At 40.7% G+C, this 288,358-nt stretch overlaps 3 protein-coding genes across 6 annotated transcripts; 1 reads left to right on the forward strand and 2 right to left on the reverse strand.

Annotated features, from left to right (window-relative positions):
• The first annotated feature begins 4,652 nt into the window (after positions 1-4,652).
• tatdn1 (TatD DNase domain containing 1) lies at positions 4,653-66,546 on the forward strand. Of its 2 annotated transcripts, XM_072570423.1 has the most exons (12): positions 4,653-4,782; positions 8,969-9,034; positions 11,830-11,879; positions 14,188-14,251; positions 17,037-17,180; positions 17,333-17,375; positions 22,764-22,849; positions 27,594-27,634; positions 29,952-30,028; positions 52,703-52,773; positions 56,228-56,354; positions 65,559-66,546. In XM_072570423.1, exons 1-12 carry the CDS (start codon positions 4,740-4,742, stop codon positions 65,659-65,661), a joined length of 915 nt encoding a protein of 304 aa, XP_072426524.1. In that variant the 5' UTR covers positions 4,653-4,739; the 3' UTR covers positions 65,662-66,546. The 2 variants fall into 2 exon arrangements, with proteins under 2 accessions (XP_072426524.1, XP_072426525.1); XM_072570424.1 differs by lacking the exon at positions 11,830-11,879 and having other exon boundaries at positions 4,722-4,782.
• Positions 66,547-77,395: 10,849 nt separating this feature from the next.
• rnf139 (ring finger protein 139) lies at positions 77,396-103,727 on the reverse strand. 2 transcript variants are annotated; one of them, XM_072570422.1, is made up of 3 exons: positions 103,207-103,337; positions 99,160-99,269; positions 77,396-79,578 (listed from the first exon to the last, which is right to left on the reverse strand). In XM_072570422.1, the coding sequence occupies exon 3, from the start codon at positions 79,412-79,414 to the stop codon at positions 77,741-77,743; it is 1,674 nt and encodes a 557-aa protein (XP_072426523.1). In that variant the 5' UTR covers positions 79,415-79,578; positions 99,160-99,269; positions 103,207-103,337; the 3' UTR covers positions 77,396-77,740. The 2 variants fall into 2 exon arrangements, with proteins under 2 accessions (XP_072426523.1, XP_072426522.1); XM_072570421.1 differs by lacking the exon at positions 99,160-99,269 and having other exon boundaries at positions 103,207-103,727.
• A 19,100-nt stretch (positions 103,728-122,827) lies between these two features.
• Positions 122,828-240,065, reverse strand: adcy8 (adenylate cyclase 8 (brain)). Of its 2 annotated transcripts, XM_072570426.1 has the most exons (18): positions 238,459-240,065; positions 236,734-236,883; positions 227,383-227,513; positions 226,714-226,825; positions 215,636-215,763; positions 208,886-209,044; positions 208,477-208,747; positions 180,669-180,866; positions 180,062-180,162; positions 175,541-175,742; positions 171,806-171,895; positions 155,813-155,985; positions 154,173-154,254; positions 145,181-145,339; positions 142,395-142,541; positions 140,147-140,239; positions 139,915-140,029; positions 122,828-123,390 (listed from the first exon to the last, which is right to left on the reverse strand). In XM_072570426.1, exons 1-18 carry the CDS (start codon positions 239,326-239,328, stop codon positions 122,903-122,905), a joined length of 3,669 nt encoding a protein of 1,222 aa, XP_072426527.1. In that variant the 5' UTR covers positions 239,329-240,065; the 3' UTR covers positions 122,828-122,902. The 2 variants fall into 2 exon arrangements, with proteins under 2 accessions (XP_072426527.1, XP_072426528.1); XM_072570427.1 differs by lacking the exon at positions 180,669-180,866.
• Between the last annotated feature and the right edge of the window lie 48,293 nt (positions 240,066-288,358).

Below are 288,358 nucleotides of genomic sequence, written 5' to 3' on the forward strand. Positions count from 1 at the left end.
ATTTCACAGAATATCCAAATCTCCGGAGGACTTTACAAAGGGATTAGTGTTTGATGAAGTTAAATGTCTTTGACAGACTAATAAAAACAAGGTTGAACTCTTTGCATTGTGCCACACATTTGTTTTGAATCTGTCGAGTGACGAAGACACTGATTCCCCTGAATGGCCCACAAACTGCAATGCGTTTCTGGAAGTACATCTTCCCTGACAGGTAGGAGGCAGTTCAAACATGTTCTTTAGAATCTTCCTCACATTGGAAGAACATAGAACATAACAGCGCAGTACAGGCCATTCGGTCCTCGATGTTGCGCCAAGCTGTAGAACCAATCTGAAGTCCACCTTTCCAACACTATTTCATTTTCAACCATATGTTTATCCAAAGACCATTTCAATGCCCTTAAAGTTGGTGAGTTGACTCTGGTTGCTGGCAGTGACGTTCACACCCCTACTACTCTGAGTAAAGAAACTACCTCTGAGAGCTGTCCTAAATTTATCACCCCTCAAGTTAAAGCTATGTCCCCTTTTGCTCATCATCATCATCTGAGGAAAAAGGCTCTCACTGTCCACCTTATCTAACACTTTGATTATCTTGTATGTCTCAATTAAATCACCTCTCAAACTTTTTCTTTCTAATGAAAACAGCCACAAGTCCCTCAGTCTTTCCTAATAACATCTTCCCTCATACCATGCAACATCCCAGTAAATCTCCTCTGAACCATTTCCAAAGCTTTCAACCCTTCCTATATTGCAGTGACTAGAACTGTACGCAATATTCCAAGTGCGGTCGCACCAGAAATTTATACAGCTGCAGCAAGATCTCATGGCTCCGAAACTCCATCGCTCAACTAATACAATAGCCTACCATGGGGAAATTTATCAAAGGCCTTACTGAAATTCATATACACCACATCAACGGCTTTACCCTCATCCACCTGTTTAGTCATCATCTCAAAGAACTCAATAAGGTTTGTGAGGCATGACCTACCCTTCACAAAACCATGTTGACTATCCCTTATCAACTTATTCCTCTCTAGATAATTTTAAATCCTATCTCTTATAACCTTTTCCAACACTTTAGCCACAACCAAAGTAAGGCTCACTGGTCTACAATTAGCAGGATTGTTCACTCCCCTTCTTAAACAAGGGGACAACATTTACTATCCCCCAGTCTTCTGGACTATTCCTGATGACAATGACAACATAAAGATCAAAGCCAAAGGCTCTGCAATCTCCTCCTAGGCTTCCCAGAGAATCCTAGAATAAATCCCATCAGGCCCAGGCACCTTATCTATTTCCACACTTTCCAGAATTGCTAACAACTCCTCTTTGCAAACATCAATCCCGTCTAGTCTAAAAGCCCGAATCTCAGTATTCTCCTTGACAACATTGTCTTTTTCCAGTGTGAATACTGACAAAAACAAAATCATTTAGTGCTTCCCCTACCTACTCAGACTCATAGCACAACTTTCCACTACTGTCTTTGATTGGCCCTAATCATTCTCTAGTCATTCTTTTATTCCTGATATACCTATAGAAAGCCTTAGGGTTTTCCTTGATCTACCTGCCAATGATTTCTCATGTCCCCCCCGGCCCTTCTCAGCTCTCTCTTTAGGTGTTTCCTGGCTAACTTGTAACTCTCAAAAGCCCTAACTGAGCCTTCATGACTCATCGTAACATTTGCCTTCTGCTTCCTCTTGACAAGAGATTAAACTTCAGTAAGCCACAGCTCTCTCACTTGACCACTTTCTCCCTGCCTGACAGGCACACATTTATTAAGAACATGCAGTAGCTGTTCCTTGAATCAGCTCCACATTTCAATTGTGCCCATCCCCTGCAGTTTCCTTCCCCATTCTATGCATCCTAAATCTTGCCTCATCACATCATAACTGCCTTTCCCCAACTATAACTCTTGTCCGGCAGTATATACCTACCCCTTTCCATCACTAAAGTAAACATAACCAATTTGTGGTCACTATCACCAAAATGCTCCCCTTCCTCCAAATCTAATACCTGGCCACGTTCATTACTCAGTTCCAAAGCCAATGTGGCCTTGTCCCTTGATTGTCTGTCTACATACTGTGTCAGGAAACCATCTTGCACAGGGCAAGATCGAAGAGCAGACATCAGGGGAATGGAGAAATTCAGCAACAGTGATAGGAGGAAAATATAATGTAGCCGTAGGGGGTAGAGGGTGAGCAAACCAAATGATAAATTAACTATCTTCCTCCTGATTCATTTCACATAGGAAGTCCTCGCAAAGAATGTTCAGTACAAATGTAAGGGCCTGAGATCACTTTGAGGTGTTCCTACACTGAGCAAACACACTGAATTGAAACAGAAACTGAAAAGTACTATTGCGCGAGCATTCCAAGTACATGTTTTCAAATCGTACCATAGCAGACGTTGCAACCTGAATCCAATAAACAAAAATCTGCAATAAAAAGCTACCCAAATGACAATACATATACAATGAACTGAGAAGAATGCAATCATATTATTATGTATGACATGTTCTGAGAAGAAGCGTTTTTAGGCCCAACTCTACATTTGGTCACAAACAAAAGAGACTCTGTCACCTGTGTGGGATCTTATCAAAGACCTTTTTTGATAATCCCAATATACCTGTACAGCATATTGGCTAGACCTCCTTGACCTCTGTTACAAACTATATACTCAAAAAAACTCCAATGGGTTTGTCAAATATGATTTCTTTTCATAAATCTATTAGATTAGATTAGATTAGATTAGATTACTTACAGTGTGGAAACAGGCCCTTCGGCCCAACAAGTCCACACCGCCCTGCCGAAGCGCAACCCACCCATACCCCTACATCTACCCCTTACCTAACACTACGGGCAATTTAGCATGGCCAATCCACCTGACCCGCACATCTTTGGACTGTGGGAGGAAACCGGAGCACCCGGAGGAAACCCACGCAGACACGGGGAGAACGTGCAAACTCCACACAGTCAGTCGCCTGAGGCGGGAATTGAACCCGGGTCTCTGTGCCACCGTGCCACCCACTATTGTTAGCTGTATTATTTTACCATTATTTTCTAAATGGCCAGTTATCATATTCTTTGTAATAATTTATAATATTTTCTCTAATAACATCAAATTACAGATCTGTAGTTTTCTATTCTACCTCTTTCTCCAATCTTAAATAGCAGGCTTACATTTGCCACTTTCGGGTCTGCAGGAACTTTCCCAAAATCTATAAAATTCTGAAAGATAACTGCAAATACATTCATTGTCTCCAAAACTATTTCCTTCAAAATTCTGGGATTCAGCTCATCTGGTCCAGGATATTATCAACATCTAATCCAAATAATTTTTCAAGAATTATCTCTTTTTGAAGATACATTTATTTCAGTTCCTCAGTTTCACAAGTTTCTTGGTTGCTTAGATTTTTTGCTGGGAGATTTTCTGTATCTTCTTCTGTGATAACAAAGTAGTTGCTTAGTTTTTCCATCTGTTATAAAATTTAAAGTTGCTCTAAAATTTAGTCGACTGCTTTAAAATGTAAAGATCCAGAATCACAACAGCTACTTTCAAACAATTAAGTGCATAGCATTGTGTGAAGTTATGGTGCCTGGAGAGTAGGGGTGCAGAGCTCCAAGTAAATTGGGCCTCGGCTGGTTAGGGTGTCAGGTGGCCAGATAAATGATGGGGTGATGATTTTGATTTTATTGTCACATGTACCCAAGTTCAGAGAAAAGTGTATAGTGTCGTCACACAAGCTACTATTTTAGGTATAAGTACCTAAGTACAGAAACTTAAGAACCACATAGAAAGAAAGAAGAAAGTTAAAGGTTAAACATTACAGTAGTCATAGTTTAGCATGAAACAAATGAAATAAGGTTAAAAGTTATATATTACAGACCTTTCTAAATTGAAAAAAAAAGGGGGTAGGGAGAAAAATTAGGTCTGGCACAGTGCTGGAGAATGTTTGGGGGAAGGTGTTAAACTGGGGGAAGAAGGGGTCAGTTCTAGTGAGAGTTCGCACCCTGGGAAATGGTGGTGGAACGATAGAGGCCGATCTGGGGCAAAGGAATGATTGGGTCTGCAGCGTGTGAACAGCAGACGGTGAAAGAGGAACGGACTCTTCGGGGTTGAAAAGGGGTTTGAGTTTGAAGCAGGTGAATGCAGGGTGGGGGCTTCAATGGGATGAGGAGGTTCGGGGAAAAAAAAAGTGTGGCCTTTACATCAGGTGAAAGGGGGTTTGGTTCCTGGGAGCGATAACGACAGGGTCTGCTCGGGGTAACCTTTCCCGAACAAACATTTTTCTTAATTGTATGGGAACCTTTGGCATTTTCTGATTTTAAAAAGGAGATTTTTCGGAGGGTTCCAGGGATAGGGTTATCCTTCGGAACCTCCAAATTTTCAGACACCTCCTTGGGTCCCCGAGCAGGACTCCATCTCCGCTGGAATAAAGCCTGTCCTTGGGAAAGTCTGGGTGATGTTTACTCGAGGTCACGGTGTAATTAACAGCATTTGCCGGCCCGGTTTATTATCTTTGTGAGTGTATCCTGAGGGAAAAGTACAAACAGATTGACACTGAATGTGATCGGATTACTCAGACTGACCCACATCGGAAACTTGCAGAATTAATCGATGATTTATAGTAAAGCAGGAGCCGCTGGGTTCAGAACAATCGAGAAAGACTGTGACCTCTGGCCGCAGGTTCAACCCTCCTCGGGTCAGAGGTCAGAGCTGGTCTGAAACACTTCCGGGGGCGGATGGCGTCCGTACGGAGAATGGGGAGCGGCTTAACCTTCATCGGTGAGTGTTTACCGGAGGGAGGAGCAGACTGCTGGCCGGGGCCCCCCCTCAACGTCCCCGAGCCGAGAGAGAGAGGGGCTGATCCCTCAACTCCCCCGCCCCGGACACCCCATCTCCCCCATCCATCCATACCCCGCCTCCTATACCCAACTCTCCGGTGGTCCCGGCTCCCCCAGCTTCCCCCCCCCCCCCCCCCCTCCAGCTCTTTCCCCCCCCCCCCCCCCCCAGCTCTTTCCCCCCCCCCCCCCAGCTCTTTCCCCCCCCCCCCCCCAGCTCTTTCCCCCCCCCCCAGCTCTCCACCCCCTCTTCAACCCCCCCCCCCCCGCTCTTCCGCCAGCTCTTCCACCCCCCCGGGTACCCCACCTCCCTAAATGCTCCCTAAACCTTGTGCACTGATCAGCAAGAACAGAAGCAACATGACTGCTCCCACTGATGGCAATGTCAATGATGTCACTCACTACCTTCTCAGTCTCATGCCCTTCTACTGGGCAAATTCTGTAGAGACTGAGTCAGACTTAATGAGGTGAGATACCTAACACAGTGTCATATCCACAGAGTTTTCAGTTCCTTTCGCAGGGTGGAACCACAAATGTCTCAGCTGACTCAGGCACTCATTGCAAGTAAGTGCTAGCAAAGATCTCTTTCTCAAAGGAGGCAATGTATCACCAAAGGTCTAACCATTCCCTCTTTCACCATCCACCAATCATGCCCCCAAGTCTCATCTTGTCAAGATTATTTTTTCTAGTGTGCCGGTTTGATATCCAGACATTTCATTACCTGGCTAGGTAACATCATCAGTGGCGACCTCCAAGTGAAGCAAAGCTGTTGTCTCCTGCTTTCTATTTGTATGGGTCTGCTACATAGATGACACCTTTGTCATCACAAAACGAAACAAGATAGAAGAGACATTTAACATCAACAACACCCACAGGCATAAAGTTCACCAGGGAGGAAGAAACCGACAACAAACTCATATTCCTGGAGGTCACAGTTGAAAGAAAGGGCAACAGAGAACTACAAACCTGCGTATACAGAAAACCGACAAACATTGTCCAAATATTTAACTATACCAGCAACCATCCCAACCCACACAAACGAAGCTCTATCAGAACACCATTCCAATGAGCCACCACACACTGCAGCACGGACGAACTTTGGAAAACCGAGGAGAACCACCTATACAACGTATTCAAGAAGAACGGATACTCAAAAAATACAGTCCGCCGATTCCTCAAGAACAAACCACGACAAGCAGACCAAACACAGCCAGAAACCCTAACCACCTTATCATACATCAAAGAAGTTTCAGAAATGACAGCCAGACTACTAAGACCCCTCGGAATCCTAGTAGCACACAAACCCACCAACACTCTCAAACAAAAACTAACAAACTTAAAAGACCCAATACAACCCATGGACAAAACCAATGTCATCGACAAAATTTCATGCAAGGACTGCCACAAACAGGAAGAAAGTTAGCCACCAGGATACACGAACACCAGCTAGCCGCAAAAAGACATGACCCTCTCTCCCTCGTAGCCCTACACATGGAGGAAAAAAACCCACCATTTTGACTGGGACAGGTTAAGTAAAGACATACCAGACAAACACGTAGATCTAGATACCATCGATCAACCCCTCATAAAACGAACAGAAAATGACATCACCATAAACCCTAGGAACCCCATCCAGGACAAACATATGAATAGAAAGCAGGACACAACAGCTTCGCTTCACTTGGAGGTCACCACTGATGATGTTACCCAGCCAGGTAATGAAACGTCTGGATATCAAACCTACAGCTCAGCGAGCAAATCTACACCCTAAACCTCAACCTGAGCTACAAACATTATTTTTTCCGATTAGAGAAATATTGATGCTTGTTCTGGTTTTTATAAAGTGAAGAATTACATTTATAGAAAGTTACAGTGAGGCATAAGTTTGTGATAGTAATAGGTCAAGTAACATGTTGGATGCTCAAAAGGAAATGGAAGGTTCCTGGAGAGAGAAGAAAGATTTGAAGTCTTGAGGTGTGCAATGCAAGAGAATACTGGAAAAGTTAGCATACAGCTCGATGCAGACGATGTAATGCTGTTCACCCTTTCCACTGTCATGGAGGCTAGAGAGACCACTCCTATTGTTAATTTCCTTGTTCAAATCCATCCATGCCTACTTGGTTGGAAAGATTGTCTTCTTCTTCCCATTTTTGAGAGCCCACCTCATTATAATCCATCATATACTACTACAGGACATAAAGTAAGAAGTGAAAATTGTAGGGAGCAGTTTTTCTAAGTGTCTTCTTCATTCCTGTAGTAAATACCCCAAGTACTTAGTCTGTACAGTCTGTTCCATCTTTGTCCCTTGATTGATGAGGGAATGCAGAGGTGAGGTATGACTGAGTTAAGGAGCTTACTTTCAGATTCCTGACCTTCTACTTGTCCTGCATCTGATCAGTGATTATTGGAAGATAGTGGCGTAGTGGTAATGTCACTAGACTATTCATCCAGACACCCATGCTAATTCCTGGGAGGAAAAAGATTTGAATTCCACTGTGAGAGATGGTGGAATTTGAATCAGTACATATTTGGAATAAAGATCTGGCCTAATTGTGACTGTTCAGTGACTGTCAGCTTCCCATCTATCTGCTCTATCCTCCTCTCCAACCTATCACCATTACCCCCACCTCCGCCTGCCTATTGCATTCAGCAGCCTTCCTCTCTCCCATTTATCTCTCCACCCCCTTGGCTCACAAGCATCATTCCTGATGAAGGGCTCTTGCTGGAAATGTCGATTCTTCTGATCCTCAGATACTGCTACTTCTGACCTGCTGTGCTCTTCCAGCATCCTACCCTCAACCATAATCATACAGATGTACAGCATAGAAACTGACTCTTCAATCCAACTGATCCATGCTGACCAGATATATAAATTCATCAGGCTTATGCCTGAAATGTTGATTCTCCTGCACCTCAGATGCTGCCTGACTTGCTGTGCTTTTCCAGCACCACACATTCGACTCTGATCTCCAGCAGCTGCAGTCCCCACTTTCTCCTGGGAATTAATAAAACTTATTTAAGTTCCTTTTTGATTTGATTTTAATTCCAATTTTAAAATAAGCAGCACCAAAATTTAGCTTTAAACAAGATTTAAGATTAGTACAATATTTTTGAAGTTTAAGTAAAAAATGTGCAAGTTACGAGATAAAATACAGATATAAAGATGAAACACAGATATGGACAAATGATACTCATAAAATGGAAGCCAGCTCTGTTTATTAATATTGCAGGCTCATTATTTGAAGATTTCCCATTCCAAGGTGAAGGACACTTCAGAAAATATTGGTTTTGACAAGTGCAAGAGTTCATTCCTATAATGGTTCATGCTGTTGCATAGCCAATTCATGGAAATTTGTTACTGCACTATACAGGTGGTTCTACTATAATGCGACAGTTGTGTTTCTCTGCAGCCTCATGCTATAGAAAATCGTGCTATGGGAAACCACAATAGAAATCGCTTTATAGAAAACCTGGTATGCCCATTCAGCAGGAAGTTCGCGTATGCAAATAATGTCCATAATTCATCAATCACATTGGAGCCAATTTGTGCTGATGAAACGCGCGTTATAGAAGAACTACCTGTAACTGTAAATGCATTAAGGATCTCATAGTGCACCTGTAAATATCACTTCTCACTTTTTTTTAATCCTAATAGCTTTTCTATTGTTCTGAATGGAAAATAACTTCTGATTTTCTCAGGCTTTCCCTTTGTGTATATCCTTTCTCACATTAGATTACTTACAGTGTGGAAACAGGCCCTTCAGCCTAACAAGTCCACACCGCCCCGCCAAAGCGCAACCCACCCATACCCCTACATTTACCCCTTACCTAACACTACGAGCAATTTAGCACGGCCAATTTACCTCACCTGCACATCTTTGGACTGTGGGAGGAAATCCACGCAGACACGGGGAGAACGTGCAAACTCCACACAGTCAGTTCGCCTGAGGCGGGAATTGAACCCGGGTCTCTGGCGCTGTGAGGTAGCAGTGCTAACCACTGTGCCACTATGCCGCCCACATTTTCCCTCAGATTTTCCCTTTGTGTATATCCTTTCTCTTGTCTGTAGTTTGTTTTATTGTCTTTATTTCTTATTAAGCACTTCAGTTTCTTCAATACTTTTTAAACAGATATTGGAATAAATTTGACAGATCCAATGTTTCGTGGGATTTATCGTGGTTCTCGGAAACATCAAGGTAAATCTTGACATGTAACTGCAATTAATTTACTCTTTGTTAAAAGAACAGTAATGTGAACCGTTGTGAAATTTGTTGTTATGTCTGTATATGGAATGCTAATATATTTGAAATGTTATTTTGATTGGATATAATTGAACCATGAAATTTTATATGTAAACAGTAAACTAACCTTCCCATCCCTTTAATGGGCATTAATAGCTGTGGTGAGATAATGAGCTCCAATTTCATGTTAGTTTATTGACTTGCTATATGGAGTAAGGTGGTTTAGCATTTGATTTATTTAGTGCTATTGGCACAGCTCCAGGAGTCACCACTTCAAACGGTATGGGTTAAGTACTTTAGCACCTCTAGCACCTTTTTTTTTAGAATATGATTGCTTGTGAACTTGCCTTTTTGCGGCATTACAGGGGGGAAAATAAATCACGAATCAGTTCTAATGTGCTGGCAAGAATGATCATGGAGTGACCTCTAGTGGTAATAAGGGTATCCTAACTCTTTGTATAGCTTCAGTAAATTCAATTTTACTTCAGAGTCACAAAGATGTACAGCATGGAAACAGACCCTTTGGTCCAATTCATCCATGCCGACCAGATATCCTAAATTAATCTAGTCCTGTTTGCTAGCACTTGGTCCATATCCCTCCAAACCGTTCCTATTCGTATACCCAAACAGATGCCTCTTAAATGCTGTAATTGTATTAGTCTCCACCACTTCCTCTGGGGCAGCTCATTTGATACACATACCACCCTCTGCGTGAAAAGGTTGTCCTATAGGGACCTTTTAAATCTTTCCCTTCTCACCTGAAGCTTATGCCCTCTAGTTGTGGACTCCTCCACCTCCAGAAAAGGATCCTATTTACCCTATCTAAGCCCCTCATGAGTTTATAAACCTCTATAAGATCACCCCTCAGCCTCTGATGCTCCAGGGAAAATAGCCCCAGCTTATCCAGCTTCTCCCTGCAGCTCAAACCCTCCAAACCTGGCAACATCTTGTAAATCGTCTCTGAATCCTTTCAAGTTTCACAACATCCTTTCTATAGGAGGGAGACCATAACTGCACACAATATTCCAAAAGTGCCCTAACTATTGTCTTCTACAGCTGCAACAGGACCTCCCAAGCATACCAGACACTGCCTTTACTATCCAATCTGCATGCAACTCCACTTTCAAGGAACTATGAACCTACCTTCCAAGGTCTCTTTGTTCAGCACACTCCCCAGGACCTTACCATTAAGTGTGTAAGTTCTGCCCTGATTTGCCTTTCCAAATTGCAGCACTATGCCTCCTATGTTCACATCTAAATCATTTTCATAAATGACGAAAAGCAGTGGTCACAGGCCTCCAATCTGAAAGGCTACCCTCTGTCTTCTACCTTTGAGCCAGTTCTGTATTCAAATGGCTAGTTCTCCCTGTATTTCACACGATCTAATCTTGCTAGCCAGTTTACCATGAGGAACCCTGTCGAACGCCGTACTGAAGTCCATATAGATCACATCGTCTGCTCTGTCCTCGTCAATCCTCTTCATTACTATTTCAAAAAACTCAAACAAGTTAGTGAGACATGATTACCCATGCACAAAGCCATTGTTGACTATCCCAAATCAATCCTTGTCTTTCCAAATACATGTATATCCTATCCTTAAGGATTCCCTCCAACAATTTGCCCACAACCAATGTCAGGCTCACCAGTCTGTAGTTCCCTGGCTTTTCATTTCCACTCTTCTCATAGAGGCACCACGTTAGACAAACTCCAGTCTTCTGGCACCTCACCTGTGATTATTAATGATACAATTACCTCAGCAAGGGGCCAAGTAATCATTTTCCTAGCTTCCCACAGAATTCTAGGGTATACTTTTGAAGGCATCCAGCACCACCACCTCTAATATGGACATTATTCAAGATGTCACCATCTATTTCCCCTCATTCTGTATCTTCCATGTAGGGGGGATAGGGGGAGTGGGCTCTATAGTACAATCCCAATAAGGTGATCATCCTTTTCTTATTTCTCAGTTCCACCCAAATAACTTCCCTGGACGTATTCTCAGGAATATGCTTCCTAAGTACAGCGTAGTATTGTACCATATCAAAATACCACTCCCCCTTTCTATCTTTCCTCTCACATTTGTATCCTGGAACATTAAGCTGCCAGTCCTGTCCATCCCTGAGCCACGTTTCTGTAATTGCTATGATAACTCAGACCCATGTTCCTAACCATGCCCTGAGTTAATCTGCCTTCCCTGTTTGGCCTCTTGCCCAGAAATAAATGCAGTTTAATTTGCCAGTTCTCCCTTGGTCTCTGCTTTGTTCCTGCCTGCCCTGACTATAGGATTTGCTCCTTTTCCCAACTGTACCAGTCTCAGACTTAGCTCATTCCTCATTATCTCCCTGGGTCCCAACTCTCCTACCCAGTCCGCCAACCTTACTAGTTTAAATCCTCCCAAGCAGCTCGAGCAAATCTCTCTGCCAGTGTATTAGTCCCCTTCCAATTCAGGTGCAATCCACCCTTCTTATACTGGTCACGTCTAGAAATGCAACACACCTCTTAACAAAAAACAAAATTGCAAACTTAATCTGTAATTGCTGTGTGGCCAAAAATCCAGCTTACTAGCAACATGAACTTCCAGTATCTTGAGAAATAATAAGGCCTTTGCTTACTACCACAATTCTAAATTCAATTATCTCCAGCATTCAAAACATTATTTAATTACCAGGACCTTGGACAATCAAAGCTCCTGATATCTTTTCTTGAATGAGAAGTTATAGGACACAGAATCTGTTTGTGCACTCTTACAGATGATTTTTTGGATGTAATACAGAGAGCTGTCAAAACTGGAGTTCAAAAGGTAAACAAAATTCTCTTTTCTGTCAAGAGTTTCCAAAATATTGATTTTGAATTCCACTTGAATATAATTTGAATATTGAGAGATTAAAATTGATTTACCGGATCACTCAGTATAATTAAACTGAAGCCTGTAGAAATTCTGAAATTTACCTGATCTCCCAAATTTAGAGATTCCAGGCATTAGGCAGCATGAGGAATTAAAGGAAATGAATATTCGTTAGAAGATTGCTTTGGAGAAGTGTGCGTTCTGAGGAAGAATGTGTGATACATGGAAAATATGACGTCTCTTCAAGAGAATTTGTGTAAGCTTAATGGACAAGAATGTGGCAGATGGATTATACAGTGTAAAAATGTGAGATTGTGCACTGAGGTAGACCAGATAGGTGGAGTATTTCTTAAATAGTAAAAAGTTAGAAAATTTAGATGGGTGGGGAAGTTGGGTGTCCCTGCCAATAATGCACTGAAAGCAAGAAGGCAGATGTGGTGTAGCAAGCACTTCGGAAGGATATTGGTATGTTAGCTTTTATAGCAAGAGGATTTGTGTGCAGGAATTTCAAAGTATAGTTTCAGTTATATTTCTTGGTTAGACCACACCTAGAATCCCATACCTTTAAAAGATATTATTGCCATAGAGGGAAGATTAGATTACTTATAGTGTGGAAACAGGCCCTTCGGCCCAACAAGTCCACACCGCCCTGCCGAAGCGTAACCCACCCATACCCCTACATCTACCCCTTACCGAACACTACGGGCAATTTAGCATGGCCAATTCACCTGACCTGCACATCTTTGGACTGTGGGAGGAAACCGGAGCACCCGGAGAAAACCCACGCAGACACTGGGAGAACGTGCAAACTCCACACAGTCAGTCGCCTGAGGCGGGAATTGAACCTGGGTCTCTGGCGCTGTGAGGCAGCAGTGCTAACCACTGTGCCACCGTGCTGCCCACAAGGTTTGCAACAAATACAACAAAGTTTCTCCAGACTTTTTCCCCTAGTTGTCGGGGCTGTCCTATGAAGAGAATTTGGGGAAAGCGGGCTTGTATCCTGTGGAGTTCAAAGAGTGTGAGGTAATCTTATCGGAACTTAGAAAATACTTAGAAATAGGCAGGATTATGCTTGGGGAGTTTGGAACCAGGAACACAATTTTGTAATTGGGAAGTCATTAGGGACTTAGGTGAGGATTTTTTTTAACTCCATGTCCTGTATCTTTGGAATTCTCTACCTTAGACAGCTTTAGAACCTTAGTTATGCTTAAATTAGAGATTGACTGACAGGTTTCTAAATACCATTGATATTAGGGGGGATATGGGGATACCATGGGAAAAAGATATTAAATTAGAAGATAAGCCATGGTCATATTGAATGGCAGGCTAGGTTGACAGCTGAAATGGTCTACTTTATTTCTAAATATGGCAAAAGGATTTCTAGAAATGAATAGTCAATGGCCTATCCAGACTGAATTGTGGCTGCTGAGATAGAAATGTGGATTAGATTAGATTCCCTACAGTGTGGAAACAGGCCCTTCAGCCCAACTAGTCCACACCGACCCTTCGAAGAGTAACCCACTCAGACCCATTTCCCTCTGACACTGGGCAATTTAGCACGGCCAATTCACCTGACCTGCACATCTTTGGATTGTGGGAGGAAACCGGAGCACCCAGAGGGAACCCACGCAAACACGGGGAGAATGTGCAAACTCCTCACAGACAGTTGCCCAAGGCTGGAATTGAACCTGGGACCCTGGTGCTGTGAGTAGCAGTACTAACCACTGAGTCACCATGCCGGCCTGAATGTAGTTTAAGTGTCAAGGTTTTTGTCCTGTGGAACTATGTCTGCCATGAAAATGTGAGCTAGGATTCTATATTCTATTCTAATCTAAGTATCAGCATTTGCTAAAAACCTATTTTAATTTTTAACATATACCTTCTGTAAATGGTCTTTACACTAGTTGTGCTTGATAATATAGTAGCGTTTTGAGCCTGACTTGTAGTTTAGATTATTTTGTACTTCCAGCATCCTGCATGTACTATTAAAGATTAGTTTCGACAGTGAAATCGAGTTGAACAATTACCTGTCATGGAATATAGTGGGCATAGAATTCAGAAGAACTGCATTGAAAATTATTCCTATATCATGCAATACAGTAATTATTTCCCATCTATGTGGCAGGATAACAGTCTTGTTTCCTGTATTGTTCTGTTTGTCTTCTGTAAGTCTACATTATATTAAATACACATTTTCCTCCAAACAAGGATAAATAGGCAAATTGTTCAGCATACATTATATATTTTTTTCTCTTTTGTTCAGTTCATGATTACAGGAGGCAGTTTACAAGATAGCAAAGATGCACTGGAATTAGCAAAGACAAGAGGTCAGTTATGAAACCTGCTTTACTTGAATGTATTTCTTGAAAATGCTCAAGGGAGTGCATTAATCTTATTGCAGCATTCAATGTAAGTTTTGCTGATTTCAGTTAAATAATTCTTTAGATTTAAGTTGTACCATGGAACAATAGTGTTACTGAAAAAAAATATAACAAATAATTTGAATTTTGTGCTGTGACTAATATGTGTTTCTCATGCTGGTTCGCTTTTAGGTTTACAAAATGAGAAATTATAGTCGGCCAGATTTTCTGCAGAATTTAGAAGTATCAAATTTAAATTATGTCACAAAAGTTATTAACTTTTATCTGCCTTTGAGTCTCAGAGCAGTTAAACAAAACATGACAATAATTTGTGGTAAAAGAGTCGAATCACATTTTAGTCATGGATTTATTCTGAATAATACTTTTCATGTGAAATCCATTCTGCTGACCTGGGGTAGGTCCTGAAACAGCTTGAATATATTTTTACATTTGAGTTCTTGGTTAGAAGCTGGTAAGCAATGTCATTATTCCATATTTCTTTTTTCTTATTAAGCTCACTATGAATGAACATCTCGACTGTACTGTACAAAAAGACAGTAGAACAGCTCCCTTCAGTGCTGTAACTATTGTGATACTGTGAAATATTTGCCTTGTTTACCTACCTGCAATTCAGAAATATTTCATTCAATATTATCTCAGAATACTGTAGCGATAGGCGATAAGATGCTATTTAAACGCAAATACTTCCCTTTCAAAATTTAAAAATGGACGTAAAGTACCAATATATTACCAGAAATAAGCAGAAGTGCTGCTCCTGCTATTAATCAGTAATCTCACCATTATTCCAGTGATTGTTTTGCTTTCAAAAATGTTTATGAAGGTTTTTTTGCAAGCTAATAATCTGATGGCAAAGTACCTTTAAGGTAAAGTGCTATGATCATTAATAGTCAAAATGGCAGAAATTTGCATTAGACTTGAATTTAAACATGCACTCAAGTATGCTGTGTTATTCTCTGGCCATAAATGTCAAATAGCTTCAGTAATGCATGGATATATAAGTAACCATAGGACGTGTGTATTAAAAACAGGAAATACTGAAAATACTCGGGATCTTGTAGCTTTTCTCAGAGCTGGAATTTGTTCGAAATGTAAGCAAATAAAGAAGGAGGGAGAACAAAAGGGAAAGTTTGTGATAGGATTGAAGATAAATAATTGAGACAATGAGACTAGTAACAAAAGAAGCAAAGGAACAAACTTGAGAGCTGTATTGGCGAAATTGAGCTGTGATTACGATCTGAGGTATTGAAATCTATTTCGTGGGCTGCAAAATTGAAAGATTTCCTATGCTTCGGTTTAGCTTCATTTAGAGTGGTGAAGAAGGTACAGAGTGATCAGTGTGAGAATGGAGTGGAGAATTACAATAGAAAGCAGCTAGAATCTCAGGATTATGCTAGTGGACAAAATGAAGGTATTGGACAAAATGAAGGTATTCAACAAAGTGCTCACCTCACCTATATTTGGCTTCTCCAGTGAAATTCAACAAGTACTATTTATTAAAGAATAAGGTACAGTTAATGCACAGTTTTACCTGGAATGGATTTTGAAAGCCTGGATGACAGGAAGTGAGAAGGTGAAGATCCCTATCTCCGCACCCTGCGCTTGATTAAAACAGGTGCATCTTTAATATTTCCCAGTTTTATGAAAGGTCACCAATCTGTAATGTTAAGTTGATTTCACTTTGCACAAATGCTGACATACTGGCTTAGCATCTCAAGCATTTTCACTTGTGTTTCGTTGTCAACATCTGCAGTATTTTTTCATGACCTCTATGACATGGTACCTTCAGTCTGTGCACACAAAAACAAAATTGTTTGAGATGCCCTGCCACCACTGTTGTGGCTTTGGCTGACTGGATCCTGAGTTTTGGAGTTCCCACCCACTGACGTTTGCTTAGACAATCTTTCACCTAGTTTATCAGTAAGTAGATTTAAACAGTATTTAAAGTTTTTGATCATGTGTCCCAATATATCCTTGTGCTGTTGTCAAACTTTGTTTGATAACACTCTCGTGAAGTACTTTGGGATGTTAAAGGTGCTCTGTAAAAGGCTGTGGTATTTGTGTATATCTTATTTATTTCTATATTATTTTAAACATGTCACTGATATCCTCTTGATCTCCTACTTGCCAGAGAAATAGTCCAAGTTTTCTCTGACAGACATGTATGGTTCTTGTGGAAATGTTGGAGATGAAATAAATTATGCAGTGGGTGAATCGCTCGTAGCGGTCCAATTTAGATAAGTAATCGTGCCACACAAACCTTTAGTGTTAACTGGTTTATTCGTGAGCTCACTGGGAGAGACAAGTTGACCGAATGGTCACAAGTCACTCCTATGAGATACAGAGAGTTATGTGATTATAAACGTGACAATCATTTAACAATTATCAAACCGTTAATTGCAGGATAACGAGCAAGTTAGGTACTTTGCTCGGTCACATAGTGTCTGGACGGTGTTGGTTAGTAGTTGATAAGCAAGTGTTAGTATACAATAGGTTCTTGGAATAGATGAACATTCCCATGCTGGGAAATAATTCATTTATCTGGTATCAGTACAGCTGCAAGGTCAACCACCTCACTGAGCCTGGGAAGGTGTGAGCTTAGCAAGCAGACACTAATATGAGATTCAAAATGGTTTTCCATGCTTTGAATATGTGACAAGGTGGCTACTTCAGATCTAACACATCTCCCACACATGTCATATGATCATTTTTCCTTAATGCTATTTCCTTACAGGTTCTTTCTATAGTACAGTTGGTTGTCACCCTACACGCTGTAGTGAATTTGAGCAGAATAATCCAGCGCAATACTTGTCTGATCTTAAAACTTTGGCCTTTGAGAACAAAGGGAAAGTGGTGGCCATTGGAGAATGTGGTTTGGGTAAGTGTAAAAAATTATGCCTATCCTATTGTAGGATTGATTTAACATTGTTTTCCCATGGAAACAATGGTTAGCTTCTGTTAGTTTGGGTACATAGCTAATGATTGATAATCATGTTACTTACTGGTTCTTCTTAATTTTTGCTTCTGTAGATTTTGATAGATTGGAATTCTGCCCTAAGGAGATTCAACTAAAGTAAGTATTTAATTTTATTTTTGCCGTCTGCTTAAGTCACAAACACCTGTTTTATACCCCTCCCAAATTTATTTTTCTGCCAAAGATTATTGACATCTACATTATCTCCATGTTCCTATCAGGATAGTCCCAATGATAATTAGAAGGAAATGAAAAATCTCTGTGCGCAGAGATAACAATCGCGTATGTAAATCTTTAAACAATTAAAGTTTTGTCTATTTTAAAATTGTTATTGCACAAAAGCTGTTCCTGCTGAATTGCAATTTGCCTATTGGCCTTCATAATGTAATGATTCATAGAATGGTCTTATTCTGTGCTGTAACCAGTTGGCATGTCTTGTCCATGCTACAGCAACTCCACAAATCTTGCTTCCAAACCTGTAGACCTGCAAATTTCTTTTCTCTTCAGATAATTCCCTTTTGAAAGCTGTAGTTAATCCAATTCACTATACTCTCAGGCAATATGTTCCAAATCTGAAACACTCGCTGGGTAAAAGAGGTTTTTCTCATGTCACCATTGGTTCTTTTGTGATTTACTTTAAATGACTTTCAAATCTTCATCCATTAAGAATGGTTTCCTCCCATCCAATGTGCCTAATTCCCTCATTATTTTAAACACCTCCATCAATTCTCCTGTCAACCTTGTCTTCTGTAAGCAGACCAGGTTGCTTACACATAGCCATGCAATTGAGATCGCTTCTTCTCATAAATCTTTTGTCCTTCCTCTTCAGTGCATTGACATACTTTATAAAATGTGGTGCCCAGCATTAGTCACAATGCTCTATGAAGGGGAGTAGAGTTTAAGGTCACCACATCCGCTTTCTTTTTATACTCTTGTCTATTTACAAATTCTAGGATTCCAACTTCCTCTTTCACGTTCAATGATTTATGTACGTAAAGCCTATTACCCTTTGTTTCCGCACCTCCTTTTAGAATTGTACCTTACAATTTATACTACCTCTTCTCATTCTTTCTCCAAAATGCATCATTCAGTCTTCTCTGGTTTGTTGTCTCATTTGCTGCATTGTCTATCCAGTCCTCTAGCCTGTTCTCAGTCATTTGTTATCCTTCTCAATATTTCCAAATTTTGCATCATCTGTGAAGTTTGAAATTGTGCTGTACACACCCAAATGTTTATAAATTTCTTTCAGGAAAAAAAATTGTGAAAAAAACACTGACATTTCTGATATGACAGAAATGTTGTCAGTTATTTTGTTGTCTTTCTTTGCATTTGAAATTTCATTATTTTTTGATATTGTCTTCTACTGGATGATACAACCATTTCAGCGTATTTGTCAAAAAGCCTGTGTCAAATTTACATTTAAAATAAGGACCTTTTTTGTAAAATAATTAAAGGTCCATTCCAAACCTGTGTAGAGCTTGGCCAGATTTAACTGTGCATTATGATTTTTGACAAAGCACAAGAAAAGAAACATCGATTATCATTGGTTTTGTGGAAATGATTTCGAGGAATTAAGTTCAGGATATTTATTTTATATTTATTAAACCAGGAATAAAAGCTGACGGTAATATTGTAGAAAAGAAATATGACTGAATAAGGTTGATGATTGACAATTGATAAATCATTATCATTTGGTAAAATAAATAGGTATTATTTACACCTTGACTTCTAAATTCCCCTCCAAACCTATACCACCTTGGCTTGGAACCATATTGCCAATCCTTCATTGTCATTTAGTTCAAAATCCTGGAATTTCCTTTCTCCTACATTGCACAGGCTGTAGCTACACTACATGGACTGCAAAGACTCAAAAAGTTGGCTCACTACTACCACCTTGGGTACAGTTATGGGATAAGGAATAAATTCTGGCTTCTACAGTCCAGTATGACAACAAGGCAGTGTTACTTTCCAAACTCTGACTGATCTGTATAGATAGTGAAAAGACTTGCTTCACATTCAGCCTGTGATCAGAAATGTTGGCTTACGTGATTTGCATCTGTCTACGATCCATCCTATCCAGTATATTTAATAATCAACCTATTCAGAGATGTTGTTACACACTACTGTAGGGAAGGCAATGGCCTAGTGATACTGTCTTTAGACTATTAATTCAGATACCCAGGTAACATTCTGGGGACCCAGTTTCGGATCCTGTCACAGCAAATTGTGAAATTTGAATGCAATAAAACAAAAATCTGGAATTAAGAATCTATTGATATCCATGAAATCATTGTCGATTGTCAGAAAAACCCATCTGGTTCATTAATATCCTTCGGGGAAGGAAATCCGACACCCTCATCTGCTCTGGCCTACATGTTGACTCCAGACCCACAGCAAAATGCTTGACTCTGAGTTGCCCTCTGAAATGGCCTAGCAAGCCACTTAGTTGACCAATTGCTACAAAGTCTCAAGAAAATGAAACTGTACAAATCAACTAGTATTGACCAAGGCATCGGAAGGCAATGGCAGAAAGAGCCCTGTCAACCCTGCAAAGTGCTCCTTACTAATATCTGAGGGCTAGTGCCAAAATTGGGAGAGCTGTCTCACAGACTAGTCAAGCAACAGTTTGATATTGTCTGTCAGGTATGATTCTGTGAGTATGACACTGTCCCAGACACTGCCATCACCATCCCTGGATATGTCATGTTCCAACGGCAGGAAAGACCCAGTAGAGGTGGCGGCACGGTCGTATATAGTCAGGAGGGAGTTGCCCTGGGAGTCCTCAACATTGAGGATGGCAAGGGAACAAAATATCCTCTGGGTTGGGGATTTCGATGTACACCACCAAGATTAGCTTGGCAGCAATACTACAGATCAAGTTGGTTGCATCCTAAAGGACGTAGCTGCTAGACTGGTTCCATGGCAGGTGGTGAGGGAACTAACGAGAGAAAAGCATACTTGACCTCATCCTTGTCAATCTGCCAGCTGCAGATGCAATCTATTCATGACACTAAGAGTGATTACCGCACAGTCCTTGTGGAGATGAAGTCCCATTTTAGCATTGAGAATACCCTCCATCGTATTGTGTGGCATTATCACTGTGCTAAATGGGATAGACTTCAAGCAGAACTAGCAACTCAAGACAGGGCATCCATAAAGTGCTGTGGGCAATCAATCGCAGCAGAATTGTACTCCAGCACAATCTGCAGCCTCATGGCCTGGCATATCCCCAACTTAACCATTACCATCACCAAAAAAGACGACTTGCATGCTAACTGCATAAGTAGCAAGTCATGGGGACATAGCTAAGTGATCTCCCACACCCAATTGATCATACCTAAGCTCCGCAGGCCTGGCACATCCTGCCATAAATGGTGGTGGACGATTAAACAACTCTGGAGGAGCAGGCTGCACAAAAATCCCCATTCTCCATGACGGAAAAGCCCTGCACATCAGTGCAAAAAGGTAAGGTTCAACCTTTCTTACCAATCTTCAGCCATAAGTACTGCACGGGTGATCCATCTCCACCGCCCCCAATTGTCCCAAGCATTGCAGATACCAATCTTCAGCCAGTTTGATTCAATCTACATTACACTAAGAAATATTTGGAGACATTGGATACTGCAAAGGTTATGGGCCGTCACACCATTCCAGCAATAGTACTGAAGACCTGTGCTCCAGACCTTGCCGTTCCCCTAGCCAAGCTGTTCCAGTATAGTTACAACACTGGCACCTACCTGACAATGTGGAAAATTTCCCAAGTATGTCCTCTACATAAAAAGCAGAACAAATTTTCCACTTAATCAGTCTACTCTCGATCATCAGTAAAGTGATGGAAGGTGTCATCAACAGTGCTATCGAGCAGCACCTGCTCAACAGTAACCTGCTCAGTGACGTCCAGTTTGGGTTCTGCCAGGGCCACTCAGCTCCTGACCTCAGCACAGCCTTAGTTCAAATATGGACAAAAGAACCGAACTCCAGAGATGAGGAAAGAGTGAGAGCTCTTGACGTAAAGGCTGCATTCAACAGTGTGCCATCAAAGAGCCCTGGCAGAACCTGAGTTGATGGATTTAAGGAGGCAAACTCTCTGATGGTTAGAGTGATACCTGACACACAGGAAGTTGGTCATGGTTGTGGGACGTCCATCATCTCAGTACCAGGACATCTCTGCTGGAGTTCTTCAGGGTAGTTTCCTAGGCCCAACCATATTCATCAATGACCTTCCCTCCATCAAAGGTCAGAAGTGGAGGTATTTGCTAATGATTGCTGAATGTTCAGTGCCAGTTGCAACTCTGCAGATACTGAAACAGTCCATGTCCAAATGCAACAAGAACTGGACCATATCAAGGCTTAGGCTGACAATTGGCAAGTAGCATATGCGCCACACAAATGCCAGGCTATGACCATCACCAATGAGAGACAATCTAACCACTGCCCTTTGACATTCAATGGCATTACCATTTCTGAATCAACATCCTGGGGGTTATCATTGACTGGAAACTCAAATAGACTCACCACATAAACACAGTGGCTACAAGAGCAGGTCAGAGGCTAGGAATACCGCCGTGAGTAACCCTCCTCCTGACTCCCCTCATTCCTGATGCAGAGCTCATGCTCAAAACATGGATTCTCCAGCTCCTCAGATGCTGCCTGACTGGCTGTGCTTTTCCAGCACCACACTCTTTGTCTTCACAGCCTGTCCACCATCTACAAGGCACAAGTCAGGAATGTGATGAAATCCTCCCCACTTGCCTGGATGAGTGCAGCCCCAACAACGTCGAGGACAAAGCAGTCCACTTGATTGGCACTACATCCACAAGCATCCATTCCCGCCACCACCAATGTTCAGTAGCTGCAGTGTGTGCTTTGCAGAACTTCACCAAAAATCCTCATTCAGCACCTTCCAAACCCATGACCATGTCAATTTAGAAGGACAAGGACAGCAGATATATGGGAACGCCATCACCTTAAATTTCCCCTCCAAGCCATTTACCATTCTGACTTGGAAATGTACCTCCATTCCCTCACTGTCAAAATCCTGAAATTCCCTCCCTAATGACATTGTGAGTCAACCCACAGCAGGTGGACAACATCAGTTCAAGAAGGCAACTCGCCACCACCTTCTCAAGGGCAACTAGGGATGGGCAATAAGTGCTGGTCAGCCAGTGACACCCACTTCCCAAGAAATGAATACATTTTTTTTAAAAAGCCAGTGGGACTTGAAACTAGCCTTCCTAGTCTAGAAGTAGAGGCACTACCTCTGTGCCACAAGAACCCTTCCCTATTCATTATACGACATCCTTTTCTTTATGTACCAAAATGACCTTCAAATGAAAACATTAGAATATGTTGAGCTTCACTATAACATTATTGGTGATTAGCATATGTAAGTTCACATTAAGACCTTAATTGATAGCCTGTGACTTTTTGTCAGCCTTAATTGATAAATCTTTGTATTGAAATACTGAGAATATACTTTTCTTTCAGATACTTTGAAAAGCAGTTTGACTTGGCAGAAGAAACTAAATTGCCTCTGTTTCTACACTGCAGAAATTCACATGCAGAATTTTTAGGTATGGTTGAAATAAAGTCACTGTGTTTCTACCAAAATACAAAATCAAGTTCTTCAGTGGTTAAATGTTTTAACATGTAAAATCTCTCCTTAAGTGCTGCAAAATTTCTAGTATGATCAGTGATGACAAGGGTAGCAGCCAACATGGATTTTATGATTCCTAACAGATTGACAACATTGAGAGAAATTTTCAAAATTGTGACTGGAAATAAACCAGTCGACAAAATCTCCCCTTTTAAGGCTTTTTCTGTGTCCGACAAACAGAAACTAAATACAACAGGCCACTAACATCTGAAACCATTTTTACAAAAAACATAATTTTCACAATAATGCTAATCTTATGAAACATTTTATCACAGTTCCATACTTCTGACTGTTAAATAGCATACAGGAACAGTCTCTCAGTTACCCCCAGTTCAGCAGCAGAGGTTCACTTCACCTTACCATATGACATCAAAACCTTTAGTATTATGGAAAGCTGCTTGTCAGCCTATATTTTTCTGGATACCGTTCCATTGTCAAGGCATTTGTGAGTGACTCTCTATTCATTAAATCATCAAAAGCCTGCCTGTTCATTCCATTTCCTTTGAACAGGAACCAAACACTCACCAGCACTCTGCTTAATCATGAACACAAAAGCAGATCCCCTGTTTTCCCACAAGGAAAGGGATTTAAATTCTTCCAGAATTCATTTGGTTATTGTTGGTTTCTCTCCCTGTGACAACTGGATTACTTGAGCATGTGTCCCAAACTGAGATATTTTTCTTATGATGCCAACTAATGTTAACATTGGACAAACTTGGATCCTGGATCAAGACCTGGCTGGATAGACCCTTTGAGACACTTGTTAGAATCCAAAGTAGGCCTGAGAACCCCTGTGTTCAATTTTAAATCTTCCCCGGTATAGCATCACGGAATCATAGAATCCCTAAAGTGCAGAAGGAGGCCATCTGGCCCATTGAGTCTGCACCAACTCTCTAAAGAGCATTCTGTCCAGACACAGCTCCCCCCTGCAATTCTATCCCTTAACTTCACATCTACCACGACTAATCAACCTAGTCTACTCAACGCTGAACTTTACAGACTATTTCAGCATGGCCTTCGGTATATCATTTGATTGTGGGAGGAAACCAGATCACCTGGAGGAAACTCGCGCAGAGATGGGGAGAACATGCAAAATCCACACAGTCACTTGAGGCTGGAATCAAACCTGGGCACCTTCTGCTGTGAGGCAACAGTGCTAACCACTGAGCTACCATGTTGCAAAAGGCTCCTGAAAGGAACATGTTCTAACTGAAACAACCTCCACCTCAGTACCATTAATACAGACAGGGGCGTGTCCTCCACTCCTCTTCCTGAAGTCGATGGCCAGCTCCTTCGGTTTGCTGACATTGAGTGAGAGATTGTTGTTGTTGTTACACCATGCCATTAAGTTGTCTGTCTCTTTCCTGTACTCTATCTCTTTGTCGTTTGAGGTCCCACCCACTACCGTGGTGTCATCTGTAAATTTGTAAATGGAATCAGAGCTCAATTTGCCCACACAGTTGTGAGTGCGTAAGGAGTATAGTAAGGGGCTGAGTATGTCAGGCACTGATGTTGAGGATTATAGTGGAGACTGATTATAGTGCAATCCTTACTGATTGCAGTCTACAGGTCAGGAAGTCAAGGATCCAATTGCAGAGGAGGGGGGAGTACAGTCCTAGATCTGAGTTTGGAGATAAGTTAGTTTGGTGTTGAAGGCAGAGCTAAAGTCAATAAATAGGAGACTGACGTAGGTGTCCTTGTTATTCAGATGTTCCAGGAATGAGAGTAGGGCCAGAGAGATGGCATCTCCTGTACACATTTTACAATGATAGGCAAATTGTAGTAGATCAAAGCAATCTGAGGCACCAACTCACGGCCACCTCCTCCTATGTCCCCCTCGATCACAACCTCACCTCCCATCACCAAACCATCATCTCCCAGACAATACACAACCTCATCAGCTCAGGGAATCTCCCACCCACAGCTTCTAACATCGTGGTCCAGGAACTCTGCACCCCCTGGTTCCACCTCCTACCCAAGATTCACAAATCTGACTTCCTTAGCCGACCTATCGTCTCGGTCTGCTCCTTCCCCACCAAACTTATCTCCACATACCTTGACACCGTCCTCCCCCACCCTCCGCAGTCGAGGAGCTCCCCATCTTACATTCGGGACACCACCATCACCCTCCACCACCTCCATGATTTTTGTTTCCCTGGTCCCCAGTGCCTTATCTTTACCATGGACATCCAGTCTGTAGAGACATCTGTCCACCATGATGAAGGCCTCCAAGCCCTCCGTTTCTTCCTCTCCCAATGTCCTCACCAGTACCCTTCCACTGACACACTCATTCGTTTGGCTGAACTGGTCTTCACATTCAATAATTTCTCCTATGAATCCTCCCACTCCCTCCAGACCAAAGGGGTAACCAAGGACCCCAACTATGTCTGTCTCATCGTCGGTTATGTGCAACAGTCCATCTTCTGCAGCTACACTAGCACCATTCCCCACCTTTTCCTCCGCTACATTGATGACGGTATCAGCGCCACCTTGTGCTCTCACGAGGAGATTGAACAGTTCATCAACTTCACTAACACATTCTATCCCAACATTGCGTTCACCTGGACTATCTCGGACACCTCCCTCCCCTTCCTGGACTTCTCCTTCTCCATCTCCATCAACAGTGACGACTCAACATGGACATCTTCTACAAACCCACTGACACCCACAGCTACCTGGATTACACCTCCCACCCTCCCTCCTGTAAAAATGCTTTTTCTAATTCCTCCTCCTCTGCCAGGCGGACCAATTCCACACAGAACACAAAGTGGCCTCCAGAGACCACAATTTTCCCCTCCAGGGCATCTCATCCACTTCACACACTTCTGCCCTCGAACCCCAACCCTCCAGCTGCACCAAGAACAGAACACTACTGGTCCTCCCATTCCACCCCACCAACCTCTAGATATCTCGCGTCATCCTCCACCATTTCCGCCACCTATGAACAGACCCCACCACCAATGATATATTTCCCTCCCGCTCCTATCTGCATTCCAAAAGACCATGCCATCCCTAACTCTCCTGTTGGGTCCATGCCCCCCCCAACCCCACAAACCCACCTTCCCCTGCCACTGCAGGAATTGCAAAATCTATGTGCACACCTCCCCCCTTCACCTCTGTCCAAGGCCCTTAAGGAGACTTTCACATCCGTCAGAGATCTATCTGCTCTTCCATACACGTTATCTACTGTGCCCATTGCTCCCGAAGCAGTCTCCTGTACATTGGAGAGACAGGACGCCTACTTGTGGAATGCTTCAGAGAACATCTCTGGGCCACACACATGAAGCAACCCCACCGTCCTGTGGCTGTACACTTTAACACCCCATCCTTCTCCCCCAAGGACATGCATGTCCTGGGCCAACTCCTCCATCACCAAACCCTTACCATCCACTACCTGGAGGAAGAACACCTCATGTTCTGCCTTTGGACCCTTCAACCACATGGGATTAATGTGGATTTCATCAGTTTCCTATTTCCCCTCCCCCCACCTTATGGCAGATCCATCCTTCCAACTCAGCACCACCCTCTTGACCTGTCCTACCTGTCTGTCTTCCTTCCCACCTATCCGCTCCACCTTCTTTTCTGACCTATCACCTTCACACCCCCCCCTTCATCTACCTATCACACTCTCAGCTACCTCCCCCCCAACCCCCATTTATCTCTCAGCCCCCTTGGCCCACAAGCCTCATTCCTGATGAAGGGTTTATGCCCAAAACATCGATTCTCCTTTTCCTCAGACCTGCTGTACTTTTCCAGCACCACATTCTTCGACTCTGATCTCCAGCATCTGCAGTCCTCACTTTCTCCTAAATGAATGTAGGTTGTGAGTGGATGAAAATTTGGAAAATGGAGTATAATGTGGTAATGGTGAACTTGTCCATTTAGGTGGGATGAATAAATAGAGATGTGTTTTATTTGAATGGAGAGAGATTGCAAAAAGAAGGACAGTGGTTTGTGGGTGTCTTGGTACATGAATCAAATGCAGGTTTAAAACATTCTTAGGAAGGAAAATGGAATTTTTATCAATTATTGCAGGGAGAATGGAATGGAAAAGGAAGTTTTACTGCAGTTCTACAGAGCATTGGTGAGACTACACCTCAAGTAATATGCACAATTTTAGTCTGTTTTTTTAAGAAAAGATATAATTGTGTTTGAAGAAGTGCAGAGAGGTTCATTTGATTGGTGGTGGGATGAGGGGTTATCTTGTGAGGGAAGATTAGACTAGCTAGGTCTGAGTCTGTTGCAGTTTAGAAGAATGAGAGATGGTCAGATTGAGGGTATTTGATATTGTAAATGCCTGTGGGAGAGTCTAGAACTAGGGGACAGTTTTGAAAAATAGGGGATTTCCCATTTAAAATAGTAATGAAGAGATTTTTTTTCCTCTGAGGGCTATGAATCTATGTAATTAACTTCCACAGAGAACAGTGGCATTTGTGACTAAATATCTTTAAGGCTGAGGTAGGTGGCTTTTAACTCCCTCGTTAACTAAGAATCCGTCAGGACTAGGCAGGAAAGTGGAGTTGAGGCCTCAGTCAAATCAGTCATGTAGCAGGCTTGGAGGGGGCTCGAAATTGGCCAATTATGATGCAGATGTCTTGCATTTAAGAAGACATCACACATGATGTGTAAAGAAATTTGAGCCTTTTCAATCTCTTTTATAGATATAATGAAGAGAAACATTGACAGATGTGTTGGAGGTGTGGTAAGTCTAATATAAGGAATCAGGAATTTGGTTATCACAGTATATTCTCCTTTATGATATGATGTTACACCATATTCAGGAATTGCATAGAAAATATCCAAGCCAATAAGGCAGTTTATTAATTTTAACTAAGTGGTGAAAATGTATGGCCTATGTTTCATGATAAACATATGGATATGCATGTAACTTTTTGTCTTCACTGAGTTGGCCAGTTGCTTATTGTAGAAATCAATGAAATGAGAATTTTGAGAGTTCTACAATGAGTGATCCAGTCTGGTAAGCTATCACTTCTGTGGTGAAATTAAACATGTACCCACTTGTCTTTGGCACACAGCCATCACTATGCTCAAAACAAATATTTTCAGCTAAAAAGTGTATTAAGTATTGAATTATATGAAAGAAAAACTTGAATTTATATAATGTTGTCTTAATTCTTCAAAATGCTTCAAATAGCCTCATGACCAATGGATTACTTTTGCCGTGAAATGATTATTATAATGACAATAATAATAAATAACTAACTTATTGGACAGAAATTTTCTTTCACAAGAAAACAAATGAATGCCTAGATGACCTGTTATGTTGCTTGAGAGAGAGAGAAGTATTGCGGACAAGGTCTCAATTTGACATGCTATTTTAAATTTGACACTTCTATGCCAGGGAACAAAATATTATTTGTGGGCTTGCTTAAGGTCTACTTCTTCATTCTTATTAACTCCTTTATTATAGCTTCTGTTGACATATAGAGTACTTACATTTTCTCAGAACCAAAATTAGAAAATAAAAATACCTCCAGTAATTATAAACTCCATTGAACTTAAATCTTCAACACACAAGGAATGTATTAATTTCTGAGATACCACAGGATTTAAATTGCCATAATCGGCATAAATTAGCAAAAGTTTTTTTTTGAAAATAGCTGGCAAACACATCTACACCTTAGCCTACATCCTTAGCCTAAATACACCACCTGCGGACGATTGAGGTCACAGCGAATTCATTTTCATTGCATATTTACAAAACATAAACATTTTAACCAGGCATTTATCACTTCTTGTAGCATCTCTGATCTCAATCGCAGATTCAAATTTAACAATAGCATCATTACTTCCCCAGAGAGTAGCTGTGCGGAGTACACATATACAACCTTAAGTTAAAGGTACCATATTCATTTGCAAGTAACTTATTACCTCAGGGGATTGAAAGTTTTCCCCAGCTCCTTGTTAATTGAGAGTTCCTTCACTGAAACTGTTCTTGCTTACTTGCAGTCTATTTTTCTCTCTCCCCATCCTTAATAGCCTCCTGCTTTCTTCCTTTCTCTCGACCCCATTTCAACCTGCCTCTGACTCACACCTTAATTGAAATCCCCCTCTCTCACATCCCCTCCAAAGTTTCTCTCTCATTCCCATTCCCATCCCCACCTTTGCAGCCTTCCATTGTCCCCTCCTCAGCCTACTTGTAGCATTCTTCCCTACTCTTGCAACCCCATCTCCCTACCTTTCCACCCCATCACTCAGTCACTTTTCTCCATCCATTCAGCACCCCCTCATTACCACAATGAATTACTAGCCTAACTGTAGCAGGCTAAAACATGGAATTTTCTGATGCAGAGCTGTCGGCAAATGAAGATCTTCCCCAGAATTAATGCAGATTATGTTTGTTACTTGGGCATATTGGATCCCAGTTCTTTTAATAGATATGGCATTTAATTTCTATTAATCCGATATTCTAATCTTTTCTGTTTTGACTTGCTATCTTGCTTGTCAAACCTTTATGCACATTCCTTCTCTATCTTCATGCAACTTATGCCACGGTTGCATTCTGGGGATAAGGCAGGCAAAAAAAGAATGAAATTAAAGGTCTCGGAGTTATTCTGAACCACACAATTGCCATCTTGCTAACTGACCTAACTGGCCCCTTTACGTATCTTCTTTCCCATTCTATCTCTTCTCAATCTCTTGTTTCTGCTGAACTTATTTCTCTGTTGATCCTCAGTCTGCCTGTGTAAATTGAATGTTTATTATTATTAAACCTTCTCACATGACACTCAGGTCACTGGTCCAATCCACGTGACCTTGTCAAATTCTTAAGTTATTAAAGCTGAAACTTGATTTGAGCCTGTGCTAATACATTCAGTATTAGCTTGATGTGTTAATTGGTTCTGCAATGGAAGCTTTTGAGTAACATGTATATACCAACTTCTCTCGTAAAGCTTTTATCTTATTTAATATTATAATTTATTGCCTCATAAATGATAGGACTTAATGAATTTTAAGTTATTTATTAAATGATGATTTATAAGTTTCTTTTTTTTTAGGTGCACTCCTTCGATGGTACAAAAGAAGAAGCTGCAGCACTTGTAGAATTGGGTCTTTATATTGGTATCAATGGCTGGTAAGTTTCAATATACTGTTTCAGTTATAGTTAGTGTTGATTTGTGGCTTTAAAGTACAAGCAGTAATTTGTTCCTCGAAACCGAGTATGCAAATCACTTATCCATTAAGCAGGTGTCTAATAGCTACGAGGGAAGCTATTAGGCAACAACAAAAAATCTTAAAAGAACTTGATGTTTCTGATGGAACTATCAACAGTGAGCTGTTTTTTTCTTAGTTGGGATATCAATGTACTTGCCTTGCCACCATTTGTTGCCATCACTAATTATCCATGCAAAGGTATGGTGAGCTACTGCTGTCAACCAATGTAATCCATGGTGCATCCGAGGAAAGAGATCCAGGATTTTAATCCTATGACAATAAGCAATAATATAGTTCTGAATCAGGTAGCATGCCTGAGGATTATTAGAAAGATGAGGCAGGATTGGTTTCATATCCATATGACACATTATAGGAGGGATGTGATAGCATTGGAGACGGTGCAGAGGAGCTTTACCAGGATGTTGCTCGGGCTGGAGAGTTTTAGTTATAAGGAGAGATTTGAATAGACTGGGGTTATTTTCTTTGGAGCAGAGGAGACTGAAGGGGGGGACATGATTGAGATAAATAAAATTATGGGGAAATTGATTGGATAAACAGGAAGAGACTTTTCCCCTCGGTGATATGACCAGATTTAAGGCAAGGGACAGAAAGGGGAATGTGTAGAAAAATATTTTTACCTAAAGGGTGTTGGGAATCTGGAACTTGCCTGAAAGGGTATTACAGACAGCCTCCTAATATCTAACTGGCATTTAGATGTTCACTTCCAATGCCAAGGCTTACGAGGATAAATGCTGGAAAATTGGATCAGAATATTTAGGTGCTTGTTTTTTTTACTGGCACAGACTTCATGAACTGAAGGACTTTTTTGAATGCGATACACCTATAACTGTGCGATCACGTGGAGGTGAATCACCAATTGTTGTCATTTTAGTGCAGATAATCAACTCCTTAATAGGCCTGTGATGCATAGTCAGCACCTAGAATGATTGTCATATTGAAGTGACATCCAAACCAACAGATCATCATAAGAACCCATATTTTTGTGAAGGTTGGAAGAGTCAGTGAAGTACGTAACAGACATTGAAGAATTTAATGAGCCAGTTGACTGCAAGGAAATACGCTCCGCCCCGTTTACAGCTCTGCCCAGTTTACAGCTCCGCCCAGTTTAACATAGGATGGAGGATGCAAATGCTGTTCCTTTCAAAATTCTGCATGCTATCTAAATGAGTGCTAAGGAGGGAGGTGGAAGTTATCAGCAACAGACTTGCCGTAGACTGTCAGGAGCCAATGATCTGCAAGAGCTTCCCTTTTGAGGGACTGAATAGGATTATTTTTGAAATAATTGATGAGGTGATAGGAGAATGATAGTGGAGGATAAAGTATTCATTATTTAATTTGCAAGTTTTGTGACAGGTTTTATGGTATCTGTACTTGAGCACCAGTTTTTTTTTGCCATCTATATCCTGTGACCTAAGTGTACAATTTACTGTTTATCTAAATTTGCAGGTGACCCTAAGCTAGAATGTTTGGAAATGTTTGAAATGATATAGATTAATGAGTAGACAAAACTATGGAAGTTGAGGTGTAATGCCAAAGCTGCAATTTGTCCACTTTGGATCCCAAATACATCCTCACATGTTCATTGTATTTCTGACAGTATTCTATTAATCTATTCTGAAATAATCATAGTTTAGTGTGTGTGTAATCTTTATTCACTATTTTGAATAATGTGCTTATCAGTACAGTATTGGAGTGAGTGCTTTCAAGTGTCATTTATGACCTTTGCATGGGTGTAGAAGGGATATCAAATGTATTTTGACAGGCAAAAGTCATGTTTGTTCATTTGCATTGGTAGCTGCCAGTTTCACCCTATACAAAATCCTTTTCTGAGGCTGGACCGTGGAGAGAGAAGCACTTTAGTTTTACTTGCCCATGTCATTGAGTCTTCAGATTTCAGAGACCCGATGTACCCTATAAGATACAAATTGGGGACCCTGACGATAAGATGCACTGACTACATGGGAATTGACCGAGAAGTTTAAACTTCCAGAGGGCAATTGCCCTGAGTTGAGAACCCTCTGAAAAAGTCTTCAACTTTGAATTAGAGAGTGCTGATTGAATGACTTGAATAATTATCCAGGGAATGTTAGGCAGATTAAAACCAGTTCTAACTCCTTAGTAATTGTATTGCTCCCCCCTGCCTCCAAATGAACCAAACTATCTCCATGACTACCTCATTTCCTACTTCCTCACATGCTCCCCTGTCATTCTACACATTCACCTGACACTCTACCTCCTCACCCATGTACCTTTCACTGTATAGCTTCCCAAAGAAGCTTTAGGAATGTAGGAGCCTGAGTAGACCGTTCAGCCCCTGAAGTCTGCTCTACCATTCCAAATCATGGCTGATCATCTACCTCGATGCCATATTCCTGTGCTGTACCCATATCTCTTGATTCATTAGTAACTCGAAACCTTTAATCTCTGTCATGAATTTAGTTAATGTCTGATTTCCACAGCCCTCAGGGATAGAGAATCTCAAAGATCCACCACTTCGAGTGAAGAAATTCCTTGTCATCCTCATCTGAAATAGCTTGCCTTTTAATTATGAAACTCTGTCCCCTGGTTCTAGACCCCACATCCAGAGGAAGTATCCTTTCTGCATAAGATCATAAAACACAGGAGTAGAAATTAGGCCATTCAGCTCATCAAGTCTGCTCTGCCATTCAATCATGGCTGATACGTTTCTCAACCCCATAATCCTTGATCCCTTGACAATCAAGAATCTATCTGTGTCTTAGATATTCTTAATGATCTGGCCTCCACAGCCTTGTGTGGCAGTGAATTCCATAGATTCACCACTCTCTCGCTGACGACGTTTCTCTTTATTGCCATTCTAAAAGGTCTTGCCCTTACTCTAATGTTGACTCAAAAAAGTCTTGAACCACACAACATCAAGACATACTTTTTATTTCGATTAAGCTGGCAAGAAATCTATAGTCCAGAGTATCAATCAAAATATCCTTGGATGGACTAATGACGGATCTGATTTCTAGCAAAAAGGCAGTATATTTTATCACCCTTATGTACGTAACTATTTCGCACATTTTAGTTTCCACACAATGTAATGTTTCTACCTTAGTTAAGTTTGTATAATTTAAAAGTTGGTAATCAATACATCTAGTCTTGTTCACATAAGTCAAACCAAAGCTATTGATTTAAATGTTTCTACATCTGTTGTTCTCATAAGTTTAAAAAGTAGATAAAGCAAGCCGATTAACAATGTTCTATTGATCAACCTAATCATCGTACTGGGAAGAAGGGTATGCAGAAACCTCACCAAGGTTACGTAGAGACTTCTGCATTTTTGCAATTCATGTTCTCGCGGTCACTGTGACTGCAGCTGCCATTTTGAGCTTGTAAGGCAAGTTATTATTGCAAATAGAGACTTTCAAAACTGAGGCTTTTAACCTTTGATTCCCCAAAACTTTATCATTCCCTCCTTTTGGTGTTATGATCAACCAGGCCATTCATAAAGTCTATGATAGCAGTCAAATATCAGTGGCCATAAGCATGTGAATGTGAGAATGCAGGCGAATACAGTAAGATTACATTACTGTAATCCCAAAATGTAACAAAATGCACCCAGTATTCACAAAGAGACCCCCAAATGGCCACCATTCTGTGATAGTACCAAACCCATCACGATCTGATTTTCTGGAACTCCTGAGTAATGGGGTTGGAGAGATCAGTGATATTGGAGGATCTGTCAGGAATATAGGTACAACATTCCTTTCCTATAATGGCACAAATGCCACTCTCCTTGGCTAATAAAAAGTCCAATGCCAAACGATTCTGAAGGGCCACTATTCTGACTGTGACCAGTTCAGCCTTGATATTAGTCAGGGCATTTGCAGTATCATTGGTGACAATTTCCAATATTTTCTTTAACTTATTTAATTCTGTGCCCTGCAAATGGAGTCCAATAGGAAGGGAAGACATTCCATTCCAGGAAAGGAGACCGGTAAGGTACCTCTTGGTCCTATAGGGTGAAGGTAACGCACCTAAAACCCGAATGAGAGGAATTCCAAACCCTTTATAACGTGATCCCACCAGTCTGGGCGGAGCCACGGATTGGCTTTCAGTCTGCAAATAAATAGGCACCATTATACGTGGTTAGGCTAGACTATCCGGGTCAAAGAGTGCAGTGCTGGAAAAGCACAGCCGGTTAGGCAGCATCTGAGGAGTAGGAGAGTCGATGTTTTGAGTATAAGCTCTTCATCAGGAATGAGAGGGTGGCCCAAGGGGCCTGAGAGATAAGTGGGGGGGTGGGGGGCGTTGGGGATGGGGCTGGGGCTGGGGCTGGGGGAAGGTAGTTGAGATGAAGTTGGGGGTGAAGGTGATAGGTCGGAGAGGAGGGTGGAGCAGAGAGGTGGGAAGGAAGATGGACAGGTTAAGAGGGTTGTGCTGAGATGGAAGGTTGGATCTGAGATAAGGTAGGGGGTGGGGAAATGAGGACCGTGGTGAAATCCACATTGATCCCATGTGTTTGGAGGGTCCGAAGGCAGAAGATGAGGCGTTCTGCCTCCAGGCGTCGGGTGGTAAGGGTTTGGCAATGGAGGAGGCCCAAGACCTGCATGTCCTTGGTAGTGTGGGAGGGGGAGTTAAAGTATTCAGCCTTGGGATGGTGGGGTTTTGTGCGTGTGTCCTGGAGATCATCTCCGAAACGTTCTGAAAGTTGGAATCATGTCTCCCCAATGTGGAGGAGACCACACTGGGGAGCAACGGACACAGTAGATGACGTGTGTGGAAGTACAGGTAAGTCTCTGATGTGGAAGGCTCCTTTGGGGCCTTGGACGGAGGTAAAGGGGGAAGTGTGGGTGCAGGGGAAGGTGCCAGGAGGGGAGGGGGGGTTGTTGGGCTTGGACCTAACAAGGGAGCCGTGGAGAGAATGGTCTTTACGGAACACAAATAGAGGTGGAAAGGGAAATATATCCTTGATGGTGGAGTCTGTTTGTAGGTGGTGGAAATGGTGGAGGATAATGTGATGTATCCAGTGGTTGGTGGGGTGGAAGGAGAGGACCAGGCAGGAAATTGCAATCTTTGAAGAAGGAGGCCATCTAGTGGTGGAATTAGTCCTCCTGGGAGCAGATATGGCGGCAGAGGTGGAGGAATTGGGAATAAGGGATAGTGTTTTTACAGGAGGGAGGGTGGGAGGAGGTGTATTCCAAATAGCTGTGGGAGTCGGTAGGTTTGTAGTAATGTCAGTGTTGAGTCGGTCACCGTTAATGGAGATGGAGAGGTCCAGGCAAGGGAGGGCAGTGTCATAGATAGTACAGGTGAACTGAAGTTTAGGGTGGAACCTAGTAGTGAAGTTGATGAACTATTTAACCTTCTTGTGAGAGCATGAGATTTCGCTGATACAGTCATCAATGTAGCGGAGAAAAAGGTGGGAATTACTTCCCCCACCCCCACCCCCCCCCCCAATCCCATTTCACCAAGAACGTGCAGTTCTTGCGCCGTCTCCACCATCAAACCCTTACCACCCGTGCCTGGAGGAAGAACACCTCACCTTCCACCTTGGGACCCTCCAACCACATGGGATCAATGTGGATTTCACCAGTTTCCTCACTCTCCACACCCCCCTCCCCCCAGTCAAACTTTTGGCTAGGTTCAGTCCATGGGATAGTAAAGGAACTTCAACTAGACCCCATATAAATGCCACTGGACAGGTTCCCATCTTACCTAAAGCAGATGGTGTCGTTAATAGTCTTGTTAATGATTACCAGAAAAGGGGGTATATGGGATCTGTTGTGGCCAGGTTTGTAACAATCCCTGAATAGGGTTAACCTGCTGACTGCCATTCCTGCACGTCCTTAGTTTTATCAGGTTCATTGGAAGAGTTCTGGTGTATTAGCCATTCTGGCACCTCAGGCCAGCTAAAGGTCACAGACCACAAAGGAATTTTGGTTAACTTAAGTGGATATTTTCTCAGTTCCTCCCCTGGAGAGTGCATTTCAATCTTTCAAGAAGGGGAGGTCTGACCACTCCAGGTCCCCATGGAGTCCACATGGGGTTCCCATATGCAATTTCAGCAGGGAATAACCCTGTTCTCCCTGAGGGAGTATTTCTCATTTGGAATTAGTGCCAAAGGTAGGACCTTTAACCAGTTCAGTCCTTCCTCTTGTGATAACCTGGCCAACTTATTATTTCAAGTACGATTTGTGCATTCCACTGTCCCAGCTGCTTTTGGATGGTGAGTACAGTGAAACTGTTGCTTTATGGCCAATTCTTTGCAGATCCTGAGCTTATCATTTCAGGGAGCCCATAATGGGGAATCATTACCCGCAATAGTATTTTAACCGCTGTTGTAGCAGTATTATCATTCATTGGGATGGCTTCGATCCATCTATTATTACTAGACAGTATTTAAAACAATGTACTCGAGGTAATTCTATAAAATCAAGTTGTAGACAAGTAAAAGGCCACCAGGCAAGGGTGTGGTTCCAGAACCTCAGGGCATTCCTTTTCCAGTATTTGTCTTTTTACAAATTAAACATGCTCTAGCTTTTAGCTGCTTTCTGAAAATCCAGGTGCCACCAGGTTTGTAATAAAGTATTAACCATTCCCTCCTTGCCTAAGTGTGTGCAATAATGTACATAACCAATGAAGATAGGGAGGAGCAAAGATGGAACACAAGCTTGTCCCGCAGGGGTCATCCATAGCTTGGTTTTAGTATCGAAGGAGCACCCCATTTGAATCTATAGTTTGTGCTTCTCAGCAGGGGGCGTCTCCCTGTAATTTCTGTACCTCACCCAGGTCTGCCATACCTGTCCTTATTCTGTGTCTAACCAGGTTTTGCTGGGAACCCACTGGAACCAGAAGTACAGAGTGTAAGGCCGCCTGCTTGGCATCAGCATCTACCCGCTCATTGCCTTTGGGGACTGTAGCCGTTGGACCAGTGTGAGTCGGGCATTTGTTTACCACTAGACTGGCTGACGATTGCAAAGCCTGTAAGAGGTTATGCACAAAAACTGCGTTACTGAGAGGCTGTCCCGTGGAAGTTAAAACTCCTCCATGTTCCCGCAAGGCTCTCTAATCGTGGGCCCCGCCAAAAGCATAGTGAGAGTCAGTAGATATATTTGCTGATACTTCTTTGCTAATATGCAAGCACGATTGAGGGCAAACAAACTTGGCTTTCTGTGCCGATGGCAGTGTTTCGAAAGCTGCTTGCTCAACAATCATAGAATCAGTGGCAAGCGCATATCCTGAACAACATTATCCTATCCTAGGGAGGGCAAGAAGTTCAGTAAAACTGCGGTATTGGTTTTGCAGCTGGACACGCCATTGCCGACAACAAGCTAATCATCCACGTACTGTACTACTGTCAATCCCTGCAGTAGTTCCACGGTCACAATAAGAACGCTTTGCTCTCCATTGGCCATATCTCCCACAGTTAAAACAACAGCCTGCCATTTGTCCCTGGGGGCTTTTGCTGTCCTCTTCCCAGTTCTAAAGGCTGTCCCCCTTTCCAAGGTTCATTGGGAAAGGGTCACTCAGTGATGGTCGCTGGTCGGGCATCTAAAATAGGTTCCAGCCTCAGTGGGTATCCTGGTCCTAATCAACCACATCAGGGTTAGCACAGGGTATAGGGGTCATGAGGGTGCTGGACATATTTTGTTTTTAACTGTAACTTGGATCGTGGTTTGGGTTTGTTCTGGCCATCCCAGTAGAAGATAACCATTCACCTCATTTGTATCTGGGATTTCTTGGACCAGTTCACGTTATTTGTCCAAATCATGTCAGTGACACCAGAAGGAATATATTGCAAAAGCATAGCGTTAAAGGTGAGTCACCTTCTCGATTAAAGGCTTGATCATCTGCAAATGTTCCGTAATGGGCACCAAACCGCTCCCAATAGTCACCTCCTGAACCCCCAGGTTTGGGTCTGTATGCCAGTACTTTACTAATGTTTACAGGTTGAAGTAAGGCTTGTTCTAATGACTGGATTAAGTGGTCCACCTGGGCATCATAGTTAGGGAATCTCTTCTTCAAGTCCTCATAACATTTGTATTGTGTTTTGGACATACAGAGCAAGTAAGGCTGGTTTCTCCTTGTGGTCAGGGCCTTGGTTCATTATCATTATCATTTCTTGAGGTTTCCAGGAGACATAAACACAGAGTAGGTGGTTGGTTGGCCTCGGCAGCCCTAGCATTCGGAGTTCATAGGTGAAAATCATCCCCTTCTTTTTCAAAATTTACCGGCCTCTGTTTCCTGCGTCGACCCTTGGTTTGAGGATGGTCCAGGCCGCTCATCCTCATGATTAGATTAGATTAGATTAGATTACTTACAGTGTGGAAACAGGCCCTTCGGCCCAACAAGTCCACAGCGCCCCACCGAAGCGCAACCCACCCATACCCCTACATCTACCCCTTACCTAACACTACAGGCAATTTAGCATGGCCAATTCACCTGACCTGCACATCTTTGGACTGTGGGAGGAAACCGGAGCACCCGGAGGAAACCCACACAGACACTGGGAGAACATGCAAATTCCACACAGTCAGTCGCCTGAGGCGGGAATTGAACCCGGGTCTCTGGCTCTGTGAGGCAGCAGTGCCACCGTGCCACCCACCAGACACCCGGCCTTAGCACAGACTCAGACTCCTGGCCTCAGTGTGGACTCAGACCCCCAGCCTTAGTGTGGACTCAGATTCCCAGCCACAGTGTGGATTCAGACTATCGGCCTCAGTGTGGACTCAGACACCCGGCCTTAGTGTGGATCAGATTCCCGGTGAACCCAGTGACCAATACCAGAACCTTCACTTTCAGAGTAAGGGAGAGGTTTAGAATTGGGGGTTGTGCGAGAACTATCAGGAGCTGTTCAGGGTTCAGTGGGTATTCTGGGATAAAATCCCCATTACTCGTCCCTATCAGTGTCATCCCCTTCCTCAAATGATGTTGGTATGCCAGACATTAGGCTCAGGATCCCAAGTAGAACTTAGATTCTTTTCACAGCGCTGTTGCTTTAACCAATTTTTATCTTCCTCAGTGTCCTGTTCCCTTTCTCGCCTCCCATCTACCCAATCACACTCGGCTTTTAACATCTCCCAGCTTTTGGGGGTTCCATCTGCTGTACATACCTCTATTCCCCCATCACATGCATTATTCCTTCAACTGACCAGTAAGGTGTCTTTCCATCTACTATCAGCTTAATCTCCCTTTATTCTTTAATTAATAATTTACACTTTCCTTCACAATTTTTCTTTCAAATTAGGTTTACTGCCTGTTCACGAGAGGCTACATCCCAGGTCCCTAGTTTCCTAACCTATACAGAGGGTACGGAATCAAGACTTAAATATTATCTACATAGTATAATAAAATGTTTAAATAAGACATTTACAGCCATTAGTAACATTTCTAACACTTCCATTTTAAATTTTCAAATTTTTAAAAAATAAGTTGATTATTGTTCTGTCCTAAAATTGTCATTATACCCACTGCATCATCTATTTTGGCTGCTGCTCTGTTTGTTCATGCCCAATGTTGTAATTTCCCCAAGAATGACCTTACTTTTGCTTTCAGTTCTTTAAATTTTCCTTTTTTCCCATATCCAAGAGAATTCATGCCTCTATACTATCCAGAAATAACCGTGTATTCAAGAATTTCTGAAAAAAGACTCCAACAATTAGATTTTTCATACTCTTAAGCAAGCTTATCATATAACGCAAAATCAAAATCAACATAGGTTATTCAACCTGTTGTTTCAGTGCCAGTTCTTTGCATGAGGAATAAAGCCAGTCTCACTCTCCCTTAAAATCTCTCCTCTGGTTCTGCTTCCTACACTTTTCCTTATATTGCTTTTACTTCCATTAACAATTACATGGACAATATTCAGTTTGTTTTAAGGGATAGTCCAGGTGAACATTAATCTTTACAATCATGCTTCAAATTAACCACGAGACAATAATACAGATCACTGACAATGTATAAAGGTATAAAAAAAATTGAACTTGCCAATTAATTCTGATTTTGTAATTCAGTACTAATACAAATGGTTTAAAATATATTGACTAATATAACCTAATCCTCTAATTGAGTTGGAAACTAAATTAGTGGCTGAGACAATTCATTGTTAATTAGAATTCCATTTTTTATACAGCATTTACAATTTCCTTTTCCACTGCCTTCAAAAGAAAGACTAAGCAATTTAAAGCATTCTGAACTGCTGTAGGTCTGACTTACACTACTGGCACTCCAATTTAACCCTCATTAATTTAAATTGATATTAAACAGATACTAAAAGGCACCAAACCCAGAAATACAAATTAATATAGTCAAGCCCACATTGGAAATGAATATTTTAATGTCTGCGAGCACAAACATACCAATTTATAGCCGTTGAGATAATCAATTTATCGTGCCTGTTTTTACATTAACAAAAATAGGACAAACTCAAAACTGACATTTAAGGCATAAATTATATCTCCAATTAACCGAGTGATAAACAAATTATGATTAGACTTATCATGTCACTCTGTCAATTCCAGTAATTCTATTGTATCAATAAAATGTAACTGACTGCTTCTTTGGCTACCCATAATTGTCTTTATTAAATATTGAGTAAATGTAATATTTGCAGATGAACCCAACTGATAGGGTCAAGAAGTAATTACTCTTCAACATTATGTATGCTGGTTGAAATGCCTATATCTTAAACCCACAGCAGCAGACTACCTTTTCTTTCCATAGAAGGAGAATTTTTTTAATAGCCTAGAGAATTTTTTTTTATTATTATGCAAGCATCACAGAGATTGCAATAGCACTTACAAGGGCAGGTGTCCCTACATCTCCTTCAATACCCAAATATTGTTCAACGTCACCCCCATATCATCTTCAGTGATTTCAGATTTTCAAACATTTTATCAAAATGTAGTTAAGACAGGATTGCATTTCAAAAATTCCAATTTTCAAAAAGTACATTTACAATGAGAAAATTGTATCATCTGGAATTAAAGATTAGCTTACCCATTAAAACAGTATTTGGAAATTCACTGTGGCCAGAAAATGATATTCAAAACGTGATAAATTCCAATTCCAAGAAATTTTTACCAATCTTTATGACCAAATTTTTGTAAATCAACACATCCTGGCAGATATTGCTTTACACTAGTATTGATAATTCCTGAAAAGGACATTACATTAACCATGCATGACCCAAATTGATACAGGCATAGACTACATTTTCAAATCACCATAGATTTCCAAAATGTAGACTTAAATCAAAACGTTTCCGGATCTTGAGTTCCAGGGGACAAAAAAAAATTATACAAGACCATGTGTAACCACCAATGAATAAAGGTACATTCAAAACAGACCACAAAGAGTTAACACTTAGTTCAGTGAACACAACACCAAAAGCTGGTCTCTTTATCTGTCTCTGTTTCCTTTGCCTTTTCGATTTCTTTTTTCAAAATTTCTGCCAATTGTTTTATGTAATCTCAATTAAGTGTACCATCAGGTGAAAATGGTTACTCAGTTCTTTGTGTTAGTTTCACCCATTTGTTGACAAAGTTTTTATTTTGGAATCAGGTCTGTAATAAGCATACATGTATGTTAAAGGTGTTCCTTTCTGAGGGTGTGCCTCATGAGAGACATTGTTTCCCATTCTTTTGACAGCTGTATCTCACACACACAGTTTATCACAATTATGCAATCACTCAAACTGGGGATGTCCTTTAATTTATATATTACAATTTACAAAGTTGCCCCACTCACACTAAGAATTTACCAAAATGCCCAATTTTTCTGAGGGGCCTCTAACCCCTATAAATCATTTTCCTGATCAGGTATTCTGTTACACATAGTCTGAAAAGGAGTTCCCTTTCCAACTACATAGAGGGACTGTTCCATTGTACCTAATGACTCCTTACTCTACTATAAACAAATTTCAACCAGCCATATCAATATTACGGAGTGAGAAATTTACAGAGCCTGCCCTCCTTTCTCTATTATCTCATGATATCAACTGGCCATATCCGAAGACAGCTCTCTAAGACGAATCCATCAGATAGTGTCCATTACTTCCCTGACTGAGGTCCCCAGTCCCGACTCTTTATCTCAGGAACAATACAGAGTAGACAATGTCACCCTGCAGCAACCTAGAGCAATCTCGTAAAAAAAGAACCTTCTTACCTTATAATCCTGGTCCAGGTGGTTTGTTCCATCCCTTCAAGGTACCAGTCTCACTGGGCAAGGGGAGATCGTCTGTCTGAACAAAAGAGTCGTCTGAGGTAAAATACTTAGAGGTGCCCTCCCACTCTGTTATGCTTGATTCAAACTCTCATTTATTCAGCCCAGAGAAATGTTCCCTATATTGGGAAAAGAGTCACAGCTCCAAAATGTTGACTCAAAAAAAGTCACGGACCACACAAAAGTTTCAATATCAAAACACACTGTCTTTCGATTAAGCCAGCGAGAGATCAATAGTCTATAGTTCGGAGTATCGATCAAGATATCCCTGGATGGACTAAGACAGATCTCTGATTTCTAGCAAAATGGCAGTATGTTTTATCACCCTTATGTGCGTAACTATTTTGCACGTTTCAGTTCCCACACAATATAATGTTTCTGTTTCTAGTTAAGTTCTCATAATTCAAATACATTTAGTCTTGGTCACATAAATCAAAACAAAGCTATTGATTTAAATGTTTCTACATCTGGTGTTCTCGTAAGTTTAAAACGTAATTAAAGCAAGCCTGTTAACAACGTTCCATTGATCAGCCTAATCATGGTACTGGGAACAAGCATATACAGAAACCTCTCCAAGGTTACGTAGAGACTTCTGCATTTTTGCAATTCATGTTCTCACAGTCACTGTGACTCCATCTGCCATTTTGAACCTGTAAGGCAAACTATTATTGTAAATTGTGATTCCCAAATGGAGGCTTTTAACCTTTGATTCTCCAGTACTTTATCATTAAGGCTGGGTCCTTGGGTCCTCGTCTCTCCTACCAATGGAAAAATCTTCCCAACATCTACTCTGTCTAGGCCAGTTCAGTATTCTGTATGTTTCAATTGGATCCCACTCCTCATGCTTCTAAACTCAATTGAGTATAAACCCAGAATCCTCAAACACTCCTCATATTTTTCATTCCTGAGATATGGGGCCCAAAACTGTGCACAATACTCTAAATGTGATCTAACCAGAGCTTTATAGAGCCTCCTAAGTATGTCCCTGTTTATATATTCAAGTCCTCTCAAATAAACACCAACATTGCATTTGTCTTCTTAACTACTGACTCAACCTGCAAGTTTACCTTGACAATATCCTGGACTTAAACTCCCAAGACTCCTTGCACTTCAGACTTCTGAATTTTCTCCCAATTTAGAAAACAGTCCATGCTTCTATTCTTCTTATCAAAACGCATTACCTCACTCTTTTCCACATTGTACTCCATCTGCCACTTTTTTACCCACTCTTCTAACCTGTACAAATCCTTCTGCAGCCAAATATTCAGTAATCTCATCCTTCAGAATGGACTCCAAAATCTTACCTATGACTGAGGTTCGGGTAATTGCTCTGTAGTTTTCCACTTTTTGCCTTCCTCTCTTTTTAAACAGGGGTGTCACATTGGTGATTTTCCAGTCCTCTGGGACCCTCCACTATTTCAGCTATCTCCTTTAGAAGTCTCTGTCTCTTTGTAGTCCATCTGGTCCAGGTGATTTATCCACCTTCAGGCTATTCCGTGTTTTTAGCAGCCTCACCTTGGTGATACATCAACTCTATCCCATTCTAAATTTTCTCAGTATCTATGCGACCATCTCTCCACCTCCTAAATTTGAGACAATACAGGCCCGGTGTCCACAATTTCTCTTTATAGGACAGTCCAACCATCCCAGGAATCTGACTGCTGAAGCTCCACTGCACTCCCTCTATGACAAGTATATTCTTCCTTAGCATGTGGACCAGAAATGCATACAAAGCCTGGGCTAACTAGTATTCTATACAATTAAACAAGATTTTATTGCTTCTGTACTTAAACCCTCTCACAATAAGGGCTAACATAGTGTTTGCCTTCTGAATTGCTTGCTGCATTTGACTTACTTACAAGGATACCCAGGTTCCTTTGGACATCACTTTGCAATCTCGCAGCATTTAAGCAATACTCTGTGCCATAATTCCTCCTACCAAAATGGAAACCTCACACCTACTCACATATTCCATTTGCCACGCTCTTGCCCATCCACTGAGCCAAACTAAGTCCTCTGGAAGCATCTTTGCATAGTCCTCGCAACTTACATTCCCACCAAGTTTAGTATCATCTACAAACTTAGAAATATCACAATTAGACCCCACATCCAAATCATTAATATAGATTTAAAAAGTTGGGGTCACATACTGATTCTTTGTGCTACTGCACTGGTCACAGCCTACCAATCTTGAGAGTAATACATTTATTCCTAAACTCTGCTTTCTGCCTGTTAATGAATCCTCAATCCATGTTTGCATCTCATGTATTTTTCTTTCTATACCTTCTGCACAGGACTTTATCCAAATCAGAATACATCGCATTGGTTCCCCCTATTAACTCTGTAGTAATATCCTCAAAATTCTTTATCAGCTTCATCAACGTGATTTCATAAATCAATGTTGATACTGTCCAGACATTTTCTAAATCTCCAGTAATCACATACTTTATAATAGATTCTAGTGTGTTTCCTATTGCTAACATCAGGCTAACAAGGTTTGCAGTTCCCTGTTTTTTTTTCTCATTTATTCAACAGTGAAATTACATTGCAACCTTCCAATCTTCAGGCATCATTGCAGAATTAATAAACTTTTGGGAGATGATCATGAATGCACTCTCAGTAGCCAACTCTTTAGGGTGAAGGTCTTTAGGTCCTGAGGATTTCATCCCATTAATGTCTCCAAAACTATATTTCTAATGCTGATTTCTTTCAGATCTACACTTTCACTAGACCCTTGGATCTCAATTATTTCTGGGAAACCTTTTATATCTTTCTCTTTGAAGGTTGTTATGAAGTTCTTACTTGGCTTCGCTACTATTTCTGTTTTTCGTTTAATCATGCACACATGTTTCTCTGGTTGGAGATCAGTGGTGATGTAGGGGTCAGTATTGGGCCCGCAACTATTCATGATTTTTATAAATGATTTGGAAGAGGAGACCAAGTGTAACGTATTCAAGTTTGGTGATGACACTAAATTGAGTGGAAAGGCAAACCGTGCAGAGGATATGGAGGGTCTGCAGAGAGATTTATGTAGGTTAAGTGAGTGGGCAAGGGTTTGGCAGATGGAGTACAATGTTGGTAAACGTGAGGGTATCCACTTTGGAAGTAAAAATAGTCAGCTCGAATAATATTTAAATGGTGAAAGATTGCAGCGTGCTACTGTGCATATGAACTTAGGAGCAGATAAATCGCTAAAAGTTGACTTGCACGTGCAATGGGTATTCAGGAAGGCAAACGGAATATTTGCTTTCATTGGTAGAAGAATTGAATTTAAGAGCAAGGAGGTTCTACTGCAATTGTCCATGGTGTTGGTGAGGTTGCATCTGGAGTATTGTGTGCAGTTCTGGTCTCCTTACTTGAGGAAGGATATACTGGCTTTGGAGGGCCACCAGTTGATTCTGGAGATGAGGGGGTTACCCTGTGAGGAGAAGTTGAGCCGCCGGAGTCTGTGCTCACTGAAATTTAGAAGAATGAGAGGGGATCTTATAGAAACATGTAAAATTATGAAAGGGATAGATAATATAGAGGCAGGCAACTTGTATCCACTGGTGGGTGAGACTAGGACTAGGGGAGATGGTCTCAAGGTTAGGGAGAGTAGATTTAGTGCAGAGATGAGGAGGAACTGCTTCTCCCAGAGAGTAGTGAATCTATGGAATTCACTGCCCAAGGAAGCAGTACAGGCAGCTTCATTAAATATATTCAAGACACAGTAGGATTGGTTTTTGCATGGTAGGGGAATTAACGGTTCTGAGGAGCTGAGACGATGGAGAGCTGAGACGAGCTGAGCCATGATCCTAATGAATGGTGGAACAGGGTCAGTAGGCCAAATGGCCTACTCCTGCTTCTATTAATATAAAACTGAGGGCATGGCTGGCTAGGCAGCATTTATTTCCCCTCCTGAATTGCCCAGGGGGCAATTAAGAGTCAGCCACATTACTGAGAGTCTGGTGTCACATGTAGGCTACACCAGATAAGGATGGCAGATTTCCTTCCTTTCCATTAGTGAACCAGCTGGGTTTTTCCGATACTTGGCAATGGATTCTTAATTCCAGAATTTTTTTTTTGTATTTAATTCAAATTCTCCATCTCCCGCAGTGGGGTTTGAACCCGGGGTCTCTGGATTAACAGTCAATAGATAATACCTCTAGGCCATCGCTTCCCGCCAATACCTATTATAAACCCTTCTGCATCTGCCTGTAAACTACTGACATTTGTCTTTGCTAATCTTTTCCTTTTTACTTGCCAGTAGAGATTTTTACAATCTGATTTTATGTCTCTTGTTATTTGAAATTCAAATTCATTCCATTCTCTTTCGAGATCAATTTCTTGTTCTTCCTATGCTGAATTCTGAAATAATTTTAAGGCTTAAGTCTTTAAAGAACTTGAAAGACTTTTAATTTCATCTGATGATATCTTTGGCTTCCCTTGTTAGCAATGGTGATATCTCTTCATTTTGGGTATTTTTGCCTTGATGCTTTCAGCATTTAAACTGTTTATTTACTACAAAGAGGCAGCTAGTCCATTAAAGGGGTGGTGGTGGGAAGATGAGTGGCTTCTACAATGTTTCTGTCTGCTCCCTACAAACACTCTTGCACTTGGTGCATTGCAGAATTGAAATTTGAAAGCTGCACCTGAAAAATTCTGAGGTAAGTAACTGTGTAATTTCTTGTCTCATCTGGAATAGAAATCGGGAGCCTGAATCAGTTTTAAGGATTTGCGTCATGGTTTCAGCAATAGCTGAATTGAAAAGCAGTTTAAACTTATAGTATATATTGTGTGTTCAAAAAACAAATTCTGAGCCATAATAAGTAGACGTACAATAGAAGGGCTCCCTCAGCCCAGATTCAAGGTTCATTCTGGTTTCCTTTACAGACAAGTTGCCATCTTTTCTCCTCTGTTTCCCTTGCCTTTTCTTGCTCTTTGAGTCTGTATACAAACTGCTGCCTACTCATCTCTTTCCCCAACATTTTGCTCAGCCTCTTCCACCAACTGCTGCTGATTCTTGAGCTCCCACTGTGAGACCTTCCAAGGACAAGATGTTATTGTAACGTAATACATTAAACTATATATATTTAGAAATGTACAGCACGGAAACAGACTCTTCGGTCCAACCCATCCAAAACATAGTGAAGAAATAATCTGCAAGTATCAAAGATCTGGATTGTTTTTAAGCATAATGCACCTCCTAATGCATATTTATAATATATCCATTTATAGTTTTCAAAAATCTAATTTCACAAACTTACAAACTTAACTGCCTCTTTTCATAATTTCTTTAATCTCATTTTTTAAATCATACTTTTTATGTTCACATTCAATGTAATCCGTAATCAATTATCGTGAAAGTTCTCTTATAGGTTTTGCTGATCTGTTTTTTACATGCTGCGTCCACAAGAAAAAGATATTGCTCCACCAAATCCTAAAACATTGAATTCTTTAACATGTCATGAGCAATGCCACGGGAAAGCTGACTATATAAATGGCAGGGTTATTAATATTTTATATAATTGCATTTAAATCTTATAATGCATTAACGTATTTTTGCAATAACACAGAACCTTATAATACAGCCTATCAACAGAATCTTACACTTATATAGTGCCTTTAACATAGCCTCCAAGGACCTCATAGCAGTGTTGCCAAACAAAATTTGACATGAAGCAATGTAAACATTGTCAGGATGGGTGTCCAAAACACTTGGCCAATGAGGCAAATTTTACAGGTGAAGTCATATTTTTGCTGGACCATAGGGTTTCTCTCCCATTAGGGAGGGAGAGATGATTGGTGGTGGTCTAACCTGAGTGTCACAGCACCTCTGACAAAGGGAGAGATTGTGAAGGAGACTTATTCATGGTAACCTCAGCCAATATGGGAGTTGAGCCCATGCTGTTAGTACCAACCTGCATCACAAACCAGCCATCCAACCAACTGAGCTAATTGATCTAATGCATAAAAGGAAGAAAAAGTGGCAGACAGATTTAGTGAGGAATTCAAGTGTTTTGGATTTCAGTGTCTGAGGCTGCAAAGCCAATGTGGAATAATTGTGCCTCCAAGGCTTTAAAAAGAGTCAGCCTTGGAGGACCACACAGCTTGGAATAGTGAGAATGGATGAAGTTACAGAGATGAGCAAGGATAAGACGTTGGAGGAATTTGGAAATGATATTTTTCGAACTGAGTTTATACCAGATCAGAAGCTAATATACTGGATTAGTGGTGCTGGAAGAGCACAGCAGTTCAGGCAGCATCCAACGAGCAGCGAAATCGACGTTTCGGGCAAAAGCCTTTCATCCTGATGAAGGGCTTTTGCCCGAAACGTTGATTTCGCTGCTCGTTGGATGCTGCCTGAACTGCTGTGCTCTTCCAGCACCACTAATCCAGTATTTGCTTTCCAGCATCTGCAGTCATTGTTTTTACCTCAGAAGCTAATATAGGTTAGTGAGTTGAACACAGGAGCGATGGATGTTATAGATTAGGTGAGAATTAGATTTTTGAATGAACGTCAGAGGCTGACCAAGAGTGTATTGAACTAGTCCGATATAGAACTGAAAAAAGGCATGAATGAAACTTTTGCAGCAGATCAACAGAGGTGGAGTCAGATGATATGTAGGCAGACCTGGTGATGGAACACGTGGTTGTTGGTGAGCCATCTGTTAGGACACCAGGTTTATGAAAAATCTGGTTCAACCTCAGACTGGCACTAGGGAGAGGGTTGCATTGGTTGCTAGGGAGGGGAGCAAAGAAAATGGCCTTAGTTTTTAAATCATTTTGATCAAATGATGCAATGCATCAATTATTTTATAATAAACAGACAATTGGTAGACTGTTGAAAATCACACAACACCACGTTATAGTCCAACAGGTTTAATTGGAAGCACTAGCACTGTTCGGAGCGCCACTCCTTCATCTGGTGGTTGTGGAGAACACAATTGTAAGACACAATTTATAGCAAAACTTTGCAGTGTGATGTAACTGAAATTAAACATTGAAAAATACCTTGATTGTTTGTTGAGTCTCTCATCTGTTGGAATGACCATGATAGTTTCACTTCTTTCATATGTAAATCACAAAACTTTTGAAAAGTTACATTCTCAGGTTAACTGTAACCTGAGGTAAGATGTTGAAGGTGTTAGCCTCCTGCGTTCCCTGTCTGTGTCATCATGTTTAGACTGATTCTATGGAGTCTTACATGGATTCATGCAGTTTTTGAGCAAAGTACAATGTAACTCTGCAAGTACAAATACACTTATACGTTTGTCAGATGAATGTGTGCATGTGGGTTTTTGTGTGTGTGTCTGTGTATGTGTGTGTTTTTCTGTCTGTCTGTCTATGGTGGGGGGGTTGTGAGTGAGAGAGAGAGAGTGGATATGTGTGTGTGTGTGTGGGGTGGGGGAGGTTGTGAGTGTCTGTGTGTGTGTGTGCGCGTGTGTGTGTGAATGTAAAGCGTCTAAGTCTGTGAGAGGATGTGTGTAGGAGTGTGTGTGTGTGTATATAGGAGGGCCTGTACTTGTAGGGGTGTGTGTGTGTATGTATATAGTGCAATGGTGGTCACCTGTAATGTGACATGAACCCAAGGTCCCGGTTGAGGCCCTCCCTACGGGTACCAAATTTAGCTATCAGCCTCTGCACTTTTCACTGCTGCCTGTCCTGAAGTACGCCTTGGACTTGGTAGAGTGGCTGTCTTCTTTAGTCATTTCTTAATTGACTGCAATAGGTTTCTTTTGAAGCGTTAGCTTGCCAATTCACTGAGTAGCTTAACTATTTAAGTAGCATGACTATTAAAAAAACACACACACATTATCAAGTTTTCTTGTACATTTAAAAAGAGTTTTTATTTAAGCACCCAATCTGAAATAAAATAAAAGGATGCCAAGTTTTACACACATGCATTCAAAGGTGTGTATTCATTCACACACACACACACACACACACACACACACACACACACACACACACACACACACACACACACACACACACACACACACACACACACACACACACACACACACACACACACACACTCTCACTCTCACTCTCTAAAGTGGAAGGATAGGTCAAATAGTTATAGGTCTCCCATACATTTAAGCCTAGGATGGTTTCAAAGTGGGCTTGATGGACTTTTCAGATTTTGTGTCTAGATGATTTAAAGGGGTTAACAGATGATTTCTGTTTGGTCTCCTGCAGCTGCCGGGCAGTTGTTCTTTAAATGTTGCCCATACCAGGTGACTGCCGTGACTGACTGACTGACTGTTCTGAATTAGGGTAATTCATTTTGAAATGGATCAGTAATTTAAAATATTGGACGACTTGCCATTATCATTGGGTAATGATGAGCAACTCACCCTTCAGCCTCTGACACTCCAGGGAAAACAGCCCCAGCCTGTTCAGCCTCTCCCTATGGCTCAAATCCTCCAACCCTGGCAACATCCTTGTAAATCTTTTCTGAACCCTTTCAAGTTTCACAACATCTTTCCGATAGGAAGGAGACCAGAATTGCATGCAATATTCCAACAATGGCCTAACCGATGTCCTGTACAGTCATAACATTACCTCCCAACTCCTGTACTCAATACTCTGACCAATAAAGGAAAGCATACCAAACGCCTTCTTCACTATCCTATCTACCTGCGACTCCAGTTTCAAGGAACTATGAACCTACACTCCAAGGTCTCGTTATTCAGCAACACTCCCTAGGACCTTACCATTAAGTGTATAAGTCCTGCTAAGATTTGCTTTCCCAAAATGCAGCACTTCGCATTTATCTGAATTAAACGCCATTTGCCATTTCTCAGCCCATTGGCCCATCTGGTCCAGATCCTGTTGTAATCTGAGGTAACCCTCTTTGCTGTCCACTGCACCTCCAATTTTGGTGTCATCTGCAAACTTACTAACTGTACCTCTTATGCTCGCATCCAAATCATTTATGTAAATGACAAAAAGTAGAGGACTCAGCACCGATCCTTGTGTCACTCCACTGGTCATGGGCCTCCAGTCTGAAAAACAACCCTCCACCACCACCCTCTGTCTTCTACCTTTGAGCCAGTTCTGTATCCAAATGGCTAGTTCTCCCTGTATTCCGTGAGACCTAACCTTGCTAATAAGTCTCCCATGGGGAACCTTGTCAACGCCTTACTGAAGTCCATATAGATCACATCTACCGCTCTGCCCTCATCAATCCTCTTTGTTACTTCCTCAAAAATCTCGTTGGAAAGAAGCTGTTCTTGAATATGTTCGTATATGTCTACAAACTACAGGTTGTTCTACTATAAAGCTGTATGTGTTGCTACATCACCAACACTTTAAGCGCTGTTTCTAAAGCACAATTTTTCTATAGCATGGGATTGCACAAGAATGCATCTATTGCGTTATGGAAGATCTACCTGTATTATATTTTCTGCCCAGTGGAAGAGAGTACATCAGAGGTGGGAGGGATCTTTGATTGTGTTGATTGCTTTTCCAATGCAACAGGAATCAATGGATGGAAGGTCGATTTGTGTGAAGGACTGGGCTGTGTTCACAACTGTCTGTAGTTTCTTTCGGTCTTGGGAAGAGAAGTTCCCATACCGGGCTGTGATGCATCCAGATAAAGTGCCTCTTTAAAATTTTTAAGAGTCTTTATGTCAATTTTTTTTAGGCTCCTGAGGAAGTAGAGACATTGCTGTGTTGTTTTGACTGTAGTGTCATTAATATTCTGATAGAGTTCATTATAATCGATGCAAATCATTGAAAATTGAAATCTAAGTAAAGTCTAAATTTTGATGGAAGCAGACAGTATAATAAATGTAGATTGTGAAAAGTAATTTATAACTAAATAACTTGTTATAATCAAAACTTACTTTCTTTGCCATCAAAATTTCTGTTAGGTTTTCACAAAGGCAATATGTGTTTCAACTAAAATAAATGAATTGAGTCAATCCCTTGAGTCAAAGCAAATATTTTTTACTTTATGCAGAGCTCAAATTTTCTTCCAAGTTTAGTTTTTATAAAAATACTTAATTAACAAAAGTGTTTGAAATATTAAGAATTACATTGTCCTGACTGATTTTGTTTCTTCACTGCTAATTGCTTCTGCTGCTCAAATTATAGGACTCGTTTTTTGATTGCTGAATGACTCTGAAAATTCAAGCTGACTATTGATTGAGTAGGTTTGAATTAATAGAACAGTGTGTGATAGAGAGCTTGTACCTTCCTATAAATATATGAAGGTTAGTAAAGAAATAATATAATAAGTGTTAATTATATTGATGTAACACGAGGCATTAAATAATTTGAACGATAATTTAATCTGTTTAAATTTAAAATCTAGTATATTTCTGAATAAATAGTGGGCTTATAATTTTTTTAGTATTATATGTATTAAGAGCAGATTTGATTCTTTTAGCTCCTTAAAAACTGAATCCAATCTTGAAGCCATGAAATCTATCCCGAGTGAAAGACTGATGATAGAAACGGGTAAGTTTTTTTAAAAATATCGATTTATCCAAAATGTAATGTTTGGATAAAGGATAGACCAGCAATAGAAACACTAAATTTCTCTTTGGAGAGTTTGGTGCACAACAATTAGCCAATATATTTGTTTAACCACAATGGAACAATTTTATTGGTTTGACTAGATTGAAAAAATAAAGATGGCTCTGATAATCAGAGCATAATGGATCACAAGGGTGATAGTGTTCTGAGATAAGGCATATAGTTTGCTATTATACAACTGAAGTGGAGAACAGACCAGGAATTTCTGGACCATCCTCCACACCTGTAATCGTTTTAAACCAGATATTATATGATATTGCTTTATTGTGTCTTCTGATTTAGACTGCAATGATTTGACATATAATCAGTCTGTAGAACTCAGTAGGAAGTATTTTAATACTTTATAGAGTCATAGAGTTTTACTGCATGGAAACAGACCCTTCAGTCCAACTCATCCAAATCTAGATATCCTAAATTAGGATATCTAGTCCCATTTGCCAATATTTGGTTATATCCCTCTTAAACCCTTCATATTCATATATCCATCCAGATGCCTTTTAAATGTTGTTATTGTACCAGCCTCTACCTCTGGCAGCTTGTTCTAGACATGCACCACCCTCTGTGGGGAAAACGTTGCCCCTTAGGTCCCTTTTAAATCTTTCTTCTCTGACCTTAAACATATGCCCTCTAATATTGGATTCCCTGACACCAGGGAAAAGACCTTGGGTATTCACCCTATCCATGCCCCTCATGATCTTATAAACTTCTAAGGTCATCCTTCAGTCTGTCTCGTTCCAGGGAAAATAGCTCCAGCCTATTCAGCCTCTCCCTGTAGCTCAAACTCTTCAGTCCTGGCAACATCCTTGTATATCTTTTCTGAACCCTTTCAAGTTTCACAATATCCTTCCTATAGTAGGGAGATCAGAATTGCATGCAGTATTCCAAAAGTGGCCTAACCAATGTCCAGTATGCTACAACATGACCTCCCAACTCCTTTACTCAATGCACTGACCAATAAAGGCAAGCTTACTAAAGTTAAAAATCACACAACACCAGGTTATAGTCCAACAGGTTTAATTGGAAGCACTAGCTTTCGGAGTGCTGCTCCTTCATCAGGTGGTTGTGGAGTGTAAGATTGTAAGATTTTATAGCAAATGTTTACACTGTGATGTAACTAAAATTATATATTGAGAAAGATCTGGATTGTTTGTCAAGTCTCTCATCTGTTAGAATAACTATGTTAGTTTCAGTTCTTTCATATGTATATCGCAAAACTTTTAAAAGTTTTAACCCAGGTCGTTTTCAATATGTAATTTCAGTTACATTACACTATAAACATTTGCTATAAATTCTGTGTCTTACAATTTTATATTCCACAACAACCTGATGAAGGAGCAGCGCTCCAAATGCTATTGCTTCCAATTAAACCTGTTGGACTATAACCTGGTGTTGTGATTTTTAACTTTGTACACCCCAGTCCAATACCAAATCATGACAAGTTTACTAAATGCCACCCTCACTATCTACCTGTGATTCCATTTTCAAGGAACTATGAACTTGCACTCCAAGGTTTCTTTACAGCAACAGTAAAATTTCAATGGCAAGCTAATTATGTTCATAAATTTCTATTTACAACCAAGTTGTTACACAGCAATAATTATTTATTTGTTCTACAATATTTAATTTGTGAATGTGCAGAAGACTGTCTGTTGCTTTATTAAGGTTAAATTATTTATATATTATCTAGTGTTAATAGTTGCAAAATACATTTTGTGTTTATATAGCTTAGGCACTTGGGCATTATTTTCATAATGCAATTTTCTCACTTGTGTGTTCTCGCCTCTGCATGTATTGATTTTTGAATGGGATGTGGGTCTATGCCATTTACCCTTTAGTATTTAACTAAAGTAATGTTACTTGTGAGCAGAGAAAGTGAGCCTCCGTATGTGTACTGTTCAATTACCAGAGCATTGCAACCCTGTCTTTTCCCAAGATCCACATCTGTACCTCCAGAAGGCAATTTGTGAACGGGAGCCTCGCAGCTTTTACTCTCTTATCACAACATTCTTCTAAGCTTCAGTTTTTTTTTCCCAACTGACTGATACTCTTTGCAGCTTAGTTTGAGAACTCCACAAAGAATGGGATTGAAAATTTAAATCTTCCTAGACTATATTACTCCACTATTTATTAAGTAAACTTCCTGAGATATTATGTCAGTTTTGTGGAATGGGTTATCAAAGGGCTTGGGCAAAAAGTAATCACAATTCTAAAATATACTCTGTCCTTAATCACTTTGCACACCACAACAGAGGTCATTAGAAATGGTCAGTGGTGGAGACTGTATGTTTTTTTTCTGTCATTGTGAGTAGAGTCTGATTTTGTTCAATTGATTCCTAAGTTAAATCAACAACTAATGGATCAAGGAGAGATTACGGTGCTGTCTAAATTGTACATCTCAACACCATACACCTATGACTTACATATTGGTAAAGATTGGATTTTAACATTTTGGTGAATTTCATCAGTGATGATGTGATGGTCTTTATTGTAAAACAAAAGAAAAGCCTTAAGTCAGAAAAGAATATCTTCCTGCAATTATATAGGGCTTTGGGGAGGCTACATCAAATGGTGTTTACACAGATTTGTTCTGCTTACTTAAGGAAAAATGTACTTGTCTTTTAGGGATGCAACAAAGGATTACTAAGGTGGTTCCTGAGATGAGAGGGGTCTGAGAAAAGGTTGTGAAGAATGGGTCTGGAGTTTAGAATGGTAACCCCATTGAAATCGATAAAAGTTTTAGAGGGCCTGATAGGGTAGGTTCCATGATTGCCAAGCCTAGTTGGACAGTCTTTAATTAAAGCTTAATTAGGTTAAGTGTGAAGCCATTTAGGATTAAAATGATTGGATATTTCTTCAGTCAGCATTTGGTATTTTCTACCCCAAAAACTATGGATGCTGAGCTGTTGAGCATATTAAAGACCAAGGTCATTAGATTTTTAGGATCCTAGGCAATTGTAGTTATGAGGATACAGGGAAAGTGGAGGTAGAAGATTAGCTATGATCCTTTTGAATCGTGAGGCAGTGTCAAGGGGCCAAATGGCTAAGTCCAGCTCCTATTTCTTATGTTCTTTTATGGACTTGCTTGGGTCAGGTGTATTTGATGCATTGCAGTGCTCTTTTAATAGAAACCCCACAATATATCTCAATTTCAACCATGAAAGGCCACTTACTACTGCATCCTTATGTCTGAATTAAAATCAGACTGCCCGGATAGTATTAATATTTCTTGCTTAACTCTAGTTCCAGAAGTGAAAAGCTGTTTTACTAATCTTCTTTCAATTGAACTGTCTGGACAAGAAACCATCTCATTTGAGAAGCTCTGAACAGATATTCATTTGGTTGTAGCTTTTCAACTTTTTTGTTTACGTTTGTAAAGATGCACCATGGTGTGGAGTAAAGAATACACATGCTGGTGCTAAATATGTGACGACCACTTTTCCAACAAAAAAGAAGTGGGAAGAGGGACACTGCCTCAAGGACAGGAATGAACCATGCCATATTATGTAAGTATGAAGAAAAGTTCCCATGTAGTTGTTCAAATTCTCAATGTATTTTGTTGAGACTTTCTATCAAGATGGTTACTGCCTTTAGAGACATAATTCCTTGACACAAAAATACACTGGAACAAAGAGCAGTTATTCAGCATGCTTTAATAACCAGACCATGTTTTGACTTTCACTGGCATTACTTTGTTTTCTAGATAGGGAACAGATCTAGTTTCCTTTTCTCTGCTTCATTCTAGGTAGAGTGTAATGCAATGTGCATAAGTTCGTAAATCTACACATTAAAAAAAAGACTGAAGTTCACTTCATGGCACCTGTAGATTAAAATTGTGTACTTTTTAAGGTATAATTCCCTGATGCAGAAAATCAGGTACACAGCTTCAAACGGAAGACAAATGGTCAAAAAAATGGCTTTGCACTATGCATTTCACAATTGATTTAGGGAATCAATTATTCTTTAGATGCCCTTATTACTTCCTCCAATGGTTTTTTTTTAGCATTATTATCCCTTTCATCTAAACCGTGCATATTCAAACCTACCTGCTGGGTCTTCTCAGCTGCTGCTACCAATGAAGTTGGTGCTGCCTGACTTGTAGCTGGCTTCTCACCTCATACGGCTCAGCTTCATGCCACAATAGCTGTTCCCAGAACTTAAGCTGTGTTTAATAGTTTAGCTATTTCAGGCAGTTCAAGCAGCTTCTTGAGAGATCATTGTCATTAAGTCCTTTCGGGCAGGCCCAAGTGTTGCACAACCTACTAGAGAAGATGCAAAACTTGATCTCCTCTGAAGAAATAAGATTCTGGATTAGTGGTGCTGGAAGAGCACAGCAGTTCAGGCAGCATCCAAGGAGCTTCGAAATCGACGTTTCGGGCAAAAACCCTTCATCAGGAATAAAGGCAGTGAGTCTGAAGCGTGGACAGATAAGCTAGAGGAGGGTGGGGGTGGGGAGAAAGTAGCATAGAGTACAATGGGTGAGTGGGGGAGGGGATGAAGGTGATAGGTCAGGGAGGAGAGAGTGGAGTGGATAGGTGGAAAAGGAGATAGGCAGGTAGGACAAGTCAAGGAGACAGTAACTGAGCTGGAAGTTTAGAACTAGGGTGAGGTGGGGGAAGGGGAAATGAGGAAACTGTTGAAGTCCACATTGATGCCCTGGGGTTGAAGTGTTCCGAGGCGGAAGATGAGACGTTCTTCCTCCAAGCGTCTAGTGGTGAGGGAGCGGCGGTGAAGGAGGCCCAGGACCTCCATGTCCTCGGCAGAGTGGGAGGGGGAGTTGAAATGTTGGGCCACGGGGCGGTGTGGTTGATTGGTGTGGGTGTCTCGGAGATGTTCCCTAAAGCACTCTGCTAGGAGGCGCCCTGTCTCCCCAATGTAGAGGAGACCACATCGGGAGCAACGGATGCAATAAATGATATTAGTGGATGTGCAAGTAAAACTTTGATGGATGTGGAAGGCTCCTTTAGGGCCTTGGATAGAGATGAGGGAGGAGGTTTGGGCACAGGTTTTACAGTTCCTGCGGTGGCAGGGGAAGGTGTCAGGATGGGAGGGTGGGTTGTAGGGGGGCGTTGACCTGACCAGATAGTCACTGAGGGAACAGTCTTTGCGGAAGGTGGAAAGGGGTGGGGAGGGAAATATATCCCTGGTGGTGGGGTCTGTTTGGAGGTGGCGGAAATGCCGGCAGATGATTTGGTTTATGCGAAGGTTGGTAGGGTGGAAGGTGAGCACAAGGGGCGTTCTGACCTTGTTACGGTTGGAGGGGTGAGGTCTGAGGGCAGAGGTGTGGGATGTAGACGAGATGCGTTGGAGGGCATCTTTAACCACGTGGGAAGGGAAATTGCGGTCTCTAAAGAAGGAGGCCATCTGGTGTGTTCTATGGTGGAACTGGTCCTCCTGGGAACAGATCCGGCGGAGGCGGAGGAATTGGGAATATGGGATGGCATTTTTGCAAGAGGTAGGCTGGGAAGAGGTGTAATCCAGGTAGCTGTGGGAGTTGGTGGGTTTGTAAAAAATGTCAGTGTCAAGTCGGTCGTCATTAATGGAGATGGAGAGGTCCAGGAAGGAGAGGGAGGTGTCAGAGATGGTCTAGGTAAACTTAAGGTCAGGGTGGAATGTGTTGGTGAAGTTGATGAATTCCTCAACCTCCTCGCGGGAGCACGAGGTGGCGCCAATGCAGTCGTCATTGTAGCGGAGGAAGAGGTGGGGAGTGGTGCCGGTGTAATTACAGAAGATCAACTGCTCTACGTAGCCAACAAAGAGACAGGCATAGCTGGGGCCCATACGTGTGCCCATGGCTACGCCTTTGGTCTGGAGGAAGTGGGAGGATTCAAAGGAGAAATTGTTAAGGGTGAGGACCAGTTTGGCCAAACGAATGAGTGTGTCGGTGGAAGGGTACTGTTGGGGACGTCTGGAGAGGAAAAAACGGAGGGCTTGGAGGCCCTGGTCATGGCAGATGGAGGTGTAGAGGGATTGGATAACCATGGTGAAGATGAGGCGTTGGGGGCCGGGGAAACGGAAATCTTGGAGGGGGTGGAGGGTGTGGGTGGTGTCTCGAACGTATGTGGGGAGTTCCTGGACTAGGGGGGATAGGACAGTGTCGAGGTAGGTAGAGATGAGTTCAGTGGGGCAGGAGCATGCTGAGACAATGGGTCGGCCAGGGTGGTCAGGATTGTGGATCTTGGGAAGGAGGTAGAACCGGGCAGTGCGGGGTTCCCGGACTATGAGGTTGGAAGCTGTGGGTGGGAGATCCCCTGAGGTGATGAGGTTCTATATGGTCTGGGAGATGATGGTTTGGTGATGGGGGGTGGGGTCATGATCAAGGGGGCAGTAGGAAGACGTGTCCTCGAGTTGACGTTTGGCTTCAGCGGTGTAGAGGTCAGTGCTCCAGACTACCACTGCGCCCCCTTTATCCGCTGGCTTGGTGGTGAGGTTGGGATTGGAGCAGAGGGATTGGAGGGCTGTGCGTTGTGAGGGTGAGGGGTTGGATTGGGGGAGGGGGGAAGACAGGTTGAGGCGGTTAATGTCCCGGCGGCAGTTGGAAATGAAGAGGTCGAGGGCAGGTAATAGGCCAGTGCGGGGTGTCCAGGTGGATACAGTGTGTTGGAGGTGGGCAAAGGGGTCCTCGGAAGGTGGGCGGGAGTCTTGATTGTGAAAGTAAGCTCGGAGGTGGAGGTGACGGAAGAATTGTTCGACATCACGGCGTGTATTAAATTAATTGATGCGTGGACGGAGGGGGATGAAGGTGAGTCCTTTGCTGAGGACTGATCGTTCGTCCTCAGTGAGGGGGAGGTCTGGGGGGATGGTGAAAACTCGGCAGGGCTGGGAGCTGGGATCTGGTGTGGGTGTAGAGCTGGGAGTGGGGGTGGAACTTGTAACTGGAGTGGGTGTGATGGTGGGGGGAATGGGGGTGGAGTCATGAGCAGGGATAGTGTTCCCCTTGGGGTTCTGGGGGGTGGGGATAGTGACAGTGGGGTCTGTGGGGGGCATGTCAGCAGAATGCAGGTGAGTGGCGCTGGTGGGGGTGGAAGTGGTGGTGACCACGGCAGTAGGGGTGGCGGATGTCACTGAGCATGTGGCATCAGCGTTGATGTGAAGGGTGGAAGTGATGTCACGTGTGATGCATGAGGAATTGTGAGGGGTGGAAGTGGTGTCACGTGTTTTTACCTCTTAGGAAATAAGGCAGGGCAGGTGACTGAGGTGTCAGTGGGGAAGCACTTTGGGGCCAGCAACCATAATTCTATTAGATTTAAAATAGTGATGGAAAAGGATAGACCAGATCTAAAAGTTGAAGTTCTAAATTGGAGAAAGGCCAATCTTGATGGTATTAGGCAAGAACTTTCGAAAGCTGATTGGAGGCAGATGTTCGCAGGTAAAGGGACGGCTGGAAAATGGGATGCCTTCAGAAATGAGATAACGAGAATCCAGAAAAAGTATATTCCTGTCAGGGTGAAAGGGCAGGCTGGTAGGTATAGGGAATGCTGGATGACTAAAGAAATTGAGGGTTTGGTTAAGAAAAAGAAGGAAGCATATGTAAGGTATAGACAGGATAGATCGAGTGAATCCTGAGAAGAGTATAAAGGAAGTAGGAGTATACTTAAGAGGGAAATCAGGAGGGAAAAACGGGGACATGAGATAGCTTTGGCAAACAGAATTAAGGAGAATCCAAAGGGTTTTTACAAATATATTAAGGACAAAAGGGTAACTAGGGAGAGAATAGGGCCCCTCAAAGATCAGCAAGGAGGCCTTTGTGTGGAGCCACAGAAAATTGGGGAGATACTAAATGAGTATTTTGCATCAGTATTTACTGTGGAAAAGGATATGGAAGATATAGACTGTCGGGAAATAGATGGTGACATCTTGCAAAATGTCCATATTACAGAGGAGGAAGTGCTGGATGCCTTGAAACGGTTAAAGGTGGATAAATCCCCAGGACCTGATCAGGTGTACCCGAGAACTCTGTGGGAAGCTAGGGAAGTGATTGCTAGGCCACTTGCTGACATATTTGTATCATCAATAGTCACAGGTGAGGTGCTGGAAGACTGGAGGTTGGCAAACGTGGTGTCACTGTTTAAGAAGGGTGGTAAGGACAAGCCAGTGAACTATAGACCAGTGAGCCTGACCTCGGTGGTGGGCAAGTTGTTGGAGGGAATCCTAAGGGACAGGATGTACATGTATTTGGAAAGGCAAGGACTGATTAGGGATAGTCAATATGACTTTGTACGTGGGAAATCATGTCTCACAAACTTGATTGAGTTTTTTGAAGAAGTAACAAAGAAGATTGATGAGGGCAGAGCAGTAGATGTGATCTGTATGGACTTCAGTAAGGCGTTCGATAAGGTTCCCCATGGGAGACTGATTAGCAAGGTTAGATCTCATGGAATACAGGGAGAACTAGCCATTTGGATACAGAACTGGCTCAAAGGTAGAAGACAGAGGGTGGTGGTGGAGGGTTGTTTTTCAGACTGGAAGCCTGTGACCAGTGGAGTGCCACAAGGATAAGTGCTGGGTCCTCTACATTTTGTCATTTACATAAATGATTGGGATGTGAGCATAAGAGGTATAGTTAGTAAGTTTGCAGATGACACCAAAATTGGAGGTGTCGTGGACAGCGAAGAGGGTTACCTCAGATTACAACAGGATCTTGACCAGATGGGCCAGTGGGCTGACAAGTGGCAGATGGAGTTTAATTCCGATAAATGCGAAGTGCTGCATTTTCGGAAAGCAAATCTTAGCAGGACTTATACACTTAATGGTAAGGTCCTAGGGAAGTGTTCCTGAACAAAGAGACCTTGGAGTGCAGGTTCACAGCTCCTTGAATGTGGAGTTGCAGGTAGATAGGATAGTGAAGAGGGCGTTTGGTATTCTTTCCTTTATTGGTCAGAGTATTGAGTACAGGAGTTGGGAGGTCATGTTGCGGCTGTACGGGACATTGGTTAGGCCACTGTTGGAATATTGCATGCAGTTCTGGTCTCCTTCCTATCGGAAAGATGTTGTGAAACTTGAAAGGGTTCAGAAAAGATTTACAAGGATGTTGCCAGGGTTGGAGGATTTGAGCTACAGGGAGAAGCTGAACAGGCTGGGGCTGTTTTTCCTGGAGTGTCGGAGGCTGAGGGGTGACCTTACAGAGGTTCACAAAATTATAAGGGACATGGATAGTGTAAATAGACAAAGTCTTTTCCCTGGTGTCAGGGAGTCCAGAACTAGAGGGCATAGGTACAGGGTGAGAGGGGAAAGAAACCTAAGGGACAACTTTTTCCACAGAGGATGGTATGTGTATGGAATGAGCTGCCAGAAGAAGTGGTGGAGGCTGGTACATTTGCAACATTTAAGAGGCATTTGGATGGGTATATGATTAGGAATGGTTTGGAGGGATATGGGCCGGGTGCTGGCAGGTGGGACTAGATTGGGTTGGGATATCTGGTCAGCATGGACAGGTTGGACCGAAGGGTCTGTTTCCATGCTGTACATCTCTATGACTCTAAGTGACAACCTTCTGGAGCTCAAGATGCATTAACAGTTTCTATTGAAATTGGGAAACTGACCAGATTGCTGCATACTTCAGTTCTCCATAGGTAAATAACGCTAAAGGAGTTTGTAGCCAGGAATATTTTCTATAATTAAAAGATTAGTACAGTTTTGTAGTAATAAATATCTACAATTAATAATACAGAAACCCACAAATGCTCTCCTGGTTTGGAGCAGGAGAAAGTCCCTGCAAGTACCCATTACCTGATTGTTATTTCAAAGAATCCCCTCTGAGAAAGAGAAATAGTGAAGATCTGAACTCAAATCCCAGAGCTGATGGTACTTAATTTCTGAAATTTGGATTTGACTTGTTTGTAAAGGGCTGTTCTAAACCAATAACCTGGTCATCATTAATAAATAAATTGAGTTTTTGTGAGCAAACCTGGTATAGACAAATGAGCACTTACCTTGAACTGAACTCTTCATTTTAACTCTCCCATATCTTCCACATTCTACCTGAGCCTTTCCCCGTATTTGCCATTGCTAATGTGCCCCTAATACAATCCCTGCCCTTATGCTTGTCAGCCACAGCTTGTAACTAGCTTTTCTGTGTTCACCTATTAAAGTCTTTTACACATGAATACAACTGTTCAGCTCACTACTTCTTATGAGTATTAAGAATAGAAAATAGATGCTAGCTGAGCCAGAAATGCCCAAATTCTTAAAAAAATAAAAGGGATGCTTTTTTGGAATTGTGATTCAGAAACCATTTTAAGCAATTTCGATTGTCAGTCTAGTGATCTTGTTTATTGATCATATCATTATACTCAAAGCAGTTGGACAGCACAATTATAGCAATGATACTCCTTTATTTAAAATTTTAAATAACATTGTATACCTTGTAAAGATAACATTGAGTTGTGTACTCTTCTTGAAACATTTATTTAAAAGCCAAAATAATTAGTTGGAACATCATTACAAAATGCAGCAAAGCATTAGCAAAAACCATGATGTGGTATCAATGGTTCACAACACTTCACCCATTCAGTAAAATTTATGCCAAGGTTAATAGACGAATATTGAGCAATATTCATTTGATGGGTTCAATCATTATGAAACCTCCAAATAGTGTGCTGATTTTAAATACTACTGTATATTTTAGTGTCTGTGTTTTCATGACTTTGACCCTTCTGCAGTGCTTCCCCTAAGGGCAGAACAGTAGCTCAGTGGTTAGCACTGCTGCCTCACAGTGCCAGGGACCTGGGTTCAACTCCAGCCTTGGGTGACTGTTTGTATGGAATTTGCACATCCTCCCTGTGTCTGCATGGGTTTCCAGTCACAAAGATGTGCAGGTTAAGTGGATTGACTATGCTAAATTACCCATGGTATCTAGGGATGTGCAGGCTAGGAAAATGCAGGGTTATAGGGATAGGGTGGGATGTTCTTTGGAGTGGACTCAGTGGGCTGAATGGTCTGCTTCCACACTCTAGGGATTCTGTTTTTCCAAGTTCTTTGCTATGCATGGCCTGTTTGTTGTGTGATTGCCACATGTAAGCAGATCCTAAAGTAAACATTGACATGTGCAGCATTTTGTTTAGTGAACAGTATGTTCTGGATTGTTACACAGCTCAGCGGGAACAGTTATTCTTCGCTATCTGAGATCTGCTGAAATGGAATTTGAAGACTAGTGTAGATGCTCTCCTTTGTCAGGAATGTATGCAGAAACTCTGCAAAACAGGGACAATAATAATGTCGAAGAAGTTTGTGTCCGTTAAATCCAAGAACAGAACTTGTAAATTTCAATGAACATGAATGTTCAGTTTTATGACAAATTAGAACATGATATCATAAGACATTGGAGCTAAATTAGGCCTATTGTATCGTCTTCACCATTTGTTCATGGTAGATATGTTTCTCAACCCTACTGTCCTGCTTTCCTCCCTGTAACCCTTAATCCCCAAACTAATCAAGAACCTGTTAATCTCGGTCTTAAATATACTCAATATACTTAAATATACTCGGCCTCCATAGTCTTCTGCAGCGATACGTTCCACAGATTAACCACCCTCTGGCTGAAGAAATTCATTATCAGTTCTCCAGGGTTGTCCCTTCAACCTGAAGCTGTGTCTTCAGTCAGATCCTAGTCTCTCTTACTAGTGGAAATATCTTTTCCATGTTCAATCTATCTAGTAAGTTTCAATGAGATACCACCTCATTCTCCTAAACTACAGAGTAGAGACCCAGAGTCCTCAACTGCTCCTCAAATGACAAGCCCTTAATTCCTCAGATCATTCTTATAAACCACCTCTGGACCCTCTCCAAGGCAAGCACGTACTTCCTCAGATTCAGGGCTCAAAACTGATCACAAATTTCCAAATGCAGTCTGACCACAGCCTTGTGCAGCCTCACCCAGTGCATCTCTACTCTTATATTCCAGCCTTTTTGAAACAAATCCCAACATTGCATTTGCCTTCCTGACTGGCAATTGAACCTGTATTTTATGATTAAGAGAATCTTGAACTAGGACTCTTTGTGCTTCAGATTTTTTTTAGATTAGATTAGATTACTTACATTGTGGAAACAGGCCCTTCGGCCCAACATGTCCACGCTGACCCGCCGAAGCGCAACCCACCCAGACCTATTCCCCTACATTTATCCCTTCACCTAACACTATGGGCAATTTAGCAATTCAACTAACCTGCAAGTTTTTGGACTGTGGGAGGAAACCGGAGCACTCGGAGGAAACCCATGCTGACATGGGGAGAATGTGCAAACTCCACACACTGTCGCCTGAGGCAGGAATTGAACCCAGGTCTCTGGTGCTGTGCGGCAGCAGTACTAACCACTGTGCTGCCCACAAATTTCTATAGTCTTTCCCCTTTTAGAAAGTAGTCTATATCTGTATTCTTCCTACTAAAGCACTTATAATATTTTCTTCATTATATTCCATCTGCCACTATTTTGACCACTTTCCTAGCTCTAAGTCCTTCTGTAGCCTCCCTGCTTCCTCAGCACTACCTGTCCTTCCAACTATCTTTGTCATCTGCAAACGTGTATCACCGATAGCTTTTCTCAACCACATTGCTGCAAAAACACGGCAGTTTCCTACAGAATGATTTTATTATGCTGGCAAAACTAATATTAAGACATCAAATTTGAATAGGTTTAGAAATACATAATTTGCATTGCTAACTCTCTAACTGCCTGTTACACTTCTCCCTAATGGCAATTTTTTTTCTTTATAGTCAAGTACTGGAGATAATGGCTGCAGTGCGAGAAGAGGACACACGAGAGCTGAGCAACACTATGTACAATAATACTGTGAAGGTCTTCTTTCCTAATAGTTGATCAACAATCAAAACATCATGAACAATTGATTTTTAAGTTGACACAACTTAAGAGGCAGCTGGCAATGGCATCCATTTCCAGAATGGTGCTACCTAGTTTTTGCATGAGCTACTCTAGATTGATATGAATTTATCCCCACCATAGCCATACATTTTCTGTTTAAAAAAAAATTATTGAAATTAGTCATTTTGATAACATTTGAAAGATACTTTTGAAAAATTTCAATTTGGATGTGATGGGAAAGCTGACTCCCTCTAATGCATGAATGGCAGCTTTCCTCCCATACCGACTTGAACATTTCAAAAGTGTAATTTCACTGACAGAATGTTGAGCAAGTACCTTACAGTGGATTTTTTGAATCTATAGTACCTCTGTATTGTATTATTATTTTATTTTAATCATGATTGCGACAGATGTATTATAGTAAACCTCTAACCAGAGATCAGTACTTAAGTGAATATTTAGTTTTTATGCAAAGGATAAAAAGGTCAAGGACATGTTATGGTCAACTTGTTTGGCTTGGAGCGAAGTGGATAGCATAGCATCAATATGCAATTCTGTCTGATCACTTTTAGCATATACCGGAGATATCTATTTTCTGATCTTTAGGATATATTGTAAATCCTGACAATGATGACAAGCCTATTGTAATTTAAGATTGTGTGATTATGTAGAGGAAGACATTATAGTTTTGTTCCAGTGCCCATTGAGGCCAAAAATATAAACAGTAGAAGATATGGAACAATGTGGTTATCATGTACAAAATCCATATTAATGACCAAATACTGGGGTATAATTACTGGAATTTTGTTGTGTGGGAAGTATCGCTAGATCAATATGATAATCATTCATTTGAAAATAAAACTTATACTCAACAGTGAAGCATTCCTTCTGTTCAAAAAGAGCATTTGTTTGAAGACAAATCACTAACACTGAAGCATTCTTTTGTGCGTATCTCTGCATGCTCATGTTCAAGAAAAAATTGCAATCACATTTTGAACAAGTTTAATATTATAGAGAGATATAAAATTGCAAGTTATATTCAATTTCTACAAAGATTTATGCTGAGGCGTAAATATTCATTTTATTTATTTTAATGACATTGATATGAAAATAATAATATATCAATGCAGGTGGCAGTCTAAGCAGTATAGTTGGAATCATAAAAATGCAGATAATTGATTGAGAAGGCAAAACTGTGATAAAGATGGATTTTAGTATAGACAATAAAGGTTTAATTTTTCTCGTAACTTCAGTCAAAGAATTACCTAAAATGACTTCTCCTCCCACTGCTGCATGATCCCTCTGGTATCCCCTCAGGATCTATCCTTGGTGACCTATTCTCATTGATATGCTACCTTTGGTGAAATCATACAATAACAACGTTTCTACATGTAAGCTGACCACACCCAACTCAACCTAATTTCTTCATCCCTCCATCATTACTATCAGGTTGATTGTCCAACATTCAGTAGAGGAGCAGAAATTCCCTTTAAGAATCGCGATTGTGAGTAGCAAGTGGGAGCAAGCCTGTTCTGCCATTCTATATAATCATAGCTGCTCATCCACTTCAATACTTTATCCCCACCCCTACAATATTCCCATTACCTTTATGCTAGAGGAAGAGGTATGTGTTTGAGACAGTAAACTTAACTCCAGGATTGCTTTCCTGGTGCCAAGGTCAAGGATGACTTAATGCAGCTGACACACTTCTGGAGGAGTGTGAACAGCTGGAGATCATGGTCCAAATTGGTAGCAATGTATAGGAAGGTAGAGGGATGAGGTTCTGATGTAGATTTTAGGGAGTTAGGAAGAAAACTGAAGCCAGATCTAGAGAGCAATCACTTCAGAATGACTTCCAGTACCACATATTCATGAACATAGATATAGATTTGACTTGATGAAACATCACTGGAGAATTGGTAAAGGACGAAAGGGATCCGATTTCTGCAGAACTGAGGTGGATTCTGATACAGGTGAAACTTAGATAAGCTGGACATTGGAACAGGATCAGGATGAAAATCTTCAGGATATTTGCTAGTGCTATTGGGAAAAGTTTAAGATAGCTTGTCAGGAGAATGGGAATCTGAGGGGTAGGTCAATTGGGAAGCAAGTAGCAAAGTGACAAATGAAATTGAGGAGGGTAGAAAGAATGTAAGCATTAACTAAGTTGAGAATGCAGAATAGTATCAAAAATACAAAGTTACAGGCCATCAGCTGAATACATGCTGTGTTTGCAACAAGATAGATGATTTGAAAGTACGGAGGTAAATGTAAGTGATTTAATTACCATTACAAAACCAGGATGTAGTGGCAAACTATGGGAACTAAATATTCAAAGATATTCAACACTTATAAAAGACATACCAAAATGGTGATGCTGTTAATGATAAGGGATAAAATCAATACATTAGTAAAGGAGGATCTCAGATGAGAACAAAATGTGGAAAATGGATGGAGCAAAGAAACAGCAAGGTGCAGCAAACATTGAATCAGAATCTTTACAGTGTGGAAACAGGCCATTCAGCACAAGTAGTCCACATCAACTCTCCAAAGAGCATCCCACCCAAACTCACCCCCCTATCTTTGATCCACCTTACGTACACATCTCTGAACACTACAGGGCAATTTAGCATAGCCAATCCACCTAACCTGCACACCTTTAGATTGTAGGACGAAACTGGTGGAAACCCACTTAAACAAAGGGAGAATGTGCAGAGTTTGCACAGTCACCCAAGGGTGGAATTGAACCCGGGTCCCTGGAAATGAGGCAGCAATGCTAACCGCTGAGCCACCATGGTACGATAAAAGCAAAGTTCTGCTGATGCTAGTGGGTTGAAATTTTAAAAGTGCTGGAGAAACTCAGCAGGTCTCATTGTCCCAATTGTCACATACCATCAAAGAAAAGGGTGTAGTATGAATCAAGAAATCAATGAAATATCTAGCATGGATAGTACAATCATTATGGATGGCTTAAATGTGCATATAACTTTGGTAAACCTACAAGTATTAATGCAGTAGATGATGAATTTCTGGACTGTGTCAGAGATGATAGGATTGGTTTTATAGAGCAGTATCAACTGGAGAAAAGGCTATTTTAGATCAATCATGTAAAGATGCTAAAGGAAATACTCAGCAGATCCAGCAGCATCTGTGTAACAAATAAAATTTTGATTCCTATATGACTACTTCAAAACTGATAATTGATTTGGAATATTAACTCAGTGCAGCTGGCAGTTGGTCAGCAAGGTAGTTCTTAATTTAGATCTAAGAAAATAACTTTGTTCATAGTTTACATTTAAGATCTAATGGTGATTTACAGCTAGAAAATTTAAGCTAGAAAATACAAACTCACAATTAACTAATTTCAAGTTGTTTAAGAAAACTGACTCTGTAATGAGGGCTATGCTAAAATGTAACACATAAATAGACATCTCTGTGACTTTTGCATTTGAGTTTGGCTTGGAACAGAGTGCTGGCAATTTGGAGAAGAAAGCAGTTAGGGAAAGGGATGCTCCTTTGGCTTTTTCTCACATCTAGGAACTATGATGTGGAGCAAAAAGGTGTTGGGCTGGGGTGGACAAGATCAGAAGTCACATGACACCAGGTTATAGTTCAACAAAGGGTCAGCACTCCAAAAGCTTGTGATTTCAAATAAACCTGTTGAATTATAACCTGGTGTTGTGGGTCTTTGACCTTCGACGAACCAGTTCTGATGACTGCAAGTGATGCAAGTCAGGCACTCTGGGCAGAAGCACAGGAGCCTCAGTCTTTGCAATTGTCCAACAGGTTTTGAGGTTCTTTGTGCTCGTTCGGATGTAAGTGAGGGTGGTTAAAGGGGATAACATAATAAGTGAGATAGACCCTATTTTGTGCAGCCAAGAGCATGAGTCCAGAAAGCTATGCTGCCTACCACATTTTGGGAGATCAGAGACCTTGATATGTGCTTGGAATGAGAGGGGGAAGGTCAATTTGTCATGTAGGTACCAAAGGCATAGATGAGACTAAGAAAGTGGTGCTGCTTCGACACCGAGAGGAGCTCGATACCAAACTGAAGAGCAGAACCTCAACAGTGATAATATTTGGATTATTACCTGAGCCACATGCCAGTTGGCAGAGGGCAGATACAATTAAGTGAAATGATTGGTACCTCACTGACAGGTGTGGGTGATAAAAATAAAGTGCTGGAGAAACTCAGGTCTGAGCATCTGTGAAGAGGGAAACAGCCAACATTTTGAGCTTAATATGACTCTTTAGAAATAATTAACAAATTGTGGTGACCATTATAAGGCAACTTGCTTACTACTGACTAAAACTGAAAAAAAATTCATTACAATTGACGAGTTTTTAGACAATAGACAATAGGTGCAGGAGTAGGCCATTCTGCCCTTCGAGCCAGCACTACCATTCATTTTGATCATGGCTGATCATCCTCAATCAGTATCCTGTTCCTGCCTTATCCCCATAACCCTTGATTCCACTATCCTTAAGAGCTCTATCCAACTCTTTCTTGAAAGTATCCAGAGACTTGGCCTCCACAGCCTTCTGGGGCAGAGCGTTCCATACACTCACCACTCTCTGGGTGAAGAAGTTTCTCCTCAACTCTGTTCTAAGTGGCCTACCCCTTATTTTTAAATTGTATCCTCTGGTTTGGGACTCACCCATCAGCAGAAACATGCTTCCTGCCTCCAGAGTCCAACCCTTTAATAATCTTATATGTCTTAATTAGATCCCCTCTCGGCCTTCTAAACTCAAGTGTATACAAGCCCAGTCGCTCCAATCTTTCAGCATAAGATAGTCCCACCATTCCACGAATTGACCCCATGAACCTATGCTGCACTCCCTCAACAGCCAGAATGTCTTTCCTCAAATTTGGAGACCAAAACTGCGCACAATATTCCAGGTGCAGTCTCACCAGGGCCCTGTACAGCTGCAAAAGGACCTCTTTGCTTCTATACTCAATTCCTCTTGTTATGAAGGCCAGCATGCTATTAGCTTTCTTCACTTCCTGCTGTACCTGCATGCTTGCTTTCATTGACTGATGTACAAGAATACCTAGATCTTGTTGTACTGCCCCCTTTAACTAACTTGACTCCATTTAGGTAGTAATCTGCCTTTCTGTTCTTGCCACCAAAGTGGATAACCACCCATTTATCCACATTAAACTGCATCTGCCATGCATCTGTCCACTCACTTAGCCTGTCCAGGTCACCCTGTATTCTCCTAACATCCTCCTCACATTTCACCCTGCCACCCAGCTTTGTGTCATCAGCAAATTTGCTAATATTACTTTTAATACCTTCATCTATATCATTAATGTACATTGTAATAAGCTGCGGTCCCAGCACTGATCCCTGCGGCACACCACTGGTCACCGCCTGCCATTCCGAAAGGGAGCCGTTTATCACTACTCTTTGTTTCCTGTCAGCCAACCAATTTTCAATCCATGTTAGTATTTTGCCCCTAATACCATGTGCCTAATTGTGCTCACTAACCTCCTATGTGGGACTTTATCAAAGGCTTCCTGAAAGTCCAGGTATACCACATCCACTGGATCTCCCTTGTCTATCTTCAGATTTACATCCTCAAAAAATTCCAGAAAATTAGTCGAGCATGATTTCCCCTTCATAAATCCATGCTGACTCTGACCTATCCTGTTATTGCTATCCAGATGTGTCGTAACTTTGTCCTTTATAATTGACTCCAGCATTCTTCTGACCACTGAGGTGAGACTAACTGGTCTATAATTCTCTGTTTTCCCTCTCCCTTCTTTCTTAAAAGGTGGGACAACATTAGCCACCCTCCAATCCGCAGGAACTGATCCTGAATCTATAGAACATTGGAAAATGATCATCAATGCATCCACGATTTTTAGAGCCACCTCCTTCAGTACCCTGGGATGCAGACAATCAGGTCCTGGGGACTTATCAGCCTTCAGACCTAACAGTCTCTCTAACACCATTTCCTGCCTAATATAAATTCCCTTCAGTTCAGGTCCTTCAGCCACTATTACATCTGGGAGATTGCTCGTGTCTTCCCCAGTGAACACAGATCTAAAGTACCAATTCAACTCTTCTGCCATTTCTTTGTTCCCCGTAATAAATTCACCCATTTCTGTCTTCAAGGGCCCAATTTTAGGGTCTTAACCTTTTTTTTTCTTTTCACATACCTAAAAAAAGCCTTTACTATCCTCCTTTATATTTTTGGCCAGTTTACCTTTGTACCTTATTTCCCCCCCCCCCCCCTCCTCCCCCATCCCATGCAAGGGACTGAACATCATTCCTTACCAACAGGGCCACCCCACCCCTTCTGCCAGTCAGTCTGTCCTTACGATAGCATGTATACCCTTGAATATTCATTTCCAGGCCCTGTTCACTTGAAGCCATGTCTCAGTTATCCCCACATCGTAACTGCCAATTTCCAAATGAGCCTCAAGCTCATTCACCTTATTTCTAATGTTTCGTGCATTCATATATAATATTTTTAATTTGTTACTCCCCTCACCCTTCCTATCAATCCCTATTTCACTTGACCTTACGGCATGATCTTTTTTTGAGTTTTTTTGCTCCATTGATTCTGTTGTCTTTCTTGACTTCTCTTGTTCTAACTTTCCCTTTAACTTCCTTCTTAAACTTCCAGTTTGTCCCCTCCCCCCAGTATTTAGTTTAAATGCAGCTGTGTTGCAGTGGCAAACCTACCTGCCAGAATGCTGGTCCCCCACCTATCAAGGTGCAACCCATCACTCTTGTATAATTTATCCTTACCGCTAAGCATACCCGTGATCCAAGAATTTAAATCCTTGCTTCCTGCACCAGTTCCCCAGCCACACATTCAAGTCCATTATCTCCCTGTTCCTATCCTCTCCAGCCCGAGGAAGAGTTTTTAGAAAGAGATTATCCATAATCTCTCCATTCAGTACTCTTGAACTGTACTCCCTTCATCTGTTCTCCACATTATTTATAATGAATTTTTGAAACAGTGTAGGCTCAGACTTTGGATCTATGCACACAATTATTAAAAAGTCACAGATGTGTGCAAATCATAATCAAGATGGCAATTGAATTGCTGAACAATGGTAGTCGATATAGCTAGACAAAACCCCAGAGATGGACTATTTAGAATAGTTAAGAAGTATATACTCATCTTAAAAGGAGTGCAGCACGGATTTATTACAATGATGTCTCAGATCAAAGGATAAATTGTTAATAAAGATTGCAAAGTGTAGGATTCTATTCTTTGGAATTCAGAAGGGTCATCTGAACCAAGATTGCACAATATTGAGGGAAACAGATAGGATTTTGTTGCAGCTAAATTATTATGCTGCTTCAAGTACCTAGGACTAGAAAACATAGCCTAAAATAGAGACAGATCTTTCAGAGATACACAATTAAATGTGGTAAACATTTGAAATTCCTTCACAAATATCAACGGATTTTTCTGCATTCCTGGCTGTTGATGGATGCAAATATTTCAGTATTTTCCTTTCTATTAATGGGTTGCTCCATTGTGCAGGGTGGCGATAATTATTAACCTTTTTTTCTCCTCCAGTGAGTTGTTTCAATTGTTCTGCACTCAACTGCATAAGCCAGAATTGCAGATCTTAGATCTTATTCATTTTTTTGTGGGATCACTTACATCTATCCTATACAGTCTTCACTGTTTGGCATGTTAGTAGTCTTATGCCATAGCTTAGCCATGTTGACAACTTATTTTTAGGTTTGTCTGTTTGATACTACTCATTGCATCCTCTCCTCCACTCTCTAGTGGGTATGCCAGGTCATGATGTTTAATTATAATGGTGAGGGTGAAAGAGACTGCCTTTGTCTCCAGAGCATTAACTTGAGCCTCTGGATTCCTGTTCTTGTGCAGTTACTCCAACATCATCACTACCTCTAGTTTACAAGATTTTGTGTTTTCTGTAAGGCCAGATATTTTACTAATTTTTACCAGATATTTTACTAATTACAGTAATTAGCTCAATTGCAAAGATGGTTGTCAAAATGGCAGTCTGTTAAAATGGTCCTAGCGATATCAGTAAGAGACAACAGATGTTCCTGAAGTAGAATGCAACTGCACGTGCATTCATTGATTCAGGTATATGAAATAACACTTATCTAGACTTCCATGTATAAAGAAAAATAAAGTAACGATGGGGAAATTCCAACATATCAATAAATGTGATCCTAGAATAAAAATATGAAGTTCAAACTTTCCATGGTAGATTATCATGTTAGTCCAGCAACTGGCAATGTCACGTGCACCAGGAAAATCCCAGCTTTTGACTAGGTCGCTGCTCAAACCAGCAGTGTTGGAGATGCAAACTTTGCAACCAAAAAATAATATTGGAATCTACGAAAGAAAGGAAAACAAAATGGCTGGGGTCTTTGATTTTTCCCTGCAACGATTTGCTATAAATTGCATACACCAATGATGGGCCAGGCCAAAACTAAATTCAGCTCTGACGTTGCAATTCAATAGCTTGCTGGCATTCTCTGTGAAGGCTTATAAATTACTAAGTGGTTAGATGTGCCCAAAAGATGAAGTCAGGACTACATCCAAGTAATTACAGTAATTAGCTCAATTGCAAAGATGGTTGTCAAAATGGCAGTCTGTTAAAATGGTCCTAGCGATATCAGTAAGAGACAACAGATGTTCCTGAAGTAGAATGCAACTGCACGTGCATGCAGAGATTCATGTTACATTGAAAGTAGTTTTCTAGTGTGTGGGGAAGACATATGTAGCCCTGATTTAATAGCAAGCAATTTGGCTGCAGATTTGGTGTCTCCAAGTTTTTTCACCAAGGGCAAGGTTCGCTGTGTTACGAATTATATCCACTTCACCACAAGGCACTATCAACCTCAGGACAGGAAATGAGCAAGGCAGCTTTGAACAGTCAAAACATGCGGTAATATTTCTAAAATGTAGTCAGATTCCAATCCCAGGGTTGTAATTGTATTGCTGACACTTATTTCTGACATTATCCACAGTAGGGGGGCAAACTCTACCCTGAATAACTTGAGATTTCAGTTCCAAACTACACGCATTTGCAGTATGATTTATGTGGGCAGTGCAATTGTTGTTCCTGACAACTGCTATTCCATCACTTTCAAGTGACACTGCAGTGCAAACCTTTACAATAGGCAGTTATATGCCACATTGAGGTATACACAAACATAATTAAAATCAAAAAGAAGAGTTTAAAAAAACAATTTGGATTAACTGAACCTTGTACTTCAGTTGGTCTGGCTTACATGTAAAAAAGTGTGTTCTTGCAATGTGATTCAACAGATTGATTTTTACATTTTCCACAATATTCTTTCAGTCTCTGTAACAGATGTGGAGAGAAGAAACAGCATATAGGAAGTAGCATGGAGCTAACCAAGGACTGTGACGAACACTGCAATTAAGGTTAAAGGAGGTCATTTTAGAAACATCGACATGGAAAATACAGGCATAGGTGTTGATGAGCTGGAGACAAAGAAATCTAAAGGAATTAGGGTTGGAAATAGTGGCTGATAATTGGATGAGAGTGAAAAGGCCCTCATTGTAGAGGATTCAAATAGATAGAACCAGAACAGATTACAGCTTCAAAAAGGTTGAATAAGTTGGAAATCTTAAACCTGACAAAACTTATGAAATGCTTGGATTGAGTAGATACTATATGTTTCAACTTATCCAAGTTACAAAATGTCCAGGAACTGGAGGCTAAGAATCACACAGGAACAAATATTCACCCAAGGCCAGGTTTGCACTTCAGAGGAAGTGCTCTCAACTGTACTGCTGCAGAGATCACCAATCACTTCCACGGACTTCCTGTAGTGCAGGTATTTAAATATAAAACAAGCATAAGTTACACAAATAAAAATATTTATTTTGCTTTATTGAATACAAAATTGGTGCTGAACAACAATTCTGTTAGAGGTATAATTTAATTCCATTTTGGTAGCATTTAGTTTAACCTGTGCATTATAATTTATTTTGCTCTTGCTGATTTACTTTCGCTTTGACAAACAAGGTACATTGTTTAAGTTGGAGAATAGCGCTGAAAATGTGTTGCTGGAAAAGTATAGCAGGTCAGGGAGCATCCAAGGAGGAGAATCGACGTTTCGGGCATGAGCCCTTCTTCAGGAACGTCGATTCTCCTGCTCCTTGGATACTGCCTGACCTGCTGCGCTTTTCCAGCAACACATTTTCAGCTCTGATCTCCAGCATCTGCAGTCCTCACTTTCTGCCTAAGTTGGAGAATAATCACTTCAATAACCTGTCAATGCGATTGGTAAAATTCTGTAGAAGATGGTAGAATATAAATGAAATTGGTTGCTAGGACTAAAATGGAAGTTGAGACAGTGGCAAGTTCTATTCAGGTTAGTAGACTTTGGTATAGGTTGCTTGAGTTATAATAAAGCTAGTAAATTGTCACCAAGGCTGGTAGAGTGGCACAAAGACTGATGATATTGATGGCTGTACCATCTCTTCGCCTGTAATTAATAAGCTGAGCAGAGCATTTTCGATACTGGACACCATTTCCTTGACAACAGGGCAGATTAACTTAGATTCACACAGCACGGAAAGACACTTGGGTGGCATGGATAGTTGAACCAAAGTTTCCCAAACTAGTTCCAATTGCCTGCATTTGGCCCATATCCCTCTACATCTTTCCTATTCATGAACCTATCCAAAGGGGTTTCAAATGTTGTAAGTGTACATATCTACTACTTCCTCCGGCAGTTTATTCCACATATGAACTACCCTGTATATGAATAAGTCACCCCTCAGGTCCCTTTTAAATTTTTCTCCCCTCATCTTAAAAATATGCCCTCTAGTTTTTAACTCCCCCCATCCTCGGGAAAAGACCTTGTTATTTACCTTACCTACATCCCTAATGATTTTATAAACCTCAGGTAAACTCAGCCCTCAAATGCTCCAATGAAAAACTTCCCAGCTTCTCCTTAAAATTCCCAACAACATACAGATAAATCTCTTCCAAACCTGCTCCAATTTCACATCCTTTCAGTAGCAGGGTGACCAGAACTGTACACAGTACTCCAAATGTGGCCCCACCAACATCCATACAACCTCAATGTCCCAACTCCTAAATTTAGGCAAGAACACTAAATGCCTTAAACATCTTGTCTGCTTGTGTCACAACTTGCAAAGAATTATATACCTGAACCCTTGGGTATCTCTACTCGACAACACTACCAAGTGAGTTTGGGAAGTTGAGCAGCACTTTGCCCAGTAGACTTGGATAGTGATTTAGTGATATTCTTATAGCCAGCACAGAAATTTATTTCTGGTAGACCACTTAAAATATTCTCGCAAACATTCAGTGATAAGTGGATCCCAAGTTGATAACCACTGGCTTAGATAATACTGGTGAGATTAAAGCTTTAGGGCTGAATGGGAAGAAAAAAAAAGTCAACAAGAAAAAACCAGCACGGCATTCATTTTTATTTTCAAGAGGGTGTCCTTTGGCTTCTGATTGTAGGTTTGGCACAAGTCTGTTCAACAGCTCATTAATACTTGCCAATTAAACCCATAGAAAGAAGCAACCTGCATGAGGCATTTGTGTGGCTCGAACAGATTGAATCATTTACTTTGGAAAAAGTAGGGAAAAACAGTACAAAAACAGCAAGATCATTTCTGTAATACCAAGCAGGTTCATAGAGAATCTGATATTAATTACATTACATGCATCTTCAATTATGTTAAACACAGCCAGCAATTTTAGGAATTTTATGTAAGTCAAACTTTTATTTCATGTACAGTATACACAAATTTTAGGATTGAACAAGAGGCCAGCAACTTTAAGAGGTAAACAGTACAACAGCAGTCATAATAAATAATTTGGCTGAAAACAGTACTTGTCCATAACCAGTGTCTTTTCACGGCTGCTGTGCTTTGTCTATTCTGCATTCCAATGATAAGTGGAATGTAGTTTATTTCCTAACCCTTTCTCATCACTGGGCTGACATAACAGCAATCATCTAAGCAAAAAAAAAAATCACTTTCTTCCCTGATGTTTGATTGGCAGTCTTTTGTTTTAAATTATGCAACATATCCCTACAATAATTGAGTCTCATACTTCACTCGCATCTGTATCATCATCGAGGTACTCGTCCTCCATTGGTGCATTGCCATTTTGAGTTGTCCACTCTTCTTCATCATACTCAATGCTGTCATTGTCTTCATTGAGATCACTATCAGCATCAACAGCAGCAGCAGCAGCCGCCACCACCAAGTTTTCCACTACTGGCTGCTGTGGAATATTTCCATTGTTATTGACAAACGCTGTGCTTTCATTCTGATTTTCCTCAATGTACACTCCCTGATGGCACATTGGGCATGTATCCTGAATGTACAACCACTTGCGTAGACAAAGGGCATGGAAATAATGGTTGCAAGGTGTGATGCGTGCTGAAGTGGTGAACTCCTGGTAACAAATTGCACACACATCACCAATATCATGCAACCTGTTGCCTCTTACTTCTGGTAGAGAGTTAATTTTCTTCACTGCAGTCCTCCTGTTTATAAATGTTTTCCATCCATTTTTAGCTTGCAAATAAATGTTAAAGTAAGCATGTAAGCACATCATACAGGCACGAATCTTACTACCAGATTCAAACATCATTGTGTAAGCGCCATTTCCAAACATTATCACTCCAAAAATGAACTCAATAACATTGCCTGTTGAACGAACATAGTAAATATAATCATCTAGTTTTTCCCATAAAACATTGTAGTACCCATCAATTATAAACAGAGTGTACACAGTAAGGGAAACAATTACTTTTAAGCACAATTCGACACAGAATGCTGTCACAGCAAAGAGCCAAGTGTTCAGTGTGTGGACCTGCCACAAGGTGCAGCTGAGTACAATTGGAAGAATGAAAAGGCTAATGGAAACCATGAGAACAGGCAAGTGTCTTCTGAAGGAGGAAACATGGGAGGCACTAAGTGACATCAGCACAGGATCTGTCATTCCATGGATAAAATGCAGGATTGCAGTCAACAGAAGGCACATGTTGCGACTGAGGCGAACTAGTCTTTCTTCAGGTTCCAGTCCACTCAAACCTGTCTGAAGAGCTAAAATGAAAAATAAAACAGGGGCCACAAATCCTAAGCGTTTATCTTCTTCCTCAGTCGACCCAATGAAGGCTAAGATTCCAAGTCCCAAGTAGTGTGCTAATGATGAGATAACTGCACTCATGCCCAAGACGGTCAATGTTGAGTCACACCCACTTATAATGAGATTACAGAGCACCTCCCAGCTGTCACTCCAGGAAATAAAGTAGCTTTTGTTCTCTGAATCACCTTGTGTCACTTTAACAACATAAACTAAAATAATAGCCTGTGCCACTAGCCGAGTCAACCAAAAAACCCTCAGTACATCTGGAAAACGAATCCTCTTCCACGTGTCCTCCACTATAACTTGTAATCCATATATACGATACATGTGCCGTAACAGTAAATAAACATATCTTATTGTATAATAAAACCATTTTAAATTCAGAGTTACGTAAAATACAGTCTGTGCTGTTATATACATGCCTGAAAAGGCAACTAACAGATTTTGAATATCTGCTGGTAACTCCAAGGCCAGGCTTAGTATAGGCAGTAAGAAGTTTACCACAGTCAATGCAGAAAATACTGATGGAATGCTCAGTAATGTTGCATACCCAATGCCAATTGTGAGCTGAACTGCAATAAGGGCCAACCACAATGTCGGGCCATTGCGTGGTAGTAACTGCATCCCAAACACTGCAGAGTAGTATGCATTGTAGAAATCAATGTGAAGTGTGGTGTAGTAGTTTACTAACACAGAAGTTGCAGCAAGTAGAACAACACAGCCAAATGCGTACAGTCTGAAGAGTGCTCTTTGGGATAAGACAAGGATAACACATGACAGTAACAGACCTGAAAAAGATTGGAAAAAATATTTAAATTTAGTTTCAGTATATTATAGACAATTCTGAAATTATTCTTACATTATATAGATAAAGAGTTAAACTCCAAGCTGAACGACCAGTGTTTTACAATTTACAATTTTCCAAAGTTCAACAGTTCTTTCTATTTGCTTTCCCTTTAGTATATCTAAATTATCACTTCAATTGTGTGTTATGGTAGCAAGTTTGATTTTATCATTCTCTGGGTAAAGAAATTTATTCTGAATTGCTCACTGGATTCAGACCATAAGATCATAAGACATGGGAGCAGAAATTCGGGCATTCAGCACAGAGTGTGCTCCACCATTCAATCATGACTGATAAGCCATTCTCCCATTTTCACCCCATAACCCTTGAGCCCCTGGCAATCAAAGAAGCTGTCTTCAATGACCTGGCCTCCACAGCATTTTGTGGCAGTGAATTCTATAGATTCACCACTCTCTGGTTGAAGAAGTCTCCCCTTATCACCATTCTAAAAGATCTTCCCTTTAGTTTAAGGCTATGCCCTCAGGTCCTAGTCTCTCCCATCAATGGAAACATCTCCCCAACATCCACTCTGTCCAGGCTAATCAGTAAGTTTCAATTAGATCCCCCCGATCCTTCTGTACTCTATTGAGTTTAGACCCAGAGTCCTCAAACGTTCCTCATATGTCAAGCTTTTCATTCTGGAGACCATTCTCGTGAACCTCTTCCGAACATGCTCCGGGGCCAGTACATCGTTCCTGAGATATGGAGCCCAAAACTACACACACTCCTCCAAATGTGGTCTGACCAGAGCTTGATAAGAGCCTCAGATGTATAGCCCTGCTTTTATATTCAAGTCTTCTCAAAATAAACACCAACATTGCATGTGCCTAACTAACTACAGACTCAATCTGCAAGTTTATCTTGAGAAGATCCAGGACTAAAACTCCAAAAAGTCTCTTTGCATTTCAGACTTCTGAATTTTCTCCCCATTTAGAAAACAGTCCATACTCCTATTCATAACAAGATGCATTATCTCACACTTTCTCACATTGTATTCCATTTGCCATTTCTTTGCCCACTGCCCTAACTTGTCCAAATCCTTCTGCAGCATCCCCACCTCCTCAATGCTACCTGTCCTTCTACCTACCTTTGTATCATCGGCAAACCTTGCCAGAATTCCCTCAATTCTTTCAACTAGATCAATAAATGTATAAAGTGAAAAGTTGTGGTCCCAATACTGATTCTTGCAGAACACCACTTGTCAGACTACCATCCTGAGAAAGTCCCTTTTATCCCCACTCACTGTGCCAGACAGCCAATCTTCTATCCATGCTAACAGTTTGCCTCTATCACCATGGGCCCTTATCTTACTCAGCAACCTCCTGTGCAGCATCAAATCAAAAGCCTTCTGTATGTCTTGATAGATAACATCCATTGGCTCTCCTTGGTATAACCTGCTCCTTACTTAGAGTCATAGAGATGTACAGCATGGAAACAGACCCTTCGGTTTAACCTGTCCATGCTGACCAGATATCCCAACCCAATCTAGTCCCACCTGCCAGCATCCGGCCCATATCCCTCCAAACCCTTCCTATTCATATACACATCTAAATGCCTCTTAAAATGTTGCAATTGTACCAGTCTGCAGCACATCCTCTGGCAGCTTATTCCATACACTTACTACCCTCTGCGTGAAAAAGTTGCCCCTTAGGTCTCTTCTATATCTTTCCGCTCTCACCCTAAACCTATGCCCTCTAGTTCTGGACTCCCTGACACCAGGGAAAAGACTTTGTCTATTTATCCTATCCATGCCCCTTATAATTTTGTAAACCTCTATAAGGTCACCCCTCAGCCTCCGACACTCCAGGGAAAACAGCCCCAGCCTGTTCAGCCTCTCCCTATAGCTCAAATCCTCCAACCCTGGCAACATCCTTGTACATCTTTTCTGAACCCTTTCAAGTTTCACAACATCTTTCTGATAGGAAGGAGACCAGAATTGCATGCAATATTCCAAAAGTGGCCTAACCAATGTCCTGTACAGCCACAACATGACCTCCCAACTCCTGTACTCAATACTCTGACCAATAAAGGAAAGCATACCAAACACCTTCTTCACTATCCTACCTACCTGCGACTCCACTTTCAAGGAGCTATGAATCTGCACTCCAAGGTCTCTTTGTTCAGCAACACTCCTTAGGACCTTACCATTAAGTGTACAAGTCCTGCTAAGATTTGCTTTCCCAAAATGCAGCACCTCGCATTTATCTGAATTAAACTCCATCTGCCACTTCTCAGCTCATTGGCCCATCCTCGAAGAATTCTAGCAGATTTATCAGGCATGACCTCCCCTTGATGAAACCATGGTGTCTTTGCCCTACTTTACCATATGCTTCCAAGGATTCAGAAATTTCATCCTTCACAATGGATTCCAAAATCTTACCCACGACTGAGGTTAAGCTAATCAGCCTGTGATTTTCAGTCTTTTGCCTTACTCCCTTTTTAAACGGGTGTCATGTTAGCAGTTTTCCAGTCCTCTGGGCCACTCCCTGACTCGATCAATTCCTGAAATATTATCACTAATGCCTCCACTACCTCTTCAGCTATCTCCTTTAGAACTCTGGGGTGTAGTCCATCAGGTCTAGGTGATTTATCCACCTTCAAGCTATTCAGTGTTTTAGCACCTTCTCCTTGGAGATGGCTACCATACTCAGCTCTGCCCAGACTCTCAAACTTTTGGGATATTAGTCGTGTCTTCCACAGTGAAGACTGAAATAAGTGGGTGGCACAGTGGTTAGCACTGTTGCCTCACAGCGCCAGAAACCCAGGTTCAATTCCCACCTCAGGCGATTGACCGTGTGGAGTTTGCACATTCTCCCAGTGTCTGCGTGGGTTTCCTCCGGGTGTTCCGGTTTCCTCCCACAGTCCAAAAATGTGCAGGTCAGGTGAATTGGCCATGCTAAATTGCCCATAGTGTTAGGTGAAGGGGTAAATGTAGGGGAATGGGTCTGGGTGGGTTGGGCTTCGGCGGGTCGGCGTGGACTTGTTGGGCCGAAGGGCCTGTTTCCACACTAAGTAATCTAATCTAATGAATAATTGAGTTCCTCAGCCATTTCCTTGTTCCCCAGTGTCATTTTCCAGCAGTTCAATGTCCATTTTTGCCCTTTTATATATCTAAAGAAACTTACAGCCTTCCTTTATATTACTGGCTAGCTTACCGTCCTATTTATTCTCTCCCTCCTTATTTCTTTTTTGGTTATTAGTGACTAACTCATTATGGTGCCTACTTCTGCCATCACTTGCAAAGGGAAATGTTTCTAAAATTATGAAAGGCAATTTAAAGAATTGTAGACAAAGTAGAAAGAGCACAGCTTTTCTCTCAAACAAACAAACAAACAGCATAGACAACAGCTCAATGATCACCATATGAGTTGACTGCATTTCCACTTTCCAAATAAGGAATGTAACAGACCTATTGCTTCCCTTTAAAATTGTGGTAAATAATCTTGCATAAGTATGGTCCAGCAGAAAGCAAGAAGAAATTAACCAGTAATAATAGCATGGAGACACAAAAACTGAAGAAAAAGCCATAAGCTATTACACTAACAAAAAGGTAGCAAAAAAAAATACAAAAAAGTTAGGAATTTTTTTTTTTAAAATGACAAAAAAAACTACAAAATTAAGCCAAGGAATAGAAAAGAAACAAAATGAAAATCAGGTTAGGAATGTGATCTCTAAAGGGTGCACAGAGTAAAAGAAAACATACAAATTAATTATTTTGCTTCAATAATTACTCGTGAGACAACTTAGGTGACCTGATAGCCAAATGAGATCAATAAAGACAAGGCATTTAAAATTATTTTACAATTCTCTCTCTCCTTTTCTAACTCACACTGGGAGAAAGTAAAACAGTCAGCCTGGATAGACCACACTTGTGCGTATTAAAAATAGTCAGCAAAAAGGCAATAGGAGCATCTGTATAAAAATTAATCAGAAAAGCTAATACTGCCAGAGGACTGGGGACAGCTAATGTAGTTCCAGTATAACAGGAATTGGTGATAGTGGCACTATTATCAGACTAGCAATTCAGAATCCCAAACTAATGTCCTGCAGCTATGGGCTCAAATCGTACCATAGCAGAAAGTGAACTCTGAATTCAAAGACTGGAATCAAAAAAGTTAGCCTAACGACCTAACAATCATGCAATCACTGTCAATTCTTGTAAAAACCCATCTGATTCACTAATGTCCTTCAGGGAAAGAAATTTATCTGACCTATAACAGACCTCAGCAAGGTGGTTGACTCTTAACAGTCCTTAAACAAACAAACAAACAAGTCTAGCAAGTCATTCAGTTCCAGTGCAATTAGGGATGGGAAACAAATGCTGGCCTAGTCAGTGACATCTACACCCAACAAGTGAAGAAAGAAAGCCAAGTAATCTAAAATTGAAGTTAAAATAAAAGAAACCAGAGTTCTGAAATAAAAACAAAGTGCTGCTTAAATCTAGGCAGATCTGGCAGCATTTGTGGTGAGTGAAAACAAGTTTGATGTGATTTTCAGAACGGTGTTCAGATTATCAGATTCAAAATGCTAACTCTTTCTCACCTGAACCACCCCACCCTCAAACAGTTGCTACTAGATCTGCTGAGTTTCTGCTGTACTTTATTTTCATTTCAGGGAACTACAGACCTTAAGTTATCGAAATAAGAAAAAAAAAAGTAGTTACCATATAGATTCCAACAGTGAAGATCATGCTTTATTAACAGTTTATTACCACATTCAAAGCAGGATGTGGTGACATTTAAAAGCTAGTCTAAAGGCGACTATGTAACCACAGTCAAACATCATTGTAAACCAGATTTTTCAACATCCTTTAAAGGAAATCTTCCATCTTTATTTGATCTAATCTACATGCAACTCCAGACCCACAGCAATGTAGCTGACTCCTAACTGCTCTCTGAGGGCAATCTAGAATAGGCAATAAATGATGGCCTAGCCAGAGATGCACAAAGCCCCATGAATGAATAAAGAAAAAAAACACAGTATCCACTCTTAAATGGTGACCAGTACTCCAGATGTGGTCTCACTAGCATCTTGTGAAGTTTCAGTGTGACTTTCTTACCCTTGTCTGCCGATCCCCTTGAAATAAGGGCCAACATTCTGACCCATTAGCCATCCTGACCACTTGCATCTGTGTGCTATCGTTGTGTTTCATGCACAAGTAACTCCAAGTCACTTCATGTTTCAGTTTTGTTCAGTTTAGATTAGATTAGATTCCCTAGAGTGTGGAAACAGGCCCTTTGGCCCAACCAGTCCACACCAAACCTCCGAAGAGTAACCCACCCAGACTCAGTTTTCTCCATCTAACTTCTCTTTTATTCTCCCTTCCAAAATGAACTATACATTTTCCCACATTATACTCCTCTCACCAACTTCTTTTCCCCGCTGACTTAACCTCTCCCCATAAAGTGTTTGTATCCCTCTCAACATATTTTTGCTTCATTGGCAAATTTGGTTACAGTACATTTGCTTCCTTCCTCCAAGTCATTACCATATATTGTAAACAGTTGTGGTCCCAGCACTGATCCTTGTGGAAGAGGTTACCAACCTGAAAAAGAACCCATTAATCCCATGTGCTGCTTCCTACCAATAGCCAATTCTCAATCCATGCCAAAATACTCTCTCCAACACAGGGTTACCATAAGATAAAACCTATGGTACCTTGTTGAATGACTTCAACCCATTCTGGTTCAGACTTCTTCAAAAACGTTAGCAATATTTGGCTAGACAGCTGGTTTACAATACAAAATGTGGCCAACAGCAAGGGTTCAATTCCCACACCAGTTGTAGTTTAACCTTCATGATAAGCTCATGTTATTTCTCTAATGAGAGCAGCCCCTTGGTCCAGCAAGGTAATGATGACTATTCTGTTTGGAAAGAGTGGGGAGGGCTCTACATACTACTACCACCAGTTTAGTCTTTTCCCTGCTATTATTTATCTCCAAAATGCATTGTTCAACAACTAGACCTGGATTGTTTCTCAACTGTCCTCATTTCATCTCTTAATAACAGCATTACTTCACAAAAAGGTGCTGTCTTCCTAAAAGAAGGAATATCTCTGAATGTTAAGTTCCCAGTTCTGATCCCCATGTAACAAAATCATATTAATTTACTTCAATTTGCACCATCACTTCACCTATCTCATTCCAAATGATTCATGTATTTGATACAAAGCCTTCAGGCTCATCTATTTAGCGTTTTTAATCAAGCTAATACTCTAATGGTCTAGGCCATTACGCCTTAATCTGTGAACAATTTAAATAAACTTTCATGTTGTCTCATCTAATTCTAAATCAGAACCATCTCCATTAAATGTTTTTCTAGACTTCTCTTTAATACATATTATTTCCTTTAAATTATTCTGATAATTGCAATATTGCTAAAAATAGACATTTTGACAGTTTCGCATTTTGCTGACATCAGCACAATTTGCAAGAATACCAATTTAAAGGGAAAACCAACACTGGCAATACATGAGGATAGTGCTGCCTAGTTGCCAAGTGACTGACTGATACATAGATACGTAGCCATGAAAAATGCACCAGTTAATGACGATTAACTGCCTTGCTTAAACTTTAAACCGGGCAGATTGATTGATTTGTCAAAGTACTGCCCTAAAAGAATAGCCGGTGATCATCATTTATTTTGTAGAGTTAGGATTGTCAGTTGGGCTCTAACATTTGCATGTATTGGAAGGTGCTATTAATATGCAACATCTGGGTCTTTGCACTATTTCAACTCAACAAAACAGATGACAGCCAGTTCACTTGTCAGGGTAAATGCTTTGGCCTTCTTTAAAATTGGCAGTTAAAACATCATTGACTGGTACATTGGAAGCACTGCCACAGACAAATCAACATTCTCCTCCCATATAGTATTAATGTTGGGTTCCTCAAATTTGTATTTGTCAACTGTCCTGATCAGCATTAGATGAAACACTTCAACAAAATACCACATTTTTCAGCAATACTCAAGTTCTGTACTAACCAAACAAATACATGGTATCTATAATTGCCAAAAGGCAAACTGCCTGTACTAAGTAAAAGATTCATGACTAAGGTCAGGAGACAAGTAGCATAATAGACAGGAAGCTAGTTACAAGATAGACGACAGAGCAGGTTGCATCTCCCACAAATCAGTACCAACATTTGATAACTGACTAGAAACAGCACTCTACCAAAATGGAGTACACTTGCTAGAAAATTAGTAATTCAACTTTAAAGTATAATTTTCTTGCACAGCAGAGCAGTTAATCACTAATCTGATGAACCAATCACTCCTCAGAACAGGCACCACAGGCCAAAATTCATTATTCCCAACTGCAGGTATAACCAATTTGGAAACTGAGGACTGTTTCAGATTAAGAGAGTTTTGAATCAGAAACTAAGCTCACAGAACTTCAGTGCTAAGTGGTTATGAGCACAATTCACAACCTTGTGGTACTTGTTTGAGTCCACAGAGATTGAACTAAACTCATGGGGTAACCTCAGACCTTATTGTCATAGATAAGTACAGCATGGAAACAGATCCTTCTCAACCAAAGTGAGCCTAACCAAGAAAACGATTACTTGTAGTCAAAGAAATTAACATGACTTTCCTGGGTCACCTGTGTTTTTAGGAAAAGGTTAATGGAATCAGCAAATAATTTGCAGTTAACTGTATTTCCAGAAAGTTTAATGGCTGTAAAAACTACCTTGCAATCAAGCCTAGATCCATGCAGCAATATTTCTATCAATATCTCGAAGCCTGCATCCCCATTCTAAATGATTAAAGACTTAGCAGCCATTCTAGGTTTGACTAATACATCACATCAGTTATGACACCTTGATATTTTACTTATAAATTCTGTGTCCTACTGTACTTTCAAATAAACCTGTTGACTATAATCTGATGTCATGAGATTTTTAACTCTATCAACATGGACGATTGAAGTTATACTTCACCGACAGCATGAATGTATTTTCTAATGCAAATTAAACTATTAAGAATTCATCAAGTAAGGATGCTGGTTTCCACCATTGTAATATGCTCAGATGAAAAATAATGCCGAGCAGCACGTTCTTGCAGGTGACACTACCATGAATAGATAAAGGGAGAACAGCTAAATTGCAAAACCGTTTTCATGGATTGTAACTTTGCCTAAAACGTAGAGAAGGGGAGTACAATTAGAATATTTTAAAAGCGTCTGGATAGGTATACAAATAGTAAGGTTTAAGAGGAATGTGGGCCGAATTCTGGCAATTGGGACTGGCTCTGATTGGAATGTCTGGGATGTGCAGACAAGTTGGACCAAAGGGCCTGTTTCCATTCTGTATGACTCTAAATAGGAAATGCATGGAGAACGAGTGCTTCTTGAAAGAATGACTGTGCTTGGACTACATCATCTCCTTGTAAGTAAACAACTGTGGAGCTCAGCTGACACTCGTAACACCAGAATCAACTGATAACTGCAACAGGCACTAAATTCATCCCACAGAAGAAGGAATGAGTCAAGGATCATGCAATGGAACCCATAACCAAATCTGAAGCAGTAAATCTGAGCACATGAATAGTCTTATTACAACTACCAACAGATAAGGTTTTACTCAAAATACTTATCAGGAGTTCTCACTTCTAGATTATTAACCAATTATTAAAGCATCTCCCATCTCTCCCCTATCCACTACAAAAGCTGCTGCAATTCAAAAAGGTAGCTCAACATCTCCTCCAAGATCACTTGGGATGGGCAATTAAATGCTGGTCTAGCCAGTTGTGGCCAGATCATGTAAAATATTTTTGTTAAAAATTTTTATCTGAAAATATTTCAATTATTTCCATGATATTTTATAGAAGACTGTTTTATTTTGCTGTTTCATTAAAATGAAAATTCAAATTCAGAGTAAGTAATTTTACCTGGTTCTTTTATCTCTTCTGATCCCTCCACAATGACTGATTACATTTCTGCTTGACATGCATTACCAATGAGCAAAAATAAAACCCATAATTAAATTCCAGGAATGTGATACAATATTGACATTTTCACCCATTTTCAAATCCCACAATGGGTTCACCCTTACTGCGTCCGTGTCATCCCACAGCTCTATTAGCTAAAATCTTGGTACTCCTCTAATTCCACACCTCATATGCACTGATTTTAATAACCTAGGCATTGGAGGCCACAGTGTCTGCTGCACAGAATGAAGTTCTATAATTTCCTCAAACTCCTTTGCTTCTCACTCATCTAATATACTTCTTCAAACTTATTCCAAACAACATGGTTTCTGTCAACTGTCCTGATGGCTCATGTACATCAATGCCAACTTTTGCTTAACACTACTGAGAACCAACTTAGCACGTTTATTGCAAATCGTTCCATGTAACAGTTTCAAAAGCCTTCAAAATTAGCAGATGACTGTATACCTCAAAATCTACCCTACAGTAAATAAATCAAAAGACCTTTTTTTTCCTTCTCTTGGCAGCATGGTTAATAAAGCAGTATTCTCTACTCTATTAATAGGGGGCAAAGAGTAGAACAATAGGGAGGTGATGCTCAACTCAAACAAGACACTTGTTAGACTGCCAGGCAGAGTATTGTGTAAAGTTGTGGTACTACATTATAGGAAAGTTACCAGTACATTTGTACGAGTGCCGAAGCGATTTACAAAATGGTTCCACAAATGAGAAATTTTAATTGGGGATACAACTGAAAAATATGTGACTGTTCTCCTTGGAGAGAAGGCAGCTAAGAGGAGATATGATAGAGGTTTTCAAAAAACACACTGCATAGAATAGATCAAGAATTGTTCCTGCTCAAAAATAAAATGACAAGAGTACAGATTTAAAGTGATGTGCAAAAGAACCCAGGATGATGAGATAAACAAGACTTCAGTGAGCAGTTAGGATATTGAATGCACTACCAGGACATGTAATGGAGGTAGGTTAACTGAGGCATTCAAGGTGGCACTTCATAGTATTTTAGATGGAAATGGTACACAGAAATATAGGGGGAAGCAGGAGATTGGCACTAGATAGGAGATCTAGTATAGGCATGATGGGCAAATAGAATCACATTGTTACAGCAAAGGAAGCTATCAACATGAAATGAAAATAACTCAAAATCAGTGCTTAGAAAATTCCAAAATTTGGGAACAAGGTACCAATGATGTCACAGATTTGTTGATGTTGCAGACATCAGTATAAATATTTAAATATTTAAAGTGATAAAATTCCAGAGTGCACAAAAAATGGCAGTATGCAAAATAGGGTGAAACAAGGGATTTCAAGTCAGATGCGCAGATTTTACATTATCAAGGCCAAATGAAACCGAGTATAGCAGTAGCGAGTGGCCTGATAAGAAAAGGAGACTATGGCCTTCTAAATTATGAAAGAACTATAATTTATACCAGGGAAGAGTGAAGGATCAGGATGCTTTGCTCAATGGTACTGTTAAGTTCTAGAAGCAGTTGGGACTAAGAAAGCTCTCACTAATGTGATAACTCTGACAGTCTCATTAGTAACAAGGAAGCATTCACAATATGAAAATGGGACAACAAAAAGAGTCATTTATTTGAAATTTCTATCCCAAAATGTTCAAAGTTCTAGTGACAAACAAAAAGGTACAAGTGAGTGGACCAGATTTTACAGTAGTAAAGGAATATTGCCCAATTACACCACTGATAGTTGACAACAAAGCTTTTGCAAAATTTACAGTAGAAACTTGTTTGAATCAATAGGATAACCTTTCCAGGGAATCTGTGAGCAGACCAAAAATGTGAAGTTTTCAGATACAAAACAGCACAGAAGGATGTCATTCGAGCCATTAACTCATGCTGGACAGCTCTCTGCAGGGCTGCTGAGTCAGTGCCAATCTCCAATGTCACCCATGGCCCTGAACATTCATCCCTCAAATGCCCAGCCAATATCCTTTAGAAACCATTGGCTATCTATGTCCAATTCCACTAGCAGACCATGACAGGTCATTCCACTTTACAAAAACTTTGTTCCTTGCTCCTGCCCTCTCCCCCAAATTTAAATGTGTCCTCTCAGCCTTATATCAAGCTCCCTTTGTATTTATGTCCAAGCTAACAATCTATTAAATTCATGAAATACAAATCAGAACACTTCATTTAAGATATCCAGCACCTGGAAAGAGAAAACAGTAGAGAAACTCAGAAGCACCTGTGGAAAGAGATAGTCGTATTAACTGAGTCCAATACAACTCATTTTCAGAATGAAGAGTCATATTGGTCTTGAAACCTTAACTTGCTCCGAAAAAATTTACCCTGTATCCTTAGGCTGTGACCCAGATTCTGAATTCCCAGTCATTAGGAACATTCCCCTTGCATTTACTCTATCTACACCTTTTGTTAAAATAATGTAGGTTTCTATGGGCTCTCCCACTCAATTAAATTCAAGCAAGTATTGTCCTAAATGACTCAATTTCTTTTCATCAGTCACTTCTGCCTTCCCAGAAATCAGTCTTGTGATTCTTATCCCCACCCCCACCACCCCCCCCTCCTTTAAAATTCCTTGTAACTATTGAGACCCTGACAGCTGGGAGGCAATGCATCATTTGAGGGTCTTGTTTACTGCCTCAGAATAGTCTACCAGTTCCCCAAATGAAATTCCACCAGCTGCCAAAATGGAATTTAAATGTTGCCCCCAGAGCATTAACCTGAGCTAATAGACTACTTTCCAGCCTTCTAACCATTAAACTGCCACCAATCCTACATGCTTTAATTTCACATGCTAATCTGAGGAATTGTATCAAAAACCTTCCAAAAAGTCCAAATAAACTACATGCACTGGCTCCCCCTCACCGACCTTAGATACTTACAAACCTACTGGAATTTTTCAAGCATGATTTCCTTTTCATAAATCCATGCTGACTTGGTTACATCCTGTCACTGCTTTTCAAGTGCTCTGCCATTAATTCTTCAAAAAGGGACTTCAGCATTTTCCTTATCAATGTCAGGTCTATAATTCCCTGTCATCTCTCTAGTTCTTTTTTTTAAATTGTCGATTTACATTAGCTACCTTCTAATTTATAGGAATTATTCCAGAGTCTGTAGAATCTTGAAAGACAACCAATGCATCCAATATACCTAGGGCCACTTAAATACTCAGGGATGGGCAGAGAAGTGAAAATTTAACTAGCAATAGTATCAGGACAAAGTATCAATTCAGGAAGCAATTGCAAATTTTGAGAACCTTTGCCTATATACTTTAGTTTTTGCTAGCTGGAATAACCTATGCCAAATTATTTTACTTGTGCAAGATTTAATATATTCCAAAGTTACTTCACTTAAATCCCCAGGACCTAAATCAGGTGAACCCTAGAACTCTCTGGGAAGCTGAGATATTTGTATCATCGATAGTCACAGGTGAGGTGCCGGAAGACTGGAGGTTGGCTAACGTGGTGCCACTGTTTAAGGAGGGTGGTAAGGACAAGCCAGGGAACTATAGACTAGTGAGCTGGACGTCGGTTGCAGGGAAGCTGTTGGAGGGAATTCTGAGGGTTGGGATGGACATGTATTTGGAAAGGCAAGGACTTATTAGGGATAATCAACATGGCTTTGTGCGTGGGAAATCATCTCTCTCAAACTCGAGTGAGAACAGTTTCTTTTCCACTTGAGTTTTTTGAGGAAGTAACAAAGAGGATTGAAGAAGACGAGCAGTAGATGTGATCTATATGGACTTCAGTAAAGCGTTCGACAAGGTTCCCCACAGGACACTGGTTAGCAAGGTTAGATCTCACAGAATACAGGGAGAACTAGCCATCTGGATACAGAACTGGTTTAAAGGTAGAAGACAGAGGGTGGTGGTGGAGAGTTGTTTTTCAGACTGGAGGCCTGTGACCTGTGGAGTGTCACAAGGATTGATGCTGGGTCCTCTACCTTTTGTCATTTATATAAATGATTTGGATGTGAGCATAAGAGGTACAGATAGTAAGTTTGCAGATGACACCAAAATTGGAGGTGTACAGCGAAGAAGACTCCCTCAGATTACAACAGGATCTTGACCAGATGGGCCAACTGGACGAGAAGTGGCAGATGAAGTTTAATTCAGATAAATGCGAGGTGCTGCATTTTGGGAAAGCAACTCTTAGCAGGACTTATACACTTAATGGTAAGCTCCTAGGGAGTGTTGCTGAACAAAGAGACTTTGGAGTGCAGGTTCATAGCTCCTTGAAAGTGGAGTCGCAGGTAGATAGGATAGTGAAGGAAACGTTTGGTATGCTTTATTTTATTGGTCAGAGTATTGAGTATAGGAGTTGGGAGGTCATGTTGCGGCTGTACAGGACATTGGTTAGGCCACTGTTGGAATATTGCGTGCAATTCTGGTCTCCTTCCTATTGGAAAGATGTTGTGAAACCTGGAAGGGTTCAGAAAAGATTTACAAGGGTGTTGCCAGGGTTGGAGGACTTGAGCTAGAGAGAGGGGCTGAACAAGCTGGGTTTTTTTTCCCTGGAGCGTCGGAGGCTGAAGGGTAACCTTATAAAAAGGTTTATAAAATTATGAGGGGCATGGATAGGATAAATAGACAGTCTTTTTCCTGGGGTTGGGGAATCCAGAACTAGAGGGCATAGGTTTAGGGTGAGGGGGGAAATAAATTGCAACATCTAAAAGGCATTTGGGTGGGTATATGAATAGGAAAGGTTTGGAGAGATATGGGCCAGGTGCTGGCAGATGAGACTAGACTGGGTTGGGATATTTGGTCAGCATGGACGGGTTGGACTGAAGGGTCTGTTTCCTTGTTGTACATCTCTAGGGTTTTGGATCAGCAGGAGTCCAAGTGGCCACAACTTGCAATCCAGTAAAAATACCTTACACATTGAAGTGCTGTTATCTAATATCTTTGCAGTCAAACAACAGACTGCCAATACACTACAATATAACTTGTCAACAGCTTTGCTGCCTATGATGCAAAGATTGATAGATAGATAACACAATTACAACACCTTACAGATATGAACAGCATTTTAAAATTTACAAATAGTCAACCCTCTTGCAGTGCCACACATGACTATGGGGGGCTATAAAAGGCAAGGGGTGGAAAGGAGATTTTGAGGAAGTGGTGTTCAGATCAATGATGGCAGGCACAGACACTCAATGATATAACCATCAGGAAAGAAAAATATGGATAGTGGTAGCTGTTGATGGATGGGATGATTATTAAAGCAAAGAAAAAAGGAGGAAATAAGTGAAGGGGATTGCTAGAATCTGGAAACCTCCCAGAAGAGAGTTTAGCTTCCCAAAGGAATACGGGCACCTGTGGCCAAGCCAGGACTTTTTGCACATCTCTAACCACATTTTAAAAATGGTAGTGAGCTGCCTTCTTAAACAACAATACTAACAGTTCTATTAGGATCTGAGTTCCAAGATTGTGACCCAGCAACAGTGAAGAAATAACAATTTGGTTCTAAGACAGGATGGTATCGGGCTTGGTGGAGAATTTATAGGTGATGTTGCCATGCATCTGCTGCATTTGTCTATCTATATGGTGAGATCACAGGTTTAGAAAAATGCAGTCATAGGAAGCTTGATAAATTACTGCAATGCATCTTTCAATGGCACACGCTCTCGCTACTACGAGTGAATAGTGTGCAAAATCAAACAGGCTGCTTTGTTCTGGATGGTTGAGTTACTCAAGTATTTTTATAGCTGCACCCATCCACATATGCTTCACTTGAGTGAACTAGATGGTGGAAGGCTTTGGGAAGTCAAGAGATGAGATACTTGCCACAGAATTCAGAGCTGCTGACCAGTTATCATAGTCACAGCATTACATGACTGGCCCAGTTTGAAACAGTCACTGTTTGGCAATTAAGATACAAAAGTATTACTTATCAGTGAAACCCTAGCCAGTTATCCAGGTCGCGCTGCATTTGAACAAGTGCTGCTGCAGTGCCAGAGTCATTGTGATGTGTGCTGGATATTGTGCAATCAAACATTTCCACTTCCGACATCAGAGAGATAATCATTGATTAAGAGAGTTGATCTAGAACACTACCCCGAGCATCTAGACCCTCTTATGGTAGTATTCCTACCTCTGGATTGAGAGATCCAGGTTCAAGCCCTCTCTGCTCCAGAGTTGTTACAACATCTGAACAGATTGATTAGAAAAATAATTTAAATAAAGAAAGAAAACCTAAGGGATCTGGGGGTACTGAAAGACTAGGGCTCAAAGCCTATCTGCTCGAGGTGTGTAGTAATATCCATTAAAAGTAAGTTTAATAATAAAAAAAATTACCCTGAGAAATAGATCAATGGTGGTGTGGCTTAGCTCTGCCTAATCAGTTAGCTCAGCCAAATAAACAGAAGATCAGGAATTAATTTCAGTTGGACCATGTTAAAGATGCATCTGTCCCACATGCATCTTAACAGGCTGGTGAACTAACTATAAACAAGAAACAAGTCAGATTGCAGCCAATCATGAAAGAGTTGAAACAAAACTTTGACTAGAAAACATATACCCAGAGGAAACTGGAACTTTTGTGGTGCATTGGTAGTGTCCTACTTCTGAGCCTGGAGGCCTGAGTTCAAGTTCCATCTGCTCCAGTGGTGTGTAATAGTTGATTGAATATATCTACCCTAAGAAATTAGGGTTCTTGTGGCACAGTCCTCGTGACCCTTCCTCTGGAAGAAAGGTCGAGATTCAAGTTCTAACTGTGCCATGGGTGTGCCATCAAATCTCTGAACAGAAATAGATAATATCAATAAAGGTGAACCAGAACAACTACCCTGAGGAATTTCTGAAGATCCCAGGACATCACTTCAACAATCATCTTGCTGTATGCTTCCACTGAGCGTTCTTTCCCCTTAACCCCAATTTCAGTTTAGCTCGGACTCCTTTACGTCACACTCGGTCAGTAATGTCATGTTGTCAAGAGCAGTCACTCTCGCCTCTGGAATTTCGCACTTTTGTCCATGTTAGGGCAGAGACTGAAATAAGGGTAGAGTGGAATGGCCCTGGCAGCACCTAAATTGAGCATCTGAGAAGGGATTATTGCCAAGCAGCTTAATAGCACTGCTGAAGACTCTTTCTATCATTCTAGGTGAGAATCAGTAGCAAATCCCAATAGGATAGATAACAATGGGCCAGGTTCAAATTTTCTTGCATTTTGTGAAAGGACGTATTTGGTCATTTTTCCATATTTTTTGCCAGCCTTCAGCTGTTATAATTTTAATGTAAAATAAAATCTACTGAATGGACAAAAATAATCATCCCATGAAATTGTTTTGGACTTCTAGTATAAAGAAAGTACTAGTAATCTATTTAGTGTCTACAGCTTCCATAAAAGCAATGATAATAAGAAATGAAATTAAAGCTCTGGTATTATTATTCACACATCTACGATCGCGACGTGACTAAATTGAAACCAGATATTTTCCTTTATGTCCAGCATCGTTTCATTCACAGGAAATGAAGAATATGACTGAAACATGGGTGACCAACGGCTGCCAAGAAAAGCCACCTTTACCACCTGCAGTACATTATGGCTACATTCTGGAGGGATAAAAACTACAACTGCTGCCTCGGATTTGTGGCAACATACATGGGAACTCTGCTTCAAACAAAGGCTGCTTTGGTGGATTAGCCACATCCATGGGATGGAAGAAAGTCACGCTCAAGGCTGCCAGTCAACCAGTAGAGCATCTAAGACTCAGCTGCAAAATACTTGCAAGTGTGACATGAAGGTTCAGAACTTTGCTTTTCAGAGTCATTAGCTGGCAGAACAATAAAATAAAAAATGGTGGCATCTCCCACGGACTTACTTACACAACTACTGGTAGGTACAGCAGCTTGACAAAGGGTCCCAATATCAGAAACAACTGTAACATCACTTGGTAGCAGTACGTGCTGAATGTGTGCCAAAACCTGCTCCTCAATGATTGACCTTTACAGCCAAAGTACACTTAAATGGATCTTTTGCTGCATATCTGTTATCTCTTGGAGATGGAAGCATCATCAGCGTTTGGAAGAATTTGTCCAGCACAGTTTATGACAACAATATTAAATAGATTTCACTGGACTGAACTTCAATCCCAGTTCAAATAGACAAATGTGTCAAAAATTCAAAGATATTGGGACCAGAACCAAGAGCTTTGACAAAGCCATGACATTCTTAAGCAATGGCTCTACAATGACCCAGCTGACTGATAAGATAAAAATGCACACTAAAAAGAGTTATTGACATACAAATGGAAGCATTTCTTCACTTAGCTACATCTGTTTTTTGGTTAAGGGGATTCAAAACAATCAATAAAGCTCTCTTTCATAATTAAGGGAACCACAGTTTTGGCTATTAACACATGGATTTCAAAAGGTGACAGTCTGACAACATACCAGCCAACAGATTAACACGTGTTCATGACATATACCAGACTGAAGGTCTTTCTGAAAAGATTGATAACTGTAAAGCCATGGACAACCAGGAAGTTATCAATAGCTGTGATCAATTTAAATTATCCTGAAACTCATGACCTAAGAGCTTTCTCAGAATTCAAAATAGTAAAATAACATCCACTTCCACAAATTGTCTCATTGTACACATCTTCCCAATCTTTGGCCTTCTCATTGGAGGAAAACTACTTAAAGACACTAGTCAGATTGTGCAGTCCTGGTCCAACTGCATGTTTCTTGTGGAATAGTTGCACCAAGGCATGAGGGATTGACTAAAAATAGACAATTCTAATAAGTGATGAATGTCCACAAAGACATACAAAAGTATGTAATTAGGTTCACTACACTACAGTGTGGAAACAGGCCCTTCGGCCCAACAAGTCCACACCGAACCTCTGAAGAACAACCCATTCCCCTACATTCACCCCTGACTAATGCACCTGACACTACGGGCAATTTAACATGGCCAATTTACCTAACCTGCACATCTTTGGACTGTGGGAGGAAACCGGAGCACCCGGAGGAAACCCATGCAGACATGGGGAGAATGTGCAAACTCCACACAGTCAGTTGCCGGAGGTGGGAATTGAACCCGGGTCTCTGGCGCTGAGAGACAGCAGTGCTAACCACTGTGCCACCGTGCCGCCCGTGGTTTGTTTTTAATTTCTTTCTGTGGGGAGTGTACAGGTGGAATGGGGCAGGTCAGATATTGAGCTCTTCTTTCTTCTCAAGAAAATCACACATGGAATTGTTTTACAATGCACTAAATGTGCAACTGGGATTTTTATTTCCATTGATCGATGTTAATAAACAGGATAGGGTTTTTGTTTTTAAACTTGTATTTTTGGTACTTTGTGGATCAGAACATGTAATCTCCTGAAAACAAGAGAAACCTCTCACCCCTCACATTCAGGAAAATTACGTAATGGTTAGATTAATGGAACTAGTAATCAGAGGCAGATAAATAATCTAGAGTTTCAAGAAATTTAAGGCTATTACTCCATATTTTAAGGACATGAAGATATACAAAGCTATTAAAAATGAGCCAATGTAAAAAAAAACTTGGCCTACGAACATCTTTAGAGAAAGCAAACCTATTTTCTCAATCTATTTTGAGTGGGTGTGACCCTTCCCCTCTCAAGTCACTCGATTGAATTAAAATCATTACAAGAATAAAAGCATTGAAAACAGGCTGTAATGGTTCAGCAATCCCACCATCTGATACCCAAATATTCATTCTGTGGTTCTTGCGCATCAGATTCCTTGCTGATTTTCTCCCCTTTTTTTCTATATATTTTCAGTATGTGTGAATCATAACTGCCTTTGAACAAACTGACTTGCTAAGTCACTTCAGAAGGACAGTCAAGAATCAACCACATTACTGACCACCTGGAGTCAAATGCAGGTTAGACTAGGCAGATTTCCTTGCCTCAAGAGCAGTAAACCTAGCTATGAGATTAGCTTTCAACTCCAGATTATCTTTATTAACTGCATTTAAATTCCACCAGCTCCATGATGGGATTTCACTCATGTGCCAAAAATATTTGCTTGGCGTTTTGGATTATTAATCCAATGAATTACCAAAATGTCACCATTACCCCACACATCTAGTTCTCTCAACAAATAAAAACAAATTGGTTGAGAAACACAGCAGATCTGGCAGCATCTGTGGAGAGAAATCAGAGTCAACACTTCAGGTTCAGTGACCCTTTACTACTTCTCTACCACTATTTGAAAGTTTACAGAATACTCTATGGAAACTTCACATCTTATTCACTGATAAAGCTACCTCCAAGAACCTCAAGTACTTTCTGCAATGACAGAATGCCTGATGAAAGCAGCTTAGAAACACTTGTTAGATTAAAAATGCAAACAATTTGTTGTTGAAACTCACTTTCCAGGAAGGTACAAAGCTGTTCACTGTTACGCAGTCACACTAGCCCGTACAGTTCATCTCTTAAAATCTTTTTTGTCCACTTCAGAGTAACTGGCATTCTTTTAACACTTCCTTGCATTTACTACCTGAATCTGAAAAAATATGATCCCTTACATTTATCCTCCCTGCAGCTTTACCTTCAAAATTAAGAAATCTCCAATTCAGTGGAGTACTTAGGAAATGCTGCAAAATAGATTGGATACTCACCAACAATACCTGCACCCTCCACCTCAGAACTTTGATAGCCAAAAACAGCTAATTTCTAACAGTTTCTTACATCACTTAGAGCTTTCGTTCATTGTAGTACCTTTATGTCTCTGCAATGCAAAGATCTTTAAAGTAGCATAATAATTACAAACACTTTGAACCACAAATTTTAGACATCATTACAACAATGCGTAAATGTGTAAAGACATATGTTCTACAAAATACAGTAAAATTTAATGTCAAGTATCCAACAAAGAAAATGCTTCAAAATTAAAATTGTTACTGGAAAATTTTAAAACTTGGTTCATGTGAAGCATTTTTAATTTATGGCAAAATATTGTTTGTACTTTTAAATTGTCAATTTGATACAAGTTTCACCTGATCATCTGCTCTAAAAAATGCATGCACCTCTGAACAATAAAGAAAAATGGTCAAAACCTCAAATCTTGATAGCTGTGCTTTGTCTTGATATTCTGTTTATGAGGAGGTTGGGAATAGCAGGGGTGGGAAGGTGGCGTCTCAATTCATGAAACAAGAAGCACTATATTAAGGCAGCAGAAAGGATGAATAGCACGATCACAGGGCTTTAAAGCACTCAGAGCAGGGATGGTAAAAGTGACAAAATATTGATTCAAAAGCCAAAAGTACAGTAACAGTCAGGAACTGTTTCAAAAATTACAGGTAAAGAAAAAAGCTTCACAAGAACAGTGTAAAATAAAAAGCTAAAAAGCACACATAGATGTCTGACCCCAAATAAGTGCTCTTTATACAAAGGTACAGAGTGTACGGAGAAAACTGAATTAATTGCAGACATCAACTGAACTTGAAGGAAAAGTAAAACAGCTAGTTAAATTCTATATTGAGAAAACACTGACTTCAGTGGGATGAAACACTATCCACAATAAACATCGCAAATTCCAAATTCACTAGTTACTACACCAACTAACCCATGAGTGGAGCTTGCAATATGGTTCAATTACTCTTGGTCAAAGAGGTGTATTGGATACACAAGGACTTTGTCTCTGCAAACAAAAGCCTTGCATCTTTTCTGAATCACCTCAAAACACAGTTGCCTTTTCCCCTGTAGTAATACAAATTGTTGAGACTGTTTGAAATTTGGCATTCTGTGTTTGTCCTGATGAGTGCAAGACAACAAGCTTCAACAGCATACATCACTTCTTAGTAATAAATAAGAAAGATAACAGAAATGAAGAAAATAATTAAAGATGGGTGAATTGAAGATCGCAAACTGAAAATTGAAAAATGTTAGTCGAAAATTTGATTGAAAACTTTAAAAGGACGATTCAAAAGTATTGGACAGTGGAGTGTCTAGGTTTTTTTTAATCTATATGGACTGCCAGAAGGCTGTTGATGAACCCTCTCAAAAGAAACAACTAACCAAAGTTGAAACTCATGGAACTGGAAATTATTAACTTGATTAGGAAATTGGTAGAACAGCAGCAGACAGAGGGTAAGTACTCAAAATGCTGAGGCTGATTAATGCTAGGTATCCCACAAGAATATGCATTGGAGCTTCAAGTATTTGCTGCATTTTGACTGATTTGATGATCAAATTCATATTCTCAACTTTACTATGACACAAAGATAAGCAGTGCAATGTTATGGAAATACTGAGAATAATTGTAAGAGCACATTGTATCAAATGGATCCAAAAAGGACAGAACAGGGTACTGTCCTTAATGAAAAGCTAGAAATAGTGTAGACGCAAAGAAAATTATTAGATTATTAAAATGTTGTGAACAGATAAAATAATCAAAAAGATAATACAAGTATGGTGTTTATATCTAGAGGACTAGAATACAAAGGGGGTAGAAAAATATGATTCAGCAAAACTCTGTTCAAATCCCTCATTAAACCACATCTGGACTAATGAGTCATTCTGGCATCACACATCAGGGAGAACATGCCAGTCTTGGAAAGAGTGTGGTATAGATTTAACCAGAATGATACTGGAAAAATCAAAGATTAAATACAAAAAGAGATTACACAAACCAGAATTTAAAGAAAGGTAAAAGGAGCAGGTTTTCTTCAACATTTTCTGCATATCGTACACTGATTGGATAGTTTTTGGACTGGGTTAGATAGCTTATGCATTGACAAGGGAGTCAAAGGATATAGGGAACAAGCAACAAAATCAGAGGCCACAATCAGATCAGTTACGATCTCATCAATGGCAGAGGAGACTCAAGGGCCCAGAACAGTCTACTCCTGCTCTTAACTTGCACATTTGTCTAGGCTGGAGTGAGGAGGCTTCAAAAATACTACCTTGTTTCAGTTTTTTAAAAAGTGACAGCACATTTTTGTTGCAGTCTTCTCTTTACTCTTATGTTACACCTTGGAGAAATTTAAAGTATCACTCCTTTACACATTTTTGCTTTTGTATTCTTATGGCTCCTTCCATTTTTCAATACAATAAGTTAGTTGCTAGAGCCCAAAGTTTGCTTAACAATACAGGAGGCCTCAGAGAAGCACCCTCAACCTAACCATCTTTAACTGCTTCATCAATGGCCTTCCTTCTTCAGGAGTGAGTTAGCTCAGTGACAGCTGCAGAGTGTTCATTTCTAATGGCTCAGAGAAAGAAACATGAAACAAGACTAAGAAAACATTGAAGCATGGGCTAAGTGATAGATAAAATTCATGTTGATACACAAGTGCCAGACAAAAATCATTTCCAGGAGAATCTAACCAATAACCCTTGACAGTCAACAGTAATACCATCAAGTGCCCTAAAAGGGTAGGATTTCCTATTTTTCACAAACCATACTGTACTTGCCAGAAAAATGCAATGGCAACAAGACCCAGTAAGATGGTAAGTACTCATTAGTAAATGACTCCTCCTAAATTCCCAAAATCTGGCTACAATCTACAGAGAAGGTCAAGAGTTGATGAAATACTTTCCTCTTGCCTGAATAATCACAGCTCTAACACTCAAGTCTGACACCATCCAGCACAAATGAGAGGTAAGTCACCCCATATAAAGTTACTCCCTCTACCAGCAATGATTCCTGATAGAATCTAAAAACTTTATGCAGAATCACTATGACAGCACTTTCCAAATTTACAATCTCAACCTAAAAGGTAAGTTTCAAATAACTCAGCACAAATCTCCTCTCAGAGCAGCATATCTGAGAGGGTCCCTACCCTCAACTGGGTTTGAACTAATACTTCAAGTCGCCAATATTCCTTCCTTTCAGACATTCAAGGAATACAACTTGCGCTCTTTTTTCTGTAGATAAAGAGAGGTTATCATGTAATGATGAGCCATGAGGTTATGCTGCAGCTCTATACAGCCCTGATTAGACCACAGTTGGAATACTGTGTTCAGTTCTGATCGCCTCATTATAGGAAAGATGTGGAAGCTTTAGAGAAGGTGCATTGGAAATTTACCAGAATGTTGCCTGAACTGGAGGGCAAATCTTACAAAAAAAGGTTGAAGGAGTTAGGGCTTTTCTCACTGGAGTGAAGTAGTATGACAGATAGCTCAATAAAGGTGGGCAAGATGTTGAGAGGTATAGACAGAGTGGATAGCCAGAGACGTTTTCCCATGGTGGTATCACAATGGGCATAATTTTAAGGTATTGGAGGAAGGTTTAGGAGAGATGTCAGAGGTAGGTTCTTGGCACAGTAAGTGGTTGGTGAATGGAATACGTTGCCAGCAGTGGTGGTAGAGTCAGATATATTAAGGACGTTTAAGTGACTCTTGGATAGACACATGAAAGATGATACAATGAAGAGCATGTAGGTTGGTCTGATCTTAGAGTAAGATAAAAGGCCTGCACAACATCGAGGGCCGAAGAGTCTGTTCTGCTCTATGAAATAAAGACATGCCCTTCCCTTTGATCACCGCTGCAAACTGGCCACGCAGGGTGTTTTGTTGGGCAAGCCTTCTCTTAACTAATCCAGAGTTGTTTTGCGATACCACACGACGAGGATGTTTAACTATTCGGACAGGGCTACCCTAATTCACTGGGGTTCCGCGTTGCTCATTCTCCAGTCGCAGTCTGGTCTCCTCCCGCAATTACTCACCCAGTAACCGCTGTGATACCTGTCGAGCCACCGTGGACAGGCTCTCAAGGCCGTCAAAGTAGGAGTTCAAGATGGCGTCGATGACGAAGATGCAGGGGACCCGCAAGGCCACGTCCAGGACCCCGCGGAGGTGACCCCCCATTGACAGCCACTGCGCCGACATGGGTAAGCACCGGCAGCGCTGCGGCCCGCTCACCACAAAGTCCGCTGCTGGCTGACCGGGTGGCTCGGCCAGCCGGCCGGCCGGCGTGTAAGTGCCGAACGCCTTTTTATCTGGCTGGCGGTAAGTCAGCTGTCGGCCGGGTGTCGCTGTCCCGCCGCGTCCCTCCGTTTCCTCCCCATCGCCCGGGCCACCCGCTGCCTACCGTGACTCCTACTCAACGCGAAAGGCGCGTCACGTAGACTGACGCGTCACAATCGGATGGAGGGTGATTGAGGAAGAAGACGCAGTGACCTCACAATCACATGGAGGATGGAACGTTCAGCGGGATCGCCCGCGTGTGAGGGACACGCACAGAGTTCTGAGTTTGCGTAGATACCTTAACATCGGCCTCGGCTATTCCCACTGGAACATTGTCACGTGACCGTGTACTCTTATTGTTGCAGCAATGTTTGGTGTAACTTGCGACCGGATAGAATCAGTCATTACGGCTGAGCAAGAGGCAACTTTGACCATGAATACATGTACAGAAAAGATCAGTCAGTCCCTCTTTCCAGTTCTACCATGGAGCATTGCAATTTTGTCTTCCAAGAGCCCGTTTCATTTCTTTATGAAATCATTTATTTTTCGCTGTTCTCAACATCCCCAAAATTTACAAGTCTCAAGTTACTGACATTCCCTGCCCTCATAAGGCAGCAACTCTCAGGTTATTGACATTACTGGCATACAAAAAAAAGTTCTTCAACACATTTCCAAAACCTTAAACCTATGTCCCGTATTCTTCCCTTCCAATTTTTCCTTAATATAGCAAAGAACATTCATTACTGCTCATTGCTTCCATATTTTAAATTCATGTCTCATACACGTGATACTAAGAGTAATCAAGGATTTGCTATTTGACTTCCTGCTTTGTTCCTGAAAGTCATTCATTCCAATGTGCTGAGAGTTTAAAATGTTTACTAAATTTTGGAAAGATAAATAAGATCTTGCAAATCCTGTTGAAAGCTGAATATTAATCTGTAGTTCACGATCTCAATGTCGGGTGGAAATGGGTGTTGTTAACCTGCATAAGGTGGAGTTGGGACCAAAGGTTCATGCTTTGAAGAGGCAAACTTTGAAGTTGTCACTCCCTCCATTATCCTTTTATGTGCATCTCTGTCATAGTAACCAGTGGCTATGATTTGAAATGCATAGTATAAAGGGTCGCAGAGGCACTTCTACCATAAATTTCAAAGGGCTGTAAGAAGAGGATGAAGGCTTAGCTACAATAAAATCAAGTTACAGCAGATGCTGAAAATCTGAGATGAAAACAGAGAGTACCAGAGAAACTCAGCGGCTTGGTAGTATCAGCAGGGGATAGAGAAAAGCAGAGTTAATGTTTCAAGTCAAATATATTTGTATGGCTCTTATATGGAATGAGATCAGTGTGATTAGCAAGATTTTCTTGCAAAATGCTGGAATGGACTTGATAGATTGAATGGCCTTGTCTGTGCTTTAACTATTCTATAATAGAATAAAGGATAGAAGAGGGGAATAATTAGCTCCAACAAAGAATTAGTATAATAGGTTTAGCTGGTCTTATTTTGTGCTGAATCATTCTATGATTGCACAGCTCCAATTATGTCAATTTAAAATTCGTTTATTGATAACTCATTCCAATTGTATTACTCTGTTGCTAGATTATTACATCAGCTTTTTTGCATTGCACAGCACTCACTTATATATATATTGAAGCTAAGTTAATTGTAACTCAGAAGGAATAGTTGGTATGCTTTATATTAAAATGTATTCCATGATCGTTTTGGATGTTTATTCGTGTCATTTTGCTCAGCAGGTAGTGTTGTTCAGTTTATGGAAAAAGAGTAGATGACTAGGTCTAATTGGATGGCTATTTGAAAAAAAACAGCACAATACAGAAGACAGTCCAAAGTAAATATCACACTGATCCCAGTAGCAGAAAAAAAATGCAAGTAACAAAATCAAGATGAAAGAGTAGAAAGCCAAATTTCACTTCGAGTCATAGAGATGTACAGCATGAAATCTAACAAATAATTGCCAGAGGTAAACGTTAGAGAGCCAGTCAGAGTGCAAACATTCAATGCTTTCAACTAGAGTTGAAACACATGGCGATTTGGGATCTGTGTTGACCAGTTGTCACCTTGATCATATGTGCGTATCTGCACACACACCTGGGCCTTCATTGCAGGCAGCTGAGCAGGAAGACCTCACCAACTGCAGAAAGATCAGCAGCCCCAGAGGCCCATAGTTCCTCAGCAAGAGAAATGTTGATTCGCAACAAATTACTATGTCAAAGAACGCACCTTAGGAATGCTATTGCCCAGAAAAGAAACATCAATGCAGCATATAGCAGATGAATTGACAAGAACAATATATATAGTACCATTAGGAGACTTGCATGATTCAAACAGAATATATAATATGCATAAACAAACTGACAAAAATGGAACTATCTAAAATAAACACACTGGCAAAAAAAAGAAAGAAATTCAGATGCTGGAAATCTGAAACAAAAACAAAAATTGTTGGAAAATCTGACCAGGTCTGGCAGCATTTCTGTGGGTGGCACGGTGGCACAGTGGTTAGCACTGTTGCCTCATAGCGCCAGAAACCCGGGTTCAATTCCTGCCTCTGGTGACTCTCTGTGTGGAGTTTGCACATTCTCCCCGTGTCTGCCCGGGTTTCCTCCGGGTGCTCCGGTTTCCTCCCACAGTCCAAAAAATGTGCAGGTCAGGTGAATTGGCCGTAGTGTTAAGTGAAGAGGTAAATGTAGGGGAATGGGTCAGGGTGGGTTGCGCTTCGGTGGGTCGGTGTGGACTTGTTGGGCCGAAGGGCCTGTTTCCACACTGTCAGTAATTTAATCTAAAAAATCAGAGTTAATGTTTCGGGTCCAATGACCCTTCAACAGACTGTTTTGTTAAGGAATTTTAATATTCTATGTAACATATTTATTAGGTAACTTGGAATTGTAAAAGATATACATGGAATTTTTTAAAAGAATGATGTTTGCAAGTGTATGTAATGGACTGGCTAGCTTGCCATAGTCATGTGACCTCTACTTCAGCTCTGAAGGTCTTTGCATGCCGTCCATGGCAGACATCAAGCACACATCACTTGAAACATCTACTTATATCTGACCTGGCTGCAAAAGGAGTACTTTTTAGAACATACCCAGAAAATGAGATTACTGCTATTTACCTTTCAGTAAGTGCAGGGTTAATCTTCTAGGCCCCACAAGAAAATCTCTCCTTCACCCCACGCTTTTCCTCTTACTTTCCCCAGTGCTGAATCAACTCTCATCTCAACCATGGAACTTGCAGTGGCTACTGCAGTGCCAAATGCATCCTTGTTTGCCAATTAGGTGGTTCTTCCCTCCTTTATTAAACAGGAGAATGATGAGGTCAGTTCATGTTAGACTTGGGACTTAAAAAGAACAGGTCTCATGCTGCACAGGACTTGGTGGTTTTCCATCTGCCTCAGCTACATGCTACAAGCTTCATGCTGCAGTTATACAGGGCCTTGGTGACACACCTTCAGTACTGTGTGCAGTTTTGGTCTCTTAGTCTGAGGAAGGACATTCTTGCAATTGAGAGAGTCCAGCAAAGGTTCACCAGACTGATTGCCAGGATGGCAGGACTGACACATGATCAACTGGGCTGGTATTCATCGGAATTTAGAAGAATAAGGGGGGAATCTCATAGAAACATATAAAATCATAATGGGACTGGACAGGCTAGATACAGGAAGAATATTTCTGATGTTGGGCAAGTGGAGAACTAGGGGTCACAGTCTAAGAATAACTTGTAAGCCATTCAGGACTGAAATGAGAAAGAATTTCTTCATTCAGAGAATTGTGAATCTATGGAATTCTCTCCTGTAGGAAGCTGTTGGGACCAGTTCATTAGATATATTCAAGAGGGAGCTGGACTTGGCCCTTGAAGCTAAAGGGATCAAGGGGTATGGGGAGAGGGCGGGAATGAGATATTGAGATTGCATGAGCAGCCATGATCATATTGAATGGTGGTGCAGGAGTGGCCTACTCCTGCATCTATTTTCTATGTTTCATACCAGTATGTTTAAAATTAGGGACTGAAGAACGGTCACTGAACTTGAAACTCTGCTTTTTCTCCACAGATGCTAACGGACCTCTTGGGTTTCTCCAGCAATTTCTGTTTTGTTTCAGGTTACCAGCATCTTTGTTTTCATATAACTTTTTTTTGTTTGTTTAAAACAAATGGCTGAGATTAGACATCTTCTTTAGTGAATTAATAAAATGCAATCATGTGAAACTTCATACCATGATAACTTTTCCTCCTAAAGTTAAATTCTATCTTGTTCTCTGCACTACGTTCATGTTATGTCCAGATAGATTTATAAAAAGTACACAAATGTGCAACCTGCAGTAATAGCAGGTGTGAACCAAACACTTAGTGTCATAGAGTCATAGAGATGTACAGCATGGAAACAGACACTTTGGTCCATTTCATCCGTGCTGACCAGATATCATAACCTAATCCAGTCCCATTTGTCAGCACTTGGTCCATATCCCTCTATACCCTTCCTATTCATATACACACCCAGTTGTCTTTTAAATGCTGTAATTGAACCAGCCTCCACCAATTCCTCTGGCAGCTCATTCCATACATGCACCACCCTTTGTGTGAAAAAGTTGCCTCTTAGGTCCCTTTTATGTCTTTCCCCTCTCACCCTAAACCTATTTATTCTAGTTCTGGACTCCCACACCCCAGGGAAAAGACTTTGTCTATTTACCTTCTCCATGCCCCTCATGATTTTATAATGTTACCCCGCAACTTCCGACGTACCAGGAAAAACAGCCCCAGTCTATTCAGCCTCTCTCTATAGCTCAAACCCTCCAACCCTGGCAACATCCTTGTAAATCTTTTCTGAACATTTTCAGAAGGAGAAGAGAATTGCATGCAATATTCCAAAAGTGGCCTAACTAATGTCCTGTACAGCCGCAACATGATCTCCCAACTCCTATACTGTCATAATAACCATTTAAGCTTACTCGTTACTCAAACTCCTCTTTGTGGCATGCCTATCCTCAACCACTCCAAATGATGCAATTTAAATGTCTGCAGCTCTTGCAAACTGCTCATGTAAAACAACTTAAGTAGGGATAATAATGCAGCAAAATTGTAATTAATAAAATGCCTGAAATTCAGGGACAGTGAATAGGGCAGAAACTGATGAACTTATGCACTCCTGGCTGGCATTCTCCATTCTACCATCCCTCAACTTTAGACATTGAAAACTCTGCTGCCCGTCTCTTAACTAGCACCAAGTCGTATTTCATCATCTCCCTTGTGCTCATTGATCAGTATTGACTCCCAAGCAAGCAACACCTTGATTTCAAAAATATCATCCTTGGGCAGTATTTAATGCTCCCATTCCAGGAGGTATGTTCAAAGGTGGGGTGACAAGTGGCTGCACAGGGTGGAGATCCTGCTACCTTCCTGTCTCTCTCTCTGATCAAATCCAGGATTGTGAGTGATCTTTCTGCCAATTGAGGCCCTAGAGCAGCCAGTTGATGGCCCCTTTAGGATTCAGACTGCAAACTCTGGTATTGGACCAATGGCAGGAGAGACACTTGCCATATGTGGTGTTGTTTACGGCCAAGTTTGCAATCAATGCCCTGATGTTACATCACGACAGAATTGGGTGGGGGATACATACTAGGAATCACTTTATGCCGTTCTTTCAATATAATTTTCTTCAGTTTGCCACTGAACTTCTTGACATGTCCACAGTTCTGCCCTTATACATCTTTTGACATGGATTACTGATGAAGGTGTAAGTAAATTGCTGACAGCAGTCACGGCTTTCATATACAGTTACAAATGGAAAGCTGTCAGTCTTCAATTGCCTGGCAGATCTTCCGGTACTACTTTTGTCTCACTGGTGGAGATCCTAGAACTTAATGTTGTCGACCGAGCTGTGAGCTATAGCCAGTAAAGGAATAAATGCCCTTCAGGCTCCTGGATGTTGGATTGGGGGAGGGGTGGTAGAGGGTGTCATAGTTTTGGCTCTGGGTGTTGTTTCCTCCTTTGCCCCACTGCCATTATTACACTCTGCCTCTGGCTTTCAAATGTTTCATGACTTCGCCCTTCCTTAGCCTTACGTTTTCCAACCACATCACTCTCTGGGATATTTGTAAGCTTCTAATTCTCATCTCTTGACCACTTTAATTTTAATCAGACCTCTCCTGGCAACCACCCCCTTCAATCATATAGACTCTATACTCTAGGATTTGCTCCCTACACTGTCCTGTTTCTGTTGCTTATATATCTGGAAAGAACTGAAAGAGTTAATATTTGGTTGAGTGGGTAAGCACTGCCTACTGTGATAATGTCACAAGGACTTGTGGAGAGATTAAAGTAGGATTTCATGAGAGATAGATGTAAGGCTAGCTTTTCCCAGCAGTGCTTACCATAAAGGGCATATTCTTGTAATGTGTAAATATGTGCGTAGTTGCAATGAACATCTTGTTTACTCTACAAAACTCTTCTTATTAAACTAGAGAATGGTTACCATTGCACACGTGATCACATAAGCCCCTAAAGAGCCCACACAATTAGAAGAAATGGACAGAAAAACACACAACGTGGTGGTCACGGTGGCACAGTGGTTAGCACTGCTGCTTCACAGCACCAGGGACCCGGGTTCAATTCCCGCCTCAGGTGACTGTGTGGAGTTTGCACATTCTCCCCGTGTCTGCGTGGGTTTCCTCCGGGTGCTCCGGTTTCCTCCCACAGACCAAAAAATGTGCAGGGTTAGGTGAATTGGCCATGCTAAATTGCCCCTTGTGTTAGGTGAAGGGATAAATGTAGGGGGGTGGGTTGCGCTTCGGCGGGTCGGTGTGGACTTGTTGGGCCGAAGGGCCTGTTTCCACACTGTAAGTAACCTAACCTAAGTCACCATGGGATCTGAACATATAACTTAGCAATACCCATGCAAACATCCTGTAACCCAGGACACTTCAAGAAAAAGATACTATTGATTGCTAAAATAATGTAGTCCCTGGTACAAAGGGGAAACTTTAAATAAAGCATTCATTCAGCCCGAGAAGATGAGAATTTAAAATATAACCTCATAATGGGTGCCACTGCCATACAGCATGGATATCACAGCAAGTGAAAAAAATGGAACGGAAATGGCCAGGAGAGAAACCTACAGGGTAATTAAGAGAAATGAGCGATTGCTATGAGAAGTAGGAAATCCTCCATTAAAGCTTTAATAAGTGGAAATTCTAAAGCCACTAAATTATGAGAATCTCCTATCGCAGCAGCAAAAATTGGGAAAATGATCTAGAACACAGGAGAACTGCCATTACCACAAAATAAAAATCTATAAAGAACATAAATACCCAATAATGATTGAAAGTCATGGCATCAGAAATAGTATTGCGAGGAATAATAAATTTCTGTTTAATCAATTTGATCCATAAATTATCAACTGGACATCCTGGAGAGAAAATGCTTGAAGTATAGAATATCTTCTAAACTGGGGGTCCTATATCAGAAGCTGTATACATTTGAAAATATAGTGGATTATGTTATTACTTGCCAAGGAAGAAAAGAAGCAACAGACACTTTTGAAGAGATACTGAAAATCATAACAAATAAAATTCTAGCAAGGACAAGACTAACAAAACAATGCTTATATTATTTAATGAATTACCTCTACAGACTAGTGGAGAGATGCGACTTAAAGAGAATTAACGTTTGTCATTATTGATGCGTCTTTGTCATTTTATTACAGTGCAAAGAAGACTTGACTCAAAAGTTCAGATGGTGAGTGAAGCAGAGGTGCAGAAGCATCACTTCTAGGAGAAGGTCAAACCTGGTGAAAGACATCTTCAGAAGTATCAATTCTTAAGGTATAGAACCACAAAAGACACCTGTAATACACTGATCCAGATAACAGGCATTAAAAGCTCTGACTAATGCTGGAGAATAATAGGCATAGGCATAGGCATAAATATCTATTAACACTCAAAGTTTTTATTGTAAAACAATCAGGCATTTCAGAAATGTGCTGAAGCAGGACACAATCACAGAAAAGCAAAAGACCCACACAAATATATAAATGAGGTGGACGAGTCTCCAGCAGAAGGCAAACCCAAATTTTCCTAGGAGAAACCAGTGGCCCAGAGTCAAAGAACATCTCATGAATCCCAAGTTATACAGTTATAATAATATCATTAGATAGAAAGTCTTTATGACAAAACACTGCCTACAGCTGACAGATATTTAACTATATGGTCCAGGGGACTTCTCATTTACATTAAATGTATGCAAGAAGTAACTCTCCAACATTAAATACCAAACATTAAAAAAAACCTTAAAATACTTCACAACCATGAATTCTCATTCCTGGGTGGAAAGACATGTATTAACCTCAATCATCTTTAAAAGCTGGAAGAGGTTAAACAATCAAAGGTCAAGAAACAGTCAATCAAAGAATGACTAGTCAAGACTCAGCCAATGAAGGCATAGCTGGTCAAAGATTTAACAGCACTCTGTCCCAATATTGATTGGAACCTCCTTCGAGCAGAAGATTTGAATGGAGCTGTTTTTGTAAGGTGTGTTCAGAAGGGTTTCCTAACTCACTACGTTGACAGGCCGACGAGGGGAGAGGCCATTCTAGACTTGGTGCTCGGCAATGAGCCGGGGCAGGTATCAGATCTTGTGATGGGAGAGCATTTTAGTTATAGTGACCACAACTGCCTCACATTCTACATAGCTATGGAGAAGGAGAGGATTAGGCAAAATGGGAGGATATTTAATTGGGGAAGAGGAAACTATGATGCGATTAGACATGAGTTAGGAAGCATGGATTGGGAGCAATTGTTCCATGGTAAAGGCACTATAGACATGTGGAGACTGTTTAAGGAAGAGTTGGTGCAAGTGATGAATAAATATGTCCCTCTGAGACAGGCAAGAAGTGGTAAGATAAAGGAACTTTGGATGATGAGAGTGGTGGAGCTTCTCGTCAAAAGGAAAAAGGTAGCTTACGTAAGGTGGAGGAGGCTAGGATCAAGCTCAGCTCTACAGGATTACAAGCAGGCAAGGAAGGAGCTTAAAAATAGTCTGAGGAGAGCCAGGAGGGGGCACGAGAAAGGCTTGGCAGAACGGATTAGGGAGAACACAAAGGCATTTTGCACTTATGTGAGGAATAAGAGAATGGTAAAAAAAAGAGTAGGCCCGATCAGGGATAGCATAGGGAATTTGTGTGTGGAGTCTGAGGAGGTAGGGGAAGCCCTAAATGAATTTTTTGCTTTTGTCTTTACGAAAGAAACGAACTTTGTAGTGAATGAAACCTTTGAAGAGCAGATGTGCATGCTGAAATGGATAGAGATAGAGGAAGCTGATGTGCTGAAAATTTTGTCAAACATTAAGATTGACAAGTCGCCAGGCCCCAGATTTGTCCTCAGCTGCTTTGGGAAACGAGAAATGCAATTGCTTCGCCACTTGCAAAGATCTTTTCATCCTCGCTCTCCACTGGGGTCGTACCTGAGGACTGTAGAGAGGCAAATGTAATTCCTCTCTTCAAGAAAGGAAATAGGGAAATCCCCGGCAATTACAGACCAGTAAGTGTCACGTCTGTCGTCTGCAAGGTGTTAGAAAGGATTCTGAGGGATAGGATTTATGACCATCTGGAAGAGCATGGCTTGATTAAATGCAGTCAACACGGCTTTGTGAGGGGCAGGTCATGCCTCACAAACCTTATCGAGTTCTTTGAGGGTGTGACTAGAAACATTGATGAGGGTCGAGCTGTGGATGTGGTATATATGGACTTCAGCAAGGCATTTGGCAAGATTCCCCATGGTAGACTCATTTAGAAGGTCAGGAGGAATGGGATTCAGGGGAACATAGCTGTCTGGATACAGAATTGGCTGGCCAACAGAAGACAGTGAGTGGTAGTAGAAGGAAAATATTCTGCCTGGAAGTGTGTGGTGAGTGGTGTTCCACAGGGCTCTGTCCTTGGGCCTCTATTGTTTGTAATTTTTATTAATGACTTGGATGAGGGGATTGAAGGATGGGTCAGCAAGTTTGCAGATGACACAAAGGTTGGAGGTGTTGTTGACAGTATAGAGGGCTGTTGTAGGCTGCAGTGGGACATTGACAGGATGCAGAGATGGGCTGAGAGGTGGCAGATGGAGTTCAACCTGGATAAATGCGAGGTGATGCATTTTGGAAGGTCGAATTTGAAAGCTGAGTACAAGATTAAGGATAGGATTCTTGGTAGTGTGGAGGAACAGAGGGATCTTGGGGTGCAGGTACATAGATCCCTTAAAATGGCCACCCAAGTGGACAGGGTTGTTAAGAAAGCATATGGTGTTTTGGCTTTCATTAACAGGGGTATTGAGTTTAAGAGTCGTGAGATCTTGTTGCAGCTCTATAAAACTTTGGTTAGACCGCACTTGGAATACTGCATCCAGTTCTGGTCGCCCTATTATAAGAAAGATGTGGATGCTTTGGAGCGGGTTCAGAGGAGGTTTACCAGGATGCTGCCTGGACTGGAGGGCTTATCTTATAAGGAAAGGTTGACTGAGCTCGGACTTTTTTCATTGGAGAAAGGGAGGAGAAGAGGGGACCTAATTGAGGTATACAAGGTAATGAGAGGCATAGATAGAGTCGATAGCCAGAGACTATTTCCCAGGGCAGAAATGACTAACACGAGGGGTCATAGTTTTAAGCTGGTTGGAGGAAAGTATAGAGGGGATGTCAGAGGTGGGTTCTTTACACAGAGAGTTGTGAGAGCATGGAATGCGTTGCCAGCAGCAGTTGTGGAGGCAGGGTCATTGGGGACATTTAAGAGGCTCCTCGACGTACATATGGTCACAGAAATTTGAGGGTGCATACATGAGGATCAGTGGTCAGCACAACATCGTGGGCTGAAGGGCCTGTTCTGTGCTGTACTGTTCTATGTTCTATGTTCTATGTTCTGTTAGCTCCTGACTGAATCTTAACAAAAAAATCATAATCTCCTGAGGTTAATTATGTTGGAACAGGAAGTTTTACCATGCCATCAATGTGATGGAAAGCTGTGTCCATATTGATTTGGTGGAAATGTCTTCTATTACTACCAACTAATGAGACTTGAGATTCTAATTAACAACAAACTTTGAGAAAGAAGGAAAATAAAGAGGCAGCAACTGAACGGTATAGCCAACTTGGGTCAACTGAAGCATCTGCAACTGAAATGATTGGAACATTGCACAGTGGACACCTGGTTATGAAAAATACAGTCACATATTAGATGATGAAATGATGAGGAAGAGATAGGATCAAATGTTCTTATATTCTTCATATTCTTCTTATGTTTCAAAGTTGATTCCTCAACAACCATAAAGCAATGTCAACAAGAAGGAACCTAGTAATTGAAAAATTGAGCAAGTTGATTTCACCAATAATTCAGCAGCAGAAAGCAAATTAGAAAGTCCAAATTATTCAACAATTTAAAATAAAAAAACCTATCTACTTCAGCACAGATTTAACTCAACTTGAAGATGTGATGTATAAAATCCCATGGAAACAAGTATAAGGGGATAAAGGGTTCTCCAGTTCAAGTCTCAGATCATTAGGAAAACAGTTCAGGATAACTAACTGACACAACAATTTACCATTCTTCTAAGTTTGAAGAAAAAAAAGTTCTCCAGATCATCTGAATTTGAAAAGTCAAAGATTTGGTTCAAAATGGGGTAGCTGTAAATGTAATTATCTAAACAAATATTAGGTAACAGAAAAATATCTGTGTGGGGACAGTGAAGTGCTGTTGTATAAGGATCTGAAAAAATTAATGCTTGATTGAGTTCAATAAATCACTTTTAATTGAGCCAACCTGATTATGTCCTAACTTGGTGGGAGAATAAAAAAGAATTTTGTTGCAGCCAGAATTTTTTTAATAGATATTTTTATTGAGATGAAAAGATCTTTTCTTAAATTAAAAATTTACAATGATAATAAACCAAGATAAAACACTTCTCTAAATATATAACAAAAAAAACGCAAACAAAACACAACTATACTCACGTGCAAGATGAACAAATCAGTAAAGGCAATTAATAAATAAATAAAACAGCTCAGCACAATGAAACATTAGCTACCAACCTACAAGAGTATTGAGTATTACACATGAATTTATTCGAAATCCTTCCTTCAAGGGTATCGAGTTCACTAAGTCAGATCATGGCTACACAAAAGCCCTAGTTAAGATGGCAGATAAATCAACATCCAGATAGTCCAAAAAGGGCCATCATATTTATAATAATTTTCAGTTTTTTGGTGTATATATTCACATGAAAGTCCAAAGGAATACGTTTCATGATTAACCTACGCCAACCCGACGGACCTGGGGGTTTTCAGAGATCCAACACATCAAAATATTTACCCTCGCACAAAAAGTCAGAATATGAAAAAGTTTTTTTCCCATGCGTGTCTAAAGAAGATAAATTGGGTAGGCCCAGGAGAAGAGAGACAGGGTCCCTCTTAACTTTGATATCCAAAACCCTCTCTATTACTCCTGCCACAGCACTCCAATATGTACAGAGTCTGTAGCAAGACCACAGACAATGAGTGAGAGTACCGATATTTATTTTACACTTAGGAAATAATGAAGATAGTCCCACCTTAAATTTTGTGAGAGTCTGGGGCCAAATGGGTCCTATGCAGAATCTTTAGCTGTGTGGCATGGGTCCTATTACAGATCGAAATCTTTCTCACATTTTCACGAATATTCTCCTATGTCTCCTTAAAGATCTCAACCCCTAGGCTCTCTCATGGGAGCCAGATTTAATGGCAAATCCTAGTTGCAGAGGTGAAATTACCAACATTTTGTTTATTCTACAACAGTCTTCTCCTTAGACCAAAAGTAGCAACTCTTCCATACACTGGATACATAGCCCCGAAGGAACTCACATACTTAGATGGTATCATGGCAGCACATTCAACACTCTCTACTTTGTTTTCCTCCTTTAAGACACTCAGTGAAACCTAGCATTTTTACCAAAGTTTTTGATTATCTCATGTAATATCTGGATGTGGTACAATTATATTTAATTTTATAATGTTCCTGTTGAGTAGTCTGAGATATTTAATTATGTTAAAGATGTTTTACAAGCTTGTTGTTTTTGCAACAGGGGTGTCCAGGTGTACTGAGGTTCTATCCTGTTTACAGTGCCATGGGTCAGGTCACGGAAAAGGCCTTCCATGAACCTCAAGGCATTTCAAGTCCTAAGACTTTTCCAGAAATTAAAGCTGTCATCTCTCTATAAACAGGGGTGATGTTAACACTGTGCACTGGCCCTGAGCCATTAGGGACGTTGGGTGTACTCTGTGATAAAGTTAGTGATCCCAAGCAAACCTTTGGGCCTTGACAATAAAGCAAATAACTCTTATACTTTGGAAAATGTCACAATGTGAGGACAAAGTGCATGCTATGATTGAAATTTCACTCAGCAGGGTTGTTCAGCCTGAAACCTGTTCTCAATTATTTAAATGCAATTCACTTATTTCAAGAGCATGGCCTCATTTTTGATCCTAGGTTGTCCAATCGGAATAAAGTCTGTCACTTAACTGTGATACTAGAGATTAGGTCGAACTTTATGATTTGTGACTCTTAATGATGAGGTACGTGCTGCAAGCAGATAAACACTTTTACTCTTGCAGCAGTAACATTTTCAGTTAATGAGTAACTGGAAAACTTTGAAATTACAGCATTGTCCTGACCCTGAAAAGATGCTAATCAGAAATTAATTGGCTTTATGCCAATTTGCTATGTTTTGTACGGAAATAAATGTGCAATACCTACAGCTGCTGATAGACATGGTAAGGGTAAAAAGTAATGCTGAGAAGGAAGGATAGATCATTTTACAAAACATGAGCTCATTTGGTTTATGATATATCAAGATATCTTCCAGGGGATAAAGTCACAGTCTGCTGTCTTTTCACAGTGCTTTTGAAAAAGTACATCAATTCCCAAGAAGGTATTAAAATCACAGGATTCCAAAGGTTGACCAAATGAAAATTAACTTTATTGCATTGAAGGTCCAAAGTACATTAATGCTTTATTTATTTTCCATGCCACACTTTATACATGGCAAGTAGCTTTAAATTGAGGGGTGATAGATATAGGACAGATGTCAGAGATAGTTTCTTTACTCAGAGAGTAGTAGGGCATGGAACCCACTGCTTGCAACAGTTGTAGGCTTGCCAACTTTACGGGCACTTAAGTGGTCATTGGATAGGTACATGAACGAGAATGGAATAGTGTAGGTTAGTTTGGCTTCAGATTGGTTTCACAGGGTGGCACAACATCGAGGGCCGAAGGGCCTGTACTGCGCTGTAATGTTCTATGTTCTATTTCCATACCAAAGGCTGTTTTTAGTGGATGGATAAGCATATGCTTAGTTAAAAATCACACAGGTTATAGTCCAACAGGTTTAATTGGCAGCACACTAGCATTCAGAGCGTCGCTCCTTCATATGCTGATTCACTATTACCTTCCCATCCTCTCCATCAAGAAATACTGCTAATTATAATTGATGGGGTCATTCTACTCCCACTGGACATGAGTACTTGATGGTTCCATTTCACTTGTTTGAAGAAAAACAATGATGTGCTGTTCTAGTCAGTTTCTAAATGAGAAACATAATTCCCCGCATCACATTAGTCAGATAAGTTAAAATAGACTTTACTGTAAGACAATCCCTATAGTTCAATGGAAATTCAGTGTTAAGAATTCTGTGTTACACACACTTTAAGAATTCCAGTATCCCAGCACGCAGGACATACACAGAAAGTCAGTTGTAAATATTTTGCAACAGCAACTCACATGTAGAATTGCCATGCAACTTTTATTGTTTGCAACTGCCAGTCACCATTTATACCTCTTCAATGCAGCTCCTTTTACAGATTATACAGGGACCAGAGGAAGGAATTGAATTAGTGTGAAAAGAGTACGCACCTGGGCTGCTCCAGGTTCATCTCAGGCAATCATCTGATCCACCCTGTCTCTGGTCTGGAATTTCTAGCGCTGCTGCTGTTCAGGGGTGTGACGTTTGGTAAAGTAACTTCCTGATCTCTTACCTTAAGGGAACTGAGAATTCATATTTTAATTGCCTCAATTCCTAAGGGGACTGGGGAGAAGGAATTAACAGTGTAGGGATTTCCCTTCCCTTATGTTTACCAAACATCAGGCTCTATAATTTTAGTTTACAGAGCATCCAGCCCAAACCAAATCCCCCTCCTCTTACCCACACCACCCCAAGAAATACCAGCAAAGGCGAGGTCCTTACCTTCCAGGTCTTTCCTAAGTTTTTGAATTTTCTGTGCTATCTTTGATATCTTGTCTTACGATTCATGGTGGTCACCTCTTTTCCAAAACAGGAAGACTTTCCTTTATCTCTAGCTACTGTGTCGATTCTTGTACATCCCAGAAGAGCGAGTTGAGGCAGAGGTAAGATTGATCCAGGTCATGGTCAAATATCATGGATAGTGACAACCTGTTAATTGGTCTGTTTCTAATGGAATGCTCCAATTTACTTCAAAATAGTCAATTGATACGATTTAATCAGTCGATACATTCGGAGACTCAGGGAGAGGAAAATCTCAACAAATCTCTACGTATTAGCACCTATGCTCTTAAAATATTGCCAGCTATGCTCTGAATTTACATTGCTTATGCTCTGTTTCCTCCCATTTCTGAACAGTGTGTCCTGACATTTAATAAATCTTCAGCTCATGGCCAATTTTCTGTAATCTCTCCTTTTATGGCATCAATACCCTATCCTTTCATATGAATACAAGGGCTGGAAACCTTGAGACGTTGGTGTGTGACCCCAGCTGGTCAAAATTACACATTTGAACCTCCCGATAGATAGTGTTGCAACATTGCCCATCACTTTTGAACTTTGCATTTCTCATGTCACAAGATACTTTACGTAATTTTTTTTAAAAAATTGGAACACTGTCCTTAAGAATGCTGCTTCTACTTTAATAACTCTTCAGAGAGTGATCAGGCAGATCGAAATATTTTGTCATTTGGAGGAAGCTGGAGAGAGTCGAAACAAAGAAATTAACAAGCAGCAAATTATTTGTGTTTCATTAAGAAGTGGTTTTCATCTTCCATGAAATCAAATAACTGAAACATATTCTGAGAAATATAGTGGCAGTCTATCTAAGTTGTGAATCTTGCTCTACATTAATGAAATTGAATCTTCTTGCTCAGTAAGGGCAAGATGACAATCAGTACTCTAGTGGCTGTCCTCTGACATCTGGCAACAGTGATGTCATCAAAAAAAGCTAAGCAAACTCGCACATTGAAGAATTCTCACAGACAGCAAACTAGGCAGTAACAAACAAGTTTTATTGAAACTTTTTTAGAATTAAAAAAAAAGTTGGGATGTTGATGTTTAATTATAGTAGAAAGTGAATACAACAATTGGGATTTTATTCACTAGAGCTTCTAAAAATAAGTGATCTCATTGAAACATATAGGAATCTTCAGGGCTTGACGGTAAATGCTGAGAGGATGCCTCCCATCATGGGAACGTCTCAGACCAGAGGGCAGAGTCTCAGAATAAGGGGGTGTTAATTCAAGTCTAAGATAAGGAGGAATTTCTGCTGGCAGGAATTGAGAGTCTTTGGAACTCCTTGCCACAGAAAGCTCTGGGGGAAGAATCCTTGTGTATGTTTAAGGCTGAGATGGATAAATTCCTGATCAGTCTGGGAATCAAGGATTATGGGGAAAATACAGGGAAGTAAATATGAGGATATTGGATTAGCTATTGAATGGTGGAAAAGGCTCGAGCGACTGAATGGCCTATTCCTGTTCATATTCCTTATGATTTTATGGTCTTATAATTAAAGTTTTTTAAAATCTAAGACATCTTTAATATTTGTTACAAAAACGTTTTACATTTGTTATCACTTGGAAGCCTTAAATCTTGATGGATTGTGGACAAAACAATTTATTTCAGGTTTTATGGATATAGAATAGTTTCTTTAAGATAGGTAATTGACAATTCACTGTGGACCTTGGAGATAATCTTTTAACAATACCTCCCAGAAATCACATGATCAGTGATGACTGCTCATATTGCTGTGGACTCTGTTGAGTTGCTTTGAACAGTAACTGGCCTGGATAGGTGCTTGTTTTATCTGGTACAGATGGAGGAAAGCCTGTCTGGAACAAGCTGTTCAGCTGATCTAAAAGAAACTCTCCAAATCAGTTCAGACTGAAATTTATTTGTTCTTTTGAAACAATGATTCAAAGAATATTTTAATATTGGACTCAATGAGTAAACTGTGTCTGCAAGACTTCAAATGCAACTGTGCATTGTTAGTGACTAAATGTATCAACAATTGGAGCAATGGGCTTTATATTTTTTACCTTCAAGAATAAGACAATAAGACATACGAACAGAAGTAGACTATTTGGGTTATCAAGTTTGCTTTATCATTCAATGAGATCATGGCTGATCTGACAATCCTGAATCACTTTCCTGTCTCATCCCCATAATACGTGATTCCCTTCCTGATTGATAATCTCCCCATCTCATACTCAAACATACTAATGACCCAGCCTTTACAGCTTTCTACAGTAAAGTATTCCACAGATTCATTAGCATCAGGGAGAAAAACAAACCTCGTCATCTCTGTCGTTATTGAGTGACCCCTTATTTTAGGATTATTCCCTCTGGCTTAAACTATCCACAAGAGAAAACAACAACTCCCTGTCAAGCTTGCTAAAAATATTATATGTTTCAAAAAGGTTTCCTCTCATTCATCTAAAGCCCAATGAGTACAAACTGAAACTACTCAATCTCTCCTCATAAGAAAATTTCTCCATATTCAGAATCAATCTAGTCAAACCTCTCTAGACTGCCTTCAATTCCAATAATTTTCCCTTAGATAAGGGGACCAAAACAGTTCACAGTTGTCTAACAAAGACCTTGAATATATTTAGCAAGCCCTCTTTTTTTTACACTTCATTCTGTTTGGAAAAAAGGCACCAGTCCATTTGCCTTCCCAGTTGCCGGCTGAACTTGTACGCTAGCTTTATGTAATTCCTGCAGGAGTATCCCCAGCTTTGTGTAGTGTTTTCCCATTTATACAATTTTCAGCTTTCTATTATTAACAAATCTCATAACCTCACAAATTTCTACACTATATTCCATCTGCCAAGCTTTTTCACTCACTTTACTTGTCTATATTCTTCTGCAGACATTTTGTGTCTAAACACCTGGCTTTGAATTTATTTTTTGTCACTGCAAACTTGATGTAGTGATTGTAATGAGGTCAGCCAGTTGGACCTCATAGAATATGAGTTCCCTGATTGGGGCTATTCATCTGGTCCAATCAGGGAGCCCTGATAGATAAGAACAGGAATGTCAATCTGGCTGTGAGGGAGCTGGATCTATATTGAAGACTCTACATGTGTAAATAAAGGGTAACCCAATAATGGCATACCAGTCTCTGTGGAGTTGCTTCAACACCTGCCTTTATGTATAAAATCCACAATCCAATTGACTTTATTAACTACTTTCGCAATCTTCAACAATTTGTACAAATGAATTCCCTCGTTCCTCTGCTCTTATGCCATGTTTAGATTAGTATCCTTTTTTATATTGCTCTTCCTTATTTTTCCTATTAAAGTACATCACTCCACACTTCCCTGTCTTAAATTTCATCTATTTCTCCACATATTCCACCAACCTATTTCCTCATGTAATCTATCAGTATACTCTTCAGTTCACAAGATATCCAGGTTTTATGCCTTCTGCAAATTTTGAAATTGTGTCTCAAGTCTAAGTCATTAATATCGATCGAGAAATGTAATTATCCTACTGACACCCATGGGAACCCTTAAAAATGTTCTTCCAGTATGAAAAATAGCCATTCACCATTGCTGTCTATTCCTTGTCACTCACCCAACAGTGCACCCCTGCTGTCACTATCTTTTTATATTTCACTAGCTTCAACTTTACACTCAAGCCTGTTTTGTGATATGTTATTAGATGCCTTTTGGAAATCTCTGTATGTCACATCAATCACATTACCTTCATGAATTCACTCTTACTCTTCTTAATAAGCAACTCAATTTAAAATTTGATTTGTCTTTAACAAATTCATATCAGTTTTCCTTATTAATCCACATTTGTCCATGTAACCATTAGTATTGTCTTCAATTTTTTCTTAATAGGACTGGAATATTTCTCTAGTTCTAGCAACAGAGCACAGCTATTTTGTAAAGATTTGTCCATGAACATGGTGATGAAATGCATGAACTCATCTGTGGTGTTAATGTGGCTAAGAATTCTTAGTAACTATTGAACAGATATGTGTAGCCTGAACTTCTTTGGCTTTGGAGATTTTTCAATAGTGTAAAGATGCAGACTTTAAAGCACTAGACCAGTTTTAAAAAAGTAAACCTTTTATTTATATATATAATATATAAAAGAAATACAAAATCTCAACAATTAAATTGTAATTATGGCAATTCAGTTTTTTCTGAGTCTTCGACTTGTGTCACTGCTTCAGGTACATTGGAAGTAAGTAATATCCTCCTGTTGTAGTGTCCCTTGATTATGCCTGTGTTCTTATTTTCATTCAGAATTTGTTTTTGTTTTTGTCTGTTTAAAGACTGTACAAGTCCAAGAACAACAGCAGCTAATGAGTATTGACCAGTTAACTTTCTTGGTTGCAATATAAGTGGATTTGGCAGAACTCTTCCCAGAAGAAAGAATGTTTTTACCTTCCCTTCTTGTTCACTTATCCCTTTGACGTATATTTCACCTCTGTACTCAAAGGCAAATCCTTTGTCCTTCAGGATAAGATATGTATCTTCAGGCACTTGTATCTTGCCACTAATGCCTGTGCTATCCATGCGGCTTGCTAAGTTTACAGTTTTACCCCAGATATCGTATTGAGGTTTCTTAGCGCCAATAACTCCTGCAACGACTGAGCCATGGCTAATACCTGAAAGTAAATTTGCATTACCAAGTAAATGATTTACACACTTAAATAGAACATAGAACAATACAGCGCAGAACAGACCCTTCGGCCTTCGATGTTGCACTGACCTGTGAATTATTCTCAGCTCGTTCCCCCTACACTATCCCAAAATCATCCATGTACTTATCTAAGGATTGTTTAAATCTCCCTAATGTGGCTGAGTTGACTACATTAGCAGGTAGGGCATTCCACGCCCTTACCACTTTCTGTGTATTAATGCCTTAACTCCTGCTGAGTTTCCACTAACTGTAATGGGGACATAAGTAATCATTAAGCCATGCCATGCACACACAATTTTCACACATTTTTCCTGATGTAATAAAGCATCATGGGAATTAAAAACTCTCCAATAGCTTTGTCAAAGTGGTTAATTCTTTTGATCCAAGACAATGAATACTGACAGATTATTCGATAATTGAACACATTAGAGCTGATTCTGGATTAGTGGTGCTGGAAGAGCACAGCAGTTCAGGCAGCATCCAAGGAGCTTCAAAATCGACGTTTCGGGCAAAAGCCCTTCATCAGGAACTTTTGCCCGAAACGTCGATTTCGAAGCTCCTTGGATGCTGCCTGAACTGCTGTGCTCTTCCAGCACCACTAATCCAGAATCTGGTTTTCAGCATCTGCAGTTATTGTTTTTACCACATTTGAGCTGAGCCTTGTCTGCACCTGACCTGATGTAAATAGAGATACATTTCAGTAGAGTTAATGAATAGTAATCCCAAATCATAACTGGAAAGCTGTTTGTGTTTTAGCCCTTTCTAAAGCCAGAAACTGAGTCCAATTACTATCCCAATTGGATAAGAAATTCAGAACAGACCAGGGATTGAACAGGGAACATTTCGCGTCTGTATCACTGAATATCCAAGTGAGGTATTGCATGATACTGATTCATCAGGAAATGCATTAGTTACTATTTAAAAAGAAACGGAAAACAAGTAAAGCATCATCTACAATTTCTTTCACTCAGCAACCTTTTCACAGCACTAACATGTTTTAACTTAAAAAATAAATCATTTTACTCAGAATCAACACACAGTTAATTTCTCTAAACCACACAGTGAATACCTTCAATATATACCATATAACTCTTAGAACATAGGTAAGAAATGAATTAAAATAATTTGTAACACTACACAAAACTCACCAAAAACATCTAAAGGATGATTTGCTTTTCAAGAACACATAGATATCTCACTACTAATATAAACCTCTGAAATATCTGTGGTCAAATAGTACATTACAGTTGCATTTCAGGATGTCTAGTTATTCTTTCACTTAAAACTTCTCACTCTGGGAAAGGTTGCATAATATTGTCCATGTGATAAAGGCAAGTCTTTATGCAGTCTTAGAACAAACTTTATCTACTGTCTGGTTTTGTCACTTGTCATCATTGAAAATGAAAGTCTATTGGGAATTGTTCGTATTTGAGTTGAAAAGGCTGGTTCATATTCAATAGGTTTAATACTATTCAAGAACTGAACACTCTTTTTCCTTGAAATCCGCTTGTTAGAATTTCAGAATCTAACACTTGTTAGCCCCCAATCTTGTTCCATGACAAAGTCCTTATCTAGGATTCAAAGTTTGTGGTAACAATTTAGCTATTGGTTCAGTTTTGCTGAAAAAGACACATTTTGTTAAAACTTTTCATTTTTCATCTTTTAGTAACAAAAATAAAGCCAAGAGGAAAACCAACATTTATACTGTAAGAGAGAAGAATGCTAATTTTTGGGCAGCACAGTGGCTCAGTGGTTAGCACTGCTGCCTCACAGCGCATGGGAGTCAGGTTCGATTCCAGCCTCAGGCAATTGTCTGTATGGAGTTTACACACTCTCCTAGTGTCTGTGTGGGTTTCCTCTGGATGCTCCGGTTTCCTTCCACAGTCTAAAGATGTAGGTTAGGTGAACTGGCCATGCTAAATTGGCCACAGTGTTCAGGGATGTGTAGGGTCGGTGCATTGGTCAAGGGTAAATATAGGATAATAGGGTAGGGGAACAGGTCTGGGTGGGTTACTCTTCAGTGGGTCAGTGGGGACTTGTTGGGCCGAAGAGCCTGTTTCAACACTGTAAGCATTCTATGATGATTCTAATTGGTTGGCAAGTGGACTCTGACTGGTTGAGGCATTGCCATGGAGACAGTAGTCATGAATGCTGATTGCCAGATTTTGTTCGTAATTACAATTGACTTTGTTGCAGGTTGACTCTGTTGGTAAGGGTCATTGGTCATAGGTTTATCATTCAGGCTTGTAGTGTGGCACACTTGCATATATGAAAAGTTACCTAATATTAATACATAGGGCCCTGTTCTTTGCAGACAGAACAACATGTGTGTTTGAACTCAACAAAATAGGTGACGGCCATTCACTGGTTCATTTTATGACCAATTAGTGTCAACCTGCCTAGTTTGAACAAAGCTTGACTGTTAACTGACAATCAGCATTAATCGGTATATTTTTAATGGAAATCCTTTCACCAATCAGAATCATTGCCAACCAATTAGCATTCCCTTCTTCTACACTAGAATTGCTGGTCTTCCCCTTTGATATTTCTTGAGAATTGTCCAGATTACAAGGCAAAAAGTTTTGACAAAATTCTTATTTTTCTGCAATCACAAGCAACTATCCTTTTGTATCACAAGCTCCAGTCCTCCTCAGGCTCCACAGGGACTTTGACAAAGTAAATCAACTCATGGACACAACCTTTAAACTCACCAATCAGAATAGTTCAGTCTGATCAAAACTAAGGTGATCAGATTGTCAGATGTTTCATGCAGTACATAATATCTGCCAGTTGGTGTCCCTGTAATGCTTAATGAATGACAGTAAATTGGAAATAAAAAACAAATGTGGGAATGATTTAAGGTAATATTTGTGATAGCAAAATTAAAATTATTTAGATATTTATATGTGCTAGTATTTGTCTGTGCAGAAGATCCAATGACTATGCAGCCACTAAGTTACAGCATAGTGCAAAAAGGGCATAAATATTTATATTAAATAATAGTGGATTGAGATTACATACTTAAAAAAACAATGTGGGTCAATGGAATGAATATCTGTTCAAGTGCATATTTAAGTGAATGAACATGACTTTACACATTAAATAATTAATTGAATGGAAGTGGCATTTGGTCTTAATTGTGCCAGCCTTTTCATGTGTGTTTACACCTTAAATTCGTGTCATCTAAAATGCACAGCGTCCTCTACAGAACATACAGGACCATTGTGAACAGAGCAAGCAACCTTGTAACTCCTTAATCAAACAGATTGAAAAATGTTTAAAGAGTAGAGCAGTTTAAGAGCAGAATTTACACCAGAAAGTATCTGTAAGATTATTTAATTTAATGGGAAATCACGTGCAGAAAAAAAAGAAAAAGAAAGAAAACAAAAAGAGAGGAAGAAAGAAAATATTAAAATATTAAAAGAGAAAAGTAAAAGATGGAGAATTAAAGTATAAAAGTAAAAGCAAAATCCAACAACGAATGAAATCTGGGGCACTCAATCAGGATACAATGCACCAACTGTGGATTTCATGGAGACCTATTTTGATGTTGACAAGAAACCCACATGTAAAATTGTTTAATTAATTATTGCAATATAGCAGGTATGTATCAGCTATTTCAGGCTTAAACATACCATTCTTCACCTGAATGAAAGGTCACTTATAGTAGCCACTGTCTCCTTTCTTTCAGGCAAATGTTTATCAGAGAGCTTTTGTTTGGATACAGCTTTTTACAATCTTGGAGGATTTCAAAGTGATCAGATCATGACAAAAAGTATATTGGATGTGTTTGACACCAAATGAAAAGAGAGAAGAATCTGCAATATTTCATAGAATCCACACAGTGTGGAAATAACTCATTAGGCCCAAAAAGTCCACACTGACCCTACCCAGACCCATTCCCCTATTCTAGCATTCTACATTTCCCCTGGAATGCACCTAACCAACACATCCCTGAACACTATGGGCAATTTAGCTTGGCCAGTTCACCTAACTTTAGACTGTGGGAGGAAACCCACACAGACACAGGGAGAACGTGCAAACTCCACACAGGCAATCACATATGGCTGATGTCACGGGAGACACTAGCCAGGTCATGGCCTTTACAAACAGAGGCTCATTTTCCTTGACCTTTTGGAAAAGTGATACTTCCTCAGGTTGAAGTTGTCACATTGAGGTGGTGGCAGCTTGCAGCCTTCCACAGGAAGTGCTGCTCACTGTTGGCCCCAGTGGCCACAAATTAACCATAGCTCCAACACTGACCAATTCCCTGCACTTTTTCACCACTGATTTCTTCCAGGGCACGACTGGAGAGATGTTCAGTGACTCCCAGTCGGCTCCTCATAAATATAGTGAGCAGATTATTTACGATTGCTTTCAAGTTCCAACAAAATTTGCCTCACAATCATAATAGCTCAGGATAGTTGGCTGATTTCCACCGACTACACATTTTTGGCAATATTATAAAGCATTATGAGCTTGTCCAACAATCCAGAACTGGTTCATAATCATATCAAGGGGTCCTTGTCAGTACCTGTGCACCAGATTTCCTCCAGAGCTGATATGAAGGGTGAAAACTAACATGGAGAAACCCATCCCACTAGGAACCAGAGGCTTGCCAGATATTCCAGCAATGAGACAACTATTGGCTCATGCCCTCTGAAGGTCATCCCAAAAATAGGAGATGAAGTTAGGTACTGTGAGGTACTGAGACAGAGAGAAGAATTGGGAAAAGAGTAGAATTCCCATTTCCACACCCACTTTTGCCATCATCCCTCCTAAAGGCTAATGCTGCCTGATCTGCTGTACCTTTCCAGAGCCACACTTTTCAACTCTGACTCTCCAGCATATGCAGTCCTCACCTTCTCCAATATGTATTGCAACCTGGCAGCAATCAGTAGCACTTTTTAAGGTCACAACATTTTTTTGGCCTCTACATAGCTATGGTCATCGCCTGCATGAACTCATTTTGGAGGATGTTCAAAGCTCCCATGAGGTGGGCTTCCTCTCCATGGCCGACCTTTTCACATGCCTGGATGAGGCAGACATTGCATCAACAACTCTGCTCCTCTTTGGTCTCCAACAGTACAGTGGAGACACAGAGTTTATGCAGCACAGCTGTTAATACTTCTCTAGGTTGCTGATGTGTCTCTTGAATTTTACTTCTCAGTGACAACCCCGTGATGTTCTCAGAGTGGGTTGTGTTCCCTGACCTGGATCATCCACTACTGTCTCTGCCACTACTGTCCATTCATGCACATTCGGTGAAAATCTAAGTAGAACCATACTAGTGTGTGTGGTTGCACCTTCTGTGGTGGTGCATCTCCAGAAGGAGTGAGGTCCTCTAAGGACTCATCCTCATGGATGCCCAATGACAATAGCTGCACCTGTGAAGACAAAATAGAGGGTTGTGATTTAATCATTGCAAAGTCATAATCTTGACAGTCACCATACTCAGGCTGCTCAGTTCGATCACTAATCATGTGTTTTGTGATACTGTCTCTAGGTGTTTGCAAATTCTATGTTTCTCCATTGCCAACTTAAAGAAATCAGATTGTGCCACCTCTCTCCCTTTTCTTTGCCTCCTCTTCTCCTTTTAGAGGTGAGCAAACAGACCTGGGAGCGAAAGTCAGGTTTTCACCCAATTGATGCAGTGCATTCAGTGAGAGTGACAATGTGACATACACAAAAGAAGCACAGGAGTGGTAGAAATGAATGAAATTAACAAGGAAAAGAGAGGTTGATGACGAACATAGAAAGCGAAGGCTGGATAACCAAAAACACAAACTAGCAAATGTATTGACTTTTCTTGGCTTGGTATGGTCATTAAACAGTGTCCCACACTCCCTAAAATCCTGTTGCTCGCTTCCTCAGTTACACGAACCATGCCTTCTTGGTGAAAGAAGAGGTTACTTTCTTCCCATTGTTTGGGAAATGTATATCCCTGTTTTTTTCCTGATTGCATCCAGCAGTAATTGATTTTGAGTACAGCCGTTGCTCTCTATCCACCAACAACTACTGTACTTAAATGATCAATGCAATAATGTAAATTGGAGGATTTCAACTGTTTGTGGATAATATAGCAAGGGCAGCACCCAAAGCCTCTCTACCGTAAGTGTCTAGAGTGTGATAGAATAATCCATGCTTGTCTGTAGAATTGTAGATCCAACAACACTCAAGAAGCTTGACACCATCCAGGAGGGAGTTGGTTGCAGACAGAATGGATGTTTGTGGGATGTGGTGCCAATCAAGTGGGCTGCTTTTTCCTGGGATAGTGTCAAACTTCTTGTTGTTCAAGCTGCACTCATCCAGGCAAGTGTAGAGTATTCCATCACACTCCTATCTTGTAGATGGCGGACAGGCTCTGGGGAGTCAGTAAGGGAGTTACTTACCATTGTATTCCTAATCCCTGACCTTCTCTTGTAACGACTGTTTTTATATGGTGAATCCAGTTGGGTTTCAGGTCAATGGTAATGGCAGGATATTGATATTGTGGGATTCGGTGACTATTCAGTATCAAGGTGAAGTCATTCAATTGTCTCTTATTGGAGGCGGTCATTGCCTGGCATTTGTGTGGTGTGAATCTTACTTGCTACTTGTCAGTCTAAGCCTGGATATTGTCCAAATCTTGTTGCATTTGAATACTGCTTCAGTATCTGAGGAGTTACGAATGGTGCTGAACATAGTGCAACCATCAGTGAATATCTCCACTTCAGACCTTATGATGGAGGGAAGGTCATTTGTGAAACAACTGAAGATGGTTGGGTTGAGGACACTACCCTGAGGAACTCCTGCAGAGATGTCCTGGAGCTGAGATGACTGACCTTCAATAACCACAACCACCTTCCTATGTGACAGCTATGTCTCTAATCAATGAGGAGCTTGCACCCCGATACACACCGATTCCAGTTTTGCCAGGGCCCCTTGATGCCACACTCAATCAAATGCGGTCTTGATGTCAAAGGCTGTCACTCTAACATCACATCTGGAATTCATGTGTTTTGTCCATGTTTGAACCAAGGCTGTAATGAGGGCAGGAGCTGAGTGGCTCTGATGGAATCCAAACTGGGTATCACTGACTAGGTTATACATGCTACCTAATACATGGACTGCTGCTGGCTGTGTGAGATCTAATGATGGTGTTTCATTCAGAAGCAATGCCTAATCGTTTTAATATTTCTGTGTTGGTATCAGTGTCTGACCAAGAAGCAGATCTTGGATATTTAAAAGAAGGAAAAACAAGAGGTGAATGCTTACACCAAAGGCAGCTTGCAAACCAAAATATATTGTGAAATGAGACAGAAGTGAGATGTGAGAAAACAAACTGGATTTGGAGATCAGCTCATTTGCTTTGTGCTCAGCACCACCACTGGCCATGGCTTCAACTGCTCCAGTTATGCTCCAAACTTCTTCTTCATGCCTGACCTCACTGCTTAGCTCCTGCTGGTTTCAGCTCTGTGCCACGTTATCATGAAAGAGAGATTGAACTGTCTCAGTACGTGTGGTGCAAACCGTTTTGGTGATGTGGCTGCCATTGTTGAATGTCTTGTAGTGTGTGCAAACTGAGATGAGGGTACGAGATTCACAACAGTTGTAAGGGCAGGAGGTTCTTAGCGGGTGAATAATGTGCTATGCTCTATTAGGTACAGTGTGAAGCTCATGGTTCAATTTTAAGTAGATGGTATTTGAAAATAAATTTCCTGCGAGGTCATTAAACTTCTATCAAAGTACGATTATTGATATTGACCTCCATGATTGTGCCCATTGCCTTCTAAGTGTTTGTTTGGAGGGCCTCCGATGAGAAGAGGATCTGCTGCCACTTGTCCATCTCCAACACCATGGCCTTGAGTACTGCATCAGCCAATCTGACCGCTCACTCTTTGCCAACCTTCTCGCTAATGTGTACTAGAGATTCCTCTCCAGCCACTTTCAGTACCGGCTGCAATGCAGACTAGGTTTAAATAGTGTGGCTAGACATAAAAGGTCTTAGCCTTGAATAAAATTAGCACTCTTTATTGCAGCCAATCAGCAGCACACTTACTGCTGGGTTGCAAGCCAATATTATCCAATCAGTGGGTAGCATAAAAAAAGTTACCTGTATGATGCTGAATGGGTATAGAGTAATTGCTAATTGAGGTCCTGGTACTTGTTTTGGGGAGTCTATCCAAATTTTAGATTTTTTTTGACATCAACTGCATCATTATATCATAAAACACATCAAACAATAAAAAAAATTCAGTAAATATTAGAAACTGCTACATTAAAGCAATATGTTGTGTTTTACTGTTTAAAAAAAGTCCTCAGATTTGGTGTTAAACTTTATTTCCAGGTTTACAATGATACTGGAGAGGACTATTTTTACACAGCGAAATCTGTTATTTGATTAGCAACTGTTAACCCCAGTAAATATTACAGTCCCTGACCACCCAATGAAAAGCTTTCCCCACAGGCCTTGAAAGCTTGGAGGGAAGTTAAATGTTTTGAGCTGTGACGTGGGTACCCGAGTGAGACAGGCAGCTCCCTGGTCCCAGCAGCATTTCTTGAAGTAGTTACCACGGTAAGAACTACAACAGTCTCAAACACTGGGGAGCTGGAGCTGTAATGAAAAGTGAGCAGGGATTGATGCACGAAATGCGTCGGGGTCAGAGCAGGCAGGCCAGGGGCTCAAAGGAACTGGAGGTGTGGGAGATTGGGGTTCCAGTTAACGAGGCACCCCAAAGCCCCTTGTCTGCTTTCAGCAGCCACAGTAAAAGCTGGAACCCCTCCCCCACTGGTTGGTCCTAGTGACAGTATGATGAAGCTTTTAAGTCACCAGTTCATTTACCACTTAAGGGTCACAGCTGACCTATTGGCATGTACTGATAAAAATATGGTGACAGCAAGGGTGTGTGTGGAGGGCAGGTGACCATGGCATATTACGAGGCTGAAATCCTCGTAATATGCCAATGAGGATTTTATTGGGGACAATAAAATCCAGCACATAAATTTAGCATTTCCAGGTGGATTGCTCATGCCATTTGTAGCTTAGAAGGATAAAATATATTATTCCATGACCAAAGGGCAAATTAAACTTCTTTTAAGGACAAAGAGTCTCGTTATTGTTTTTATTGAGTGAATTAAACCCATTTTTTCTTTGGCAAAATATCAGGCTAATCAGAAATCAAAAGAAACCAGCATGCATGAGTTTTTTTTATTTTCTTATCTTTCATTCAAGTGTAACACAATAATGTTCATGTTAACAGTGTCGACCTTAATTATAACGTGTCTCAAAATATTTACATAGTCAAACATCAAGATTTGAATACTAGATATGTATAATACCATAAGGCGTAAGAATAGATGTAGGCCATTCAACCCACTGAGTCCATTCAGTGAGAATATGACTGTCCTGTTAATCCTCAACCCTATTTTCCTGCCTTATCCCCTTGATTCCCTTACAGATTAAAAATCTGTCTATCTCAGCCTTGAGTATCCTTAGTGACCCAGCCACAACAGCCCTCTGTGATAAAGAATTCCACAGATTCACTACCCTCTGAGAAAAGCACTTCTCCTTATCATTGTCTTAAATGGACAACTCAGTTAGGATTGAGACGAGGAGGAATTTCTTCTGTCAGAGGGTTGAGAGTCTGTGGACGTTTTTACAACACAGAGCTGTTGAGGAGGGATTGTTAAGTATATTCAAGGCTGAGATAGACAGATTTTTAATCAATAAGGTAATTAAGCGTTATGGGAAAAGACAGGAAAGCGGAGTTGAAAATAATCAGTCATCATCTTATCGAATGGCGGAGCAGACCCGATCGGTCGAATCAGCAATGTCTGTTCCCACATCTTACAGTCTTATGGCCTGTAGCCTTTCAGTATCTAATGCCTTAGTAGCTAGTTTCTTAATATCACATGGAGTGAGTGGAGTTCACTGAAGACTGGCATCTGTGATACTATGGAGTTTAGGCAGAGATCTATAATCATGTAATGATATTCAGAGATACTAGAGTCTATGGAGTTGAAAATTTGATGATCTCCAAACAAGGTTAACGCACTGATGGAAAATAAGCAATTGAAATAAAATTGAGAGCTCCACTTACCTGATCTTAGTTTGTTTCAGCTCTGTCTTTAGAATGAGAAGGGTGCTGAGGATTTGAATGTTTTTCATACTATCTGCATTAATATTATCCAAACCTGATCGAAACTGGTCTTACAGTTTTCTGTGTCTTTTAATTATGGCCTCTTGCATTCCCCTGATTTTGATATTGATACCATTAGTGGCTGTGCCTTCAGCTGCCTCACCCCGAGCTCTGGGATTTCCTTTCTATATCTCGACCTGTCACCTCCCTCTCCGCCTTTAATTGTCCCTTAAAACCTTCCACTTTGGTCAAGTTTTTCATTGTCTGCACTAATATTTTCTCATTTGACTTGCTATTGAACCTTGTTGGATCATGATCCTTTGAAGCACCTTAAGACATTTTGCTCAGTTAAATGTGATTTTTTCCTGCAAGTGGTTTTGGTTGTTTTAGCTGATACTATATCAACTTTATATAACATTCTACGTGAAACATTTCAGAGGAGAAATATTCTGCTGCATGCGAGGCATTACTATGAAGATGTGCCTGAATATCTAGGAGGCAGACAGCCCCTTAGGGTGCTACCTGTGCAGCCCATGTGATGCTGTCTGCCTCCAGGGTTTCAGAGTCAGTCTGTATGTATATTAGATGATAGTAAGCAGGAGGGTCCAGACAAGCTGCTAAGTCTGGACAAGTGAAGACCCTCAAATCATCTTAACAGGGTAAAAATCTCAGAAGGAGGATGCTCAGGTGTGCGGTGGAATCTTGTCTGCGCTCACTCCTGCCTGGACGGAATTTCACACTGGCCCCAAGATCCCGTACTTCCCGTGGGAGTTTGTGCCCCACAACCTGAGCCGCCTCCGGAATTTTAGTTTTGTCCCTTTAAAGGATGTAAAAAGGCGGGCCCTGTACCAACTGCTGCTGCATACCGTACACCTCTTCTCCCTCATCCACCGTCCTTACACGCCTTGGCGTGCCCATTTGCCACCGGGTGGTGGGAATCCCCAGTGGAGGGTTCTCTATGTGGGACTCCTCCCCCTTTCTCTTGGAGATCTGGGGTGGAGGGTGCTGCACGCAGCGGTCCCCTGCAACCGCAGGTTGCAGTGGTTCATGGACTCTGAGCCCAACTGCTTGTTCTGTGGTGCTGTGGAGTCCGTGGACCATGTACATATTGGGTGTGGGCATTTGCACTCCCTTTTTGATTTTCTCAAAAACCTTCTTCTCTGCTTTTGGTTGCACTTCAGTCCCACGCTCCTGATCTTCGGGCACCTGGTACGGAGGAGGGAGGGCAGGTCGGAAGACCACCTCATGGGTCTGCTCCTGGGCCTGGCCAAACTGGCCATAAACAGGTCCAGGCAGCGGGCGGTGGAGGGGGTCGTTAGGGCCGACTGCCTGCCCCTTTTCCGCGGTTACGTTAGAGCCCGGGTGTCTTTGGAAAAGGTGCACGCGGTGTCCACCAACACCCTGGAGTTGTTCAGGGAGAGGTGGGCGCTGCAGGGAGTGGAGTGCATTATTTCCCCCTACAACACTATTTTGATTTGATCCCTGCCCTCCCCTTCACTGTTTGATCACACCTTACTGCCCTTTTTTTGTGAAGGGCACTGCTTGTCACAGGCCACCCGGGTGTTTCCTTTCTTCCTGGTGGTGGAAATTTGAATAAAGATTTGTGCACCTTGTGTCTCTCACTGTGTCTCACACCTGCACACACACAACAGGGTGCTGGGGAAAAATAAGCACAACCGCAGTTAGGTGGGAGTGTGGGGGTAATAAAAAGAAAGAAAAAAAAAGAACAGGAGTGTCAGACGTCCTGTTCACTCTGAGAGATGGCTCTGAGGGGGTTGGATCAGTCTCAAGTATTCTCCAATTGTAAATAAAGGGTGACTTACTGATGGGATACTGGCCTCTGTGGAACTCTTTCAACCATAAATGGACATTGCTTCTGCAAACTGATCAGGGAGGCGAAAGGACATGCTAAACTCCAAATGATAGATTCTACACATTTAAGGCTTGAAACTAAAGTTTCAACTCTTATAGTTCTCAGTTATGCACATCACAAAAGAAATCTGCAATTTAGAAAGCCTTTTTTGTTTTAATATGAAAAAAAACTTTCAGAAGTGATAGCTTACCAGTGAGTTTAGATTAGATTAGATTCCTTACAGTGTGGAAACAGGCCCTTTGGCACAACCAGTCCACACAGACCCTCCAAAGAGTAACCCACCCAGACCCATTTCCCCTCTGACTAATGCACCTAACACTACGGGCAATTTAGCATGGCCAATTCACCTTGCCTGCAAATTTTTGGACTGTGGGAGGAAACCGGAGTACCCAGAGGAAACCCACGCAGACATGGGGAGAATGTGCAAACTCCACACAGACAGTCACCCGAGGCTGGGATCAAACCTGGGACCCTGGTGCAGTGAGGCAGCAGTGCTAACCTCGGAGCCACCGTGCCACCCATTGTATTTGATTCTCTGAGACTTGATCAGACAGAACTTGCTAGAGATGTATGAGAGTATGCTTTAGATTGTTAGCATTTGCAAGACCATGAGGAAAGGCATCATTACCCTTGTCTACATGCAGAACGGGGAGAGGGAAGAAACTAGAAATTGATGATCAATCTCACTGCTGAATGTGGACTACAAAATTTTGTCCAAGGTCACAGAATCATGTAGCACACAAAGGTCATCACCAACTGGAATAGGTCTACTCTGGAGTTAGTTATTCACACTGACCAGACCTGTGCTGTACCTGGAAGGAAGATCTCTGAGAGTGCACGTTACCTCAGGAATACATGCAGGTCAGGGAGGATGGACATATGCCTCATCAAATCAGACTGGGGAAAACCTTGATCAGAATTTCACCCACCTACATGACGAATGTGCTCACCCAAACAGGCTTTGCAGAGGGAATCTGCATTTGGATTCGACTGCTCTTTATAAACATCAGTAGTGCAGTCTCAATCAAAGGCAATCAGAAAGCATCCGATCAAATCTGGAGCTGGTTCTCTCTCTATTCCCCCCGCCTTATTTGTATGTTGTATAGAGCCCTCCATCAGCACGTCCATCAGGAAGGATGTGAGCCTGACAGAAGTGATGATCCCAGGCAGTGGAGGCCATTAGGTTAAGGCCTCCCTGAACACGGAGGGCATCACTATCTTCTGCTCAGGCCTGCTGTCAGGCATAGGCTCATGAGCATTTGCGACCAGTTTAAAGTGGCCTTGAGAGCCAAGGTAAATCAAAGCAAGAACGAGGCCAGGCTCTCTAGGAACTGGGTCAACTGATATCTATTTCTCCATCAGGTCAAATTACCTGCAGATGCTGGCCATATAGTTTGGCATTGCTAATATCCAGGAGCAGTATAATCCCAAAGTGAAGCAGAAACTGGGCATGTGGCAGCACCACTCCCTCTGGATTATGGGTAGAAACCTAGTCATGAGGTGTGAGCTGGTCTTGGTATTACTTTATATCGGCAGGACTGGCCCATTCCCCAAGTCTGCACTACAGCAGTCACCTGAGCCATCTTCTCCTTATCTAGGGGTCAAGGATGGATTGTGGCCAGCAAGGAAACCTTGTACAAAACCCTGGATAGAAGAGGGAAGAACAGACCCAATGTCAGTCTCATCCTGACAGTCCCCTTGTGTGTGTTTGTATTAAGCTGTCCATGGACCCTCGGTCTATAGTAATTAAATGTTGGAGCTCTACCTGTTTCCAGTGCTGTGAAGGATGGGTCTGACCCCATTGCTATGGAATGATCCCAGTAGCCAGACCATACATATTACCTGTCCCTTGCTAAAAGGTTTGTATCGAGCAACACCTTTGACCACAAGGGGGTAGTCAGCACATAACGCCTTTGAGAGACTGTGGGGAAAGGAGATGAATCATCCTGATCCCGGAGCAGACTGCTGAATTCATTTGGCAGAACGCCTCATGGCCAGACCTTTCCAACAAACACCAAGACGTAGTTTGGCTGGTGGTGAGAAGGGCACTGCTCATTAGATCATTCATATAGATTGAGCACTCTGTGCCATAGGATGCTGCCCTTGAAATTGCTATGGCAGTGAGGAGACTGTCATACATCTCCTTCTGGACTGTGCCTTTTCAAAAGAAGATCTCGAGAGAGTGATGCAGTGTGTTTTTTTGCCGAGGTTTGTCCTGAGCAGCTCCATGATGCCCAAGTCTTGTGTTCTACAGGCTGGTCTCAGTGATACACACCAACAAACATCAACTGCCCCTCAATGACACATCAACATGTCGAAAGACAAGCTCTCTGGTCTGCCCAAAACTTGCTGGTTGTCCAGAGCAAAGTATCGTCCTCAACTCTGTGCTGCAAACTGCCGTAATACAAGTGAAGGATGTACTAAAGCTTGGGACAGCTGCCACAAACTCCCAGTGGAGAAAGGCCATTGTCTAAGGCCTTTCATCCGTAACGTACTGAAGAGTTGTGTGGGATATAATAAAGTAGTGTTACTTCTGCAATCATAATTACTTATGCAAGGTAAATGAACTCACACTAGTGTATAATTGTTTCAACCAAGAGCTGAGTCAACAAGAATGAAAACTATGTGAAGGAAATACATAATTGTTTTTGTATTAGCTAAAATGTGCATAAAAGAATGAAATGTTCCTGCAAACAATGGTAGATGTTACACACAAATAGATAAGGTGCTGTGAGGGGAGGGGGTTAAGCTAGAAATGCCTGTACAAACAGTAGTCATAAGCATCTATTTCCCGCTTCTGCAAAAACAAGAACAAACCACAATCAAGAAGTCATGAGGTCATAAGATCATAACAAGTAAGGGAAACAGATGGTAGTGAAGGAGGATATACCTAACAATGGACCATGGCGGGATGTGGTCAAACGGCCTTGTGAGGCCAGAAATTAGCATTTTGTCACAGACGAGGCCAGATTCAGGCAAGAGATGAACAAGAGTAATGGGCGCCGGTCTTAGAGAAGTGGGAGATGTAAACAGGGGAGGAGCAATGGGAGGATGGAATAGGAACAAATTACATAAATGTTGTGTACTAGTTGAATTCAGTGTGTGTGTGTGTGTGTGTGTGTGTGTGTGTCCCTGCCTTGTGGACACAACACTCCTCTTGCAAGAGCGAAATAAATGACACTACTGATTCAGATCTTATCTCGGACTGAAATTATTGAAGTGTGTGAGCTTCGTTTTTCACAGTTGTATGCTTGTAATGGAAAGTACATAGTTCTTGTCATACTTAGTTAATACAAGCAGGAGGCTGGAAGAACACAGCAGGCCTGACAGCAACAGGAGGTGGGGAAGATCAACATTTCAGGTGTTACACCAGAAACATTGACTTCTCCACTGCCTGATGCTGCCTGGCCCTTGCTGTGTTCTTCCAGCCTCCTGCTTGTCTATCCTGGATTCCAGCATCTGCAGGTTTTTTGTCTCTAACCTATTTAGTTAATACGACAATTTTTCAATTGGTTGAGGCACCAAAGAGAATTGAGAAAAGTGGGTATTTTATTATATTTTCTATCATATCTGATCTGAAATATTTTGTAGTATATTTATGCAAAAGATAAAAATCAGTGTCAGTCTGCATACTGCCACAACTTCAATTATTTCGTTTGAGGTAAATCATTGAATGTTTACCATAAAGCATGAAAATATTCATTTAAAATTCTTTTCACATATTGTGGGCAGGAGGAATCTTGCAGTGTATTTGGTGGAATAAGGGCAATTTAATTGGACAAGATGAGATCTTGCACCTACCATCTTCACTCAATTAAGGCCAGTTGGAAGACTGTTGAAGATCTTCTGCCCTGCTGCCAAATGAGGGCCTTAACTGTCCAATTAATGCCTACCTGAGGACCTCAACCAGTATGGGTGATAGAGTTGCATGTGGGCAGCATGACAAATAAACCTTAGTGTAATACTTTGGCAGGTTTCTAAGGGGTCTCTTGTTTAAAGTGTCTGATCGAAGAACCAGGAATCAGGAACGAGAGATGTGGGCAAATATGGTGAGCACCGTTACACACCACCACCACCCTGCCCCTGATGTAGATCCCTCTTCCCCAGGGCCCTGTTCCAGTAAACCCCTTCCAGACATCACTCTGTTTCTGAGTCCTTCCTCAACCTGAGGCGTGGGGGTGGCTATAGTCCCAGCAGCAGGGAGCCCCTCTCCAGTGCTGCAGTTGATAATAGAAGAGTTGCCGACCTCTGACTGACCGGCTGCTCTTGGCAGGGTCCTTGATTCTACAATAGGCTGGCCTGCTAAGTGCCTGAGTGGTCTCGGATGTGGAGGACCTTCCTGAAGGTAGGAAGACACTCTAGTCACCAGCCGAGACCACCGCTGTCTCTATACGATTCTGCCCGATATTTTAATTCTAAAATAGGAGTGAGCCGTGTGCAATTTTTCACAGCAACCTCAAGTGAGAACTAATGTGAATATTCAAGTTATACTTACCAACACGAAGTTCAAAGTTATTGAAGGAATGTTTGTTTATTTCCTGTATACTTTCGTTTAACGCAATGGTAAAGTCTGCCAAAGCACAGAGATGGCCCCATTTTTCATCACAATGCTAAAAGGGAGATAATAAAAAATATTTTTTTTATTTTATTAATTTTCAATATGCTCATTTATTGAATGTGAAGTGCTATAAAGTGTTCACACATACTTTACTCTGTTTTATTTTTACCTGTTTCTCAGGAGACAATCCAGAGACAGCCATGTAAGTACTTCCAATTGTTTTAATTTTTTCAATGTCCTGAAATCGCTCTTGAATCAACAACTGCAAGAATTATCAAAAAGGTGAAACAATCAAATATAAAAGGTCAGATGTATCATTTTTAAAAATTACATTCTATTAAATTCTATTATGTTCTGAACAACTCCCAATTTTGTCCAGCCCTCCAATTCTCCGTGATTGCATTCCTTTAAATTTGACTCTTGCTCATGTGCACCATTTTTAACATTAGATTTTGACTTGATTTATTGTTGTCACATGTACCTAAGTACAGTAAAAAGTTTTGTTTTGACAGCAGTACAATCAGATCATAACAAACAAGAACATTCAGATCATAGGGTGCTTAGACAGAATGAGGAATACAAAGTTATGACTGCACAGGAGGTGCACATAAGCAAGGTTAATATTAGATTGAAATTACAGAGGTCCATTAAGCAGTCTAATAACAACAGGGAAAAAGCTGTTCTTGAACCTGCTGGTGCGTGTGTTCAAGCTTCTGTATCTTCTGGCTGACAATACTTCAGGTAAAGGAGAAACTGGAATAAGCTGCCTCGATGCAATAACAATTTTTGAAAGGAAATTGGACTAATACTTGAAGGAAATTTGTTGGGCTTCAGAAAGGAGCAGGAAAGTGGAACTTGATAGCTCTTTAAAATATCGAGTGCATACATAATGGTCCTTCTTTGCTGTACCATTCTTTGATTGAATTCTACACTCCAATGAACCAGACTGGGACTTTAAAGGTACTAAGTAAATGCCAAGTGCTGTTTCTTTTGAATTATACGAGTTTATGTAAATCCATTCCCTGTAGCTCCCAGTTTGGAAAAAGCTAATCTTACGTCTCATGCTCCAATGGAAACAGAAAAAAATAATCATTGGTTGAGATATATGAAAACAAAAAAAAAACTAGATTTCAAAATTTTTTGAGACTTTATTCCTGCTCAGCCCTGGAAAAGTACAATAAAAAAAAATTACCATGTTTTTGAGGAGACCTCAGAATGGAGGTGCTATCTTCATTGTCCTACAATCTTCATTGTGACCACAACTATCAGTGTGACTACTGCACTGCCAAATCTCTGACTGGGCTAAAGAGATTGGAGACCCAGGTGGTGGTCAGATTTCACCCAAGGTTCCCATCTGCATGCGATCACATCATGCTTTAACCCAAAAGTGGTGCTACTTACCTGTTGAGAACATTCTGACCAATTAATACATGGATCCACCTATAATTTTGGTTGGGCTAATGTAGCAGATGGGCCATTGTTCGAATGGTACAACTCTGGGAATTTAGGTTAGAGTGGTGCTGGAAAAGCACAGCAGTTCAGGCAGCATTCGAGGAGCAGTAAAATCGACATTTCGGGCAAAAGCCCTTCATCAGGAATACCTGGGAATATCTGGGAATTTATTAGAGACTCATAGAGGATTACAGCATGGAAACATGCCTTCTGGCCCAATCTGTCCACACCACCCAGTTTTCACAATTAATCTAGTCCCATTTGCCTGCGTTTGGTCCATATCCCTCCATAGCTATCCCACCCATGTACCTGTCCAAATGTTTCTTAAATGATAAAATTGTACTTGCCTCCATCACTACCTCTGGCAGCCCGTTCCATACAATCACCATCTCTGTGTGAAAAAAAATTGCCCCTCTCCAGCCTTTTGGATCTCTCTCCTCTCACATTACACTTACACCCTTTAGATTTAGATTCCCCGAGCATGAGAAAATGTTGTTGGCTATTTACCTTATCAATTAGAGAAACAAAGAAAAAGAAAGAAAAGGGGAGAGAGAGAGAGAAAGGAAGAGAGAGGGGACGATCTTACATTTCTTTAGTGCCATTCATAATTTTAAGATGCCACAAAGTGTTTCCAGCCTTTAAAGTTTGATAGAATACTGTGACTGTTGAAACACAGAAAATTAAGTTGCAATGGAACAGCACTATAGCAGTTACCTCTCTGATCTTTCCCTTGAGCCCCTCTCAGTGCTCTGAATCTGTTATTCTCAAAGCAAATGCTTCATTCCTTAAAAAAAGATATATGTCATCGTTTGGCGCAAGCCAAAAATAACCAACAGAATGTGTCTTTTTTCAGCAATACTCAAATTCATGATTAAAAAGACAATTTATCTTTACACTTCAAAAAGCAACCAAAGGCATAAAATCACAAGACTTTAAATCATGTAAGTCTAAGATTTTAAAGTTACCTCATCAAAATCAGCAATAATTTCATTCAGCAAACGTAAACATTCTACTCCTTGATTATTCATCTCAGTTTGAGAATAAAAATCTGCAAATCCTGGAATGGAGGCAAACATCACAGCAACAGAATCGTAAGATTGTGAATAAAGTTCCTGATGAGAAAAAAACAATGATAGTGGTAAGTAGCAAAGAAAAGTCATCAGCTTCTCAGAGGTACAGCTTACTTCTGGGAATTCAAAGTTGCTTTTTTGTTGAAAAAGTAAATGATCCAAAATTTTGACTCCAACAATCTTGGGAAGCTCATACAGAAGCTGAATTTGAATTGATAAATTCTGTATCAAAAGAATTACATTCTATATTTAATTTTGAAACAATATTTCTGGGTTTTGTGCACAGATGTATAACTGGTCATAACTATTGGATATGACGTTAATGTAAGGGAATTAAATTGAACCTTAGCATAATAATACCATAATAATCACAAACAGCTTTTATTTTCTTGCCAAAGCAATAAATTCAGTCAATTCAGTCCAATTGGCATTGGCACCAGCACTACAGTTCCCAATTTGACCTATTGGTTTTTGATGGTGAGGGGTGTGGGTGAGAGAGGGGAGTAAGGTTGCAATCGTAGTTCAACATTACTGATACCTGTGGAGTGCCATACATTTCACACATTGCTCCAGGTAAACGGTAAAACATCTTTTTCCGTGCTGTGACAATGTGGAAATATTCAATTTCAGAATCAGGCTGGTTTCGATACATTGTCTACTGTAAATACAACCATTATGCAATCATTGAATCCATGACAAAAGCTTCTGGAAACACAAGTTCTTAATTTTCAAAAGCAATTTCTAAGAATACTCAACACTAATCTCACAGAACCTCATTCATTTTTTTTTTCTTAGGTATTGGAAGGGTGCAGTGGAGATCGATTAAATTCCAGTCATTGAGAAATCTAATTCTTTTAAAAATAGTTAATGTACATGTGGCAACTCATCCACCCTGAATGATCCTCTGTGTGCTGCTTGCTGTCTCTGACTTAGGCTGTCGAATGGTGGATCCAGGCACTAGGTTAAAGGTCCAAAGTGGGGGTTGGGGTAGCACTGGTAAGGGTCTGGGGAACATACTGTCTTTATACATTTCTGATCCTTCCAATCAAGAATAAATAATTTGACCTCATTGTCTTCTCCTCCAGATTTTACTGAGCAGCATGCCAAGAGAGAAATTACACATTGTAGGACATTTAAAGACATCTTCTATTGGACTTTGATTAATGTTAATTCACAAAGCTTCCACCTAATTTAAGTGGGTAGACTCATGAAAACATCTGAAGAGACATGAAAGAAAGTGGGTGGAATCTTGTTGAATCTCTTTCATGTTGAGTTAGTTGGCGGGCCAATTTATTTGAGTAGGACAGTCTAAGAAGGACACCTTCATTTTCCTGCTGGATACTAATTAATTCCATGGCAGGAAGGCCCATGGACAGCCACTCAAGGATCTCACCTTCCATAACTGGTATTAACTCACTGGTGATTGAGGGGCTCACTGTGCTGGCAGCACAATAAGCAATCTGTGTGGGGTTGCTTGCTGGCTCCGGGAGTAGGGTCCCTTGCACAAAGCTACTCAGGCCCTGATCAAGGGACTTGGCAAAAGGTTGAATGTGGGGGAGGGGATCAGAAAGGGTGTGGGCCAACTAAGAACCATTGCCCTGCCTTTTATGCTCCAATGTTTCCTCCACCATGACCCCCACACAATGAATCTCCTGCCAGCAATCACTTGCTTATTTTTGGTTCTCCTTGATCTGAGACTATGTGGGTGCAGTGCCAGCAAGAAGCCATACTCCTCAAGTGGCACTGCTGAGCACAGAAGGGCTACAGCCTCTGATTGGCTGGTAACTCTCAGCAGATAGGGTGTCCTACTCCTGTTCTTCTTTTTCCATCTTGGTATTTGGTCGGGTGTTCCAGCTGCCTCGAACAGTGTCGGGAGGATTGTGGTGCAAAGCTCTGTTTACGGGCTATAAATGAGGCTTTCGAAACTAGAGGCAGCACACTGCCCTCCTGAAGATTAAGGATAGTCATTGCTGCAATGAAACAGAATTTCACCTGGGTAAGAGATGTGCTAATGTCTACAAAGCAAAGAACAACACTGATTCATTGCAGTAAACCAAACAAAACTCCTGTTATTTGGAGCAAAGTGACCCGTACTCATGGAAACAGTGACATAGTGTGTGCAGAGTTCAGCAGTAATCTGCCTGCCACAAGTTTCATGTGATGCTGTACCTTTCAAGAATAGATGCTGTATATAAATTGATATTAAGTAGGAAAATGATTTAATAAAAAACAGCCTGTTGCTTGACTATCAAGTGCCGGGCTGGCAATGGAAGTAGGAAACCTTCCAAAATGCAGGTAATGTGGAGATTTTGGCAGGCTTTCATTTGGGCTGAGATCCCTGGCACCTTCACAAGAATCAGTCGTGTAATTTCATTGCTCCAGTTTTAAATCTAATGCATCCATTCTGTTATGTGAAAGGAGTTAAAGCTGCTACTGTAGGTTTTATCTTAAGATTGTTAATGCCTTGTTGATATTGATGGTATTGGAATTATAAAACAGTCTCATTTATAGTGTGGAAAGATTCATAACTGACAAGTGTACTGGCTGTGTAGCTATTTTTAACACTGATTTACCACTCGTTGAACTGAATAAGCTTAAAATAAGGCTTGTGAATGCATACCTGAAAAACGTTGACTATAGATTCAATTAGTTTTAAATTTAAGGTAGCTGAGTGAACTTACCTCATTGTCTCTATCCTTTTCCAAGAAGTGGTGTGCAACATGACTTGGTAGAATATTTCGAAGCATATTTTCATTATGTTCTCGTAGCTCTCTCATTTCATTAACTTCCTCTTTTGCTTGGACTCGCCATAGGAAGTCCAGTCTTGCAGTGTATTCCAGCTGAACATTTTTATTAAAAAAAAGTTAAGATTTTTCAAGTTGATTTCCTTGAATAACTCAAAAATTCCCTTCTGCTATGTCTAACTCTATTTGTACATTTTTTATGTTTTACAGAATCTGTGCTTCAACCTATAACAATATGCAAAGTGTTCCTTTCCCGTTTTTTTAAGGTTGCCCGCATGAATAGAATAGTAAAATATACATCATTAAAGGAATTAAAGAATTACAAATATATTGTCTCTTGAAAGTAACTGATTGACAACAATTATTTTGAATCTAGGTATTCCAGCCTTTGACTATATGGGACATTAGTTTTTATTTGTTCAGACACACGGGGTTGCTGACTAGGCCTGCATTTGTTGTCCATTCCCTGTATGTACTTGACAAGGTGGTGGGGAACTGCCTTCTTAAATACAACTAAAAAGCTTACAACTATAAAATTGCCCTGCGTCTGTTTTATATATAAATGAAACCAGGTGAGGACAGCAGGTTTCCTGCCCAACAGGACTTCTGCGAACCCGTTAGGTTTATGCAACAATATAGTTGTCATTACTAATACTAACTTTCTATTCCAAATATATTTACATAACTGATTTAAAATTCTCTACTGACCATGGTGAGATTCTGAACTCATTTTTCCAGATCATTACTTCATGCCTTTGGATGATCACTATCATGGCCACTGTATTGCATGTAATTGCATGGCCCACCCATCCTCTGTAATCCTGAATGATTTCTCTCTTTGGGTATTTATCCAGTTGACTTTTAATAGCTACAATTCAATCTGCCTCCATCACACTGACATGCAGCAAATTCCAGATCCTAACTCACTCACTGAGTAAACGGTTTTCCTCACCTTGCCTTTAGTTCTTTTGCTAATCACCTGAAACTACTATCCTTGGGTTGAAGGCCTTCCATCAATGAGGAACATTGTCTATACTTATTATTAGTCTCTTACGATTTTGAACACTGTCAAATCTCCTCTCAAGCTTCCTTCCACTGAGTAGAACAAACTTAGCTTCTTCAACAATCTATCAACACAACTCATTCTCAGAAATATTTTCTGCAGCGTCTCTAAGGTTTCCACATCCCTTTGGAAAGTGTGGTGCCCGGAATTGAAAATAGTACGGTTAGATCGTATGGGATCCAGGGAGATCCTGCCGATTTAGATACAAATTTGGCTTAATGGTAGGAGACAGAGGATGGTTATAGAAGATTGTTTTTTGGACTGGAGACCTGTGACCAGCGGTGTGCCACAAGGATCAGTGCTGGGTCATTTATATAACAGATTTGAATGAGAATATAGGAAGCATGATTAGTAAGTTTGTGATAGACTACAAAATTGGTGGTATAGTGAAAAGTGAAGAAGGTTATCTGAGAGTATAATGTGATCTTGATCACCTGGGCAAATAGGCAGAGGAGTCATAGATGGTGTTTAATTTAGATACATGTGAGAGGTTGTATGTTGATAAGACAAACAAGACTTACACAATTAATGGTAGGACCCTGGGGAGTGTTTTCGAACAGAGAGACTGAGGGTAAAGGTATATAGTTTCTTGAAAGTGGCATCTCATGGAATGTCGTGAAGGAGGCATTTGGCACCCTTGCCTTCATTGGTCAGGGCACTGAGTGCAGGAATTGGGACGTTATGTTGCAGCTGTACAAAGCTTTTATGAGGCCACTTTTGGAATACTGCGTACAGTTCTGGTCACCCTGCTACAGGAAGAATTTTATTTAACTGGAGAGGGTGCAGAAAAGATTAGCAAGGATATTACTAAGACTGGAGGGTTTGAGGGAGAAGGCAATGCTGGATAGGCTGGAACTTGCATCCCTGGAGCATAGGAGGCAGAAGGGTGACCTTATAGAGGTTTATAAAATCATGAGAGACATAAATAGGATGAATAGCTAAGGTCTTTTCCCCACAGTAGGGGAGTTCAAAACTAGAGGGCGTAGGTTAAGGTGAGAGAGGCAAGACTTAAAACAGACCTGAAGGGTTACTCTTTCACGCAGAATGTGGTACATTTATGGAACCACCTGGCACAAAAGGTGGTAGAGGTGGGTACAATTACAACATTTAAAAGACATTTGGAATAGTACATAAATAGGAAAAGTTTAGAGGGATATGGGTCAAACATGGGCAAATGGGATTGGTTCAAGGAAGGAAAATTAGTCGGCAGGGATGAGTTGGACCGAAGGGTCTGTTTCCATCTTGTATGATTCTATGAAGCTATATTAAAGTAGTATTTTATCAAGTTTCATCATAACTTCCTTGATTTTATAATACCTCTCTACTTATAAAGTCTGGGATCCATATATGATACCTTTTAACTACTTGTTCAACCTGCGTTTCCATCCTCACATCTCTCTGATCTTGAATCTGTTTTACAACTGTACCAGTTAGTTATACAGCAAACGTTATTTTAACAGGCACCTTATGAATCAGCACTCTAAATATTTATTCCACATTTAATCACGTTTATGCATTCCAACAGCCTGTCTATACCATCAAAACACTGATCCCTGGGGGGAATACCACTGTGTATTTTGCACTAATCCGAAAACCTATAATTCACTACTATCTCTGGGCTGAATTTTACCAGTACTCTGGGAAAGACAGGGGCTCGGGATGGTGGGAAAACTCCGTAAAATAGCAAGGGAAGGCAGGCAGCACTGGTGTGCACCTAGTTTTCCCGCAGCTATGTCATCTTGCTAGAAAGATGACAGACAGATCTCCTGCCCTATGGCCAAGTGAGCCACTTTAGGGATTGATTTAAGAACCTCTTCCTGATATTGCTTGCATTTTACCAATGGTGAGGGGGCCTTCTGCCATGTGAGGAAATCGCCAGGTTAACACTGGTGGGCTCATGGAGATCCATCTCATTTGGGCATTCAGACGGACGACTAGCAGCAAAGCTTCCCCACCATGGCATACCCTCACTAACACCTCTCAACCCATGGTGGGAACTGCTTTTCTGGCCAGAGTGCCTGTCAACTCCAATTATCTTTTTGGGAGAGCACTACCCTTCTATGATGTCCTCTCTTCCATCCAGTCCCACCAGTAACCATTACTCCCAGTAAAGCTGCTGAGCTGCATGTCCTCTGATTAACTGGCAGTTCCTTGGAGCATAGAAGATCCCTATCAATTACTTGCCTCCTGCTCAAAGAGTGTGGCCTGTTAGAGCAGAGTATTTAAGTAGAGTGCCCTAGCCAACTCCCCATCTCCAACCTATCTGTGGGAACTGTCCTGTGAATACTTTTTGTCTCTGCATCCAGTAAAATAAGTGACATAAACCCCTACAGTTTAATTATCCAAGTATGCTAATCATAAATGTTTCGCTGAGTATGTACACCACAATCTAACACAGGGTGAAGACTGCAAATCCCACAAAGTAACGTTCTTCTGCAGCCATCACAACTCCCAACACATTCTCCAGATATAGTCATTCCTAACTACCAGGGTGAAAAGGTGATCTCCAAAGATCTGTGTAATCACTTCTCTTACTTACTCACCTACATACCTCACCCACTAATCTCATTTACTCACTTACTTAATCGCCTCACTCACTTATCTCAACCACCTCACCCACCTCACTAACCTGATCTCAACCAACTCACGAACCTGACTTCAACACCCTCACCCATCTCACTAACCTGGTCTCAACCATTTCACCCACCTCAGTAATCTTACCTCAATAATCTCAATAACCTGACCCGCTCACTTACTGACATGCATCATTTTTCAATGGTGATTAGAAGTCACCAGAAAATGGAGATATTTTCAGCTGTTATTTTCCAAATTGAAGCAATAATTTAAATGGAGAAAAATGGCAGAAGGCTGCAATACTAAGGGACTTGAGGGGGTACTTGTGCTTGAAACACAGAAAGCTAGCACACAGGTATAGCAGGTAATCAGCAAAGCTGATGGAATAATGGCTCTTATTTCGAGGGGGATTGGCGTATAAGAGTAGGGAGGTCCACTGCAACTTTACAAGGTGAGACCAAATCTGGAGCACTGTGAGCAGTTTTCATCCTAATGTTTAAGGAAAGATATCATTTCATTGGAGGCAGTTCAGAGAACATTCACTAAGATGTTTCCTGGTATAACAAAGGTCAAACTGGAGTTTAGAAGAATGAGAGGTGATCTCACTGAAACATGGGATTCTTAAGGGATTTGACAGGATAAATGCTGTGAGGCTGTTTCCACTCATGGGAGAGTCTAAGACCAGAGGGCACAATCTCAGAATAACTTTAAGACTGAGTTAAGGAGGAATTTCTTCTCTTTGCCAAAGAAAGCTGTGGGGGCAGAGTCTTTGTGTATATTTGGGCTAAGATAGATAGGTAGATTCTTGGTCAGTTGGGGAATCAAGGGTTACAGAGAAGGGGCACGAAAGTGGATCTGAGGAATGTCGGTTCAGTCTTGATCCTATTGAATGATGGAACAGGCTCAAGGGGGCAAAAATTTTATTCCTGTACCTATTTCTTATGGTCTAGTAGTTGTAGAAGCCTTCAGCACAGAGACTGGCCATTCTGTCTATCAAGTGTGAGAAGTGAATAAGTGTGAAAGTAATAGGGTGGTTGTTATGGGGGTCTTTAACTTTCCTGATATTGACTGGGAAAGCTATAGCTCGAGTTCGTTAGATGGGTTGGTGTTTGTCCAATGTGTGCAGGAGGGTTTCCTGACACAATATGTAGACAGGCCAACAAGAGGTGAGGCCATACTGGATTTGGTTCTGGGTAACGAACCAGGACAGGTGTTAGAATTGGAGGTAGGTGAGCACTTTGGGGACAGTGACCACAATTCGATGACTTTTACTCTAGTGATGGAGAGGGATAAGTGTGCACTGCAGGGCAAGAGTTATAGCTGGGGGCAGGGAAATTATGATGCGGTGAGGCACGACTTAGGATGCGTGGCTTGGAAAAGTAGGCTTCAAGGGAAGGGCGCAATTGATATGTGGAGCTTGTTCAAGGAGCAACTATTGAGTGTCCTTGATAAATATGTACCTGTTAGGCAGGGAGGAAAGGGTCGTGTGAGGGAGCCGTAGTTTAATAAGGAATTGGAATCCCTTGTTAAAGGGAAGAGGGCGGCCTATGTAAAGATGAGGTGTGAAGGTTCAATTGGGGTGATTGAGAGTTATAAGGTAGCCAGGAAGGATCTGAAGACAGAGCTAAGAGCAGCAAGGAGGGGACATGAAAAGTCCTTAGTTGGTAGGATTAGGGAAAACCCAAAGGCTTTCTATAGGTATGTCAGGAATAAAAGAATGACTAGGGTAGGAATAGGTCCAGTCAAGGATAGTAGTGGGAAGTTGTGTGTGGAGGCTGAAGAGATTGGGGAGACACTGAATGAATACTTTTCGTCAGTATTCACTCAGGAACAGGACATTGTTGCCGATGTGAATACTGAGTCACAATTAATTAGAATGGACGGCTTTGAGGTATATAGGGAAGAGGTGTTGGAAATTCTGGAAAGGGTGAAAATAGATATGTCCCCTGGGCCTGATGGCATTTATCCTAGGATTCTCTGGGAAGCAAGGGAGGAGATTGCAGAGCCATTGGCCTTGATTTTTATGTCCTCGTTGTCTATAGGAATAGTGCCAGAAGACTGGAGGATAGCAAATGTGGTTCCCTTGTTCAAGAAGGGGAGTAGAGATAACCCTAGTAACTATAGGCTGGTGAGCCTCACTTCTGTTGTGGGCAAAGTCTTAGAGAGAATTGTAAGGGATAGGATTTATGAACATCTGGATAGGAATAATGTGATCAAGGATAGTCAGCATGGTTTTGTGAAGGGCAGATCGTGCCTCACAAACCTTATTGAATTCTTTGAGAAGGTGACTAAGGAGGTGGACAAGGGTAAAGCGGTAAATGTGGTGTATATGGATTTTAGTAAGGCGTTTGATAAGGTTCCCCATGGTAGGCTACTGCAAGAAATACAGAGGTATGGCATTGAGGGTGAGTTGGAGGTTTGGATTAGGAATTGGCTGGCTGGAAGAAGATAGAGGGTAGTAGTTGATGGTAAAGGTTCATCTTGGAGTGCAGTTACTAGCGGTGTTCCGCAAGGATCTGTTTTGGGACCATTGCTGTTTGTCATTTTTATAAATGACCTGGAGGAGGGGCTAGAAGGTCGGGTGAACAAGTTTGCGGATGATACGAAAGTCAGTGGAGTTGTTGACATTGAGGAAGAATGTGTCAGGTTACAGCGGGATATAGATAAGCTGCAGAGCTGGGCAGAAAGGTGGCAAATGGAGTTCAATGTGGGTAAGTGTGAGGTGATTCACTTTGGTATGAGTAACAAAAAGATGGGGTACTGGGGTAATGGTCGGATACTTGGTAGTGTGGATGAGCAGAGGGATCTTGGTGTCCATGTACACAGATCTCTGAAAGTTGCCACCCAGGTAAATAGTGCGGTGAAGAAGGCATGTGGCGTACTGGCTTTTATTGGTAGAGGAATTGAGTTCGGGAGTCCTGAGGTCATGTTGCAGTTGTATAAGACTCTGATGTGGCCGCATCTGGAGTATTGTGTGCAGTTTTGGTCGCCATACTATAGGAAGGATATGGAGGCACTGGAACGGGTGCAGAAGAGATTTACCAGGATGTTGCCTGGTATGGTAGGAAGATCGTATGAGGAAAGGCTGAGGCACTTGGGACTGTTTTCATTGGAGAAAAGAAGGTTTAGGGGTGACTTGATAGAGGTGTACAAGATGATTAGGGGTTTAGATAGGGTTGACCATGAGAACCTTTTTCCACGTATGGAGTCATCTATTGCGAGGGGGCATAGCTTTAAATTAAGGGGTGGTAGGTATAGGACAGATGTTAGGGGTAGATTCTTTACTCAGCGAGTCGTGAGTTCATGGAATGCCCTGCCAGTAGCAGTGGTGGACTCTCCCTCTTTATGGGCATTTAAACGGGCCTTGGATAGGCATATGGAGGATAGTGGGCTAGTGTAGGTTAGGGGGGCTTGGATCGGTGCAACATCGAAGGCCAAAGGGCCTGTATTGCGCTGTATTTTTCTATGTTCTATGTTCTATGTTCTAAGTCTTTAAATGAGCTACCTAGTCTAACCCTATTCACCAGGTCTATAATTTATTAAGTGAAACTAGTCAATGTTTTTTTGAAAACAAAGGCTCCTTTCAAAATAATTTCTTGCAGAAAATTTCCCATCTGAATACATGGTATATAAAGACCTATTTCTTTCAACAAAAAAACAAAAAATGGTGGAAATACACTGCACATCAGCCATCACCTATGGAGAGAGCAACAGAGTTATTATTTCAGGTTAATGACTTTTCGTCAGAACTGGCGAACATCCCTTCAGTAAACTGGCAATAGGTTAGTTCTGTCATAATAGTAAGGTCCTGGGGAGTGTTGCTGAACAAAGAGACCTTGGAGTGCAGATTCATAGCTCCTTAAAAGTAGAGTCGCAGGTAGATAGAATAGTGAAGAAGGCATTTGGTATGCTTTCCTTTATTGGTCTGAGTATTGAGTACAGGAGTTGGGAGGTCATGTTGCGGCTGTACAGGACATTGGTTAGGCTACTTTTGGAATATTGTATGCAGTTCTGGTCTCTTTCCTAACAGAAGGATGTTGTGAAACTTGAAAGGGTTCAGAAAAGATTTACAAAGATGTTGCTAGGGTTGGAGGATTTCAGCTGTTGGGAAAGGTTGAATAGGCTAGGGCTGTTTTCCCTGGAGCGTTGGAGGCTGAGAGGTAATCTTATAGAGGTTTATAAAATCATGAGGGTTATGGATAGGAAAAATAGACAATCTTTTCCCTGGGGTGGGGAGTCTAGAACTAGAGGGCATAGGTTTAGGGTGAGAGGGGAAAGATATGAAAGGGACCTAAGGGGCAACTTTTGCACGCAGCAGGTGGTGCGTGCGTGGAATGGGCTGCCAGAGGAAGTGGTGGAGGCTAGTACAATTGCAACATCTAAAAGGCATCTAGATTGATATAGGAATAGGAAGGATTTGGACGGATATGGGCCAGGTGCTGGCAGGTGGGACTAGATTGGGTAGGCTATCTGGTCGGCATGGACGAGCTGGACATCTGTACATCTCTATGACTCTAAGTCCTACCTATTAGCCAGAAGATATAAGCATAGAACCAAAACAATTTGCACAAAACTTTCATTTCAAATAAGCGATGAAGTGGACAGCCTCTTTGGTACTGAGGTACAGACATGGAGATTGGACAGGTCTTGGGTAGTGATCAGAAGTTTAATGATGGGAGAGATGAGAGATATTAGGGACAGGAGATTCCATAAAGGATATCCAATGGCAGGGCAGGTTGGGTGCAGCATCAAACTGGACACTTTAATCAATGGGTTTCTTGAGGCCCTGGTAGCTTGGCTGGTCAGGGTTACATTTAAAGTCATGATTCATTCTGAGGCATGCAACAAGATTATCATTCTTTGACAACCATTTCATCTCTTTTGGCTGGATTAGTTGCCTGCCTACTGTTTTGCCTCTGTAGAAGCTTCAACTTAGCAGGTTGGAGCCAGATTTCATGTTTCCTTTCAATTTTGAATACCATCCTACCCAAACCATGCGTTTCTGGGAGTTAAGCTTCATCAATAATAAATCTGATGGCAGACTGCTCTATTTGACCAATACAGGTGGGAGCCAGAACTCTGCTATCGACAGAAATCACAAACATAAAGAAGCACTAACATTGTGGAACCCACAGTCTTTCTATAGAAGAGATATACTCATCATTAGGTAAACTATAAAGAAAAAGATATACACCATGGATGAAATAATGAATAATTCTGCTTATTATTTATTTCTAAATCAATACATTATAATCTCACTGTTAGTGAACTTCTAAAGTTTGTCATTATTACCTGTTGTCCATGATAAAAAACAGCTAAAACAAACATTGCCATTAACAGCAAGGAGGACTCCTTTGAGCTTAGCAAGTCTCTGCTATAAAAGAACAAATAGGAGCACTCATTAATATTATAATCAACACACCAAGGAAATCTTTGTGTTACAGCTACTGATTCTGTGGCCATGGTTACACTTGTACAGTTTGTCTAAACAAAAAAATGTATCATTCAGAATACAACAAAAGAAGGCACAAAAGCAAACTTTGAAGAATTAGGTTTGAGATTCTATCCCATCACTATAGATAACTCCATGGGAGGCTGACAGGAAAGTGGTGAAGATCTATTTGTTTGCCATGTAAATGCCAAGACCTCTGCCTGCCCCTTCCAAGGCAAATGTCTTCAAAGAGGGTGGAAGTGGCGCACTACTGTGAGGTCATGCCCCACTGGATGAGTTAAGGCCTGCCATATTTGAGCAAGTCATGAAGGTGTCCCATTTGTGCAGGGGGATCATAACTATCAGTTTAGTGACACAGGAATTTCATTCAGCCCTCAACTCTTTAAATCTTGTTATAATTTCCAAGTTGTCAATCCATGACCACATCAAAAGTCTTAAGAGATCATTTTGGACTCTGCAACAGTACCTGCTCAAAACTTAATCACCGGGCCAGAAATGTTTTTAGATTTGTGTGCACATTCGACCTATTTATATCTGAGGTCCTACAGTTGAAGGGTTAAGCAGTCGCCTCTGGGACGGGCTGACAGACATTGTACTTGCCTTTTTACAAGCTCACCTGACAGTTCCCTCAGGCGAGCCTTCAACATCTGTCACACCTCCTCCAATTTGCAATTGTCAAACACTCATTTTTAAGTGTGAAATGGAAAGTCTTCCATTGTAAATCAACCCCTCGGTCTTTTGTTGCTGTTAGAGCTATACTTGTAATCAACAATTATTCCTTAGAAACATACAGAATTAGAAAATAGATTGTGTCCTCTGATGATATATTAAAATATATATTGTTGGGTCCCTAAAAGCTCTGATTATATAACAACAGAACTTGTTCTCAGTAGAAAGCTTTCACTTGATAAGATCAATTCTAAACATTTTACAAAAATCAGTCTTTTCTTGATTCCTTTGATGACTCAGTGAGGAACGAGACCATGAACTGTGGTATTGAAGCATTCAGACCTTGAGGCTCTGATTTGATCTGTGTTCTGTGCTGAGCTACCTCACCTCAGCCAAAGTCAGAATACTACAGGTGACATTGTAAAAAAAAGGTTTGTTCGATTTTAAGTTATTTTCACGATACACTCTGTTTTTGTAATTTTGTGCCCTTCTTCATTCACCCAGCTCGATACCAGTGCATCTCAGATTTGGTCAGCCCATTCACAGGTTGCTGTCAGAATCCTTGCAAGTGGATGCTCAGAGTACAGAGACTATTTATATAATGTTAACCTCTCGATGATCTCCTTTATTCTGACAGAATATGCTTTAGACACTGCTTGGGCTTTAGCTATGCATTGAGGCAGAGAGGAGTTGTTTTTGAACCACATCAATTTCTGCTCCTGACAGTCTTGCTAAGAGGTAATTACTTTATGTTGCCATAAGTCTAAGTGATGAAATTAGTACTGAATGAAGTAGAACATTAAAAACTTACGTTCCATTGTGACGACTGTTGTCGTATCTGATAAAGATCGAGTTGGAGATCGTTTCAGTCAGCAGTGAGTAAACTGCAATCATTACCAGCAGCACGCCAAGTTTCAAAATGGAATTCAGACGTAGAAACACTGCACATGTCACCATCGCTAGCACCCCAGTAAACACAAAATACTGAACAGATAACACACAAGGGTTAGGTTAGAGTTTCAACTGCAAAGTGAGCAGATATTCAGGTTGTCTGTGAACTTATTACTGAAGTTTTACTGTCTTAGTTTCTTTGGAATTACTCTCTTCATTTTTACTTCTCTCTTATAGCTCTCCCAATGCAATAGGGCTCTCGGTTTAAAAACATTAACATCCCTCTTTGCCCTTTGTCATGCCCATACCTCTGACTTTAATGAGTTGTATAATGCCTCAATGCAATTTGTGCTCACTGCTGCAGTTTAGTATCCAAACAACCATTTCTGCATTTATTCCCTGTACCATGTACTACTGGGATGGTGAAGCAGCTCCACGATAGATCATGGGCATACTTATTTTCCATGATTCAGAAAATTAGTATATCAAATCTCTACATTAGAGTCATGCAATGCAAATTGAAACAAATCAAAAGGTTGCATTCTGTTTAATTTCAGTTAAACAATTCAATAGCAATTTCAAAACACGCATGTAAAATCATACTTGAAATCTCACATAATGAAAATAAAATCTGAGTCTGACAGGTTTGGCACACCTGAAACTAGATAACTTTAATTTATCAGATGCACTAAGTTTTCCTTACGAAATCTGAAGGTCCTTTGTCTCAAAAAAAAACCTGAAACACGAGTAAGAGGGGCAAAGGAATCAAATTACACTAAAAGTAAAGGTTTACATTTCTAGAATGAAAGTAAGTACTTGTATTATACAAGATCAAAACAGAAATGACTAGGAATAGCAGCAGACCAAGCAGCATCTGTTGAGAGAAACACAGTTAACGCTTCAGGTGAATGACCATTCAATATTTTCTTTGTATTTACACAAAACCTTTCAAAACCACAGAACATTAAAATATTATGCTTTTGAAGAAGTGCTCTCATGATTGTAGTGCAATCATGTGATGTAAGATGTGTGCTTTAAATACAAATTTTAATACAATTTTCATTTGAGTTTGGATTTTAGAATTTGATCCAGTGGCATATGGGGTTTACTATGTGTTGGAAGAGATTTCATGATTAACGTGTTTCATTGGATTATTCAACAAATAGAATTTAAATAAAGAAAACCTGAAATGTCCCAACTGGAATTAGCTAAGGTGCAGTTAGAAATGAAAACACTTGAATTGGAAGAGAGAGATAAGCAGTGATTAAAGAACACAGTATTAAGAAAACTAAACACTAAAAATGAGGAAAAACAAAGGAAGATGGAAATTGTTGAAAATAAAATATGGATAATAATGGAAATCAAGCAGAAAGAAATGGGGAGAGAAATGGAAAGGGAAATAGAAGTAAAAGGATACGAATTTTGATCAGACAAGAAAAATAGAGAACACAAGTTGTTCATGAAACATCTTAGAGGAGTATACTAAGAAGGCTCAGGACAGTCATGAAGACAATTTTTTGGATATTGACAAGGAGAGCTAAACCCCTGGAGGCTCTGATTATTAGGTGCTGATTATTTTATCTCAAAAGGAGAAATATTCCTTTGTGCTTTGAATAAAGAGGCATGAGAACATAAGAACTAGGAACAGTAGTAGGCCTTTCAGCTCCTCAGGCCTTTCCTGCCGTTCTACTAGATTATCGTTGATCTTCCAGGGCCTCAACTCCTCTTTAGTGCCAACTCAGCAGAGTTCTGCATGCTCTGATATTTCAAAAATCTACCTATATTCCCTTTAAATACTTTCCATGATCTCCCCTTTGCATCTCCTTGAGATAGAGTATTCCAGACATTCACTATGTTCTGGAAGTAGACATTCCTTTGAACGTCAAATGACTTTCAAATGAATGTCCCCATATTCTGTAACTTTGTCACCTAGTTCAAGACTTTTCCAATACTGGAAATATCTTCTCAAAACTACCCTGTCAAGTCCCTTCAGAATCCTAAATGTTTCAATAAGAATACCCCTCATTGTTCCAAACTCTCATGAATAAAGGCCTAAGCTATTTAGCTGTTCTTGATAAGTCAACCCCTTCATCCAAGGAATCAGCCTAGTGAATTCCTTTTGAATTGCCTCCTATGCCAGTTTATTCTTCATTAAACACAGGACCAAAACTGTACATAGTACATCAGATGTAGCCTTACCAACATTCTGTACAGTTATAATAAGACTTCCCTTTCTTAAACCCCAACCCACTAACAACAAAGGCCAAAATTCCATTTGCCTTCTTAATTACTTGGTGCATCTACATGCTTCTTTTTTGTGTTTAATGCTCAAGAATCAATAATGATCAATATTCAGAGTATTCAAGAAGATTTGTAGCTCAGGTTGTGGGTAAGGTTGCTGAATAGCTCAATGAGCTGGTAACTTTGTTCACAGATGTTGTGTCACCATTCTAGGTAATATCATCAGTACACCTCTGGTGAAGCGTTGGTGTTCTGTCCCACTTGCTATCTGTGTCTGGGTCTGCTGGGTTGGTGGCGTCATTTCCAGTTTTGTTGCTGGTTCTGTTTCTTAGTGGTTGGTATATAGGGTCCAGCTCTACATGGAGCTCCAGGTTGAGTGCCAGCCTTCCAGGAATTCCCGTGCATGTCTCTGTTTGGTTTGTTCTAGGATGGATACATTGTCCCAGTCGAATTGGTGTCCTTCATTGTCCGTGTGTATGGATACAAGTGATAGCTGATCATGTCTCTTAGTGGCTGGTTGGTGTTCGTTGGTGGCTAATTTCCTTCCTGTTTGCCCTATGTAATGTTTTTGATAGTCTTTACATGGTATTTTGTATATAACATTGGTTCTGTTGATTGTGGGTATGGGACCCTTTGAACTCGTTAGTAGCTGTTGTAGTTGGTTTGTGGGCTACCATGATACCCAGGGGTGGGAGAAGTCTGGTGGTCATTTCTGATATGACCTTAATATGACCTTATGTCCGGACATGTTGTGTCTTCCTATTGTGATCTGTTGTGTAAGTATCAGCGCACTACTCTTTTTGGGTTTCTGCCATTACCTACATTACAGACCACAACACTGGACACACTGGCCACACTGCCATACATTAAGAACGTAGCACAAATGACCATCAGACTACTCCAAACCCTAGGTATCAAGGTAGCCCATAAATCAATTACCAAACTACAACAACTAGTTCCCAGAAATGTTAGGAAATTAAGAGTCTCATGAGAAGGAGGAATTGGTTAAAAAAAATGCTGCTAGGAAAATTAACAGAATTAAAGCCTGATAAATTCCCATGATGCAGAGTACTCAAAGAAGTGGCCTTGGATATACTGGATGTATTGATGGTCACTTTCCAAAATTCTACAGACCCTGGAGCAGTTCCGACAGATTAGAGAGTGACAAATCTAAACCCAATATTTGAAATGGGAAAGGGGAAGAAAATTGCAGAATCACAAAAGCAGTTATCCAAAATCAGTAATAATGTAAGTATTAGAGCCTATCATAAAAGATTGATGACCGAACCACTTGGCAAGAATTAACATGATCAGACATAGACAGCATAGGTTTATGAAAGGGTTTAACAAAGTTTCTGGAGGTTTTTGAGGATGTAGCCAGTAAATCGATAAATAAGGGAGAAGTAGGGGACATGGTGTATTTGGATTTCAAGAACGCTTTAAATAAAGTCCTCCTATAAAAGGCTATGGTACAGAAGTATAGTACACAGGATTCGGTGCAATGTACTGGCATAGATTGAGAACTGGTTGACAGACTAGAAGCATATAGAGTGGGAATAAATGGGTCTTTTTTCAGATCGTAGGCAGTGGCTAGTGCTGTATCACAGAGATCAGTGCTTGGTCCCCAGTTATTATTCCTGAAGAAGGACTTATGCCCAAAACATCGATTCTCCTGCTCCTCAGATGCTGCCTGGCCTGCTGTGTTTTGCCAGCACCACATTTTTCAACCCCAGTTATTCATAACTTGGATCTGAAAACCAAATATAGTATTTCAAAGTTTCCTGACGACACAAAACTAGGTAGAAAAGTTATGCACTTTGTTGTGAAAAACAGAAATACAAAGTATTATTAAATGGTGACATAATGGGAGTATGGATGTATGAAGGGATCTTGGTGTCTTCTACATTAGTCAATGGAAGTAAACATACAGGTGGAGCAAGAAATTAGGAAGGCAAATTGTATCCTGTCTTTGTTAGAAGAGGATTTGTGTTCAAAAATAGGATGCCTTACTGTAGGGGCTTGTAAGACCATATCTGGAGTACTGTGTGTATCCTCTAACGAAGAAAGGATATTCTTGTCGTAGAAGTAGTGAAGGTTCACTAGGTGATACTGGGGATGGAAGTTCTGTTGTATGAGGTGAAATTGGTTTGACAGGGTCTGTATTCACTAGAATTAAAAGGAATGAGAGGAGATCTGACTGAAATATATCAAATTCTAACAGAGTCTATAATCAGGTATCACAATCTCAGGATATGGAGTTGGCCATTTAGGACTGAGATAAGGAAAACATTTCTTTACTCACAAGGTGGTCAACCTGTGGAATTCTCCATCACAGAAATCAGTGGAGGCTGGGCCATTGGGTTTATTCAAGAAAGCATTGATAAAGTTTCAGATATTAAAGGCATTGAGGGGTACGGAGAGAATGCAGGAATATGGCATTGACACAGATGGTCATACTGAATGTGGGATTAGTCTGGAGGGGTAAGTGACTATGTTCTATGTTTCTAAGGAGCTGAAATTGGCTTGTCGCAAAGATGTTACTACAGTTGTTATGGGGGATTTTAACATGCAGGTAGACTGGGAGAATCAGGATGGTATCGGGCCTCAAGAAAGAGACTTTGTGGAGTGCCTCAGAGATGGATTTTTAGTGCAGCTGGTGCTGGAGCCGACCAGGGATAAGGCGATTCTGGATCTGGTATTGTGTAACGAACCAGAATTGGTCAGTGACCTCGAAGTGAAGGAGCCGTTGGGAAGTAGTGACCATAATACAATAAGCTTCAATCTGCAATTTGAGAGGGAGTGGGTACAATCTGAAGTGACAATATTTCAGTTGAATAAAGGGAAATATGGAGCTATGAGGGAGCAACTGGCCAAAGTTCAATGGTATAATACCTTAACAGGGAAGACCGTGGAGGAACAATGGCAGATATTTCTGTGTATAATGCAGAAGATGCAGGATCAGTTCATTCCTAAAAGGAAGAAAGATCCCAGGAGGAGACATGGGCGGCCGTGGCTGACAAGGGAAGTAAAGAAGCATATAAGGTTAAAAGAGAAAAAGTATAACTTAGCGAAGATAAGCAGGAAAACGGAGGACTGGGAAGCTTTTAAAGAACAACAGAGGATTAGTAAGAAGGAAATACGCAGAGAAAAAATGAGGTACGAAGGTAAACTGGCCAAGAATATAAAGGAGGATAGTAAAAGCTTTGTTAGGTATGTCCAAGGCAAAAAAATGGTTAGGACAAAAATTGGGCCCTTGAAGACAGAAGCAGGGGAATATATTACTGGGAACGAAGAAATGGCAGAGGAATTAAATGAGTACTTCAGATCTGTGTTCACTGGGGAAGACACAAGCAATCTCCCTGAGGTAACAGTGGCTGAAGGACCTGAACTTAAGGGAATTTCTATTTGCCAGGATTTGGTGTTGGAGAGACTGTTAGGTCTGAAGGTTGATAAGTCTCCGGGACCTGATGGCCTGCATCCCAGGGTACTGAAGGAGGTGGCTCGGGAAATCGTGGATGCGCTGGTGATTATTTTCCAGAGTTCAATAGAATCGGGGTTGATTCCTGAGGATTGGAGGGCGGCTAATGTTGTGCCACTTTTTAAGAAGGGTGGGCGGGAGAAAGCAGGAAATTATAGACCAGTTAGTCTGACCTCAGTGGTGGGAAAGATGCTGGAGTCTATTATAAAGGATGAAATTACGGCACATCTGGATAATAGTAACAGGATAGGACAGAGTCAGCATGGATTTATGAAGGGGAAATCATGCTTGACTAATCTTCTTGAATTTTTTGAGGATGTAACTCGGAAGATGGACGAGGGAGATCCAGTGGATGTAGTGTACCTGGACTTTCAGAAAGCTTTTGATAAAGTCCCACACAAGAGGTTAGTGAGTAAAATTAGGGCGCACGGGATTGGGGGCAAAGTACTAGATTGGATAGAGAATTGGTTGGCTAATAGGAAACAAAGGGTAGTGATTAACGGCTCCATTTCGAAATGGCAGGCAGTGACCAGTGGGGTACCGCAGGGATCCGTGCTGGGACCGCAGCTTTTTACAATATATGTAAATGATATAGAAGATGGTATCAGCAATAACATTAGCAAATTTGCTGATGACACAAAGCTAGGTGGTAGGGTAAAATGTGATGAGGATGTTAGGGGATTACAGGGTGACCTGGACAAGTTAGGTGAGTGGGCAGATGCATGGCAGATGCAGTTTAATGTGGATAAATGTCTGGTTATCCACTTTGGTGGCAAGAACAGGAAGGCAGATTACTACCTCAATGGTATCAAATTAGGTAAAGGGGCTGTTCAGAGAGATCTGGGTGTTCTTGTCCACCAGTCAATGAAGGCAAGCATGCAGGTACAGCAGGTCGTGAAGAAGGCTAATAGCATGCTGGCCTTCATAACAAGAGGGATTGAGTATAGAAGCAAAGAGGTGCTTCTGCAGCTGTACAGGGCCCTGGTGAGACCACACCTGGAGTACTGTGTACAGTTCTGGTCTCCAAATTTGAGGAAAGACATTCTGGCTATTGAGGGAGTGCAGCGTAGGTTCACGAGGTCAATTCCTGGAATGGCAGGATTGCCTTACACGGAAAGACTGAAGCGACTGGGCTTGTATACCCTTGAGTTTAGAAGACTGAGAGGGGATCTGATTGAAACGTATAGGCTTATGAAAGGATTGGACACTCTGGCAGGAGGGAACATATTTCCGTTGATGGGGGAGTGCCGAACCAGAGGACACAACTTAAAAATACGGGGTAGACCATTTAGGACAGAGATGAGGAGAAACTACTTCACCCAGAGAGTGGTGGCTGTGTGGAATGCTCTGCCCCAGAGGGCAGTGGAGGCCCAGTCTCTGGATTCTTTTAAGAAAGAATTGGATAGAGCTCTTAAAGATAGTGGAGTCAAGGGGTACGGAGATAAGGCTGGAACAGGATACTAATTAGGAATGATCAGCCATGATCATATTGAATGGCGGTGCAGGCTCGAAGGGCAGAATGGCCTACTCCTGCATCTATTGTCTATTGTCTATTGTCTATTGTCTATTGTCTTTCAAAGCTCTGTTAATGGCATGCTAGCCTGTCAACAAGATCCAAGAGGCAAGATGCTACAACTTGTAAATCTTAGATATACAATACATATGATGAACCTGGCACATCACATAAAGTGCCAGAAAGATGAGGTCTTTACTTCCAAGTGATATATTCCAAAAAGAATGGAGAATATGCAGTATATACCAAAATTGACACAGATATCAGGGCAAATACCACCCCTTTATGCATCTTACATGAGATGGACTCAGGAAACTTGTGCACCGTGTGCAGTTCACACATGATAAGCTGCTTACAATAGATCTGGCATTCAATGAATTGGCATTATCCATTTTAAAAGTCAATATGACTCACTAGGATGGCCAGATGCAACATTTTACATCATTGCAATAGGTGAACCAGCTATTACCAGTCTGCCAGTGAGCAGGGATCTACCTATCATCATAATCCACAAAATATCAAACCCGTCAGTTGCAACACCAAAGATTCCAAACCATAACAACGATCATATACAGTTTCAACACAGTTAAACTCAGCCAGTTCAGCAGGCCTCATCAAACAATGGCATTGCAACAGCTCAACCGATGGCCTGAACACATCCAACATCGCTGAGCTGTGTACCTTCCTTCTGGTCATTTAAAGATGATATAGACTCTCCAAGAATTTAATCTTCAAAGGCAAAAGGTTATAAGTCTTCAAGCGCTACATCAATACATAATTGGTCACATGGACTTGTTAAAAAAAGAAATTGGCCATGAATCCATATAATGTGTGATGATGTTGTTCCTTTAACAAGGTTATGCTGTCCTTTTTTTTCAGAAGTCATAAGAGACACAGACTCTGAAAAGTCTAAATTGAAGGGTTTTAAGGCTAATCTGATTATGACCAACAGACCTTGCCTCAGGAAAAAGGCTTTCAAGTTTAAAAAAAAAACACTAATACAATGAAAGGGGAGTGGCCAGTTCTCCAAGCTCAGCTAATCTCTGGTTTGGTTTAGTTTTTACTAGTCTGGCTATTCACTGAAAGCAGTCAGGCAGTTTTGAAGCTGCCAGACTCAAAGAAGCAGGTCTATGCTGGTATTCTCTCTCTGACTTCTCTCCTGTAAGACCCTGTGTTTGATTTTAACTTTTGTATCCAAGGGTATTTATGGGGATTGTTGTAGGTATTAGGAACAGCACCATTGTGTTGGGAGGACCTGTTGGGTTTTCAGAGGTTAAATTATTTGGTATTTTATTCTCTTTTGTATGTGTTTCATTCAGTAATCTTGTAAATAAATTGTTTTGTTTAAAACCAAGTGGTTTGACCAGCAGCATCTCTCCTGGAAGATCCACTTCTACACCTGCTTAAAACAGTTAGCAAAATTAGAGTCTGGGCTGCTTTCTTGAAATGTTTTAAGGGCGTCTGGCCTGGTCCATAACAATTGGCTAGGCAATAATAAGGACAATGATCAATACATCAAGCCATGTGCACCATGTCAATTTCATCCACTATAACAGCCAAGAGACCCTCTCCTTTCACATGAGATTCCTTCTGAGCCGTGCTGCAGGATTACTGCTGATACTGTCCATATCTAAGGATGCAATGATATTGCTATGTTATACAGAGGGCATATTGGCGAAACAGTCACTCACTAAAGATACCACCAGTGCAGCTGTTGTCGACATATTTCCCTCTATATTCAGTATTTTATATGTACTTTAACAAATTTTGTCTGACAACAATCTGCAGTACGTTCCTGCACTCATACAGGAGGTGCAGAAAATGGATTGTTCTATATGTCTCCTCTTCTCATTAGCGACAGTCAGAAGGTATTGCAGACCACACTGTTCCATAAAATTAATTAAATGTAAAGCGCTTGCTAAGATTTGTAGGGAGCAATGCGATATTTATGTGCTACTCCATTAGGCAACAGTTTACCTTCAATGGCAGCTCTTACATTTGGAAGACAGAGTCACACAGTCCTTTCCTGCCCATAATCTCACCACCAAACCATTTGTACCTGACACTGTGTTGGAAAGGGGGAAGAAAATGAGATAAAGGCAGTATCAAGGAGCATGGAGACAGTTATCCCAACTTAAATGAGGACAAAGCATTTGAGTTCAAGATTTCCATTCCAACAGATGGATTCATGGGTACTGCATTCTTGCAGTATGTCATATGACTTTTTTTTATTATTCAAGGGATGTGGGCTTTGCTGTTGGACCATGCATTTATTGCCCAGCCCAGTTGTCCTTGAGAAGATGGTGATGAGCTAACTTTATGAACCACTGCAGTCCATTTGGTTTAGGTATAATCACAATGCTGTTAAAAGGGAGTTTCAGGATTTTCACTAGTGACACTAAAGGAATGGCAAGACATTCCCACAAACATTTACTCCTTTAACCACTGACGTACAGTGGCAATACTCTACAAGATGCACTGCAGAAATTCACCAAGGCTTTTTGGATAGTACATAAAAACCTTTGACCAGTACCATCTAGGAGGACAACAGATAAATTGGAACACCATCACTTACAATTCTCCTCAATGTCACTTACAATCATGACCTATTCTTGTAGCCACTGTATTTATATAGCTAGCCCAGTTCAGTTTCTTATCAATGGTGATCCCCAGAATGTTGATATTGGAGATCCAAAGACAGTAATGCCAATGAATGTCAAGGGGCAATAGTCTATGATCTCTCTTGTTGGAGATGACTATTTCCTTGCACTTGTGTGACTTGAATGTTGCCTATCATTTATCAGTCCAAACCTAAATATTGTCCTGGTCTTGCTGCATTTGGACTTGGACTGCTTTGGTACATGAAGTCTTGAATGTTGCTGAACATTGTGCAATTGGCTGCAAACATCTCACTTCTGACTTTATGAGGGCGGGGGTTGATGGTCAGTGATGAAGCAGCTGAAGCTGAAGGACAGTACTCCAAGGAACACCTGCAGAGCTGTTTTGCAGCTGATATGACCGACTTACAACAACCACAACCAGGTATGACTTGAACTAGCAGAGATTTTTCCCTGATTCCCCAGTTTTGCTCAGGCTCCTTAATATCACATTGGGTCAAATACTGCATTGATGTCAAGGGCAGTCGCTCTCCCCTTCCCTCTGAAGCTTACCTATATAGTACATGTTTGAACTAAGGCTGTAATGAGGTTAAGAATCAAATGGCCCTGACAGAACCAACCAAACTGAGTGTTAGTGAGCAGGCTATTGGTAAACAAATGCTAATTGATAGCACTGTTGATGACTATCCTCCCTCACTTTACTGATCATTTACAGTAGACGGATGGGATGATAATATTCTGCAATGCATTTGTCTTGCTTTTTGTATACAGGACAAAATTGGTCCTTTTTCCTCATTGTCAGGTAGATACCAGTGTTGTATTGCACTGAGACAGCTTGGCTAAGGGCATGGGAAATTCTGGAGCCAGAATGATGTCAGGGCCATGCTTTTGAAATATCCAGTGCCTTCAGCTATTTCTTGGTATCATGTGGAATGAATCAAATTGACTGAGGATTGGAATCTGTGACCCTGGGAATTTCCGGAGGCGGCTAAGATGGATCTTCGATTTGACACTTCTGGCTGAGGATTGTTGCAAATACTTCAGCCTTTATCTTTTGCACTGATGTGCCTGGAGGATTGGGACATTTATGTAATGATCAATAGTCAAGTCCTGGATAGGAATGGATGATATATCCAAATGCATATCCATCACAGAGGATGACAGCTGGATAGTAAAAACATTATACCAGACAATAACCTCTGATACCATACACACTCACCAGTGAGGACAGATAGCACACTTGCTGCTATGCTGCCAAAATATCATGGTAACTGTGTAGAAGATTAGATCTGGTCAAGTCACCATCCTCCAAAATGTTATACAAATGTTAAAAAAGCTCTGTGCATTTATTGGAAAAGGGTTCCTATACTGTAAAGGGAAAATGAATAATGTTGGAATAAATCAAATCCTGACCAGACAGACCCGCACCTTTAAGACAGTTACATTACATGACATTCTAGTGTATAAGTACCTGCTCAGCTTTCAGTCTCTTTCTCTCACTCTCGATGTAATAAAGCCAGAGTAGGAACATGAGAAGACACACAGCAGCAGAAAAAGACTATTCAACCCTTCAGATCTTCTCCACCACTTCAGATTAGAGCCCATGCTCTGTCTCAACTCTATATCGCCAAACTATTCCCACAGACAGTGATATTGTTAAACTTGAATATCCTGAATGACTGAGCTTCCAAATTCCTTTGGGATCAAGAATTCCAAAGGCTCAACACCCTCTGAGGGCAGACAAGTTCCTCTTCATCTCACTCTTAAATGGCTTGCCTCTTATTCTGAGACTATGTCCACTTTCTAACTCACAGTTGAAAAATGTGGTGCTGGAAAAACACAGCAGGCCAGGCAGCATCCGAGGAGCAGGAGAATCAACGTTTTGGGCATAAGCCCTTCTTCAGGAATGAGGCTGGTGTGCCAAGCGGGCTGAGATAAAAGGTAGGGGGGAGGGAATTTGGGGGAAGGGCGCTGAGAATACGATAGGTGGAAGGAGGTGAAGGTGAGGGTGATAGGCCGGAGAGGGGATGGGGGCGGAGAGGTCGGGAAGAAGATTGCAGGTCAAGAAGGCGGTGCTGAATCTGGGGGTTAGGACTGAGATAAGGTGGGGGGAGGGGAAATGAGGAAGCTGGAGAAATCTACATTCATTCTGTGTGGTTGGAGGGTTCCTAGGCGGAAGATAAGGTGCTCTTCCTCCAGGCGTCGTGTGGCCAGGGTCTGGCGATGGAGGAGGCCAAGGACCTGCATGTCCTTGGTGGAGTGGGAGGGGGAGTTCAGCCACGGGGCAGTTGGGTTGGTTGGTGCGGGTGTCCCAGAGGTGTTCCCTGAAACATTCCGCAACTCACAGCAGGAGATCGAGGAAACTTAGATGTCTGGGTTTCCCCGTTGCAGCTCCTCTGTACATGCAGCCCATGCTCTGAACATCATGCCCAAATTCTTTAGAGTTGTAGGGGATGCAGGATGTGGTCGTGATCTAGTCAAGATATGGAGTGATTTCACTAGCAAGGGAAGAGTTTTAAATTTAAATCGAAGGCCAGTCAGTGCAGGGGTGACAGGTGAACAGAATTCGGTTTCTAACTCACAGCCAAGGGAAACATCCTTCCTAAATTTTCTAAGTTTCTATTAAGTCGCTTTTCATTCTTCTAAACTACAGAGAATATGGGCCTGGTCTTTTCAATATTTTCCCATACGATCGTCCCATCAGCCCAGGATTCACACTGGTGGACTTCCATAGCAATCCCTCTCTGGCAGGTATATATTTCCTCAGGTAAGGAGAACTGCACACATTACTCCACGCATGGTTTCACCAATGTTCCACAGAATGGACTCCTGTACTCAAACTGTCTTGCAATAATCTTTTGCCTTGCCAATGATCCCAAGCCATTGGTAGCCACTTCTCAGATGAACCACGCTATTTTCAACGTGTTTTGATGAGCGCATAGATGAGCTTCTGACCTGATAGTCTCTCTTCCCTAGTCAACAGTGGCTGTTTCCATCTTTGCATAGTTGGGCCCTGTCTCAGCTTACCAGGAGCTTGAACCCTCAACTGTGCCCCTCACTCTGGTATTCTCCTGGAAGTCCTCCCATCCTCCATCCTTCATAAACCTAGGATATAGAGCATCCCAAGGATCCTATCCCACACCAAATTCTGTTCATCTGTCACCCCTGCACTGACTGGCCTTCGATTTAAATTTAAAACTCTTCCCTTGCTAGTCAAGTCACTCCATATCTTGACTAGATCACGACCACATCCTGCATCCCCTACAACTCTAAAGAATTTGGGCATGATGTTCAGAGCATGGGCTGTATGTACAGAGGAGCTGCAACGGGGAAACCCAACATCTAAGTTTCCTGGATCTCCTGCTAAAGTCTTTTAATGAACTGAATCTTACCTGTTTAACAACCAGTCTGACTGACTGGCTGAACCGGTGACATAAAAATGTAGCGATAGAGAGTCAGAGAGATTTCACACATGGATATGGTTGGAGAGCTCATTATGGTCAGGAAAGGTGGGAGGGAGGACTAAGGAGGACTGAGCTGTCAGTGGAGCAGTGAGGTGTTGATCAAGATGTTAGAAAATGAGTGAGACAGTGGCTGGGACTAGCGAGACTGTGGGCCAGGCTGATGTTGATTGGAAGGGTAATCATGGGAAAGGGAATCAGCATCTGTGGAATTCATGATGAGGAAACTTGTTGGATTTGGAGGGAGCTATCTTTTTTTTAAAAATCACTCACAGGCTGTACACATAGCTAGGTGGGCCAGCATTGGCTGCCCATCCCTAATTGCTCTGAAGACATGGCGATGAGCTACCTTCTTGAACCACTGAAGTCTATTTAGTGTGAGTAGACCCACAATTCCATTTGGGAGGGAGTTGCAGGAGGAATGGTGATGTATTTCCAAGTCTGGATGGTGAGTGGCTTTAAGGGGAACTTACAAATGGTGGTGTTTCATTTCATTTCTTGTCCTGGTAGTGGTAATTTGTTTGGAAGATGCTATCTGAAGAGCTTTGATGAATTTCTGCTCTGTAACTTATGAACAGGACTGAGCATTGGTGGTGAAGGGAGTGAATGTCTGTGAATGTGATGCCAATCAAATGACCTGCTTCAGTAGGAGCTGCACATATCCAGGCAATTAAGGAATATTTAATCATACCTCTGTGCCTTGTAGTTAGTAGACAGGCTTTGGGGAGTTAGGAGGCGAATTAACTGCTGCAAGATTCCTAGACTCTGGCCTGGTCTTGTAGCCACTGTAATTATATGGCGAGTCCAGTTCAGATTCTGTTCAATGGTAACTCCTAGAATGTTGATAGTTGACGATTCATTGTTGCTAATGCCATTGCATGTCAAGGGGGGAGGGGGGGGGGGCGGTGGTTACTACCCTGAAGAACTCATGCAGAGATGTCCTAGAGCTGAGATGACTGATCTTCAAAACCATAACCAACTTCCTATGTGACAGGTATGATTCCAACAGTTTTCCAATTCACATTGACACCAGTTTTGGCAGAGCTCCTTGATGCTACACTCAGTTAAATGTGATATTAATGTCGAGGGTAGTCACTGTCATCTCACCTCTGGAATTCAGCTCTTTTGTTCATGTTTAAACCAAGATTGTAATGATGTCAGGAGGTAAAGGGACTTTGAGGAACCAACAGGTGCTGCTTGATAGTACTATTGATGACACTTCACTGATGATGGAGTGTAAACTGATGGGGTGGGAGTTGGCTAGGTTTAATTCATTCTCTTTTTGTGTACAGGACATACCTGGGCAACTTCCTACTTTGTTGGATAACTGTTAGCGTTATAGCTTTATTGGAACAGCTTGGTTAAAGGAGTGGCAAGTCTGAAACGCAAGTCTACAGTACTACTGCTGGAATATTCTCAAGGCCCATAGGCTTTGCAGTATTCAGTGATATCACGTGGACAGAATTGAATTCACTGAAGACTTGCATCTGTGATGCAGGGGGCCACTGGAGGAGACTGAGATGGATCATCCACTTGGCAGTTGTGGCTGAAGACTGTTGCAAATGCTTCAAACTTGCTTTTGCACTAATGTGCTGGGCTCCCCTATTTTGGAGGATGGGATGTTTGTGCAGTCCTCCATAGAATTGTTTAATTATCCACCACCTTTGATGACTAAATGTAGCAGAACCTTTAAATAGTGCGATAAAGATATTTGATTAAAGGATCCAGCACTTATTGCTTCCTTTTGCCTAAAAGATGAAGAAAAATCTCACAATTAAGGTGCATGACCTCCTTAAAAGTTACTAACTGACTCAACTCCTGAGAACTGATTAGTCATTGACACCTGAACTACCTCTGTTAAAACTAAAATTGGAAATGTTTGAGACAGGTTAGTCAGGATCGAGTTATAAATGTTTACTTTCTCACCAAACTGAAACTTACCCAAGTTCTGTCTCATGTTTACCCCCCTCCAGTTCCTTCACCATAACATAGATGGCCATATCTTCAGACATCAATGTACTGCACAACACAGTTCACACCTTAAACCTGTGCATCTTTCTACCAGCTTCTCCTTCTTAAAGACCGTCTGGAACATTCACTTCTTAAAGAAAGCTTTTAGTCACATCTAACATCCTCTTTCATTCTGTATCTTTATCCAAGGACATTTCTGTGAGCACTTTGTAATGTTTTCTTCGTAAAAGGTATGGTGTAATCATAAGTTATCATTTTTGTAATCTGGATGTGTTCAGTGCTGATATTAAATGACAAGTTTGGAAAGGAGGCGTTCTATCCCTAGTATGGACAATATTCACTTTAATGAAAGCAAAATGTCACCCAAAATGGTCTCGGTGACTGTGAATTCAAGTTGAAACGTCTTCAATTGGAACAGCCTCACGACAGAAGACCACTTTTATTCCTCATAAGAAAAGTCTCAGCAGTGTATACTACCACTGCTGCCAGTGAGTTACTTGGGTTCAAAAGGGTTAGGAGAATTTCCTTTATCATTCATTCGGTATTGAGTCAGACCGTCTGACAAAAAAATCCGGCATAATTAAAAGATGATTAAACAAAGACACACATGCTAAAAAGAGTATTTAAATACCTTTGGATAGAAGCATATGTCTGCATACATGTCAGTAGAGTTGAATGTCTGATTCTTTACAGTTGTCAAGGTATCTGAATCACACCAAAACTGAAAAAGAAGTCAAGTGTTAAGTGCAATTTACTCAATAATTATATTCAAAAAAATTCTATATCAAGTAATTTGAAATTGATTCGATCTAAATATTTAGTAAAGATATAAAGATGTCATAGCACACATCTGAAAAGCGATCTGCTAAATTACAGGAATGTATTTTAAATTCTCAAAATAGTGTTATTGCCATCTGTGCAGCTAAACAAAGTTAACATCTACGAAAGACCTAAAGCAGGATGTAAATGCATTGGAGGTAGTTCAGAAGAGGTTTACTAGTTTGATACTCAGAATGTGTGGGTTGTTTTATTAAGAAAGGTTGGCTAGACTGGATTTGTTTCCAATAGAATTTATGAGAGGGTTGGCTTGATAAAAGCTTATAAGATTCTGTATGGTCTTGACAAGGTGGATGTGGAAAGAAATTTTCCTCTTGTGTATGTGTTCAAAACTAAGGGGGCACTGCTTAAGAATGAGGGATCATCCTGTTAGGACAGAGATGAAGAGATATGTTTTCTCTCAGAGGGTTGGGCTTTGGAACTCTCTGCTCTGAATAAGTTTGGAGGCAGATTATTAAATATTTCTAAGGTGGAGGTAAATGGATTTGTTAGGCTAAGAAGTCAATTGAGGGGAGGTGGGAATGTGGAATTCAAAACACAAACTGATCAGCTACGAAATTTTTGAATGGCAGAACATGCTCAAGAGGCCAAATGGCCTCTTGATTCAATTTTGTACCGACATACACAGATGCATATTCTTCATTTCACACGACTTCAGTTTTTTAGATTTCAACACAGTTATAGCTAAAGAACTTTGAACATATTGCTTTATTTTTATTAATTCATGGGATGTGGGTGTCACTGGACATTTTATTACTCATCCCTAATTGCCTACAGGGCAGTTCAGAGTGAATCACATTGTTGGAGTCACATGAAGGCCACACCAGGTAAAGATGGCAGTTTCCATCCCTAAAGGACATTAGTGAACCAGATGAGTTTTTACAAAAATCGACAATGGTTTAATGAGCATCATTAGACTACTAATTCCAGGTATTTACTGAATTCAAATTCCACACCTGCCATGCCAGGATTCAAACCCAGGTCTCCAGAACATTACCAGAGTTTTTGGATTAATGGTCCAGCAATAATATCACTAGCCATCACCTCCCTCCCTCACCACCCCCACCCCCCCAATTTATTTGACAATTCCCAAATTAGCAATGGCAGGGCGGGGTTAACTGTACTTGAGAATGAGGCTGGAGACCCTCTTAATGGTTCTATCTATGCAATGGTGGTTTTGCTGTTTACCTGTATAAATAGGGTTTCTGTCCTATTTCCGACAGAGTGGTGACAGTGAAGTAGGAACTATTCTAAGGAAAGTCCCAGCCCTAATCATACTAATCAGAAGAATCAGGACAGATTCAAGGACCAGCAGAGGAATGCACATTGAGGGGAAGTATCAACTCTTAAAATGATAGAGGAAATAGAACCCGTGGTGGCAGTGTCAGAGGGAGTTTGGGTGTATTGATGAGGCGGCCCTATCACCGACTCATGGCCACTACAGCAGAGGTGAATTTGGGTTCCTGGCAACACCTGAGTCTGGCACAGATTCATGGAGGCAGCGGTGGAGGCAGGTTTGGGCACATTACAAGACTCTGCAGCTTTGGCCGTGGCTACGTCAGTGGGGTGGGCCCGAAGTGAACTTGTAGCAACAACAGACTGGAGTTTTGTCCAGTGCAGGTTCCTGGCATTTGTGGCATCTGCATTGGTGAACTCATAATGGCAAGGGCATTGGTGGAGACAGATGGTGCCAAAAATTTGCAACTTTTCTTCCAGTGGCAGCGGTGCAGTGAAGGGTGCTTGTACCTGGCCACTAGACCCATGGCGGAACACTGAACAAGACGGACTGTAAAGTTGATCACTTCTTCTTTATTCTTCTACCTTTATATTCTATGTTTTGATTCATTTTTCTGTGTTTTAAGGTGGCGGCCAAGAATGGCGGCACTATACAACATTTTTCATGTGTAACAAAATACACATGACATTAAATAAGTCAAATCAAGGAAGACTGCCATGTATATCTTCACTGGAGTCTGTTTCACTGGCTTACCTCTGCTCTCAGGCCTTCATCAGTGGCTGCTGCTTTGAGTCTCCTGGTGACCTTTAAGAGCTACAGGCCATGTGATAATCTGGCAGCTCTGGGATGTGAGCTCTTCAATTTTAAACGCCTGGGACTTTAAGGGTAAGCAGTTCACTAGCTAACTGACATTTACTTCCAAGTGTTCCTGGAAATGATTGTGAAAGGGTTGCAATTGGATTTCTGACTGCTGCAACTATTACATTCAGTCCATCGTTTTGCATGTTTGAATTTTTCCTGGCATTAAGTGGGGGAAGTAGATTGGAAAAAGTCCTATTTTGATGACTCACAGTTGAAAACTGGCCACATTAAAAACCAACACATACATTTAAGTAAGGATAAAAATCTGAAATAGCCTGTTACATTCAGGATAAAAAAAAAGCATAAGAAGTAGGAGCACGAGTAGGCAATTCAGCCCCTCAGGTCTGTTCTGCCATTCAATATAACCATGGCTAGTCTCAGCTCTGCCTCAACTCCACTATTCGGCCTGCTCCCCGTAACCCTTCAAACCAGTACTAATTAAAAACCTGTCTATCTCCTCCTTAAATTTAATCAGTGTCTCAGCAGTCACTGCACTCTGGGGTAGTGAATTCCATAGATCATGACCCTTTAAGACAGTAATTCCTCCTCACCACTATTTTAAACACGAAAACTATGATCTCTTGTTCTGGACTGCTGCACAAGGAGAAACATCTATCCTCTGTCGACTTTGTCAATCCCCTTTAACATCTTATACCTCTGTTTGATCTCCTCTTATCTTTCTGGATAGTGTAGGCCTAAACTGATCAATCTTCTTTTCATAAGACAGAATCCTTAACTCAAGATAACACAGCTCCAGTGCAAAGCCTGCTTATATTGCAACAGTATGTTTCTTCTTAGAAGGCTTTCATCACTAAGTTTCTGATCCATCCAGAGACTCAAATTCTCATTCTTATTTAATGAATTTTGAATTTATTTATATTATTTGATGTCATACAAAATTATATTTGATTTAAGCCTCAATATCTTAAAAATAAAGTTTGTTAATCTTTTCTGTTTTTCTGGTAATTTTGGACACAAAGAGCATAGAATATGCCAAATCTGTTTAACAAACTGTAAAAGTGGAGAAAATTTTCACCTAAACTATCACTGGAGCCAAAAGTTTAAGAAAATATTTTATCAATGTGATGCACTAAAGTAATACAATAACATATGTCAAAATAATTGTACATCTAATTATGAAAAAATGGATTTAAGTTTTATTTCATTAAAAATAACTAATAGTGTAATATTCTTCGGGGTTTTTGATATCAAGCTACAAACTTTCTGCCTTTATCAACATACACTTCAGTTTTCTGAATAATAATATACTTGACTGGGAGATCAATTGGACCTGTACTTCTTTGAAGGTTGAACACTAAACTGCACAATGTTCAATAGGACTTAAAATGGTGTGGAGCCCAACAGCCTTCTATTTAAGTTACATCAAACATACCTCACCAAAAAACAGTACAATAGCAATTTAGTACGTACTATGTTCATCATAGCGCTAAGGAAGTTTATGATAATGGAGATAAGTGTAACAATATTCCGTGCGAAATTTGTTTCATTGATCCAGCAGCAACATTTCCGAAGCATTAAAGGCAGACATTTATAATCCTCTGCAGTTGTGAATAGTATCAATGCAGCATGCAATATGATCAGAATAGTATATTGGATCGCCACAGGAATTGTTCTAAAGAGAAAACATTGTAAGGTCATTTTGTTTAACAATATACAGTCACTCGAAACAACACTGCATTTGAAAAAACCATTAACATCTATGGACTGTACCTGTCTGGCTAACACTGAAATAGTATAAACTGAATTTTGCTATACAGATGTTTTAATGGTCGTAAGAAAACAAAAATACTTGATTTTCACATCACAGTAAAATGATAGCAGACTGGTAGCATCTGAAACTCAGGAAATTGATATTACCATTTTTGTTTCCTATCACTGGTTGTTATTTCATTTGTGGGCTTCACATGGGTGACCCTTCATGTCTGCCTGTTTCAGGTAAGAACATACTTGTAACGTATAAGAATGAGTCCTTTGACACACACAAAGGAGTGAAGTGTAATTTTATAATATCATGTGAACTGTGACAAAAGCAAGTTCTTTCAGGAAGAACTTTGTGGATGCAAGAGGAGAATGAATGCTCCTGATGCCATATGGTCTTCCAGAAGTTGCTGATACTGCAGGACCTCCTCCTGTCATTGCCTCCTGCCTCTCCACTTCAAGTTATTGCCCCAGGCTCATCTCCATGTAAGAGCTACAATCTTTTCCTGCTCCAACTAATAGGTTACCTTCGAGCACTAGATCAACATCTACAACAAGCTGTGCACATTGAAATGAACTCTGGCTATTACGTGGCTTTGGGCCCTTGCAAATACATTAAGCTGCATGTCTCATGTCCACCCAAAGTTAAAATTAGCCCCAACTTTCCATCTTTTAACATTACCAATAAAATTGCAACAATCAAATCCATAAGGGTGTTACTTTGCAGATGTGCACTAGATGAGTTGGCCACTTGAGCAGTTAAATTCATCAACAAATTGATAGGCAGTTCCCATAAAGTTGGACGTAGTCAACTTAATAACCACAGACAGGGGTTGTGTAGAAAGGTTATCTGTCATCTTTGAATGTCAGCAATGTTCTGTTGAATGACCTGAATTACCCGATTTATCACAATTAAAGCAGACAGTGTGTTCTCTTGCAGTTCTGCCTCCTACATTTGTTCTTCCAAAGGTTAGAGATTGGTTTCCACATGTTTCCCCATTCCCTTTTCCTTGAGGATCTACTTCCATTTTCTCTCTCTCCCTTTTCTCTTTTCCCTGCTGATACAGACTATTTGACCTGTTGCGATTCAAAGATCTCTGAGTTAGGTCATTGCTCTTAGCCTTTGAACCAAGTGCCCTTACCAAGGTAACTCTTTGATCCTTAAAGTACATTTGAATACTCCTCTAACAATATAAGTTCTCTTATTTGTTTGTAAGTGTAGTGATCGTGCTTTTGAAATGTAATACAAATAAAGGAGTAAATGAAGGATCTTTGTTTAATAATCTCTTGTGGCTTCATTTACAGCTGAAAATAAGGCATATAGCACAGAGTTATCTCTAGACACATCCTTGGCCAAGGGTGCTGCATTGCAGAATGACCATGGCCTCCGATCAAGTGATAATATCCTGTTCCTTGGCCCATCTACGTATGCACCTCTTAAAGCAACTCCACTCTTAAAGTAGTAATGCAAACATTTCCCTTTCTTTTTTCCAAAAGGAGCATCTTCAGCCCTGACCAACAGCCTTATTGATCACTGATGATTTCAAAGTTGGATTTGTCATATACCCTAGCAGCCTATGCCAGCCAAATAAAGGCCTTTTAGCCTTGCCCTGACATGACAACTAGTATTCATACCTACAATAACTCTCTCAAGTCAGAGAAAGCAAAAGTACCTCTCTCTAATTTTCAATTGTAAATCAATTAATGTGTTCCGTATTGCCAATGTCCAAACCATAATGGATCATGATGATTCCAATACTGGCTCAATTTTGTAAAGCTTCTTCACCATGGGTAAAGCTGCAGTGATGGAATACATTGCCTGTCTTTATGTTACAATTACAACAGTACTCGGGAAGCTCAACACTTTCCATGAAAAGGAATTTTATTTATGGGACACACCTACTGCTGTACTCATTATCTAGGGTGTCTTCAACATTCTCCACCACCACTAGTGTACTGTGGCTGGGTTATGTATGATCCCTAAATTGCACTGCAGTAACTTGCTAGATTTACTTCAACAGCAATTCCACATCAAAGCAATTAATACTGCTCAAAAATGAATTAAATTAATGCAATCAAACTGAGATAAGGGAAAAGGAGAGATTTCAAAATGTTTCAAAGAACAACCTGGACAACAATGTCAAATATTTCATTATATTATTGTAATGAGCAGGGAGTTTGACTAGAGAAGGGATGAGTTACTGGCAGAGGAAGAAACCATTGCTAACCTATGATCTCAAAGGGTATTGTTAATGTTTAAGTCTGGGAAGTGAACAGGAAGTGCTTTCAGGTAAAGAGGGTGTAGTTGCAATAATTACAGACTTAATTGGTACTTCAGTTATAGATCTTAAAGAAAGAAAGTCCAGCAAAGATTTAAATGTAAAATCTATGCAAACTATTGTAAACATCTGGGGGAAATAGAAGGAAGATAATCCTCCAATAAGACCTAACTGGGAAATGTAAGGGAGAACTGGAATGCATAATCTATGTGGGTATGTATTTACCACAAAATAATTCTGAACAAAAAAAAATCCACTTCTTTAAAGTGGGTAGATCTGATGTGTAGTTGTGGCATAATAATTGATGAGGTGAATAACTGTCTTTCTTACATATATTTCCACCATCACAAATGAAATGTCATCAGGACTCACAACCTTCTCTGTGATCAATGTACTCAACTGTTTCATAATGTCACATGAAATTAACCAAATTGACAAAACACTGGCACTGGACTGCAAGAAGAAAATTGAATTGGATTGTTCACTTACAGATTGAGACATACTTGCAGATTTAGACATACTTGCAAATACTTCCAATTCTGCATCTTACACACTTGCATGGTGGCTCCAGCAGAGTTGAGAAAGGGAATGTATGTGAGGCCTTCCCTTTCTGTATTTAACTCGGATATCCACCAGCACTTTGGCTCTGTATGCTGGCGTTATCGAGCTTTGCTTTAACAACAATAAAAGCACACACCAGCAACCACAACACTTGAAAACTTCATCTTGACTGATTCTTCAGTCTTACCACATCAGTTCGAGGATGGCAATGTTCAACCCTGTTTTGCCCATTTATCTTAACCAAGCAAAATCCAAAGATGCGCTGGTTAGGTGGACTGACAATGCTAAACTGCCTAAAGTGTCCAGGGGTGTTTGGGTTAGGTGGATTAGCCATGGTAAATGCGGGGTTACAATGATAGGGTACGGGGGCAGGGGGAGCTTGTCAGAGAATTGGTATAAACTTGATGGTCGAATGGCTTGTTTCCACACTGTTGGGATTCTGTGAAGGTTCTAGTATGTATTTTCACTAAAACTGATGCCCCTTTCCAAGGTATGCCTGATAAACTCCTGGCATGTCCTTCAATGGTGTTCATTGAACTCGAATTGGTCTCCTCATCAGGTACTAACAGATGCAAATGTGGGATATGCCAGCATTAACTGTTCAAGGTAGTGGTATACAAGTCAGCTGATCTTGACCCACAATATAGTATAAATGGTCCTAATCTAATGCTATACACCAGTTTTCATATTTACCAGGATTTCTTTTGATCCTCAGTTTGTAATTTCTATTTATCTCTTTATCAGCTCTTCCATCCTTTTTATTTTTTGGTGTCTGCCTATCAAGGTTTTAGGATCTTAGAATTTCAGGTTTGGCTTGAAAAAATATTAAATATATTTTCAACAGCGCACTCTAGCTATTGAATAACACCAAGTCAGGTAAACAACAATGCTGTTCCCCAGTGCTATGGAATCTAGAGTCATAGAGATGTGCAGCACGGAAACAGACCCTTTGGTCCAACTTGTCCATGCCGACCAGATATCCTAACCTAATCTAGTCCCATTTGTCAGCACCCAGCCTGTATCCTTCTAAACCCTTCCTATTCATTTACCCATCCAAATGCCTTTTAAATGCTGTAATTGAACCAGCCTCCACCATTTCCTCTGACAACTCATTCCATACGTGCAGCAGCTCTGCGTGAAAAAGATGCCCTTTAGGCCCTTTTTAAATATTTCCCCTTTCATCCTAAACCAATGCCCTCTAGTTCTGGACTCCCCTACATCAGGGAAAAGATCTTCTCTATTTACCCTATCCATGTTCTTCATGATTTTATAAACCTCTATAATGTCACTCCTTGGATTCTGACCCTCCAGGGAAAAAGTATGATGTTACACCATACAAATCAGAAAAAAAAAATAATTCATCATTCATAAGGGGTTGGCATGGTATATTTACCTTGGTGTAGGAAATAGACTTTGTACTGTGGCGATGAATATAAGAACAATAAAAGCACACACCAGATTTGACTTGAAAACTTCATCTCGCATCTGTAAATACTGGAAGAAAGAAGCACAAAACATTAACAGATTATGTGTTGCAGGTTCTGTAGTGCTTTGGAGTGATGTATCTGTCTCTATAGGGTTTCTGGGAAATTAGCAAGATAATGCCGACAAGTAAATGAGCTGGGTCAATTAAAACAAAGAACAATACTAAATTTCTAAAGATATTTTCAGGGTTACTTTACAGAGAGTTTTAAAAATGTTCTGAAAAGTAACTAAACCCAATGGATTCACTATTAAAATAACCAGTCTTGATTAATACATTATTATTATCTTCCTCTTTTAACTATCTTTCCTTTCGCATTTTAATCGTCTCTCTATTCATTTTACTAAGCACTTCAATACTTTCTTGTGTGAAAGATATGCAATAATAGAACTGTATACTTTCTAAATTTAAAATTTTGTGATTGCATCTTTTCCCTTCAAGCTTTTACATCTTTGCTTCCACTTAAAGAGTCTTTTTTTGCTAATGCTGCCAAAATGTGTATTTGTGGGCCAGCTACCTTTTCCTCCAGGCTGGATTCTTTAAACATCAGTGAGAAAGGCTTGATATGCTCTCTTCTTAATTTATCCCCACTTCTTAAGTCGATGATATGTTCTATTCGCTTGTTAATTTCCTCAGGCCCAGATTGGACATGCAAAGCTTGTGCAAGGTGGTTTGGAAGCAGATTTATTGAATTTCTTGTTAGGGCAGCCAGAGTCTAGGGAAAGCACATGCAAACAGAATAAACCCCGCTAGACCTCTGTTCAATTGCATTAGAGTGAACAGTTAAAGGACATGTGACAAGGCAGAGATGATCTCTTACGGAATTAAGACGAATTTGATTTTACTACCAGAACCCGGTTCTACAAGTACTGCTTCCTCAATAGTATTGATCATTTTCACAGCATGTCTGCAATTTATCCTCTAAACCATACAAACAATGTGTCATTTTGAATAACGTCCATGCGTTATTTTACAATTTCCTAGATATTGTAAATGCCTTTAATTTTATTTTTCAATGTTTGTCGTTCTGAATTTACATAAATTTTTGCTGAATGGGTAACAATGAACAAATTATCTTGTTAATAAACAGTTAATCAGAACACAAAAGTATCAAATGTTAAAGCAGTAGTTAATAAAAAGGATATTGGAAAAGTCAAATCTAAAATAAAGAAGAAAATCCTCTTTTTAACAGAAAATTACAGTTTAACTTGATGTAAATTATACAGGTATCAACCAGATTGATTGCATTCTTTTTCCTACAGTGTGACTTAAACACAGTAGAATTTTTAACAAGTGGTCATTATCTGTTTGCAACCAGTGCTTTTTAATATACTTTTAGAGGCTAAAATTAATCTCGAGTGACAACAGACAACAAAATGTCGGTTTAACACTGTCTTCCATTTTATTTTCCACTGAATTCAGTGTTTTCTAATGAGAGTCATTTTAGTTTACTGCGTATCATTAACAAAAAAGGGAACTTTGTCAGTTACTTCCATATTTCTAGATTGGCAAATGAATGCCTGGTACACCATACTCAGAATGAGCTAAAGTAATATTAAGCACATTCTCCTCCCTCTCTAGGAGAAACTGCACTTTGTATTTATACTTTAATGTAAAATTTTAATATTTTAATTAATTTCACATAACTTTTCAGTTGAAATTAACCTTGCTTCTTGACTGTTCGAAAATAATGATTTAATTTAACAGTAACAGTAAATCTAACTGGTTACCTTTTCCAGCTAGGAGTTAAAACTTTTGCAAAATACAACTGTTAGCAATGACCTCAATGCAGCAACATGGAAAGCAAATATTCCTAAAGGTAGTGGCAGTTTCTCTTACTTTAGATATATTTGCTTATTTCATGGTTAAGAGGATAACACATGCACATACCAACCTCAATTAACAAATGGAGACCTTGTCAAATAACCTTTAAGCATGTTACAATGCTTCACAAACGTGCACTTTAAGAACTCAGTCAGGTCTTCAAACCGATATTTGTGAAACAGACACTAAAGATTGATTCTGCAATATCTCTTTTTATAAGTATATCGAAATCACTTGCTGTTCAAATGTTTTATTATATGTGAGAAAGAAGGATTACTATAAACTTGTAGCATATACAAATATTGCCGCCATTTTGTAAGGGTAATAGCTCAATTCACAATCACTTAATTTCTAGAGTTAAAAATCACACAACACCAGGTTATAGTCCAACAGGTTTAATTGGAAGCACACTAGCTTTCGGAGTGACGCTCCTTCATCAGGTGGTTGTGGAGGACACAACTATAAGGCACAGAATTTATAGCAAAAGTTTAGTGTGATGTAACTGAAATTATACATTGATAAATACCTTGATTGTCTGTTGAGTCTTTCATCTGTTCAAATACCATGATAGTTTCACTTCTTTCATGTGTAAATCACAAAACTTTTTTTAAAAAGTTGCATTCGCAGGTTAACTGTAACCTGAGAATGCAACTTTTAAGAAAACGTTTTGTGATGTACACATGAAAGAAGTGAAACTATCATGGTATTTGAACAGATGAAAGACTCAACAGACAATCAAGGTATTTTTCAATGTATAATTTCAGTTACATCACACTGTAAACTTTTGCTATAAATTCTGTGCCTTACAATTGTGTCCTCCACAACCACCTGATGAAGGAGCGATGCTCCAAAAGCTAGTGTGCTTCCAATTAAACCTGTTGAATTAAACCTGGTGTTGTGTGATTTTTAACTTTGTAAATCCCAGTCCAACACTGGTATCTCCAAATCTTAATTTCTAGACCTTGTGTTTGATCCTAGTTCCAATGCTATGGACACTTCCAAAATGAGTCGGATGGAAGCCCCAAAAGTCATAGACCCACAGTACAGAAATCAAATCTGGCCTTGTTTTACTTTGATCTCACAATCTTGTTCAGAGGCTATACGAAAAGAGAGAAAAATGAGTACGGCAATTTGGCACTACTGAAGCATAAGACTTCCTGAAGTTGGGGTTGTGGCATACTATGAGGTAGAAAGAGGAAACTAAGCAATGTAGCCATTTAGCCTGTGACACACAGACCTTGCAGAATGATGGACTGAGTTTAAAGTTTAAGTCCTGAGCCACTGGATTGTAAAAAATGACTAAAGCAACAGAAAACTTACCAAAGTGGAATCAGCTGAAGTCAATCCTTTTACTAAATACTTGCGTTGCTCTCCATTTGATTATTGTGAATGTTTCTCAGCTGGTTTTACCCTTCAGATAGATGTACTGTGTGACCACTTATCTAGGTTACCTGCATTTCTAGGATATTGTTCTCCTGCTATAGACCATGGTTAGTTAAGAGACACAACAGATCCCGTGTCAAGTCAGAATGACATCACTTTGATTATTTACATAAGAATAAACCCATAAAGCAGGGATTTCAAACCAGACAAAATTTCACTGTGTTATTAAATTCCAATGATGGGCTATTCACATTCATAATCAGGGTAGTTCCCATCTTTTCTTTATATTTCAAGGATGTCAAACCCAAATTAATAAGATGAAAGGAAAATGTGACCTGGCCACCTGTTCTATCAGTTTCATTTTAACTAACAAGAACAACATAGAATGGTTGCAAGTGACCAAAGGGGTACTAAATAGCTGAGAGATATTCACAGCAATTACAAAGGAGAGAACGACTTTACCCCAGGAATTAAGTTTGAGTAAGAGTTGACATAACCAAGAGTTTTATACAGTGATGGTTGTAAATAGCAACACAATGAGATGATGCAGGTACAATCATTCCCTGAGAACTTTGAAAAAAATACAGTGCTGATAGTAACGAAACCAATTTACAATTCGGAGAAGATGCTATTGTCAGTTATAGCTAATATATTTTCTTTGAAGTAAAACCTTTAAACATGCATCAATGGATTACTATTCTTACTGTTGCAGTAATTGATTGCAAAGCTGAATATTGCCAGGCATTGTCAGAAATAATCAAACTACATGCAACAATGCAGCCATTGCATTCACTGTTATGTTGTTAAGCATGATCATTAAGTGATTGTTAACCAACTATATCTACTGAAAATGATGCATGCATGGCTCCGTGTTACAGATTTTGGAGCTGCTTATTAAGCTCTATCCTTTCGCTGCTGGATGACAATATCCGCAATATCCTGGTTCAGTGACAGAGCCCAGCTCATGGACACTGTGTCTGCACAGGCACAATCAAATTACTTTTTGATCAGGTTGCCATGAACAATATGGTTAGAAATTCCTTTGAATTATAAATTTTCTCCTTTCTTTCACCAATAAATCAGTCAGAATTTTCAAAAGAAGCCATTAAAAACATTACTCTTTAATACACATTTTGATACCATATAATAACTATTTATGCCTCATTAATAAAATAGTTTGGACTGTAACACTCTTTTTGCAGCATTCTGTAATGTGTTTTTCTGTCATCTATAAAGACAGTTTGATAGCAAGGTTTTAAACTGTCATCATTTTTTCCCTCTCCCAGATGACAGCTGCTCTGTGTACTTCCAGTAGTTCCTCTTTTTATTTCCAACTTCTGGCATTTTCAGTTTTCCTTTCTATTTTAGCATATCTTGGCATTTTTGGGTTAGAAGTTGGAACATAAATACTAATTGGAAAGCATTTACTGATAACAGCAATGATTAGTGACTGAATAACTGGCTCCCTGAGTAATAATCAAATCATTATTAAAATAGCTTTCCCGAAGAGGTTTCCAGGATAGAACATTAAAAGGCACTTATCCTTTGATACAATGCTTTTGACCTGCTTATGGCATGCTGACAGTATAATCAACTTGATTACATATAGATAAATGACAAAGGGCACTGTAGTTACAGAACAACCAATGATTGTAGTTTTCAACAAAAGGTTTGAATAATTTGTTTTTCCTTCTTTCCTGGTTTGCATACGCAACTGCCATTGCAAAACATTTCTGTGCATCAATCTGACAGAAGGAACAGGGCACTATCAATAATTACTAAAACCTTTTACTCAAACAGCATCTAACTTTCTCTGACTCAACCATGCTTTGATGTTGAAACTTTTTACAGGATTTAATGTTTACTGTAGGAATCACTGTACTGCATCAGACAGAAAAGGTAAATATAAAAGATGCTTTCCATCCCAATTCAGAGTGTCAACTTGACTTGGTGGCAGCACTGTCATTTCTGATTTTGACGGAAGTGGGACAGACAGCAGGAAGACTAAAGGGAAGAAGAACAGAGAGCAGACTGAACAGAAGAGATTGAAAAAAAAGTTAGGGGAGAATGGAAATGAGAAACAAGAAGGGGAAGAATTGAGCAAAGGATGAGGGAGGGAATGGTGTAGGGAGGAAAAGGGAGAGGTAAAAAGAGAAAAGGACAAAGAGCATAGGAGGCTACTTAGTTGACAGCCCTCCATCCATCACCTTAAATATTCTTGACCACTGGTAAACAATGGCAGCAGTATATACATTATACAGCAACTTACTAACGTTCTTTGAGCTCCATCTTCCAAAACTTTGCTAACTAGAACAATGATGGAAGAAAATCCATGCAACCACCAGCGTCTGCAAGGTCCCCTCTGAGTCACATATCATCCTGACCACTGTTGTCTCCTCATTGTCACTCAGACAAATTCCTGCAACTCCGTCCCAAACAACACTGTAAGTATATCCTTGTGGGTTGCATTAGTTATAGGAGATGGCTCAACACCACCTTCTTAGGAACAATCGCTTTAAGGGGAGAAACGAATGGAAAAGTTTACAAATGCAGAGTAGTCAACGCTCAAGGATTTTTTTTTACTGTTGAGAAAATGCTTAGGAATTAAAATTAAAATTGAAATTTTAAGCACAAAATAAATGAGAAGAAAATCTCGGTAAATATTTCTCAGAAAATTACCAGTCAAATGCTGGTTACTCTGGGAGACGCCTTAATTGTTTCAGAGTGATGTCTGGGGTTGAGTTAAAGTGGAATATGATATTGAATAAGAGTGACTCAATTGGGTACAGGAGATTTCCAAGGCCGGGGACTAAATATTTTTCTGTTTGACAGTGCTGAATGCAGTGAACACTGCCAGGTTATCCATCATGCCCATCTCCCCCGTCACATGTACAGTTGGAGCAGGCCCCTAGGTGGTTCCCCCATGTCTCAGTAAGTTGCATGATGCCTTCCCCACTATTCCTTATTATCTGGATCATAGGTTGGAATGAGCAGGAAAATGATGGTGAGGCCATTTTGTTTTTTTATTAGCCTCCCTGCCGATGAATACATTGGAACATGCTGCATGATTTTACAATTGCCAGAAGAGTTATGTTTTTCCTTTAGAAAAAAAGTGGGGGTTCTGACTGATATCATCATCTCTTTCCTCAGGCCTATATTATCTGCTTGTTGGGCTTTCACTTAATGAGCAGGGGCCAGTCCCTCTTTACGCTTAGATTTGCCAGAAGAATCTTCATGTACGTATTAATTTATCAGAGCAGAATAAACTATTCTCTGTTACTATTGTTGTAGTTTAAATATATCTGATGGCAGGATTTCCAAACTCTCTTTCCCTTACAAGTTGCTGTTATGTTTTAAGCACAGTTGTTACGCCACCTCTCATTATCAGGTGGCCTGTATCAGCAGAGATCCTTTCTCGGTCTTCCCCGCATATTAAATTAGCCGTGCCCTGGGGAAATAAGTTACAGCTGTGGGTGGAAAAATGGTTCAGTCACATGGTAAATGGTAAAAACACGCTTGGAAGAAAATCCATGACCACCAGTTTTTTTTATTTTATTGATAATTGAAAATGTTAAATAAATCCCCTCAATTTTCCTAGTCAGTTAAACATCACTTCTAGAATTCCTCCATCAGAAATGTCTATTTCCATACTTTTTTTGTTTCAATTAAATGTTTATGCCTTTATGTGTCTAACTCTTTCTGTGATTCCAGTTTACCTTGTCAGTTCCATTAGACCTTGTAGTCTTTATGAATTCAAATTGTTAACATAGATTAGAGGCAGCGTATGTCAAGAGTTACTGAAACACAAAAATGAAACATTTCTAAACGTTGCTAACTTGTTACTGTTTCCTAACCTGTCATTTCCTGAAGGGATTTCTTGCTCTTTTGAACACTGTCCTGTCTTTCTTTCAAATCTGGCTGGTGATTATCCACAGAATTCTTAATAATAAAATAATATAATGGCACAGGAGGGGTGCCGGAAGACTGGAGGTTGGCAAAAATGGTGCCACTGTTTAAGAAGGGCGGTAAAGAAAAGTCAGGGAATGATAGACCAGTGAATCTGACCTCAGTGGTGGGCAAATTGTTGGAGGGAATCCTGAGGGACAGGATGTACATGTATTTGGAAAGGCAAGGACTGATTTGGGATAGTCAACATAACTTTGTGTGTGGGAAATCAGGTCTCACAAACTTGACTGAGTTTTTTGAAGAAGTAACAAAGAGAATTGATGAGGGCAGAGCAGTAGATGTGATCTATATGGGCTTCAGTAAGGCGTTCGACAAGGTTCCCCATGGGAGACTGATTAGCAAGGTTAGATCTCATAGAATACAGGGAGAACTAGCCATTTGGATACAGAACTGGCTCAAAGGTAGAAGACAGAGGGTGGTGGTGGAGGGATGTTTTTCAGACTGGAGGTCTGTGACCAGTGGAGTGCCACAAGGATCGGTGCTGGGTCCTCTACTTTTTGTCATTTACATAAATGATTTGGATGCCAGCATAAGAGATAAAGTTAGTAAGTTTGCAGATGACACCAAAATTGGATGTGTAGTGAACAGAAAAGAGGGTTACTTCAGATTACAACAGGATCTGGACCAGATGGGCCAATGGGCTGAGAAGTGGCAGATGGAGTTTAATTCAGATAAATGCAAAGTGCTGCATTTTGGGAAAGCAAATCTTAGCAGGACTTATACACTTAATGGTAAGGTCCAAGGGAGTGTCGCTGAACAAAGAGACCTTGGAGTGCAGGTTCATAGCTCCTTGAAAGTGGAGTCGCTGGTAGATAGGATAGTGAAGGCGGTGTTTGGTATGCTTTCCTTTATTGGTCAGAGTATTGAGTACAGGAGTTGGGAGGTCATGTTGTGGCTGTACAGGACATTGGTTAGGCCACTGTTGGAATATTGCATGCAATTCTGGTCTCCTTCCTATCGGAAAGATGTTGTGAAACTTGAAAGGGTTCAGAAAAGATTTACAAGGATGTTGCCAGGGTTGGAGGATTTGAGCCACAGGGAGAGGCTGAACAGACTAGGGCTGTTTTCCCTGGAGCGTTGGAGGCTGAGGGGTGACCTTATAGAGGTTTACAAAATTATGAGGGGCATGGATAGGATAAATAAACAAAGTATTTTCCCTGGGGTCGGGGAGTCCAGAATTAGAGGGCATAGTTTTAAGGTGAGAGGGGAAGGATATAGAAGAGACCTAAGGGGCAACTTTTTCACGCAGAGGGTGGTACGTGTATGGAATGAGCTGCCAGAGGATGTGGTAGAGGCTGGTGCAATTGCAACATTTAAGAGACATTTGGATGGGTATATGAATAGGAAGGGTTTGGAGGGATACGGGGCGGATGCTGGCAGGTGGGACTAGATTGGATTGGGATATCTGGTCGGCATGGATGGGTTGGACCGAAGGGTCTGTTTCTGTGCTGTACATCTCTATGACTCTATATTATTTACATATAATGTCTTCTAACATAATGTAATGTCTTTATAACCATGCAAAGATATGGTTTACATTAATACTTCTGCTATCAGTTTCAGTTAATTTCAATACACAACAATTTCAATGCTAATTATTATTAAGGACTCAGATGTTTATGATGTAATCAACAATTAAATATGGAAAGTAATTTCTCAAGTATCTGAAAATTTAATTTAATTTAATAAACAATCAATTATTACTATTAGGCAATTTAGTTATGAAATTCAAGTGATTAATATTAATTAATGATCTTCTTTAATACATGGTTAAATGTAACTGATTTGTAAAAAGTATAAACAGATTGAGAATTTAATTACAAGATAGAATGAAATTTCTTCCCCCTGCCCTGCTTCCTGAGACAGCCTGGACCTTGCTTGAGATTGATGATAGTTTTGCACCAATTAGGTCCTGACAGAAACTGACACTTTGAGTATTCTGATATCCGGGATGGTTCATCATCGAGTCACAGAAACAGACCCTTTGGACCAACCAATCCACATTGACCATAATCCCAAACTGACTTTGCCTGCATCTGGCCCAACCCTCCAAACCTCCCCTAATGTTGGCTCAGTGGCTAGCACTGCTGCCTCACAGCACCAGGGACCCAGGTTAAATTCCAGCCTGGGGTGACTGTGTGTGGAGTTTGCATATTCTCCCTGTGTTTGCATGGGTTTCCTCCTGCAGGTTTGGTGAATTGGCTATGGTAAATTACCCATAGTGTTCAGGGAGGTGTAGGTTAGGTGCATTAGTCAAGGATAATAGGGTAGGGGAATGAGTCTGGATGGGTTACTCTTTAGAGGGTCAGTGTGGACTTGTTGGGCTGATGGGCCTGTTTCCACACTGTAGGGATTCTTTGACACATGTACTTATCCAAATGCCTTTTAAACGCTGTAACCATACTCATCTCCTGAGCAGTTTATGCTAGGTCACATCACTGGACCTTTGGAAATTGATGGCCCTTTTGCCTTGGACAATTCATAGAAAATAGCTTCTTGTGGGTTACCAGGTGGATAAGTAATGCCAAATTTAGACCGAATTCAAGCAAACACTTAACATCTTTAAGATGAGGAGAGGGTTGGACTTACCGGAAACAGAATGAATCTAAGCAAAAAAAAAGTGACTTTAACATTTAAAATGACTGATTCCAGATAACAAAGAATTCATAGGAGCTGTGGTTTGCAACTCCAAAACAGGACCGAGTGGTGACCCCGTCTTTATTTCCATCTAACTCCATTTCAGGCAGCACAGGAAAGGTTGCAGATGGAAACTCAAACTCCACTGATCAACTGAAAAGCAGCTTCCCCTCAGTTCCCCTTTCAGCATTCCCAAAACACTGTTCCCTCCATGATATCCTGGTTCATTTCTCAACCGTACCAAATATCCATCTGTGGTCCCTTCCTTGCAATGCAAGAAACGCAACACCCGTCCTTTCACCTCCTCTGTCCTCAGAATTACCTGCTCCTATAGTGATTCCAGTTGAGGTTATTAACAGCGCAACCAAGAATCACTGCATGAGGCTAATGTAAGATTTGACGGAAATAGCAATCTCCTCAATTGTACAAAGTAGTTACAATGCTATTTCAACTGTTAAGAGTCAAGTTAAACCTGATGTGATTGCATGAGATCAAAGCAGTACAACAACTCTGTGCAAGCAGACAGGATCCTGCATGATACTGAAACATGAGAATGATATTCTAGTTTTCTATGACAGCGCAGTGGATGTCCAGATTTCCAGATGGTGAAGTGAGAGTGGTAGCTCTCACTTAATCAAAGCAGCATTCAACTAAGCATGGCATCAAGGAACCCGAGAAAAACTGGAGTCAATGGGAATCAGGAGCAAGTCCTCCATTGGTTGAAGTCATACCTGGCATAAGAAGATGGTCATGATTGTTGGAGGTCAGTCATCTCCAGGACATCTCAGGGAGGTGTCCTAGGCCCAACCATCTTCAGCTGCTTCATCAATGACTTTCCTTCCATCATAGGGTCAGAGGTGGGGGTGTTCGCTGATGATTGCGAAATGTTCAGCGCCATTCGTGATTCAAAAGAACAACAGAATAAAAGAGAAGTACAGGACAGGAACAAACCCTTCAGCCTCCAGGCCTGTGCCAAGCATCATGCCCTAACTTTACTGAAAGACAAATCTTCTGCCCTTATTCAGCCAAAGTGTCTGGTTCCACCACCTCTTTTAGCAGTGGTTTCCAGGCTCCCACCACCCTCTGCTTGAAAACCTTCCTTTGCACATCTCCCTTAAACTTTCCCCCTGTCATCTTGAACCTGTGCCCCTGTGTAATTGAAACTTCAAACCTGGGAAAAAGCCTCTGACTATCCACGCTATCCATGCCTCTAATAATTGTTTCGACTTCTATCAGGGGGTCTCCTCACTGCCAGTGTAAACAATCCTAGTCTTCTTAACCTTTTCACATAGTCAATGCCCTCTAGACCAGGCAATATCCTGGTGAACCTTCTCTGCACTCTCTCCAAAGCTTCCACATTCTTCTGGTAGCGTGGCCACCAAAACTGCACATAATACTCTAGATGCGGCCTAATTCCTTCAATACTGAAATGGTCCATGCCCAAATGCAACAAGATCTGGACAATAACCAGGTTTGGGCTGACAAGTGACAAGTAACCTTCACGCCACATGAATGCCAGGCAATGCCCATCTCCAAACAGAGATGCCAACCTAACCACTGTGCCTTGACATTCAATGGTGTTACCATCACTGAATCCTTGCTATCGACATCCTGGGGTTACCATTAACCAGAAACTGAACTGGCATCATTGTACAAATAAAGTGGCTACAAGAACAGGTCAGAGGCTAGGAATCCTGCATTAAGTTACTAATCTCCTAACTCCTCAAAGCCTGTCCATCATCTACAAGTCACAAGTCATGAGTTTGATGAAATAGTCCCCACTTGCCTGGACGGATGCAGCTCCAACAATACGTAAGAAGCTTCACACGATTCAGGATAAAGCAGCCCACTTGATAGGCAGCACATCCACAAACATTCACTCCCTCCACCACTGATACTCTGTTGCAGCAGTATGTACTATCTACAGAATGCACTGATGAAATTTGCCAAGGATCGTCAGGCATCACCTTCCAAATCCATGGCCATTTCCATGCAGAAGGAGAAGGGTAGCAGATACATGAGAGCACCACCAGCTGGAAGTTCCTCTCCATGCCACTCAGCATCCTGATTTGGAAATGCATTGCCATTCCTTCATTGTCACTGAGTCAAAATCCTGGAATTTCCTCCCTAATGGCATTGTGGATCAACCCACATCACATGGCCTGCAATGCTTCAAGAAGACAGCTCCCACCACCTTCTCAAGAGCAACTAGGGATGGGCAGTAAATACTGAGCCAGCCAGTGATACCCATGTCCTATGAGTGAATAAAAAAAAAAGATTCTCTGACTTTGCCTGGCTTTTTCAGGATACTGTCAGCAACAGTCGAAGATTAAAGCCATCTCACAATGCCTTTTTGTCCAGAATGCTATGCAACAACAAGTGTATTCCTGATGGTCCCAGCAAAATCATCTTTCAGTGCAAGGGACAGTGTCTGCAAAGCTTTTTGTTAATAATTTGCAGTCCTGTGTGAGTCTTTTGAAGCTGTGAACTCTGCATTCCTCCAGATGATTTCATTCATCTCTTTCTCCTAATCTTCAGAAAATGATCTAATAAGTTCAAAATATCACTGGGTGGAATCTTATAAGGATCTGAGTGATGCTGGTTATGGGGAGAGTTGTGGCAAAATTGGACGAGAAGTTTGGCAAGGCCTATCTCAATGTTGAGATCATCTAGTTCCGTTTTTTATGTTTTTGCGAGGCAGCCATGAGTTGCCAATTAAGGGGGATTATTGCTTGTTAAACTCCTTGACAACAGCCCAACCCACCCCATTAATAATTTTGAGGTTCGTAGTTCACTAAACTTGCCAACCAAGCTTGACGTCGAGAAACATGAAATGGAAATCAGAGCAATTACCTGGCAGATTCGACTCATTGCTTGCTCCAGAAGTTGCCTCAGACCAAAGTGCAACCTGGGGCGCAATCCACGATTCCAGGTGCACACATCATCCCTCCACTGACACTGGGACATGGTATCAGACAACCAGTCATGATCACCCTCTCAAATCAACTGCCAGCATGCTCTGGAAGAAAAGGGCTACTTTGCTGGGCACATTGGCAACTAGAGTTGAAAGGCCACAGTGTGGACACTTTGCCCAGAGGCACAGATGCTAGTGCATGGACTGCACTAAGCTGCATCCCAAGGCAACTTGCTCACATTCTTAGTGTTCAGTCACTTGACATGGCTGGGTAGGGGATCAGATATGTACATTAAGGTAGGGTTGGAGTTTTGGAGGGAACAGAGTGTGACCACACCAGGCACAGTCACTTCATATACAGGGATTGACCAGGAAAGGTGGATGGTTGTAGGTGCAAGTGGATGCATGCTTGGGGGGAGTAGGAAGCCCATGGGGTTTACAGCATAGGCTACTAGGAAAGAGTTGTGGACATTTGTGGTCTTAACAACATGTTCAGGCTGAGACTGGAAGCCAGTGGGAACAGATCACGCACAGTCACCTTCCTTGGTGAGAGGTATTTCCTGGTGAAGCCCCAAGAGCTCAAAGTCTCTCTGTGGTGGAGTCTCTTGCTCCTACCCTCCTTACCTTTAATCTGCTCTCTCTGTAATTGTCCAGTCTCTCTTCCCAATTTCAGTTTGGTGCAAAGAACGGGAGAAACATCTTCATGCTCATTAAGAACCCTGGGGACTGCAAAGTAAAACGCTCCAGCAATCTGGTAAGGGAGATGAGATTGCAACAGTGGAATTAAACCCACCTCCTCCTTCCCATCTGCAACATTAAGATCCAGCATAAAGACTATTTCTTCACACCTCCCTCAAGCTATCTATCTATGAACATTCTTGTGTTTTCCACCACCGTCAGTGAGAAGATTTCCTTGAAGTTGCACGCTGTTCTGATTTAGACACTGTCATTCTTTCATTATTGTTCGGTAAATGTCCTGGAATTCCTTAACTAAAATTAATGGCAACATCACCACTACAAGAGACTAGAGTTCAAGAAGACTCACACTACATTTGGAGAGTAGTCCTTTGAAGTGTTGATTGTATGTGTGGAAGTACTGACATTAAAGATGTTGTCTGAAAGCACTAAGAATTAGGATTTTGCAGAAATCAGAATGGAATGCTCCAGAGTTCTAAAATGTTGGGATAGATGTAATGGTATGTGGGACCACTGGGTGTCCAGGGGAGCAGGTTTTCAGGATGACGGTTTTGTAAGGAGCTTGGTGACAGCATGAAGATGTAGATATTTGGTGTCAGGATGAGGGCAATGGGAGGTGGAGGGAGAAGACATAGCTACTCAGCTGGGAGAGTCAAGTTGTTGCAGCAGGTTTTTGCAAACTGAGTAGTGAATGAAGTAGACTTGCATTAATTAATTTATTAATGCACAGCTGTGCAGATTTTAAAAGTTTAAGATGTTCTAGTCTGGTCACATGGTCATGGGAGAATCATACAGGAAGTTAAACATCAGGATTAGATCTGTTCAGAGCTTGGGCAAGTAAGGCCATAGCACTTTGTCAGTGATGAGTAAGAAATGGAAGAACTTAGAGGTTATGCTTGAAGAACACAATGGCTATTGGGTAACCAACAGATGGCAATCACCAGCCAGCCTCAGAACACCACCGTGATATCTGTGAGAGAGGAAAATCCATCCAAGATTTAAATAGCAAATCTTGGAACAATGTAAATTCATTGGTGCATAGGAGTTGCTTCATGTACAGGAGTTTGGTGACATGAAACATAGGTTTATTGGGTCATTGAGTAGGGAAGCCAGTTGTCCTTTCAGAGCTCTCGGTAGAGCAAACCAGCCAGTCCTATTCCTATGATTCCATCCCCATAGCCCAGCAAACATAATTTGCTCAACTGTCTATCCAATTTTCTTCTAAAGTCATTCACCTCTCCACTCCAACATCTTCTGGATGGCAAGTTCCAAGCCATTGCTACTCACTGCACAATAAATATCTTCCTCATATTCAGCCTTTGTTGAAATACTTAAATTAATATCTACCAGTACTTATACCATAAGCTAAGAGAAACAGCTTTACATTGCTTACCCCATCCAATTCTCTTGCACATAACTATCAAATCTCTCAACAATTTCAGCTCCTCCAACTTAACCTTGAAGTTAAAGACCCCATCTTTGATACCAGCCTGAAACCTCCTCTGTATCCTCTCAAGAACATTCCCATCCTGTCTAAAGTGTGGTGATCAGAATTAGATGCAATATTTTAGTTGTCACCTAATCAGAATTTTACAAAGGTTCAGGGTTACAGATGTCTTGCTTAAGCAGTGAAGAGGATTATCTTAGAGTACAACGGGACTTTAATCAGATGGGCCAGTGATCCGAGTAATTTAATGGACAGAGTTTAATTTAGATAAATGCGAGGTTTTGCATTTTGGTAAGGCAAACCAGGAAGGATTTATACAGTTACTGGTAGGGCCCTGAGGTGTGTTGCCAAAATGCAATATCTTGCATTTATTTAAATTAAACTCCATCTGTTCCTTGAAAGTGGACTCGCAGGTAGATAAGTTAGTGAAGAAGGCATTTGGTATCCTTGCCTTCATTGGTCCATGCATTGATTATAGGAGTTGGGTTGTCATGTTGCAGCTGTACAGAACATTGGTGAGGCCACTTTCAGAATACTGTGTTCAATTCTGGTCACCCTCCTATAGGAAGGATGCTGTTAAACTTGAAAAGCTGCAGAAAATCAAGGATGTTGCTGGGACTGGAGGGTTTAAGCAACAGGGAGAGGCTGAATAGGCTTAGGCTTTTTTCCCTGAAGTATTGGAGGCTGAGGGGTGATTTTATAAAGGTTTATAAAATCCTGAGGGGCATGGACAGGGGGAATAGCCAAGATATTTTCCCTAGGGTGGGCCAGTCCTAAACTACAGGGCATAGCTTTAAGGTGAGAGGGGAAAGTTTGAAAAGGACCTGAGGGGCAACTTATCCATGCAGAGGGTGGTGCTTGTATGAAATTAGCTGCCAAAGAAAGTTGTCAAGGCTGGTACAATCACGACATTTAAAAGGCAACTGGATAGGTATATGAAGAGGAAGGGTTTGGAGGGATATGGGCCAAATGCTGGCAAATGGGAGTAGGTCAGACTAGGATGTATGGTCAGTGCAGACGACTTGGATCGAAGGGTCTGTTTCAATGTAAGCAATGCCTCAATTTCTGAAGCCTAATATCCTTTCTTAACCATGCTCTCAATATCTAGTTTAGAGTGGTGCTGGAAAAGCACGCAGGTCAGGCAGCATCCGAGGAGCAGGAAAATCGACGTTTCGGGAAAAGCCCTTCATCAGGCTGGAAACTTCAATTTTCCTGCTCCTCGGATGCTGCCTGGCCTGCTGTGCTTTTCCAGCACCATTCTAATCTCGACTCTGGTTTCCAGCATCTGCAGTCGTTGTTTTTACCATGCTCTCAATATGTCCTGCTGGCACCCAAAGCCTATGCACATGATCTGCCCTATGTTCTTTAGCCTCGGACACATTTTAGAATTCTGCCATTAAGTCCAGATTGCCTCTCCCTATCCCTTCATTACAATGTATCACACACTTCTCTGCATTCAATTCTGTCTGCCATGCCTGCCCATTCTGCCAATCTATCAGTTGATTTGCATCACCTTCATTTTCGGTCACTTCTTCCAGTTTGGTATCATCAGGAAATGTTTGAATTGTATTCCATGTACATAAAATAAAAAGAAAACCTGTGATTCTAGCACTGATATTTAACAAATATCAACATCTACTATCATTCAGGCTATAAAGCAATCATTCACAACAAACTTGCTGTCCTTTTGCTAAAGCCAGGTTTCTGTTACTGGCTGTCACTGGCCCTTGTTTATTTTCAGTCTCAGTTTGGTTAGCAAGCTCCTTCATCAGCCTTTTATGTGGTTTTTCATCAAACACTTCCTTAAAATCATATCCGCACCATATATTAGCTTTTCCTAATTCACTGAAACTACTCTAGGTTGATTTTTTCTCTGTCCATTGTTTTTAAACTTTACAAAACACTGATTTCAAACTGATCAGCCTGGTTATTCACGAAATCCTTACACTTTTTACTGAAATATTTGTCACCCTTTGTCGAACCTCTGAAAACTCCCACATATCTAGAGCAAGATTGGAAGATTATGGCAAGCTGTTCTGTTTCCCCCCAGTTCCACCTCCATTAGCCATCTGGATCAGGTGGTCCACTTGGCTCACCTTATTTCCCAACACCACATCCAGCAATGTCTTCTTCCTGGTGCCATGAATCAAGGAGGTTCTCCCCCAAACACATTTCAGAAATTCCTCCCCTTCCTTACAATTGACTCTAACATTATACCAATCGATATTTGGGTCATTAAACATCCCGAATCACCCCTATGCATTTTGGACACTTCTGTGATTTCTCCACAGATTTATTCCTTAAACTTTCATTATTTGGAGGTTGGGAGAATAACCACAACAGTGTGCTCATCTCCACTTTGCATTTCAACTCTCATCCAATGGATTTTGTTCCTTCCCCCCGCCAGGAGATTCTCTTTTTCCAACATGACAATGTTTTCCCTAATTAATACATCTGAACTACCTTCCTTTTAGCCTTCCTTATCTTTCCAGAACACTTCGAAGCTTTTGAAACTAAGTGTTCAGTCCTTACCATTTTCAAACCACGTTCCTAAATTGTGTATCATATTTCCCCTTGGATATTTGTAACTGTAGTTCAACACACAACATCATATTTTGTGTTTTCACATATGCATTGTAAACTGGTCTTTATGTTCTCCATAGTCCTTGTTAAGCTATTTCAATATAATCTTTTGCCATTCCTATCAAAAACTACTTCTTTTATTCCATTTGTATGTATTCTGCAGGAATATGTTTCAGAATTTCTGTACAGGTTTGCACAGAATGCCTGAGATTCACTGTTAAAAGATGATTGCTGATGAAGGAGCTTGCTGTGGCTATGTTTATTTTTGATGTACACAGATGCCTCATGAGCCGTGGGCAGTTGCACAACCACTGTGAAAACATATGAGGCCCTGAAGCAACACAATAGAAGGGCAAACAATACATGTAGGTGGGTCACATGAAAAAAACAAATGAGATGGACCATGTCCAGTGGAACATGAACCAACGAAACACTGATCACATGTGTCAGAGTCCAACAGTGATCAACCCATGATCGATCACCCAAGATCAATCCAGGAACAATGGATCAGGCATGAGGGTTGTTACTGAGCAGTCAGCTGTGAACGCAGACTAGAAACCCGAATTCAAAGCATTGTTGAGGGCAAAACCATCAAAAGGTTCTTCCGGAAAGTGATTGGTTCAAGTCTGATTGCAGCCAACTGGCCTGTAATCAAGCCTTGTCTGATTAACTGGGGGCAACTGCATGCTTTAGCCAATTATAAAGTACGGCTGTAAAATTATTTTGGATTTATGTTGAATTTGTTACAGTTGTGATTCTCAATCTCCAAGACTTTACAAGTCCATGCCACTGCCAATTTAATTTACATTCTCCCCATCGACGCTCGTGGAACCTGCCACAAATGCATTGGTCCCAGTCCTTTTCAGGTGACTACTTTCTCTGAATACTTGTCTCCTGCCTCAGAGCCATTTCCAGACCTAAGGCCTTCCTCCTGCACCATGTTTAAAACTGTGTGCACTGATCCTCCCCTATCCTTCCAATTCCACACACTAGATCGGGGTGTTAAGCATTGCCACTGGCTGGAAAGAGCAGTCAATTACTGTATGGTATGTTTAGATGGTAAGCAGTCACCATTCTTAATGTGAATGTAAGAATTTATAAGAATAAATGATGGTAGGAAATGTGCAGTGGTCAGAAATGTCTATACACTAGATTTTTAGAAAACAAATATTTAAAAAACAAATCTCTATTGATCAAATGATCCTGGGAACTGGAGAATGACTGTAATGCTTTACTTTATTCTTTCCTGTTACAGTAGCATCAAGGTAATTAAAACTGCTCATAATTATACGCAATTACAACTATGATCAATTAGAGGTCAGTAAATTCCATACAAATTTTAGGGCTCTTATGGTATAGTGGTAGTGTTTCTATCTCTGAGCCAGAAGAGCTGAGTTCAAGTTTGACCTATTCCAGAGGTGTGTTATAACATCCCTTAACAGGTTGATTAAAAATACCTTGTGTGTATAAATTTTAGGTTCCAGGTCAACGGCTCTTTTTTTGTTTTACAAAGATAATTTTTCGAATCTAACAAGATGGAGATGTTTTCTTTCTTTATTCTTTTTCATATAGATGTGGGTGTCACTTTTTGCCTATTCTTAATTACCCTTGAACTGAACAATGCACTAGGCATTTTCAGATGGCAATTAAGAATCAGTCTCATTGCTTTGTTTCTGGGGTCACATGTAGGTCAGACCAGTAAGGACAACAGGATTCCTTCCTGAAAATACATTAGTGCACCAGGTGGGTTTTTACAGCAATTGATAATAGCTTCATGGTCATTGTGTTTTCAATTCAAGACTCCACTAAATTAATTTAAATTTCACTGCTTAACTACAAATCACAACTGATGAAACTTGCCTTATCTAAATACACTGCAACACAAAGTGGAAAAAAAATGCTTATTTTGGAATAAAAACCTTGGGCTGGATCTGATTTGTTTTGGATAAGTGTAAGTTTCATCAAGCGTTTGGTGGGATTTTCATACAAAGCCGAGTGTGATCCCTCACAAAGTCTTGGCAAACTCACCTCAGCAACTAATTATACCGCCCCTGCTGTAGAGCCCCTCACCTGATTCTAGTCCCAGCTTACTACTCACATTCCCAGAACAACTTGCCACTCAAACAAGATATCTGATAAAATGCCAGCATCCCTGGCACCCATTCTTTGTTCAAAAAGCTGATGTATGTCTGGATGAGCAGTGACATTCTGAAGCTGCCACCCTTGGTGATGCATATTCAGTCAGAGATAAGGGAAATGATGCCATGATTCTCCAATAAGGACCCAAAGGTGCTGCTGGATGGGATGGTGCTCAGGAGGGACATGACTTTCCCAAACTACCAGCAGACCCTGACAGCCTGGCCCCAGGTCGACACTCAGTTCAGCTCACAATCCATCATCTGGATGAATGGCCAGCAGAGTCACTGCTGCTTGCAACATCTTCCCTCACTCACTCACATTTCCCCTCCCTCCAACCTCCTGCAACACTAATCCTCTCCACTGCCTACTCACTCATCCAGGACAACTTGCCACTTTTCGACTACGTGCACCCCAGCATTACAAGCCATGCTGCTCACTTTTATCACACTCGGTCCCTCTTGTTCTCCCATTCCAGGGGAAAACAGTCCATGACAGGGGGTAAAGAGTCAGGCTGGCTAGAGAGGTGCCAAGATACTAGGCTTCTCCAGCATTGGGAGGGAGCTAACACTGACAGGAAAATGCACAGGCATCAGTTTATGCATCTGAGGACATCTTATCTGGGACTGTCCAGATAGGTCACTCAAGGGGTGAAGTGATCCGTCAGCTCTGCCAAGTGCAACTAGGTAGAAAGGGGTGATTTGCATTGCTAACGAGGGATTTCCATCACAAATTTCACCATAGTCCACTTCACACAGACCCCTGTAAGATTCTGTGGATTGCATCAAAGAATGGTTCCAGCACAGCTCATTGTGTTGGCTCTCTGCAGCAGCAATTCATCTCCTGCCATTCCCCTCCCTTTTCCCTGTAGTCCTCAAAATGGTTTTTCATTTGAGATATTGGTCCAGATAATCTGACAGATGGAGAGTAGTGGTAGCAAGTGTAGAGTGGAGTCAGGCCATGCAGAAGCCTTGACATTGCTGGCTTCATGAGAATTGCCCCAGGAAATGAAGGTTCCCAAGTGTAATTCCCCTGTGATTGGAAATCTCAGAAAAAGTCCACAAAAGTCAGAGAATCCAGAGATCCTGATTCATTTAAGATGAACTGTTACCAGAAAAAGTGAAGGCTTAGAATTTTCCTTCCTCCCCTGAGCAACTATTGACACTCCCAGCTACCTATCCTAGCATCACCAAGACATAGACCCAGCTGAATCAGCCTGTTATTGAGTTCTCTCTCACCTCCCTCTTTTACTTGACCCCACTAGAACCAACACTCACCCTCCCCATAGTCTTAACCCACCCTTCCCCATACTCTTAACCTGCTCCCAACCAACCCCAAGCATTCATACACTTACCTGACATTCTCCCCCTAACTCTAGCCTTAAGCCTCACTTGGCATTCTACCCACTTGCAACTCTACCTACTTCACCCATCTGACATCTTTCCTTGTCTCCATTTAAACTCACCTTTCCTCAATCACTGTCACAGTGGCTTCAGGGTATTTAACTCCTAAAATATGACAGTGAAAAAGGGGATTGTTTCACCTTCAATGTTACTCCCTGGTTTTTCCTGATGGGTACATTTGGGGCAGGCCAAATTTGGAATCTTGGCTGGAAAACTCACCAACAGTTACGTGCCAAATGTTTAATCTGTTCTGACAGTAATCAGATTACCTGGGCCAATTATAAAGCAGCATTCTTCAGCAAATACCTGTTGGTCAAGAGCTCATTATTATAGTCACAGAGCTATGCCAAATATAATCCCAAACTAAACCAGTTCTACCTGTCTGCTCCCAGCCCAAATCCCTCCAAACCTTTCCTATTCATGTACTTATCGAAGTGTCTTTTAAATGTTGTAACTGTAGTATTGGAAGTCTAAATTCCATTCCATTCCAATTCCATGCTAACATGGACAAAATGCTGGTTTAAACTTCTTACTGCATCTGATTTCTTTTGGTGATTACTGGACAATCTAGTTCATATACTTGTTTGTAAACCTGGAAATGTTAAAGTAACCACGTTTGAAAAGTGAACTTCATTCTAGCTGTAGCTAAACCACACAACAGATAAAAGAAACATTTTGGGTGGAATCTGTTGTGCTGATCCCATAGCACTGGTTTATTGAGCTTTTGGCACCAGCAGTTAAAATGTCAACTTCTGTCAAGTAGCATAATGACAGCACAAACTTTAACCAATAAGAACATATGAAATTTTATATCAGGGCTTAATCTGATCACTTAGCTATCAGAAATTAATATCCTGAAAGATTAAGGAGCTATTTTGTCACCTACTGTACAATGACTGAAAGCATTTTCGACCCTTAGCTCCTTGAATTGTAACATGATTATTTATTTGTCAGTGTTTTATCACAAACTTGTCCCAAAATACGGCAAATGTCTCCTTAGGTGCTATCAGACCATGCATGAGGTAGGAGAATGATTAGATTAGATTAGATTATCTACAGTGTGGAAACAGGCCCTTTGGCCCAACAAGTCCACACCGACCCTCTGAAGAGTAACCCACCCAGACCCATTTCTCTCTGACTAATGCACCTAACACTATGGGCAATTTAACATGGCCGATTCACCTGACCTGCACATCTTTGGACTGTGGGTGGAAACCGGAGCACCCAGAGGAAACCCATACAGACACAGGGAGAATGTGCAAACTCCACACAGACAGTTAGCCAAGGCTAGAATCGAGTCTGGTGCTGTGAGGCAACAGTGCTAACCACTGAGCCACCGTGCTGCCCCTAATCATGTACAAAATTCTCCACATCTAACCTGATGAAGAAGGGAAGACCATTGGTGAAGTAACTGAAGACGGTTGGGCCAAGCACCCTAAGGAACTCCTGCAGAGGTGTCCTGTAGCTGAGATGACTGACCTTCAATTACCATAATCATTTTCTGTTGTGTCAGCTATGACTCTAACCATGGCTAGCTTTTCCCTGATTCTCATTGACTCCAGTTTTGCTAGAAATGCTCCTTAATTTTGAATATTTTGAAATTAAGTTTCAAAAATAAGTTTCAATAGTGTGTAGTTCTTATGACTAGTTGTATTTCCTGAGTTTATCTTGCTAGATCTTGTAGCTTAGTACCTTATAATATTTGTGTTTAATTAACAAAATAAAGATTTTTTTAAAGACAATCCAGACTGTACAATCTCTTTTGGATTTTTTCAAATGCTCTCTTCAGCACTTTGATAAGATTTGATTCCCCTATTTCTGAAAAACAAACAAAGACCTATTCAAAGTGACTGACAGCTTAGGGACCCAGTCAGGAGATAACAGGAAGTGATGTCAGTAACCTGACCATCACCCTTAAGAAATTGTTAAAAATCACAACACCAGGTTATAATCCAACAAGTTTGTTTGGAAGCACTAGCTTTTGGTTCACTGCTTTTTCATCAGGTAACTAGTGAGGCAGGATCATAGATCACAGAACTTAAAGTAAAAGATCAAAGTATCATACAACTGATGCAATGTATTGAACAAACCTAGATTGCTGTTAAGTCTTTAATTACTTAGAATGGGTTGCAGATTTTGATTCATTAATATTTGAATCCCAGAACTTCTTTCAAGTCACATTCCTGAGATAACTTAAGGTTTTATTATAAAAAAATGACATCTCAGCTCAAACAATGCATTAAAGGTATGAGGTTAGAGTATGACTATATTCTATCCACCCACCACATGTGTGGCAAGTACTCATGTGACACAGCCAACGTTGTCTATCTCATACACTGCAGACAAGGATGCCCTGAGGCATGGCACATTGGCGAGACCAAACAGATGCTACAACAGGTGAGTGGACATGCACAACAATCGCTAGACAGTGGTGTTCCCTCCCAGTCAGGGAACACTTCAGAGGTCAGGGACATTCAGCCTCAGATCTTCAGGTGGCTGTCTTCTAAGGTGGACTTCAGGATACACAAAAACACAATTGCCAAACAGAGGCTGAAAGCCAAGTTCAGTACCCATGAGGACAACCTCAACCAGGATCTTGAGTTCATGTCACACTACAGGTGACCCCACCACAGTGTACACTCTCACTCACATACATGCACATACACACAAACACACACACACAGACATTTAAACATGATCACACTCACACACTCACCCAGACCCTCATACACACACACCCTCACACACTCAAGCATACACATACACATTCACTCACACACACTCTCTCTGTCTCTCCCATACACACTCTCTCATTCTCTCTCTCCCTCACACGCATGCACATATACATATAAGTCTATAGGGTGAATTTGCATTTCCAGATTTGTATTTGCAGATACATTCTACTTTATTCAAAAAGCACACAATCTGGAGGCAGTCAGTCTATGTGACATTTTATAAATTCCTACTTTGGAAACAGAACCAGTCTGACTCAAGATTGGGATACAGACAGACTCTAACCTCACACCTTTAATGCATTGTCTGAGCTGAGATGTCCTTTTTTAATAAAACTTTAAACGCGACTTGAAAGAAATTCTGGGGTTTACATATTAACGAAATGTGCAACCCATTCTAAATGATTAAAGACTTAACAGCAATCTAGATTTGTTCAATGCATCGCATTCAGTTATATGACACTTTGATCTTTTATTATAAATTCTGTGTCCTATGATCCTGCCCCACTAGCTACCTAATAAAGGAGTAGTGCTCCCAAGTAAACCTGTTGGACTATAACCTGGTGATGTGTGATTTTTAACTTTGTTACCCCAGTCTGATACTGGCACCTCCACATCTTAAGAAACTGATCAGAAACTGGTTTTATACCACCTTGCCAATCCAAGACTGATCACGTATTGTTCATGCATTGACAAGTCAATCAGAGCTTGGGCATACCACTGACTACTTACAGAACCATTTTGCAGCCAGGTACACAGCAAGAGGAAGACAGGAACTTACACAGGTTCCATTTAAGCGAACACAGCAAGAGGCAAGTGCCCAGGCAGTTGGAGGTTGTGAGCTGGTGTCCCAAAGTGACTTGACTGATTCTACAGCCTTTAATACATATCATTACTTGCTACTTATTGTGGTAAACTTAATGGATTCTGTGCAACTTGAGAAGACATATTTGTATCTGAAGTACCACAAGTACTTTTAGATGAGTTCTCCCAGCTCAATCTGTCAATGTAATTAACAGAAGTCTTACAATTAAAATAAAATACTTCAGTTTCTCCATAATTAATCTTCATGAAGCAGAAAGTCCATTTCGAGCCCAATTTGCCTTTCTATGGCAGGTAATCTGGAAGATAATTACTATCTCTTCCTTAAGAGGATTCCAGGAACTGAATCTAAACCTTAACCTCTTCACATAAAGGTGAATGCACTTCATTTTTTGCAAATGTGCTTGACTGGACATATTCCAGTTATCAGGAATAAAATACTAGATTTCCATCTGCAATATCACCTGAGGAAAACTGATTTATAGTCTGTCAACAAGATTATCAATCATGGCTCCAAAACTGCATAGGTTATACAGAAAATTGAAGGGAACACTAACACAGACAAACAGGTTGGTCTGGGTGAGAAGAATGTTAAAATTCACAAAACGAAATTGAATCTAATGCACATTAAATGCCTGAACTTTCAGTTCTAACAGAGGAAGAATGAGGTTAAGTTGCTTGGTGATGTATCCATTGTTCAGATGTGAGCCCCATATTTTAACATTTCAATGGTGCTTTTTCTTTTCAAGTTTTAAATGTAATTCTCTTTACGTTGACTTCAGGAAACCTGAGAGTTGAGATGGATGAGGATTGATCTATGCAAGAATAAATGGTCTGTATACCACTGCTTATGAACAAGGAAGACCTGGAGTGCTACTTCTCAGTTCACCAAAGTAATCTACTGGCACCCTGGCTTTGCCTTTCTGAACCCATCCCTGAGAGCTCACCATCACCTTCTCATGAGCAACTATGAATGGTCAATAAATGCGGCATCCTCATTCTGTGAATGAATAAAAGAATTCTGACCAATCCCTACCCCTATCTCCTTTGAATTCCTGGATGTGGACTCCAAATCTTCCTGATCTCCCCTCCAATCTCTAGCTTCTGATTTCTCTAGTCTGCTGTAATAGTCTCTAATCTCACAATTCCATCATCTCCACCCCACGTAACGACTGAGAAAACTGGCCTCTGCACTCCCCCACCAACATCACCAGCTGATCTCCATTAAGACTCAACTCAGTTTTCCATCCCCTTCTCCCCAGTACATGGTGAAACATTACACCATAAACCTGCTTCCAGACAGTAGGAGAAAATAGGACAAACACAGCGATGTCGAACTGTACAGCATGGAAACAGACCCTTCAGCATAACTCATCCATGCCGACCAGATATCCCAACCCAATCTAGTCCCATTTGCCAGCATTTGGCCCATAACCCTCTAAACCCTTCCTAGTCATATACCCATCCAGATGCCTTTTAAATGCTGTAATTGTATCAACCTCCAACACTTCCTCTGGCAGCTCATTCCATACACGTACCACTCTCTGCGTGAAACAGTTGCTCCTTAGATCCCTTTTATATCTTTCCTCTCTCACCTTAAACCTATGCCCTCTAGTTCTGGACTCCCCCACTCTAGGGAAAAGACCTTGTCTATTTAATTTATCCATGCCCCTCATGATATTATAAACCTCTATAAGGTCACCCCTCAGTCTTTGACGCTCCAGGGAAAACAGCCCCAGCCTGTTCAGCCTCTCCCTATAGCTCAAACCCTCCAACCCTGGCAACATCCTTATACATCTTTTCTGAACCCTTTCAAATTTCACAACATCTTTCCGATAGGAAGGAGACCAGAATTGCACGCAATATTCCAACAATGGCCTAACCATGTCCTGTACAGCTGCAATAGGACCTCCCAACTCCTGTACTCAATACTCTAACCAATAAAGGAAAGCCTACCAAATGCCTTCTTCACTATCCTATCTATCTGTGACTCCATTTTCAAAGAACTATGAACCTGCACTCCAAGGTCTCCTCGTTCAGCAACACTCCCCAGAACCTTACTATTAAGTGTATAAGTCCTGCTCTGATTTGCTTTTCCAAAATGCAGCACCTTGCATTTATCTAAATTAAGCTCCATCTGCCACTCCTCAGCCCATTGAAATGGACAGGACCCGGCACGTTGACTCATCCAGCTTGTCTTCACAACTACAATGTCTTATGTAACATAGCTACTCCACACCAGACCTCTCAAGTGCCACGAAATAAAGCACACAAAGAGAAACTGCTTTGCTCAGTTAAGGCAGGTGAGAACCTGAAAGCATTGTGACCTATTGAGGAAACTATCATGGTCTCATACTGACATCCAATCTCCAACAATATGGGTCTCAGATCGCATCTTTACTCTATACCTTTCCTCTATTTGTGGCCTTCCTCATCCTTTGCTCTCTTATTTCCATTCCAGACAACCTTTGTTGAAGGCCTCCTAACATACAGTCTTTTAATTTTGGTGTTTACAATCAGAACTAAAACATATTAATCAGATCTTATTGCTGAATTGAGCAGAATGAGGAAATCTGCTTTTTCATACAGCATGAATGAAAACCTGCTATTACTGCACCACCACCACCACCGAGTCCCACCTTCTCCTGCTCCACCCCTTTCTCTAAGTACTGAAGTCATCTGTTCCAACGATGAAATGGAAAATAAAGTGACTAATTTGGAAATTCAGTTAAATCCTTTACTGTTTTGTTATCTCTCTAATTACAACACTGCTGTCTAATATTTCCATTAAAAAGAAAAAATATTATTTATTGGTTAATCATTATGAACCTCTGTAAACTTTGGTCTCATCTCTTTCTACATTATTGTGGTACTGGAAGGCTTTCCACAATGATTAGAGAAAATTGAGCTTGCACATGTAGTTAATGTCCTAAAGTCATAGAGGTGCTCCAGTACAGGTGTCCCCAGTCAAACACTACATCACAAATGTGCTTCCAAACAATAGGAGAGAATGATACAAACATACGTGACAATATGGACAGGACTAGACAAGTTGACCTATCCAGCTTGTTCTCAACTACATTGCCATGAGCATCACAGCATAGGTACTGCACACCAGGCTACAATGTAATCAAATGTAAATACACTTCCCTAAGTTAAGCCAGGTGATAACCCAAAAGCATCGTGATCTACTGAGAAAACCTGGTGTTGGTGATGTGTTATCAGAGCTGAAAAATGTGTTGCTGGAAAAGCACAGCAGGTCAGGCAGCATCCAAGGAGCAGGAGAATCGACATTTCAGGCATAAGCCCTTCTTTTTCAGCTCTGATCTCCAGCATCTTCAGTCCTCACTTTCCCCGATGTGTTCCCATAGTCTTAACAGACCAAAGGAGCTGCTCTCTCATGGGAGAGAAAGCGACTGGTGGTGATTTAACCTGAGGGTCACCAGACCTCAGGCGAGGGAAGAGGTTGAGAAGGAGAATCCTTCATGGTAATCCCAAACCAGTGGTGGGAATTTAACCCATGCTGTTGGCATCCCCACTGCTCTGTAAACCAACAATCCAGCCAACTGAGCTAAACCGATTCCCACTGAGAAAACTATTATGTTGTAATTGTATCAACTATTATACACGTGCAAGACTTCAAGCATACAATTTTAGAAAATGAATGCATGGTGATGGCAGGATTTCATGATCATTTCTAATGATCAGTAAAAAACTCCCTGAAATGATTTACACTAATTCAAGAACAACCGAGAAGGTACATCAGATAAAAGCTGTCTTACGTTCTGTTTTCCAACAATATTATCAAATGGAAGTTCAGGACTCCAGGAACCTTCAGTAAATGTTGTGGCACTGTTTCTACTGTCAGGAGGTGTACTGGATTCTTTCATAATGTCTTCAGGCAAAGTCAACAGGCTTTCTTCTGGTTGCTTGATCAGGTACGATTCAATATTGTGTTTTCTCAGAAACTCATTTCTCTCTTTCCCATGCCCTTCTTCAACCTCATAATCATTATTTAGACAATCCAGTGTTGCTTTAGAAATGTGAATCCTCCTGCAAACAAACAGAGATACAATCAGTTCCCTCCAAGGAACCATCCCGTCCACAAGTGTTTATAACAAGAGCGTTTTAAATTTATTATTCAAAAAAGAATAAATTGCTTATGCCTTGTATAAAGGTCATGATATCTACCCAGGGATTCCACCAGACTCCAGTTTGTTTGCAATATCAACATCCCAGGACCAGACATCAAATTGCCATTTCCGAAGCCCAAGCACTCCACAAAGCACTGATCCAGAGTGTATTCCTATACGCATATCAATCTCATGTTTTGTGTGGACTCTCACATATCTAGCCAAAAAAATGAGATAAAAATTACTGAAGTTTTCAAACATTAAAACAAGCAAACTACTATAACCTTAAAATTGTAAGGCAAATACAAATGGATAATAGCTTCAATAAAACAATGATGTAAAATCTTTAAGTGGTAATATTCAACAAAATAATACCATCACATATATATTAACAAACAATCACATTTTAGTTAAGGGTCAGTTTTCCACTTGTGCACTCCTGTTTTAAAGTAACTGCCTGCACAATTATCAGATAATGCAACTTTTAATCTCTCTTCATGGACGCTGCCTAATGCTCTGTTGTCTATTTCCAGCATTTTCTTTTTATTTTCAGATTTCCAGCATCCGCAGCATTATGCTTTTCCTTTTACTGTTAGTTATTTAAAGTTTAGACATTTATAAAATTTGCTTAATTAGTTCAATTAACAAATATTTGCTGCAGAAAAATTATAGTCCTTTTATCAACAATTTAGTGTCTTCTTCAGTGTTACTGATGTCTTAACAGCTGGACCTTTCCAGACAGCACACGCTCATAAATTGAGTTTGAAGGCACAAGAGGGATCTTGAACTGGCAAATCATTACAATAAAACACATTATAACCCAGTTGCATGTGACACTTAAAGTACAATGGTGACATTTTGTTGTATTTAAGTGCCAGTCATTTCTCAAGAGAGAACTGTTAAATGTCAAAAAGTGAATCTTAGTCATAGAGTCATGGAGATGTACAGCACGGAAACAGACCCTTTAATCCAACTCATCCATGCCGACCAGCTATCCCAATCTAATCTAGTCCCACTTGCCAGCACCGGGTGCATATCCCTCCAAACCCTTCCTATTCATATACAATATTCATATACCAGATGCCTTTTAAATTTTGTAATTGTACCAGCCTTCATCACTTCCTCTGGCAGCTCATTCCATACACACACCACTCTCTGTGTGAAAAAGTTGCCCCATTAGGTCTCTTTTATATCTTTCCCTTCTCTCCCTAAACCTATGCCCTCTAGTTCTGGAATCACCCACCTCAGGGAAAACACCTTGTTTATTTACCCTATCCATGGCCCTTTATGATTTTATAAACCTCTATTAGGTCACTCCTCAGCATCTGATGCTCTAGGGAAGACAGCCCCAGCCTATTCAGCCTCTCCCTATAGCTCAAATCCTCCAATCCTGGCAACATCCTTGTAAGTCGATCTTATGATCAGTTCTTGAGGCAACTGTCTTCACCTAACCTAATGGCCACAGGTCTTCTCTTTACCTAATCTTTAAAATCCACGTATTAAAATAAGATATCACACATTGACGCTTACGTGTTATTTTTAATATTAAAACCGTTCATGAAGAAGAAAAATAGACCCAGTGTACTATAAGTTGGCAGTAATCAAACATTGGAGTCACTAACCCATGTGGATTCTGAAGGCGGGCAAGGAGTAATGTTGGTGCTGCCACCACTTTGTTATGAAGTAGCAGGGGGTTCAGTGACCACAGTGCTGCTGGCTGTATCTGTGCTCCAGAGGGGACTGTATTGTAATGTACTAACATGTGGTATAGTTAGCCTTCTGCTCTTAACAGCAGACTGTCCCTTTTAAAGGCATTGAGTACTATTGCTACAAATTATAACGTGTACATATGAAAACCAGAACAGAGAGACTTTTCAGTGTAACAGATGTAACAGTGGAGGTGTTATTTTTGGGAGTGGACAGAAGGAGATAAGCTACTGTTCCTTTACGGTTGGGAAGCCAATTTGGAGCACTTCAGAAAGGGTAGCAAGTAGAGGTTCAAGACAGTCTCTTCACCTGGATCTGAGGAATTGGATGAAGTGCCACATGGTACAATAATCTCACTTGGACAAAGTCAGTGAATCCACCTTCATTCTTTTACACCAACGTCTTATGTTTCACAATGTAGCACAACCCATTACTCACGCATCAGCACTTGCTGGTACTCAGGACATGGACCTAACATCCAAATACTCAACTTCATTTTCACAAACTACCATTGGTGGCAGATTCCATCCTACTCAGAGCTGCATCCACATACCCTCAGCTATTTAGCTTTTGCAGGCACCATGACATTCTTCCCTCTTTCTTCTAGGCTAAGAATTAAAGGGAACAGCGCAGAAGCAGTGGAGAGCAAGGACGTTGCATCTCCTACAGATTACAGAGATAGCCTACAGCATCATGAAACTAACTGCCTTTGCCATTGTTGAGATCATTGAGAATGATGGCATGTTCCTGTCCTGTACCCCTTGTCAACCTCCTCGCACCCTCTCATCCTGTGATCTGGTTTTCAGGTTTTCTATTTTCAACCATTGCAGCAGCCCCAGCAGAATGCGAGAGCACAGCAGCATAAAACTGACAAGCAGGCCCCCTCACTTGGTCTAATATTTTCAGACACTAGCATAAATACCTTTCAGGCTAGTGAGTAGAATGTGCACATTGTAAATCATTCGGGCCTGAGTGGGCTACAGTCCTACCAGGGCTAGAGGGCATATTATCAGCTAGTTTATCAGATGGCGAGGTCAATGAACAGTTCCACCCACAGAGGACTCAGATAAGGGTTTCTGAGTGTGGCCAGAGACAGAAAGGTCTAAGTCTGAAATGTGTAACCATGATCAGTCGTGATAGGCAAGCAGAGCCTCAGCAATGTCTTGGCCACTCAGACACTATCTGTCCCAGGATTGGCTCCAGCACTAACAAGCCTCACTGCCAAGTAAGCTCCCTCTACCCGGGCTGCAGAACCCGGGACAACTCTCCGTGGAAAAAGAACCTTTTGAGGGCTCTTTGGTGACACGGGGAACATTTTGCGCTATATAAATGTATGTTTGGATGAATATGTTTTGTATTGTGCTCTATTTGTTTGTTTGTGCCTCTGTGTAGCCCTGATTGGTACAGTACCATACGTAAAGTCATGCCACAGAATGGAACATGGATCAAAGTCTGTGTCGAGAGCCTACTACAGTATGTGATAGCAAGACAAACAAGGTGTATGTGGGGCAAAGGGTTCTGCTGGCACCATTGCCTATCTTGATCAAAACATCAATGTTCTTTCCCCAGCCTCTGAGTGGATAAGTGTGGATTAAATGGTCAGTGGGATCTGTTTGGGCATGTGTACAGTATACAGGGAGCTAATGCATTAGAACTGTCAGGAATAAGGGATCTCAGTGCCTGTCTCCTGTGCAGTGTGTAGGGTCTGTGTGGAATTCATGGAACAGATCCACAGAATTCACACTTTAAAAAGGCCTTTCAGCCCATCAACTCTGCACCAAGAAAAAAAGGTATTTAAATGTACACTCATCTCACTTTACAGCACCTGACACATCGCTGTGAATGTTTTGACAATCCATGGGTCCAGCCAAACTATTTTTAAAGATTCCTAACTCAACTACCCTCTCAGGCAGTGCTTTCCAGTTTCCCACTACCGTCTGGATGAAAAAACTTTTTCTAAAATCCCCTCTAAATCTCTGCCTTTCATCTTATAGCAATACCCTTCAATTAAGGGGAAAGGCAGCTTTCATTCCACTCTATCATTAACCCTTGTATTCCTACATGCCCTCAATCAGGTCTCCTCTCTGTATTTCTATTTCTAAAGAAAACAACCAGAGTTTGGCTAGGCTCCTTTCAGATCTAAACTGCTCCATCCCAGGCAACATCCTGGTGAATCTCCTCTGGACCTCGTTCAGTGCAATCACATCTAGACTGCTCTGCCTCAGTTAGGTGGAAGGATGAGTCAAAAGCAAAAGACGGTTTAAAGCTTGGCAAATTGATTTGAATTAGCAGTAATTTTTGCCTGTTTTACTGATACATTTATGAACTTCCCATTGTGAACAGGAGTATTGTTCACAGCCTCACTCTAAAAGCTCAAACAAAAGTTTGCATTTCCAGATTATTCAATGTTATTTCATGGTAGATCTGAAATAGTTCTCAAAACCAAGACTTCTTGTTCTGTATTTCCAGCAAATCTGTGTTGGATCTGCTAATGACGTGGACAGACTTGGGTTAGGTGTATAGAAAGGTGGCCATGCCCAGTGACTCCTATTAATTTTATCAGCCTCCTTAAAATTTCTGCTACATGCAAGAATAATGCATTTATAGAAGTAGTAACTAAAATTCTTACAATGCTAAAAAATTGGACTTGCATAGCATTAAAATTTACACCAATATTCAAAATTACACTGCAATTTTAGAAAGAGATTTATAATATATAATCCATGATAACAAGTTGCCATTTTTACTTGTATCTCCAATAAAGCTTTACAAAATTGTGGGATAAATGAACAGAGACTCTGTGATGAATGATATTGGTTTAGACATAAATATTGTCTAGAATATTAAAGGAACACATCTGATTTTTGTCAAATAGTATCATTTTATGCCAACTATGAGAGCAAATGGGACTTCCTTTAACATGTTATACCAAAAGCCACCACCTCTCAACCTGAGATTTAGGGTAATAAAGTTACACAATAAAGTAAACCCACATAATACAGTTGTGGCTCAGTTGGTGAAACTGTCTCCTTTCAATTAGAAGGTTATGGCTGACATAATGTTTTTTAAAAAAAGGAGCAAGTGAGGACTGCAGATGCTGGACAGTCAGAGTCGAAAAGTGTGGCTCTGGAAAGGTACAACAGATCAGGCAGCATCCGAGAAACAGGAGACTTGACGTTTCAGGCAGAAGCCCTTCATTGGGAACGTGAATTTTAAAAAAGTAATTTTTTAAAAAACTCAACCTGCTCAGCCACATTAGGACATATCTGCAATGCAAGATAGGACCAGAACCCAGCCTTTCTTGCCCAGAGGTAGCAACAAGAGAACTATGCCTTGAGACTCCAGTTTACACACTTAGGTTTCTAGCGTGGGCCTTGAATTCCCTAATCTTCTAACTTGGAAGCTAAAGCATTACCACTGAGGTGACGCTGATACATTTTAATAGATCTACTGCAAGTATAGTTCACTGGGAGGTGAGCAAAATAGATGTTTTATTAATTAAATATGTTGGCGGGTTAAATAAGTATCACAAATTTTCTTGCATAATTTACAAATGCCATTAATCCACAAGTAGCATGCTCTAGCTGCAAATTGGAAACCAATATTTGTATCAATACACAATTTTTATTGTTGACTGCACATTTAACCACTACATTTTATTATTCTAATTGTAATGAGTCAAAATATTAATGTCCAGTCCAGTTAAATATAAGAAACATTTAAATCCCCAGGAAAATCAATATGTAGTATGTTTATTCATTTCAGTAATAATCATTATTAAATGCTTTAAATGCATTACAAACAGGAAAGTCTTGCGTTTCTAGCACTGATCATGACTTCAGGATTTTTTCTGCTAAAAAGCCATTGAGGTAATTTTGAACTTTAGCCACTGTTGCAATATAGAGAATACAGCAACAATTTTTTTTTAAATTGCAAAATTCCACAGACATCAATATGATAATAACCTGATAATATTGTTTTTTAGTGATGCTGACTGAGGGTTAAAAATTAGCAAGAGACAATGTTCTTTGAAATGGTTCTTTAAAATGGAATTGCTTACAACCACTGATAGGACAGTAGGATTTAATCTGAAAATGTGTTGCTGGAAAAGCGCATCAGGTCAGGCAGCATCCAAGGAACAGGAGAATCGACGTTTAGGGCATAAGCCCTTCTTCAGGAATGAGGAAAGTGTGTCCAGCAGGCTAAGATAAAAGGTAGGAAGGAGGGACTTGGGGGAGGGGCGTTGGGAATGCGATAGGTGGAGGGAGGTCAAGGTGAGGGTGATAGGCCGGAGTGGGAGTGGGGATGGAGATGTCAGGAAGAAGATTGCAGGTTAGGAAGGCGGTGCTGAGTTCGAGGGATTTGACTGAGACAAGGTGGGGGGGGGAGGGGAAATGAGGAAACGGGAGAAATCTGAGTTCATCCCATCTTCCACCTGGGAACCCTCCAACCACAAGGGATAAACTCGGATTTCTCCAGTTTCCTTATTTCCCTCCCCCCACCTTGTCTCAGTCAAATCCCTCGAACTCAGCACCGCCTTCCTAACCTGCAATCTTCTTCCTGACATCTCCATCCCCACTCCCACTCCGGCCTATCACCCTCACCTTGACCTCCCTCCACCTATCGCATTCCCAACGCCCCTCCCCCAAGTCCCTCCTCCCTACCTTTTATCTTAGCCTGTTGGACACACTTTCCTCATTCCTGAAGAAGGGCTGATGCCCGAAACGTCGATTCTCCTGTTCCTTGGATGCTGCCTGACCTGATGCGCTTTTCCAGCAACACATTTTCAGCTCTGATCTCCAGCATCTGCAGTCCTCACGTTCTCCCAGTAGGATTTAATGTCTCATCTGAAAGCAGCATCTCTAACAGCTCAGCACTCCCTCAGTACGAAAGAGGAATTTCATTTCTTATGATTTGTGCTCAAGTACTGGAGAAGCCCTTAAACCCACAATGTTTTAACTGAGACGTACAGTTTCACCAGTTGAGCCATAAATGATATTACGTATGTTTACTGTATTATGTATCTATTGTGTAACTTTATTATCTTAAATCTGCACTTGTAATATGCTTCAGCATACTTGCATAATTGTGATGAAATTACCTTATTGCCTTGATCATGCTAAGACCCATTTCAACACAGCAGTGTGCGTGGTCTTGACGTGGTTCAGGAAGTCCAGAAACACAGTAGTAGCAATCTCCCAAAATCTTAATTCTAAGGCAGTGATGCTCCTAAAAATTATTAAAAATACATTAGTTTAACTACTACACTGCACTGTATAATTGTGTTAGTGGAACTCTTTACATGCACAGATGCATCATTTTCATAATTTAGCATTTATTAAGCCTCTGACAAATTTGCTGAGGGAAGAAGCAAAAATTGGTAAATTTCTCTTCAATGCTCAAACGCATTATATCAGTTGTCTGGGGAAAAGCATGACAGAAACTGTAAGAAAACAATCTCAAGCATCCTTTACATATCACACCTTACTTAAAATAAGCAGGCCACATAGGAAGCACTTAAAAATATACTTAAATTAAAATTTAAGTAAGTACATTTTGTTAGTAAACATTGTGACACATTACAACAGGTCACATATTAGAAATGTATTATTCTGTCTGGAAAATATAATTGCATAAATTACAGATAATATGCAATGTAAATGAGTCTTTCAGCTAATTATTGAGTACCGAGGGATATGCCCTATTCTAAGGAGCAAGACCTTCTTAGAGGTGCTATATTTCTCTGCCGATTTAATTACAAAACACAGTATGGTTGAAATTAGTCTTTGCTTCTGGCAAAAAATGGACTGAAAGCAAACTGGCATCAAATGGAGAAAAAATTATTTTAATTTACCCATCTCCTGAAAGATATATAGATACCGTAAACAATTGTTTTCTTAAACTACATGCAAGCAAAAAATTACAGCTAAAAAGACACTTGGACATCAATGGTGAAAATATCATTAGAACTGATCAAGCAAATCAAGAAAATATGTCAGATGGCAAATAATATTAATAAAATTCACTGAGAGATTGTACTGAAGAAACGTTGATGAGAAATGAAAAACTCTTTATTCTTATGCTCAAAGGAAGCAAGTCTCCAATATTATAAGTAAAGTCAATGGTAAATAAAACCAAATAGATAGCTCACAGGGAATCCAAAATAGGTATAAGACTCAGCTCTGAAGTCAATCCTAATCTTCGCAGCTCAAGAACCCAGCACTTGGATTATGTTTCAATGTCTTATCTGACAGCTGCATCCACAGCTTTCCCCGTTCATCTCAAACCCTGCTCAAATTAAACTCAAGAAGTAGATAGAGCCTTGTCGGGTTCCTGGTCTGGGACCACCTCTTGGGGCTTTAACCCTAATTGAACTCAAGCACACCTGTCTTTGGCAGGTTTATATCCATGTTGTGGAGCACTTTTAGAATAATGAACTCAGAGAGGTTAAGTAACTTCACAGAAGCGAAAATGAAAAAAACTGATTTTTTTCAATTAGATAGAGTTGGGGCAGAAAATGTATCCATTATGAGAGGTAGAAATAGTCTAAGGGTTTGGAGCTATTTCTTTTGGAAGAGAGATTAACTTCTGGAATAATTTGACAGAAAATGCAGCAAGTGTAGTTTCACTGCCAGTAATCAACAGGGAGTTGGACAAGTTCTCAACAGTGGTAAACATGTGTATGCACAGAAGACATTTGGGTTTTACCTTATTACCTAGCGACCAGCTTCAGAATCAGAAACAAATTTCACAGAAATTTCTCCTGGACCAGTCATTTTATTTTGCCTTTTCAAAATATTGCATGATGCAGTGGTCTCTGTTGGAGTTGGAGGGTAGTGGGCAGAATATGTAAATAGTTTTCAAAAAATACACAGTGCCTTGATAGGTTCTGAAAGACCATCCATCGTATGTCACGTATTTTTACATAAACTTTGGTCATGTGCTCTAATATTACCTTGTGTTGTTCAGTGTCAAATTGTCTTTGTGAAGCTGCTTGGAACATGTTCTTACATTAGAAGTGTTAGCTAAAAGCAAATTGCTGTTTACAGATTTTCAGTGTCTATTTTCTTCAATAATAAATGAATTTCTTCTGATTAAAATGCACTTTTGACAAGTCTAGCTGTAAGTGCCCATTGCAAATCAGTACTTAGCTTTCATCAAACTTTCAACACTATGAACATTTCACTTATTATTGAGTTATGTATCAGGTTTTTCTGATTATTAATTCAAATTAGTAGAGAACCCTGACCGATTCTTTGAAGAACTGTTTAAACAGGTCCAGAAATGGCCACCAAGTATATGGGCAAAGGTACTAAATGAGTACTTCTGTCTTAACCAAATTTTAAAAAAATGATAGCAATGGCTCAGTTGAAAAGGTGGATATTGAGCAACTGAGCAGTACAGTGATAGATAAAGAAGAAGTGCTAAAGAGACCGTTAGCACTCCAGGTAGAAAAATTGTCAGACTCAAATGGGATACATCCTAGATTGCTGAGACAGGTAAAGGAGCAAATTGCGGCGATGTTGACAGAAATTATCCAGACCTCTTTGAAACAGGATTAGTCCTAGCAAACTGGAGGACTGCAAAAGTGATGCAGTTGTTTAAGAAAGGGGCAAAGGGTCACCTAGGAAACTACAGACCTATTAGCTTGACATCAATAGCGGAAAAACTGACAGAGGCCATAATATGGGATAAGATAAATATACACTTAGAGAAAAATATGTTAACACCACACAGTCAACATGTCACGTTGACTTTGGCAAGGCCAGGTCATGTTTGTCAAATTTAACCAAATATTTTGACAAGGTGACATAGGCAGTGGATGAGGGTAGTGCTGTAGATGTTGTATATTTGAACTTTCAGACAGCATTTGATGCCACATGACAGGTTGGTTAGCAAATTAGAAATGCTTGGGATTGATGGATCCTTGGCAGCGTGCATTAGAAGTTGTCTAAAAAACAAAAAACAGAAGGTAGGTATAGAACAGCGTTTCTCAGACTGAAGGTGAGTTGAAGATGGTGTTCCCCAGAGATTGGTGTTGGGACCTTTGATTTTTCTGATTTATGTTAACAATTGGAGATGACTGTTGAGGGTAAAATCTTTAAATTTGTAAGTGAGGGAGAATAGTGAATTGTGAGAGGATGATGCTGAGTGACTTCAGAGGAACATTGACTGATTGAACAAATGAGCAGACAACAGAAAGATAAATTTCAATGCAGAGAAACGTGAGATAATGCATTGTGGTCAAAGAAACACAGAACAATGGTACAACTTGAGGGGAGTATAGGAGCAGAGGGACCTCGGGGTTCACGTGCATAATTCTCTGAAGGTGGCCAGTGAAGTTGAAACAATTGTTAAGAAAGCTTATAGGATCCTTGGGTTTATAAATAGAGGCATAAAGCAAAGAAATGATGTTACACTCTAAAAATCATTGGTCAGATCACACTTAAGAGTATTAGGCTTAATTCTGGGCATCTTATTGAAGGAAGAATATTAAAGCCCTGGAGAGAGGGCAAAGGAAATTTATTAGGATTACATCAGGAATGAGGGATTTTAGATACAAGGAAAGATGAGAGAAATTGGGCTTATTCTCCTTGGTGCACAAAAGATTAAGAGGTGACCTAACTGAGGTTTTCAAAATTTTGACAGGGTAAAGAAGGATATTCTGTTTCACTATTTGGTATGTCAGTAACTAGTGGTCACAATGTCAAGCTTGTCAGCAAGAGAGCTAGGGGTGGAATGAGGAGAAATTTCTTTACTCAGGAGAGCTGTTAGGATTTGGAATGCAATGATTGGGAGAGTGGTGAAGGTAATTCCATAGGAGGTTTCAAAAGAGAGCTTGACATAAAATTGCAAGTGACCATTTAGAAGGCTACGGAGATAGGGCTGGAGAATGGAACTAGCTGGCTAGCTCTTTCAAGAAGCCAGTACAAACAGAATGGGTCAATATATCTCTTGCTGTACTGTAAATTATAGAGTCATAGAGATTAAATTACCTATAGCGCGGAAACAGACCCTTCGGCCCAACCAGTCCACACCGACTCTCCAAAGAGTAACCCACCCAGACCCATTTCCCTCTGACTAATGCACCTAACACTATGGGCAATTTAGAATGGCCAATTCACCTGACCTGCACATCTTTGGACTGTGGGAGGAAACCCACGCAGACACGGGGAGAATGTGCAAACTCCACATAGACAGTCGCCCAAGGCTGGAATCAAACCTGGGACCCTGGTGCTGGAGGCAGCAGTGCTAACCACTGAGCCACCATGCCGCCTACAGTACAGCATGGATGTACAGCATCTCCATGACTCTATAATTTACAGTACAGCAGGAGACCATTTGACCCATTCAGTTTGTACTAGCTCCTTGAAAGAGCTAGCCAGCTCGTTCAATTCTCCAGCCCTATCTCTGTAGCCTCCTAAATTTATCACTTGCAACTTTATGTCCAGCTCTCTTTTGAAACCTCCTATGGAATTACCTTCACAACTCTCCCAGACAGTGCATTCCAAATCCTAACAGTTCTCCCGAGTAAAGAAATTTCTCCTCATTCCACCCTGAGCTCCATTTCTATGATTCTAATTAGCAGATGCATTGTTGTCATTTAACTCTACAATTACTGACATCCCCCAATGGGCTGATACTGATCTTGTAACAATCAAATGAATCTTTTGTAGTAACATGATATCATGTGTATATGCATACATATAAACATATTAGGAACTGGAGTAAGCCATTTAACACTTCAAACCTGCCGCACCATTTGGTAAGATCATGGTTGATCTGACTGTGGCCTCCACTTGGCTTTCCTATCTACCCTATTACCTTCTAAATCTCTACTTCAATTCAGAATCTAACTTAGCGTTAATGTTCAATGACTGTCTCTCCACTGCTCTCTAGGGAGGAGAGTTCCACAGAGTAACAACCCTTTCAGAAAACAAGAAATCTTCACATGTTAATCTTAAACGGGAGAATCCTTATTTTTAGACTGACTCTCCTAGTTTGAGTCTCTCAGAAGAAACATCCTCTCATCTTACCAATGCTTTGTAGCAGAATTTCCCTACGTTTGCATTCCAATGCCATTACGAATAAATGGCATTTTGGAAGTTGGTTCCTAAATGTGGGCACAAATGATGCACCTTTGGCAGGATGTAAACATACCTAATCAGTGATTTTTCTTTCCATTGAAGTCAATGACAAAAATCGAACAGGGTTTACACTAGGTAGCCAGTCTGATGTTGGTGTTTCTCAGCCCATGGTGCACAACCTAATATTCAAGTGCAATCTCATAAATGAAATGGAACATTTTAAAATACCTTGCTTTAATCTCTATATGATACCCTTTGCTATACTGTCAAACAGTCTATTTTCTTTGCAACCTGAGAGAATAAAGTTGATTAGATCCCCTCCTGTGTGGAAATAGGCTCTTCAGCCCAACAAGTCCACACTGACCCTCCAAAGAATAACCCACCCCCCTCTGCCTAATGCACCTAACACCATGGGCAATTTAGCATGGCCAATTCACCTGATCTGCACATCTTTGGACTGTGGGAGGAAACTGGAGCAAACCTACACAGACACAGGGAGAATGTGCAAACGCCACACAGTCACCCGAGGCTGGAATTGAACTCCGGTCCCTGGTACTGTGAGGCTGTTGTGCTAACCACTGAGTCACTGTGCTGCCCTTGCTGAGATGTTCACCAAGATTCAGCAATGCCCAGTGGCATTAAAATCCCTCCACCGTGTTCCTACTGTGTGTATGTCCCATATCTCATTTTTGACAGATCGTGTCACTTTATATTTATCTGCATTTAACATACTTGCTATTCATCTCTGCATAAAGCAAATATCTCTCTGAATTCTCTGGTGATTCTAGATAGTTGCCACTGACCCTCCTGTGCTGTCATTCTTAAATTTAAACAACTTTGAAATGATTTAAAACTCATAAATTTGGTAAATAGAAATATGGAAACAATGTGAACCATATTTTTGAATAATAAACACAAAAAGCCAAGAAATAAATCCTTATGAAAGAGTTGGTTAGCCTTTGATTAGTGACCTGTGCTTGAAAACTATTTCTCCTTATTTATTCTTTCAAAACCCTTTCAACACCTTTATCTCACCTCTTTTTATCCTTCTCTGCTCCAAAGTGAACAACTTCAGTTTCTCTAGTGTCCCCATCACGGTTCCCTCTAATTCGTCCTTCGTTTGCACAGACTGCTGAGGTCCATGTGTGACAGGACTTCCGAAACCAGATGTCAATGTTACAATCTGCATTGCCATGATGTGTTGAACATTAGAATAGCTGTGCCCATGCGTAGCCTTGAGGAAATGCTGCTCAGCATTAAAAAAACAATGAATCCTGACCCTCTGTCTTTTGTGGTGTTAATCAAATCTCAGTCCACTTTATCCCGAATATTCTTTGTGCTCCTACCTTGTGCAATAATCTTTTATGAGGCACCTTGGCCTCCTGGAAACCCAAATACACTATATCTATCTGTTCCCCTTTATCAACTCTATTCATTATATCCTTAAAGAACTCTAGCAAATTTGTCAAACATGATTTCCCTTCCACAAAATCGTGCTGACTCTGTTTGATTGCATTAAGCTTTTCTCAATATCCTGGTATTTCTTCCTATAAAACAGATTATGTGTCTGCTTCAGTCCCATTAGTTTGTCAATACTTTATCCCTTGTGATAGAGACTGTTGTAAGATCTTTCCTCCTATTAGTACTTTGCTCATCTGTCATCTTTAGGATGTTTATTGTGTTCTCCACCATGAAGACTGATACAAAGTATTGGTTTAAATTATCTGCTATTTCTGTGTTCCCTATTATTCAACGATTCCACACTTACTTCAGCTCTCTACACTTTTTTATACCGAAAGAAGCAATAATGGGAGACTGGTTAGCAAGGTTAGATCACATGGAATACAGGAAGAACTAGCCATTTGGATACAGACTGGCTCAAAGGTAGAAGACAGAGAGTGGTGTTGGAGGGTTATTTTTCAGACTGGAGGTCTGTGACCAGTGGTGTGCCACAAGGATTGGTGCAAGGTTCATTTATATCACTTATATAAATGATTTGGATGCGAACACAGGAGGTATAGTTAGTAAATTTGCAGATGACAACAAAATTGGAGATGTAGTGGACAGCAAAGAAGTCCTCAGAGTCCAATGAGATCTTGATCAGATGGGTCAATGAGCCAAGGAGTGGCATACAGAGTTTAATTTAGATAAATGTGAGGTGCTGCATTTTGGAATGGCAAATTATATTGGAAAGGCAGGATTTATATACTTAATGGTAAGGTCCTAGGGAGTGTTGCTTCACAAAGAGTGCAGGTCCATAGTTTCTTGAAAGTGGAGTCACAGGTAGATAGGTTAGTGAAGAAGGAATTTGGTATGCTCTCCTTTATTGGACAGAGCATTGACTATAGGAGTTGGGAGGTTATATTGCAGCTGTACAAGACAGTAGTTAGGCCACTTTTGGAATATTGTGCACAGTTCTGGTTTCCCTCCTATAGGAAGGAGGTTGTGAAACTTGAAAGGGTTCAGAAAAGATTTACAAGGATGTTGCCAGGGTTGGAGAATTTGAGCTACAGGGAGAGGCTGAATAGGCTGGGGGTGTTTTCCCTGGAGCGTCAAAGGCTGAGGGGTGACCTCATAGAGGTTTATGAAATCATGAGGGGCATGAATAGGGTAAACAGATTAGGTCTTTTCCCTGGGGTGGGGGAGTCCAGAACTAGAGGGCATAGGTTTAGGGTGAGAAGGGAAGGATTTAAAAAAAGATCTATGGAACAACTTTTCACACAGAGGGTGGTGCGTGTATGGAATGAGCTGACAGATTAAGTGGTGGAGGCTGGTACAATTGCAACATTTAAGAGGCATCTGGATGGGTATAAGAATAGTAAGGGCTTAGAGGGATATGGACCAAGTCCTGGCAAATGGGATTAGATTAATTTAGGATATCTGGTCAGCATGAATGAGTTGGACTGAAGGGTCTGTTTCCGCGCTGTACATCTCTATGACTCTTGTTATATGTTTTGTACATTTATCACCTATGAACTTTCATAATTCATCTTCTGCTTCCTTATTAGCTGGTTAGTGGTTTGCTGCTGGCTCCTAAAAGATTCCCAATTTTCTGCCTACCATTAGCTTTCATCACTCGGCATTCCTTAGTTTTTGACTGGATTGTTTGATTGGCCTTCTCTAAAGCTGTAACATCCTCCCAAATTATGGTGCATAAAATTGGCTGTAAGAATCTAGCTGATATCTTACTACTATTTCATAAAAGTTTTTATTTTCTTACTTCTGTACTCTTTTCCTTGTTGTACAAAGGCACGAATCCCATCCATCTTTAAAACAACCTTTCTCCTACAAAGATTTATGTAAATACAAACCCTGGTTCCACTGTTCAGTTCCCATTAAAACTATCATTTATTTTATTTTTGCCATTCCTCAACCTTCCTGCCAAAATAAATCACTCCATATTTCTCTACATTAGATCTAATCTGCCATTTTGTCAGTCTGCTTCTGTCCTTTTGAGGTTTGCCACTATCTTCCTCACAGTTTATCTGAGTTTTGAATTTTGTGGCATCTGCAAGGTTTGAAACTATAGAGTCATAGAAGTCTACTGCACAGTAAAAGGCTCCTTCGGTCCATTAAGTCTGCGCCAGTCAAAATCGGTCACCTAATTATATTATGCTCTGTATACCCAAGGTACTAATATATAATATTTCTCCTTTCTGAAAAAGAAGTGTTCACCACTATTCTATTTTCTGTCCACTTGCTGATCTCATTTCCACATGGCCTTCAACCCACAGATTAATTGCTCCTATTGAGTCTATTATGTGGTACTCTGTGAAAGAGCTTCTGGAAGTCAAAATGCACAATGTAACCAAACTCTCCATGAATTAATTAAAGAACGAGTTGCAAGAGTTATATTGTATTGGAATGTGGGTTGGACATTCCATTCTACCCAACATTAAATAACTTGTTAGCAAGGGGCTGAAGTGGCAGATTGTGGATTTGAGGCTACACTCAGATAAGTCATGATCAGCCAGATCAGCTAAGATCTCAATAAATGGTGAAGCAGGATCAAATAGATGAATAAGCCATGTCTGCTCCAAATTTGTATGCCCATATGTAACATTGCGCACACAAATGCTTAATATTGCAGGTGTAAAGCTCTGTCCTTGAGAATGCAGGCAAAAAAAAAGCATTTACTTTCTCCTACCAATTAAAAGATTCCACAGTTGGTTTAAAAAAAATTCCAGGATGCCCAATGGATTATCTGGGCCCTTTTATGAATGCAGTTTCATATCACATGATTCCCTAAGGGAGTCTTGCCCCACGTCATTTTAGTGCCTTCTGGAATAGGTTTGATCTTACTGGGTTACCCTATTATTTTAACATCAATAAGCATTTGAAACCATTTAGCATCAATATGAAAGTGGCAGATCACAGAACCTTAAGAGACACATACTTCATCAACTCAAATATCAAAGCCTAAAACACAATAACAGCAATTTACATTTATATAGCACCGTTATTGAAGAAAAGCATCGCTAGGCACTTAATCGGAATGTGATCAAGCATAAACGATACTGAACTGCAGACAGAGATATTACGACAGGTTGGTCACAAATGTGGACCATTTTACAGGAAGAGAGAGGATTGGAAAAGCATTTTGGGAAAATCATAGACACAGGCAACTGAAAGCATAGCACTCAATGACTATGCAAAGTAACTCAAGGATGCACAAAATGCCATAATTGAAGAAGCATAAAGATTTTGGAATGTTGAAGGTCTGGGAAAGGTGACAGAGACAAGTTGGGCCAAGCTCATTAAGGAATTTGAGCAGAAAGGTGAGAATTTAAAATTATCACACTTTTGGACAGAATGCCAATTTATGTTAGACTGAACAAAGATCATAGAATCCTAGTCATACAGTCAAACAGAAAAGAAACAGACCTTCGGTCCAGATTGACCATAATCCCAACTAAACTAGTTCCACCTGCCTGCACTTGGCCCATATCCCTCCAAATATTTCTTATTCATGTACTAATCTAAATATCCTTTAAAAGAACCAAACATGAATCAAAGTTTAAAAAAATCTTATACAACTGAAATGTAAAAATAGCTGTAAGAAATCTAGAAGTAAGCTTGCAATTTCAGAAGCAGCTGCAAGATCCACGCTACTTACAGTCGATGGGTGAACGGAACTTGGTGTGGGTTAGGATACAGGCAATGGATTTAATGTCTCCTGAAAAACAGCACCTCTGAAAATACAGAGTTTCCCGTGTATTGCATTTATGTATCAGCTTGAATTACACACTTAGGCCTTACAGTGTGGCTTGAAAGTGCCATTACTTCGCCAAGGGTACTTGATATTCATTTATAAATATCCTAAAATATACTTGGTGATGTCAGTTACTGATGCACAGATTTTGTTCTTTACAAAAGAAACATCCGTTGCATCTTGTTAATCTTTGAGATCCATACTATAATTCTTGCACAAATATTAACATGAGAGAAGTTATAAAAACATTAAAAGTGCACATTGAAAAAAGGGAAAAGAATGAACTGCTGGAAATAGACATCAACATAGCTTCCATAGACATTATATTCAGGATATTTGTCTGTATTCTCTTTTTCGCTATAGATGATCTATTGTGTATTTTCAGCATTTAGTATTTTTTCATTTCAGGTTTTTGGCATTTCTTAGTTTTCCTTTTATACATGAAAAACAGTGTGGAAATATACTTGAACATTGGAAGGTAAAGCTCCAACCAAAACTGACATGAAGTGTTGCCTGTGAGGCAGCAAGAATCATATCTCTGTAATTGTAATATTAAACTATCATATTGAATTGTGGATCATGATAAAGCAATGGAGGCAGATAAACATGTGGAGTGAATTTACAATGCAGCACAATTCTTGGGAATTTCTATCACTTTAAATCGTTAATCAGAAAAAATTAAAGACAAAAAGCCAAAAAAAATGTAATTTTGAATTACAATTATAGAAGGAACAAACTAAATTCTGATTATTGTATCTAGCAAGGTAAAATGACTGGCTTAACTCCAAGATGACTTTTGGGCTTGGTGTAGTACCATAATTTACATATCATATGCAGTTGTAAAGACCATCCACTGCACTTGTGCTTGATTGAACTTACATGTGCAAGTCGATCAAATCTTGCGAACAATTCATTCAGCATCCTCACCAGTTCCTGTGCAGACAGGGTTGTAGAGAGGTTGGTAAAACCTTTCACGTCTGCAAAGAGAATGCTAAATAAAACATGGAAAATATTGTATTAATTTTTTCTTTCTTTGGTCAATAAGGCAGCTACATTTCAATACTTGAGTCAGTTTAAATTATTCTATTTGCATTTTTATACTATCGGGTACCCATCAGCTTTATGGAAGGTCCCTTTCAAAATGTGTATCCATTTCAAAATGTATTTCTTTTTCTATCTCTACTGCTGTGAACATGGAGCTGGGAAAGCAGGGAGTTGGCTATTTGATTTTTATCATACATTGCATAATTAAAATGTTGGGGACAAAGGACAACCACTTCTCCTGCTCATGACAGGCCGACTTCAATAACTGTTTAAGCAAATCTAAAAGAACCATGCAAGTCAGGCAAACCTGATGAACATGACAGACAGATATTAAGAGTCTGATTATTTTCCAGGCCTTTTAACTTCGTAATTAACACGCTGGGTCATTTAAAATGGAAGATAAACTGGAAGTGTTGGTTATAATCCTAGGTGAAAGATTTGACTTCTTCAGCCAAGGTATTTCTTAAATTGAACAGAAATGGTAACAGCAAATAGACTTCTTACCTCACATTTTCATAGCGATGTATGTAGATTTTATGAAACTGGGGCTGTAATTGTTCACCATCCACACTCGACATGTCATTAATCATCTCCAATACAACAAACCGTGGTAAAACTGAAAGAACCAGCCTCTCCTTAATTATGTAAAAAAAATACGCACACATGGATATCATTAGCAATTATAGGTAATATATTCAGAGGATTCTTTAGATTTGGAAGAATTGTAATTAATACCATCCCCCTCAACTATCCTTCTCCAGCCTTCTCAATTCTGACTACCTTCTCTGTTTACTTTCATGCACTGATTTAAATTCTGCTTTCCTTTGACTCCATATACTCTTGTAGACAGATCAGTGATGCCCTTATAATTCTGAATTAGATTGAACATTGTGAAGTAATCAGAACATAGGGAGCTACAAGTAAAAAAACAGAACCTTAAAGGTTGGAATCTCAGGATTTCTCCTAGTGCCATATACAATGGAGATGAAAATTAGAAGTAAAAACTCGACAAGTGTGTGGCAGGAAAGGCGGTATTGCAGGGAACAATTTCTATTCCTGAGCTTTGGGAACTATTCTGGGGGAGATTGGATCTGTACAAGCTGGATTGATGTCACCCCAGCAGAATCAAGTCCAATATCCACTCAGGGTCATTCACCAGTATGATGCGAAAGAATTTAATATGCCGGGGTTGGAAGGTTTGAGCTAAAGGGAGTGAGTGAATAGGCTGGGGCTATTTTTACCTGGGAGTGTCAGAGGCTGAGGCGTGACCTTACAGAAGTTTATACAATCATGTGGAACATGGAAAGGGTAAATAGTCAAGGGGTGAGGAAGCCCAAAATTAAAGGGCACAGGTTTAAGGTGAGAGGGGAAAGATTTAAAAGGGACCTAAGGGGCAACTTATGCACAGAGAGGGTAGTGTGTGAATGGAATGAGTTGCCAGAGGAAGTGGTGGAGGCTGGTACAATTACAACACTTAAAAGGCATCTGGATGGGTGTATGAATAGGGAGGTTTTAGAGTGATATGTGCCAAGTGTTAGCAAATGGGATGAGAGGTCAGTTTCTGAGCTGTACATTTCTATGACATTATGACTCTAAGTGACAAAAAGGAAGAGACTCAAGAGGGGGCAAGAAAGAAAGAAATGAAAGAAATAAGAAAGTGAAAGAGCAAGGCAGAGGAAACAAGAGCTAGTAGTAAACTGAGCAACACAAAATGTGTAAAAATATTTAAAAGATACTCTATTTGATTGCGCAAAGCATTCACAATAAGGAAGATTAGAAACCCTACAGCATAGAAACAGGCTCTTCGGCCCAACAAGACTACATCGACCCTCTGGATTAGTGGTGCTGGAAGAGCACAGCAGTTCAGGCAGCATCCAAGTAGCTTCGAAATCGACATTTCGGGCAAAAGCCCCTCTGAAGAGTAACCCACTAGACCCATTCCCCTACCCTAGATTTGCCCCTGACTAATGCATTTACCTACCGACACATCCCTGAATACTATGGACAATTTACCTAGTCTGCATTTCTTTGGACTGTGGGAAAAAACCCACACAGACACAGGGAGAATATGCAACCTCCACACAGACAGTCACCCAAGGCTGGAATTGAACCCAAGTCCCATGAGGCAGCAGTGCTAACCACTGAGCCACTGTGCTGCCCAGTAAATTAGCAGCACAAAACAGTCATAAACAGGTAAGATATGATATGATTACAGAGACATGGCTGTAAGGTGACCAAGGCTGTGAACTGGAAATCCAAAGTATTCGATCTTTAGGAAGGACAGATAAAAGGGAAAAAACAGGTAGGGTAACATTTTTAGTAAAGGATAAAACCAGTGCAACAGTGAGAAAATCCAGATGTGGGAACAGTCTAGGTGGAACTAAGAATTAACACGGAGTAGAAAGTATGAGCGGGAGTTTCTATTGCCCTCCAAACAGTAGTGGTACAGTAGGGCATAGCATCACACATGAAATTAGAGCAACATCTTATGAGGTCACTACAATAATCACGAGTGACTTTAATCTGTATATAGACTGAGAAAAACATATTAGCAATACGCAAATGAATTCCTGGAATGTGTATAAGACTTTTTTTCAGACCAATATGGGAACAAGCTATCCTAGATTTGGCTTTGTGCAATGAATTAGAGTTAATTAATAATCTTGTAGTGCAGGTCCTTTAGAAACGAATGTCCATAACTTGATAAAATTCTTCACTAGGATAAAAAAGTGAAGTCATCCAATCTGAAACTAGGGTCTGAAATCTAAACAAAGGAAACAACAAAGGTATGACAGGTGAATTGGCTATGGTTATTAGGTGATGTCATTAAGAAGCTTTATGGTAGATAGGCAATGGCTAATATTTCAAGGATGAGTGCATGTATGGCAACAGTTGTACATTCCTTTATAGTGCAAAACACAACAATGAAGGAGTGTGGCCCAGATGGCAAACAAAAGAAATTAAGGTCAGTACTGGATCTAACGAGGGGTCATATAAAGCCACCAGAAAAAGTTGCAATCCTGAGAATTGACAGCAGTTTAGAATTCAGCAAAGGAGATATCAACAGTTGGGGGAAAAAATTAAGTATGAGTCTAAACTTGAAAGAAACATAAAAACAGACAGTAAAAGCTTCTATAAGCATGCAACAGTGAAAGGTCAGTGTAGACAAATATAGGCTCCTTAATGGTCTTATATGAGAGAATTGATAATGGAGAACAAGTAAGTAGTAAAGTAATTAAACAACTGCTTTTGTGCTGACTTCATGGAGGTGCCTACTTTCTCAGATGTCCTCAGGAATTGGGATCTTATGAGGAAGAGGAATTGAAAAAAAATTAATATTAATTGAAAAAAATCAATAGGATTGAAAAGATGATAAATCCTTTGGGTTTGATAATCTACAACTCAGGATACTAAAGGAGGTTGCCATGGAAATAGTGGATGTGTTGGGTGTCACCTTCCAAAATTCTGTCAGTCCTGGAACAGCCCTGGTGATTGGAAGGTGGCAAATGTAATCCCACTATTTTTAAAAGGAGCAAGAAAATAAAGAATCATGGACTGGTTAGTCTAACACCAGCAGGAAGAAAATTCTAGAGTCTATTATACAGGATGTGTTAACAGGCCACTTAGAAAATATCAAAAGGACAACTTGGATTTATAAATGGGAAACCATGTTTCACAAATTGACTGGAGTTTTTTGAGAATGTAACTAGTAGGCTAGATAATGGATGACTACTAGATAGGGAGTATTTGGATTTTCAGAAAGCTTTTATTGATGTCCCACATTAAAGAAAAGTGCAAAACTAAAGTAAATGGGATTGGGGTAATGTTTGGTATGGATTGGGAGTTGATTAGTTGATAGGAAACAGAGAGTAGCAACAAATAGACCTTTTTCAGAGTAGAAGTTGGGGACTAATGGACTACTGCAGGGATCAGTGCCTAGGCCCCAATATTAGCAACATACATCAACAATTTGGGTAAGGGAATCATATGCAATACTTCCACATTTGCTGGCGACACAACAGAGAGGTTGTGAATGGTGTGGACAACACAAACAGGCTTGTAGGCGATGCAGACACACAAGAAGTTTGACTCCATTCAGGAGAAAGCAACTGCTTGACTGGAAGAACATCTACAAACATTCAGTCCTTCCACCACCAATGCTCAGCAGCAGCAGCAGTGTATACCAGCTAAAGATACACTGCAGAAATTCACCAAAACTCTTCGACAACATCCTCCAAAACCATGACCACCACCATCTAGAAAGAGAAAGGCAGGAGATACATGGGAACATCACTTCCTTAAACCTTCTCTCCAAGGAACTAGCCATCCTGACTTGGAAATATGTTGTTGTTCCTTCAGTGTCATTAGTTCACAATCCTGGAACTCCCTCCCCAACAGCATTATAGGTGTACCTAGGCCAAATGGATGGTAGCAGTTCAAGAAAACAGCTCACAACCACTTTCTCCACGGCAATTATAGAGTGGCTGCTGGCCTGAGCAGCAAAGCCCACACATCTCCTGAGTGAAAAAACTGGACAAATTGAATGATGGGCAAATACATGGCAGGTGCAGTTTAATATGGATAAATGTGAAATTGTCCCCAGAGTAGGAAAAACAGAGTAGTTAAATATTATTTAAATGGTGACAGATTAGGAATCGTCAGACTGACTCACGGAATGGCAGGTTTGCTGTTTGAAGGATTGGGTCGACTGAGCTTGTCTTGACTGAAGTTTAGAAGAATTAAGAGGGGATCTCATTGATATTGATAAACATCTGACAGGGCTGGACAGACAAGGTGTGGGGCTAAGTTTCCCCTGTCTAGGAGGGGTCTCAGTACATTCAGGATTGAAATGAGGAGAAATTTCTTCACTTGGAATTCTCCAATGCAAAAGGCTGTGCGGATGATCTTATTGAATATAATTAAAAAATAGACACATTTCTACATGCTAAAGACATCCAGGAGTATAGGGAGAGAATAGAAGTATGATGTTATGATAAAGCATCAGCCATGATCATACTGAATGACAGTTTAGGCTCAATGGGTCAAAGGGTCTACCCCTGCTCTTGTTTTCTCCATTTCTTATGGTCCTATTTTCTATGTTTCGTTAACAGAGGGTTTTTTGTTTTCTCTTTTTATAGGAAGGCCTTGACACAAACTTTATATGTAACTTTGAATGATGGTGTAAAAAGGGAGTGGCATTCCTGACACCATGAAATTTTCCAGCATTCAACAAGGAATAGAGGTAGCTGACCCCTACATGAAGGCAGAAAACCAATTAACCCAATTCTGGCCCCAGTTTGGTGCCATTTTCTGCTGTTACCTATATTTTCCCAACACTAGGCTGACCCCCCCCCCTCCCATTGTTTAAATCCTGCCCCAATAACAAGGCTGTTGGGATGAAAGCCCATCGCACTTTCTGTCAATACTACTGTGGAGAGGTTTCTCCTTGCCCCCAACGTATCTATCAGCTTTGGGTCTCTTGTTTGATTACTTCGGTACGGGCAACTGAGGGTGCCACTGTGCTGTCTGTCTGCCTGTCTCTCTTGTTGGGCCTACCAAACTACAGCCTCAGGAGCCAACTGTTCTCCTTAGTAGGACGGTAACTTATGTAGAAAGGCATGTTGAGAGGGATACAAACACTTTATGGGGAGAGGTTAAGTCAGTGGGAAAAGAAGTTGGTGAGAGGAGTATAATGTGGGAAAATGTATAGTTCATTTTGGAAGGGAGAATAAAACACAAGTTAGATGGAGAAAACTGAGTCTGGGTGGGTTACTCTTCGGAGGTTTGGTGTGGACTGGTTGGGCCGAAGGGCCTGTTTCCACACTGTAGGGAATCTAATCTCATCTAATCTAAATGTGAAAGCAATCATTTACAAAGCTATCCCCAGAAGGCTGCACTGACACTCGCACATGATGGGTGGGCTTAAGATCCCCACATGCATCTGATATCAGGGTCCCAAAGTAAGGCAGAATATCCAGCCCATTAACTCTGTTTCTCTCTCTATGGATGCTGTCTCACTTGCTATTTCCAACATTTTCTGTATTTATTTCAGATTTCCTACAACTGACATATTTTGCGTTTGGCTACATTAGCAGCACCTGTAGTGTATTAACCCCTAAAGCTGAAATTACCCTCACTGTATGAAAAGCAAAGTAATGAAGTCCATTCTAGAGCTTGTAGAGCTGCTAAACCTGTGGCAAAGTTGACCCTTATGTTACTTAGCTTTTCAAATAATTACTGTGAGCATTCTGAATAAATCAGGTCAGAATGCTTCCTGCAAATTTTAGCCACCTGAATCACTATTCTGTATATCCTTATCAAGGATTATATGTAATTAATGTAATTTACAGTTGATTCTTTCAATGTGAAATCAGCATTGTCATTGACATTTGTAAATTTTATCACTGATGGAGATTTTGGCATATGAACTAAACTACTATTGCTTATTGGCATTACTATTTTAACATTCTCATGAAAAGGTAAAAACAGATTTAATGTAAAATCTTAGCTATCTAAATAAATGAGCACTGAAGATACTGAATGAAGAGATAAGAAATAGATGTGTAACTTTTAAAATACCAAAATGAAAAGGTTATTTAATAATGTAACAAAAGGAATGAAGTCGCCACTGAAATTTAGTCCCCCATTAGCAATATTCTTAATATATCAACATGCACGGGAATTTGCATTTCAAAGTGAGGACAGTATTGACTGCCTCAGCTAAATAATTCTTGTTCTATTATAGATGAAATGAGAAGCAAAGCTAGGTGCATTGCTAATAAAAATGTAGATTTTTTAATCTTACCTATCGCTGAGATTTTAATCGAAGACAAAATAAATTGTGCAAAATGCACTATTAACCTTCGTACTGATGCATCTACGCCAGTTGTGATTGGAGGGAAGGATACCTCAGCTATTGGTAATTTGTTTCTTTGGCCATTAATTATTAACAAACACACTTATGTGACCTTCACAAATTACTGTTAGTTTAAAAGAGTCGCCTATTTGCAAATCTTAGCTGTGAATTAATATTAGCATACCAACATTCCTCAGTAGTCCGGAGAGCAGTGGCATTGTGGTAATGTTAGAAGATCAGCAATCTAGAGTTCAAAATTAATGTTCTAGGGTCATGCATTTGAATTGCCATAGCAGATGGTGAAATTTGAATTCAATAAAAATCTCAAATTAAAAGCTGGCCTAATGGCAACACGTAACCATTACTGATTTTGTAAATACCTATCAGGTTCACTAATGTCCTTTATGGAAGGAAGCCTGTCATCTTTACTGGTCAGGTTTACATGTGAGTCCAGACCAACAAAAATGAGGTTGACTCTTAACTGTCCTCTGAAATAGGCTAGGAAGTCGATCATTCAAGGGCAGTCAGTATTGGGCCACAAATGCTGGCCTAGCTAACAAAACCACATCCCATGAACAAATAATAAATCAAAAGAAAATCTCACAATTTGAGAGACGTGCTTCAACATTCATCCCCCTAAAACTTCACAGACTAAGCAATATTTTCTTCCATCAGTTTGAACAAAAATTGTTATTAGATAATATTTGAAGTGGAGGACACAAAGCTTCAAAAGACTGCGGTATTATGTTGTTATCAATGATTATGCAAGATGCGCAATTGAAACATTTCAACCATTTTGCGCACTGGTGGAGTTGCATTTCCAGAAGCTTCAATGTAAATGATAATTAGATGAAGCACTAAATAGGAAGCACATTCACTAAGGTGCATTTTAATATACTGTCCCACAGGAATTTATACCTTCAATGTTCTAATCTATCCCACTGTCTTTGAATCTTGGCTTTGAATCAAGATGAAGATTATGTGATCAAAATCTCTGGTTTGTAATATCTAAATTTAAAAAATGATTAAAACATAATAAAATAAATTTAGAATCTCATCTCCATAAGACAAAACAATTCTCTCTTTGAGTTTTTGCGGCATGTGTCACGCTCTGTGGTCAGATTTTAGGAGATGTTTCAATCGCAAATGCACACTCGGTAAGTTCCTGCACGGACTGAAGTACATTTCATATCTGAGGTCTGTACATACATCTTTTATCAGCTTCAACCAGCAGAAGCCCCAGAGCAGTCTGTCTATAAACTCTTTCAGTTTGTTATAGGATAAGGCTACATAAAAGTAACTGCAAATATAGTTTGAGAAAAGGCAGCTTGATTATTATTCCTTGGACAGGGAAGGATCTCTGCAGTCCACAGAATAACTAACTGTATAAGTGATCACACACCCACATGCATATTTTCTCCTGAAAAAGGAAGTTAAATCTAACAAATGGACACATAGAATTAGGAAAATAGCTTTAACATTACAATAGCAAAATAACATCTCCACTAACTTTTGCTTCCATTGCATTACCACCAGACAGGATGCATTCACTCATACTGTTCTGCATGCCGCAGCATCTCAAAATGCCACTAACAGAATGACAGAAAGTTTATATTCCATCAATACATCAATCATTTTGGTCTGAAAATGTTTTGAATAACTGCTTCAACTTTAAAAAATAAACAATTACATTTGCCTTAACAACATAACCATACTGCATTAAGCTCCAGTATCACTTTAAAAGCAGATTTCTCACATTCTTTTACACTGTGAAGGGTTCTGTTATTTAAGCACCATGTTATCACTGGCATACTGTATTTACTCAATAGATGTTGTTACATTTAATCGATCTACTTCACAAGCCTTATGTGTGAAGTCAATAATATAAACAACAATATACTATCGAAGAAGTAGCCATGTAAACTCTAATAATAGTAGACAACAGCTGATTTTCCTATTCATGATATAACCAGCACCCAAATATTCAGGAATTTGATCTGTTCAACTCCAAATTAAGAGCAGAAAATTTATCTTCAAAGTGATTAGATTTCCAAATGGTCAAATGAAAGACTTAGTTGATATTTTAAGCATCATATATGTATTGGTTTGATAAAATGTAAGCCAAAAAGTGATTACATATTTGGTTAAGATGCAGTGTGCAAGGTTTATCCAAGTGCATGGTGAAACACATGAACTCACTCAAATGATTAAAGTAACGAAGCACAGAAAGAGGTAATTATCCCATTAAATTCATGCCGAATAATCACTAATATTGAATTTCGGTAAGTGTATTCTTACAATGCAATTAAGTGCTAACTTCAGAACACATCTTCAATGTAGAAATTCTGAAACAAAGTCAAATTTAGTCTTTATAGGCAGCCTGTTCAGTAGGTCCTCTTTTTATTGCATGTTGTTCAATTTCAGAAATATCAGCAAATGGTTAAAATATTGTATAACAATAGTAAGTTGCATCATTGGATTTACTGCTGACAAATGTGACACTAGACAAAACTTTGGTCAGGTCACACAAGATTATTCAAATACTGTCCACAGCCCAAGAGGTCATATTAGGTCATAACAACTTAAGTTACTAAATCTGTAAGATTCTCAAAGTGCACATATACTGAATAGAAAGTTGAGGCAGCTTTCTTTATTACACTGGTTTACTCTCTGCTGATCAATTAATACATCTATAAATGGGATCTCTTTGCAAATACATTTGGAATTATTCTTCATTGGGGCTTTGATAAGAACTCGTAGAATAATTTAAGACCGTAGCACAATTTAAGTTAAAACCTTGTTCATTGACATTACTAAGGCATAAAATATAAATTAAATAGTATCTTGTTGGCATGTTGCAAATTATATTTGCTTTGGTATTTGTTTAGATTGCAAACTTTTGAAATATATTTATAGGACGTTAGAATATGATTAGATTAGGCTTTTATACCTATGAGATGCCAAGCCAATTTCACCTGGATCTGACAGTATATTCTTACCTGTCTTTGATTCTCTGACTCTAGCCGCAGTCTAGCCTCTATACAGCGCCTTGTTTCCAGGAAAGCCTGGCGCTGAGCTCGGTCTGAGAGGTAGCTGATAAATATGCCAGCCGTGTTCATGCACATAAACAACACTGCCTGGGCTATCACCTGAAATGGCAAAAACCAAGACACTTCATTTCATCCATTAGAAATTGTTCTGTTTTCTTTGTCCCCTCAAAATAATAGCATAAACACAAGATCACAAGCCTGGTCAATACTACCACTCTGTTTTATTTGTAGTTAAGTGAATATTGATTCTCATTATTGAAATATATGAAATATATGCTGGAGATAAACAGCAAGTCATTCGGCATCTGTAAAGAGAAAAGACAGGTTATTACCTCCAGTGTAAGACCCTGTGACAGGTACCGATGGATACAGTACACTCATTTCTTACATAACCGATTATATCAGGTCTCTGCTAATTTAATTTGTGTTGCAATTACTAATCATGGCCATTTTTTTTGAAAAATGTTGTGGGAACACATTTGTCCAATCTCTTCATTCTTCACTAAAGGTGAGGTGCAGTTTTGTACAATGCAAAGTGATTGATAGAATTAGGTGGCAAGAAAAGTGGACAATCTTGATGGGGTTTTTTTACACTTTCAACTAACTGGGAGTTAGTTGATCTAACCATTCATTTGGGGGAATATTATTGTCAAGAAAAGTAAACACATGTTTAGACATGTTTCAAGGCAGTTTACGCAGGCTCGATGGGGATAGGAAATGGCCACTTTGACACTGGGATAATGATTTAATCCAATCTCCAACATATTGAGTTTTTGAGAGATGTATTTTCACATGTATTTTAAATACAACGCAGGCTCAAAAAGACTATAATTATTGATTTAAACTGGGTTTGACAATATTCCTAGAGTTGGTAGAGATAGACCTCGAGTTTGGGTGGTCTGGGAGGAAATACCATTGGGAGCTTCATAAGTGGTAATGCTATGAAGGTCCCAAGTATTGACCCATTAACTCTGACTGGAATTTGTAAGCCTCTCACCCCATCCCGCTGAGACAAGGTGTTGTTACTCTCACTGTAAAGTCATATGCTAACATACCTTCTGTGACCTGGTTATTGACAGAAAGCTGACAACATACCAATGCCAAAAGCATTGCCCACCCCCACCTCCATCAAAATTGCAGGTACATCCTGAGTCATCAGAGCTGGTACAGCATGGACTATAGACAGGATCCTGACAACAAAGCCACCCTCTCATAGCTCAGTCTATTCATATTCATCGCAAACAGGACTGCAGAAAGATGAGAGATTGAGGGAAACGAATGTATTCCATTTTATGGCATGTCCCCAATTGCACAGATACAGCTGGGTAAATGTCTCTCTTACAAAGACAGGAAACAAAATATGCCAGACAATCGGTGTAGATGGATGAGTTAGGTTTTTGTTTTGGCTACATTCATTCTAGAGACCATCCGCGAATAGCCCTCTTTAATCCCTGTGTCAAGAAATGCATGAACACGCCCAAACAGCCCATCTATAAAGTGTATGGGGTTTTAGAGGCACGCTGGAAAGACTAGGCAGTGTCTGTGAGGGGAGGTCACGACCCAGAAACATTAACCGTCTCTGACTCCCCACCTGCCGAGTGTTTGCGGCACCCCCTCGGGTTTTTATTTCAGATTCCCGGCGGTTTGCTTGATTAGATGCTGGAAGCTAACTACCTGGTTTGTTGGTGGTAAGACCATCCGGTGCGTGAGGATCTGGATGACAAGGTGCAGCACAGAGGTCAGGAGGCCAGCCAGGATCGCCCAGGTCAAGGGCAGGGGCAGCATGCTGTAGGTGGCGAACAGGGCAAAGAGCGCGTAGCCGGTGCCCTCCCCACACAGTCCGTAGCCGAAGGCGGCGTCCAGGATCTGAGTGGCCATCACCAGCCAGGTCAGCAGGCCGGTGTACTGCAGGTAACTCTGCGATGCCGTGTCCTTCTTGGCCACCACCAAGGCACAGATGACCACCTGGATGCCGGCGAACACTCCGAGCAGGGTGCCTTTGACAGGGTGCAGGGGGATCAGGGACAGGGTGAGGTGGAGGATCAGCACGGTCACCTTGGTCAGGATGTCCAGGATGTTCATGACGATCACCGACTTGCGCCTCTGGCCCAGGAAGTAGCGCTGGTAGAGCAGCTCCAGGTCCCGGGACTTGAAGGAGTTCCTCAGAGTTGGGAAGATGACCCCGCGGTAGATGTAGCCCCAGTTGAGGAAGAAGTCGGAGTTGCTGGGGGCGGTGTCCAGAGGCAGGAAGCCCAGCTCGTTGCTGGGGCCCTCCGGGAAGACCTTGGTGCTGCCGTTGTTGGACATCTTGCCGGCAGAGTGCTTCCTCCGGCCGGGGCTCCAGGAGCTCTCCGAGGAGGAGATGGTCCTCGCCCCTCCGCCTTGCTCATGGATGAACCTCTGCTCGGTGATGTGGCGGACCGCGTTCTGCCAGAGTAACCTTTTGGGTCGGTTACTGCTGCTGCTGCTGCTCGCCAGCCCAGTCCTGTTAATGGTATACAGCTCATCACTGGGACTGGAGCACCTCACATCTGATAACTCCATGATGCTGGAGCTCCTTGATCAGGAACACACACACACACACACACACAAATTACAGCAATTATTATAAATTACCCCCCGAGCGTCCTTCCAGCGCCCAGGATTCGCCTACTCTCACTCTGCTCAAACCTCAGAGGTTCTGATGGTCCGGGACATGTCCCCCTCCTTCTCCTCCTCCCAGACAACCCCCACTTCACCATCTCAATCCCGGGGTGGGGAGAAACCCAAGCCTCTCTAACCTGGCGACCTTCTCATCGCGTCTTTAAGGGTCCCCTGGGTGGTGGAGGGGAGGAGGAGCCCCCCCACTTGCAGAGTGCGGGTCACTTGGCGTCTTCTGGGTATGGGGGGTCAGAGAGAGGGAGAGGGACATCCCACTGAGAGGGAGGGAGGGAGAGAGGGACGGGGAAAGAGGAGAGAGGGAGGGAGAGAGGGACGGGGAAAGAGGAGAGAGGGAGGGAGAGAGGGACGGGGAGAGAGGGAGGGAGAGAGGAAAGGAGGGATGGAGGAGGTTCACTCACTCAGCCCCCTCAGTCAGTCAGTGGTCAGTGAGTGAGGGAGTGCCCAGAGCCCGTGCTGGGGAGGACCGCACACACACACACACAGTCACTGAGCCCGGGCACAGAGCTCCCTCCCAGAGCCGGCCAGCCGTGTCTCCCTGAGCCGTGCTCCCGGCATTTGGAGCCGCTGCTCCCGCTCCCGCTGCCGCTGGTGTGAGTGTCGGGCAGGGAATGGATTAAAACACCCAGCTCTTAGTGTCTGAACCCAGGAGGGAGGGAGGAAGGGGGGGGGGGGGGGGGGTGGGGGGGAGGATTGACGTCAACTGCTCTCAGCAAATATACATGGAGGGGAGGGGGCAAACTCCAGTCTCAGGGGGAAAGAAACTAACCAGGGGATAGGGGTGGAGGGAGAGAAAACCAACCAGGATAACAAAGCAGAGCAGAAACGGGACAGACAGAGAAGGGGCACAGACAGTGAGCGGCAAACACACACACAGAAGGAAACACAGAGAGAGAGAGAGAGAGAGGAAAACTCAAGAGAGGGCGCAAGGACCAAACCACTCACTGGAAGTTAAAGTGTGACGGGTAAAGGGTTAAAAACAAAACACACACAGAGAGAAAAAGTCATCTGCAAACAAGACACGGTTCGGACTATCAACACCCGCTGTGGCTGGATAAGGATCAACAAGAAGGGGGAGACAGCGAAGCAAAACAGGTGAAGGAGAACAAAAGAGGGGCTTGTGCCCACGGTCTGAGGGGGCAGAGGAGAGACCAGAGAATAAGGACAGGTTACCAAGAGAAAGGGACTCTCAATCCCCTCTCAGGGAGCTCAATGCAAGGGAAAAGTGAGATGCAAAAGCTGAAGCAGCAAGTGCGACCGAGCTGTGACTTGGTAAGAGTGAACACTAGGAAGTCAGAATGGGAAGTGCCAGATCAAAGCGTGTGAACACCAACACAAGTGTGACCCAGAAGGCTGAACACTAAAAGACAGTGAGAAGAGGGACTTATGGAGAGCGCTACAATGTGAAGAGGGGCGTGAGAAAAAAAAGGCTTTTATTTCAATTACACTGAATAATACGTGGATGCCGTGCATATATTCAGCGAGACGCACAATGCCCACATTTATGAATAAAAATGTAACTGCGGCAGATACTGAATCAGTTACATTATAAGTATATCTGCACCTTATATACTTACCTCTGAGAATTTAACATATGTGAGCGTACATTGCACATGTATGCACGGTATGTCTACATATCCTTGAAATAGATACATCTGCACATCCACACACACACACACACACACGGGGGATAGACTGTGCGTGGCTTAGACACTATATTTCCAAATGCTACTCGCTGTAATTACAACATTCTGTAGATATATAAACTTGGGGATCTGTTCTCGCTGTATGAAGGCACCATATGTGTATACGCATTGTGGAGCCGCAATTTATTCACGTGCTCGCTGTGACATTGTGCAAGTCATTAATGTACTCGAGTCTTCGGGGTTAATCCAGCAGCGAGCGTATCTTTAACATCCAGTTTTTAATGCTCATTCCTTTTCGATTTCGAGTCACGGGGGTGGGGTGGGGGGGGGGGGGGGGATGTACTTTAACTGGATCACTGGCCAATTGCAACAATCAGAGACAAGGTTTAAGATTATACTTTTAAGAATCACCTCCCTTAAGTATCACGCAGCTTGATATTTAAAATCCTGTTTGGATCATGCATTATAAATGGGAAAAGACGAAATCATCGAAGAATGGGGAGTAATAGTCACGAATGTTTTCTGAATTCTGACTGATCCCATAAAGCTGGCTCACTGAACCACTGATTGTTTCTTCCGCATCTGAGCAGCCAAGAGACAATGCAACAGTTTGAGCCCATGACGGGAGACCTAACTGATGGTTGCACACGGACACACCGTAGCTTTGCTCTTCAATTTCTAAAAAAAAATGTTTTCGGAACCAAACTTGCTCAGATTAACGCTTTAATGGTTTCTAGTTGCATAATATTTACCAACAGAAATAGAGACCCAATATCGTCCAAGGTCGATTATTTTTAGTTAAAAATCACGCAGCTTATGTGATTTTTAACTTTGTCCACCCCAGTCCAACATCATTCAGAGTTAAGAGCTTATTGCTAGCTGATATTGAACTCTGCAAAAGACCTGATTGTGTAAAGTCTGCAGTGAAACATTCGGCCCTCAGACGAAATTTTGGTTTGGAGTGTACTGTTCGGTTCACACACAGTTCTAGCTGTTTTAAGCTACGACCATCTGTTAGTACATCCTTGATCATAACTGTGATGAGAATCAAGTGTTGGAATTCTACACAGGGAGAAAAAAAAGGTCTTGCATTTATTTAGCGAATTTCACACCTCTTACCACCCCACATTTTTTACAGCCAAAACGTACAGCAAGATGATATTAAACAAATTAAACACGAATAGGAAGGGTTTAGAGGGATGTGGGCCAAATGCTGCCAAATGGGAGTATATTAATTTAGGATATCTGTTCGGCATGGATGGGTTGGATCGAAAGGTCTGTTTCAGTTCTGTACATCTCTAAGACTCTATAATCAGCTTGTTTAGGGAATAAATATGGAACATTGGTTTTATATGTGACCTGAGAGAGCAGCACTTCTTCAGGGAGGGCGTATCTAGAATTTGTTTCCATTTGGGGTTGCCATGCAAGAGCTTAGATTTATCATCGAACATTATTAAATTTTTAGCAGTTAACTATCTCACTCCAACAGAAGCCACTTGAATAAAGGTGTGAACTTTGAATTTTTATTGATATACTTCAATACTTTGCAACTAAATGCTTTTGCAGTGAATGTTTAGGGACGAGATGTTGGTAAAAGAACACTTGTTTATTAGCTTAAGCTTTCACTAGTATTAGTTTTGTAAAAAGCATGTTTCTAGACGTTTTTTGCCACAGTGTCCTTTATCATCAACTTTACGTGCATCAGCCCAGGTTATTCTGGTTTTGCTCACTTGTGGCTTCTCTGTGTGAGATTGCTAAATTTATGACAAATTAAACCAAATTAGAAGGACTTCAGTTCCCTAAAGCATGACCATTAGGAATGAAATCAAACATCCCTGGTCACCCATTAAGCATTAAACAATATGCTAGAATGCTTAGTATCAGACAATCTGTATCAATCTGATAATTTATTTTATATTAATCTGTCTTCTCTTACCAGTTCCATTTGTTCTCTATCACCCAGAGGAACCATCTGTGGCACTACACTTTTGATTGATTGATTGATTTATTGTCACGTGTACCAAAGTAGAGAGAAAAGCTTTGTTTATGAGCAATACAGGTAGATCACAGTCAGCAAGGAAATACAGAACAAATGATTTAGACAGAGGCATACAGGTCACATTGCACAGGGCGTACAATGCTGTTCCCATTTTGGATTCAACCCAGCTGCAGTAATTCCAAAAAGCCATTGTGGAGATATTGTGAACTTCATCACGTTGGAGAGTTTGGTGTCAGAAAAGCATTTCTCTGACACAGAGAAATGTATGCATTTATAGTCAAGAGGACATGTTTGTTTTTTAACTATTTATCGATGGGTCAGCAAAGTTCACATCTCGCTAAGAACCTGATTTGAAAAAACTGGTTAAAGTATTTCAAAGCATTAGCATTTAAGTGTCTATAGCTGATTTCTGTGTATGCTTACATAAGGTGTTTGGTGTGATTCTGCCGAAGAGATTATGAGCAAAAATAAGACTGAACATAATTAAAGGTAAACTTGTATATTGTTTCTTAAATAGTTGACAGTAGAAGACAGAGCGTAGGTATATAGGTTTGATGTTGTAAATGGTATTTCAATAGTAATCTGAACTGGGTCCTTTACTCACTGCATATGTTAATGATTTGAAGGAATTGGAGGTGTACTGAACAGTGAAGAAAGTTACCTCAGGTTACAACGGGATCTTGTTCAGATGGGCCAATGGGCTAATGAGTGGCAGATGGAGTTTAATTTAGATAAATGTGAGGTGCTACATTTTGGGAAAACAAATCTTAGCATGACTTATACGCTTAATGGTAGGTCCTAGGGAGCTAAACAAGGTCTTAGTTTGCAGAACAAAGAAACCTTGGAGTGCAGGTTCATAGCTCCTTGAAAGTAGAGTCACCGGTAGATAGGATAGTGAAGAAGGCATTTGGTATGCTTTCCTTTATTGGTTAGAGTATTGAGTTATGGAGTCGAGAGGTCATGTTGAGGCTGTACAGGGCATTAGTTAGGCCACTTTTAGAATATTGCGTGCAATTGTCGTCTCCTTCCTATCGTAAGGATGTTGTGAAACTTGAAAGGATTCAGAAAAGATTCACAAGGATGTTGCCAGGGTTGGAGGATTTGAGCTATAGGGAGAGGTTGAATAGGTTGGGGCTGTTTTCCCTGGAGCAGCGGAGGCTGAGGGGTAACCTTATACAGGTTTAGAAAATCACAAGAGGCATGGATAAAATAGACAGACAAATGCTTTTCCCTGGGTTGGGGGAGTCCAGAACTAGAAGGCATGAGTTTAGGGTCAGAGGGCAAAGATATAAAAGAGACCTAAGGGGCAACCTTTTCACTCAGAGGGTGGTACATGTATGGAATGAGCTGCCAAAGGAAGGTGAAGGCTGGTACAATTGCAACATTTAAAAGACATCTTGATGGGTATATGAATAGGAAGGGTTTGGAGGGATATGTGCTGGCAGGTGGGATGAGATTGGGTTGGGATATCTAGTCAGCATGGACAAGTTTGTCTGAAGGGTCTGTTTCCATGCTGTACATCTCTATGACTTTAATAGAGAATTATATATTTAAAGATTTTATGCCACTATTCCAATGAATGGAGAAGTGGAATTAATCTCAAGAGGGTTAAGAACTGGGAAATTTGGAAATGATGTTTCATTGTAGGGACTTGGTGAGACTCCCGATCCCAAATGAAGTACCATGTTTAATTTTGGATACCAACATCAGGAAAGATATATTTAGCCTTGGAAAGAATGCCATAAAGATTCACTATAATGATATAAAACTACAAGAGTTTAAAGACTTAAATTATGAGTGCAGGTTATGTAAATTTAATTTGGATTACTTTCAATTTAGAAGTGAAAGTGTGATCTAACCAAGATGTTTAAAATGAAGATATTGTGAGATGAAATATAGAGAAATGCTTTCCTTTGACCAGTAATCTTGAAATTAGAGCTGGACTATTTAGGAATGAAACATTTTCACATAAAAGGTAGTGAATATTTCGGGTATGCTGCCAAACCAAATTATGGAGACTGTGTAATTTGAAATTATCATGATTAAGATCACTAGATTTTTATTTAGTGAGGAAATCAAGGGGTATGAATCGGGTGAACAAATGGAGTTGAGGTACAGCTCAGCCATGACTTAAATGAAAGGCAGAATGGGCTCCAGGGACTGCATTATATTAACTGTTAGTGTGTGCCTAGGGATCAGGTAACCAACAACTGTGTAAAAAGCTTGAAAGTCAGCTGTATGTAAACCAGCCTGAATTTTGTCTATTGGCACTGCTATTCAGGGAAACAAAACCCTGTTCTTCTGGTGCCTAAGCAAATTTATCTGACAACACATTGAACTGTAAAGGCCAGGAGAACTTTAATTTTGTTCAGCTGCCCTATTCAGAGATTGCCTGTGTGTGGAAAGAGGTTGTTTGGCACATCAAGTCTGCAATGACCCTTTGAAGAGTATCCTACCCAGATCCAGCATCCTACTCTATCCCCGCAACCCCACATTTACAATGTCTAATCCACTTAGTCTGCACAAACTTGGACAGTATGGTAAATTTAGCATGGCCAATCTACTTAACTTGCATATTTTTGGACTCTGGGAGGAAACTTGATCAAAAACCCACACAGACGTGGAGAATGTGCAAACCCAAATCTGACAGTCACCCAAGGTTGGAACTGAGGTTAGGTCCCTCGCAACTGTGAGGGAGCAAGACTAACCACTGAATCACCGTGCCACCCCTAATTAGTTAGCTGCTGTCAGAATGTAAGTAATAACACCAATCATAATTGATATTTCAGAGGGTAAGTAGCCATTTCCATGTTTACTTTTGCTTTAACCTATTTTCCGAATAAACGTGTTCAGAGATGTTATTACACACCTCTGGAGCAAGTGGAACTTGAAACTGAGCCTCTTGTTCCAGAGGTAGGACACTACCCCTGTCTACAAGAGGCCTAAAAGGTAACTGCTGCTGTAAACATGTCCACACCGCATCTTGGGTGAGGAATGTAATAGAAAATCAATTAGGTTGTACATCCCTACTTTTAAGACAAAAGCTTGAATTATATCTAGGTAGAGTGTTGGAGCATACCTCCCATCTCTGAAACTGTAGTCCAGAAAGAATGATAGAAAATTACTGAAGAAAAAAATGTAAGAAAATAGGATGGGCATGAACCCAAAACAAAGTATTGCGGAGGTTGGAAATTTGAAACAGAGAAAAATGGTGGAAATGCTCAGCAGTGGAGAGAAACAGTTAACATTTCAGGTGTGTAACCTTTTTGTCAGAACTCAGTGTTCTGATGAGAGGTCATGACCTGAAATGTGAACTCAGTTTCTATCAACAGCTGCTGCCAAAACTGAGTATTTGCAGCAGTTTCTGCTTTAATTTTAGGAACGAATTCATTGTCTACAAGATAATTTGAATATTTTTGGATTTGGTTCAAAAATTCCTTTTCAAGAAGGAAGTTCTAATCGAACTACAAGTAACTGAACTGTATATTTGACACATCTACGACAAATCAATAGCTGATCCTACACTTGTCCATTGAAGCTAACGAATGGGCAATAGTGGGTTTGCATATACGACGTCCAGAAGGGCTTCTTACATTGGATAAAACATTGTGATGAGTGTGCAACTTTGAAAAATTACCCCTGAATTACATATATATAAAATGTTTCACAAGATGTAACAAAAGTGAAAATAGAATACAACACCATGATCTCTCAACGAAAGTGAAAAATTAGACCGTTTCTCTGTGCAAGTGGCAAATTTACAGAATAGTGTACAGCAGGTACAAACAGTGTCAAATGACCTGAAAAGTACTGTCTGTATTGATGATTTGTAACCAAGTATTTTCCAAAGTTAACTAAAAAAAAATTGCTTTGCTTAGGAACATTAGAATAAATGGTTTTTGCTCTGTATTCTGCTTCTCTGCTTTTCTAAGTTATACATTGAGACTCTGATTGACAGCTTGACTGTTATGTTGAGAGTGTGTTGCTGGAAAAGCACAGCAGGTCAGGCAACATCCAAGGAGCAGAAGAATCGACGTTTCGGGCCAGAGCCCTTCATCAGGATAAAGTGGCTAAGAACAGTGGGAAATCAGAAGATTGGGAAGGATACAAAAGCAAACAGAGGATAACAAAGAGTGTAATAAGAAATGAGAGGATCAAATATGAAGGTAGGCTAGCCAGTAATATTAGAAATGGTTACCTCAGGTTACAACGGGATCTTGTTCAGATGGGCCAATGGGCTAATGAGTGGCAGATGGAGTTTAATTTAGATAAATGTGAGGTGCTACATTTTGGGAAAACAAATCTTAGCATGACTTATACGCTTAATGGTAGGTCCTAGGGAGCTAAACAAGGTCTTAGTTTGCAGAACAAAGAAACCTTGGAGTGCAGGTTCATAGCTCCTTGAAAGTAGAGTCACCGGTAGATAGGATAGTGAAGAAGGCATTTGGTATGCTTTCCTTTATTGGTTAGAGTATTGAGTTATGGAGTCGAGAGGTCATGTTGAGGCTGTACAGGGCATTAGTTAGGCCACTTTTAGAATATTGCGTGCAATTGTCGTCTCCTTCCTATCGTAAGGATGTTGTGAAACTTGAAAGGATTCAGAAAAGATTCACAAGGATGTTGCCAGGGTTGGAGGATTTGAGCTATAGGGAGAGGTTGAATAGGTTGGGGCTGTTTTCCCTGGAGCAGCGGAGGCTGAGGGGTAACCTTATACAGGTTTAGAAAATCACAAGAGGCATGGATAAAATAGACAGACAAATGCTTTTCCCTGGGTTGGGGGAGTCCAGAACTAGAAGGCATGAGTTTAGGGTCAGAGGGCAAAGATATAAAAGAGACCTAAGGGGCAACCTTTTCACTCAGAGGGTGGTACATGTATGGAATGAGCTGCCAAAGGAAGGTGAAGGCTGGTACAATTGCAACATTTAAAAGACATCTTGATGGGTATATGAATAGGAAGGGTTTGGAGGGATATGTGCTGGCAGGTGGGATGAGATTGGGTTGGGATATCTAGTCAGCATGGACAAGTTTGTCTGAAGGGTCTGTTTCCATGCTGTACATCTCTATGACTTTAATAGAGAATTATATATTTAAAGATTTTATGCCACTATTCCAATGAATGGAGAAGTGGAATTAATCTCAAGAGGGTTAAGAACTGGGAAATTTGGAAATGATGTTTCATTGTAGGGACTTGGTGAGACTCCCGATCCCAAATGAAGTACCATGTTTAATTTTGGATACCAACATCAGGAAAGATATATTTAGCCTTGGAAAGAATGCCATAAAGATTCACTATAATGATATAAAACTACAAGAGTTTAAAGACTTAAATTATGAGTGCAGGTTATGTAAATTTAATTTGGATTACTTTCAATTTAGAAGTGAAAGTGTGATCTAACCAAGATGTTTAAAATGAAGATATTGTGAGATGAAATATAGAGAAATGCTTTCCTTTGACCAGTAATCTTGAAATTAGAGCTGGACTATTTAGGAATGAAACATTTTCACATAAAAGGTAGTGAATATTTCGGGTATGCTGCCAAACCAAATTATGGAGACTGTGTAATTTGAAATTATCATGATTAAGATCACTAGATTTTTATTTAGTGAGGAAATCAAGGGGTATGAATCGGGTGAACAAATGGAGTTGAGGTACAGCTCAGCCATGACTTAAATGAAAGGCAGAATGGGCTCCAGGGACTGCATTATATTAACTGTTAGTGTGTGCCTAGGGATCAGGTAACCAACAACTGTGTAAAAAGCTTGAAAGTCAGCTGTATGTAAACCAGCCTGAATTTTGTCTATTGGCACTGCTATTCAGGGAAACAAAACCCTGTTCTTCTGGTGCCTAAGCAAATTTATCTGACAACACATTGAACTGTAAAGGCCAGGAGAACTTTAATTTTGTTCAGCTGCCCTATTCAGAGATTGCCTGTGTGTGGAAAGAGGTTGTTTGGCACATCAAGTCTGCAATGACCCTTTGAAGAGTATCCTACCCAGATCCAGCATCCTACTCTATCCCCGCAACCCCACATTTACAATGTCTAATCCACTTAGTCTGCACAAACTTGGACAGTATGGTAAATTTAGCATGGCCAATCTACTTAAATTGCATATTTTTGGACTCTGGGAGGAAACTTGATCAAAAACCCACACAGACGTGGAGAATGTGCAAACCCAAATCTGACAGTCACCCAAGGTTGGAACTGAGGTTAGGTCCCTCGCAACTGTGAGGGAGCAAGACTAACCACTGAATCACCGTGCCACCCCTAATTAGTTAGCTGCTGTCAGAATGTAAGTAATAACACCAATCATAATTGATATTTCAGAGGGTAAGTAGCCATTTCCATGTTTACTTTTGCTTTAACCTATTTTCCGAATAAACGTGTTCAGAGATGTTATTACACACCTCTGGAGCAAGTGGAACTTGAAACTGAGCCTCTTGTTCCAGAGGTAGGACACTACCCCTGTCTACAAGAGGCCTAAAAGGTAACTGCTGCTGTAAACATGTCCACACCGCATCTTGGGTGAGGAATGTAATAGAAAATCAATTAGGTTGTACATCCCTACTTTTAAGACAAAAGCTTGAATTATATCTAGGTAGAGTGTTGGAGCATACCTCCCATCTCTGAAACTGTAGTCCAGAAAGAATGATAGAAAATTACTGAAGAAAAAAATGTAAGAAAATAGGATGGGCATGAACCCAAAACAAAGTATTGCGGAGGTTGGAAATTTGAAACAGAGAAAAATGGTGGAAATGCTCAGCAGTGGAGAGAAACAGTTAACATTTCAGGTGTGTAACCTTTTTGTCAGAACTCAGTGTTCTGATGAGAGGTCATGACCTGAAATGTGAACTCAGTTTCTATCAACAGCTGCTGCCAAAACTGAGTATTTGCAGCAGTTTCTGCTTTAATTTTAGGAACGAATTCATTGTCTACAAGATAATTTGAATATTTTTGGATTTGGTTCAAAAATTCCTTTTCAAGAAGGAAGTTCTAATCGAACTACAAGTAACTGAACTGTATATTTGACACATCTACGACAAATCAATAGCTGATCCTACACTTGTCCATTGAAGCTAACGAATGGGCAATAGTGGGTTTGCATATACGACGTCCAGAAGGGCTTCTTACATTGGATAAAACATTGTGATGAGTGTGCAACTTTGAAAAATTACCCCTGAATTACATATATATAAAATGTTTCACAAGATGTAACAAAAGTGAAAATAGAATACAACACCATGATCTCTCAACGAAAGTGAAAAATTAGACCGTTTCTCTGTGCAAGTGGCAAATTTACAGAATAGTGTACAGCAGGTACAAACAGTGTCAAATGACCTGAAAAGTACTGTCTGTATTGATGATTTGTAACCAAGTATTTTCCAAAGTTAACTAAAAAAAAATTGCTTTGCTTAGGAACATTAGAATAAATGGTTTTTGCTCTGTATTCTGCTTCTCTGCTTTTCTAAGTTATACATTGAGACTCTGATTGACAGCTTGACTGTTATGTTGAGAGTGTGTTGCTGGAAAAGCACAGCAGGTCAGGCAACATCCAAGGAGCAGAAGAATCGACGTTTCGGGCCAGAGCCCTTCATCAGGATAAAGTGGCTAAGAACAGTGGGAAATCAGAAGATTGGGAAGGATACAAAAGCAAACAGAGGATAACAAAGAGTGTAATAAGAAATGAGAGGATCAAATATGAAGGTAGGCTAGCCAGTAATATTAGAAATAAAAGTAAAAGTTTCTTTCAGTACATAAGAAACAAACGACAGGCAAAAGTAGACATTGGGCCACTTCAAACTGATGCAGGGAGCCTAGTGATGGGAGATAAGGAAATAGCAGGAGAACTTAACAAGTACTTTGCGTCAGTTTTCACAGTGGAAGACAGGAGTAATATCCCAAAAATTAAAGGGTGTCACGGGGCTGAGTTGAGTATGGTTGCCATTACGAAAGAGATAGTGCTAGAAAAGTTAAAAAGTCTTAAAATTGATAAATCTCCTGGCCCCGATGGGATACACCCTAGAGTTCTGAGAGAGGTTGCTGAGGAAATAGCAGAGGCATTGGTTGAGATCTTTCAAGAGTCACTGGAGTCAGGAAAGGTCCCGGACGATTGGAAGATGGCTGTAGTAACCCCCTTGTTCAAGAAAGGATCAAGGCAAAAGATGGAAAATTATAGGCCAATCAGCTTAACCTCGGTTGTTGGTAAAATTCTAGAATCCATCATTAAGGATGAGGTTTCTAAATTCTTGGAAGAGCAGAGTCTGATTAGAACAAGTCAACATGGATTTAGTAAAGGGAGGTCATGCCTGACAAACCTGTTGGAATTTTTTGAAGAGGTAACAAGTAGGTTAGACCAGGGGAACCCAGTGGATGTGGTCTATCTGGACTTTCAAAAGGCCTTTGATAAGGTGCCACACGGGAGACTGCTGAGCAAGGTGAGGGCCCATGGTGTTCGAGGTGAGCTGCTGGGATGGATTGAGGATTGGCTATCTAACAGAAGGCAGAGAGTTGGGATAAAAGGTTCTTTTTCAGAATGGCAGCCGGTGACGAGCGGTGTCCCGCAGGGTTCGGTGCTGGGGCCACAGCTGTTCGCATTATATATTAATGATTTGGATGAGGGAACCGGGGGCATTCTAGCGAAGTTTGCCGATGATACAAAGTTAGGTAGACAGGCAGGTAGTACTGAGGAAGTGGGGAGGCTACAGAAGGATCTAGACAGGTTGGGAGAGTGGTCCAGGAAATGGCTGATGGAATTTAACGTGAGCAAGTGCGAGGTCTTGCACTTTGGCAAAAAGAATATAGGAATGGACTACTTTCTAAATGGTGAGAAACTTAATAAAGCCAAAGCACAAAGGGATCTGGGAGTGCTAGTCGAGGATTCTCTAAAGGTAAACATGCAGGTTGAGTCTGTGATTAAGAAAGCGAATGCAATGTTGTCTCTTATCTCAAGAGGGTTGGAATATAAAAGCAGAGATGTACTACTAAGACTTTATAAAGCTCTGGTTAGGCCCCATTTGGAGTACTGTGTCCAGTTTTGGTCCCCACACCTCAGGAAGGACATACTGGCACTGGAACGTGTCCAGCGGAGATTCACACGGATGATCCCTGGAATGACAGGTCTAGCATATGAGGAACGGCTGAGGATACTGGGGTTGTATTCGTTGGAGTTTAGAAGATTAAGGGGAGATCTAATAGAGACGTACAAAATAATACATGGCTTTGAAAAGGTGGATGCTAGAAAATTGTTTCTGTTAGGCGAGGAGACTAGGACCCGTGGACACAGCCTTAGAATTAGAGGGGGTCATTTCAGAACGGAAATGCGGAGACATTTCTTCAGCCAGAGAGTGGTGGGCCTGTGGAATTCATTGCCACGGAGTGCAGTGGAAGCCGGGACGCTAAATGTCTTCAAGGCCGAGATTGATAGGTTCTTGTTGTCTAGAGGAATTAAGGGCTACGGGGAGAACGCTGGCAAGTGGAGCTGAAATGCGCATCAGCCATGATTGAATGGCGGAGTGGACTCGATGGGCCGAATGGCCTTACTTCCACTCCTATGTCTTATGGTCTTATGGTCTTATGATTTTCCTGCTCCTTGGATGCTGCCTGACCTGCTGTGCATTTCCAGCATCACACGCTTATCTCCAGCATCTGCAGACCTCTCTGTCTCCTAGCTTGAGTGTTATAGATGTTGTCTTAATGCAACCATGTAAAAATCATTCTTTGCTATGCAAAAGGCCAGTTAATATGATTAGAAATCTGGAAAAAAAAGGATTATTATTGACTGTAACATCAAGACCATTTGTAGCTGCAAAATTTGTCCTTAACTACCTGTTTTCTTTGCATTACTTGTGGCACCTGCAGCACATGTACATTCTTCAGCTTCTCGCCCCATACAATCAATAGGTGAAGACTTTAGTATGTGCATGGGGAATGCATGCTAGAACTATGCAGAGTGGGAATATTCTGACATTAATCTATGTAATGATGATTTGTCACCAGTACTGCCATTTTGAATCAACACTCCAACAAATGAATCCTTCACAATGAAACCTATGTTTAGCAGCTACACGCCTCTTGTCCGCTCACAGGCCTATCAGCTACATAGTTCCTGGTTGGTTTCTACTGGCTTTAGTTGTAATTATAAAAGTGATTACAGTAGTTTCCTGAGTTGCTAAAGTTAATAGGAAGTGGCTAAAGCACCAATGTTAAAGGTTTTGTATAAATTGCTTTTTCCTGCATATGGGTGTTGTAGCTTGTACCTTTACAACTACAATATGACAGGAAAAATGAACAAGCTGGAAGACAGAGAGAGAGAGAGAGAGAGAATAAATAAATAAGTAAAGTGCTCCCAGCAGGAGGACATTTCTCTCTGAACACTCAAGGCAGATATTCATTTACCTAAACCTTGGTAAAGAATAATGTATCAGAGATCTCAATCTCACTAAACTGTTTCTAACTCGAATTTACCAGCTGTTGTAGCAAAAATACCATCCTTAGAGGAGGAGGGGTACACCAATGGTGGTGACCTAGCTTATTAGCTGGAAGTGTGCGCAAACTGTGGGATGTCAATGTGAGGCCCGCAGCATTACTAACTAAGGGTGAATTGAGCAATGAATGTGAGATATGAATTGTGATTCAGAGAAATTGTTGGCTAGAATATGATGTACATGCATTAAGCAGTGTTTGGGGATGGTGGTGCAGTTGCTGTGATACAGAGTTTGCACCTGAATTCAGTATCCTTGACTATACCTAGAAGATGATTGAACTTTATTTGGCATTGCATCCAGTTTCCTGAAACTCAACTCCTGACATGCTCCGGAATGGCTATTTGCTCCCAATGGCAGTACACAATTTATCTGAAGGTTCACTGTGGATAGAGGATTATTTTCTAGCATTGAGTCCAGTACAGCCATAGAGAAGCATGGAGCATAATCGCTGGCCCATTTTTGAATAATTCAGTCTTCTTGCTCTGGTCACTTCTAGAGTCATTTCCAAAATCTGCTCCAGCCAAAATGCACCTCTTTTTTAAAAGATGCAATGGTATCTGGAAGATGACTTTTTCAACAATGCAGCACATTCTCATCACTACTGTATTAGTGTGAACCTAGGTTATATGCTCAGAAGTGGTATTTGTACTCAAGGTTTTTGGATTCAGAGGCAAACATGTTTCACTGAACCATGGGTTCAGATTAACTTTGAGTGGTGGGTAATGGTTGCACAAACTTGGGCCTCTTACTGAGATGTATTGCCACTGCAGTGTGCTCAGCATTAGCTTCACACAGCTATTATAAAAAATTGTTTCTGATGCAGTCAAAATGCTATAGATGCAGGTTTATTATACATTGTATTACTGGGCCTATTTTCAGACATTGTGCAAATTTCACAGCCTTCATGGCATTTCATGGCCTTGGAAAAGCTAGTGAAATAGCATTCAAAGCAAGGACTACTGATGGAGAATATTTCCACTTATAAATACACTGAAAATCATTTCTGATTACGTCATGTAAAGACTATACATCCTCATGTTAAACTCCACAGTGCCCTTTGTTGATCTGATATGCGGATAGTATAGCAATCATGATTCAAACCATTATGGCACTGTTATTTTATATCATTCTTTGACCGTGGGCTATATTCCTTAAACATGCAAAAGCTACTCATTATTTTGTGACAAACACAATATATAATATAGTGTGTTAAATTCAAATAGGTGCTGGAACCATCATTTTTTCTGAACCTGCTGTAAACAATACTTTCAATATGACCCTTCAGGGCGAAATAGATTAATAACTTGCCACTATATTGGAATTTTCACATCCTCAAAATGTTCTAAATTTTAACAACGAAGATTTTTAAACTGTTGTAATTTTAATTTTAAGACAAACATGGGTACCAATTTGTTAACGTGAAGATCTCCCCAAAAGGGGTATGTTGATATTCTAGGGCATGTCAATATTAAGAATGATGATTTATTGGATGAATGAAAAGCATTAAGCCCCCAGAATACTGAAGGAGGCAAGGAAGGAGATTACAGTGGCTTGGACAGATACCTCTTTAGCCACAGGTGGGGTGCTGGAAGACTGGAGAACAGCCAGTGTCGTTTCTCTCTTCAGGAAGAGCAACAGAGATATTCCAGTATAGTATAGGCCAGTGTGCTTTACATCAGTGGTAGGGAAATTATTGGAGAAGATTCTTAGGGACAGGATTTACTTGCATTTAGTGAAGAATAGACCTAATAGGGATAGTTTGTATAGCTTGGTGCAAGGGCAGTCTTGTCTCACAAACTTGATTGAGTTTTACTGAGGAAGTGACGAAGATGATTGATGAGGGCAAGACAGTGGATATTTTCCAAATGGACTTTACTAAAGAATTTGACAAGGTCCCTCATAGTAGGCTGGCCCAGAAAATTAAATTGCGTGGAATCCATGGTGAGTTGGCAAGTTGGATACAAAATTGGCTCGGCTATAGAAGACAAAGAGTAGTTGCAAAAGGGTGTTTTTCTGACTGAAGATCAGTGACCAGTGGTGTTCTGCAAGGATCAGTGCTAGGACCAATGTTGTTTGTAATATATGTAACTTATTTGCATGAAATTGTAGGTGGTAGGATTGGTTAGGTTGTTGATGACACGAGAATTGGTGAGTTGAGGTTAGTGAGGAAGGATATCACAGAATACAGCAGGAAATCAATCCACTGGAAAGTTGGGTAGTGAAATCTGGATTAGTGTGAGGTGATGTACTTTGGTAGGTCAAATGCAAGAGAAAAGTATACTGTAATGGGCCTTACCCCTTGGGGCATTGATATACAGTCTAAGTCTAAGTCCATAGCTCCCTGGAAGTGGCAACACATTTGGATAAGGTGATAAAGAAGGCATACAGTATGCTTACCTTCATGATCAATGCATTAAGTATAAAAATTTAAAAGCCATGAGGCAACTGCATAAGACTTTGGTCAGGTCACATTTGGAGTGCTGAGTGCAGTTCTGATCATCACACTATAAAAAGGATGTGGGGGCTTTGGGAAGGGTGCAGAAGAGGTTTAGCAGCATATTTCCTGAATTGGAGAGCATTAGCTATAAGGAGAGGTTGGCCAAGTGTGGATTGTTTCCACTTGCAGGGGAGGGGAGGGTGGTCAACCAATTAGAAGTATATAAAATTACAGAGGTATGGATGGAATGGAGAATTTAAATCTTTTTCCCAGGGTGGAGGTGTCAAATACTACGGGACATAGATTTATAGTGAGAGGGAGAAAGTTTAAAGGAGATGTTCGAGGAAACTTTATTGCGCACAGGATAGTAATGCCTGGAACGCGCTACCAGGGGAAGTGGTAGAAGTAGATATGATAGTAATGTTTAAGAGGCATTTAGATAGGCATATGAACAGACAGGGAATAAAAAGATGTAGACCATATGTAGGCAGATGGGATTAATTTAGAATAGCATCATGGTCGGCACAGACATAGTGGGCTGAAGGGCCTGGTCTTGCACTATATTGTTCTATGTTATAAATTATAAAAGTAAGAGTCATGGAAACAGGGTAGCTCTAATTAAATGTCCGAATGTATTCAGGGGAGACAACACAGCCTAACCAATTTCCTCCCCCAATCCAGCAACATTGAGACCAATAGTAACAGCTGTACTCATTTATAAGTCAACTTATCTCAGCCAATGTGAATTGGGAAGTTTCTATTTTGTGTGTCTTGGTCATGTTGTAATGGTGATGCTTCTGAAAGGGTTAATGTTGGAAGCTGATGCTGTCCCATAGTCTCAGGTAATCAGGGAGGTGGTGGTGGGGGTTGGGGGAGCTTTGGATTTGGAAGGAGCAGGTTTGTCATCAGTGTCCCCCAGTAATCTCAGTAAAAATGTCAAACTGGTTAATGTAATTTGCATCTCATTATTATCAAGGAATGAGTATAAAGAGCCGTTTCTTAAAATTCACTGGGATTGTTTCCTTAAGGGAATCGCAGAAATTTTGAAATGCAGAAGGAAGCCAAGTAGGCTCTTCAACCTAATCAAGGAAAGACATAAGGTGCTAACATCCTTCTACTACAAGTATTACATGGTGATGGACATCATTGTTTAATGACAACAGTAAAAGAAAATCCATTAGACCCTGGCGAAGAAATTTCCGGAAGACCAAGAGCATTTTTAGCACTTTAAGAGCTAGTCATGCAGACAGTCATCAGCAACAAGTGCTTGTACAAACAAGCAGCCAGCAGGAACTAGTGGAAGATCAACAATGGAGAAACAGCAAGACAGGTTAAAACCTTCACTTCAGACCCAGAAAGGAGTGCAGAAGTAGCAGCGTGGGCCAGAAAGACTGTAAAAACCAGTCTCCTACCTGACAGTGATATATTCGATTGGAATCTGGAGGAGCATTACCAGTTAGACAACCGGCTAGCAAGCAAATATATGGGAGCCCAGTAAGTGAAGTTAAAAATCTGTATTGGGCTAGGGGAAGAAATTTTAAATTCATAGTATTTTTAAAAAACTGGCTGGGAAGGCTGGGAGTTAAAACAAAACTACTTACTGCACACAATGAGCATGTCACTATGGCAAATGAACATGAAATGGTATGGCAACAATAGGGAAAAGTAGTTTATACTGAGGTCACAACACTGGAACAGGCATGAAGCAGAATTATGGTGACAAATTTAAAAACTAAGGCAGATAGGCCATGCTAAGTGGAGGAGTTCCATAATTTAAGCCATGATTCTGGCAAAAGTTTCTTTTATTAAGGCTGAAGGTGTTATTTCAGACAGATGTGGGAAGGAGCATTTATTCAGACATTAAAGGTGGGACATCGTCCATTTTGTCCATTTTAAAAAAAACAAGCCTCGATTTTAGCTGCAGAAAACAGGAAACTTCCACTTTCGCTGTAAGAATAGAGGAAAACCTCAGAAAACATTCAAATATACAATATTACTATTTAAGAGAATGAGAAGCTTTGAAAGAAGGACAAGAGTATTGCACAGTTTAAAAGATTCAGATGAGGAAAATAAAATATCTTTGCTGTTTACAGAATTAAAAGTCTTCAAGGCAAGCGATTCTGCAGTATTTCAATGCTGGGTAATTGTAAAGCCTAACAGTGAGAAGAATAAATAATCAGATTATTAAGAAACAGCGTGAGACGTACCCTGCAAAATTTAATATTGGAGATGGACCAAATAAAACGCAGTATTGAACATCTTTGTCTTGACACATGAAAGTGGATAAATCCCCAGGATCTGATCAGGTGTACCCTCGCACTCTGTGGGAAGCTAGGGGAGTGATTACTGGGCCTCTTGCTGAGATATTTCTATCATCGATAGTCACTGGTGAAGTGCCGATTGACTGGAAGTTGGCAAACATGGCGCCACTGTTTTAGAAAGGTGGTAAGGAAAAGCCAGGGAACTATAGACTGGTGAGCCTGACCTCAGTGGTGGGCAAGTTGTTGGAGGGAATCCTGAAGGACAGGATTTACATGTATTTGGAATGGCAAGGACTGATTAGGGATAGTCAACATGGCTTTGTGCATGGGAAATCATGTCTCACAAACATGATTTGAGTTTTTTGAAGAAGTAACAAAGAGGATTGATGAGGGCGGAGTGGTGGATGTGATCTATATGGCCATTCGGATACAGAGCTGGTTCGAAGGTAGAAGATAGAGGGTGGTGGTGGATTGCTTTGCAGACTGGAGGCCTGTGACCAGTGGTGTGCCACAAAGGTTGGTGCTGGGTCCACTATCTTTTGTCATTTATACAAATGATTTAAATATGAACATAGGTGGTATAGTTAATAAGTTTGCAGATGACTCTAGAAATGGAGATGTCGTGGACAGCGAAGAATGTTACCTCAGAGTACAACAGGATCTTGATGAGATGGGCCAATGGGCTGAGGAATGGCAGATGGAGTTTAATTTAGATAAATGCGAGGTGCTGCATTTTGGAAAAGCAAATCAGAGCAGGACTTAAACACTTAAGGGCAAGGTCCTGGGGAGAGTTGCTGAAAAAAAAAGAGACCTTGGAGAGCTGTTTCATAGTTCCTTGAAAGCAGAGTCGCAGGTAGATAGGATAGTGAAGAAGGCATTTGGCATGCTTTCCTTTATTGATCATAGCATTGTGTAGAGGAGTTGGGAGGTCATGTTGTGCCTGTTCAGGACATTGGTTAGGCCACCTTTAGAATATTCCGTGCAATTCTGGTCTCCTTCCTATAGGAAGGATGTTGTGAAACTTGAAAGGGGTCAGAAAAGTATTACAAGGATGTTGCCAGGGTTGGAGGATTTGAGCTATAGGGGGAGGCTGAATAGGCTGGGGCTGTTTTCCCTCGAGCGTGGAGACTGTAGGGTGACCTTAGAGGTTTATAAAATGATGAGGGGCATGGATAGGATAAATAGACAAGGTCTTTTCCCTGGGGTCGGGGAGTCCAGAATGAGAGGGCATAGGTTTAGGGTGAGAGGGGAAAGATATAAAAGAGACTTGAGGGGCAATCTTTTCACACAGAGGATGGTGTGTATATGGAATGCAGTGCTAGTGGGAGTGGTGGAGGCTGGTACAATTACAGCAGTCTAAAGGCATCTGCATAGGTATATGGATAGGAAGGGTTTAGTGGGATATGGGCCAAGTGCTGGCAAATGGGACTAGATTAGGTTAGGATATCTGGTCAGCATGAATGAGTTGGACCGAAGGGTCTGTTTCCGTGCTGTACATCTCTATGTCTCTGACTTTATCTTGGATAAAACAGCTTTTAAGACACAGAACTGCTACAAACCTGAACACTGAATTATAAGCTGAACAGGTATATTCACTATTGTACTCAAAGCTTACAGCTGATGACACTTTGATTCACACAAGCAAGAGAGATGGCACAAATACTTTTATAAAAGGTGTACATGTTTTTCACAATTACTACAAACTGAGAACAAATTACATTTTTGAAAGCAGAACTTAACAGAAGAGTTCAGCATCTAGGAGGACCTGTCGATAATTTCATTAATGATCTCTTCAGATTAGCAGACAACTGTGACTATGGAGATATAAAACCAGAATTCATAAGAGACAATATTTTTTCCAGAATTATTGGTGAGTCAGATTTATACACAGATTGGTTAGATTTATTACATTCTGAAGAAAATTTGACTTTGGAGAAAACCTTTCAGTTTGTGTCGAAGTAGAACCAGGAAGAAACACCGACAAATCCAAGGAAAGAGGGACAATCTTATCACACTCAAGCACCAGAATCTATCCAATTGTTAAGGTAAAAAACTCTCGCATGTGACAAGACAACAAGAAGCAGAGGCAGCAAAACCAATATTAAAAATCATTGCCAGTGCTGTGAATCCATGAAGGTTTCACAGACACAAACAGTGCCCAATGTAAAATGACAAGTCATTTCCAGAGGATGTGCAGAAGTAGGTTACAGTTTGAGAGCAACAAAGAAATTAATGACAACTCATTCAACGATGCTAATGGAGTAGCACCACCAGCATTTGAAAAGGTATTTGCATGTGTTTGGACCTCAGCATCCATGAGGCAACAGAAGGTGTTTACCTACTTCCAAGAAACCATGAACAAATCAAGAGAAATCAAATTTTGACAATGCAAACAGAGGTCAATCAGGGAAAAAAAGGACCAAACTCTCATCATCCAACTGATTAAAGGGTAACCACTAAATATGTATGTGGCTTCCTATTTCATGGTGAAACTGAAAAAGAAGAAAAAAATCTATTGAGATGAACTATATTGAAATGAGACAATTGTTCCATACTGTCAACAGGAAGAAAATCTGCAACTGTACAGGAGCGTGGAACATGTTTTCCATTCCTCTACTCACTGAAGATCCTCCAGATGACAGGAATTAGCAACTTTTATGATTAGAGGCAAATACTGAGACCAAGAATGAGTAATACAACCCACTTAAGCTCAACCCACTTGAATCAGAAAAACCATTTGTAGTGCAAAATTTTAGCAGATTTGAATTTGATGTCAGATCGTGAGAAAACACACATTCAAGAAGAACATTTCAATTCTTCATTTCCAAGCAGAATAACTGGCACCAAGGGACAGACACCCTTCCCTCCAATTTACTTACCAGCTTCTGAGGCAACTATTTCCGGAACTGAAGTCACTGTCACAATCCAATCACTGTTCATGGATGGTTAGTGGTGTAGGTTAGAGGAAACAGTGAGAAAGATAATCTATAATCAGTACCAGTTATAGGGACAATGCTAAGTAAGCAGCAATCCTTCAGTATCCTGTCTGAGGATAATGCCTGATGCTCCAGTATAAGAAAAACATAGGAGTGAAGATGTCCAATCTAACCAACAAGTTGAAGTGAAGAGTTTACTTACTTAAGCGCAGATATATGAGCATATTGAAGATAAAGAAATTATCATGCTTCAAAATCCAGGATATTGCAAAGAAGAGAGTACTCATCTCTCCTGATCAGCCTTCTTCCGTGATGGAAATTCTTGAGGTTAAAGGGCCACTGGATATTATCAGGCAGTTACCTGATTCCACAGAGAAGAGTACCTCTGCAACAGCCATTTAGGAGACTAGGGCTTTCCAGATAAGATAATAGTTCAAAAACTTGGGTCAGCATAAACAACATCCTCTGTAAGGTCTTATAAGAAATTAAAGATCTTTCAGCAGAGAGACAGATCATCTAAGGTCAAGATCAGAACTAAAGTTAACGGTCCTCGAGCCAAATACTTACTAATTTCCCAAATCCAAAGAAAATACATTCTGAGGGAATTGCAAAACCTCCAGACCATCTGAATTTTTGATGTCATTGACATACGGAGAGATGGGGTCGTGGTAAGGGTAATTATATGCATGAATGTACAAATGTTAACATTGGAAGGAAACACTTGGAGAGATGTTATATAAGGAAATGTTCTGAAAGATGGGAGACTGCATCAGTCTGATGATGATATATAGTTTTGGGTGGGGAAATTAGGAGAATTGCTCTGCACTTTAAAGGGGATTGGTGTGATTGCTAGGCCTCCCAGAAGTCTTAGTAACATTGTCTAAGTAACTAATGTAATATGTACCTAATTTGTTATCATGCAGTAAACTACATCTTGTTCAGACAAAAGCCTCTTCATGTTAAGACTAGTGATTGTTCCTTTACCACTTTGAAATGAAGAGACTCAGTCAAGGAAAAAGGAATAGTGCCAACATTCATTTTCCTCCAAATACCACAGGCCACTTGCTGGGTAAACCTGCAAACAGGGATGCAACACAATGCCTTACGAGGAACATACTATGTAAGCAATTGGTTTTGTGTTACTTTTTCAGGGCAGTGTGGTTTGACTATACTGGAATCTGATTTCTTTGTGTGTTTCAATGAATCTAAGCAGTTCATTTCTCAAGAAAATCTATGGCATTGCTGTCTCAGTATCGAGAAAATCATTTGAAGAGAATTGCTCAACCTGATAGTCGTGGCTTTAGTTTACTTGTTTATGTTGGTTCTTTGTTTAAAAAACAAATTCTCATCTGGGTGAGCACTGTTTGTGCAAAAATTGAGAGTGAGCCTAGAGCTCCAGCAGCAGGTTCCTGACATAGTGTTCTTGACAATGAATTGGTCCTCTGGCTGCAGAGAGACTGAATGGCTGTCAAGGGAGTGAGGTAAACCACTAATGAAATGTAGAACTGCCAAAGATATGGATAATGAGGAAAAAGAGGAATATACTGATCGCTACAGAAGAACCTGGAAATTTCACCTGAGGGAGAGAAATCTGGGACCAGGAAACCAAACAAGACTCGTGATAATTAATTTGAGTTGCAGGAGTTGGAAGAATGGAAATAAAGGTCAAAAGTAAGGAAAAAAGAAAACATTATAAAATAAATTAGTAAGTAAATAAGCAGAAACATGACCAAAATGAATTTTGCAACGGTATAACTAAAACAAATACCGTCTAACCATAACAAACAGAGAATCAGGTTTGAGGCAGAAACAAAGAGATTTCTGTGGGACTATAAGGAACAGTCATGGGAAAGGAGGAACCTAAATCCCAACCCCTGCCGACCAAGGACAAAAGAATGAGGAGGCCAGAACAAAAAAAACAATCCAGTTTACCAGGTGAAGGTTTTTCAAAATGCTTTTGAATAACCAACGTCTTTCAATTCATATGTACAGAGCTGGAATATTTTAACAAAGCTGTTACTGCATCTCAGATCTCAATCTGGGCGGCACGGTGGCACAGTGGTTAGCACTGCTGCCGCACAGCGCTAGAGACCTGGGTTCAATTCCCACCTCAGGCGACTGACTGTGCAAATTCCACACATTCTCCCTGTGTTTCTGTGGGTTTGCTCCAGTTTCCTCCCACAGTCCAAAAATGTGTAGGTTAGGTGAATTGGCCATGCTAAATTGCCTGTAGTGTTAGGTGTAGGGGAATGGGTCTGTGTGGGTTGCGCTTTGGCGGGTCAGTGTGGACTTGTTGGGCTGAAGGGCCTGTTTCCACACTGTAAGTAATCTAATCTAATCAATCTCAGTTTTAAGCTTAATGATTGACAATGTTCATTAGAATAATGTTCTCTGTATTTTTCATGCAGCCTTATGTCTGCACATTATACCACATTCATTTGCAAACGAATGATGACTTCAGTGATTTTATGTTTTCCCAGCTTCTAGAGTATTAATTGTTGGCAGGTTTGAAACTGTTTCAGTTTCCCTCTCCCTCCCCCACCTTTTGTAGCCTCTCTCTGATTCTCATCCCAATTACAGCTTTCCTGTCTTCACTATCTCCTTAATGGCTCCCTGTCACCCCATATTCTGTTATGGACACTTCCCTGCTTGTGGTCCACTTGCTGCTGACTTGTCTCCCCACCAGTCCCCTTGTGGCCTCCCCCTCTAACAAAGCCATCTTACAGCCTCCCTGTCTCCCCTAATTTCTCCGCCCTGGTCTCCTCTGTCTACCTCGTAGCCCACCCCAACCACTGAGCCAGTAGGCAGATGACAATAAGGGGATCTCCACTTGCTGTCCTAGTGTCAGCAAAAAGACTGCTCTTGTCCCTGGCCTCCTGCGCCTCCCTTGGCAAAACAACTACTGGCCCTCTTTTTCCACTCCTAGAACACAGCCCTTCAAACCTCGCCCCGGCCCCTGCTCTCAGATCTTGACCTTCTCTCCATTCCTTGTTCACTGCACCTCCAATCGTAAGTTGTTTCCCTCTCACATTTGCTGCTGATAGGTTTACCATTGAGCCTATCAGCAGCAAGCACAAGAAAGAGCAGCAGGCATGATGGGATGAATGACCTCCTCTGCTGTAGCAACTCTGTGAACCAGCCTGTGATTGGAGGTACAGTACCTCACCATTTCCTATGTCCGGGGAGGCACTTCTCTGATTGGCTGACCCTATGAGTGAATTTGCGTGCCATGTGTTGATTTTGGGTGGATTTGTTGCCTGTCCCCCTGCAGATTGGGCATTGCTTCAGTGTGACATATATAAAGCTTTCTACTACCCTGGAATTCAATTCATGATGTAGCCCTCTTGGATGATCCTTTTTTATACTTTCCTCAAATGGACACTGGAGTCTCTTCAATAGAAGACATTCTACATTCCACACTTGAAGAGTGCATTTTTGGGCAAGATTAATAGACAATTATGAGCAACCAGATTTATGGATTCTTCAATCATAGAATCAAAGAATCCCTACAGTTTGGAAGCAGGCCATTCAACCCATTGAGGCAACACTGACCTTCCGAAGAGAATCCCACCCTCACATCCCTGTAACCCTGCATTCACTACGGTCAATCCACCGAACATGCACATCCTATCAATGAATGGTGTGACACTTGAAAGGGTCAGAAAAGATTTACAAGGATATTGCCAGGGTTGGAGGATTTGAGCTACAGGGAGAGGCTGAATAGGTTGGGGCTGTTTTCCCTGGAGCATCAGAGGCTGAGGGGTGACCTTACAGAGATTTATAAAATCATGAGGGGCATGGAGAGGATAAATAAACAAAGACTTTTCCCTGAAGTGGGGAAGTCCAGAACTAGAGGGTGTGGGTTTAGGGTGAGAGGGGAAGGATATAAAAGGGACCTCAGGAGCAGCCTTTTCATGCAGAGGGTGGTACGTGTATGGAATGAGCTGCCAGAGGAAGTGGTGGAGGCTGGTACAATTGCAGCATTTAAAAGGCATCTGGATGGGTATATGAATAGGAAAGGTTTGGAGGGATATGGGCCATGTGCTGGCAAATGGGACGAGATTAAGTTAGGATATATGGTCAGCATGGACGAGTTGGATTGAAGGGCCTATTTCCATGCTGTACTTCTCTATGACTCTACGACTCTGACATAAATAGTAGTTGACAAATAAATGTTAGCTGCTCATCAACATCCTGTGCAGCTACAAGTAAATCATAATGCTAGGTATATGAAATTACAAATCATATCAACATCCAATGCTACAATTATAGATTTTGTCATTCCAAACTTAGGTTGTTGCTGAATGTTTGTACTGACAATGACTGTATTCCAAACTATGTATTACCACCTAACATTAAAGTGTAGGAGCAATGGTTAGTGGTTTGTCATTGATAGCATGGTAATGACAGCAATTTTAAAAAGCAGCACTCAAGAAACAGATTCCACTCGTATGTATTAATGGAAATGTTCTTCATAGGATCACAGTATTATTATAGCAAAGGGGGCAGCCATTTGGGATCTATCGAGTTTGTACCATCTCTCCAAATGAATAATTCAGCCAATACTGAGCTAATTTTAATGTAAAAGCTTTCTTAAAATTTGAATATATATTTAAGTCAAATGTTTTGTTAATTGAAATGTTCAGATATTGTGTACAGTGGAGAATGACATGGCAAGGTGGGTGAAGAGTGCAGCAGCAAGTGGTCCACTGAGGGAGTACCAACTTGGGAGAGCAAGTGGGTGGTGACTGTTAGACAGACAATGGACGCACAATGATGATGTCAGCAGCACTGAGCATGTGCCTATTTCCTGTGCAGTGATAGGAAATACAGTGTAATTAAAATTCCCATTGTAGAGTTATAGAGTCATAGAGATATACAGCATGGAAACAGACCCTTCGGTCCAATCTGTCCATGTTGACAAAATATCCCAACCCAATCTTGTCCCACCTGCCAGCACCCGGTCCATATCCCTCCAAATTCTTCCTATTCATATACCCATCCAAATGCCTCTTAAATGTTGCAATTATACCAACCTCCACCACTTCCTCTGGCAGCTCATTCCATACACATACCACCCTCTGTGTGAAAAAGTTGTCCCTTAGGTCTCTTTTATATCTTTCCCCTCTCACCCTAAACCTATGCCGTCTAGTTCTGGACTCCCCAACCCCAGGGAAAAGACTTTGCCTATTTACCCTATCCTTGCCCCTCATAATTTTGTAAACCTCTGTAAGCTCTCCCTTCAGCCTCTGACGCTCCAGGGAAAACAGCCTCTCCCTATCGCTCAAATCCTCCAACCCAGGCAACATCCTTGTAAATCTTTTCTGAACCCTTTCAAGTTTCACAACATCTTTCCGATAGGAAGGAGACCAGAACTGCACAAAATATTCCAACAATGGCCTAACCAATGTCCTGTACAGCCACAACATGACCTCTGAACTCCTGTACTCAATACTCTGACCAATAAAAGAAAGCATATCAAGCGCCTTCTTCACTATTTTATCCACCTGCGACTCTACTTTCAAGAAGCTATGAACCTGCACTCCAAGGTCTCTTTGTTCAGCAACACTCCCTAGGACCTTATCATTAAGTATATAAGTCCTGCTAAGATTTGCTTTCCCAAAGCTACTTATTTTTCAAGTACCTCTGTAACTTCCTTGAAAATGCTTTCCAGTGTGTCTTTTGCAATACATTAATAATGTAATTGCACTTTTCTTTTACTGTTTAGCTCTAGTTAAGTAGATGAAGTCCTTGACCCTTCTGAGACATTGTCTCCAACACTGGAATGTTTTCCTTCATTAATACCACCATTCCTGCCTGCTTTATTTTCATTGCTATCTTGGGTTGGATTTTACAGCCACAAAGTGGGTACTCTGCTCCCTTGCTTATGAAAATAAAATATGTAGTCATGACTGTACCTTATACTTTTGCATTACTTTTCTCCTTTTTTCCATTAGTTTTATGTATGCCTTAGAAATTATAGTTGATAAATATAAGGTCTAACACTCAAAGCATCACAGCACCTCATGGGCAGTGAGTCACCTGTGTTGCCTGGTATACAAAGCCAGCAAGACCCAGAGATCTGCCCATAGTAGCACTTGGATCTCAACTGAGGTGCTATTGCACTGACCACTGACTCTGGTAAGGGTTAATATCAGAGAACATGCTGAAGTTTGATCCAGAAGCAACCATCCTGACCATTGCCTGTGGCATTTTGTGCCACCGCATTCAGCAGAGTTTAAATCATAGACTGATAGAGATGTACAGCACAGAAACAAACCCTTTGGTCCAACACATCCTTGCCAACAATTGGCCCATATCCTTCTAAACCCTTCCAATTCATATACCCATCAAGATGCCTTTTAAATGTTGTAATTGTGTCAGCCTCCACCACTTCCTGCATATATGCACATTGCATACATGCACAATCTTCTGTGTGAAATATTGTCCCTTAGGTCCCTTTTAAATAGATGCCTCTCACCTTAAACCTTTGCTCTCTAGTTTTGGACTCCCTTACCCTGGGAAAACAACCTTGTCTATGTATCTTATCCATGCCTCTCATAATTTTATAAACCTCTACAAGGTCACCCCTCAGCTTCCAATGCTCCAGAGAAAATAGTCCCAGCCTATTCAGCCTCTCCCTATAATTCAAACCCTCTAATGGTTCAATATAATTGCTTGTTACTTTCTATTTTATGAAGAGGGTTGGTTAGGACTATTTCTGCAGTCTGACATTGCTTTTGTTCACATTCATTTATTATTTAGTAAAGCTAGCTGTAGGCTTTAGTGTAAGCCAGTCTGGTTTACCCTATCACTGTACAATGTCAAGGAAAATAATGTCGGACATAATATAACCAGTGACATAGATTCTATGTTTTACTCTTGAAATCACCACTACAAATTATTTAGATATTAAGCAGTAAAAGTTTAACTCCGAATGAATCAGAATTTGTCAACTGAAATACTCTAAGGTGCTGAATCTGAGAAAAAAATCTAGAGCAACATAACAGAAAGATAACACCGCTCCCAAAAATAGATTCCATTATACAAATCACAGAACAAAAGGAAATGGTTGGAGGGAAGTAAGAAAGGTCCAGAGGAGATGTTAATAGCAGACTACATGTCAGCTCTCCTGCAAATGAAACCAAGAAAGCCAGACACAAAAAGGATGGGGAGAAGGCAAGTAAAATAACATTGGAGGTCAGAGTTCATGGCCCGAGGGCAATACAATGTCTAACCAGAAAGTAAGGAGCTGTTCCTTCAGCTTGTGTGGGACTCCATTGAAACAGTGCAGTAGGTCTTGGACTGAAATGTGAGTGCGGGACAAAGGTGATGCATTGAAATGAAACGTGGCCAGATGGTCAGGGTCACGCTTGTGGATAGAGCAAAGTGGTCATCCAGTCTGTAGAGGAGACTGCATTGTGAACAACTATTCAGCAGGTTAGATTAAAAGAAATAAAAGTAAATTGCTCCTTTACCTGAAAGGTGTATTTAAGGCCTTGGAAAACCAAGAGTTAGAAGGCAAAAGGGCATGCATTACATTTCATTGCGATTGGAAGGTGCCGTGGAATAAGGTATTGAGGGAGTTGGAGGAATGGACCAGCTAGTCATGCAGGGACTCATGACTTCAGAGTGCTGATAGAGATAGTGGAATCCTGTGAGAGATGGCAGATATGGCAAAGGATAATCCTGTGGCTTGTAGAATGGAAAGTGAGGATAGGGTCTGGACAGTCCCTATCCATCAGCATGTCTTTATCTGGCTGATCTTGTTCTCTCATTGAACAATTTCTTCTTTAACTTATTTCCTCCAAACTAAACCTGTGGCCATGGGGTTTGTGGAATATTACTTGTCCCACTCCACTGCACATAACTTCTGCAACTCTTTCTGTGGTGCATCAATGGCTGTGTCAGTTCCACTTCCTGGTCTTATCCAGAACTGGAAAAGTTAATCAATTTTCCTTCAAATATCCATGCTTCTCTCTCTTTCACCTCTCACCTCTGACTCTTACCTTTCCTTTCTTGACTTCTCTGTTTCCATTTCTGGGAATAGTTTTCCGAATAATATTCATAACAAATTCACTGTCCCTAACAAGATAGCTCAACTACATTTATAGAGTCATAGAGATGTACACCATGGAAATAGACCCTTCAGTCCAACTCATCTATGCTGACCAGAAATCCTAAATTAATCTAGTCCTATTTGCCAGTACCTGGCCCATATCCTTCTAAACCCTTCCTATTAATAAACCCATCCAGATGCCTTTAAAGGTTGTAATTGTACCAGCCTCCACTACTTCCTGTGGCAGCTCATTCCATACTCTCATCACTTTTTGCACAAAAAAAGGCCCTTCTTAAATCTTCACCCTCTCACCTTAAACCTATGCCGTCTCATTCAGGACTCCCCCACCTCAGGGAAAACCTTGCCTATGTATCCTATCCATGCCCCTCATGATTTTATAAAGCTCTGTGAGGTCACCACTCAGCCTCAGACACACCAAGGAAAATAGTCCCAGCCTATTCAGCCTCTCCCTATGGCACAAATTCTTCAACCCTGGCAACATCCTTGTAAATCTTTTCTGAACCATGTCAAGTTTCACAACATTCTTCCAAAAGGAGGGAGACCGAAATTGCACACAATATTTCAAAAGTAACCTAACTAATATCCTGTAGAGCTGCAACACGGCTTCCCAACTCCTGTGTTCAATGCTCTGATCAATAAAGGAAAGCATACCAAATATCTTCTTCTTCTTCCCATCCACTTCCTGGAAGGATTGCATTCCATCTTTCCCATTTCTCCTTTTCTGTTGCATCTGTCTTGATGATATTAACTATCATAATACTATTTCCAATATGTTGCCTTTTTTCCTCAACAAAGCATTTCCTACAACTCCCAAATGTAGTGGACACATTTCTGCATTCACTTCTGCCCTCACCTTTTCCTATCCCTGCCACAACCAAGATAGGTTTTCCCTTGTCATAGGAACATGAGGCTGTTTTGCCATCAAGCCTGCTCTGTCATTCAATGTAATCATAGCTGGTCATCCACTTGAAAGCTTTTTCCCAGACTATCCCCATAGTCCATTACATCAATGATATTTAAAAATCAATCAGTTCCTATATTAAACATACTCCAACAAGTAACTTTACATTGTTCATAGTGGAGAAAGCCAAAGATTTAAAACACATTGAGTAAAAATAGAGTCTCCTCATCTTTGTCTTAGTGCCTTTCTCCTTATCTTGATATTGTGGCCTGGTCCTAGACTCATCAACAAGAATATCTGCCCTGTCTATCCCTTCAAGTATTTTACACATTTCAATGAGATTAACTCTCATTCTTTGAAATGTGCCAATACGGGTTCAATTTGCCTAATCTCTCTACATTGGGCAATCCTCAATTTCGGGAGCAAGGCTGGTGAATATTCTTTGCACTCCCTTTATGGCAATAATATCTTTCCTGAGATAAAAAAACCAAAATTGCACATAGTTGAGGCAAGACTTCACTACTCCTGCACTTAAATCCTCTTACGAGAAAGGCTAACTTACACTTAGCCTGCTGCACCTGCATGTTAGCTTCCAGAGACATTGACCAGGGCACGTCCCTTTGTACATTTACACTTTCTAACCTCTTACCATTAAATATATTCTCTGCATATCTGGTCCTTCAGTCAAAGTGGAGAACCTAACATTTTTACATGTTACATTCTGTTTGCCATGTTCTTGCCCATGCATTTAGTCTGCCCAAACCCCCTTGAAGCTGCCTCCTAACTCCTCTACAAGTCACAAGTTAGGAGTTGATGCAATACTCCCCACATACGTAAATGAGTGCAGTTCCAACAACACTGAAGAAGTTTGATGCTATCCAGGACAAAACAGTCCATTTGATTGGCACCACATCCATTAATAATCACTCCCTCCACCATTCACACTCAGTAACAGCAGTGTGTGCATGCAGAATTTCACCAGAAATCCTTTGTCAGCACCTTCCAAGCTCAAGACCATTACTATCTAGAAGGAGAAGGACAGTGACAAAGTTAGGGTTCCCCTCCAAATTCCCCTTCAAACCTTTCACCAATCTCACTTAGCAGTATATCATCATTCCCTCAGTGATGCCACATAAAAACCTTTGATCTCCCTCCCGGAAAACATTATTGCTTTCCCTACATCAAATGGACGACAGCAGTTCAAGAAAGCAGCTCATCAGCACCTTCTCAAGGGCAGCTAGGGGTGTGCAATAAATATTAACAATGTCTGATGAATAGAAATAAACCTATTCAATCATTTTGCAGAAAGAGAAATTACAATTGGAGCAACATGCTTAAGATAAAGGTAAAAATCATAGACAAACTTATGAAAAAAATTATTTTCTCAAAACCGAAGCCAAGTTGATCATACGATGAATGGTTCAGCTACACAATTTGCATACAAGAAAGTCTGGAGGAGCCATAATGACCAATTTGATAGCTATGGGTACAGATAAATGTTTCTGTAGCTGTAGAGGTAAGTTCAGGATGGCAGATTGCTTCCATACTGCCAGTGTCAAGTACCTCACTGGCTGCAGAACACCTTATGTAGGGAGAGTGGTCAGCCAGAAGTCACAGTTCACAAAGGAACCAATAACATTAGTAGAACAAAAGATATCAGAATGAACATGCAGGACCTCAAATGCAATAATCCTCAGATTACTTGCAGTGTCCTATGAAAAGTAACATAGAAATAGGAAGATAAGGCAGATGAATGTGTGGCTGGAAAGATGGTGCAGGAGAGAGGGTTTTATATTTTTGACAGATTAGGATTAGCTCTGGTGGAGATGGGTCAGATGGGTTACACCTGAACAGAGCTGGGATTGGTGTGTATGGCACAATTTCAAAATTTGCAGATGATGCAAAATTTGGAAGCATTGCAAACTGTATGTAGGGAAGTATGGAACTTCAAAAGATGTGGATAAATTGGTAGAATGGATCAATATATGGCATAAGACAATAAGACATAGGAGCAGAAATTAGACCATTCAGCCCATCGTGTCTGCTCTGCCATTTAATCACGGCTGAAAAGTTTCTCAACCCCATTCTCCCTCTTTCTCCCTATAACCCTTGATTTCATTGATACTCTGAAACCTACCTGTCTCAGTCATAAATATACACACTGACCTAGCCTCTATAGCCCTCTGGGGCAATGAATTGCATCGATTCACCACTCTCTGGCTGAAGTAGTTTTTCCTTATCTCCATTCTAAAAGCTCTTCCTTTTACTCCAAGGCGATGCCCTTGGTTCCTAGTCTCTCCTACCAGTGGAAACATCTTTCTAACATCTCCTCTGTCCAGGCCATTCAGTATTCTGTTTGTTTCAATTAGATTCCATCTCCCCCCACATCCTTCTAAACTCCATTGTATAAACCCAGAGTCCTCAAACGTTCCTCATAACCTTATCATTCCTGGGACATTCTTGTGAACCTTCTCTGAACACACTCGAAGAGGGCTAATACATCTTTCCTGTGATATGGGGCCCAAAACTGTGCACAATACTCCAAATGTGATCTGACCAGAGCCTTATAGAACCTCAGATGTATACCTTTGCTTTTGTATTCAGCTCCTCTCAAAATAAATTACATTTATTGCATTTGTCTTCCTAATGACTGACTCAACCTACAGGTTTACCTTGAGAGAATCCTGGACTAGAATTCCCAAGTCTCTTTGCACTTCAGATTTCTGAATTTTCTTCCCTTTTAGAAAATAGTTCATGCCTCGATGCTTTCTACCAAAGTGCATGACCTTACACTTTCTCTCCTGCCACTTTTTTGCCCTCTCTCCTAACCTGTCCAAATCCTTCTGCAGCCTTCCCACCTCCTCAATGCTACTTCTCCCGCTACCTATCTTTATATCATCAGCAAACTTAGCCAGAATGGCCTCAGTTCCTTCATCTAGATCGTTAATGAATAAACTGAAAAGTTGTGATCCCAACACTGAGCCTTGCGGAACACCACTTGTCACTGGCTGCCATCCTGAAACGGACCTTTTTATCCCCTGCTTTCTGCCTGGCAGCCAAGCTTCTATCCATGCGAGCATCTTGCCTCTAACACCATGGGCCCCTAGCATACTCAGTAGCCTCCAGTGCGGCACCTTGTTAAAAGCCTTCTTGAAGTCCAGGCAGACGAAATTCATTGGCTCGCCTTGGTCTAACCTGCCTGTTACTTCCTCAAAGAATTCTAGAAAATTTGTCAGGCATGACCTCCCCTTGATGAAACCATGCTGACTTTGCTGTATTTTACCATACACTTCCAAGTATTCCAAAATCTCATCCTTCACAATGGGTTCCAGGATCTTAACTATGACTGAGGCTCGGTCAATTGATCTGTAATTTTCCATATCTTGCCTTACTTTTAAACAGTGTTGTCATGTTAGCAATTATCCAGTCCTCTAGGACTCTCCCTAATTTTAGCAATTCCTGAAAGATCACCACTAATGCTTCCGCTATCCCTTTTGCTATCTCTTTTGAACTTTGGGATGTCGTCCATCTGGTCCAGATGATTTGTCCTCCTACAGGCCATTCAGTTTTTCTAGCACCTTCTCCTTAGTGATGGCCACTATACTTGGCTCTGCCCCCTGACTCCTTTGAATTGTTGGGATGTTACTCATGTCTTCCACCATGAAGACTGATGTGAAGTAATTATTCAGTTCCTCAGTCATTTCCTTGTTCCCCACTACTATCTCTCCAGCATCATTTTCCAGTGGTCCAATGTCCATTTTTGTCCCTCTTTTGCCCTTTATCTAAGTAAAGCAACTCTTACAGTCTTCCTTTATATTACTGGCTAGCTTATCCTTATATTTAATCTTCTCCCTCCTTATTTTTTTTGTTGCCCTCTGTTGGTCTTTATAAGCTTTGCAAATCCTCTGGTTTCCCACTACCCTTCACCACATTATATATATTTTCTCTTTTGCTTTTATGCTGTCCCTGACTTCCCTAGCCAGCCATGATTGCCTCATCCTCCCAGTACCATGCTTCTTTTTCCTCTGGATGAATCTCTGATGCGCCTTCTGATTTACTCCCAGAAACACCTGCCATTGCTGTTCCAGTGGCTTTCCTGCTAGGCTCCTTTCCCAGTCAATTCTACCCAGCTCCTCCCTCATGCCTCTGTAGTTGCTTTTATTCAGTTCTAATACTGATACCTCTGATTCTATCTTCTCCATCAAATTGCAGAGTAAATTCTATCATATTATAATCACTGCCTCCTAAGGGTTCCTTCACCTTAAGCTTCCTTATCAAGTCTGCCTCATTGCACAGAACTAAATCGAGTATTGCCTATTTCCTAATGAGCTCCCCCACAAGCTGCTCCAAAAAGCCACGGCAGATGAAGTTCAGTACAGAGGGATGTGAAATAATTTCATTTTGGTAAGAAGAAAATGCAGTGACAATATAAAATGAAAACTGCAACTCTAAAGGGGATGCAAGATCAGGAGGACCTGATTGTAAATGTACATAAACCAAGTAAGATGGTAGGCTAGGTTGAGAGCACAGTTAATGAAGGGTCCTAGAGCAAGAAGGTTATGTTGTACTTGTACAAGTCACGAGCTCAGCCTCAGCTACAGTATTACATCCAGTTCTGGGCACCTCAATTTAAGGAGAACGTAAAAACATTAAAGACAGTGCAGAAAAAAAAAGAAATGAGAGTGGCTTCAGGGACGAGGAACTTTCAGTTGTGAAAATGGGTTGGAGAAATTAGCACTGTTTTCCTTAAGAAACAAAAAGGCTGACAAACCATTTAATAGAGGGATTCAAAATCATTGGCATCTGGCCAGAATTGATAGTCAAAAACTATTCCCACTTGTGAAAGCATCAAGAACAAGAGGGCACAGATCTACAGTAATTAGTAAAGAAGGAAAAGTGATATAAAGCAGTTTCTCCTGAAGTGAATGGTTAGGATTTGGAATATGCTTCTTCAGTGTGTGGTGGAAGAAAGTTCGATTGGAGCTTTTAAAAAGGAATGAGACAATGATCTGAAAAGGAAGGAAGTGCAGGATAATGGGGGGAAGGCAGGGGAATGGCTTTAGAGAAATTGCTCATTCAAAGAACTGCTGCCAACATGCTGAACGAAATGGCATCCTTCTGTGATTCTTTTATTATATTAAAATTCTTTGAATTTTTGAACGTTAATTGAATGCTTGACACTCTACTTGTTTTCTAGAGCCAGAGGAGTGCTTCAACAGTAATTATGAATTAATATGCTGTTAAAAATTCAGTTCATTGCCACTCAACAAGGCTTCATAGTTTGAATGGTTTTACAGTTTTACAGTGACAATAGTGCATTTAGGTTGAAGTTAATGTGAAATCAACGATAACGAATTGATTGCATCTAAAAAGTGGCCTATAAAGGAGTACATTATCTCCAAGAGAAACTTCCAAATTCCAGCATTTCACAATGCATTTGTGGGTGCCAGAAGATGCTTTCAGTTTTGCACAGTGACAATGACCAATTCACCATCATTACTATCAATTTTGGGCCATTATGCGATCTGTCTCTGTGACAGAAAGATGAATGAATGAACTAGCTCTTTACTTTGCTGAACTCTGAATAACATCATGCAATGTTAGAGAATAGGAACCGTGTTGTGAGATAAACATGACAGTAGAAATTTTGTTTTTTACTCAGCATACAGCTGAAATGGATCCCATTAGTCTCACGATCCATTTGCTTCGCTGGTCGGTTTGAAATACATGAAAGTTTTATGACGGCTGTCTAAACTGCTTTCTGCAATAGCTTGGAGCATAGGAAAGAATCACATGCCAGGAAGAAAATGTCAAAGGCAATAATGTGGAAACTTTTATGGCGTTCAGTCACATAGCTAAACAATTGTCTCTGGGGATCATTTTTGTAAAGCTGATTTCCCCAGTGCTGCAATTGTCTAGTCACAAAGGAAATAGCAAATGTTTCTGAAAATTCAGAGAAGATCATTGTAGGATTTAAGATTTCTACTAATCAGCGCAGTACCTGCCTTTCAAAACTGTAAGAATATGGCTATCCTCTCGGTGAATGTGATCATTCACCTATTCCTTTAACAGGATACGTCAGCTAATCAGCCAGATGGATCCACTCTGAAGAATTAAAACAATTGTCAAATGACTCTCAATTAATCAGAGAAGATCACAAAGTTTGACCAAAAGATTTCTGTGGTTCATTCTGTCCTTCACTAAGCCCTGCATCTCTGCTGATGACACATGGAGTTTTAAAATATATGTTCATGGGCTGTGATTGTCAAGGCCACTGGCTTGTCCAGCATTTATTTTTCATTCTCTGGTTGTCTTTGAGAAGGTGGTGGTGAACTGCCTCCTGGAACCACTGCACTCTATATGCTGGAGATAGACTCACAATGCTGTCAGGGAGGGAGTTTCAGGATTTTGACTGTGAAGGAACAGCAATATTTTTCCAAGTCAGGCTAGTCAATGGCTTGGGGGAGGCATTTGCAGGTGGTTGTTTTCCGATATATCTGCTACCCTTGTCCTTGAAGGGGGTCGTGGTCTTGGGTTTGGGCGGTGCTGTCCAAAGAGCTTGGATGAATTTCTCCAGTGCAAGTTGTAGATGGTACACATTACTGCTACTCAGCATCAGTGCTAATCAAATGGGTTGCTTTGTCCTCAGTGGTTGATTGACAAAATAACTACAACCATTCAGTCCCTCCACCACTGACACGCAGTAGCAACAGTGTGTACCATCTACCAGGATAAAAACAATGACTGCAGATGCTGGAAACCAGATTTTGGATTAGTGGTGTTGGAAGAGCACAGGAGTTCAGGGAGCATCCGAGGAGCAGCAAAATCGACGTTTTGGGCAAAAGCCCTTCATCAGGAATAAAGGCAGAGGGACTGAAGCATGGAGAGATAAACTAGAGGAGGGTGGGGGTGGGGAGAAAGTAGCATGGAGTACAATAGGTGAGGGGGGGAGGGGATGAAAGTGATAGGTCAGGGAGGAGGGTGGAGTGGATAGGTGCAAAAGAAGATAGGCAGGTAGGACAAGTCATGGGGACAGTGCTGAGCTGGAAGTTTGGAACTGGGGTGAGGTGGGGGAAGGGGAAATGAGGAAACTGTTGAAGTCCACATTGATGCCCTGGGGTTGAAGTGTTCCGAGGGGGAAGATAAGGCGTTCTTCCTCCAGGCGTCTGGTGGTGAGGGAGCGGCGGTGAAGGAGGCCCAGGATCTCTATGTCCTCGGCAGAGTGGGAGGGGGAGTTGAAATGTTGGGCCACAGGGCAGTGTGGTCGATTGGTGCGGGTGTCCCAGAGATGTTCCCTAAAGCGCTCTGCTAGGAGGCGTCCAGTCTCCCCAATGTAGAGGAGACCGCATTGGGAGCAATGGATGCAATAAATGATATTAGTGGATGTGTAGGTAAAACTTTGGTGGATGTGGAAGGCTCCTTTAGGGCCTTGGATGGAGGTGAGGGAGGAGGTGTGGGTGCAGCTTTTGACTGGATTTAAGTTGCATGACTGTTCTGCGTGATGAAGTGCTCCAGCAGCTCTTTGCCACAGTTATTGATTAATCCAATGAAGAATCAGAAATTAGGAAAGTTGAAGAGAAATATAAGAACAGTAGCAATCCGTTAATTCCAAATATGAGAGTCTAAACTTCCAATCATTTTCTGGACCATATTATTTCCTAAAAGATGGCATATCTTGCTGAATGTCAGGCATAGTTGACTACATTTTCTTTTTTTACAAAAACCAAAAGAACTGCAGATGTTGTAAATCAGTAACTGCTGGAAAAGCTCAGCAGGTCTGGCAGCATCTGTGAAGAGAAATGAGAGTTAGCATTGAGGGGCTGGTGAGTTTTCCAGACCCACATGCTAGCTCAGATATTTTTTATATTAGACTCCCTACAGTGTGGAAACAGGCCCTTCAGCCCAACAAGTCCGCACCAACCCTCTGAAGAGTATCCCACCCAGAGCCATTCCCCTGTCCTATATTTACAAATGCATCTTACACGATGGGCAATTTAGCACACCTGACCTGCACATCTTGAGATTATGGGAGGAAACCCACGCAGACACAGGGAGAATGTGCAAACTTCACACAGTCACCCAAGGCAGGAATTGAACCCAAGTCCCTGGCACTATGAGGCTGTAGTGCTAATCACTGAGCCACCCAGATTTCTCTTCATAGATACTGCCAGACTGTTGAGCACTTCCAGCAATTTCTGTTTTTGTTAGTTTTTTAAATCCCTTCATGGGATTTTGGCATCACTTGCAAAACCAGCATTTGTAGCATGTTCGTAATTGCCTTTGAAGTCAGTAGTTTGCTTTGCCATTTCAGGGGCAGCTAAGAGTCAATTGCATTGCTCTGGGTCTGGACTTGCATTTAGGCCAATTACTTCTGAAGAATTACTCCAGAAATCAGAACACTCTGGTATTTAAACAGGAAGCTTCCGTAACTTTAAATAGTTTGACCTAGAATCGCAGAGGTAGAATGCAAGCTGGATCAATACTCCAAGGAGGCATATCCAGTTCCACACTATTATTTTGTTTTTTGTTTTTACATTACAGTTAATGGCCGGACCCTGGGGAGTGTTATCACCTAGAGACCCGAGGAAGGGTCACCGGACCCGAAATGTTAACTGCAATTTCTCCACAGATGCTGCCAGACCTGCTGAGCTTTTCCAGCAACTTTTGATATTGTTTCTGATGTACAGCATCTGCAGTTATTCCAGTTTTTAGAAAGACCTAGGGGTTGAGATATATTGTTCCTTGAAAGTTGCCTCACAGGTAGACAGGCTGATGAAGAAGATGTTTGGCACTTTTGGCTTCATTGCTGAGACCATTGAGTATAGGAGTTGGGATGTCATGTTGCACTTGTATAGGATGTTGGTGAGGTCACCTTTTTGGAATACTGTGTACTGTTCTGGTTGACCTGCTATAACAAGGATGCTCTTAAATTGGAAAGGGTGCAGAGAAGATTTACATAGATGTTTCTGATACTGGAGGCTCTGAGTTATAAGGAGAGGCTAGATAGGCTGGGAGTGTAGGATGTTGAGGGATGACCATATAGAGGTTTATAAAATCATGAAGGCATAGAAAAGATGAAAAGCAAAGGGTTTTCTTTTCCCCTAAAGTAAGGGATTTCAAAACTAGATGGCATATTTTTAAGGTGAGAGGAGAAAGATTTAAAAGGGACCTGAGGGACAACCTTTTCACACAGAACTTGTATGTGGAATGAACTGCCAGAGGAATTGATAGGTGCAGGTACAATTACAGCATTTAAAAATCACTTGGGTAGGTATATGAATAGGAAAGGTTTAGAGGGATACGGATGAAGCAAATGAAACTAGTTTAGTTTGGAAACCTGGTTGGCATGGAAAAGTTGGATCTGTTTCCGTGCTGTATGACTCTATGTGAATAATACACTGGAATAAATGATTCTGTATCAGTTTCTGGAAGACATCACCTAAAAGATTGCTAATGCATTTTTTTCTTTAATGAATATTCCTGATGATCAGTGGAAAATTCAGCCTAACGATTCCAATGCCTGGACTGGTCTGAGAGTTCCCTACGGTTCAGTACTGAGTAAGCTCCATGGATAATGTAAGCATGCTGTTTTCCTGCATAACATTGTCCTGTAGAGGAGTGTTATTAGGAACAGATGACGAGTAGTAGGATGATAAACTGAAGGTTCTAATGATGAAATAAGGTTGAAATTATTAGTCTAGAGCCAGCTATCTACACCATCTAGAGCTATACTGCACTGAAGTATCAGCCTAGATTAGATTATGTGCTCAACTCTCTTGAATGGAGCTCAAGTGTACGTTCTTCTGACTCAGATGAATGTTCAACCATAAGCTTGACACCTTCAGAGAGGAAGAAGCAAAAATTTGTAAATAAGATGAGAATGTGGAAACCATTGTGAATTGATAAAACAGCAGAAAAATGACATGTTATTGAGTAGTTATCACCTAAAAACAGAATGAACAATTTAAATCAGTTGAACAAATGTTGGGAAGGTTCTACATAGGAGGAGTGATTTGCTCTGCCAGATTACTGTCCAAATGGTGAAGAAGAAAGTATATCCTTATACTTCATACATGCAAAACAAAAGCCTTGGTGATAAGAACCAATAATTGTAAGACTGTTGTAAAGGTTTAAAAGTAATCTTTTGGAGTGGGAGTTAATTTTCCTTATGCTTACAATACATGAAATTGGCTATTGTACATTCCTGAAGAAGGGCTCATGCCCGAAACGTCGATTCTCCTGCTCCTTGGATGCTGCCTGACCTGCTGCGCTTTTCCAGCAACACATTTTCAGCTATTGTACTGATTATACTGTCCACAGATTATTCAATTCATGACAATGCTGAATACAGGAGTTCACACATAAACCCTACTTTGTAAGCATGTACTGGTTAGGGGATTGTAAAGATAAATCACAAGTCACAAAGGAGAGATTATGGGAAAAGTGCAATTAGATTATGTGGCAACTCGGATGAGTAGAGTTCTTCTTTCATGTGGTGTAATCAATGTGCTGTGTGACAGTGTCTCAGCCTTTAATCCTTCAAACCATATTAAATTACAAACTTGACTTATGCAAACTGATGTTTGTATAATCTTGGAAATAGTGCGGAATCTAGTAAATCTTAAATACAACAATTTATACTAGATAATTCACTTGCTTTGCTCTTGTGAGAACACATTCCTGAGCCCTGATAATAATGATGTGTAACTCCAGCATGGTAATATTTACCAATCCCCACACCACTGCTATTCCCCTTGGGAAATGAACAATGTTCTGTTCTCTTGTTGTTTCCCAGCTGCGAAAAATTCAAGACCTAAGTGCTGAGTAAATATTCTCAGGCTGCACTGAGATTGACAATCTCAGCCTGGGTGGCAGTGGAGGTATTGTAGATGACCTAAAATGTTCCTGAATTAGGGACAGGAATGTCAGTCAGCATTCATGCTCCTAATTGCTAATTTAGTTGGAAATCTGCAGTATGTGGAGTTTGACAAGAATAGCTTTCAAGTTGACCTCGACAGATCCCACATTTGATGAATCTTCCAATATTCAGTGTCAGGGCTCATGCACAGGCTAGATATTGGAGAACGACTAATGAAGTGGTACAGTCCCCAGGACTAAGTTAGCATCTTGGGGAGAAAAGAAAACCAGAGCCTGAGTTTTAATTGTATTTATACTTGCCTGCAGCAACATCAATCGTCTTATTATTATTTGATTTTTCACACAACATAGCAGACGGCACAACATAATTTGTGCATCCTGACAGCTGTAATGAAACATTCTGTGGATCTGGTTTAACCTTCTAAAGCTGAGCTGACTGGGATTGTTCAAACCCATTCATTAGTGCAGATGCTGGCATTTATGTAACTGCTGATTGATGAGCTAGTTTCATTTTGCCGTTTGATTTCTTAGTTTTGTATCAGACTCACATCAATCAGTGTTTCTAGAACTGAAGCTAATGTCTTGTAGTATTTTGCTAGAATTCTAATATGATGGAGCATGCTATTATTAAGAAATTAAAATACACAATTTCAGGTAGAATTAGAACGCTTGACACGGATACAGATCATGTGCTCAAAACAATCTGTGCCAGTGTTAATGCTTTACATATACCTCCTGCAATCCTAACCTGTCTGAGCCTAACTTCATATCTTTCATATTATGGATGTACATATTTCTTAGATTTTGTCTCTCTCTAGTTCCAGATAATCACCGCTCATATCAGACTAGCATTATTTTCTTAATATTGCTCCAATACTGGATGAGACCATCAAATTATTTGACAATCTGATTAGGAAGCAGCAAGTTTTGTATTGATTAAAGTAGGTTGGAGACACTGGATCCTGCAAAGGCTACCGGCCCTGACAACATTCCAGCAACAGTACTGAAGACTTGTGTTCCAGAACTTGCTGTTCCCCTAGCCAAGCTCTTCCATTTACAACACTGGATTCTACCCAGATATGTCATGTAAGCAAAAAGCAGGACCAGTCCAACCCAATCAATTACCAGACTATCAGTTTACTCTCAATCATCTGTAAAATGATGGAAAATTTACTATCCTATCAGGCAGCACTTGCTCAGTGATGCCCAATTTGGGCTCCACTAGGACCCCACTCAGCACATTGTCATCTTGGTTCAAACATGGACAAAAGACCTGAATTCCAGGGATGAGCTGAGGTGAGAGTGACAGCTCCTGATAGCAAGGTTACATTTGACCAAGTGTGCCACCAATGGGCCCGAGTCAAACTGGAATAAATATCAGGGGGCAAACCCTTTGCTGGTTGGAGTCATAGCTGGCACAGAGGAAGATGGTCATGGTTATTGGAGGTCAGCCACCTCATCTCCAGAATATCTCTGCAGGAGGTCCTCAGGGTAATGTTCTAGGCCCAACCATCTTCAGTTGCTTCATCAATAACTTTCCCCCCATCATAAGGTCAGGAGTGGGAATGTTCACCGGTGATTACAAAATATTCAGCACCACTAAAGATTCCACAAATACTGAAGCAGTACATTGTCAACTGCAACAAGATCTGGACAATATCCAAGTTTGAGCTGACAACTGGCAAATAATATTTGCACCACACAAATACCAAGCAATGACCATCTTCAATAAGAGACAACTTAACCACTGCCCCTTGATATTTAATGGTGTTACCATCACTGAATCTCCCACTATAAACATCCTTGTGGTGACTATTTATCAGAAGGTCAAATGGACACACCACATAAACACAGTGGCTACAAGAGCAAGTCAGAGGCTAGGAAGATTACAGCAAGTAACTCATCTCCTGACTTCCTAAGGCCTGTCCAGCATCAAGATGACACAAATCAGGAACGTGATGAAATACTCCCCACTTGCCTGCATGAGTACAGCTGCAGCAACACTCAGGAAGCTTGACACCATCCAGTACAAAGCAACCCACTTGATTAGCACCACATTCACAAAATCACTGATGCTCAGTAGCAACAGTGTGTACTACCTACAAAATGCACTGCAGAAATTCACCAAAGATCCTCAGACAGCACCTTCCAAACCCATGACTATTACCATCTAGAAGGAAAAGAGCCGCAGATACATGGGAACACAACAACCTGCAAGTTCTCCACAAGCCACTCGCCATCTTGACTTGGAAATATATCGTTGTTCCTTCACTGCCTCTGGGTTAAAATCCTGGAACTCCCCACCCGACAGCATTGTGGGTCAACCCACAGCATGTGGACAGTAATGGTGCAAGGAGGCAGCTCACCACCACATTCTCAAGGGCAGCTCAAGGTAGGAAATAAATGCTGGCCAACCAGCAATACCCACGTCCCATGAGTGAATTTTAAAAAAAGGCAAAGCTTGATGTCCTAGGTACCAACTAAGAGAATAAAGCCACAAGCTTCCACAGCTTTGAACAAAGCCAAACTTTACAACATTAATTCATAAAACAGACTCCAAAATACAGAATTTATACAATAAAATTCAGAATTAACATAAAGTATGTTGTGATTGTGATCAGAGCATATCAAATACCAGATGTGGCTAAGACAAATCCTATGGATTTCTCAGCAACTCACACTGGTGAGGGTGAAACTGTGGGTCACTAAATCTCATTAAAACTTTGCCTCTTTACAAGAAATCCCAATTCCTCAATTATAAATGCCTATCTTTGAAATTCACCCAAAGCTGCTTTGCCAAGGTCTGCATCAGTGACTGCTTACCTCTCAGTGATTGCTTTTCAGTCCCTGTGACTGCAGTCTGATGAGCATCCCTACCTGCACCTTCAACACAAGCTCATGGTGCAATTCAAGCTCCTTCACAGAAAGCCAACTTCACAAACATGATACCATTCCTGGTTTTCTTTGAACTCCAGAGTTCTCCCAGTTGCTCTAACCAAATACAGCTTGTGGGCTTTATTCAGTCCTATCCCCAGCTACCAAATGGCTTCTTGGATGTTAATGGTGATTCTAATGTGAGTGACCATTTTTTTGTTTCATCTCCTTTCTTTTGTGAAGTCTTACTTTGGTAGACTTACTTTTTCCTTCATGGGATTTGTCTTCTTTTCAAGTCAGGTGATACTCTATTAATGCTTTGGCTGTTCCAATTTATCTGTGTTAGATTGGTCCCCACCCCAGTGACAGCATCCATCCTCCAATTGAATACTTTCACTCTCTAGATTGTTCATTTCACCTTTCCATAATAAATGATCATGTTATGACCACATTCCCCATATTTTTTTCCTACAGACATTTAAACTACTTGACAAATGCTGTTCCAAGAATCAAATTTATATGAACTTCATGTTGTGAAGATACCTAAACAGAGCTCTTCGGATGCTGCCTGACCTGCTGTGCTTTTCCAGCATCACTTTAATCTCGACTCTGGTTTCCAGCATCTGCAGTCATTGTTTTTACCAAGATACCTAAACAGTATGTTTATGAATTTGTATTCCGTCTGTCCAGAGTGAAGATCAGGAATTTGGTTACATGAACTTTATGACTGTCATTTTGATAGTGCTTTCTTTCAAGCATCTAATTCTTATTTAGATGAAATGGAAACTTGTAACTTGTGGAAAATGCAAGATGTCACTACCACCCCTGGGGGGCAGGAAATGACATCATCACAGGAAGTCACATCGCCAACCCAAAGAGACACAAGCATGTGGATGGAGGGTGGGGGTCATCAACAATGCTTCACCCAGGGGCCCACTGAAGATGTTGCCTAGTGGTTATGGAATGTCTGGAGGTGAACCTTCCAGCTCAGTGAGCAAACCTACATCCAGAACCTCAACCTGAGTTACAAATCTTCTCAAAACTTGCTAAGAAGGCAATCTCACTGGGTGTGTCATGTGAATGTGCTCAGACGGTATTTTGATAGGGAAGGAAAGCAAAAGCAGAATGTGTTACTAGTTAAAAGAATTCAGATGCTTTTGAATTGGAAGTTCTCCTAAAATTGAAATAAATTGAGTTACCCTCCTGAGGAAAATTTTAGATGACCTGAAAGAGTTATTACAATATGTGGGTTTAATCTGGGAACTACTAATCTAATTGCATATGCTGTCGGTATAGGGAATGGTGTTCCAATGAAGTAACTTCCCTTTAGATTTAAGCCTCTAAAGTTGGCGCAGGTTCAATAAGAGATTGTTTTTAAATATGCATTCAATATAATCGAAGTGCATTGTGGTGAATGAAGCTCACCCATAGTAATGGCGCCAAAACCAGAAGGTACCCAGTGATTATATGTCAACTATCACAATGTCAGTGCAGTTATAAAATCTGATTCGTTTCCTATTCCACATTTGGAAGACTATATTGAAAAGCTGAGACAAGCAACTTAAGAGGATATTTGCACGTACCTTTATTGGAAAGAGCGAAGAAAAATTTTGGCTTTCCTAACACCCTGAATAGACGACCAGTTTAAAGTCATGGCATTTGATATGGAAAATATGCCAGCCACATTTCAAAGACTGACCATTAAGTCATTTCATGATTACCCAGTTGTTTAGTGGATATAGATGATGTGGTGATTTTTATTCACATATGGAAGGAACATTTGGAGCATCTATTAGAATTGTCTGATCGACTTTGGGAGATGGTCTTGATGATAAACCTAATAGTGAGTTTGCAATAACCCATGGGCAATGGCCCCATGGGATATGAAAACAAAGGTTATCCCATACCACTGATGAAGAGGGAAGTACTACGGTTGCTGGGACTGGTTAGACCACTTTTGGAATATTGCATGCACTTCTGGTCTCCTTCCTATCAGAGGGATGTTGTGAAACTTGAAAAGATTCAGAAAAGATTTACAAGGATGTTGCCATGGTTGGAGGATTTGAGCTATAGGGAGAGGTTAAAAAAGGCTGAGGCTGTTTTCCCTGGAGTATTGGAGGCTGAAGGGTGTCCTTCTAGAGTTTATAAAATCATGAGGGGCATGGAAAAGGATAAATAGGCAAAGTCTTTTCCCTGGGGTGGGGGAGTCCAGAACTAGAGGGCATCGGTTTAGGGTGAGGGGGAAAGATATAAAAGAGACCTAAGGGGCAACGTTTTCACACAGAGTGGTGCGTGTTTGGAATAAGCTGCCAGAGGAAGTGTTGGAGGCTGGTGCAATTGGAACTTTGAAAAGTCATCTGGATGGGTCTGTGAATAGGAAGGGCTGGCAGGATTTGAGCTGGATGTCGAACTAGATTAGGTCAGGATATCTGGTCAGCATGGGCAATTTGGACTGAAGGGTCTGTTTCTGTACATCTCTATGACCTTGTTACAAAAGTTGGACTTGGCTGATTCTATGTAGAGGATCCCTATTCCTGATAAAGCCTGAGAGCACTGGAGCATGCTCTGAGGGTGGCAATGTAGTTTTCCTTTGTTTACAACTGAACCAACCAACAGCTGAGGCGAGAAATAATATTTCAGGTTGAGTCACTTGACTTGAAACATCAACTCTAATTTCTCTCCACAGATACTGCCAGATCTGCTGAGCTTTTCCTGCCATTTCTGTTTTTGTCTCTGATTTACAGCATCCACAGTTCTATCATTTCTTAATTTTGGGAGCTATTGGGTCCAGCCAGAAGTAAGACAACTGAGGATCTGGTCTGGGACTATAATAACCTGGACCAAATGACAGCATTAATAATCCTGAACAAATCCAGACTCTGGAAATCAGAAGTGAGAAAGCTATGAAAGAGCCTAAATTCTGAGAGTTTGAAACTGGTAAAAGCCTGACAGTGGTTTTGCACCCATCAGAATAGGTTTTATGTCACCAGTCTGGGCCAAATGACCATAACTACAGTTGCACGTATGTTGAATCTATCAGATGTCCCATAATAACTACCTGAAGATATTGTCAACAGAATGCTTAATATTCATATTTTTAATTATGTTCAGTAAAATGTCAATCTATTTTTACCTTTTTTACTCCACTTTTACTTGCCATCCAGCACAAATGGGGTACCCACATATGGCATGTTTTTTTAATGGTGCGTTAGGATAGAAACAATCAGTTGAATATCCAAATTTCCTACACACTCTGGATAATTGCTATGTAAATTAGGAATGGGCCATTTTGATGGTAGTCAGTGACAACACTGGATGACAGATGACTTCAACAACTGTCTTGTGTTGTGGCTTTATTTAGTGCATTTTCTCCCCAACAAAGTTTTTCTTCTTCAAAATTAGAGAGCAGATGTTTTTTAATGGTTGGAGACAATGGAGATATCAAACAAATGAGGCATTCCATAAAAATGTCTGAATCTTCAATTCTAAATGAGCTTTACATATACTTAGCACAGCTGTTTTGAAAGCTCTGTGACATAATTGATGCTTCTTGGGATGACTGCAAGATTTATAATTAGGAATTACCTCACCAGTGAAGTATTACATTGAGAACCAACCAGGAAAGATAGCACAACAGACAGCTACACCAATGAAATTAGGTACAACCATTTGAAAGTTGTCAGATAAAAACAGTAGGAGATACTAATTGCACAAAATAATTTTATTTTGGGTAATTTTCTTTGCTCATAAATGCTACTATCACTATTCTGAATACAGCTACTGAATAAGTAATTTGTTTTACCTTATAACCTGGGACGAGAATGCATTTTTGAAGTGTTTCACCTTAATTGGACCTGTCATTTCTTTTGAGATATGTAAATATGTTGCTCATCCACTTAAAGGCTGCTACTTTTGGCAGATTGTCTATTATGTTTGATGTGGAAGTATAGCTACAGTTGCATGTATGCTGAATCCACCTCATAATACTATAATAACTACCTGAAGACATTGTCAACAGAATGCTTTTTTAACAATGTAAGTGCCATTTTGAGTCCAAAATGGCATCTATATCACAAGCATTCACTTCTGGTGCAGGCTGTGCTGGATTCCAGATGGAGTAGGCTATTCAAGCTGATACTGGGATTGTGCAGTGCAAGTACTCAGAGTGGGCAGTCAGTAAGCATGTAATACTGATTTGATTTCCAGCATTGTCATTTTCAATCCTGACATCCTTCCATAACCTTACATCACTGAATATTCTTCCACAGTGGTGGGATGATCTACGACTTTTCAGCAGCGGCCAAGTTTGTACATTACAGAAGAGATCAACAGAATTTGGGGAAGTGATGACACAATAACCTTGCATGGACTTGGGAGGGGGCAAGTTGTGGGTAAATATTTAATTTACCTTAAGCTAGATC

Source organism: Chiloscyllium punctatum, chromosome 5 (genome assembly GCF_047496795.1).
Source record: "Chiloscyllium punctatum isolate Juve2018m chromosome 5, sChiPun1.3, whole genome shotgun sequence".
NCBI lineage: Eukaryota > Metazoa > Chordata > Chondrichthyes > Orectolobiformes > Hemiscylliidae > Chiloscyllium > Chiloscyllium punctatum.

Excerpts from the sequence above, each read along its gene's own strand:
- tatdn1 (XM_072570423.1), top strand. The coding sequence starts at position 4,740 with ATGGCGTCCGTACGGAGAATGGGGAGCGGCTTAACCTTCATCG. Across the intron at positions 17,181-17,332 it reads CATTGGAGAATGTGGTTTGG|ATTTTGATAGATTGGAATTC; the intron begins GTAAGTGTAAAA and ends TTGCTTCTGTAG. Across the intron at positions 22,850-27,593 it reads TTCACATGCAGAATTTTTAG|ATATAATGAAGAGAAACATT; the intron begins GTATGGTTGAAA and ends TCTCTTTTATAG.
- rnf139 (XM_072570421.1), bottom strand. The coding sequence starts at position 103,369 with ATGTCGGCGCAGTGGCTGTCAATGGGGGGTCACCTCCGCGGGGTCCTG. Across the intron at positions 79,579-103,206 it reads GGTATCACAGCGGTTACTGG|GTCTGTTACTGTCATGTGTT; the intron begins GTGAGTAATTGC and ends AATCTTTTTCAG.
- adcy8 (XM_072570426.1), bottom strand. The coding sequence starts at position 239,328 with ATGGAGTTATCAGATGTGAGGTGCTCCAGTCCCAGTGATGAGCTGTAT. Across the intron at positions 180,867-208,476 it reads ATATTGTTGGAAAACAGAAC|ACTCTGGCTGCCCTAACAAG; the intron begins GTAAGACAGCTT and ends TGCTTTCCCTAG. Across the intron at positions 123,391-139,914 it reads TAACTTTGAACTTCGTGTTG|GTATTAGCCATGGCTCAGTC; the intron begins GTAAGTATAACT and ends ATTTACTTTCAG.